Source organism: Megalobrama amblycephala, linkage group LG16, assembly GCF_018812025.1.
Source record: "Megalobrama amblycephala isolate DHTTF-2021 linkage group LG16, ASM1881202v1, whole genome shotgun sequence".
Taxonomy (NCBI): domain Eukaryota; kingdom Metazoa; phylum Chordata; class Actinopteri; order Cypriniformes; family Xenocyprididae; genus Megalobrama; species Megalobrama amblycephala.
Window position 1 is genome coordinate 30,724,114 of NC_063059.1, and position 271,329 is coordinate 30,995,442.

Genomic DNA, 271,329 nt, shown 5'->3' on the forward strand with positions numbered 1-271,329 from the left:
TAATAAACAGCCAATATCCTAGTAATATGCATGCTAATAAGCAACTAGTTAAAGGGTTAGTTCACCCAAAAATGAAAGTTCTGTCATTTATTACTCACCCTCATGTCATTCCACACCCGTAAGACCTTCGTTAATCTTCAGTTCATGTGAGTACAGTGGTTCAATATTAATATTATAAAGCGACGAGAATATTTTTGGTGTGCCAAAAAAAACAAAAAAACGACTTATAAAGTGATGGCCGATTTCAAAACACTGCTTCAGGAAGCATCGGAGCATAATGAATCAGTGTATCGAATCTGCTGTTCGGAGTGCCAAAGTCACGTGATTTCAGCCGTTGGCAGTTTGACACGCGATCTGAATCATGATTCGATACGCTGATTCATTATGCTCTGATGCTTCATGAAGCAGTGTTTTGAAATCGGCCATCGCTAAATAAGTCGTTATTTTGTTTTTTTTGGCACACCAAAAATATTCTTGTCGCTTTATAATATTAATATTGAACCACTGTACTCACATGAACCGATTTAAATATGTTTTAGTACATTAATGGATCTTGAGAGAGCAAATGTCATTGCTGGCTATGAAGGCCTCACAGAGCCGTCGGATTTCAACTAAAATATCTTAATTTGTGTTCCGAAGATTAACGAAGGACTTACGGGTGTGGAACGGCATGAGGGTAAGTAATAAATTACATTATTTTCATTTTTGGGTGAACTAACCCTTTAATAGTGAGAATCAGACCCTAAACTAAAGTGTTTTTAATCAATAGTTGAGTTTAATAAAACTACCCAGCAGGTTGGGCAAACATTTAACCCAACCGCTAGGTTTGTCCGTATTAAAGCCAACTTGGGTTGTTTTTAACCCAGCATTTTCTTAGTGTACTCATTCCCCAGCATTTCCATGTTTGTTCTAACAGTTGTTTTGTACACACTGGTAGAGCATGGCACTTGAAACAGGTTTGGTTCCTAGGGATTAAAAAAATGTATGTCTTGAATGCATTGTAGATTGCTTTGGATAAAAGAGCCTACCAAATGCATTAATGTAACTGCAAAAAAATGAGTATTTTGCTTTGTTTTCTAGTAAAAAAAATCTAAACATTCTTAAAACATTATTTACTTTGCAAAATTGCATAAATATGGAGATTTATAAACTTTAAAAATATATATTATATAAACAGTTATATATTTAATTAAATATTATAAACTTAATTCTTACACGATTATACATGAGGCTGTGCTGTATCGTGAATAAGTCACGGCTGAAGGGCGTTGTTAGGCACAACGTGAACCCTCGAATACCTTATTGCTTTTATAAAACGGTTACCACACAATACAAATATTAAAGCCAAAAATATGTATCCATGCAACTTTCATGAAGTAAACTTTCAATAAAAGCCTTTCTTCCACCGGAAAAAAATAGTCCCTGACCGTGAACAGCAACAGAAGTTACATTATTACGCCATTAGATGGCGGCAAAGACTGTCTTTATGAGTGTGTCAGTCAGTAGCGAAGACTTTTACATTGAAAAGACTGAATTGTTTTGAAAACGGAACAAGACGCAACTGAAAAAATCCTTTGACTAGCGCTGTCAGTCATGGGAAAACCCCTTAACTGTTAAAAGGACAAGATAATACATCGGACATTTAAACAGATTTTTTATTATGAACATAGGACTGACCTGAAGGAAAATGCTAAATCTGAATGCAGATCACTCGATCTCTTTCTCACAATACTCTTCTACATAATACAGTAAGCTTCAATGAGCAATATCAATTGAGAACATACAGTTTACGTTGCTAAGAGTGGCGGCTAAGGGTGTTGTGTAGTGTTACACATAACCGCTGGGTGAAACGGTCATAGCCATGTTTAATCAGAATCAAGGACAGGAACTAACTGTTATATAAGATTTTTTTTTTTAAAATATACACTTCTGAAGTTTATTTTTTATTTTTTAAAATATGTTTCAGTGGAAAGCTACAGGGACCCACGTTTTACTAATTCGTTCCATCGTTTTGAGTAAATTGTGTGCACAATACATTAATTCATTCCTTCATTTTACTAAATCGCGGACACAGAGTGTAATAATTTTGATCCCTTTAGTTCAGGGGTGTCCAAACTCAGTCCTGGAGGGCCACTGTCCTGCTGAGTTTAGCTCCAACACTGCAAAAAATGCTGTTCTTACTTAGAATTTTTGTCTTGTTTCAAGTCCAAATATCTAAAAATTCTTAGATCAAGAAGAATTTTCTTGACAAGTAAAAATTATTTTCTTGTTTTTAGGAAAAATAAGTCAAAATTAAGTGAGTTTTTCCTTAAAACAAGCAAAATAATCTGCCAATGGGGTAAGCAAAATAATCTTGATCCAAACTGAAAACAAGTTTATATATCTTATTTTTGGTTTGAAATAAGATTACTTTGCTTACCCCATTGGCAGATTATTTTGCTTGTTTTAAGGAAAAACTCACTTAATTTTGACTTATTTTTCCTGAAAACAAGAAAATAATTTTAATTTGTCAAGAAAATGCTTCTTGATTTAAGAACTTTAAGATATTTTGACTAGAAACAAGACAAAAACTCTAAGTAAGAACAGCATTTTTTTAAGTGAACTTGCCTCAACACACCTGCCTAGAAGCTTCTAGCCTATAGTAAGACCTTGACTAGCTGGTTCAAGTGTGTTTAATTAGGGTTGAAGCTAAACTCTGCAGGACAGTGGCTCTCCAGGAGCAGGATTGGACACCCCTGTTTTAGTTAAAGTAAAATAAGGGTACGAATTAGTTCAACGTGGCCACAGTTTACTAAAACGAGGGAACAAATTAAGTCGTGGGAATGAATTCTTAATTTGTGGCCACGATTATTAATAAAACGAGTGAACAAATTAGTCAATTGAGGCCACGAATTACTAAAACAATAATGATTTCTTAATTAGCGAATTAAAAGAAGATACATTTACTTGAGAAGCGAAATTTGAAATAATGATAGTTTTATATTATTGTGATTGTGTGTGTGTGTGCGTGTAATCTCATACAGTAAATTTATCTTGTTTTTAGATATTTCGATATTTTTAATGGAAAACAAAAGAAAGATACTGATGAAAGAACACGATTTTAGCTAATTGTATTATGCTTTCAACTACCAATAAGACTGTAGAATACTCTCAGGTCTTTTTAACACATTTTACCTAATTTAAATCCGTTCCAAATCTTTTCTGCCAAAATTAGACCATAAAATGTCTGCAGGTTCCGTCTCAAACTAGTAATGTGTGGAGAAGAAAATGTGTGCCTGCTTGGAGTTTGCAGTACTTCAAGGCGGTTAATGTGGCTTAATGGTTCTTTATGGCCAGTTATTGCTGTTTCAAGGGTTATACTTGTCGAGATGCACATTTTCAGCATTTCTGAAAGGTTTAAGATGGCTCTCGGATTGATCTAGTGGATGAGCTTGAGTTGTTTTACTAGGGGCAGTGTTTTACGCCCATCAACCATACGCCCAAACCCACCAGGAAAAGCTTTCAATTACTTTCTTTTTATTTTGCCAGTGTCCTTTTTTGAGCTGCATTGAAAACATCCTTCACTTTTCCATGAGCTACAGTTAAGTGTATGGTACATGTTCATATTGCATCTAAATCTCTGTATCTGCATTAAAGCCACGGTAGCATTGCATTGTTGATGTTTCAAAAGATGTGTACAGCCACAGAAATGTAACGAAGATGCTTCAAGTCTTTGAAAATGAGATTGTAAAAAGGAAAAGAATGATTCTGGAAGATGATTGTATCTTTCACACAGGTGTGAAGGCTAAAACTCTGTGCCTGATGCAGTTCTTGTGTTTCATGAATGTCAGTCTCCTCTGGACACCTGTAGAAAACACACTGGTATATGTTCTCCACCATGTTTCCTGAGGTCTGCTTCTACTTTATAATGCATGTGAATGAACAGAACTCTGTAAATAGAGCTTTACATGTGTGTTTTCTGTTTGTGCATGATAGTTTAAAACAGTACATTCTGCACAGATCTTGTCAGGCCTATTGAGGGGCTGGCTGAAAACAATACATGTCTGCCAGCTCTCCGTTCTGACTAAAGCCATATTTGTCTGCACAGGTGTACTGAAGAGAATAAAGCTGCATACACTGAAATTATAAAGGTATAATGTTAGTCCAACCCTTTTTTCCTCACTCAAATGTTGATCCATGTGCACATTTCATTTTGGTACAATGGCGACACCTGGTGGTTAATGTTTGAACTGATGAATTCATTGTGTTTGTCCTCATACTGTCCTTGTCTGATCCAGAATGTAACATTAGCTTGTAGCATTCAACTAAAGATCTGGATGGGTTGATAAAATAATATATACTATGTGTTTGCATATTTAGATTATTTTGATCTCCACAATTATGTGGTGAATGTAAAAAAACATACATTAATTATATTTTGGAGTTGGTGGATTGGGTTGGGGTTTTAGAAATGTAGGAATGTTGTACCAAAACAATATTAATAATAATAATTACACAGCCAATTATTTCAGTTTTGTCATTATCTTATTTAGGCTAAAGACAATATTATGAAATGGCCTTTTTAATAATTAGGACAATGATGTGCAAAGACAGTTTATAAATGAGTTCTGTATTTAAAGTGGGTTGTATTTCAAATGAAGATTTTAGGGTTCGGAAAAAGGGTGATTATATGTGGTACATTGAATTTAATTGTAAAAAAAAAAAAAATGTATATAACCATATTCACTTAATGATAGATCTGTACACTTTGCATGCAGAATATTTAGCTATGTAGTTTGAGAGCTTGTTGCAAGCTGCCCATAGATGATTTTAATATACATAATCAAATATGTACAGGACAAATGCATAGAGTTTATGCAATAAAAAGCATTTTTGTAATATCTGTGGCATCTTCACTGATTCCCTACTGTTTCCTAAAAAAAATCATATTGCACTTTTAACACGCTATTGATCGGGCTCTATTAATAATACTGGTTTTGTTGCACTGTGTATCATCATGACCAATGCAGTGATGTAAAAACAAATGGTACGCTTTATTATGAGTGCATTATTTGAATGGGCGTAAGTACAAGTATAACCAATATAAGCAAAATCGATATTGTTTCACTGTCATAAGGACACAGGTTAGTTAATACTGAGTAACTTACATTTCAGTTCTATTTTTGCTCCACCAATGAAAATATTTCCAAAGGAGGCCACAGCAGAATCAACTGCAACACACGGCAGCAGGGTTTTGGTCCTGAATGAATCAGTGTTTTTAAAGAATTGGGTGAGTGAATGATTCACCACCACCTTAGAGGCGCCCCTGCCTATAACTAAATGCTTGAACTAGCAGCAAAGGTGCGGTCAAACAGTGAAAAGACCAAATTCAGTAAAGGGGGTCGTCTAAAATTTGAACTAATTTTATTCTCTGAGTGTACGCACCCTAAAGGCACCAGTCAGACGCTGTTCAAAATTCTGCCACGCCACAGGGTGCCACTAACACAGTTTTCTGTTAAATTACATTATATGTGTCCCATATCATCATAAATGTAAATACTGACTTCACCCTGTGCTGCAAGATAGTTTTACATTCATAGATTTACAGCTTGAATAAAGTATAAACATAGGGAAAAAATGTATAGGCCTAATAAATGTAGCCCTTTCTAATCTTTAATTTTTCTTTTGTTTTGCCATTTTTTCCCATACACTACCTGAGAGCAAAAGTATATACAGGTGCATCTCAATAAATTAGTTTTTTATTTTAAGTAAAACTTAAATATATTCTAGATTTATTAGACATAAAGTAAAATATTTCCAGACTTTTTTGTTTTCATTTTGATGATTACAGCTTGCTGCTCATCAAAATCAAAAAATCAGTATCTCAAATTATTAGAATATTTAATTTTAAGTTCTATTAAATTACCATTCTCTGGGTGTAAATACTGGGTTTAGGTCAGTAATCCAAACAGCAGTCATGAGGAAGTCTGCTGAATTGACAGTTGTCCAGAAGACGATCATCAAGGCCCTCTACAATGAGGGTAAGCCACAGAGGGTCACTGCTGAAAGAGCTGGCTGTTCGCAGAGTGCTGTGCCAGAGCATATTCATGAAAAGTTGACTGGAAGGAAAAAGGTGTACAAGTGAAAGGAATGACCGCAGGCTTGAGAAGATTGCGAGGCGAAGCCGATTTAAGAACTTAGGAGAGCTTCAAAAGGAGTGGACTGAAGCTGGAGTCAGTGCATCAAGAGCCACCACACACAGACATCTTCAGGAAATGAGCTACAACTGTCACATTCCATGTACCAAGCCACTTCTGAACCAAAGACAATGTCAGAAGCGTCTTACCTGGGCTAAGGAGAAAAAGAACTGGACTGTTGCTCAGTGGTCCAAAGTCCTCTTTTCAGATGAAAGTAAATTTTGCATTTCATTTGGAAATCAAGGTCCCAGAGTCTGGAGGAAGAGTGGAGAGGCACAGAAACCATGTTGCTTGAAGTCCAGTGTGAAGTGATGATTTGGGCTGCCATGTCATCTGCTGGTGTTGGACCACTGTGTTTTCTGAAGTCCACAGTCAACGCAGACATCTATGCAGAAAATTTAGAGCACTTCATGCTTCCTGCCCACACTGCCAAAGGTATGGTTCAATGACCATGGTGTTAGTGTACTTGATTGGCCAGCAAACTCGCCTGACCTGAACCCTATAATCTTATAACCCTAGAATCTATGGGGTATTGTCAAGAATAAGATGAGAGACACCAGACCCAACAATGCGATGACTTGAAGGCCGCTATCAAAGCAACCTGGGCTTCATTACACCTGAGCAGTGCCACAGGCTGATCGCCTCCATGCCGCGCTGCATTGATGCAGTAATTCATGCAAAAGGAGACCCAACCAAGTATTGAGTGCATAGAAATGAACATACTTTCAGAAGCCTGACATTTCTGTTTAAAATATCTTTTTTTTTAATTGATCTTATGAAGTATTCTAATTTATTGAGACGAATTAGTGGGTTTTTGTTAAGTTTTGTTGAAACGCAAAAAGCACTTCTTCTCTGCTGTGACATAGTGGTGTATGTTACAATTTTTGCACATCACTTTGGGTGTTCCTGCACACCCAGGAACCCTGCATCTTCCCTTCTTATAATACATTGTGGCCAATGAGAGGTACTCTCTAAAACCTCCTCGAAAAGTACCCCTTATCGCACAACGTTGCCCTGAGGCAACAAAAAGAAAAACTGAATTTCTGAACATGCAAAATAAAAAAAACTTCATAAAACCTGACAAAAGGCTTCTCTACACCTTCATACACACACACATATTTTTTATGTACAGTTCATGTCGTTTTAAATAAGATTACTAAAGCAAATAATATTGCCTTCTTCTCACACCATGTGCTCCTGTGACCATGTGTCAGAACAGGACGTCCCACCTCTTAATGGTGCTTGATATTGACTCCAACACCTTACTGGACTGTTATTTGGTACTTTCTCGACCTTTCTAATTGGTTGTAATCATTTAAAGAAAAATTTACTAAACATAGGGCTTAAGAAAACTTTCCGTTGCCTGAGGGCACCGCTGTGCTATAGAGGGTTAATTACTGAAATAAATGAACTTTTCCATGACATTCTAATTTACTGAGATGCACATGTACTTGCCTGTCGTACTTACATTGTCATGTGCTTCCACCTGGAGGTACCAGGTCACAACACACTTTAGAGTTGCCGGTACTTCAATAGCATAGAGATAACGAAAATGTCGGCTAAACACGCAATGTTGTGGTTGTGACTTGTGAAATATCAGAATCTTTAAAGACAAAATATGTAGTGGAGATGTTGCTGATGTTATCGGATTTTCAGGTAAGATTCTCAATTAATTCAGTTAGCATACGCCCTGAGGTAAAATGTTCAGTGACTGAGGATAGCAAAGATTGTATTTAATTGTCATAATATAACGTACAATACAGACATTATTTTGATTTCATAATATCCTTAAACATAATTTTGACCACAAACTGACAATGAATGTGCGCGTCCACATGTGCAATGCCTCTGAGTTGACCGCCTTTGGAACACGCTCGTCCAATCAGATTTGAGCACTGGAACTAGCTTTCACTGAGAGCACAAACACAAATGGTAAGTGATGATTTTTTTTGCCAAAATATAAAGCCATACCGCACTTCACAAACATAAGCCATATCTCTCAGCTCTGAGGGTGAATCACTAAGTTAATGAGCCAGTAATGAATCATGATGATCAATATTAACCGTGAACTATGGAGGCGTGTAATCTTTTTTTAATTATTTACTCTTGTGCTATGAACTCCAAAGTCATTATGTGTATTTGAGAGCTATGAACAGCTACAATTACTCACTGCTTCACAGCTTACCATAAAATGAAACAAGCCTCTACAACAAAGAAAATCCATAAACCGATATACAGCAGAGCTGTCTATAAAGCTGCTAGTGTTGTTTAATGTAGAAAGATGAAAAAGAATATTTGCCCTAATTTGAGATGTAAATGCATAATAAACAGCGGTGGAATATTTAACAGCTCTCAAACATGTGGCACGGCTCACATGACTGGGAGTTGTCAGTCACAGAGAGCCTGAAGCATCGCAGCAGGAGAGGTTTGGCTCAGTGGTGGGAGGCGCTCAGAGGGTCGATTAGTATGCACAGTTGATGCTCTTTTAAGTTAGAACAGTCTTACCATTGCTGAAGGAAGGTTTGTTGCGTGAGGAAGCTCAGCTGGTGCTTTTCTGACAAGTCAGACCAGTCTCTTAGTAACACATCAACCTCCTGTCACTGGAACATTGTAATGTTTGCCACATATCTTCAAATGACACCCTAAAATGTTTTTGTGGAGGGCAACTTTGATCTTTAGATATACCGCTGTGTCACTGCCAACAGTTCCTCAGGTAAAGTAGCAAGTGTGGTACTTATATAGGGCATTAGACTTCCCTTTTAGACACTGAGCTCTACAACTCTGCAGTTCACCATTTTATTCAAATCAGTCCTATTCAAAATGGAAGACGTATGGGTGCAACAACATCTAATGAAAATGTACAGTTTATCACTTATTTAAAGTGTTCTTGTGTAACTTGGTCGACAATCCCTACCCATCATTTTCCCATATTCCCTTCGCCTACATACTGGCCTTGTTGCTTTAGAGTGTGGTTCAAAATAACAGTATGACTACTACAGGATCCATTCAGCAGAAGATAGAGCTCAGTTACCATAGTTACTATTAAACTGTGCACATATCATAATGCCATTCTCGTGAAGGGCTACTGTATAAAAAATATGCAATAAATAACATATTTCCAGAGCAGACAGCGTATTTAAAACAGAAAACAGACTAGGATCCATAGTCGCTGACAGTGGGAACTTAAAAACAAGAGAATGGAAGAAAAATACAACTCAATAATACTAAAAATGAAGTCTAAATAAAGCTGTTTTCCAGGATAGGAACTAAATTTTCATGTATTTAATTTAAGAGTAGGCTCAAATGATGCATACAATAATGTATAGAGTACTTGCAATACAGCAGTCAATCATTTACAACGTTTAATTGTCATTTTGGTTTCAGCACTCAAAACTTGAGTCACATGGTTGTTCATATGGTTGAACATCAAATATCCTATTGCAAATTTAAGGAACTTCAACATACACTGATCAGGCATAACATTATAACCACCTTCCTAATATTGTGTTGGTCCAACTTTGCTAGCAAAACAGCCCTGACCCGTCGAGGCGTGGACTCCACTAGACCTCTGAAGGTGTGCTGTGGTATCTGGCACCAAGATGTTAGCAGCAGATCCTTTAAGTCCTGTCAGTTGCGAGGTGGAGTCTCCATGGATGGGACTTGTTTGTTCAGCACATCCCACAGATGCTCGATTGGATTGAGATCTGGGGAATTTGTAGGCCAAGTCATCACTTTAAACTGTTGTGCTCCTCAAACCATTCTTGAACCATTTTTGCTTCATGGCAGGATGCATTATGCTGCTGAAAGAGGCCACAGCCACCAGGGAATACCGTTTCAATGATAGGGTGTACATGGTCTACAACAATGCTCAGCGGAACATTGCCCAAAGCATCACACTGTCTCCGCCGGCTTGCCTTCTTTCCATAGTGCATCCTGGTGCCATGTGTTCCCCAGGTAAGCGACGCACACGCACCTGGCCATCCACGTGATGTAAAAGAAAACGTGATTCATCAGACCAGGCCACCTTCTTCCATTGCTCTGTGGTCCAGTTCTGATGCTCACGTGCCCACTGTTGGCACTTTCGACGGTGGACGGGGGTCAGCATGGGCACCCTGACTGGTCTGCGGCTATGCAGCCCCATACGCAACAAACTGTGATGCACTGTGTATTCTGACACCTTTCTATCAGAGCCAGCATTAACTTCTTGAGCAATTTGAGCTACAGTAGCTCGTCTGTTGGATCAAGCCACACAGGCCAGCCTTCGCTCCCCACGTGCACCAATGAGCCTTGTCCACCCATGACCCTGTCGCCGGTTCACCACTGTTCCTTTCTTGGACCACTTTTCATAGATACCAACCACTGCAGACCAGGAACACCCCACAAGAGCTGTAGTTTTGGAGATGCTCTGACCCAGTCATCTAGCCATCACAATTTGGCCCTTGTCAAACTTGCTCAAATCCTTGCGCTTGCTCATTTTCCCTGCTTCTAACACATCAACTTTGAGGACAAAATGTTCACTTGCTGCCTAATATATCCCACCCACTAACAGGTGCTGTGATGAAGAGATAATCAGTGTTATTCACTTCACCTGACAGTGGTCATAATGTTATGCCTGATCGGTGTATAGTTCAAGTGCCTCAAAATATTTTCATTGTGCTGAGGTTACTTTAGGAACCATTGATGTTCTTTAGAGTTCTTGCTGGAACTTATGGAATTCAACGTTCATCAGAGAACTGTCCTTTTGGAAAGGATGTTTAGAGTTTCTCCAGAAGGAGGAAATCTGAGAAACCTAAATGGTGCTTCAAGTATCTTTTAAACTTTTTGTAACATGGAATGTAGTAAGACCCAAAACACAACAAATGCGAACAAGATCAGCTTAAGTTCCACAAAACTGAATAATTTTTCCCAAAAGTTCCCAAACACTAGATGAAGGCCATTGAGATTCCCAACTTTCTAAGGGCACTGACTCATTGCCCTTGGTCCTGTTTCATCAAATTCTTGATGTTCCACTTCTGGCCAGTGCACGAACGCAGGATCAGAGCGTAGCCAAAGTAGACATTAGCTGGTACTACCTCGAGACAGCGTCCTGTAGCTCGGTTGATGATTGATTCATTCTTCAGGGAACAAAAACGAAAAGAATCATTTTAGTGACCGAAGGCAAAAGAACAATTTTCACAAAGTGCTCTATATAAAATGCGACCCTTTCACCTGTGCAAAGTGCCACGTTTTCTGACGTACGCTAGAGACTTTCTCACAGTTCAGGAGCTGTGGATAGTTGCTGATTTTATCATCCACCACACACCGAGTATCCTCGCCAGTGCTTCCCAGAGGACCCAGGAAAAGATAACCCTCCTTAGTGTAGCGACCCAGCTACAAAATAGACCACAGAGGGGATAATGTGAATTTATTTAATTCAGTGATTTGATAACTGGGTCACTGAGTCATTCAGGGGCATTTTGGCACCCTAAGCTGATGATGTTTGCCAGACAGTTTTTGGCAGTTATGGCTATTTACATTATAACAATTAATTTATAATAATTATTAGCTGGGTCAGGCTCCAGAGCCTAGTCAAGACTAGATCTGGACATTCTGGTCTCCAGATTGAATTCAAAACAGAATATAGAGATGTTTTATTTCTTTCTTGTCATTGCATTGCTTAGATGCCACTGATGAACAGAATGCGGAGAACTGTGTCATGAAGAAATTCCCTCTAGATGTAACCTATTTCCTGTGTGCAGAGTGAATAGAGGTTTAGTGGAGGTCAAGTCTGTGGAGATGTATAGCTGTGAGGAGTGTAGCCCTACCTGAGGACCCCAGCCATGGCAGGGGTGCAGAGTTGCTGTGTGGTTTTCCTTTATGCCCTGGTCCACACACAGATGGGTCACATTGGTATTGCGAATCTAGAACACAATAAAAAGACTAAGCAGCTGATAGTTTGGCCTGCTTTTTGTATGTTAAAATGTTATTCTCTCACTATGAAACCTGTTTTAATTTACCTAAATAACAATGCCTCCCTTAAGAGATAGTTCACACATCTTTTACTCACCCTGATATCATATCACTTTCTTTGAAAAACAAGAGATATTCTGAAGAATGTTTTTTCTTCTGTACAATGGAAGTGAATGTTGAACGTCTGGTGCTGTCAAGCTCTAAAAAATGATTGAAAAAAAAGCACCATAAAAGTTTCACAAAAGTGGTTCATATGACTTAAAGCCTATATTCCAAGGCTTCTGATGCCATATAGCTTTGTGTTAAGAACAGACTGAAATTCAAGTCAGTTTTGGCGGTTTGGTGTCACGACCTTCACTACAATTAAATCATTGCATGTCTTGACAATACTTTTGAATAAACGCATATAAAACTTGAGAGCTGAAGTAAGATAATTGGTAAGAATTAGCTAAATAATGATTTCAAATTTGATATATGCCTCACACTATGCAATCATTTGGACTATACAAAGACTTTTGATTTGAAGTGATTTTGTTAGCTCAACAGCCCCAGTTCACATGAACTTTCATTGTATGGAAAAGTGTGCTGAAGACATTCTTCAAAATTTATTTTGGTTTCATTGAAGAAAGTCATACTGGTTTGAAGGACATGAGGGTGAGTAAATGATTTTTGGGTGAAATAACCATTTAACAACAATTAAGCGAAGAATGTTCTTCCAAAAAAGCCTCCTTTACAAGTGCCAACTGTGTTGGTCAGAGACCCAGTGTTAAGGTATTTGTGAAAATTTGCAGGCAAAACACAGGTCCATTGTCTATTGCCAATAGTGTATCGATGTATGAAGCACAGCTCACACAGATATCACTTTCAAACCAGCAGCTTTCCGTTGGTCAACACGGCGAATCCGCAAGACCATACTGAACCTGTTGCGAAATCTTGCAGAACAACTGCAAATTTTACCACACCAGTCATTTTACACGACACTCACTTCTCCATAAAAGAGAGTGTTGTTGTATCTCCTCATCTCTGGATAGATATTGTCAAGGTACCACTCAAAGCTTTTGCACTGGAGTTTTTTCCTGAGCTCTAGTCTCTGGGATATGTCTCCAAAGTCAATACCATGGTTCTGCAGGGACAAAAAAGTAAAAGTACAAAATGTTATACTATTTATTATTATAATACTGAAAATATGTTAAGTGTTTACCTTCATCGGGAGGTTCCATGCCAAATACACATTAGTTTTGTATTGGTCCATCCAGACTTCTGCCACACGAAGAGCATTGCGTCTAGTGTGAAAGGCGATGTTACTGTGGTAGGGCTTTTTTGTTCTAGCAATATGTGCCACTCTGGAACAGGGCAGAACTTCCATGCTGCCCCCACACAGCCAAACCTGGGATTTGAAAATATATACACACACCTATAAAACTTAAGTTCTGGCATACAGTAATTTTAAAAGGAAAAAAGCTAAAATACATTTCAAATGAAGGTTCTGTGGACTGAGCGTAGGGAGGCTAAGTTATGAATGCTCTACTTTAGCGGAGGGATGTGGGTGGCATACTAACCCTGATTCCCAGCTCTATATTTTCGCCTCCATACACGTCCATCCCTGAGTCCAGTAGGCCCAACTCCCCAAAGTATTCCCGGTTTACCACAAAAGAGCAGCCTATCATTGCTGGCGTCCTAAAAAACAGATTTTACACTGTATATTTTCAATGCTGTTTTTTCTCTGATATACCTAATAATTAATGAAGAAATAATGGTTAATATTGAAAAATAATTCTAAACATAATTTGAAACTGCAGTGGAAAAATAAAATGTGTTTTTTTAAATATGAGATCCTTTTGTGTTTAAGAGAATACAGTAAGCACTTTTACACTGTATTAAGACCACTTGCAACCTTGCATTAGATTTTTTGAAACTGTATTATCTCTCCTTCTAACTGTGGGTGAAATTCAATGCAGTGATGAATGGTACACAGTGTGAAACAATACTGTGCTAGAATATTATGCCGAGTTGTTTAGCAAAAGAAAACCAGTCACAAACTAAACAATGCTTACCTTCTTAAATATTAATATCCTTTGTACAGACCATTAAACTTTCAATGCACTGTTTTAGCTTCAGCCTTAGAGTGAAACATTTGAAAATGCTCCTGTGAATTTTCCTTCTATTTGTATTTTTTGAATGTTCCAGAAATTTTAAGATGACCAGAGCAGATACATGAGGTGACATTTTCACAGCTGGACAAGCAAGTCATGCTATTAAAACTGGAACTGTACTTGTCCAACCAATGTTATTAACCTTGTATGCAAATAAGAATGCTAATGTAGAAGTTCATGCATGTACATGGCGAACTCTTGCCACCTGGCCATCCAATATTAATTAGTAACCCATAGTGTGAACAATGTGAAACCCAGGATTGCATTCAGAATGTGAAAAGTCCTGTAGGATCATACCTGATAGGTGCAGAAGTGTCCCCTTCATCCCACCACTGTTTCGGTGGGCTAATGTACATACACCAGAGCTCCCAGTTATAGCCGTGACCTGAGTTCTCATAGCGTTCCAGCTCAAACGTCTCGTCTTTAATGTTATCTATGGACGGCAGGATGATCCTCTTGTGGTTCTCCTTGATTCTAGACAGAACTGGTTCAGCCCTGACAAGGGGATGTAGAGGTTAGATCATTATAAGCAAAGCTGTATTGCACAGTGCTAATAACACTTCTTCAGCTCTGCTGTGGAGCTAAATCTAATCCTGGCTTGAGAATGTGTTGGCTGATTTCTCACCTCACATCAGCCAATTAGATGGACCTACAGAGGGCACATGAACCCTGTTTACACATAGTATTAAAATATGTTCCATCTGAACAGAAGTGCACAGCACTAAATACAGGTGTGAATGGGGTACACGACGCTTAATGATCTGATTACAGAAAACTCATTTGTAGGTTGTCAAAAAAGCATGTGATGACATTCCATGCTGAAAAAAATACATTTACAGTGTAAAATTATTTTACAGTGTCCCTGTTACACATTTAACATGTAGTTACTATATTAATAACTGTCAATTATGCATCGTTACATGCAACTAACCCTAAACCAAACCTTGACCCTAACTGTAATTATAAAGTATGTGTAGTTAATTACTATTATTACTCATTACTTAAAGGGGTCATGAACTGCGTTGGTTTATTGTTTTATAATGTTTCCTGGGGTGCACTTATAATGTTAGTATGCTTTTTACATCCAAAATTGTCATAATTTATTTATAAAAGGCATTTTTCCTACCCTGATTTTAGCCCTTTGGTTTGAACACTCTGTTTTAAGGGGCGTGTCTGCTGTGAGACTTAAGTGTAAACACCCACTGCTGTGATTGGCTAATATCTTTGCATATGAAATAACCAAGAATTACTCTCTCTTTTAGCGCGTTTTTACTATTACAGCTCTCAGGGTTAACTAATTGTGAAAAGTGAGATCATTTAGATCTATGGCATTATATTTAGATCGTGGCATGAAAGGTTGCAGAGATGAACACTGTAGTCGATCACAGACATGTTGAGTGAATGAAAGCAGTGATCTCGTCATTGAATTTCTGTACACTAACAAATGCTTTCATCTTCACTATCATCTTCACTTTCATCTTCACAGTGCAAATGCGATATAATTAAGAGAATTGTTGAATAAAACTAGTTTTTATATGCGTCAGTCACTGATAAACTCGCGCTGTTTGATTGACAGCTTCAGCGCGCGCTGCTCCAACGATTGCAAAGGGAGCTTTCTTTGACCGCTTTCTTTATATAATTTAATCACCGTTAAATAACAGATTATTTTCATCCTACTAAGAGAAACAACGCAAGTTGATGTTTAGTCACGGGTTTGATTTACTGACACACAGACAAAGATCATCTGACTGTACATGAATCACAGATCAACTCACAGCGTCACAAAACAAGCTACTAAAGTCACAAAAAAGCTTTGTTGATTGACCATTTTTTATTTAAAGTGAAGGTATTTGATCGTAATAATTCAGGACATAACAGCATAACGCAATAACAGCGTTTTTCAGTTTATTTAAATTAGGATATTTTACTTTAATTCTACAGGGTTAATTGGCTGCCATTCATTTGACCGTTTTACCATTTAACTGTTTTGTTACTGTTTAATTACTGATTATTTTTGTAATTTTACATTTGTTTGTAATTTAAGAAAACAGAAAAAATACTGTATAAAAAATACAGTACATTTTCTGTAAAAAATATGTGAATTACTGTAATTTTTCATTAATGTCATAACACATAAAATAACAGCCGTGTTGTTTTGAGTATAATTTTAAATAAAATAAAATGACTGTAAAAAATCAGTTATTTTCCATAAAATTAGGATTTTTTTGTGTAGGAGCCATACAATTTACTGATCGCGAGCACGGATGAGGCCCTCTCTCTTCTGATTGCGCACTATTTTGATAAGACCCCGGTAGCTGATGAATTTAAAAAAACTGTTCTATTGCGCTTCTGATTTGGCAGTGAAATTGTGAAGATGTGAAGGATTCTATGGTCCAGTTAGTATTTTCACCCCATAATGGCGGCCGCGCTACCGAAGCGCCATCTAGTGGCTGTTACCCAAAAGTATCAAAGTGTCGCCTCTTGTGTTCTCTTTGCTTAGGCTACCTATTCTATTGCATATCATGCGCGAATCGGTGGGCGAGGCTAAACAGGCAGATGATGAAGTAGGCGTTGATCTTCTTCTGAAGAGGCGGTGCTTGCTGCCCTTTGACGTCATAGATCCCCACTTTGTAAATCCTGTCGTTTGCTGGGTCTGGTGTCAATTAAAGCTTTTATTGGACTAACAAGGAAGTTTTCAGCTCTGAAACTTACAGGATATTCTTATAGTATCATGACCTCTTATATGTCAAAAGCTCAAGGAAAATTTGATTTCTCAGTTCATCACCCCTTTAATTGTATAATTACACTGTAACAAGGACACCTTAAAATAAAGTGCAACCAAACATTTAAATCAGCCTGAGATGGTCTGGTCTTAAGATGCTGGTCTTAGCTGTTCTCAGGCTTGTTTTAGGGTAGGGTGTGTTCACACTTGTCATGTTTGGTTTGATTAAAACAAACTCTGGTACGATTTGCTCTGTTAGTGCGATTCATTTGAACATGTGTGAACGCTGCCATCCGAACCCTGGTGCGCACCAAACAAGCGGACCGAGACCGCTGAAAAGATGGTCAAACAAACTCTGGTGCGGTTCAAATGATATATGAACGCAACACGGACCAAAGACATGTAAACAAACCAAAAACAGGAAAATGAGACCCTAAAAAGGATCCTCATGCATATGGGTTTTTCTCGTCATAGTTGCGAGTTTGCCCATCACAGGCATCAGACGCGCCGTCTCCATGCAGCAAATCGTTTGTGTGTGATGGAGGGATTCCCACCACTCTTTTGACTCCTTTACACATTTTATAAGCTCTTCACGAGTTCCCAGCTGGACAAAAATACCATCATATGCACAACAAGTGCATTTATCTCAGCACACAGCACTGTTTTGGATGTTCGGTAAGTTCCGTCTCAAAATAGGCAATACGTCATAAAATCCGACCAATCAGGTTGTGAACGTATCCCTATGCCTTTAGGTTCGGTATCTTTTGGTTTGGTGATAAAATTGCCAATCTGAACACTAATCAGACCAGGACTAAATGTTTTATGTATTTTTTTTTTGGTTCAGACCAAACAAACCGAACTACAAGTTCCCTTAGAGGGTATTAAGGTCATCTCCTTTTTCCCCCTGATTTTTTAGGCTATGCTACTTCTTTTACAAGAAGTAACAAGAGACATAGCCAATTTGAGATGAATGTTACTACTGGTTGTAAACAGCTGTCTCAGATGAACACTTCTGTTTAGATTACCCAATATGGATGTAATACCAGGTGTAAACAAGGCCTGAGGAGTCGAGGTGAGAATGAGACCATCTATAAAACCAGCAGCATTGTGTACAAGTGCTAGATTCTCACCATGCAGGCGTGAACTCAACATGGGCATCAAAGAAGCCAGTCACCTCCCCAGTGGCCACTTTCCAGCCCTCGATGCGAGCACGGATGAGGCCTTCTCTCTTCTGATTGCGCACTATTTTGATAAGACCCGGGTAGCGCTTGTTGACATACTCCTCCAGTGGCTCTTTCAGTTGCACTGTCATGCATAAACACACACACACATAAACGGTAAAGAGGGAGAAATCTCGTTTCATGGTGCATGAGTGCTCGTCGCTGTGTTTAAACCACACCAGAGGGAATGTGTCTCCTACGCCAAAAGTCTAACGTGCCTTTGATCTGTGCTACAGGGATCCACACCATCCCCCTGGAAAACACGTTCTTGGAAAGTGTTCCCTTTCCCTACGTTAAACACTGTCATCTGCATTCCGAGTGACAAACCGTGAATCACTGACATTATGAGGACAGAAATGGGTGTGCTGCTCGCCTGCCCCCTCGTTTCAGCAAATGCAGGCTTTTCCCCCTGCGCTGATGGACAGTTGGCCCTACGCCACTGGCTCATGCCAACAATGTGATGGAAATTGAACTGTCTCTCTGGGAAGGCCTCAGCACACACTTTGATACAATAGACAGGAATATCCATGCGCAATGTGAGCAAAGGGTGCTTTGGCAAAATACTCCAGTTTATAATTGTTGACACTCATGCTCAAATACAGCACAATGGATTAAACCCTGTCAGAATGCTTTAAGAAACTAGATTACTGCATTTTCTATTTGCTATGTGGTTTCTAAGGTGTTATTGTGGCTTTTTAGTTCATTACTATACAGTTGCTAGTAGGGGGTTGGAGGTGAGTATTTGGTGGTTTCTTACTGGTCCAAAGCAAAAGAACCCAGCCATCTAATGGTGCATTCAAGTCCTGTCGGAAAGATTGTATTTATGAGTTCAATGTACTTAAACAGCACCACAAAGTCATAATTATGAGTGGATTTCCTTTGATCCCAGAGTTTCCGAGTTGGGGTCATGTGAATGAGAAAACTTGGCAGATACAATGGGTGCAGCATCTGTAGTTGACAGTAAGTATGTATGAAATTACTATTTGATAGTATTGTACAGTTAAGACAGAATTCAGTTTACATCTCCTTCAGAAATGGAATAACATCATTGTAGAAGTCGAGTTAAAAACCCTTGCTGTATTTTTTGTACAAAAGGTACATTGCCATCTTGCTCCAGTCAAAGTGATTTGTACGCAACTGACGTCATACTTAGGACTTCCCAACTGGTAAATACGAACTTTCCAGGAGGACTTGATTTTTTCAAACCATTTTGTGGTTCATCAGAGAAAACCATATGAATAACCGCTAAATGTGTTGATTAAAGCCAACATCATCTTATTTCTCACCGTCATCACTGTTGTCATCCACTAAGATGATCTCCTTTAGAAGGTGAGCCGGTGTGTGGTTGACAGCTGAATGGACCGAACGCAGGATGACGGACAATGCCTCATTTACAAAGATGAAGATGATGGAAATCTGAGGCAGGTCACGTGGATAAAAGGCCTTTTTGCATCTATAAAAACACACATATATGGACATACACAGAAGATCTCATTATCTTTGAAACAAATCACCTCCATGAAGCTTTGGTTGTGAAACCTTTCATTTCCTAACAGAAGGAAAGACTTATTTGCACATTTTCACTGTAACAATTACATTTAGCTGAACTTAGAAACAGTAAATGTCACTTTCCTCTCCAGTCTTGAAGTATGGAAAATCTCATATGCAAATAGTTCTAGACATTCTAGATTAATTATGACAATGGATTTTTGTTAATAAATGACACATATGAAAAATTATATGTCTCGTCTTTGCTGGTCAGTTAACTCATTCCATATTACATCAAGAGTAACTGTAAAAAGCACATCGATATAGATATTTTCAAGATAAAAAAAAAAGGTCACTGGCACTAACTTGCTGGGCCGATAATCTGGAATAGATCTATCCAGAGAGATTTTGTCACTCAGAAATGCATTGTAGCCATATTTCTCCCTCAGGAATTTGGCCTCCTTTTCTTCTGCCGGTGTAAGTGTGGCCGGTATACCTCCTCTACCTCTGCCTCCAAAACCTTCGATGAGTCCAAGAGAATTGGACAAACCTATTCAATACAAATTACTCAATTATTTAAGTGCCATTCTTGTTCTATGAAAAGGAATTTTTGTGAATAATACTATGGTCAGACTTTACAAATTATTACAGTATGTAGCAACTTTGTGGAGTTGTTTGTGATAATAAAGGAGATACCATTCAGTTGTCTGTACACCACATCTTCCAGTGATCCCAGTCTTTTCAAGAGCACGTCATGAGTGATGATAGTCTCCTGAGCAGATCCATTCAGATGCGTCTGTCCTCTCACATCAGCAGCCGCCTGTTGACCAACACCTTTGGTTGTGCGTAAATTGCACTTGCCCCAAAAAGTGATGAAGCCAGCCACCGTAAACACATTCAACACCAGTAAGATTTTCCATCTTCTCATCACAAATGCCATGAAAGATTTTGGTGTTCGGAATCCAGCGAATCGCATCTTGGAAGACATTTCATACACAAATTTAACTTGTGATGTTCACTGAACTGATAATCTATTTTATTGATAGACACAGTATAAGAGACAGGAAATCAAAAAGAAACAGATGGGACTAGAATAGGAAAATGACCTGGGCTTGACAAACCTAGGTCTACCAAGAGGCATGGCAAGCACTCACACTACCCATATCTAGACAAATATTTTCTCTAGGTATGTATATTTAATTGTTTCATTACATTCTCTGGAATACTTGATTCTGATTGGTCGCGCCATTCAGCGGTTAAATGCCGCTGCTACTCTTGTGTGAATCATATCCCTCCGCCGTCCATCTATAAGCGCCAGTTAGAAGAATACTTAATTGACTTAATCTTTCGACTCAAAACGGTTATGGTTATGTTAAAATGGCCTCAGAGGACTTCAGGAAACTTTTATGGGTAACATTAAACTTTTGATACATGACTATATATGGACGCAGAGTCTCCAGAACGACGAACTGGTAGGTATAAGACACGAGATCGACAAGAGGAAGGAAGACAAGTTTGGAATGACAAGCCTACTTTTTATATAGCCCTATTATTATTAATAATAATAACAATCATATTTAATAGTCCATTATTCCATCTTCTTGCTAAGCTGATTGTTGTCATCATATAGGACTATCAGTAATTTAACTCAAGTCAATATTCCCATTGTCCCTGTAGGCCTATTTAATTACTAAAGTAGCATGGTACAAAGGAGATAATGTACAAGTAGCTGATCATTGTCACTAAATAAATTATTTTTATGGAGATAACCCTGACAGCAACATAGTGTCCGGCCCACATCTGGTCTGCGTGTAAACCACAAGTTCGACCGACTGAACGTACATTAACGTCATTTTTTACATTTATAATTCTCTACTACTTCATTTGATGTTTCTGTATTCAAAATTTCATATTTTATAATTCTCTACTACTTCATTTGATGTTTCTGTATTCAAACTTTCATATTTTATTTCTTAACATTATAATTTCTTCAGTCTAAATGCATTTGCTGTCTGTAAATGCACCTTTTTGTAACATATGTTCTAGGTAGGCAGCTCACTATAGGTTTTGAGACACAACAGGCTTCTGAAAATCAGACTTCTACATTATATGAATCTCCATCATACCCAACTGCTTTATCTGACCAAGAGCAAATGTAACTGACAACTTGAGTCATACCTACTGTTTCTTGCGATACTTGTTATACGGCTGTTATAGGCTAGTTCATTTAAGAAATTTGCCATTACCACTTACCATTTCGGATAGGTAAAATGCATCCTGCACTTGAACATAGTGGAGTCCGTCTGTGCGCTTTCATCCGTATTCACATGTTATTAAAAATAAAATCCACATGGGAGATATTTACATAGCCTACTTAAAAGAGTCACAGCAAAGGTCCTCAACTGCAGTCATTCATCATAAGACGTCTGTCAGTCAATTTCAAGAAGTCTTCAATGACAAACACAGCTGTTCTTTGCTGGAAATAATGTCAAAAGATGTTTCGAGAGGTCAGGCTTAACCTGTGTGTTTGCCCTGGATAAAAAGATGTAAGATCCCTTCACTTCAGCTATGAGACTCCGCAGACGCAACATCATCTCCAGCCGGATTCATCCACATCAAGCGCAGTCTTCATTATAAGCACTATTTCATATCCCGCTGTTATGTGATGGTCCTTCCGTGAAACGATGATTCCGGAGCAGACCGCATCTCGTGCCATCCACACTGTTTTCTGCAGTTAATGTGCCCTGTTAAATCGTTTTGTCCACATAATGCTGGATAGCGCCTCGGATGAGACTGATGGAAAACACGGAGTGGATGAAGCATGTGGAGCTTTGTGGAAGTAAAGCGCTGCGCACACGTGCGCCACTTAACTCGGTTCACCTATGTTCAAAGAAGATACAGGCTTAATATGTTTCTAATCTAGTAGTTAATATGACGTGTTTTGAGACAGTTTACAGAATTGAATTGAATTGAATTGAATTGAAAGGAATGATATACTAGAAATTAAAGGATTAGTTCACCCAAAAATGAAAATAATGTAATTTATTACTCACCCTCGTGTCGTTCTACACCCGTAAGACCTTCGTTCATCTTCTGAACACAAATTAAGATATTGTCGATGAAATCTGATGGCTCAGTGAGGCCTTTATTGGGAGCAAAGCCATTCAAACTCTCAACATCCATAAAGCTACTAAAAACATATTTGAACAGTTCATGTGAGTTCAGTGGTTCTACCTTAATATTAGGTGATAAGAATACTTTTTTTTTTTTTTCACCAAAAAAACAAAAAACAAACAAAATAAAGACTTTTCAAGAACATAGTGATGGGGCGATTTCAAAGCACTGCTTCGGAGCTTGACAAATCGAAACGCCAAAGTCATGGGCTGTGTCCGAAAACCTAAGTTGCTGACTTGCTGCCTCGCTTCCTCATCAAGCAATGACTTGTAAGGCAGCGTTTGTGCATGAAGGATAGACTTCTGAGGCAGCATAAGAGTTTTAATGATCTACAGCAATCCCAGACAGCAACATAGTGTTGCCCAGATCTGGCCCACATCTGGTAGATGTGGATTACACCAGATGTGGGCCGGATCTGGCTCGACACTATGTTGCTGTCAGGGATATAGCGTGAGCTTTGGTGAGAACTAAACAAATATTTAATTACTACAGTAGTAATTTCTCGCTAGAAATGACATCAAAAGTGGAAAATGTTGGTCAAAAATGTACATTTACTCACAAACTGGCCAGCAAACGCAACTTTCGGACACCATCTTTATTTTTCTTGCTCAACTGTCACAGAATGGAAAGCACAGGATTGTGGGATATCAAAGGCAACAAAGGACACATCTATGCTGCCTTCAAAAATCGATCAGATGAAGGTATCTCAGGAAACAGGAAGTGAAGCTAAATTTGAATTCGGACGTGCCTTGATGCCTTCCTAACTTGAAATGTGTCCTCCAAAGGCAGCATTTTCCAGTTTTCAGACGCAGTCATGATTTCAGCAGTTTAGTCGTTTGATAGGAGATCCAAATCCCTGATTCGAACCAAAAGATTCATAAAGCTCAGAAGCTTCATGAAGCATGAAATCGGCCCATATAGATATTGTTGAAAAGTCATTATTTTGGGTTTTTTTGGTGCACAAAAAGTATTCTTGTTGCTCTATAATATTAAGAACCACTGAATTCACATGAACTGTTTCAAATATGTTTTAGTAGCTTTATGGATGTTGAGAGTTTCAATGGCTTTGCTCTCAATAGAGGCCTCACTGAGCCATCGGATTTCATCAACAACATCTTAACTTGTTATTAGAAGATGAACGAAGGTCTTATGGGTGTAGAACAACATGAGGGGGAGTAATAAATGACATTATTTTCATTTTTGGGTGAACTAACCCTTTAAGATACTTGAGGTACTATTTGAGGTAGATTGGCACACTGGTTGAACCCTCTGGAGAACTGACAGTCTTTAGAGTTCTTGCATGAATGTATGGGTTCTAAATTCCTAAGAGAACTCTTTTTGAAATGTTTCCTAGAGCTTCTTCAGAGTGCTCCGTCAGTTTTCCACCCAAATTGTGCCTCAAGTAGTATATCTTCATATTTACAGTAAAAAAATCATGTTGTTCCAAACCTGTGTGGCTTTATTGCTTCTAAAACAGGAGAGGAGAAATTCTGCAGGATGTCCAATCTGCTCTCTTCCATAAAGAGTTATAGAAACTCCAGAAATAATGTGAATGGGAGCTGCGGCCACTGACCTCCAAAATACGAAATAAAAGTAATTCATACAGTGAGTCATCGTAATCCATATGATAGGTTGGTGTGCTGAACAGCCTGAAATTTAAAACAGGGTTTCATTCACGCACAAATTTGTGTGTAAAATCTGCATACAAACGCTTTCACCAATGATTCACCAAAAACTTTCGTACTAAAATTTATTCTAAGTTTACAAAAAAGTTATACACACAGATGCAAAAATCACATAACATGGGTGGCCTTATAAGCATGTTAAGGTTAAATTTGATACAGAAATTATTTCATCATACAGTGAAAGAGTACGGTGTTATAGCCCAAGCAGGGCCATAGCTGGGGTATATCTGGGGCTCTGTTGTAGGTTGTTGCTGTGGGCCTCCTTGAAATCGTGTTCTGGGACTCGGTTGAAACCTTTTGGCCCTAAGCCTGTTCCTCTGCATAAAAATGCATATATGCGTATGTTAGGGCTGGGCGATCGCATGTGAATGTCACGTGCATTTCGTCAGTAAAGCCGGTTCCCTGATTACCGCTAAATCGCCATCACCTGCTTTCAAATGGAGCGGCATTTAATAGACAGAGCTGTAGATCACTGACAAGCCACGCAATATCGCATTCATAATCGAAGGCGATTCATCTGCGATATGAACGCGATATTGCGTAGCTTGTCAGTGAACTACGGCTCTGTCTATTAAATGCCGCTCCATTTGAAAGCAGGTGATGGCGATTTAGCGGTAATCAGGGAACCGGCTTTACTGACAAAATTCGCGTGACAATCACATGCGATATATCCCCCAGCCCTAGCGTATGTACAGCTAAAAGATTTGTAGCTATAAACTGTATTTTTTTCAGTATGAACTGGTTTTGAGCATGGCACACTAACCCTAACCCACACTTGGCATTGCTAGAGGATCTTGCTGTGCATGCTCTCAGGGGACAGCACATCTTTAGAGAGCTTCATATGTGATGGAAGGCAGTAAAAAAAGGTTGTGCGGAAAGCCCTTATATGGAGTTTGGGCGTATTTTATGCAAAATACTAACCTCGGGCATACAATCACTCATTTAGAATAGTCCAAATTCATTAACATTATAAAGAGGTTAAGAATAATTTTATGTGTACGCACGTCTTAGGCTATATTTTTTTGAGAGATGTTCTTCGGTGTGTATAAATACCAATTAATAATCCATGCAGTAATTAGTGAACAAGACCCATCGGATCTCATTTGTGCCCTGCATTATCCAAGTTTGATGACAATGGCATCAAATGTTTTTGTACCTTGTGAACAGTCGTTATTGATGTCAAACCTTGTGCAATGTGTATTTTGACGCAAGCACAAAGCACAGAGCAGGTGTTGTGCCTAATTTGGTCTCTCTGCCAAATTATTACCCCCCTCGCTGAAGCAGTTACCTGATTGCCTAATCCTAATCCTAACCCCACCACCACATCTAATCCTAAACTTACCTATACTAAAGATTTTAAAGGAGTGGGGGTGGGGTAATCTTGAGGGATCAGAATTGAGAAAAAATTAGAGCTATGAGGGTGATTAAATATTGCTTAATTTGATTAGCAAGTCACTCATTTTAGGCTTATTTTTCAATTTTTTTCAGACCTGGTCATTCGTTTTTCTTGCAAGAACATGCTATATTTACGGCACAGTATAGGGGATCGTTTCATTCACAGAGGAGGAGAGTATTGCATTTTGAAGTCTTCAAGGGAGTTCTAGAAGCATCCTACCTGATTGTCTCCAATATCCATTTTGCACCTCATTCACTCCAAGTATTGACCAAGATACTTTCACAGTAGCACTGTAATCTGACCCTAATTCTAAACCTATTAACCAGGAAGACATTTCTATAATCCATCCATCATGTATAAGTAACCACATAAACAAAATGCATTTTGAAGGTTTGTTTGAAGCTGTCACCTTCAATGTACATTATTTATAGCTGTATAGGCTTTCCTCTCTGTTGCACCTTTAAATTCCACGAGTTCAGGAGGAAATAGGTCACCCATATAGCCCAAGGAATTGATGTGCCTGGCCGCATAGCGGTAACTTGGTAGCTCTCGCCACAATCATGTTATTCCCTCCACACACAAGTGCGTCATGTGACCCCTGGTTCTTCTATAGGACTGACATTCTTGTTCTTGATTATTTGATAAACAGGAAGTGGCATAATGAGGTTGAATACTGAGAACAAAGATGAAAGCAAGGATGGGAGGAACCTATACACGAAAGAGTACTAAAAATAATGAGGGAGCCACACCTAACAACATCATCCTCTGACTCGGGCCAGTTTGATTGGGTCAGTGTGTGATCAGCGTGTTTTGATGAGAATATTGTGTTTTATGTTCCAATTAACCAGACAGCTTTAGTCAACAGGAAATCAAAACTGACTGTATTTACTTTCTTTGTACACATTTCTGGTCTTATTGTCAACAATTTTACATTATTCAAAAGAAAACAACGTTTGTCTTTCTTTCTATGGAGCCCGGCATGTGACATGCGGAAAAACAAAACATTTTGGCCACGGATTAAGAATTAATTCCCTCTTTTTTGGTAAATTGTGGCCACTTGTTCTAATTTGTTTCACCATTTTAGTTAAATTGTGGTTTAACTACATTAAATCGAGGCAATTAATAGGCACAACTGAAATGAGGAGGCAACATAGTTACATTTTCTCATGAGATCAGGTTGGTTGATTCATATGTCTGTTGAACAGACTTGTGGACTATTTGTGGGGTGTAACCGTCATGTGCTCAGCTGTGTGGATCTGAATGATGAAATAGCACCATCAAAATAGAGCTCTTGAAGGAGAGGGTTGGACTGAGAGGGCAGGTGTTCATTTGTAAATAGTGAATTTTTCCTCATCTGGGACTGTCTCAAATGAGGTCAGCAGCAAATTGGTGAAATTGGGCAATGGTTTGTGAGAATGAGTTGCTGATAGCTGCTACTTTCTTCTCAAAGTAGGTGATGAAGTTTACTGAGGTAAGTGATCACAGAAAGCACATGGATTGGTAGAGAAAAGATGAGAACAGAGTATTTTGTGTGTATATATATTTATACCACAGTTCTGTCTGGTTCTCGAATCTGATTGGCTGATAGCCATGCGATATTTCAGTGATAACAGCACTCTTCCTACCTTTTCACCGTTTGTATCACTCCGCTTGAAGTGACTGTCATGGCGGCCGATCAAATCAACCATAATTTTTACAAATACTACTTGTTGTACCACGAACTGTAGTTTTAATAGTTTTTTAGGCGAGAATGTAGTTGTTTAGACCTGAATTATGTGACTTGTATTTAATAACAGCGCCTATTATACAATTTGTTTTGACGTGCGGCCTCGTGCCTACGGACGAATCACAGCGTGCTGATATACAGCCATATCGCACGGCTACGAGTGTGATATTGCTCATATATATATCGTCTCCATATATAAACTATAACTCACAGAATTATGCCAAAATGCCCGTTTTGTAAGTATCCTCATAAGAGCAGTCTTAAATGAGTTAAATAACGTCTTAAATGAACTTATAAGAGTATAAGGAGAACATGCGCATCAGATTCGCGTCATGTTCAGCATCGGCAGCTCTTAAAGTGAAAGCAGCCTAATAAACCAGTTGCCGTGATGTTTGTCATTAATGTTAATGAAAGAAAAAAGGTACGGTAAGGTACTGTAACAGAGAAAATTGTAGCTTTAATAAGGAGTAATCTATATTTTATTTATTATTTGCAGTTAAGACTGTAAAATGTTTGACAACTTTATTCAATTTTTGTATGTTTCCTACCTGTTAGACAGGCCACAGGTAAATATGACATTTATTATAATGGGTTCATGTTAAGTTCACTTAATTTAAGTTATTTTTTAAAATGTTGAAAATTATAGCTTTTAGTTATACTGTAATGTCAAATGTCTATAATTAATGTTTTAAAAAATCAATTGCACAGAGACATCAGTAACAGTATTAGTATCAGTGAAACTGTCCTTCATTCATTAAAAGATGCCATTAAACAAATATTTAAAATATTCCGTCTTTAATTTTTTACTTTAATTTGGAGAGTACTGTGAAATTATTACAATATAAAAAATATTAAAAACTCCAATGTTTTTAATAGCGATTAATTACAGAAAAACAATGTGTGATTAATTACTTAACTATTTTATTTTTATTTTATTAATTTTTTCTAAATATATATAGTATATTGTAAGGATTTTAGTAAAATTATTTATAAAATGTTAATTAAATCCTTTAAAACAAGTTGTTGCAAAAGCAAATATTTCAGTGCATTTCCACAGCCTCACATGTACACTTATAATGTTTGTGTCTAAAGTTTGTTCCGGTCTGTATGACTTTGCCAGCTTGTCTGTCACAACAGCCTAAATATGTACAATAATATGCTGTCAGAGCCTGTCTGGGAACAGCTTCAAAATCTCTGAATCTAATTTAGTATGCCAAGCATGCATCTCCCTCAACCATTTGTTGAGTTTACTCCCTAAATTGCCAGCAAATTTAGTTTGCTTGCAGTAATAATGTATTAGTCTATTATGGTGCACTGTAAAATCTTAATGTGATCATTAAAAGTATAATCTTTTTTTATTATTCACAGGTGATGTGTTTTGACCCAGTTTCAGTGTCTGTGGCTAGTACGCTAGTCGTTTCAGAGACTGAATTCAGCCTCCAATGTTTGAAGAAAGATGCTGTGGGATAATTGCTTAGGTTGAGCAAGAGGTGTTTGACACTGGGTCTGGATCAGACTCCAATGTAGTTTTCAACAGGACTCCAGCGCACCTCCTCACCTTTTCTGCAGTGGTCACAGCACTAATTCTGTTTGAAGCTTTAATGCATTTGGTCTGCATCAGGCCTGTCACTATCTGTGAGATCGGCACAGTTCTCCATTCACCGCAGCTTGCTGTCAGGCTGATTGTTCTCATGCTGTCAGCAGCAGTCATGTTGAGCCAGCTCTGCATTCTAATCCCAGCACACTGTGTGACTCATGTAGTTCTCTGAAGTTTGTGATAGATCAATAATTTCATCATTTCTCTTTTCCTCTTAAAGCATGATGCAGCTAAGTGGTTAAAGCTCTTAAATTGCCTTTTTAGAAGGATCTGTTACCAAGTTAATGTTACACCCCAAGGCTTTACGTGAAGATGAGCAACAGCACTGCAATTCTCTTGTCTCAAGTCCTTTGTGGTTTAGGACACTGTAATAAGGAAAGTCATGGTTATCTACAAAGAAACGTTTATGGTTTTTTTTAATGGAAATGGGTGACACATAGAATTACATTAAAGCTGCCGTAGGTAACTTTTGTAAAAAAATATTTTTTACATATTTGTTAAACCTGACATTATGTCCTGACAGTAGAATATGAGACAGATAATCTGTGAAAAAATCAAGCTCCTCTAGCTCCTCCCAGTGGTCCTATTGCCATTTGCAGAAATACACCGCTCCCGGTAAGAAACAACCAATCAGAGCCAGGAGGAGTGTCTTAGCAATGTCAATCAATCAAGCTCGCGTGCGCGCTGATCACACCCCTCCCATGCACAGTGTACAGGCGTCAAATTCAAGATTACCGGTGTGCCGCAGCTTTGCTTATGGCGAAATAAAACGATGTTATATGCAAAGGACCACCCTGAAATCTACAAGAAACCATGCCATACATAATTTGTCAGTCCTGTTTTGAAATTATCTTAGTTGTGTAGTTCTTAAAAAATGAAACAAATCAAGCAGGGATACTTACTTGTCAAGCAGAAATGTGGCTGACTCTGCATCGGTTTTTAATCCTTTCAGGACACGTAGCTCCCTCCACCTCGGAAAAGCCGCTCCGATATTTACCCTCGTTTTATTTCGGGCTCTATCTAATTCTTTCTTTTTGGCTTTTTTATCATCGTCATCTGTCTTTTTCCGTTTACCCGTCTTTATTTTATGAGCAGGTGCCACTCGAGGAATTGGCAGTTTGGATTGTTTTTCCGCCATAAGCAAAGCTGCGGCACACCGGTAATCTTGAAGCCTGTATGCGCTGGCGCTGTGCATGGGAGGGGTGAGATCAGCGCGCACGCGAGCTTGATTGATTGACACTGCTAAGACACTCCTCCTGGCTCTGATTGGTTGTTTCTTACCGGGAGCGGTGTATTTCTGCAAATGGCAATAGGACCACTGGGAGGAGCCAGAGGAGCTTGATTTTTTTCACAGATTATCTGTCTCATATTCTACTGTCAGGACATAATGTCAGGTTTAACAAATATGTAAAAAAAATTTTTTTTACAAAAGTTACCTACAGCAGCTTTAAATAATTATTTGTGTTGTGAATGTTAAAAACGCATCAATTTATTATTACCATTTATTTATTATTATTATTATTATTATATATTATTATTATTACCAAATATTTTTGGACTAAAATAATGAGGTATTTCTGTCTGTTACCTTTTCCATTTTTTATTTTATGTATCTTTTTTGCATTTTAAATTTTGCTAAAACGTTTCAGTTCATTCCATTGTGACAACTTACCCCATATAGTGTGACAACATGCACCTGCGTTATCACAATGTGTTTTCCTTTAATAGATTTTTGTAGCCAAGACGTTAAGTAAACCTTCTCTGCTAAATAAAGTGTGAACAAAGTGTGACTATCCTCTGTCTCCACCAGTGAAACAATTACAAAAATAACAATATAATATATAATTAATAAAAACAACTAGTATATATATATATATATATATATATATATATATATATATATATATATATATATATATATATACAGGTGCTGGTCATATAATTAGAATATCATCAAAAAGTTGATTTATTTCACTAATTCCAATTAAAAAGTGAAACTTGTATATTATATTCATTCATTACACACAGACTGATATATTTGAAATGTTTATTTCTTTTAATTTTGATGATTATAACTGACAACTAAGGAAAATCCCAAATTCAGTATCTCAGAAAATTAGAATATTACTTAAGACCAATACAAAGAAAGGATTTTTAGAAATCTTGGCCAACTGAAAAGTATGAACATGAAAAGTATGAGCATGTACAGCACTCAATACTTAGTTGGGGCTCCTTTTACCTGAATTACTGCAGCAATGCTGCGTGGCATGGAGTCGATCAGTCTGTGGCACTGCTCAGGTGTTATGAGAGCCCAGGTTGCTCTGATAGTGGCCTTCAGCTCTTCTGAATTGTTGGGTCTGGCATATCGCATCTTCATCTTCACAATACCCCATAGATTTTCTATGGGGTTAAGGTCAGGCGAGTTTGCTGGCCAATTAAGAACAGGGATACCATGGTCCTTAAATCAGGTACTGGTAGCTTTGGCACTGTGTGCAGGTGCCAAGTCCTGTTGGAAAATGAAATCTGCATCTCCATATAGTTGGTCAGCAGCAGGAAGCATGAAGTGCTCTAAAACTTCCTGGTATTAGGCTGCGTTGACCTTGGACCTCAGAAAACACAGTGGACCAACACCAGCAGATGACATGGTACCCCAAACCATCACTGACTGTGGAAACTTTACACTGGACCTCAAGCAACGTGGATTGTGTGCCTCTCCTCTCTTCCTCCAGACTCTGGGACCCTGATTTCCAAAGGAAATGCAAAATTTACTTTCATCAGAGAACATAACTTTGGACCACTCAGCAGCAGTCCAGTCCTTTTTGTCTTTAGCCCAGGTGAGACGCTTCTGACGCTGTCTGTTGTTCAAGAGTGGCTTGACACAAGGAATGCGACAGCTGAAACCCATGTCTTGCATACGTCTGTGCGTAGTGGTTCTTGAAGCACTGACTCCAGCTGCAGTCCACTCTTTGTGAATCTCCCCCACATTTTTGAATGGGTTTTGTTTCACAATCCTCTCCAGGGTGCGGTTATCCCTATTGCTTGTACACTTTTTTTCTACCACATCTTTTCCTTCCCTTCCCCTCTCTATTAATGTGCTTGGACACAGAGCTCTGTGAACAGCCAGCCTCTTTTGCAATGACCTTTTGTGTCTTGCCCTCCTTGTGCAAGGTGTCAATGGTCGTCTTTTGGACAACTGTCAAGTCAGCAGTCTTTCCCATGATTGTGTAGCCTACAGAACTAGACTGAGAGACCATTTAAAGGCCTTTGCAGGTGTTTTGAGTTAATTAGCTGATTAGAGTGTGGCACCAGGTGTCTTCAATATTGAACCTTTTCACAATATTCTAATTTTCTGAGATACTGAATTTGGGATTTTCCTTAGTTGTCAGTTATAATCATCAAAATTAAAAGAAATAAACATTTGAAATATATCAGTCTGTGTGTAATGAATTAATATAATATACAAGTTTCACTTTTTGAATGGAATTAGTGAAATAAATCAACTTTTTGATGATATTCTAATTATATGACCAGCACCTGTATAACAATTAATCAACAAGGCCTATTGCGAATCTGCCTTTTCTGGCTAAGGTCCTCGAACGGGTTGTTGTTGGTCAATTACAGAAATATCTGTCCACAAATAATCTATTAAAACCATTTCAGTCTGGATTTAGATCAAGACACAGCACTGAGACAGCTCTTGTGCAGGTCATGAATGACCTTCTCACTTCTGCTGACATGGGGATTCATGCAGCATTTTAGTTTTCTTAGACATTAGTGCTGCTTTTGACACTGTATGTCATTCCATCCTCCTTGAAAGGTTGTGTGGGTGGTTAGGCATCTCTGGAGTTGTTTGATTGGTTTAAATCATATCTCACTGATTGTTTCCAGTATGGATGTTTGGGGCAAAATAAATCTGAGCCAACATTTGTACAGCAGGGTGTCCTGCAGGGGTAGGGCCCATTCTGTTGGTCTTGGGTTTCATTGTTATGCTGATGACCCACTTAGAAGGCGACATTCTCAGGACCTTGCGCAACGTTCCCTAAAAGTTCTCTAAATGTGACGAAAATTCTGAACCTTTACAGAACATTTGGGAGGTTCCTAAAACGTCCTCTTTTAGTAATGAAAGTGCTGCAGTTCAAGGTTCCTTATATGACTTTAGGGGGACGTTCCATTTTGGTTATTTTATAGTCAAAAAAGAACGTTACAAAGAGGACATTTGGGACATTAACAGAACGTTCCCACATGGTCCTCTATTGGTCATTTAATAACGTTCCCGATATGAGTTTAGGGGGACGTTCTATTTTGGTTATTTTATGGTCGCACGAGAACGTTACAAAGAGGACATTTGCGAAGTTAACAGAACGTCCTATAGTAATAGTCCCCTAAACATTCCCAGAACGCCCTGAATGTTCCCTGAAGGGCCACCAAATAACGTCCCCCAACCCTTAAAAGAACTCCACATCGTGACATCTCTGAACGTTCTGGGAACGTTATTAGGTGACAGGTTACCCCGCTAGAAATTTTACGTTCCCAGTACATTCTCAGAACATCCCCACTGGTGTTAAGGACATTGTCTAGTAACGTTCCCAGAACATTCAGAGACGGTCACGATGTGGAGTTCTTTTAAGGTTTGGGGGACGTTATTTGGTGGACCTTGTTTAGGGGACTGTTACTATAGGACGTTCTGTTAACTTCCCAAATGTCCTCTTTGTAACGTTCTCGCGCGACCATAAAATAACCAAAATAGAACGTCCCCCTAAACTCATATCGGGAACGTTATCAAATGACCAACAGAGGACCGTGTGGGAACATTCTGTTAATGTCCCAAATATCTTCTTTGTAATGTTCTTATGTGACCATAAAATTAATCAAATTGCATTTTAAAGAAATATCCAGGAAATACCCGTAACAAACTTTTTTTTTTGTGAGATGTTTAAGAAAAAGTTTTTGTTTGAACAGCCACTTTTGTTAGTCAATTTAGCTCTAATTTTCAGTTTAATTTTTTGATAAGGGCCATTCTGGGAACATCACAAATAAAATATGGTTCCCTAAACGTTCAGAGAATGTCTTGAATGTTCCCTGAAGGTCCACCAAATAGTGTCCCCCAAACCTTGAAAGAACTCCACATCGTGACCATCTCTGAACGTACTGGGAACGTAAAATTTCTAACAGGGGATACACAGATTTATGTCAGTATGCACCCTGACCTTAACTCTACAATTACAGTTCTTACAAATTGTTTGGATGAAATAAAATTGTGGATGCTAGAAAATTTTAAACTTAAGCCAAAAACCGAAATTCTACTTCTGCTGTATGCTGACGACTCTGCATAAACTTAATTTAAATTTAACTGATTCCAATTCATTATCTCCATCTTTCAAATGCTATATCTTGACATTATTTTTGATGCACAGTTGACATTCGATGCACATAAAAAATTGTTCATGCCTTTATCACATCTAAACTTGATTTTTGCAATGCATTTTATTCTGGTCTTCCTAATAAATTAAGAAACTGCAATATATTCAGAATTCAGCCACCCGGGTACTGACTCATTCAACTGTTCTCCAGCATATTTTCACTGTACTTTATTAATTACACTGGCTTCCCATAGAGAAACATATTTAAAACTCAGATTTTAACATATAAAGCTATTCATGGGACAGCCCCATCTCTGTAACCTAGTTTCTCCTTATACTCCAACTCGGTCTCTTCGCTCTTCTTGTACTCTTCAGCAGCCCTTATTTAAATTAAAGTCTATGGGGGGTCGAGCATTCTCTGTTTCAGCTCCACGGTTATGGAAGGCTCCTGCTTTGATGATTAAAAATTCACCAACACTGGATTGTTTTAAGAAATCCCTTAAGACTCATCTTTTTAAATCTACTTAGTGTCTTTTTCTTTTTGCTTTTTTGTATTCTTTGTAATCAAGTTTTTATTTGTATTACTGTTTTTATTATTATTACTCTGTGTTGTGTTGGTATCGCTTTGGGTTTGAGAAAAGCGAAATATGAATAAAATATTATTATTATTATTATTATGAATATCAGTTTAATTATTAAAAATAATGAATGTAATATGTTTGTATTTATTTTAATATTTCATATTTTAATATTATTTTTTTTACTAAGAACCTTAGTCACAATAAAAGTCTATAATTATTTTATAAATAACTAATAAATATTTTAAGTAATTAATTTAAAATAAAATGGCAATAAAATAAGGACTAATAAGATGTTTTTCTATACATGCCCTTAGGTGTTACACACACTTAGCTTCAGATGTTGGTTTAAAGTGCATGAGAGCATGCTGATTGCAGTTGCACTTGATAATTGTCACCATAGCGCACTAGCTGAGAGCTCTGAGCCGCCGGCGGCACTGAGACAGAGAGCACAGTAATTACTGCGAGTCTTTATCCTCGGGACTTCTCACTCACCCGTCTCCACGAGTCAAGACTCTGACACTTCACACAGCCAACAAAGAGACAGAGCAGTGGTTTTTACAGCACTGAACAAAGACGCATGAAGTTCTCCTCCTCTCTCAAGTGCTGTGAGGTTATTTTAATGTCATGCCTCGAGGATGTGTGTTCAAGGAGTTAAAAATTCGGGATTAATGTGGTGAAACAGGCTTCTGCTGGTGGGCTGTGGAGTCCTCACACTTGCTGGCAGATTAAATATTGAGAGGATTAGAAGAAAGAGCTGACATCTAAGCATTTAGGCTTAATTACGCAGAATTTTTCATGTCTTCACCAGGACATTAAACAGTAAAGACTATAGTCACAGCAGAAAATTTTAGATTGTTGAAATACTCCTGTTCTCATGTTTTACACTTAATTTGTCACATACTTATATTATGTGAAGCTTGATGTTATTATGGGCACCTGATGCTGAGCACCGAATGGACATCGGCCCCATGTGCCTCAAGAGGAGTTAAATATGATTTGTTTTTCAGGTTTCAGAGGCCCAAAATGAGCAAAAATGTGCAATTTAGGTGCAAAAGGCCTTTTACTTGATATAAAAAGTATGAACTATAAGGTACTACTGTACCTTAAACAGTTCCAACCGATTTTGTCCAAACTCGGTCCTGGAGGGCCACTTGTTTTTTGGACAAGACTCGAATCGGGCATGTAGATGTAATGGAGTTAATTTCAACTTAACAATAGTCTGTTACTAGAGGTGGGAAGTCCAGGGGTCAGAGAGTAAAAGTCCTGCCATATTTTTATTCCACCCACTGAAGAATTAATGAGATAAATAAGTGTTTAATTGAGTGATGATTGACCATTACTGAAGACACCTGATGATAACAAGCAGAATCACCAAAGGAGAAAATCACTATTTTTAAGTTAGATTAGGCTCTAAATGAGTTCAGATCAAATAATGATTATGTGAAAACATAACCAACACCACCTGATAATTTTTCAACTTGGCTTGTCTGATTGCAGTTAAAACTGCCCAAACAAAACCTAATATTAAAAAATCAAGGGTCAAGAGCTCAACTAAAACAAACCCTGACCTCGATGATGGTAACTTAAAAATAGTGATTTTTCTCCTTTGGTGATTCTGCTTGTTATCATCAGGTGTCTTCAGTAATGGTCAATCATCACTCAATTAAACACTTATTTATCTCATTAATGCTTCAGTGGGTGGAATAAAAATATGGCAGGACTTTTACTCTCTGACCCCTGGACTTCCCACCTCTGTTCTGTTATAGAATGCATTGCAGCATGAAGCATGTCACCATTGTTGAGATTTGTAGTTGTATGTAAGTGGGTCTATGGTTAGAAAGCTGTTTGAAAAGCCCAGCAGCAATCAGTCTGAAGCTTTCACTTGCACACCCACTGAAGCTAAGCAGGGTTGAGCCCAGTCTATAATTGGATAGGAAACCTCCTGGTAGACTGGGTAGTTGTGGGAAGAGGTATTAGAGAGACCTGTGGGTCTGATCAACCTGCTGCCACATACTGCCCAACGCCCCCGTACAGTCGCCATAAACTGTACTGAACAAAGGGTTAAAATAAACCCCAGAAAATAAGGGGTGTAACCCTGGGGCAAAAATAATCCCTACATTACATCATATACCCCCCTCACTCAAATCCAAACCTTGACAGTTAATGATATAATTAAGTGATTAATTAAGGGATGACTAAGCTGTAATGATGAACACCTGCTGTTAACAAGCAGAATCGCTGAAGAAAAGAGAAACACAAGAACAACAACTGACTTCAGCCACAGCCTTAGATGAAATCAACTGAAGATCTGATTAAACAACTCCACAATCAGCATTACCAGCTTCACTTATTACTAACCAGACTGACTTTATTTCTGTCACGTCTACAGAAGTTTGAAAATTTTTGGTTTGAGGTCACCATCGTGGAGATCAGCGTTTGTTTTAGTTGAGCTCTTGACCCTTGACTTTTGTCAAGTTGATTCTTTATCAGTAATTGCAGGTGTTTTCAGAAAACATTTCTGCATTGATAAAATAGATCAACATGGCTGTTTTAATGTTCAAATGACTGCATTAAAGTGGTTTAAGTATTTGCTTTACAGTTGACTTGCTTTTGGAAGTCATAGAAGTAATAGAAACGTCTTTTGAGAAGGTAATAATAAACTCAAATCATGTGATAAAAACTGTTTGTAACACTGAAGTGATTTGTGCAAAATTGTCCAAAACTAATTGAAAGTTATACATATGACACACTTAGACATCAGCACTAATTATAAAAACCTCAACAATGGTGACAAAAAAAAAAAAAAAAAAAAAAAATCAGCTGCATAATTTATTCATGTTGCAATGCATGCTGGGAGCCATGAATGTGTTGTGTACGCTGGCATGAAGCATGACACCATTGTTGTGTTTCATATGCCGAATGTTGATGTCTGTGAGTGTATAATTAACACAACACAAGTTATAAATGTAGTTAACAATGACAGTGTAATTTGAAGTAACATTCAGCATCAGAAACAATAGGGGTTACACATTACATTTTTGAGTTCTACACTCTTCAACACCTTAAGCCAACAATTACATAAAAGCAGTTGTTTGACTGTTATTAAAACAAACATGCTGACCTGCTTTATCAATGCAGAAGTATTTTCTAAAAACACCTGCAGTTGCTAATAAAAAAAGAAAAAGCAGCTTGTCAAGAGTCAAGAACTCAACTAAAGTTAATGCTGATCTCCACAATGGTGACCTCAAACCAAAAACATTTTCAATAAGGCATCAACAGCTAAACCTCTGTTAATGTTCTGTTATAGAATGCATTACAGCATGAAGCATGTCACCATTGTTGAGATTTATAGTTGTATGTAAGTGGGTCTATGGTTAGAAAGTGAGAAGCCCAGCAATGATCAACCTGAAGCTTTCACTTGCACACCCACTGAAGCTAAGCAGGGTTGAGCCCAGTCTATAATTGGATGGGAAACCTCCTGGTAGACTGGGTAGCTGTGGGAAGAGGCGTTAGAGAGGTTAGTTGGTCTGATCAACCTATGGCCAGAGTGGGTCCTAATGCCCCAGTATAGTCACAATAAACTGTACTGTATAAAGGGTGTCACCCTGGTGTAAAATAGTCCACACATCACATACTGCCCACTTCCCCCGTACAGTCGCCATAAACTGTACTGAATAAAGGGTTAAAATAAGCCCCAGAAAATAAGGGGTGTAACCCTGGGGCAAAAATAATCCCTACATTACATCATATACCCCCCTCACTCAAATCCAAACCTTGACAGTTAATTATATAATTAAGTGATTAATTAAGGGATGATTAAGCTGTAATGATGAACACCTGCTGTTAACAAGCAGAATCACTGAAGAAAAGAGAAACACAAGAACAACAACTGACTTCAGCCACAGCCTTAGATGAAATCAACTGAAGATCTGATTAAACAAATGTTTGGTTTGAGGTCACCATCGTGGAGATCATCGTTTGTTTTAGTTGAGGTCTTGACCCTTGACTTTTGTTAGGTTGATTCTTCTTCTTGCAGGTGTTTTCAGAAAACATTTCTGCATTGATAAAATAGATCAACATGTTTTGATGCTCAAAAGACTGAATTAAAGTGGTTTAAGCATTTGCTTTACAGTTGACTTGCTTTTGCAAGTCATAGAAGTAATGGAAATTTTATTTGAAAAGAAAATAATAAACTCAAATGAGATGATAAAAACTGTTTGTAACATTGAAGTGATTTGTGCAAGATTGTTCAAAACTAATTGAAAGTTATACATATGACACACTTAGACATCGGCACTAAGTATAAAAATCTCAACAATGGTGACACAAAAAAAATAAAAAATCAGCTGCATAATTTATTCATGTCACCAGAGGTGGGAAGTCCAGGGGTCAGAGAGTAAAAGTCCTGCCATATTTTTATTCCACCCACTGAAACATTAATGAGATAAATAAGTGTTTAATTGAGTGATGATTGACCATTATTGAAGACACCTGATGATAACAAGCAGAATCACCAAAGGAGAAAATCACTATTTTTAAGTTACCATCATTGAGGTCAGGGTTTGTTTTAGTTGAGCTCTTGACCCTTGACTTTTTAATATTAGATTTTTTTTGGGCAGTTTTAACTGCATTAAAACCAACTAGACAAGCAAAGTTAAAAGATGATCAGGTGGTGTTGGTTATGTTTTTACATAATCATTGTTTGATCTGAACTCATTTAGAGCCCAAACTTAGTTAGATTTACATTATTGATTTCAGCAACACTGTGATTCTACAGCAGAAGATCAACTTTATCAATACAATTTTTTTTTTTTTAAAGTTGTCCTTATCACAAAAAAAAAAAAGTCTTTCTTTTAGGCACACAGACATCAAGGATCAGCGTATGAATCTCAATGACGGTGACAAGCAACATATTCTGACAAACAGATCAACTCTGAACATTAGAAAACAATCTACTAAAAAGTCACAGAAAAACAGCAAAATTTAAATAGTGAGAATAAAGAAAATTACTAAGACAATTCAGCTCATAATTTATTCATGCAGCAATGCATGATGGGAGGCATGGATGAATTTTGATTGGTGGCACCCAGAATGCACTGTAACATGCTTTATTATTCTCACCATTGTTGAGATTCACAGACTGATTCTTGATGTCTGTGTGTTTAAATGAAACATTGTTTTTAAATCAGAATTTTAAAAAAATATATTTTTGTATTGATGAAGTTGATATTCTGCTGCTGAAATCAATAATGTAAATCTAACTAAGATTGGGCTCTAAATGAGTTCAGTGATTCAGATCAAATAATGATTATGTGAAAACATAACCAACAACACCTGATCATCTTTTAACTTTGCTTGTCTGGTTGGTTTTAATGCAGTCGAACCTGCCCAAACAAAATCTAATATTAAAAAGTCAAGGGTCAAGAGCTCAACTAAAACAAACACTGACCTCGATGATGGTAACTTAAAAATAGTGATTTTCTCCTTTGGTGATTCTGCTTGTTATCATCAGGTGTCTTCAATAATGGTCAATCATCACTCAATTAAACACTTATTTATCTCATTAATTCTTCAGTGGGTGGAATAAAAATATGGCAGGACTTTTACTCTCTGACCCCTGGACTTCCCACCTCTGGTTCTGGGAACGTAAAATGTCTAGCGGGGTAACCTGTCACCTAGTAACGTTCCCAGAACGTTCAGAGACGGTCACGATGTGGAGTTCTTTTAAGGTTTGGGGGACGTTATTTGGTGGACCTTCAGGGAACATTCAGGACGTTCTGGGAATGTTTAGGGGACTATTACTATAGGACATTCTGTTAATGTCCCAAATGTCCTCTTTGTAACATTTTTATGTGACCATAAAATAACCAAAATGGAACGTCCCCCTAAAGTCATATAAGGAACCTTAAACTGCAGCACTTTCATTACTAAAAGAGGACGTTTTAGGAACATCCCGAATGTTCTGTAAAGGTTCGGAATTTTGTCACCTTTAGAGAACTTTTAGGGAACGTTGCGCAAGGTCCTGAGAACGTCACCTTCTACGTGGGCAGGCCACTACATGTTAACTGAATCATCAATATCCATAATAACCATCACCACCTGATCAGTGCTTCTTCTCACAACTTTTGCTATAACAAATGTGCTTTAGAAACACACTGTTACAGCAGCCAGTGGGCCCGTATAGGGCCCGCGTAGGCTTGTTTGCACGAATGACAGCTGGTTTGAGCTGGTTTAAGCTGGTCCTAAGCAACTAACTCCAGTTTTGGACCATCTTAATTATAATTATAACCAGCTCAGGACCAGCATAAACCAGCTGCCATGCTTCGAAACATACCTAACCAGCATATGCTGTTTTTTTTTTTCAACAGAGTAAACATGAGCATATCGGCAAAACAGAAGAAAAAAAATATGAAATGCGTTATGTTAATGTCTTATCTGTGTCATTGGATTTGTCATTAGGAGCAGCGCTGTCAGATTCACACTCTTTTGATCCATGTTCTTGCTAGATAAAACATGCGGAGGTTACTCTTACAAGAAGTTTTTATAAGAGAAATCCTGCACTGCATATCTTAACCACACGGTGTCAGTGTTTTGCAACAAAAGATGGCGTGTCGCTGCACACCTCATGCAAGTGATTATTCTTATTTTAGCAACGCAAATGATTTTTATTTTATTACATAAAGTTCACACATTTTTACATGAGCACTTTAATGGAATGAAAGAACATGGACAGAGACCAGTTCACATGACATTTATTACATTTGGAAATACATGCACCATAAACATGCTGAGTTGAATCTGTGTAAAGAGTTTGTATAAAACTACCAAATTCTCCCCATATCGTCAATGGCATATTTGGAGTTAGTGTCATTTGACCAACTAAAGCAAAAGCACATCTGGGCTTCATCCTGGCATACAGTTCTAGGATTCCTATAATGTTTATCCAATACACAGCAGTACCATACATTTCATTACCAATGCCATACAAAGCACATAAACAGTCTATGATGCTGAATAGCTAAACCTGACATGGCTTTAATAGTTCTTAAAATAAAGTGTTTCAAATACACACACAAAAAAAGACTGATTGAATCCATTTCTATGAGAAAACAAAAGTGTTAGAGGCATATTTTTCATGCTGAAACAGAATAAATAAACAATAAATCAGTTTTTTATAAAGATTTAATTTAAAAAAAAGGACAGTAAGCAAATAATAACCAAGGTTATCTATAAATTAATTCTTCATATCAAAGAAGGGTGCGATCTCTTAGCTTTATCATTTGGTGTTTTCATTAGCATGACAAAGAAAAGTGACTTGCCCCTTCACAGCACAAACTAAACAGCAGAATAAACGTCAAAATCTACAGCAAACCGCCACTCGCTCTGAACTAAATGAGGAAAACGAGGTAATGCAACTTTCACAGTGACAAAGGAGAATACAAACTACTACAGAACAAAACATTACTGTCCATAAAGGGTTATTTCAATTCATTTCATGACAGATATTACAGTATGTAGTGTAAATAGGGTTAATATTAGAAAGATTTTGTTAGGCATGGCTGTCATACAACTATACAAAACTATTTTAAAAATGGCTTGACTCTTCTCATGAAACTATATCCACAGCATTGGATTGGATGGATATCCAGACACATGTATCAGAGTTTGCTAACAACAAATAATAAATCTCTTCATAACCAAAAGCTCTTGTAAAAACAAATGTTGTCCAATAAGAGTCCAAAATATAAATGAAACGAAACAAAGCACACATACAGTCAAATATCTTAAAGATTTACAGCCAAAAATAGTCCCAAAGAGTAATCTGAACTATTGATGAGCTCAGGTAACCTATTATAAAGGCCATGTCTATTTACGTATCTGCAACATTTAAAATTAAGAGGAGCACTTGGCTTGTTTCTACCTAAGATGACACAGATATTTACCCGTAAGGCAACGCTATTGCCCAAGAGCTCAGTACGCTAAATGCTACTTGCTACTCCACATCAATGGCAATCTTCCTGAATGTTATAAATCATGGCAGGATCTGTAAGGTAACAACGCCTCTTTTCAGCTAGAAATATGACCTAAAATGAACGAAAAAAGTAGTGCTAGACTTTGGATGGATAAAAAAGATTCAATTGTAATCTAAAGCTGACTCACCATCAAGTGTTAAAGTGTCGTTGTAGTGTAGAGATGAAAATGAAGTGTATAAAATTGTAAAGAAAAATGTGCGATAGGTTAAAATTTTGTATAATGTCACTAAAAAGTAAAAAAAAATATATAACAAAACAAAACGAAAAACAATCCCGAGTATCTGACATTACAATGAATCCAGCGGATGCACCACAAAGGCGGGTGATTTAAGAATCAAGTGAATTGTGGAATGTGGGAGCAGCAGTGCATGCAGATATTCTGGTCCTATGAAACATTAAGGCACCAGAGGTATCAAATATCTACTTGTTTGTTTTTTGTTTTGTTTTTTATTCAAAAAAAAAAAAAGAAAGAAAGAAAGAAAAAAGATTTTCCAAGTCTTCTAAAGGCAGTTTTTGTGAGTGCATACAACATATCATGGAGGAGACGGAACTGATTTGACTTCATGCTTGAGCACCTGTCATCTTCTGCAGAAGAGGCATCTGTAGAGGTAGAAATGTTTTTTAATATGGCATAAAAATATGCTCTATATGCTCTATAAAAAAGTAATAATTGAAGAATAGCATGATTTAAACTCGCAATTCTGACTTTTTTCCCTCGCAATTGCGAGCTTATATCACAATTATGTAAACTCGCAATTGTAAGAAAAATATTTAGACTTGTGAGATAAAATGTTTCAATTTAGGCTAACTTTTTTCATTTATTATTCAGTGGCGGAAACAAGATTCCATGGTTTATTGTCATTACTTAAAGGTGCTAAAGAGGATGTTTTGTTTTATACATTTTTGCAATATTACTTGAAACTGTCTTTACTAACTGATAAAAGACTATTTATTAGGTGCACTGAAAGGAATAATATTAATATACATCATCTGTGCACGAGGTAGGGCCTTAAAAACATCAGCCAATCGTTTACGCGATCAGCGCGTAAACGATTGGCCCTCTGGCTTGTCAATCACTGCCATGACGTTCCTTGTGAGAGACGTGCGCGGCTGCGCTCTCCAGTAACTTTCCACACTCCACAGGCGCCGCATGCAATGTTTTTGTCAGGAGACAGGAGTAACAACTGCAGATTATGAGTTACCTGCGGTGAGTTTCGACATAATGAATCCACTAACACGACACAGCGAATGCCGATGGTAAACACTCGTGTTCCGATACTCGTGCACAAGTTTTGGGAGGCGTTCCCTCGAAATGAGCTGTGAAGGAGGGGGTTGTTCTTACGCATGCGCTCATTTCAAAAACTCACTAACAGTCTTTGGTTTCTCAGTCGACGGAAAGATCCTCTTTAGCACCTTTAACTACTGATGCACATTTCTATTTTTTTTGGCAGTAAGTTTTGGAAGATCTTTATCTTTGCAAGGTGGACTTTTCAGGATAGGAGATGGACTAAAAATAAACTCCCACCCCTTACAGCTAGATTCCGGAAGATGAATTCTTCAAACAGTGGTACAAGAGGATGTGGTGCTGGTCCTTCAAGAGTCACTCTCAATCTGTCTGTCTTCTTGTATTTTACTACAATTCAGTATGTGATTCTTAAATGGGGGGCATTTTTTAGGATTCTTTACCTAATCTAAGTCTCTGAGATCCTGACACCTTGCACTCCTGGAGAATCCAGGTAGGTTGCAGTTCTGGAAAATGGTGGCACTGAAGACTAAAGGGTTTCTGATGGTTTCACACTAAATTCTTCACCTTAATTCTTAATTATTTTGCAGTTAACGTGTCTTTTCTTCTCCACCTGTTTTTGTATGACCCTGCTGACCCAATGAGCATTTTGCTGTCCAATGGTCATGCTTTAACTGCAATTTCTAGTATTGCATGCTTCTAGTGGGAATTTAATCATTTTTGACCTTTCAGTCTGAGATAAATCTCTTTTTGGCTCATTTTATCTGTAAAAGAAAACAAGCCTTCATAAACTAACTTCATGACTAGATACAAAATTAATAGTAGTTATTAAGATTGATTGGCTTGGAATTGGTAAAATGTGCTTGGGAAAAATATGATCAGAAAATCAACTTGCATAACAATTAAGCAAAAAATTATGCATTTAAGCAGTTAATAACATACTATAACAATATAATAATAACTGCTGCAAGTGGCAACACAATACTAAACATCATCATTGAAAAAATACTACTCTCACGTGTCAAAACTCAGCATCCTGAACATCGCACTTTCTGCAACTAATGGTGATTGTTTTTGGTCAGTGATAAACTCTTTGGTCTCAACTAAAGAAAAACCCAAGAACTTTTTAAAAAATAATTTTCCAGGACAACTACAAGATTTTCCAGGACATTTTACATTTTCTCTTATTTTCCATGTGTTTTCCAGGACTGAAAAATTTATCATCAATTTTCCAGGTTTTCAAAGTTTTCCAGGACGAGTGGGAACCCTACATATTGGTTATCGATCATTTCAGAGATTTTTTTTTACAGATTATTCAGGTTATTATGGAAGCTTGTTTCCACCTCTGAATAGGTAATTGCGACTTTTTATCTCACAATTCGGACTTTTTTCTCACAATTACAAGTTTACATCTCGCAATTCTGACTTTTTGATATAAACTCGTAAAAAAAGTCAAGTCTTTTTTCCCCTCAGAATTGGACTTTATAACTCTCAATTGTGAGTTTATATCTTACAATTCTGAGAAAAGTCTGAATTGTGAGAAAAAAGTTTGAATTGCGAGATAGAAACTTGCAATTGTGAGAAAAAAAAGTTAAAAGTTTTAAATTGCTTTATTTCATGGCAGAAACAAGCTTCTATAGTTTATTAAAAAAATATATTTTCAGAAATGTCATCAGTATTGATCAATTTTGAATATATTTCAGCTGATAACTGATATTCATTCATTCATTTATATTTAAAGCGACTTAAAGCTGCTGTCCGCGATTTTTGTCCCTCTAGCGGTTAATAAACAGAACTGCACGCGTCTTGCGGAGGAACATTGTAGCCGGAGCTACTTTTCTCCGTGTATGTCTATGGCGAGTCACGCAGTTACTGTGATACTCTGCGGCGGGTCCTGCCAGTCCGGTCTGAAATAGTCAGAATATAAACACTTATTATAAGTGTACCATGATGATTCAGGATAAGATAAAAACACGGTTTGGAAAATTGATTCATGTTTGTAATTTTTGTAAATTTTTTTAACACAAAAAAATTTGCGGACTGCAGCTTTAATGAGGAATACAACAAAACAATTCATCTTAAATATTTGAATTAAATTACATATTTAATAATTTAATAACTGTTAAAATGTAATCTTTATCAAATCTCAAAATGAATTTTTCATACGGTACATTATAATGTTGTAATGCCAAAATTCACTTTTAAAATTCACATTTAATTGACTGTAGTTTTTAGTGTTTTTATTTACTAATTTATGAAAAATACTTTATTTATACTTTACAATACTTTATAAATACTTTATTATAAAAATAATTGTAAAATCAGCTCTAGAGTAATCTCTACTGATCTGGGCTTGAGATGCAAAATGTATGATACAATCATTGTCTTACACACACACACACATATATATATATATATATATATATATATATATATATATATATATATATTATTTATATGACTGGCACTTTTGTGGGTTATTTTCCAATTCAGGACATTATTGATTGATTGATTAATTAATTATTTTTACTGTGCACTTTAATGTACATTTTGAATGAACTGCCCATCTAACAACATAAAACACTTGATTTACTCGGTTATGGTTATGTGTTTTAATCAAAAGCTAATTTGACTTAACCCTCACTCTCAGTCTCACCTTGGACAGGTCCACACCCGTGAGTGCATTTACAGACACGGGCAGCTCTGCAAGGAGACGGTTCACCTCCCCGGTCACACGATTGCCGTCCCCACTCAGAATAACAATCTCATTGGTCCTGCCCAGAGGAGCAGATACCTTTGCTGCAATCTGTGGAGGTTGGAAGTTAGAAGATCTAAATCTGAAATCAAGGCCTTCAACACCCATAGTGATCTTGTACAACTGCACTGGGGATCTCTATGAAGGTAATCCAAATGAGTTCACTCACCTTGGGCAGCGCTTCTAGGACGAGTGCGGTCTTGGCAGCTTCTCCGTACTGCTGGTAGGCCTCTGCCTTCAGCCTCATACTCTCCGCTTCGGCCTTCCCCACAGATGAGATAGAAAGGGCCTCCGCCTCTCCGATCTTCCGAATCTTCTCTGCCTCGGCCTGAGCGGTCAGCACTTTCTTCAACCTGTTCAGTACCACAGATATAGCACAATTCATTTCAGTGTGTGTCACAAATCAGTTAATCAAATGCATAATGGATACATGATTAATCATATTTTGAAGCAACATCTGTGCCACATCTGTGAAACATTATTCTAAAAGTAAGAGATGCACAGATGGTGTAGCCTAGTGGACACCAAAAGATTGCAGGTTCAAATTCATGAACCAGCAAGGCACTTAATCACGGTTGCACAACAACAAGGTCAAATTTCAACCCCAAAATCAAATGATAAAAAAGGAATTATATATTTTAAATATTTATTTAAGTACATCCCCACCAAAAATTTTCATGATCATATTACGTCCCAAGTTTTTTGTACTTTCCGCTACACCTCAGTGGTGTTTCCTCATTAGTTTGTTATTCTCTTTACTGTAAAGATGCACTCACATTAGCGGACAATTTAGAAGACAAAAAATAAGTCCCTTTTTCCCTTTTTTTATTATTTAATATTTTGTATTTTAGGGGATTTTATGGTACTAAATTATATTTATTATATTTAATCCTGAAAGAACAATGTATTCACTATTTGAGCATAAACCTGAAGATTAAATTTCCAACTAAAACTGTCACAAATCTTGAATTGTACAGAATTATGTTTGGTCTTTTTTTAAAGACACTTGCAGATTATTGCTGAAGTGAATTTTTACTTAAAAAACTTTTAAAAAAAAAGTTATAGAATTTTTAAGTTTATTGTTATGAAAAAATGTATGCACAAAAATACCATTTTCAATATTTATATGAAATATATATTTTCCAAAACATGTTTTACTCTAAAACTGAGAGAAAATCAAAGCCATAAATCTAAACAAGTTGTGTTCTAAATTTGAGCTTGATATCTCAAAAAATGTGCTTTTAGTAAGATTTTGTTTGGACGCAGTACCAAAAGTTTCCACAATATAAAATCTGTTTGCAATGGGGTCATTTTTGACTGTGAAAAGTGTTACAAGTGTTACTATTTTTTTCAGGACCAATTAATCTTTGTCCATGATTTTTTTGTGTTCACATAGCAAGTACCACAACTTTTACCAAGTTTCGTACCATTCCTATGAAGTAAAATATTTAAAAAAAAAAAAAAACAGTTTTTCTGTCAAAAATGACCAAAGAGCACCAGAGGGTTAAACCAAGCAGCTTTCCGGTGGTCAACGCTGCAAATTCATGTGACCAACAAAATCTGCATTGCAAATTTTTGTTTGCATAGATTGGTATTGAAATGACTGTATTTTCACTGAGTAAATGGTAAATGTGGCTGCACCTTAATACAACTTTTTTTTCTTCTTTTTTTTAATATTTTATTTAGGTATAAAATATTTTAATTATATATTTAAATATAGTTTATAGTTTAGATTTGTTAATATTATTATTACTTATATTTATACTATAATTTTTCAGATTTCTATTTCTATTATTATTTTTATTACCTTCGTTATTAAATTATTAAACATTTATTTATATTTGAAGAGTTTGTTTCCAAAACACAGTAACTCCATTTTGATTAATTTAAGTAAAAATGTGTTTTCTTTACCAAGAAAGTGGCAAGATGAAAACCACTATTTTCTGTTTCAAACTTTCACATAGCATCTTTTGGTTATAAAAACATTAAAAATTCAAATCTACATTTTGATTTTAAAAAGTTTATTATAAAAACATATTATTTTTTTTCCCCAAAATGCAATAAATCCATCAATATAAAAGTTATTTTTCAAATTGAAAATACACAAGAAAGTAAGTTGATTCACATATATGACAGAGTCTAAACTTTGCCAATATTTATCTTATATACAGACATTTAAATACATTACTAAAAATACTAAAAATACATTCAGCCGTCGCTCCCAAAATTAATTCAACGGGTCATCTTGTTAATGTTATAAATTATTTGTCATTACTGATTAAAGTAATGTATCTGGCGCCACCGCACGGTTAAATAAACACATTTGCAGAGCACATTGGTATTAAAAACGTTTCCAACGTTTACAGTGGGTGGAATGGTGCGCTGTGATTGGTTGAGCGGATATTGGTCGCATTTTGGAAAGAAAGGGAGAAAACATGACAGAATAACACGACGGATATCGCATTTTGCGCAAAATTAATAAATGACTTTTCAATACCGACCAGATACAATACTGATTTTGGCAGAAAATTATTTTTTTGAAAATGTTGCTTATCACATTTTGGAACCAAACTCTTCATTAATTCATATTTTATATCATTAACCTAAAGGCCTTTGCACACTGCGCATGTGTTTTTTCGTATTCGTAATCCTAATAATTCATCACGCACAGAGACCTTGCACACTGAGTCCGATGCGTATTAATGAATGCGTTGCGAAAAAAATCGCAAAACAATACAAAATGAAGTCTTCAAGCAGTGAGCACGATTTCGTTGTCCTCTCTCTCCTTAAAAAGAGGAAATATCGAAAATTTCGCATGCGAATTTCGGACTCAGTGTGCAAAGGCCTTTATTATGTATTTAGTAATTATTAAATGTATTTAGATCACACTCACTTCTGTCCTTCAGCCAGCTGCTGCATCTTGTAAGCCTCTGCTTCAGCAGGACGCTTGACTGTAGCGGTCAGCTCCATCTCTGTCCTCTCAATCTCTTTCTCCTCAATGGCGATCTGCTTTTTCCTCTGCACAACCTCGATTTCGATCTCTTCCAATGTGATCTTCTGCTGCTCTTTAGCTGCCTGCAGTTCATAGGCCAGCTGAGACTCGGCTTTCTGTGTGGAGGAGAGACACATATCACACCATTACTATTACTCAGTCTCATCTGAGATTCTAATAAATGAATATGTATGTATAAGCCTACATCCGAACGGCTAACTAGATAACTATGATTTAAGATGGCCCTGGATTGAAATGAAATTTAATCCAACCTTAGTGTTCACTTCTTGATTGAAAGCAGCTTTCTGCAGCTCCAGCTCTCTCTTGGAGTCGGCCATTTTAGTGTCCGCCAAGAACTTCACATCCATCATTTCTTTCTTGCACTCAGCTTCCTGATCAGGGAGGTGGGAAACAACAGAAGCTAATGAATGCCACACATCTAATGGATAATGCATTAGCAATAAAGAAAGTGAAGCCAGAAGTCACTTACTCTAATCCCAGCATCCCTCTCTGCCTCGGCCACTCCGATGTCGGCGTCCCTTTGTACAGCCGCTGTCTGCGTTTTTCCAAGAGAGCTCAAGTAGTCCAGTTTATCATAGACATCCTGTTAGAAAAGACAAGTGGTCATATTTTATTTTTTATTACTTGTTGTAATGTTTCTTTATTATTATTTTGATAATAATAATTGACTATGACTTAAAATAATATAAAGTATATTATAAAATATACTATATGCGTGTGAGAGTGTGTTGTTATTGTTAACTAAATCTATTAAAGGTGCAATATGTAATAATTTGTCCCCTAGAGGTCGCTAGAGGCCTATTCAAAACTAAGGCGTAGCTTGATGACGCCAAGTTTGAGTGTGGAATCTTGGGACTTGTGGTCTCCACCTCAACGGACGGTGCAAAAGAATAGGGATAGCCTTGGTGAAAAAGTTTAAATTGAAGTATTGTAATTACCAAAAATAAATCTTAAATCAAATTAAACTGAAGCTACAAAAAAAGCTACAAAAACAAAATTACTAAAACTCAGGGTACGTTTACACGACAACGATGTGTTTTTTTCTTTGCATTTTTCGCGTACAGACGACAACGTTGTCAAAACGATCCGTTCACATGGATCCACGAAAACGACTAAAAACGCTGTATTATTCATGCAAGGCCAGTAGATGGCGATGTCGCATGAAAACAAACACTACACGCATTTGGACTGAACATGTAATACGCATGCGCATAACGTTGCCGTTTTCACACATTCGTGTTTTTGTAATTTAAATGGAGACGATAACAGTATCGTTTTCAAACACCTGCATTTCAAAAAACATTTTCAAAAGCTTGCGTTTTCAGCCCCCAAAACGCAGTTGTCGTGTAAATTAATAGTTTTACATTTTTAGTTGAAAAACTGTTAATATTAAAGTTATAGTATTTATTATAAAATAAATATATAATAAATACCATATAAATAATACTAAAATAACACTTATTTTAGTATTATTATATATATATAAAAAATAGACTGGCAGTCTGATATTTATACTACATATGCACTGGTCCTTCAGGTCTATAATGAAGTATGACTTTGCATTAAGAAACACCCATAACTTACTTTTATGGTGAAGCTGAGGATCTCAATGCCCATCCGGCCCACATCAGGAGCTGCCACCTCCCTTACCAGCTGAGCAAACTGATCTCTGTCCTGGTAGATCTGCTCCACTGTTAAAGTGCCTATCGTTATAACAGAAACAGAACATTAGCTTCATAGAATCACATATGAAAGTGTTTTTTAATGAGGTTAATATAAATGTTGGTAATCTATTAACCTAAGATTGAACGCAAATGTCCCTCCAGGGTTTGCAGGACCACAGCCTTGATTTCCATGACAGACTTTCCCAGAAACTGCTCACATGCAACAGCCAGCAAGTCTTTGTCAGTCATAACCTTGATCTGACAAAAAAAAAAAAAAAAAACACAAGGCAAAGGAAAAATTCATTTTGTTTTCTTGCACTCTGAAAAATCTTTTGAAATAAAAGTTAATGCATTAAGTGTTAATAACTACAGGGGGTCTGTAACATTTTAAATGTTATTGAAAGAAGTCTCTTCTGCTCACCAAGGCTGCATTTACAGTATTTGATCAAAAATACAGTAAAATCAGCCATATTGTGAAATATTATTACAATTTAAAATAACTTTTCAATTTTAGTATATTTTTTACAATGTAATTTATTCATGTGATGAAAAGCTGAATTTCCAGCATCATTACTCCAGTCTTCAGTGTCACATGATCCTTCAGAAATCATTCTAATATGCTGATCTGCTGCTCAAGAAACATTTATTATTATCAGTATTGAAAAGGAATCCTTTGATGAAAAGTTCAAAAGAAAAGCAAAAGAAAAAGTAACATTATAAATGTCTTTACTGTCACTTATGATCAATTTAATGCATCCTTGCAAAATAAAAGTATACATTTCTTTAAAAAAAAAAAAATCTTACTGACCCCAAACTTTTGAACAGTAGTGTATACTGTAACTTTCAAGTACAAAAAAAAAAACAATTTACTGATACTAAGCTGTATCCCATTACCACACTACAATCTAATATATATATATATATATATATATATATATATATATATATATATATATATATGAAGAGTTCAGATGTTTGACATGTTTTCTTTTAAATTAGCATTTTTACCAGGCTCCCATGTTTAGGTTCAGTAATTTCAATTTAATGGCAATGGAAAGTTTATTAGTCAGAAATTTTGAAATGCCTTATTTTCAAAAATATCACTTTAGTCAATTCATTGGTATTTAACAAATTAAGTATTTTGCTGCAAAACCAGCTAAGTCCATGGGCCCTATCATACACCCGGCGCAATAGGCGCATATATATATATATATATGTGTGTATCTTATTAATTAATTATTTATTATATATTGACTTACACATAGCTAAAAGTCAAAGTAACAATTATACATGCAACCCCAGAGAATTGTAGACATTTCGTTCAAACGTATCTGCGTTACATATTTTTACCAATTTATGCCATCCTACCATGACTATTTTTGGCCAGGGACACGACGTTGCCATTGGACCAATGTTCGCTGGGTCATTAAGAGAATAGGCACAACCCCTTTGGACCATGCGCCTGGTGCGCCGACCGTGTTTTCAGTCATTAAACAAACAAAAGTGGATTCGGCCACACCCTAAGTGCACCTGTGCCATGCACTTCAGTCCATGCACTTACATCGTTAAAATAGGGCCCCATGTGTGCTTTTTTGCAAAAACAACAAGTCATTGTAAAACACCCGTTTCTGTCAGTTTTACAGCAGCAAAAGGAACACTGTTGTGTTTACTTGCTACTCTTGAAATCCTGTCATTGCCACTGTAACGACGGACAAGACATGATAAAAACTTGCATCTCGGCAATTGAAAGCCGGCTCATACACACACTAAGTGTTTAATCCTGTTCCTGAAGATCCCAGAGATCTTCCTCCAATCCTGCAAGGACGGATCACCCCAACATTTGTGTTCTCATCTAATGATAGAAATCTAATCATACATTTAATAAAACAACAGTAAATGAGCTGTGAGCGGTCTATGTGAGAGTGTTTACTTGAGCAACTCCTGTAACTGTAATGGCGACTCCCTCCGCTGTCTCCACGTCTTCACACTTAGGCTGTAGTGTCATAATCTCTAGTGTAATTCTGGGGGCAAAAAAGAATGCCAGAAGTTAAACACAACAAGTACAACTAAACTATGCCTAAGGCAAGAAAAACCTGTTTTTCCAAAGCTTGTTAGCATTGCAGAATTCAAAAAATGGGACAAAAGTGTCAAGGACAATAGCAGTGACTGACAGGAAGTACTGTATGCAATCAGAGAGATGTTCAAGGTGAAAGCATGAAACAAATGCTGCGGCTCAATAGAAAAGCATCAGATCAGCTCATAAATCAACTAATACAGCTGATCATGGAAATTTAAGATGTGAACCGAAATAGTACCATATCAATATCTGAATGACAGAATATCTCAAGTGATCTCTGAAAACCTCTGTACAGCATGCACAGCCAAACTGGTTTGACAAACACACCTGACCAGGTGTGGCTTTTAGTTTTCTAAGGTCAGGCATTATAATTATAACTAAACAACGATTGAGTGTTGTTAAGGTGAACTTTGATGGCATTTACTGCACCACACAGTGAAATGTGATCCTCATTTATTTAACTGTTGTTACCTCTGAGTGTCTGATATAAGCCACCATGCCCACGCCCAGCCTCCCACCACATACGTCTTGTCATCTGACCCACAACAGGCACCTAGATGAGAGCAAAAAACATGTGATTGCAGTGATAATCTCAACAGACATAGTCAAACATTACAAGGATATGATCTAATGAACTGAGTTCAATGGTGATTCAAACATGAAGCGAACTAGAAGATGCTAAGATGTCCACCCTTAGAAAAAAAGTCATACCATGAATATTACTATTATTTATTACACATTACATATTTATGTACAATGGCAGGGGTCTTCAAACTGGGGTTCAAGGAAACAATGTAAATAAATAAGTAAATAAATAAACTAAATAATAAAATAAATGAAAAATATATAAAAAAATGAATTAAAGGTGCAGTATGTAAGATTTCTGTCTGCTAGAGGCCTATTCAAAACAAAGGCGTGGCTTGATGACGCTAAATTTGAGCGCGGAATCTTGGGACATGTGGTCTTTACCTCACAGCCGGTGGAAATAATCGGGATAAGACTCGGGAAGAAATCATGTTCATGGATGCGATTATTAACGTTACTGTAGTATGAAGCAGAGCAGGACCGAGTGTTGTGGGAGCTGAACGAGGCCACTGGAGCGATTGCGCAACACACGCCTCACGAGCAGCGGAACTTTTATTATGACACAGTCGCCGGCGCTGCTTCAGCTTTTCCAGTCATGAATGTGAGGTAACGCAGCTCTGTTTATCATATTAGATACATTCGAGTGTGTTGAAAATGTTATAACGTTACTCTGTGCGTTCGCTCGGCGGCTGCTGTGAGACACTTGTTTGAGACACACTGCAGTAAGATAGATCGATTTTAGAATATCATATTAAATACTGGATGGCTTGTGTTGATAAATGGCATGCATTTAATTTTAAAACATATTGTATGATGGAGAAATTTCTGAATTACTGTTAATAAAAATAAAGCTGCATCTGATTATGCTATGTTAGCTGCTTGACAAAATAGTGTTTTTCTCTGAGGCATGGTACAGCATGGTACTCGCAAAAAAAAAATCAAGAAAATTAGATTTAAACAATAAGACTAAACGTGTTGAGCTATATAACAATAATTAGTTTTCTGTCTATAAATATATCAAAACAGTTGTTCCATTGTCTATTAAAACGTATAAATATTAAAGCGTCTGTGGTGTTTCCATGGTTTCTACAAAATAAAGCCAAGGATAACGCGGATATGATGGCACATGTCCCGGAACCTTGGTTAAAATTGCAATTTTCTCAAGATTTACAAATAGTTGGAAACATTTGAGATATTGTAAGTACTCAAGTGAACAAAATATATAACACTAGTGGTTTTTGGATATTTTACTGCAAAAATCTTACATATTGCACCTTTAAATAAAAAACACATTAAACAGTATAATACTATAGTGAGAAGGGAAAACAACTTGATAATGTAACAAAATAACAATAACTAAATATTTTCTAAATAATATTTTATGCATATTTATACTATTAATTTGTTGCAGTATAAATTTGGTCTTATAAGCGGCTCTAGCACCTGAAAGATCGTATTTTGGAGTTCTGAGATATATAAAAAATTGAAAACCCCTGTACTATGGTATTAACATGGTACTCCAAGGTACTTACACTAGACCATAGTACAAAAACATACTGAAGTACTACATGGGACATGTACAGTACCATGGTGGTCCTACAGTATCTTTAGAAGTACCATGTACATACCATACTATCATAGTATAATTAGTATAAATGAATGTTATTATAAAATATTAATAATTATTAATAAAAAATAAATCACTGTTAGAGTGTAACGGGATGCACCTAGCATAATGTAATTTGCATAATGGGAATTACTTGTAAATACTGAATTTCATAAATGAATATGTTTATGTTTCAATTTATCCTAAATATTAGAAGTTAAAAACGACTAAAATAGTTATGAATGGCTCTCACGTAACGTTAAATGCGGAAGAGCTGAGCTAACATAGCTGTAGCTAGCTAATACACGACTGGATGATATTATTAACCACACAATTCATAACACATGCAAAGGCAAACATTGAAATACACACTTCACTAAACAATTAATGCAATAATTGTTTAAAAATAATAAGGTCTTAATATTACAAGCTATCGTAAACACAGATTATCACGATACCTGACACAACGAGCGCTTCATTTGGTCCAACAGTCAGGCAGCAACCCATACTTGCATTTAATACCGATCTATAATCCTTTTCCTAAATGTTTAATAAAGCGTTTATTTAGCAGCTTTTTGACTCGTAAACTGAATAGATCCCCACCCTAGTGAGAGAATAAATGTTTGTCAACACAAGCGACCCTGCCCACCACTGGAAGGAAGGAAGGGAGAGGGACGTGATACTGTATGGGTGTGTGCTAAAGCTAGCGAGCTCCCTACCTAGACAGCACTTTTGAGCGTTCGAACGCGTTCGAAATGCTGTCTAGAGAGGGAGCTCAACTGGGTTTTGGAACACAGGCTCCGTGTTGTCATGATTACTGTAAATGCTGCTGACTATATCCATGTCTAATCTATACGTGAGCTAAATTGACATATTTTGTGAACTGCAGATGTTTTATTAGGTCCTAAATGTTTATTCCCAGATTGTCTCCATTCATTCCTGAAGGATATACTTTCTTTATTTTACAATTAAGACGAAGGGTCTTAATTGTAAGAGCTGAAATACTTTCTATAAAACTTACTATAAAACTATAAAACTTTCTATAATACTTACTATAAAAGAAAGACCTGAAATACTTTCGTTTACAGTGGTGGTCTCATGGTATACCGTATCATAATATAATATAAACATTTTAATTAGGATAAAATGTGATCTAGTATAGTTCCCATTCAGTAGGTGGCGCGTTGAGCCCGAGTTACCGTCGCGTGTTCTCGACCTCAGCGAGGAAGACACGTGGGAAAAGCTTACTGCGCATGCGCGGATATAGGCTGCAGTGGGCACTGGGCAGCAGCAGTGACTAGACAAGCGCTTTATCGACACAAGTAGAGCACAGGTGCCGAATAACCCAGCGAAATGCTCTTTTAAACAATCGCACGTCTCATCCCGAAGCCAGAGAGTAAGTTTTGCTTTCAACACATTCCATCTGGTCATTTTAATGCGGTTTTAAGAAGCTGTGAGATGAAAGCCGGGCAGTGGCTCGCACAAAGAAGACACAGGCTATATGCTAGTGGCAGTAGCAAGTGTAGATAGAGGCAGAGGAGTCCAAGATCTCACTCTGATCACCCTTCAGATTGGTTGCTAGTGAGCTGGGATTTAGATGACTACGACAAACCTTCAATCAACCAGATACATCTGATCTACAGGGCAGATGTGTGCTGTAATGACCCTAAATTGTGTAAATGTGTCTGTGTTGATCTGAAGTAATTGTAATGCATGTAGCTTGTAGCTAAGCAAAGTTTGGTGGCTAGCAGATTTATTATAGGGTGGGTGATTATATAGCAACCACAAATTGTACTTTAAACTTTGGGTTTTATGCTTGGCTAACTGTGTTTGATATTTCACAGCTTATCCAGAGCTTTTTAATTGAGACTGTAAATGTGTGTCAGCTTAAATGTCCGCCTAAAATCCTGCTTGGATACATGGTATTTGCTTGTAAGAGCTCTGAACTGTGAGTTTGTCTAGATATTGAACTCCGTTCAAAGGTTTTTTGTTGAAGAGCACCACCTAAATAAACAACTGCCCCCATCCATTGGCCCATTTTGGGGATGATATAACAGGACGTACATGGGTCATCTCTGATTGTTCACAGATCCAGGCTCTGTGAGCTTCAGCTGATAACACCTCCTTTACTGTAAAATTAAAAGCAGCTCCCTGATGAAATAGTTGGGGGTTGGGTGCTCAGAACATGTCAGGCTCTGTCTCGACTGCACTTTTTGACACCTGCACATCTCAGATTGGATGAATCAGCTGGGAGCATGTGGCCTGTGGTCGTGTTGCCGCATCCCCTGCCGTGCCCCTGGGCACCTGCCAGGCAGACGGGAGAATGCGTTTGCATCGCACTCCTGACACTCAAACTGCAGGGTGTGCACCGTAGGCCCTGACACCAGCTGTTTCAGAGAGCTATTTAAAAAGGTCATGCTTGAATGCATGATATTTAAATAAATGGCTACAATGAGGCAATTACAGAGATCTATAGCTACAACGTTTGATGGATGTTCAGGTGAATTAGCAAGGGTAGGGCCTTTGTACACTTCTGTGATTGCCGTTCTTTTTGCAGCTGGCTCTAAATCATGTCATTTGTTGACGCTCTACTCAATATTACTTACTTAGCTTGTTGGGATATTCACGGTGTGCTGATTTTCATTCTGTGAGACTTTTAATCTTAGACTTTGTGATTATTGCTTCCACTGCTGTGTTGCACCAAACCACCACTAATTAAAATAGAAATTTCCGCCGTTATAATTTATTACTCTCATTAAGTCCCACTGCACAGTGTGTTCCATTAAACCTACATCTACACGTAAAATTGGATCTCTTTAATGACACCCTCAGAGGAGAAAATAGCCAATGTTTCTTTTTTTACACCATGTATTTTAAGAGGCAATTGATGTGAATCCGTTTTTGTTCCTGACGTGAATGTTTCCTTTGCAGTGTGATGAGGAGTAAGAGTCCAATGTTGCATTAGTCTCATTGTGACATGCTGGCCTGTCTGCCGGTATCAAACCCCTCCCTCCAGCTTCTCTCGCACACGCAGATGAACACTGGACTTCAGAAATGTAAGCTGCCATTAACTGAAATGAGCTTTGTTCTGATTAGACTGCATGTATGTTTGACCTAGTTTGTCCCTTTGTTAGTGAAACAGTTGCTCTGCCTCTTGACTTTGCTCCGTCAAAGCCCCGTTAAGCAGTCATATGCTATCATACGAGCGCCAAATTCCTTGCATTAACCTTCACGTTTGGCCTTCTCTTGCTCACAGGGGACACTACACAGAGGATGAGATCAGCACACTATCCTACCCCAGCGGAATTGGATGCCTATGCTAAGAAAGTTGCCAATAACCCACTGACTATAAAAATCTTCCCCAATAGTGTGAAAGTACCTCAGAGGAAGCATATTCGCCGCACCGTTAACGGTCTCGACACCTCCAGCCAGCGCTACAGCCCCTACCCACCTCAGGTCAACACCCGGACGGGCCTCTTGGCCATTGTCAAAGTCCCCGTCAAAGGGATCCTCAAGGACATTGAAGGCGGCCGAGCCCGTTTTCTCCCCAAGCTCATCATGAACCCGCACAGTGGGCTTTACGCCAGTCCCAGCACTTTAAATGTTCCTCACACTGTTCCACACGTTCAGACTCCTTTAGGCCAGAAGAGTCTCGCTCACTCTCAGGCCTTGCAGGCCCATTCACAATCTCTGCAGCAGAAGAGTAGTTTACAACCACAGCAGAGCCTGGCTCATCAGGAGGCTTTACATCAGAGCCAGGCTCACCAACCGCCAGTACCGCACCACGCCCTAAACCACCAACAGACTCTCATGCAGCAGCAGACACAGTTGCCCGGTCCGCAAGGACTACGGCATTTGCCTGATATGGCGCAGTCGGTGAACCTGCAGCACTCCCAGGGCTTCTCTCAATCCCAACCCATGCCACAGGCCTCTTGCGCTGGGCCACCGGCCCCGGGGGTCTTGCAGCCACCCCTGGCAGGCTTACAGATGGCACGCAAGCTTCCTGACGCCGACGCCCCTCCCAATGTGACTGTGTCTACCTCAACCATCCCGCTGTCCATGGCTGCCAGCCTGCACCAGAACCGGCCCAGTGACTTGAGCAGCATCGTCAATCAGATCAACCAGTTCTGCCAGGCTCGGGCTGGCATGGGCTCTACCTCCGTGTGTGAAGGACAGATCGCCAACCCCAGTCCCATCAGCCGCAACCAGCTCATCAACGCAAGCTCTCGGGTGTGCACCCATCCCGTTGTGGGTCCTCCGCCTTCTTGCGTCCTTGTTAACTCTGACAAATGTGGTCCTGCCCCTACTCTGCCACTGCCCGACATCGCTGCCATGAACAGGATGCCCCTTTATCACAATGACATGAAGCACCAGTCCCAGCCACAGTTACCCCAGCAACAACGTCAGCAGGGCCCTTGGGGCCAGCACCAGTTGGCACACCTTCAGCACCTTCCGGAGGGAGCGGCTCACCAGGGCAAGAATCTCCCTAGAGAGGGCCTAGTGGGACCGGGGTTCCTCACCAAGAGCATGGGCTACCCGCAGGAGGTGTGCATGGCTCAGCCCTTCAACTTGAAGCCCCCCACTGATAAACCAACTCCATCTCCTCCAGTCAACGGGATGCCAATGAGTTACAGCAACGGCCACTACATGCAGCCTCCCTGGAACAGCATCCTGCCCACACCAAACAGTGACAGCTCAGGGTCTCAAGACCTGGTGGGGCCGTTCCACGGAGGCCTCTCAGGGGCCTCCATAGACTGCACCCCTGGAGCACAGTACAGGACCGGGCCTTCCATTTCAAGCCAGACGAACCTGATGCAGACCATGGAGTACATGGGTGGCGACTTCCAGGCACCTTGCTTCCGAGCGCAGAATCCTGGCACAATGTCAAAGATGCACAGAGCCTCAGTCAGCAGGGCCACAGATTCAGGTGATAATAGAAATGTGCACATCCACCACCCAGGGTACAGATGAGCTGCAGCCAGTTCACTAGTCAGTGTTAGTCGGAGTGCAAGGAAAAAATTCCACCCCCTTCCCATTTTGTTTTCAGTCTTGCAAGTGATCTACTGAATGTTTCCTGTATGATTATTTACGTGGCTACCACAAATCTGAACCCCCATGTGCCACTTTGGTTTCTTTTATTATTATTATTATTTTTTTTTTTTTCATTTTAGTAGTTTTAGATTTCTTAAATAATTAGCCTTTGGGGGAAAAATGTAGGCATTTATTTATTTAAATTTTTTTCCTTTCCAGAAAACAGCCATAACAGCTTCAGTTTATGACATCAGCACTGTTTTCCCCCATTCCTATCTGGTCTGTGTAATGTAAATGGAAAAATGTACCACACAACATGCATATATTAATTCGCTCATTCTTTTTGATTAGCAAATGTCCGTTATTTAAAAAGCTGAGAAGAAATTCTCAGCAAATGCCATTTGTATGTAGTTTAGGCCTACTTGAGATTTGAAGTACTAACTCAACTGAAAACATTTAAGGGGTGCCATGATACTGAAATATGTGGCTGTTCCATCTAAGCTAACAGCTTGTACAATGTATAGAGGTTGATTTTATTTTTGTTCCTCTCAATGTTTACATATTGTGCTTTTGTAACTAATCCTAAATCGATATGAAAGTGCAAACTGATACTGGGATATGCACATATGACAAGACTGTTTCTTTTTCAGACTGTTGAACATGAATCAGGTTAAAGTCTTAGATGGAAATGTTACACTAGGGCTGAGTCAAGCCACATTGTGTACAATGTTAATCCTTCCCTTGAAGTGTCAGCTAATGCGCGATCCTTTTTATCCTCTATTTTTTTTCTGAGTATCTTATTAGATTTCAGTTTAAATGGAGACTGCTGTAGACTGAAATTGCTTCGGGACTTGTGCTGTGCCCTAATTGCATAGCTTAGGGTTTTATTTTGTCTCTCAACTTAATTGTTACTACTTGAATTTCATTGGAAGGAGATGGTGACAGAAGGCTTCGACTCACTACAGGTCTTACAGCAGACCGACGTTTAAGCTTCCTTTGGGAAGAGTTTCATCACCCGCTTGTGTGTTAGTTCATCATTAAAGGAAAGACGTCCTTGACCGTAATTGGATGACGGAAGTGTGTTGATGTAAGCGCAATATAAATGAGCACCGCAGGCTAGCCTGAGGCTTCACTGCTGTGCTACTGTAACTGAGAGGTGTGATTAGCCGGTGTGAATGCTGTGTGTCGGGGCGGATTGGCTCCCTGCTTTTGCTCCATCATTAACACCATACCGCTCTTCCCTGGCGGGATCACTTCCATCTCCGTCACACGCTGTTGTGTCAGCTGAAGCCTGCCACTGCATTTTCCACCCACCTTAGGCAGTTGATGTGTCATGTCGGTCTTATCTGAAATAGCTGAAATGCACCGCCGGTGACAGTCTAGGACTATTTGATGGGAAACAACCCAAGTAAAAGACGCATTTTAAGTTTAGTTGTTCTGTGAATTTGATAATTGATCCATCCGATGCTCCGCGGTTTAACTCCCATGGAGAGTTTCTCTCTTTCTCAGGTCTACCTGTGCCTCTTCTCATATTCTCCCTTGACTTTTACGTCGAACAAGTCTCTCCAGCTTTATCAGGGCAGGCCATCTGGCAGTGGAGCATGGGTATTGTCAGACTTTGGTGTAAGGAGTGGAGCAACTGCAGATGAGTGGATGAGTGGATGGGTGGAGCCGTGACACCCAGTATCATAACCTCCCTGTTTGCCCCTCAAAAGCCTTAAATATTTGATCCTTGAACTGTCCTTGACAATAGGCATGGTGTAGAATATAAATTAATGATATTTAGCTAAATTTCTTTTTGTGAAACCATAAATCGGGGGAGCTAACTCCCGAAAGGAAGAGGTTTTTTTTTTGTTTGTTTTTGTTTTTTTGTATTTAGCAATGTATGTGTAGTATTGGGCTGTAACAGTTGTTGCATTCACACCATGTCATGTTATGTTTCCTAAACTAGCATCTTTATTTGCTCTGTTTAACATTGCAGCAAAACCTGTTTAAGTCCTAAATCTGTTTCCTGTCATGGGCGAACGCATACGTTGGAAACGCAAGCGCTACTAAATGCTTTGCGTCCAGGCTGATGTTTTTCAATAACGGCAGGCCTAGTTTAAGCTTTCACGTCGGAATACGTTGCCCATGAAGCTGCTATTTTATTCTGACCACAAAAAATGATTTCTTATAAATGTTGTGAGGATAGAGTTAAGATCTAATTTATATTATGCCTTTTTTTGCAATGCAATATTGTTAATAGGTTGAGTATCGGCAGACGTAATAAGTTATTCCATTTGCCTGTCGATCATGTCATATGTAAAGCTTGAACTTTTAGACTTCCTGTATTTCTTTCGATCCTCATTCCATGCCTTGTTACAGCTCAAGAGTACAATGTCAGGTTACTCTTTTAATAGTTACTATCTCTATGTGAAGTGCCTCCTCTGGGCTGATGTGGACTGTGTGTATGTGACCGTTGGGATGGAAAATGGACAGGCGCTAGTGCACATTCCATAGACGTAGTGCACTGCTCACGAACGGGGGACCGAGCTACTTTAAAAACTACTGAAATCGTTCAGAAAAAATGAACATTGTGTGCTGCTGCAGGTGCAAGATCTGTTCGGATGTGAATAGTTGCTGCTGAATCACTAGTTTAGGTGGCGAGAGCTACGCTGCTGAACTCCCTAGTGTCCTTGAAACATTCAAAGGAATGCTCTGGAAAGTTCTTTGTCTTTTGGAGCACATGCACTCCTGCCCCCATCACCACCCCTTCCCACCCCCCTTCCCAAAACAACACAATGGCAGTTTTGGACTACAGGAGTGTGTGTTAGGAGGAGTTGAGTGTGTCTCATCTTGTTCCACCAAAGAACAAAATGTCACTTGAATGGTAGCAGTGCGCACCTGTTTTGTGTAACCGAAAACTGTCATTCCAGATACACATTTTTTCAGGAACGTGTTGCACAAACATTCCCCTCTAACCAAAATAAAGTTTGACTTGCATTTGCAAAGTGTGTTGTGTGTCTTTTTTTTGTCTCCTATATTTCACTGATTCTTGCGTACTGGAATAAAACTGGTTACAAAACTTTTATTTGCCAAGTATTTATTTTGGAGTAATGTGACAATTATTTTCAGAAGTATTCATTTTGAGTGTAATCTGCTTTTTCACATTTCATAAAATGTGTTTTCCCCTCTTTTAATCAGTACACGTACAAAATGTAAAATATTGTATCTTCAGTGGGACTATTTAAACTGATTTATCTATTATTTTCTATGCATATTCTCAGAATATTTAGCAGGGTAGACAAAAGCATTTTTTGTCACAGTATTGAAAGCAGTACTCAATTTGTTTTGCTAGTGGACAATGTATTCAAGCAATTTCTTAAAAATATCCTAAATTATAAAACTTACCAGAGCCTATGGTAACTAGCATGTGGAAATATGGAAAGAGACTCTTCAGAATGAAGAGTTGCTTAAATCTTGCAAGATTTGCTTAATGTTTTAATAATTATTTAACAACGTTGACAAGAATTATACAAAAGTAAGTTCCGGTCCTCGGATTTGATTGGTCAAGCGGCGTAAGTTCAACAGCACTGGGACTTTCACTGTATCACTCCACTTGTCTTTTCAGGTTCTGCGAATTTTGTATTTTTAGTGAATTTTTCTGCAGGTCGCATCGACACAAAGTGGCAAGAACTGACTGTGTTTCTGAGTAAATCAAACAACTATTTAGTTCTACTACAAACGTGATTTGCTGAATCCTAAATGATTCATTCAAGACATCCTCTGTGTTGCTCAGGGATGTGCAATGGTTAATTTGGTTAGGATTTGTTTGGAACTATTTTCATTGGCGGAGGCAATAATAGACAAAGTAGCTGGCAATACTTACTATTTAGTCTGATTATAAAAGTTATTCAGTAAAAGCAATATCACACGCAATTGTGCTTTTGGTCTGAATGACAACAATGCTCTGATTACAGTACCTTCAACACAGAAAAATAAAAGATGCACTTTCCTGTGTATTGTGTAATATTAATAAGGGGTATTGAGGAATGATCTGAGTATGTTTTCAATTTTAGGGGTAGTGAGGAATCATGCTGTAATTTTGGTATAACAAGGAAAGAAAATTAAATTATATATTTGTATTAAGAACAGTGTTGGGGGTAATGCATTACAAGTAACTTGAATTGCGTAATCGGATTACTTTTTTCAAGTAGCTTAACTAGTAAAGTAATGCATTACTTTTTCAATTTACAACAAAATATCTGTTACTTTTTCAAATAAGTAATGCAAGTTACTGCAGGGACTGCAGATGAAAATTAGCCAGAATGGCTAAATCTGGCACATTTACATAAGAGACTTGTTTCTTGTGTTAATTAATGTGCATTGTCCTCTTTTAAAAATAAATAAATAAAAAAATAAAAATAAATAAATAAGTTACTTTGTTTTCACATTTATTGACTGACAGCTCACCTGTCCCCATGTTGAGAGGAATCGTAAGTGCAGAGGCATCATGTGCGCTGTGTAAACATGATTATTGTAGACTAAATGTGAACATGCATTTACTCATCTCACTTGCACGAAAACATTCAGTATTCCTCAAAAAGAATAAAAACTGTGAAATGCAATCTCAGAATTTTACGCAAACCTGTAATAATTAAATATATTAATTACACAAATATACTTTATGTATTTAATCTCACTTTATTACCAATGTCTTTGCTGCTGACCTTCAAGGATCTAATTGAACCATACTAATAAGCAAAAATTACTTTATATTAGATTTAAAAATAAATATATTCTTCTTTAATCCAGAATGTCAACACAGCTGAAAGGTTTGTTTGAGCTGCGCCCTTTACTGTACAGGCGTAAATATGCATTTCCTTCAGCCTGAAGCTTATTCTTTTCACTTTTGGCATGAAAGAGCCTTAACACTTGCCAAAAAAATAACTTTCTTTGTTGTTATTAAAAAACAAGCAAGCCCAGCCCAGGTGAGAATAAGTAGCGCAAAAGTCATGTAACGCATTACTTTTCATAAAAAGTAACTAACACAATTAGTTACTTTTTTTAGGGAGTAACACAATATTGTAGGCTAATGCATTACTTTTAGTAAGTAACTTTCCCCAACACTGGTTAAGAATATCATCTTGATCACATCTGATCAGTGTGATCTCAAATTTATTACACATTTCCTTCTTATTCTTTATATAGAATGTAAAACGGTATATTGTTATATCATCAGAACCTATCAGGCCTTTAGTGGCCCCAAATCAACCAAATGCCCATTCATGCTGCCGAGAGTTTGGCAAAAGACTCTGAGTATCCTCAGTTAACTTCTGTATCCTTTGAAGATGGCATCATGGCACAGTTTTGTACAAAGCCAATTAGAGCTGTGTCACACAAATGCCCTGAGGTTAACTGAGCTCCGACGCAAGTGCCAAATCTGTCAAGATTCTGTGGGTGGTAATCCATGTAAAAATAAAGTGTTTTTCTGCACACGGTAGACACTTCTAAACCCTTTTGACAAGATTATTATTGAGCCTACAAAAACACTAATAACACGCTGATGTAGCTGTACTTACACAGGTTTAAAAACACTACTGGGAATGAACAGATGAGGCAGTGTTTAGATAAGCAGATGCAATTTATTACCATCTAGTTGGGGGAAAAGTGAAATCACTGATTCCTGAAGTATGGGACAAACATTTAATCTGCTATTAGTTTTTAAAGGCAACATTTCTATTATTCTGAAATTAATCAGAGGCAGTATTAGTTGTAATTTAATTACTTTTTGCTTTGTGGAAGTGGAATTAGTCTTATTTTTTCTGTCATTTAATTACAGTTACTGATGTAACTGCATTAAATGTAGTATATAACAATTCTATATAAAACAACAGTGGATTTAGTCTAATGATAAAATGTATATTTTTATGCTGCTTTCACATGCTGTCGGAAATGTCCTACTTCCCACTTCTGAAGTCGTGAAAGCTCGTTGCATTCAAGGGCTTTGTTGTCGGAGGTTTATTCTTAATTAAGCCAAAATGATATTTAGCATCCTATTCATTGACAACCAATAATAAATAAACATTCACCGTGCTATCTAGAATGATCAGCTTGCTGAAATGTTGGTCAATTACAGGTTCATTTTCACTGTATATAAAACAATACACTTCAAATGATTATTCATATATGTAGGCTACATATGCAATAGTAAGTATAAATATATAAGTATACTTTAACAACATGACAAGGCAATGTAGCTGTTGTGGAAAAAACTAATAGGCCTAAAGAATAGGTTGCTAGTCACAGCAGCATTGTTCTCCCCTCCGCCATGTTTAAAGTTTAGGCCTATGGCACGCCCAATTCCGGAATTTGGATAGGCCTATCAAAATTATTCCCGAGCTTCCCATTGGCAAATAGGACTTGAGAGGGCGTTCATGTCAGATTTTTTAATAGGAAACTCATAATTACGCTAATCCCGATGAATTACACGTGAAGGCAGCGTAAATGTAACCTTCTCCCTTTAAATACTTTAGTCTGTTCAAGAATAATTAATGCTCTTTTATATTATTTACTTACTTGAATGAGACGAGGTTGGACGAGGGAATATCCCATTTGAAATGTCCCACTCAGTCACGTCACGTTCACATGTTGACCACATGATGTCGCCATGACACCGAGAGCATTTTGTGTTTTTGTGTCAATTATGGCAAAAGCAGAATAAAAATAACATAAAATGCTGCCATTCGCTTCGAAAACAGCTGAGGAAAAGCAGAAATTAAGGTATATAAACGTAATGTCTAATGTTAAAGTTTATTTTTTACATTTGACTTTGGGTAGCTCTGTGCTAACTGAAATCAGGACTTGCCGCCATCTTGGAAGGAATGTCAAACGACACGTCTAGCTGAGGACGGGGTTGATCGATCTGCCCCGGTGCACAGGTGTCCGACTTTATTTCCAAGTAGAAGGTGGTGTGGGTCTGTGTTTGTGTGTGTGTCTAATGAAATATAAATAATTTAAATATTCACAAAGAGGCATGCAAAGTCAGAATTTTGAGGAGAAAATATACAATTGCCACTTCTGTGGGGTGGAAAATTAGGCGTAATATAACGAGCTGTGAAACGAATTACTGTTGCCTGGAAGTAAAGTAATAATATTAATATTAGCCTATATAGAGTAATGAGTAATGTTAATAAATTATTTTTTTATCGACCCCAACATTGGAGATAAGTGAAGAGTGGATGGACAGATATGGATTGAAGGCACAAATGCTTCTCTTACATGTTTTATCTGGATATCACATTTTGTTTCTTTATAAAAGTATTCTGTTTTATCATGTACAGTAGTGCAATGCTACAGATGCAAACACTCGGGGTAAATATTTTAAATTAATAATTTCAAGCCAATTTTAATGACACGTTTTAAGCGGTTTTGAGTGTTGTGTGACCTCTTCTGGTAACTTTGTGTAGCTACAACTCCTCAAGTGTTTTACAGTAGGCTATGTATACTTAAAAAATAAGTAATAGTTAGTACAACACTACTAATTAGATTAATTAATCATATAGTAAATCATACAGCAACAGATTCATTGTAGTAGAAAATTTCTTAAAAAGTATAATGGCCACAATGATAAAAAAAAAGTTAGTCAAATATGATTAATCCACTGAATGAGTTTAATGACTAAAATCATGTTAAAATGCCATTATAAATATAATTTACTATATAATTGACCTTCTGAAGTTTATACAATAAATGTATTGAGTCACGTCAGTCTTATATGCTACTTATTTATACTCAATGCTGCTAGACTTAGTATTAGTGTAAATTAAGTGGTGAAGGACCAGGATTTACAATACAAGACAGACTTAATATCTCATGGAGCAAATTTAACATTGAGAATTAAGGAAGTGAATGAAAAACAAAACATGACAGCTGATTGATAAACATGCATCAAGTTTGTACTTAGACACAACATAAGGAAGTCCAATACAAATATAAATCTGAATATGCCATTGTATTTATACATCATACAATATATTATATAAATAACATTTCTAGACTTCAGCTAATAATGTCTGCCTCAGAATGAGATGAATCCAATGCACTTTGCTCATATTTCACACTACAAGCATTGCTATTATTGCAAATTTCATAAACTGAACGTTCTCTTCAGAGCCGCTGGCATCTTTTCCACTGGATTTTCTTTGTCATTCCTGAGGAGATATAAAATAAAGATGATCAATGCTTGCAGTTACATGTATTTAATGACATTTGACATATGATATGCATTACTCAAATTATATTTTTCCTAAATCAAAGTACACAGCAGGGCTGTGCATTTCTAGCAAACATGCTTCTGTTACATACTTTTGTATTCTCTCAAACTTTGAGTCTCTGTAAGCAGTGTTCTTCTTCATCATGCAGAGTAGTATGATGTCGCATAAGTAAGAACCCTGGAGAAAAACAATCTTGTTTGCAGCCATTTATATATAAATTGGTGATGTATGACAACAACATTATAACTCATTTATTAATGCTCATTAGTTTAAGATAATGTCTCAGTTTCAGTGTTATGTATGTTACAATGGTCTTGTGTAGCCAAAGACAACTACTGTACAAAGTAATAATGATTACAAAAATAAATAAATAATAGTGATCTGAATATTTACTTACAGCAGTCATTAAAGTAAGAACTGATGCTATGTTGATGATGGTCTTAATAATACTAAACTTTCTTGCCTGGAAAAGACTCATAAAAAATAATTATACATATACAATCATATATACAGCACTTGTATATGCATTGCTGTTATTGAGTCACATACCGTTCCAAACACCATGATGTTTAAATGAATTCCAAACACTTTGTAAAGTGTTCTTTGCTTCTGTCCTGCATCATCTTTGAAATATTTTGCAAATCTAAAAAGACATTTATTGGAGATCTTGAGCATAACTTTTAAACACTGCCTGGACGAAAAAAAAAAAAAAAAAAAAAGTCGCTGTTTGGATTTTAATTGGCAAATACTTAAGAATCTATGGATGGATCATTATCACAGTTATTGTTATGTTTCTAGCATGTTATATGTTTGACAACGGTTATTTTAACCCTAAAAGATGGAGTGTGTAGCTTTCTATTTCTTAAACAACAATGTCAAAGACGTATCATGGCCATATCCAGGATGACAATGTCAAGATTCATCAGGTTCAAATTGTGAAAGAATGGCTGGGAGGGAGCATGAAGAATCATTGAATTGGCACCTCTGAATCCAGACCTTAACTTCATTGAAAGTTTTTGGGATGTGCTGGAGTAGACTTTACAGAGTGCTTGACTCTTGCATTGTCAATACAAGATCTTGACCAAAAGTTGATGAAAATAAATGTTGTGAAGTTATTTCTATTAAGAGGTGCATCAATTTTTGGTCAAGAGCTTGTATTGACAATGCAAGAGTCAAGCTCTCTGTAAAGTCTTCTCCAGCACATCCCAAAAACTTACACTGAGTTTAAGGTCTGGACTAGTGCCAATTCATGAAATGTTTCTTCATGCTCTCTCCAAACCATTCTTTCACATTTTTAACCCTGATGAATTTTGACATTGTCAAAATATGGCCATGATACGCCTTCTGACACGGTTGTTCAAGAAATGAAAAGCTGCACCCTCCATCTGTTAGGGTTAAAAGAACCTTTGCCGAACATTTAATATGCTAGAAACATACACTCTAAAAAATGCTCGGTTAAAAACCCTATTTGGTTTAAATATGGACAAACCCAGCGATTGGGTTGTTTTGGCAAGTTAGTTTTATTTAACTCAACTATTGATTAAAAATTACTATATAGCTGGCTTAAAATTAACCCAAAATAGTTTGGAAATAAAAAAATCAGACACATAAATCAACACTGATAATCAAAAGGTGAACATATATTAATAAGCAATTTAACAAATGTTTATTATTTAATTGTTATTTATTAAACATATTAATAAATGTTAATTGCCAACCTATTTTGGGTTCATTTTAGGTGAGCAATATAGTCATTTTTAAACAATAGTTGAGTTAAAGGTGCCCTAGAACTTTTTTAAAAAAGATGTAATATAAGTCTAAGGTGTCCCCTGAATGTGTCTGTGAAGTTTCAGCTCAAAATACCCCATAGATTTTTTAAAATAAATTTTTTAACTGCCTATTTTGGGGCATAATTAGAAATGAGCCGATTCAGGGTGTGTGGCCCTTTAAATCCCGTGCTCCACGCCCCAAGAGCTCGCGCTTGCCTTAAACAACAAAAGTTCACACAGCTAATATAACCCTCAAAATGGATCTTTACAAAGTGTTCGTCATGCAGCATGTCTAATCACGTAAGTACAGTGTTTATTTTGATGTTTACATTGATTCTGAATGAGTTTGAGGCTGTGCTCTGTGGCTAACGGCTAATGCTACACTGTTGGAGAGATTTATAAAGAATGAAGTTGTGTTTATGAATTATACAGACTGCAAGTGTTTAAAAATGAAAATAGCGACGGCTCTTGTCTCCGTGAATACAGTAAGAAATGATGGTAACTGTAACCACATTTAACAGTACATTAGCAACATGCTAATGAAACATTTAGAAAGACAATTTACAAATATCACTAAAAATATCATGTTATCATGGATCATGTCAGTTATTATTGCTCCATCTGCCATTTTTTGCTATTGTCCTTGCTTGCTTACCTAGCTGTGCACATCCAGACGTTCTGCCCTTGTCTAATGCCTTTCATCCAGACGTTAATACTGGCTGCCCTTGTGTAATGCCTCAATCATGGGCTGGCATATGCAAATATTGGGGCGTACATATTAATGATCCCGACTGTTACGTAACAGTCGGTGTTATGTTGAGATTCGCCTGTTCTTCGGAGGTCTTTTAAACAAATGAGATTTATATAAGAAGGAGGAAACAATGGAGTTTGAGACTCAGTGTATGTCTTTTCCATGTACTGAACTCTTGTTATTTAACTATGCCGAGGTAAATTAAATTTTTGAATCTAGGGCACCTTTAAATAAAACTACCCAGCAGGTTAAGTCAAATATTTAACCCAACCACTGGGTTTGTCCATATTTAACCCAACTAGGGTTGTTTTTAACCCATCATTTTTTAAGAGTGTAATAATACTTTAATAATGATCCAACCATAGACTCTTAAGTATCTGCCTATTAAAATCCAAACAGCAACGTTTTTTTTTAGGCCGGGGAGTCTACATACATTTTTTCATCAATCATTTACTTTCAAAACAAATATAAGACAATGCTCTCAGTAAAAAAGGGCACTCAGAATGATTTTGACTTGATAAGTGTAGTGTGAACGTACCTGAAGTTATATCCGTCTGTCTTGTTGCTGCCCAGAAACAGAAAACTGTAGTGAGGATTGCAATTTGAGGCATCTTTATCAAGGTCACAAGACCACTCAATCAGAACACCAAATGAACCACCCTGGAATTATATGAAAATATTAGATTTTGCATAATAAGCACATAATGTATATTAAATCAAATTTTGAAAATCAGCCACACATTAAACCCACTTTCAGTATTCTCACCTTTACAGCTATTTCTTGAAAGCTATGTCCAGCTTTGCTTACAATATCTCCCAGCCGAAAAATAGGACAGTACGGGTCGGCAATTTCATCATACACGCAGGTTTTAAAATGTGATTCATTTTTGTTTAATATATTTGATCTGAGAAGAAAAAAACAACAACATTTGAAATAATTGAGTGGTAATATTATTCAGTAAATAGTTTTGTGTTTTTTATTGACATAAAAACAGATAGGGTTTGGACTCATTATTAATGAATGCATCTGAATGTCTTACTTTGAGAAGTTGAACTGGGAAAATCTGATGAAGTTCCTTATGTATATGGTAAAGTTTTCAGCTTGTCTCACTACAGTGTCTGGGCTAAAAAATAATTTGCATGAGCATGTCATTGTGACTTCATTTTTTTATTTTAAATCTAATTACGTTAATTAACCTTATTTTGCAATGTGGAAGTAAGCTATTTTCTGTGAATGTGCATTAGTCACTTTATAACTTACAGAATAATAACAAAGTGCAGTAAACGGTAAAACTATTTGCACTACAAATCAGTCTGTTAATAATCACGACAATACATTAAAATCATATGGTTGGAAATACCACTTTGCGATGTCAAGAAGCATAAAAAGCTGTTTTGTATAGCTAGAAAAAACTGGAAGAGGATGACACTGGAAGCTACGCCATTCTTACGTTAAAAATAAGGTGGATACTTTGAGGTAGAAAAAGCTTCCATAGCACTGTCTGTGTTCAACATGTTATGAACTTTAAAATAGTGAAAGAAAATATTCTTACCCTGGATGCTCTCTCTTTTCAGTGGGACACCAGCCATTTATTTCACAAGTGCCATTAATACAAAGGCCAGTCTTAATTCCTAGAGAGAATGAAACTATTTAGGCTAGTAGGGGTTGACATATTTTTATAAACAGATGGCAAATATATATTATGCAGCATGGCTTTATTATGCTAGCATGTTAAATCAACGTTTAGCTTCAGACTTTGTGTTAAAGTATCAAGCAGTTTAAAGTTATACCGTTTCCAGCCCTAACAGCCTCTCCTTCTCTGCAGTCTTCGTCCTTAGTGCACTTTGCATTTGGTATTGCGGGGTTCTAAAAGAAGAAATATAGCCTATTGTTAGCAATAAATATATAAACCTACTGAACATAGCTATGAGCTTATTTTAACAACGGTCTAAGGTTCTAAATGGTTGGGATTTTCCGTGCCTCTTTCTGCAGATTCAACGGTATCTCACGACCAGTTTGTACGCATTTTAGGAGGTGGCTAATTCGAGTGAGGTTGTACGAATTCGTACAATTTGTCTAAACCCCGCTGATGGGTAGGTTTAGGGGTAGGTCATTCATCCGAATTTGGCAACTCGTAAAATACATATGATTTAGCAAAAAATGCACTAATTCGTACGAGTGAGGTCTTTCGAATCCGTACGAATTAGCCGCCTCATAAAATACGTACGAACTGCCGTGAGATCAGGTTGGCGGATTACATATTTACGCCAGTAGGTGGCGACAAGTGACTGACTTTATGAGTGAGTCTTCGGATCATGTGCTTAAATTAAACTCCCCGTCAAAAACCAAATGACCATCTCATCACAGCAATGCACTGAATTAAAGGATTAGTTCACTTTCAAATTAAAATTTCCTGATAATTTACTCACCCCCATGTCATCCAAGATGTCCATGTCTTTCTTTCTTCAGTTGAAAAGAAATTAAGGTTTTTGATGAAAACATTCCAGGATTATTCTCCATATAGTGGACTTCAATGGCCTCCTAATGGTTGAAGTTGAAAATTACAGTTTCATTGCAGCTTCAAAGCGTTCTACATGATCCCAGATGAGGAATAAGGGTCTTATCTAGAGAAACCATCTCTCATTTTCTAAAAAATGAGTGCTAGCTCTCTTCTTCTTTTCTATTAGAATTCCAGCAGTGTAGACACTGCATTACCGCCCTCCACAGGTCAAAGTTTGAACTAATTGTTATATACTTGCACTTGCATATTGTATATGACAATTTAGTTCAAACTTTGACCTGAGGAGAGCTAGTTCAAGATGAGCATTTATGGTTAAAAAGTATAAAATTTTTATTTTTTTTTAGAAAATGAGCGATGGTTTCTCTAGATAAGACCCTTATTCCTCATCTGGGATCGTGTAGAATGCTTTGAAGCTGCACTGAAACTGTAATTTTGACCTTCAACCGTTTGGAGGCCATTGAAGTCCACTATATGGAGAAAAATCCTGGAATGTTTTTATCAAAAACCTTAATTTCTTTTCGACTGAAGAAAGAAAGTCAGGAACATTTTGAGTAAATTATCAGGAAATTTTAATTTGAAAGTGAACTAATCCTTTAAATAATAAAGTAAATTTCTTACTTTTGCATCAAAAAGCTTGTAATGGCATAAAGATGCTGAATACAATTACTTAGGATGTCAAAATAGGGTTCAGTCAAACGCATGCAGCTCTGGCATGAATAACAGCACCATTGAAGCGCTACTTGTCTGTCACACACTAAAAAGCGATAAACGGTCATACGTTTTTGTCCTATGGGTGCCAACTACTAAGCCCAAATATGCAACTGTATTCTGGAAATAAAATTCCATTTAAATGCTAAAACGCGTTATGTATGAATGTCCCCTGAGACTGATAAGACAAGAAATGGTGGCATGGAAATTATCACTGCCAAACCAGCAAGCCTATTAAATCAATCCAGTGTGGCTTATAATGGGGAAGTAGCAAAAAAGCCCTGCAGTATTTTGCTAACCATAATCGGCGTACATCCGTTCATACATAATAACCAAAGTGCTTTTACAATGTTAATGGCCTGAATGGAACATAATTTGAGATAGGGTGCAAGCCAATGAGGGTTTGCTTATCGTAATCAGCTGACAATATCCTCTGAATAGCAAACAGCTATATGTCACCCCCAAAAAAAGCAAAAAACACTGAAAATAACAGCTGATGTGTTAAAAGTGTTGATGAAAGTGCAGATGTGGGATGATGGTGTTGTGTTGAAGTCTTTTCTCTCTATGTTTCCTGTGGACTTTCTAATCATAACCCTAACTGAAGGGAAACAGGGGGAACAGGCTTTGACCTAAGAGAGGGAAAACTGACAGTTAAAATAAGAGTTTTACCTCTGAACAGTTGCCCATTTTTTGGTTTGGCGTCTCAATGAAATTGGTTGTTATAAAAAGAAAACCCTCACCCTGGAAACGAAATAAAGCAAAATATTAATAAAGCAAATTAATGAAGCAAATCATGAATCATATGATGGACACAGAACTTAACAGATCTTTTTCAGACTACAGTGTGTTTTGACTGACCTGTTCTGGGAAAACGTAGTCCTCTGGTCCCCAGAGTTTTGAATCTGTTGTGTTGACACGTGCAACTCCTTTAACTTTAGTTCGCACAGAACTCTCGATTGTGTCATCTTTTGCCTGGTACTCTTTCTTTGTCACAAATACCCATCTGTTGAGGTAAAACATGTTTAATATTTGCCCATCAAAACAGTAAAAGCTCAAGAGAGAGAGAGATTGCTGGCATCATCACATCAAATTTTTACCCCAAGCAAAACTAAGGTTTGAATTAAGGAATTATAACTCTTACCCGATGAGATATCCCATGACAGTGAGTTGAAGGATTCTGTATAAGAGTCCCAATTTCTTATTCTGCGTGACCACATATTTGATTGTTGTGTATTCAAAGAGAAAGAATGGATGTCGACTGCACCAATGAGCCATTCCTGCTCCTGCTACTGGACAATTATGTGCTGCTCACACGCCCTGCATCTTTAGACCCACACTGACATGTGCATCACGTCACTTTACAATTTACATGTCATGTTCTCCATAATACTCCTACATATTGTGAATGTGAAAGTGAAAGTGACGTGTGGCCAAGTATGGTCTTTATGCTCTGCATTTCACCCATGCAAGTGCACACACACACCGTGAACACACACCAAGAGTAGTGGGCAGCCTTTTTTTTGCTGCATGTGGGGAGTGATTGGGGGTTAGGGCATCTCAGTTGTAGGTAATTAAAACTTCACTCATCCCCCCCTCCAACATTTCCAGCACTGAGCTCAAACCCACAATTCTTCAAAAAGCTTACGCTGTATGTCCTACGCCTTCCCTATTCTGCTTACGGAACGAACACAGTTGAATAGGGAAGGCGTAGGACATACAGTGTAAGCTTTTTGAAGAATACGGAAAACGGAAGCACGTGCAAGATGATAATTTGTGTTTATAAAGCATATACAGTTGTATTTTTTTTTAAATTGACCGATCGTTTCGCTAGATAAGACCTTTATTCCTCGTCTGGTATCGTTTAAAGCCCTTTGAAGCTGCTCTGAAACTGTAATTTTGACCTTCAACTGTTTGGAGGCCATTGAAGCCCACTATAAGGAGAATAATCCTGGAATGTTTTCATCAAAAACCAAAGACATGGACATCTTTGAGGTAGAAAAAGCTTCCATAGCACTGTCTGTGTTCAACATGTTATGAACTTTAAAATAGTGAAAGAAAATATTCTTACCCTGGATGCTCTCTCTTTTCAGTGGGACACCAGCCATTTATTTCACAAGTGCCATTAATACAAAGGCCAGTCTTAATTCCTAGAGAGAATGAAACTATTTAGGCTAGTAGGGGTTGACATATTTTTATAAACAGATGGCAAATATATATTATGCAGCATGGCTTTATTATGCTAGCATGTTAAATCAACGTTTAGCTTCAGACTTTGTGTTAAAGTATCAAGCAGTTTAAAGTTATACCGTTTCCAGCCCTAACAGCCTCTCCTTCTCTGCAGTCTTCGTCCTTAGTGCACTTTGCATTTGGTATTGCGGGGTTCTAAAAGAAGAAATATAGCCTATTGTTAGCAATAAATATATAAACCTACTGAACATAGCTATGAGCTTATTTTAACAACGGTCTAAGGTTCTAAATGGTTGGGATTTTCCGTGCCTCTTTCTGCAGATTCAACGGTATCTCACGACCAGTTTGTACGCATTTTAGGAGGTGGCTAATTCGAGTGAGGTTGTACGAATTCGTACAATTTGTCTAAACCCCGCTGATGGGTAGGTTTAGGGGTAGGTCATTCATCCGAATTTGGCAACTCGTAAAATACATATGATTTAGCAAAAAATGCACTAATTCGTACGAGTGAGGTCTTTCGAATCCGTACGAATTAGCCGCCTCATAAAATACGTACGAACTGCCGTGAGATCAGGTTGGCGGATTACATATTTACGCCAGTAGGTGGCGACAAGTGACTGACTTTATGAGTGAGTCTTGGATGACATGGGGGGTGAGTATGTTATCAGGAAAATGTTATTTGAAAGTGAACTAATCCTTTAAAGAAGCAAGCTGGCCCGTAATCTTCAAAATAAACATTTTCTTGTTTATTATGTAAATTCATAAACCCATGTTCATTACACCTATTAAACTTAGCTTGAAAAATTGCGCAGCTTTACCAGATTTAATGAACTAGAGGGTATGCATGTGACGTCACCGTTGGCCGTGTTGCGACTGCAGTTACACCCACTGAGTGGCAAAAAGACTGATTGGCAACATTGGTTTTCAGCGTAAATGCCATGAAAAACACAACAAATTCAAAATGGTAAAGAGCTTTGCGACTGTACAAATATATTTGGCCATTTTTTGTATACTGCCGAAAGCTAAAGAAAGGAGAAGCAAATGGATTGCTGCAATTCACAGAAACAACTGCACTCAGGCAGCGAAACGTGGATTTTGCGGTTATCATTTTGTCAATATGTTGAATTTTTTAGGACTGGATGATATATATATAACATTGATGTAAGTGATCATCACCCGTATTTAGACCTACCTATAGCCTATTGTATTTATATATATAAAGCGTTCACAGGCAAATTTGCTTTATGTATTTCCCTGGCGTCGAAATCAGGCGCATATAAATGTCTACTTTGGTAATTTGTAACTGGAACACTATCGAGTCCAACCTTTAGTTTTATTGTTTGTTTTACTCGCATTTTCACAGTTTCCCCTATTAAATCCAGTCATGCAGCAGGTTCTTTTGCCACTCAGTCCGGCTGAGGGGGTGTGTTCCGGCGGGAAAGTGACGTCAATGCATACCTTCTTATCATTTAATATTGTGCAGTTCATTTAATCATTTAACACTGTGCAGTTACCAAATTTATAGGCCTGTATATTATGGGTTAGCCTGCATATATATATATATATATATATATATATATATATATATATATATATATATATATATATATATATATATATATATATGGCACATTTATAACTGAAATGCTATTTATAAATTATTATACAGGTGCTGGTCATATAATTAGAATATCGTGAAAAAGTTCATTTTTTTATTGTAAATTATTTTTAAAAAAATGAAACTTTCATTTATTCTAGATTCCCTACATGTAAAGTAAAACATTTCAAAAGTTTTTTTTTTTTAATTTGTTGATTAGAGCGTACAGCTAATGAAAGTCCAAAATCCAGTATCTCAAAATATTAGAATATTTACATTTGAGTTTCATTAAATGACCATCCCTACAGTATAAATTCCGGGTATCTCTTGTTCTTTGAAACCACACTAATGGGGAAGACTGCTGACTTGGCAATGGTCCAGGAGACAATCATTGACACCCTCCACAAAGAGAGTAAGTCACAGATGGTCATTACTGAATGGGGTGGCTGTTTACAGAGTGAAATATCAAAGCATATTAAATGCAAAGTTGACTGGAAGGAAGAAATTGGGTAGGCAAAGGTGCACAAGCAACAGGGATGACCACAAGCTTGAGAATACTGTCAAGTAAAGCCGATTCAAACACTTGGGAGAGCTTCACAATGAGTTGAATGAAGCCGGAGTCAGCGCATCAAGAGCCACCACACAGACATCTTCAGGAAAAGGGCTACCAAGCCACTTCTGAAACAGAAACAACGAAAAGAACTGGACAGTGAACAGTGGTCGAAAGTCCTCTTTTCAGATAAAAGTAAATTTTGCATTTCATGTTGAAATCATGGTCCCAGAGTCTGAAGGAAGACTGGAGAGGCACAGAATCCAAGCTGCTTGAAGTCTAGTGGGAAGTTTCTAAAGTTAGTAATGATTTGGGGGGCCTTGACATCTGCTGGTGTTGGTCCATTGTGTTTTATCAAGTGCAAAGTCAATGCAGCCATCTTCCAGGAGATTTTGGAGCACTTTATGCTTCCATCTGCTGACAAGCTTTATGGAGATGCTAATTTCCTTTTCCAGCAGGACTTTAGCACCTGCCCACAGTGCAAAAACCACTTCCAAGTGGTTTGCTGACCATGATATTACTGTGCTTTATTGGCCAGCCAACATGCCTGACCCCTGAATCTATGGGATATTTTCAAGAGAAAGATGAGAAACAGTCGATCCAACAATATACAGATGATCTGAAGGCTCAATAGTGCCTCATCAGTGCCACAGGCTGATCACTTCCATGCCACACTTCACTGATGCTGTAATTTGTGCTAGGAGCAAGTCATTTGCTGTAATATGTGCTGCCGACCAAGTATTGAGTGTACAAATGAACATACTTTAAAGAACTTGAACTTTTCTGTTTTGAAAATCCATTTTTTGATTGATCTTAGGAAATATTCTAATATTTTGAGATACTGGATTTTGGACTTTCATGAGCTGTACGCTCTAATCATCAAAATTTAAAAAAAAAAAAATAAACTTTTGAAATGTTTTACTTTACATGTAAGGAATCTAGAATATATGAAAGTTTCATTTTTTTAAATAATTTACAATAAAAAAATGAACTTTTTCACGATATTCTAATTATATGACCAGCACCTGTACATTGTTTATGTCAGAGTCTAGTTTGTACTTTATACTCCAAATCCATTCACACTCTTTAGTTTCAGTAAGCCTATTAAAATAGCCTATTAAAGTTTTTATCCATTTAAGGTTAAATGACTTAAATCTAATTGTTATATGCATTTAAATATAACAATTAGATTTTAAGTTTTACATGTAACCTTAAATGGATGAAAACTCAGTTTTAATAGGCTTACTAAAGAGACTAAAAGAGTGTGAATGGATTTGGAGTATAAAGACATACACAATGTATAATAATTTATAAATAACATTTCAGTTAACATTCATGTGCTGAAAATGCTCAGCTGTGGTGGAAAAAATGATAGGCTCCTGAATTTAAATAATCGAGCTTGGAAGACTTTTATTTTAAAATACCGCACTCTTATTTTTAGCAAATGTGCGTTTCATCGTACTTCACACACTAGAGTCGCTTTTGTAAGTTTTACACACTCAGCTCAATTTGTGCACAGATCAGTCAGCTTTCTGCAACCAGAGTTGGACTTTGTCACTGAACAGCGGATTCCCACTAAACACTAAATAAGAGTAAATAAATCATGACTAAATACGAGGAAGTTGCTGTTCATGGCTACGAGGAATTTTCTAAAGCTGTGTCTGAAAGAAAAGGAAAAGAGATATTCGCTTACTTCTCTGGAGATAAAGATGGCCAGGGCAAGAGCTGGTGTCCGGACTGTGTGAAAGGTACATTATGCAGTAGTTGTGCTGTTTTTAAAATTCAGATCTAAAACGGTCTTTTATCCCTATCTGCAGCAGAGCCAGTGGTCAGAGGAGAGCTGTCTCATCTTCCTGAGGGCTCTGTCTTCATTTACTGCCAAGTAGGAGACAGACCTTAGTAAGTTTACATTTTGCCAATTAGATTGGTTATATAAATAGGAATATTTCATCTATGTAGCTGCATATGGTTACATTCAATCAGAAATTGCATTATTTTAAGACAATAATATAGTATAATTGCTTAGATCTGTGTTTATTGGACTATGCACTTTGACAGTGCTTCACAATGCACAGACAGAATCCAATAAAAGATAATGCTTTGATTTTGTTTTGGCCTACATCTGCTACATTCACTGTTGTTCTTGCCAGCTGGAAGGACCCAAATAATGACTTTAAGAAAACCTTAAAGCTGACTGCAGTACCCACACTACTGCGCTATGGGACGGTAAAGATAGGTTAATGTTTTTTGGCCAGTTTTAATATGTATGCTTCTTGCCAATGTACTATACATATTAATCCATAGTGAAAGATAAATGTATGCATATATAATTTGTTTTGTCTTTTTTAAGCCCCAGAAGCTGGTTGAAGATGAGTGTTTTAAAACCGACCTCGTTCGAATGATGTTCACGGAGGATTAATGTCCTGTGACAGACTGCTGGATGACAACTACTTTTAAAATATGATTAACATTATTATTCCACTGTTCGCTTTGTCATTTCTGAAATCTATGCTCTTATGTTAAGCAAAACAAACTGTTGCCCTGGTATTATGTTGTGAGTTTGTGCTGTGGTGATTGTACATGTTTTGAAAGCATTGTGCACATTTGTATACAAGTAAGCTTTGCATAATCAGACATTTCAAATGTACTTTCCAGTGATTTTCAAAAAAGGGACTTTGACAGTACCTTCAAGTTAAAGGGATAGTTCACCAAAAAAATGAAAATTCTGTCATCATTTACACGTTTTTTCAAACCTGTATGAGTTTATTTCTTCTGCTGAACACAAAAGAAGATATTTTGAAGAATGTCAGTAACCAAACAGTTGATGGACCCCATTGGCTACCCATACTCTTCAAAATATCTTTTGTGTTCAGCAGAAGAAATAAATTTATACATGTTTGGAACAACTTGAGGGCGAGTAAATGATGATAAAATTGGTGAACTATCCCTTTAAGACAGAAGAACTGAAGCAGTTACAATGTCAGTAATCATGCATAATGAAAATTGTTTACAATCCTAACCTAGAAGGTGTTTGTTTGTAATCAGAACAAAATAAAATGTTTTGAAAAATGCATTTTAATTTGTTATTTTTATTTTCAAAGGGTTTTGTGAGAGTAATTGTGGGGTTTTAATGCGGTCCAAGTAAATAATATGATAGGAAATTATAGTGCACCAGGCAGTGGAGGGGTTTTTGTTTTTATTCCTGACTTGAGGTAGCCTAATATAAAGCTGTATAGTTTTCAGCTCAGAAGGTTGGTGTTTATTACACAGAATCTGTTTTAAATTTTAGTATGCACCATTTTAGACTAGAGTATTCTGTTTAACCCTTCTGCGGTCTTCGTTTGGGGTGTACACTCGGGCAACAAAACATAATTTTGTAACAAAATAATTTTACTCTTTATTAATGTTTGTACTCCACATTTGTACAGTTTTTTGGAAGATTTATCATATTTTTTAAATTTATATAAATAAATTATATAAATAAACAGCTTTTTATATAAAATTCTCTTTATAAAAGACCCACATTTCTAAATTTCATTTGTGGGGATAACATGGATAATTTGACATGGTTTAGTGTAAGATTTTTGCCCATCTTTTGGAAAATTTAGTTTTAAAAGTAAAAAAATTATCACTTTATCCAGTAGATGGCTGCAGAGCTCCACTGTTTGCTATTTGACTAACTGAAAGACATCTTTTCACAAGTATTTTTCAATTGGATTCATATCTACATATTATGAAATCACAATTATGACAATAAAAGTTACTTTTTGTCAATGTTTAGTATTTTTTGTACTGAAAAAAATATGTTTTTCAATATTGTTATGAATAGACCCCGCTTAGAAAATGGACAAAATTCATCCTCAAAATCAACATTATTGAAAAACGTATTTTTTTTTCAGTACAAAAAAAGCTAAACTTTGACAAAAAGTAACTTTTGTCATAATTGTGATTTTATAATATGTAGATATAAATCCAACTGGAAAAACTTGTGAAAAGATGTCTTTCAGTTAGTCAAATAACACATAGGAAATAGTGGAGCTCTGCAGCCATCTACTGGATAAAAGTGATAATTTTTTACTTCTAAAACTGCATTTTCCAAAAGATAGGCAAAAATCTTACACTAAACCATGTCAAATTATCCATGTTATCCCCATGAATGAAAGTTACAAATGTGGGTCTTTTATAAAGTGAATTTTACATAAAAAACTGTTTTTGTATAAAAACCTATTCAACAAAATATTTATTTATTTATTTATATAAATTTAAAACAAATGATTAATCCTCCGAAAAATGCACAAATATGAAGTAAAAACATTAATAAACAGTAAAATTAAATTTTTTTTTTTTTTGAAAACAATTATTTTGTTACAAAATTACATTTTGTTGCCTTGGGCCCAAAGACCCTGAGTGTGGTTTTTTTTTTACACTAACATAAAAACAAGATATCACTCCATTTTTTATTTTTATTTGTAGATCTAGAGAGTATTAACCACTATACAAAGTTTCATGTGATTTGGACAAAGAGAACTTTTAAAAAAAAATTATTTTCGCAAACCCTTATAAGGGTTAAAGTGATGTTATTTAGCAGTACTCTTCTGTTCTGTTTTTTGTTAAATGAACATGGGATGCATGAGGTAATTTATGTGACATCACTTTTCTGTTATGGTTGAAAGGTGTGCATAAAAACACACTTGAGTGTCTTTACATCTTTACGTACAGAGAAAAAGTGAGGTATCCTTCATAGACATCTTTATTGATTTCTGTGTACGCTCTGTCCCTCTGGACACATTATGCCGGGGTGCAATTGCACCATCTCGCCGCTAGATGTCGTGAAAGTCTCGCAGCGGGAGTCGGCGCTGTTGCTGAGGGCCGGTCTATAACTGGAGCGCATTCCTTAACAGTGCTCACAGTGGAGACACACGACGGCCGCTGTCTCTCGAACCCGTGCGGCGACTCCAGGACAGCCAAACTGGGCACCAGGGCCTGTGGATATTCATCGAGCACTTTGGGTTTCATTCCAAATCACCTGAGTAAGCAAACTAAAGCAAAACCAGCCCGCTTCGAGAGCTCAGCAGCGATGTCGGAGTTTCTGGTGAATCTGCTCGGAGAGCGGCTCGTCAACGGGGAGAAAGCCGAGGTGGATGTTCATGCGCTGGGCAGCAAGCTGTCTCTGCTCGGGCTCTACTTCGGCTGCAGTTTAAACGGTCCTTGCAAGCAGTTCAACGCGAGTCTGTGCGAGTTTTATAGCAAGTTTAAAAAATCCTCAGAGCACAAGGACAAATTGGAAATCGTCTTCATCTCATCGGATCAGGACCAGAAACAGTGGCAGGACTTCTTACAGGAGATGCAATGGCCGGCGTTGCCTTTTAAAGACAGACACAAAAAGGTAAGATGATTTAATAAGATTGGAAATGTATTAAATGATAAGAAATGTCTTTATTTATTTATTTTTTTTTTAAAAGATGAAGAGATGAAAAGTGTGTGTGCAGGTGAAAAGGATAAAAGAAGTCTGGTCTGATGTTTTACACCCTTTGACCTCTCTTATAATGATAAATATTAGGATGATAAATGATCAGGTTCATCACTAAATTCTTCTCAGTGGCAGGGCATTAATTAAAACAGCTTTATTAATTGTATAAAACTATAACCTCCCATTCCAAACTGAGATTTTTTTCTTTTTCTTGAAAGGTAACAAGATATTTCCAGCGTCCACCTAATGTAGCTATTTTTATTCTTCAGCCCTATGAATCTAGATTTAAATCTAAATGTTTTATTCTTGTAGCAAACTGGCTTTTGTGGATAGAAAGGGGATAAAGCCTGGAATATTTTTGTTACACAAAGAAAACCAGCCAGACATGAATTTTATTATTTGACTCCCATCTAACAGTATATGAATTAACTGTAACCTGAGAAAATAATAAGCTTTTGTTGTAGGCAGGTGTCTTTTTTATTTTAGCTGGAGGCTTTATGCTGCTGGGTGTTGTAAAGGTGAAACACATCCTTTACAAACCACAAAAGCACATATTTACCCTGGCCTAAACCATTACACTCTCTTATGAGCTGCCAATTTTGCTAAACAGTCAAAAATGCTGTCTAGTTAGGTCGCTCGGTAGTTTTTGAGACACATCCAGAGTGCTTTTCAGGGAAAAAAAAGCCATTAATTACAAAAATGAGTCATCATAAATTACAGAATTAGACTACAAGCTGTTACATAATTATTATAGAAATAATTAGTTGCTAAATGCATCTTTACAAGGTGAATAAAATCTTTTTTTTTTGGAATTTGGTGTCAACTGTAAGTGCTCAAGTGCTGCAATAACACATAAATCATTGTAATATAGGCTATCTAGATGATTTATGTCCGTCTTAATATTATCCCTTTTAAATTAAGGGTGTAGAAATGAGTTTACCTGTTTTTTTTTCTAAGAGCTTAACTAACCTGTTTTTAAAGCATTTCATTTTATTGAAAGCACATTTGCTGTTCAGATTTTTACCAGGCCTGTTTTATGTAATTTATGAAAACAAGCCTGGAAATTATTACTGCGTCTCAGAACATTTTTAATTGAGTTATCCTCTTGCTTCTATGAATGAGATCTTGTGGTTGTAAATATTTCAAGTTGGGAGCTCTGGTGTACCAGTGATGAGAAATGACCTTTATTAAATCTGGATTACCATCTTAAACATTAATTAATTTATCACGATTACCATTCTAAACACAGACTTTGCATAAATTGCATTGTAAATTAATTCTGTTGTGTGTTATTGTGGGTTTTTTTTTCTCTATATGTTTAGCACTGTATCATTTGGTTGATATTTTAGTGCAGTATTGTGTGTTATGTTTGAGTGTTTGTTTTTATGGATAATACCATTTGGATCATGCTCAGATTTGCCCCTGTGTGCTGGTATCCATTTTGGTCCACTGCACCAGCTCCTCCTCCTGCAGCATGCCTTGGCACGTCTCACTGACGAGCAAATGATGTACATTTAATAGCTCATACCGGTTTACAGTGGCATCGGTGGCAGCCGTATAAATATTTAAGATAAAATCTGCCACCATGCAAATACTGATTGTATCGCATGCAGTGTTTTGGTAATGCAGACTGACAAATGCTGTGTCTGTTCATGTGTGGTGGTATTGTAGTTGTGTGTGTGTGTGTGTGTGTGTATTTTTTAAAATAAATTCAGAGGGTAATTCAGCTTTGATTTTTGTTTTGGGGTTTTTTTGTGTGTTGTGTAAGAGTTTTTTTTTTTTAACACAATCCAGAGGAAGGGGATGGGGGTTTTCACAGGGTTTGAATCTTGGCTTTTTGGCTTGTTTTGGTGTTTAATAGTGTTGTAGTCAAGACCACTTAAAACGAGACCAAGACCAAGGCAAGTCGAGACTGAGTCAAGACCAAGACCTGACTAGCACTCCTCAAATTAATCCAGAAAATCCACATTTACTGCTTGAGAAATGTCTTATTTTTAATCAATATTTACAATTAGAGTAATAAGACACTATATAGAGCAAATTAATTTAAATCACTAACAATAAAGTTCATCTTTACACTGCAGAGGTGGAACAGAAGCTGCATCTGAATCGGTACAATTACAAATGCATAAAAATAATGTTGAGATTAATGTTTTAAAAACAAAAATTTGTAAAAAAAAAAAAAAAAAAATCAATATTACATATGCAATTGTGCTCCTATTTGTGAAAAAAGCCTTAATTATATCATATGTTCTAATATAAAATCAAGATCTTATACAAGTATTTTTTTCCAATCGTATCTTGAATTTTGTGGGCATTTGTATTCATTTTGGTGACATTTTTGACGCAATCCCTTGTTGATTTCTGACCCGGCACAACAGTAACAAAAGAAATGAAATTAGAAATAAGTTATTGATTGCATTTGAAGCAGGAAGTTTTACATCCAATCAAAAATGATGTTAACAAAGACAATGCAACGGCAATTTAGCGATATCCCCATGGTTGTGTTCTTGACCGGTCTTGGAAATAAAATCCTCATAGTCCGAGACCTTCAAAAAATGGTCTTAAGTGTTTAATTTTATGTTTTCCCATGTGTTTTAGATTACAAATATGCCTTCAAATGTTTATATCCAATAATTTCCACATCTCTGCTACAACACAATTATGACTTCATGCCAGTGTTGTTTTCTGTGACACTGCAACATAATTTTTTTTTTCCCTTTTAATTTATGCAACAGTGCATTGAGCTCTCTTTTTAAAGTTGTGTAATATTCTCCAAAATGTAGGTTTCTGCTTGATTTTTGGGATCCTTCATGGTTCATTGCTTGTGTTTTTCCACATTTGTATGTCTCTATAAAAGAATATGATAAAAGAATGAATGTAATGTACATTTTTATATTTATTTTTATGTGTGTATATATGTATAAAACATGTTTGTATATGTGTATATATATGTATATGTGTGTGAGCATATTCATACTCATACAATTTTGTCCTGTGACTTAAATATTACAGCATGTTCTTCATCTTATTTCTGCTTACTAGCTACACTTTTACATTACATGCCAAAATGCTTTCGCAGTTAGCCATGCAGACTAAGCCGTAACATATATGAAGCCATAAATAATCCTAAACCATTGTAGCTTGCTGTTACCTGGACCCCACATCTTAGATTTTACTCGAGGCTTATTTAGTTTGCTCTTAACAGGAGATGTAAATGGCCCGGGCTGGTCCAGATAAGAGTGTTTGTTTTGAAGTAATAACACCTTGCATCCTGCAGAGAGTCTGAGCTGTAAAGACTTTGACCGTCCAATGTCACGTTCCTATTTGCAGCCCCAGCATGAGGATGAATCGTCTTTCCTCTCTTCATGGGAGAGTGAATATAGTGGGTCTTTTGTGTTTGTGTTCTTTGAAGGCTTTAATTGCTGTGTGATGTTGGCCTGCTGCAAAGCAGAGTTGAGGTTGTGGTACTGCGGGGTATTAAGTGGCTCATTTCCCCCTCTCTCCTGGGACAGAAGAGAGGCGACCCTGTGTATTGCTGCAGGACTCATCTCAGACTAGACCTTGGCTGTGTATGGAATGAAATACAAGCATACTACATAGTATAGACTATATATTGCCTACTATTTTTAAGTTGTAAAAATAGACAGTACTCCAGAATAAGTTTGTCAATTAGTAGCATGTTACATGATCACAAGACCTCATTATGTTTGTCACAACCTTATCACGTTACTTGTTTAATTCAGAAATGGAAGGTCAAGTCGAGAGCATTGCATTGGAGACACAGTATTCCTCATATCGTTGCTCTTGTATTCTGCTGGTAATCCAGGTATTTTATGTAAAATAATGTGCACTGTATACATACTAAATCCAGCAGAAATAGTAAGTAGTTTGCTATTCCAAACATCCTTGTTCTATTCAGTTGCCTTTTTAAATCTGCCCCATCACCTGGTCCGTCTCCTCCTCTTTCATGCAGAGATAAGCCTTCCACACCAAAACAAACTCCCTAACCCATGTTATGACTCTCTTTTAATATGCTGTGGATTCACAACTGGCTCAATATTGAGGCAGGTGAGAGATATGATACCCGCAGCTCATTCATAGACCACATGAACTCAAAATGCCTTTTAATTTACCAGTCATTTTGAAGCTGAAGTGCTGATAATGGGATTTCTATAAGCATTGAACTTTCCTCTCTGACCCGGGCTGCGTCTGAAATCACATACTCTCTGAGTAGGTACTTCTTTTGAATAAGTATGTACTTTTTGACAGTTAAAGTACATAGTATGAAAGTAATCTGGGTGTACTAAAGTCATCATGACAGTGATAACCTATCAGTGACAGTTGTGTTGCTAAATGGTCATTCACAACTCCTCTTCTGTGGCCTCATGGGATAGTAAAGTGTCCATTAGATGTGCACTTCAGAATCGCACCGGAAGTAGTAGGTCATCTAGGTACTTTTTGCTACCGTTTCATGAATACTGTGAATTTGGACATACTACTCTTTCCACATACTATATTGTAGAGAAGTATGCATATTGGAATGCTGTTTAAAATGTAAACTCTAGCGTGTAGGTGTCCTGGTTCATGAGTGCGTGTTATTTTTAAACTTTTTTTTTTCCATTTCATTTTCATTAGAATGTTATGTAACATTCCCCCTCTGAAACAATTATTTGCTGTAACTAGGGCTACAGGGACGGAGGAAAATCTTAGCCAATTAAATCATGGCACACTGTTTTACAATCCAATCAAATTTTAGTGGTTCACACAAAAATAAAATTCTTACATAATGCCTCTTGAGATTTTTTTTTTTTTTTTTTTTTTTTGAGAATATTTATTCAGATTTTGTTCTGGTTCTCATGTCTAATGAATGGCTACAATAGGCTTTGAATATAGTGCACAAGCTGTACAGATTTTTTTTAATTTTTTTTTTTTGTAATTCCCCCCTTTACTTGCGCTGTATGAAAAGAGCAGCTTGGACATTCTTCTAAACATCTCCTTTTTGTGTTCTGTGGAAGAAAGAAAAGTAGCATCAAGGAATGATATGAGGGTGAATAAATGACCATTTGAATGAAAATTCTGTCATAATTTACTCAGCCTATACATTTCTTTGTACTGCTAAATGCAAAAGAAGATATTTTGAAGAAAGTTTGTAACCAGGCCGCTTTGGGCCACCATTGACTTCCATAGTAGGAAAAAATATACTATGATAGTCAATGGTGGCCCAAAGTGGCCGGGTTACAAACTTTCTTCAAAATATCTTCCTTTGTTTTTCAACAGAACAAAGAAATTTATACCGGTTTGGAGCAATCTACTGAATTAGTACAGCAAGCTACTAATTTCATTTTTGGGTGAACTATCCCTTTAATTGTGAAATGGAAAAATAAACAGAAACATGTTTAAAAATGGATATGGATACACTAAATGTCTTCGGTTTTCATCTCTGACTGGACCCAGTGTTTGCAACAATCGCTTAATGTCTGCAACCTTTGAGCCATATGATTTTTATTTAGTGTTTTTCCAGTCACGTTTAAAGGAGAAGTTGTGTTTGGTGGAGGGTGTCTGTGCTGGCACTGCCTTACAAGGACACTAGCATCAGGCGGAGTGGAGAAAGCTGCTCGTAAATCAATTACAGGTTTGGCCCAGTTACCGCCAAAGCCCAGATCTGCCAGCGTCGTAAAGTAAACGGCGAGGCGGCGGTCTCGCATCCGAGAGAAAGAGGAGGAGGCCTTCTGGATCTCGGCTGTGCCACCGCCTCTGCAGATTCAGAGACAGCTGCTTGGAGCTTTTGAGATTGCTAAGGGCTGCTGTCATCAGGGTGTCAGTGATCTGATGAAAAACCCTGCGCTCCCTGTTCATCACATATCCTAGAGCCGTGCCTCTCCGTGCGGCTTTGATTTCAGGGCTGGCGGATGGGAAAAGACCGCCTTATCTGCAGGTGATAATACCGGCTTCGCTATCAGTGAACGGTACATTTGGCTCGGTGTGTCGAACACAGATTTTCTCTGCTGAGTGACGCTGTGTGCTGATAATGCTGCTCGGTGGGAAATGCTGAGCTCAGGTTAATTGAGATGGACCTATGAATGAGACGCCAAATTCATTTCAGATTAGAAAAATTATACTCGGAAAACGGTTTCCAGGTTGTTGTTTTTTAACTACATGGTCAGCGTCATAACCACATGGTGAGACACTATATGTCATTTGGTTTATGCACTTTTTGTATAATCTTAGTCAAGGTTTTTTGAGAGAGTTTTTATTATACTTGACCAGGGAACCCCTGACATTAACATTCTGGCCAATATTAAAATTTTGTCTAAATATTCATTTTAAATTCTAAAAGTGAATTTATTCACAACATCATGACATCACAGTATTCATTTTTGTTATCTAGTTTGAAAAATGTGTATTTATTTTGAGATTTGCTAAATATCACATTTAATAATGTTTTTTAAATAATACTTTTATAGATTACATTTGTCATCTAAAGATAATTTAAAGTTAATCTAAATTTAAAAATAGCAGGAATTGGCATGCACAATTAAATATCGGCCATAAACAATATCTTTAAATTAAAAAAAAAAAAAAAAAACTCCAATATCAGCTGTTTACCAATATGGTACCGATATATCACGGATCTCTGAACTTGAAAGGAATAATTCATGCTTATTAACATACCACCTGCAATTACATTTGAACGCTTGATCAAGAGTCATCCTGGCATGAGGTTAATTTAACCTCATGCCAGGATGGGGGAGATCTGCTTGGTTACAAACATTCTTCCAAATATCTTCCTTTTGTGTTCGACAGAACATTATTTTATACAGGTTTTGAACAACTTGAGGGTGAGTAAATGATGACAGAATTTTTGTTTTTGGGTGAACTATCCCTTTAAGACATACACGTCTGTTACACTCTTAAAAATAAAGGTTCCAAAAGTGTTTCTTTTTTTTTCTTTTTTTTCCTCAGTGATGCCATAGAACCATTTTTGGTCCCCCAAAGAACAATTTTTTTTTGTCTTTGTATAACTCTTTTAATAACTCTTTTGGCCAACATCTTCGTATGTGAAGTTTACACGATGTAATTCACATCGTCATTCATTAAGACAAGAGAAGCTGCTGAATACTGATCAAGTGTTGATAAATGTGGATAGTTTTATGTTAATGAGCTTATGGTGTAGATGTCATAATCATAATTTTTTTTTTTTTTTTAAATGTTTTTGCAGCTTAATTTTCTAAAATATGGGATGGACTAGGATGGAGGCTTTTCCTTTTGAGCATATGTCAACATTGTTTAATTGCAAAAGATGAAGGAAAGTCCTGTTTTTCCTGATATATCCCTTCAAGCTGCAGTGCTAATATTACACACAGAGAAGTGTCTGTCGGTGACCCTGTTGAACCTACAATTTCTTGTGATTGTATACAATATATTACGAGATTATGTAAGGTGTGTGTGTGTGTGTGTGTGTGTGTGTGTGTGTGTGTGTGTGTGTGTGTGTAGTTGCTAGTGAGAGGCTTTATAAACACAGCAGTTGCCAAATTTAACTTCTTGTTCCAGACTAGATTTACACCTTCTTTCAGTCCCCATTGTGTCTTTCTCACTGGAAACACTGTAATGTTAAGAATGGTTACAATAGGAGTGTGGACATGATGAATCCTAGTGGAGAACTGGTTTCCTAGGTTTTTAGTTACCTATTGAGAGGTGCGGGGGGAAAAAAAGCCAGGGGAAAGGGCTTAATCTCAGGCAACGTGAGAGCGTTCTGTTCCCAGCAGTCTGTAGAGGGAAAATAAAAGAATAACTGTTGGGCTGTGACCCTGGACAAGTTTGTTGTCCAAGTACAAGTTTCAGATTATAGTCTAGATTGACTTAAAGAGGCCTTTCTGCCCATTTATCGCCTTGATTGGAAATGGAGACAAACCTCACAGAAATGTGCAGGTGGGCACAGGGATTTCATCTTCAACACAACACCAGATTAAAATCTGTAATGATTCAATGTGCCAGATTTATTACGGGTTAAGTCCACCATTGCTGAATAAGTTAGAGTAAACAGTGCAGTTACCAGAAAAGCTAGAAAAATGCTGAATGTCAGTGGTTTTCAAGCTGTAAGGGGTCCTCAGAAATTTGTGAAAAAAGTTAAATGTAATATACTGGATTTTTTTTAAAACTGGTTGGAAATTATGAGATTAATTGTGATTTATTTTATTCTATTGTTATTGAAAGTCTCTTATGCTCAGCAATGCTGCATTTATTTGATCAAAAATGCTGTGAAAACAATGCGAAATATTATATACAATGTAAAAGTTTTCTATATTAATCTATTTTAAAATGTAATTTATTCCTGTGATGGTAAAGCTGAATTTTCAGCATCATTACTCCAGTCTTCAGTGTCACATGATCCTCCAGAAATCATTCTAATATGCTGATTTGCTGCTCAAGTAACATTTCTTCTTCTTATTATTATTATTCATGTTGTAATCAGTGCTGCTTAATATTTTTGTGGAAACTGATTTTTTTTTTTAGGATTCTTTGGCTATTAGAAAGTTCACAAGATCAGCATTTATTTAAAATAGAAATCTTTTATAACATTATAAAAATCTTTACTGTCACCTTTTGATCAATTTAATTAATCATAAAGAGAAATTGATCATAAGGGGCTTTCGTTTTCATAGTTCCTATAACTATAGGTGGAAGTACCCGCTTTTTGGCATGTTCGTACCGCGGGAACTGTGAACGATTTTAGCTGTAACAATGCCTTTTAAATGAGCTCCTACTTCAGAGTAGAGTCTAAGCCAACACAATAGGAAATACCAGTGACGTAAGTTTATATTGATTGGCCGAACACATGCCATACGAAACACCGGCACTATTTTTTTAAAAAGCTGTGTAACATACTTACTCCCTGAACATGGAAAACATAAACATACTGAAAGCTAATGTTAATGGCTTTTGTCTGCGGCGTTGTTCTTTTCTCAGCATTGATGATGGCACTGGAAGTTATCGCAGGAGATTTGATCTCTTAGCCCTCCATTTTGCTCTTTCAATAACTTATACATCTACATTCCATCTCTGTTTTCATGAAACCCATGCTCCAATCACATGGTGTCCTCAATCCTCCTGACGGCCTGTCAGCCAGCTTACATCACTTCAGAGTTCCTACTTGCGGTGCGAATGCAATGACCCTAGGGGAAATTTAGTTCTTGGGGGACCGCCCTGGTGGCTAGTTCCTATAACTGAGTTTCTTCAACTACCTGGTGCGAAAGGCCATATAGAGAAGACCTTTTATGCTAATAATGCCTGATTTGGCACCCCCTGTGGTAGTTTTGAGAATGCAGCTTCATTCTTTGTGTAGTTGCTAATGTTTCTGGCTTGAGCAGCTTGTGAGAAAAATTTGAGGAAAATACATTTATAATTTATGAGTTAACTATACTGAGCTTTAGTACAGTAGAGCCGTGGAATCACGCTGTGCTCATATAGCCAAAAATCACCAAGGGGAAGTTTATTTGGTATACATTGCGTGTACTTTAAAGGTGCCATCGAATGTTTTTTTTACAAGATGTAATATAAGTCTAAGGTGTCCCCTGAATGTGTCTGTGAAGTTTCAGCTCAAAATACCCCATAGATTTTTTTTTTAATTAATTTTTTTAACTGCCTATTTTGGGGCATGATTACAAATGCGCCGATTCAGGTTGCGGTCCCTTTAAATCGCACGCTCTCCGCCCCTGGAGCTTGTGCTTGCCTTAAACAGTGCATAAACAAAGTTCACACAGCTAATATAACCCTCAAATGGATCTTTACAAAGTGTTCGTCATGCATACTGCATGTATGCGTCGGATTGGATGTTTGCATTTGATTCTGAATGAGTTTGAGGCTATGCTGCGTGGCTAATGGCTAATGCTACACTGTTGGAGAGATTTATAAAGAATGAAGTTGTGTTTATGCATTATACAGACTGCAAGTGTTTAAAAATGAAAATAGTGACGGCTCTTGTCTCCGTGAATACAGTAAGAAACGATGTAACTTTAACCACATTTAACAGTACATTAGCAACATGCTAACGAAACATTTAGAAAGACAGTTTACAAATATCACTAAACTATCATGTTATCATGGATCATGTCAGTTATTATTGCTCCATCTGCCATTTTTCGCTGTTTTCCTTGCTTGCTTACCTAGTCTGATGATTCAGCTGTGCACATCCAGACGTTCTGCCCTTGTCTAATGCCTTGAACATGGGCTGGCATATGTAAATATTGGGGGCGTACACTTATGTTGAGATTCGCCTGTTCTTCTGAGGTCTTTTAAACAAATGAGATTTATATAAGAAAGAGGAAACAATGGAGTTTGAGACTCACTGTATGTCATTTCCATGTACTGAACTCTTGTTATTTGACTATGCCAAGATAAATTAAATTTTTAATTCTAGGACACCTTTAATGCCCTCTTTAACACTTATCTTTCATTTTGTCATGTTATAACTGGAAACTTTTGTAATGATTGATTCCCACTTCCTTCTTTTTTTCTTTTTTTTTTTGTGTGTGCTGCTTGTGTTGACTTTCTTTTCTCTGTTCCTTAGAAGCGAGCATGCTGTCATTAGAGAAGATAGTTGAAAGGATGCGATGCACAAATCAGTCTGATGCAAACGAACCAGAGATGTTGACCTTCATCCGTCCCAGCATGTTTGAGAAGTTTTAAATCATTTTGGATTTATTAATGTTGTACAAAGCAGTTTTGATCTCTCTTTCTCCCCTAGTGGAATCGTCCCACAGTGCTTTGTCATCTGTACCTATGGCTATGCTATCAGTGATGTTACTGTAGTTGAGTCAATGTCAGTGATTTAGTGATGGTGTGTGGTGGATGGTTGCCCGATGGTTTAGTGCTGAAGCGCAGTACAAACATGTCGACTGTGTCTCTTGGCAGTCTGGCACCCTCACAAACTGGCGCCGACCCTACTGTGAATCTGCTGTTGACTTGAGTGTGTGTTGAGTCAAAATGAAGGGTATTTTTTTTGTCTTGTCTTCCCACAAAGCAAAACCCTGCCACAGTGTTGCTGTGGTATCCGTCTCAACTTGTTGCTAACATTCACTAGAATGACTTTCTCCTTGGTTTCCTTTTGTTATGTATATCATCTTTGGTGAAAATAATTAGTTCATACCATGGATTTTCAAATGTTTTGGACTCCAAAATATGCTGTTCCCACCATCCTGAAGTACAAAGACAGCTAAATATTTTCTTGAACAAAGAAATATTTTCTTGTTGTTTAAAAAAAGTTTTTTTTTTATTAAAAAGATTTATAGATATTCATTCTTTCATTCATTCAGTTATTTAATTATTTTTGTTAAATTTAAGTTACTACATTAAATTTTTATTTAAGTAAATAAAGGAAAAAAGTTCATGTTAACTTAAATAAACTAAATAAATATAAGTTAATATATAACTTTTTATTTATCGTTAAACATATTTAAGTTAACCTATTAACTTTGATAGCCCTAAAAATACATTATGCAAAATTTTATTTTCTCTTAAATTTTCTACCGACCCTGTAGCTCTTTGAACCAGTAGTTTATATGACTTGCTGCAACTAAATCAATTTTGAGATGTGAAGAGCTTTCTTATATTGTTTTTATTTACAAAAAAAAAGTGGAGATTTCAGTTTTGCCTGTTCCCATCCATCGCTCTGATGGAGGAAATGGAAGTTGAGGCAAAAGAGGGTGAATATCTTAGAACTCCAAACCCACTGACGTCTTAATTGAGGGTCTTGACGCCTTGGATGCAAATCATCACTTTTTGGCCTTGAGATCAAACGACCCTGCAGTGGAAATATGTAATTAATGGTTTTATTATAGTTTATCCTCTGCTAAATTCCCTCAAAGTATTAATCCAGTTGGCCTTTTTCTTGTCAGAATTGCTTAAAGCAATAAAAAGCGGAGTTCATTTATGATTAACATGAACCAAAGTGAATGAGTCATGGGGTTGATGAAACGTTATATAACCCTGGTGCACAAACACTGCCACATAGCCTGGGGAATGAACCGGGAGCGCGTTTCTCCTGCGGTAAGTGGGAAGATCTGGGGCCTCGCCAAATCCTTCTAATCACTTCATCTCAAGTGGATTATAGCCGATTAGCGCCTCTGAAGTCATCACAATGACCCCGGATGGCTCTGCTTGTCCCTTCACCTCTGAGGGACAAGACCTGCTCTGACCTGAAATGACTCCTCTGTGTCAGTCGGTCTCCACCAGCTTTGCTCTTGGTGACTTAGAAGACATAATGTTTGTAGAGAAATTTGTAGAGAAGCTGCTAAGCTCCAGTCGTGTGCAGGGTAGAAAGTTAACACCAGCAGTTTTGTTTTATTTCACCGTGGCAGTAATTTTGTAGGCGACGTTTCATTTGACGAGAATAGCTGCTGTTTAAAAATAACGTCATACTCTTTTTGAAGTAACCTGATTATATTTAGAGGCTTGTTTGACTGTTCGTCCCAATCTTCCATGTCAGCGTTGTTCTCAGAGCTGAAATGTGTCTTCTGTTTAAACTCAGACCATCTCCGGTCCATGCTGTGTGGTGGTGTGGTTCGAAATAATGCCAAAGCATTCCTGGTTCACTTCATCCTGACATTTGTGCTATTATACATTAAAACAAATATACACTTCCATTTAAACGTTTGGGGTTGGTAAGATTTTTTTTTTATTGTTTGTTGAAAGAGGTCTTTAATGCTAATGCTTTCCACCCAGATATAAAAGCTGATGTTGGTTAAGGAAGATTTGACAGATGAACTTACAGTTCAATTGGACTCTTGAATCAAAAGTGAAAAGACTTTTCAGTTTTATGGACGTCGCCGTTTTTGATATTACATTGGTCACTGGAAAACGGGCTTGACTCCTTCTGCACATTCATACCATAGACTATAAAAAAAGATGGAACACGGCACCTTCACTTTCTTCCATTGTAGAGAATTGAAGTCGGTGTCATGAGAAATTGATTCCCCCCATCAATTGGGTCTCTTTAGGATCCAGGCAGTAATGCCTGATCAAAAGTTGTCATCGCGATGTCTTAACTAATAATAACCTATTTATCTATTGTATGATGTTTATTACATTAATGACGCTTTTCCACTGCGTGGAGCGACTCGACTCAGTTCGGTTCAGCACGGCTTGCTTACTTTTGTTTTGCTTTTCCACTGCAGTTTAGTACCGCTTCAAAGTGGGTGGGATTATAGACCAAAGTCCCTTTAAGACAAGTCATTTCACTCGGCGGCCATCTTTGAAACGCCTCTCGGGCATCCTGGGCATCATGCAATCTCTTTGAATGGGGAAACATCAAATTCTCCAAAACTGTTCGCCAACCTTACGATTAAATTTCATATTTGAAATCACCAATGAAATCTAACAACAACCGGCTCATAAATTTAGTTTCTAAACGCTCGAATCATGACAAAAAAAACTATTTTTCAGGCTGGATCAAGCTCTCTTCGGAGGTACGCGTCTGACTGTTTCTATAGAAACCGGTGATTCTAACGGCTGCAGAAGTGACGCGATGACTTTACCAGTCGGCGATTGGCCCTTATTTAGAAGGCGGGACTTATTCCGCCATATTGCACGTTACACTTTCTCCCATTCAAAACAATACGAGTGTCTTGTGTTATTCTATAGTCTTTGTTATAGACTGATCTTTATAGTTGCGCCGCCTTTACTGCCATGGATCTGCTCCATGGCTACCAATGAGTCACCTTGTCTACTGACCATGATACAGCCATTTCTTTTTTCAAGTTGCGGTCGTTAAAAAAAGGAGCTGCGCCGTACCGAACCATACCATGCAGTGGAAAAGCGCCATTAGTGCACAAACAACATATTTGAAATATAAAATGAATCCCTATGTATTGCATAATAAAACGAACTGGAAACCGTGAAGTGGAGCTGTGGTATCAAGGTCCCGTTTACTGCAGAACAAATTATTGTCAGTGTGAAATAAACAGTTATGGAAATGTAAAAATTAAAGTTAAAGCTTCAGTCTCCTACTGAAGATCCTGAAAAAAGTCAGTTGGTGCCTCAGTGATTACCTCGCTCACAGAAGCTGTCAATCACAGCTGTCAAACCTGTCACACCCCCGTTTTTAAAGCATCAAATAACTAAAGCCAAACTTATTTAAAAAATGAACACATGAACTGCTAAAGGCTACTTAAAATGACATAAACCATCTTTGTAAAAAACATTTTTTATGTGTAATTTGATTGTTTAGTTTGTCTCATGACCCATTGGATTACATGGCAGGGTTTATGACCTGTACTGCATCCAGCGACCTGGGGGCGATTGAAACGTTTTGACTTAACTTTTCAGGACTTGGGTGGCACACTTGGTTCATACAGATATTATTCAAGATGCTACTGTAAGCTGTTGTTTGAATGGAACATTTCGAGACTCGCACCTGTAAGTAAATGCTGTTGTCAGTCTCAAAAACTGACAGTGTTGAACGTAGCCTGAGTCTCGGCTCTCTCTGTGCTTGCTAAAAGAAAACAGCATGTGAGTACTGAATTGAGTTCTCTTTTGCATCTTCTTGCGCTTGAATCTGAATCATGTAAAATCACTTGAATGCTTAAATTAACGACATAAAAACACACGATAAACCTTCGTGATGACGCAGCACTGGCCTGATCGGACAAGTGACGGTTCCGTCAACTGTCTCAAGCGCCTTTCACGCTGGCCTCAGTCCTTATTGTCGAGCCCTGGATTTGAAAAATTCAAAATGGCTGAAAAATTCTGCATTTACCAATGAGGCTAATGGGCTCAAATTTAATTTCCCAGCCTGGTCGTGTAATAGTGTGACTATCTAAAGGAACCAGACTAAGTTGTCTGTAATACCTCTTTAGCATAACATCCAAACGTTCCTTGCAGGCATGTGCTGTTGAACCTTGGCCAATAAACCAAAGATATTGAGTGCTAGCTTCTGGAGGCTATACTTCTGTTTGTGTGGCTTTTATTTGCCAGGGATTATTGCTAGTCCTGCACGCTTCTCCTGTTTCAGCTTTAACGGTTGGAGGGGCTTTATGTGCGAACCGAAAGCTGTTGATTGACTAAAGGTGCAGGTGTGGCTAATAACAGGACAGAGGTGCTGCCTTACAGCATGTACATTAGTATTAACAGATGTAAAGCGTGGAGGAAATGGGACATCGGGCCGCTGACCCTAAAATTAGCTTCTTTTTATAACGTCTCAAAGTGTCCGAGTACAAAACTTTCCAGTAAATGAAAACATTAAAGGATGTTTCCACCGTCTGTCATTGCTTTTCTTTTCTTTTTATTAGTATATCAGCTGCTGATGTGTTTTTAACATTTGTGCAGAAAGTGCCTGTGGCCACTGGAACCTGGAAGTATTTCCCGCTGGCAGCTTTGGATGTATAGTGTCACATAAAATTCCATCTGCTTTTTATTGACCTTGTTATATGTCTGGTGTTTCGTAAAAGGATGTCATACAATCCTTGCTGCTAGTGCGGCCAGTACGCACTCAAAAATCCACCGTCCTGAGCTTTCTCTGGGAAAATCCTCTTTATTTCTAAAGTGAACGAAAACAATGCAAATCCTCTTGTGTAATGCATCTCTTTTCTTTGGGATTGATGTTATCATATTCCACATAAATGCAGAGCTGTCTTTAGTGTGTTTTGGCACAGCGGAGCAAGTAGGACAAGCCTCATAATCGAGTTTTCTTCCAGTGTGGTTTGGACTCACAGTAGACTGAAAGGGTCCAGCTCCTCTCTGCTCTGACAACTGTGAGCCTTCAGTATTTCACAATTGGTGTCTTGTGATTGAATTGTGGGAAACGATGGAGAATTTCCAGAATGCAGGGCTGTAAGTGTGTGCTGAAATGAAAATTTAAGAACAGAGAGAGTTTTAGTAGAAAGTTATTTAGGGGTATTCCGGGTAGCCCAATGGGACGTTCACAGTGAATGACAGGAAGTCATTCATTTTCAATTACAGTTTTTCACAGATATGAATGGCAAGAAGTTGGCCTTTATTGAAATGAGCAATGATCAATGGGATTGAAGCACTTTTTCATGATGCATTACACACTGAGGAATGATAAAGTCGGCATAAAATGGAAATTCATTTTCTAAATGCACAATATTGATCTTATTTTAAACTATTAATCTGTGACTTCTGTCTGTTTATGTATTTTGGACTTAATAATAATAAGAATTATAGGCCTGGTTTTACAGACAGGCCAGACAGGATTAAGCCAGGATTAGGCCTAAGTCCAACTGGGACATTTTAAGTAGCTTTTATAAACATTCCTTAGAAAAAACATTACTGTGTGCATCTTGAGATGAAACAATGGCACTGGTATATTTTAAGAAATTGGATTTTAGTCTGGAACTAGGCTTAAAGGGTTAGTTCACCCTAAAATTAAAATTCTTTCATTAATTAATCACCCTAATGTTGTTGCAAACCTGTAAGACCTTTGTTCATCTTTGGAACAGAAATTAAGATATTTTTGATGAAATCCGAGAGCTTTCTGTCCCTCCATAGACAGCTAAATTAGACACAATTGCCACTTTCAAGGCCCAGAAAGGTAGTAAAGACATTGTTAAAATAGTCTATGTGACTACAGTGGTTCAACCTTAAATTTATGAAGCGACAAGAATACTTAACAAAAATAACGACTTTATTCAACAATTTCTTCTCTTTGTGTCAGTCTCTGACACTGTTCACGTAAGCACCACGATGCATGCGTGTGGTGCCTACGCCAGAGCCGGCCAATACTGAGCCGGCGTTCTGACATAGAACCCGGAAGTGCTGCACTGTGTTTATAACATGAACAATGTCGTGGACAGACACAGAATAGAAGAAATTGTTAAATAAAGTCATTATTTTTGGGGGGGGTTTTCCGCACAAAAAGTACAATTAATGTTGAACCACTGTAGTCACATGGACTATTTTAACGATGTCTTTACTACCGTTCTGTGTCTTGAAAGTGGTAGTTTTGTTGCTGTCTGTTGAGGGACAGAAAGCTCTCCGATTCCATAAAAAAATATATATTAATTTGTGTTCTGAAGATGGGTTTGGAACGACATGTGAGTTATCAATGACAGATATTTCATTTTTGGGTGAACTAACCCTTAAAGCCTTGTCTGTGAAACCGAGGGATCGGATAATAATTTCATCCTTATAAACTCTGCCCCTTCCATAAAATTGACTGCAGTCTCACATTCAGATCTGCCTCAATCCAATCAACAACCGATGGATTGACCAAAGTCCTCACCCTAGATTCCCCCCATACAACCCATTATAATCTGTTTAATTTCATTGTACTTCGCAAAAATTTTGGGAGAATTTTTTTTTTTTTTCACTTCGATTTTAAATTTTAGTAGAACCAAATGCTTTTCTTGTCAAAATGGAATTATATCATATTTTTAGAACCTTAATCTCATTTGTCATTTGAATTTTCAAAAACTACAAATATATTGCTGTTGGCATAAATGGGGCTTGAGAACTTTCACTATAAAATGTGTTTTTCACAAACTTGAAGGTTGCATTGAGACCTGAAATAATAGGCTGCAGGAGATGAATCGTCTCCCTCCAGCTGTTGTTCTGCTTGGGAGTCACTCGACTGAGGATCATGAAGTGACGCTGAGAAATGATTGTTCATAAACACAGCTGGTATAAACATTTAAAATATATTCAAAGTGTTTTTGTAAAAATTCTTTGCACAATAAATAATTTCAGTAGTCTTCCAAAAGCTGATTCTTAAAATGTTACAATGAATATGTTATGTTGTTATGCATCATATATGCCCAGTTTACAGCAAGTAATCAGTGGTCATGTGATGATATAATGTTCATTTCCCCAAAGGTGTGGAGATCTTGCTTGTTTCTGAAATGAATTCTGAACCCATTGTAATGCATTTTCTAGAATTATAATGAAATCATTTATTCATCATTTTAGCTCTGGTGTGTAGTATACTGTATAGTGGAAAATAGATTCATCTGGTATTCCAACGGCAGCATTAATTTTGCATGAATTGCGTGTAATAGTTTTTGTTGTAAATGAAGTGAAAGAATCGCATGCTTTTTCCATGAGCGCCGCGACAACGGTCGGCGGTCGCCTCCTGCTGAGAGGAAACAGTGGGGAGTCTGTGTGACTTTGCGGATGGCCGTAATCGCTGTTTTGATTAATCATTTTCTCTGCAGCTTTTGAAACTGAGGGGGAATTGATCCCGAGGCTGGATGAAATGAAAGGGTTTATCAGCTTAAAGCGCTTGTACGAGCACGAGAGGTCGCATCTTTTGAAAGAGTTCTGGATAGATGTGTCCAGGCAATTAGAAACGCTTCATACTGCCCGTGAGATTACTGCTGTGGAGAAGCGTATCGTGTCCCATTTCTCCATTTAGCATTGTTGGTGCAGGTTAAACATCAAGCCAGATGTCGATTCTTGTGCTCACTATGTGTAGTTCACAAGCAGATATTCGGAAAGTGGAATTTATACAGTTTATCATGGTTAAACTTTTGTTGACTTCTTCTATTGACCTTTTAAAGAATGCGCCTTTAGTGTTGGATTCTTTATTTACCTAGTTTATGTGACCCTGGGCCACAAAACCAGTCATAAGTCACATGGGTATATTTGTAGAAATAGCCAACAATACATTGTATGGGTCCGAATTATTGATTTTTCTTTTATGCCAAAAATCATTAGGATTTTAAAGGATTAGTTCACTTTCAAATTAAAATTTCCTGATAATTTACTCACCCCCATGTCATCCAAGATGTCCACGTCCTTCTTTCTTCAGTTGAAAAGAAATTAAGGTTTTTGATGAAAACATTCCAGGATTTTTCTCCATATAGTGGACTTCAGTGGAGCCCAAACGGTTAATAGTCAAAATTACAGTTTACAGCGATCCCAGACGAGAAATAAGGGTCTTATCTAGAGAAACCATCGCTCATTTTCTAAAAAAAAAATTAAACATTTTAACCATAAATGCTCATCTTGAACTAGCCCTTTTCTTCTCTATTTGAATTCCAGCAGTGTAGACACTGCTACGTGTATTACTGCCCTCCACAGGTCAAAGTTTGAACTAAATTGTCATATACAATATGCTAGTGCAAGTATATAACAATTAGTTCAAACTTTAACCTGTGGAGGGCAGTAATACACGTAGCAGTGTCTACACTGCTGGAATTCAAATGGAGAAGAAAAGGGCTAGTTCAAGATGAGCATTTATGGTTAAAACTTACATAATTTTTATTTATTTTTTTTAGAAAGTGAGCAATGGTTTCTCTAGATAAGAACCTTATTCCTCGTCTGGGATCGCGTAGAGCGTTTTGAAGCTGCAATGAAACTGTAATTTTGACCTTCAACCATTTGGAGACCATTGAAGTCCACTATATGGAGAAAAATCCTGGAATGTTTTCATCAAAAACCTTAATTTTTTTTCGACTGAAGAAAGAAAGACACAAACATCTTTGATGATATGGGGGTGAATAAATTATCAGGAAATTTTAATTTGAAAGTGAACTAATCCTTTACGTAAATGAAGATTTTTCCTACCATAAATATAACAAATGTATTTTTGTGAGTGGATATGCATTGCTAAGGACTTCATTTGGACAACTTTAAAGGTGATTTTCTCAATATTTTTTGAGAATTTTTTTTTTTTTTTTTTTTTTTTTTTTGCACCCTCTGATTCCAGATTTTCAAATAGTTGAAATAGTTGTCAAATAGGCTGAACACAGTTACTGACAATTTCTGACATTTTGGCTGCGTGATATTCTCCAGTTTTGTTGTTGCTGGGTATGAGCTGTTAAAGCTCCACCCTCTTCTGGAAAGGAGGCCGGGAGCAGCAGCTCATTTGCATTTAAAGGGACACAAACAAAAATGGCGTGTTTTTGCTCATACCCAAATAGGGGCAAATTTGACAAGCCATAATACATGATCTGTGGGGTATTTTGAGCTGAAACTTCACAGATACATTCTGGGGACACCATTATATTACATCTTGTGAAAAGGGACATAATAGGTCCCCTTTAATGTATATCAAGTGATACAATTATGTTGTGAAACTGCCATTGTTCAGTCAGCAGAATTATAAGTAAAGCGGAGCAGCAGCAGGCCTCTCTTTAACCCTGCGGCTCCTCCACCCAGCACAGGTGAGTGTGTCCTTCACCACCTGTTCATTCCTCCAGCAGCTTTAAAAAGCCCCGCAGACCAGGCGGTTTGGCTCTGGATGCTGCTTTTGCCTCCCTGGCTTTGGTGCCTCTCATTCCCTGTGCCATTCCGTTTCTATATGCATCACTAGCTGCTGATGGAGCGGAGGTTCGACTCTGGATGGGGTGAATGTGCAGCTTGTTTGTTTATAGAAGGGGAGGCCATGTGTAAGGACCGCCTGTGTGACTGCCAAGTGCTGCTTTGCCTCTTCTGCCTCTAATAGGACATGGGAGGGTTTGCTTGAGGCTGTAACAGTATAATATGAGCAACAGCTGTTGGCGGGATTGAAAAGCAGCTAGAAAAAGACGTTCATAAAGAAGTGATGACTGATGTTTAAAAGGAAAGTTTTGTTTCTGAAGGGGTGGTAAAGAGATAATTGTTAAAGGATAGTTCAGCCAAAAATGAAAGTTCTGCCTTTTACTGTTTGATTATTTATTTTTTTTCATCTGTGAAACACAAAAAGAGTATTTCAAAGAATGTCTGGCTGCTTTTTCTCAAACAGCGATAGCACACAGTGACTGTCAAGCTCCAAAAAGAAAAAAGTAGTAGTCCAGAGTTGTGTGCTATAGGTTTTATGAACACAATAGTACTCTCTCACACAAAAAACATTGTGTATCTTCAGAAAACTTGAAATTAGTTATTTTTGGAGCTTGGCAGCCTTCTGGTTACTTTTTTGCTTTGTGTGTATTAGGGCTGTAACGATATGCGATATGAAACCGAAATCGCGATACGCAGGTCCACGAACCTGTATCGCGATGTGAGAAGGCAGAATCGCGACACACCCCTTCCAACTCCCAGAGTTATCCTTCCTGTCCAGATCCAATGCTACCACATTTTTAAATTACTATAAGTATTAGGGGTGTAACGATTTATCGTAGATGGTGTGTCTCAATCAGCTCAGTAAGTGTTTCGGGCACACATTGAATCTTGCAAGCAGGTTTAAACGTTTCTCATGTCAGTCTCTTGCATGGTCGCGTGAGAAAAGTCGTGGCTTTCTTTCACCGCAGTGCACAGGAACAGCTGTGCTCATAGAAAAGCAAAAGACGCTTGCGGTGCTTTGCTTTAAGAAGTTCTGTGGGGCCGTTCACATATTGCGTCTTTTCCGCGTGCAAGTCAGTTATTATTTTCAAATGTAGCCGCGCGGCAGGCGCGCTCATAATGGGATCAACGCGGTCGCGACGCGCAGCAATTCTGAACTTCTCAGAATGCCGCAAGCGCACCGCAGGTCGTGTGACAAGAATCAACCGATCAGCTATGGCCTTTCCATAACAAAACATCAAAAGCTCAGCCGAACAGCTGATCATAGCTGTACATGGTGGTTTTTATATCTTATCTCCATCAATATATCTCCTAGTAAAACTAATGCAAGGGCTAGAAATCATTTATCCTTTGCAGAAACATCCTGATCCTCTTGGAGAGCTCAGTTCATGGTTGCATAGCAACGACCGACGCCAGGGGAGCGCAAGCGCTTTGGAAAGAAGAAGAAGCGGTGCGGCCGCGCCTTCCACGCGTTTTTAGACGCGATATGTGAACGGCCCCTATTCATAATTCTAAGTTCATGTTAAATTTAACATTTTTTTTCAGTGACAGACAGCCCTATTCAACTGTTAATTTGAATACAGAAGGTTTTTATTAAAATTTTATATTTATTTATTTTATTGAAATGTGATCTTGTATGTACAACAAGGAAAATTATTGAAATTTGTTCATGTTTTTTTAATAAATCTTATTTGAATTTCAGTTTCATTTTGTTCAAAATATCGTGATACGTATCGTATCGTGAACTCCGTATCGAGATACGTACCGTATCGTGACCTGAGCGTATCGTTACACCCCTAGTGTGTATGTGTCCTAAAATTACAGAAATTTGTGTAAATGATGATGGTTTAATTTTTTTTGTATGAACTAAACCTTTAAGATGAAAACTATAACTGTACTTCACAACTTAAGAAAAAGGATAAAAATTTGATTAGTTTGATGCCTGAGCAATTTGAAGATCCACAACCTCTATGTTGTAGGATGTTGTAATATGGTTTAAAAGGATAGTTCACCCAAAAATGAAATACCTGTCATTAATTACTTACCCTCATGTCGTTCCAAACTCATAAGACTTTCGCTCATCTTCTGAACAAAAATGATAATATGAAGATTAGGGCTGGGCGATATATCGCATGCGATTGTCACGCCCATTTCGTCAGTAAAGCCGGTTCCCTGATTACCGCTAAATCGCAATCACCTGCTTTCAAATGGAGCGCCATTTAATAGACAGAGCCATAGTTCACTGACAAGCTACGCAATATCACGTTCATTATCGAAGGCGATTCATCTGCGATAATGAACGTGATATTGCGTAGCTTGTCAGTGATCTACGGTTCTGTCTATTAAATGCCCCTCCATTTGAAAGCAGGTGATGGCGATTTAGCGGTAATCAGGGAACCGGCTTTACTGACGAAATGCGCGTCGCCCAGCCCTAATGAAGATGAATAATGATGAAGATATTTTTGATGAAATCTGACAGATTTCTGTCCCTCCATTGACAGCTATGCAACTACCACTTTGACGCTTCAAAAAGTTCATAAAGAGATCGTAAAACGAATCCATATGAATTTAGCTGTTTAGTCCAAATTTTGTGAAGAGACACGATCACTTTACATGACGAACAGAGTGAATTTAGGCATTTATTCACACATTGATTAGCAAACATAAACAGAAGCTCAACTGAACCTGTTTGACATGTGAGAGCAAACAATGGAGGGACAGAAATTGCTCAAATTTCATAAAAAATAACTTTGTGTTCTGAAGATGAAAGAAAGTCTTACGGGTTTGGAATGACATGAGAGTAAATGATGACAGAATTTTAATTTTTAGGTGAACTAACCCTTTAAGATTTGCTCTCATCAGAGTTGCTAAATAAAGCTGAAATAAAATAGAAATAATTCATGAAAAATGGTGACTTGGCAAATAACAGAAATAAAAAGGTTCTGGGTCAAAAACAACGAAAGTAATAACTTGGCCTATTTTATTTATTTAGCTTTTTCGTGGTGGGCTCAGTGAAAATTTTGGCAGGGCAAATAAAAATTGGAACCACTGGCCCAATCAGGCCAGTCGTAAAAATCCTTAGGGTTGTGCCCTGTTTTATATAAGATATTATTATATAAAATACTGTTAAATACTTTTAAGGGCTTTTCACACTGTGCCTAACCCCGGGTTATCGTCATTCTAAACACCGCTTTTAACCCTGGGTAAAGGAACATTTCACACTTGCAATCCAGAAGCGAGGTTAGCACTGCTTTTTACCCAGGGTTATGAAACCCTGCTCCGGAGTGGGGTTAGCACCGCTTTTGCGGCGTTAACCCCGCATTGCGGTGCCAAACTTGTACAGCGTGAAACGATATGGTGTTAGAATGTTACAGCTAGACGCTTGGCAACAGACAACCAATCACGTACATATTTGAATGTTTTGGACAGTCACGAAAACACTGCGCATTGTATATAAACAGTAAATTCAGCATTTGAGAGGAAAAATGTCAAATGCTGACAGAAAACATGCGGTTTAGCCGCTTTTCCACTGTCGGGCCAGTGCGAGCCAGGGCTAACAGCGTGCCGGGCTGGGCCTATGGCCACAGACCTTAGGCACCGAGGCCAAAATCAAATTGTGTTTCCACTGTCGGTCCGCTAGCTCCGCAGCGCTGATCTAAAAACCGCCCTTAAACACACCTCCCTTGATCAAATGTCACACAACCCAACCCATTTCAGCGTGTAGACCATCACCTGACTACGATTAGCTCCGCCTTTCACCTCGACTGCGCCTCAAGCTCCAGCTGGCCCGCTTTGGACCAAGGTTTTCGGCGGGCCGAAAAACCCGTGCCTTTGGCACTGAGGAAGCACGATCAAGCCCCGGAAGTGACCGTGGAAACGCGACCGGCCCTGGCACGCACTAGCACGCCCGCCTTTGGCCCGGCAGTGGAAACGCGGCTATTGACACCGCAAATATGCTAATAAGAACGTTAATCCAGGGTTTATTAATGTACAATGTGAAACGTCAGCTTATGAATACCTAGGATTAATTGTTAACCCCGGGTAAATTATGAGCAATGTGAAACGTGAAGCCAGATAAACCAGGATCCCCTTAACCTGGGTTTTAGAATGACCTAGGGTTAACTATTTCAAGTGTCGGTAAACGGAATCCTGGAATCCGCTTCTAAATTACAAGCATGAAACGTTCATTTATCCGGGGTTAAAAGTGGCGTTTAGAACGCCGATAACCCGGGGTTAAGCGCAGTGTGAAAAGCCCTTTATAGTATCTAAGTAATACTAAAATAACACTGACTCCTATGTCACTTTGTTGTGTTGAACGTGGTTGTCTGCTTTAAAGAGAGAAAGTTTCCCAGAGTATAACTTTGAATTACTGTCCTTTCATTAAGGCCAAACCTCCAAAGGCTCTGCAGACCAAACCATTTCACCATTTTCTGTCACGGAAACTTAGTCAGGGATGTCCCATGGAGAACTCTGGCTGCCTGGAGAGTACGGGTTACAGAAACGTGGCATCGTCTACAAACCACATCCTTAATACTGAGCGAGGCCTATTAACCTTGAATGACCTGCAGTGACTCAAGCTCCTCTAGAAGATCTGTGTGTAATCGCTGCACTCAGAAGGTTGCATCAAATAGAGACTTTGATGAGTGCTGCTTGACTGCGTGGGTGGCTCCTCTTTGTGGGGGAGGGTGGACGTGTATTAGTAACATGCCTCAAATCCTCACTTTAATAACCCATAAGCCCCTTAACACTAATTACCGCTTGATACACTAATCGGTGTCTGTTTATGTTCCTCTGCTGCTGAGTAGTTTAAATACTGCAGAAATCCTCTCAAACGGGAACAAGGCGCCAAATGGTTGTACATATAGCTGCAGTCTTATTTAGCTATGATGCACAGCTAAGTCCTGTTTTTCATTCCTGCAAAGGAAGCTCTGTTAGATGAAATATTGCAGAGGTCGGGATTGTACACTTGAAGACTGACCTGAATTGCTCAAGTCTGCTGAGGAGGGATGTGTAACTATTGTTTTGAGTCCTCCTGGAAGTACAGAGCTCCGGAAAAAAGCCCACCATACATCATCTGATTTCGCAAGCTAACCGATCATTTAAGATGTTAAAAAAAAAAAAAAAAATCTGTTCCTTAAAGTAAGGTCTTGTTTTTCTGAGCATTAAAGTTTGTTCTAGGAATGGATCAGGAGGTAAACTAGTCCATCAGTCGGTTACTATGGGTCGATATAGTATCTAGATTTTTTTACATTTTTATTTTTATGTTTTACTTTTTGTGGTGGTGCTTCTAAAGATAATGAATTAAAAGACGATTTAATGAGAGGGTTTCAGTTGTACTTTATCATGATTCAAAAGTCTATTTTGGGATTGACTTTTTATAGTTTTATGCATATTTAACCAAATAATTTATTTGTTTAATATCTGTCAGTTTCAGAGTTAGTCAGTAAAAACTTTTTTTGTTTTTTTTAAAGAATTTAATACATTCAGCAAGGACGCATTAAATGTGCCGATAAAGATTTATAATGATACAAAAGATTTCTATTTCAAAGAAATGCTGTTCTTTTGAACTTTCTATTCATCAAAGAATCCTGAAAAAGTATTAGTTTTAAATAAAACCAATTAAGCAGCACAACTGTTTTCAACATTGATAATAAGAAATATTTCTTGAGCAGCAGATCAGCATATTAGAATGATTTCTGAAGGATCATGTGACACTGAAGACTGGAGTAATGATGCTGAAAATTCAGGAATAAATCACAAAAATAAATTGCATTTTAAAATATATTAAAATAGAAAACAGTTATTTAAAATTGTAATAATATTTCACAATATTACTATTTTCATTTGTTTTAAATCAAATAAATACAGCCTTGCTGAGCATAAGAGACTTCTTTTTAAAACATTGAAAAAATATTACCAACCCCAAACATTTTGAACAGTAGTTTATGACTACTGTATCACTGTGACAAATTAGGGATTTTGGCTATATGAAGAGTTCAGATGCAAAAGCCTCTAAGTGCCATCTGAAATTTCCTTGTAAAATTAGCATTTTTATCAAGCTTCAGTAATTTCACTTTAATGGCAATTAATAGGTCCTTTTCATTGCCATTAAAGTGAAATAACTGAACATAAACATACAAGCTTGATAAAAATACTCATTTTAGAAGAAAATTTCAGACGTCACTTAGAGGCTTTTGCATCTGAACTCTTCATATGTTTTTTTTATTATTTTTGTATGAGAGGGAGAGTCTACAGTCCACAGAGGGGGTGTGTAGAAGGTAGTGTGTAGATGAAAACAAAGGCACCATGTCGAGTGAATGATCGGCCATTCTTCATCCTGCCTTGATTCGTTTTATTCTGTCTGATGTCCCTCAGCTATGAGCGCAGCCAAACTAAATATCTGGCTTGGCCTCAACACATGGAATTTTTCTAAAGTGAAAAAGCAAAGCATTTTATGGAAGTGCAGGGATGGATATATATGCAATAAACTGCCTTTTGTGGCCCATTTTGTGGATATTAAACAGTAAAATGTTTGGTCAATTTGTTTTTTGAGAAGAGCTTAAGTGCTTTTCCTGTGTTTTTAATTTTACTAGGAATAGGTGGCATGGCCAAAGTCTTATATCACCAGTATCATGAGCTATTTTATAACACACTGACTGTATATCCATGTAGACATATCTATGAAAGTAATACATTTTATATATATATATATAATTTTTTTTTTTTTTTCTTTTTTTTTTTTTTTTTTTAAACAACAACCGAAAGTTAAAATATTCATAACAAATTATTCTGGAATCTGTACAAAACAGATTAAAGGGTTAGTTCACCCAGAAATTTAAATTATGCCATTAATTACTCACCATCATGTCGTTCTCCACCCCTAAGACCTTCGTTCATCTTCAGAACACAAATTAAGATATTTTTGATTAAATCTGATGGCTCAGTGAGGCCTGCATAAACAGCAATGGTAAAGTACTTCCTCTCTCAAGATCCATAAAGGTTCTAAAAACATATTGAAAACAGTTCATTTGTGTACAGTGGTTCTACCTTAATATTATAAAGCAATGAAAATATTTTTGTGCGGCAAAAAAAAACAAAATAACAACTTTTTAACAATATCTAGTGATGGCCGATTCATAACACTGCTTCATGAAGCTTCGGAGCTTTACGAATCGAATCAGTGAATCGGAGCGCCAAAGTCACATGATTTCAGCAGTTTGGCGGTTTGATACGGTTTGATCACTGATTCGAAACAAGAGATTCATAACGCTCTGAAGCAGTGTTTTGAAATCGGCCATCACTAGATATTGTTAAAAAGTTGTTTTTTTTGTTTAATATTAAGATAGAACCACTGTACTCACAAGAACCGATTTAAATATGTTTTAGCACCTTTATGTATCTTGAGAGAGGAAGTACCATTGCTGTCTATGCAGGCCTCACGGAGCCATTGGATTTAATCAAAAATATCTTAATTTGTGTTTCGAAGATGAACGAAGGTCTTACGGGTGTGGAACGACATGAGGGTGAGTAATAAATTACAGAATTTTCATTTTTGGGTGAACTAACCCTTTAACCATAATATTATGTGTTTAAATACCATAATTTAATATGTATATGAAAAATATCACAATTCTGTAAGTATGTCACACACAGAACAACACACTTTTGCGTCAGTTTGATCTTTCACACCACAAACTGCAGGTGTTGCCCGTTCTGTTTCCTCCGGCGGTGAACTCAACAATAAAAGTTTCAGTGGTATTGTTTTGGTTTCCAGGCTCTTGCTGTGCTATTTCTTTCTCTCTTCCCTGTTCCCATTCGTTTTTATTCCTCCTTTTTTTTTTTGAAGAGATATTCGTGAGTGTATTTGGCCTTGAAAGGCGAGCCGGCTATCCTAGAATATCATTTTAATTGGGCTGCCATTGCCTCATAACTCCAGTTTGTGCAGGCATCTATAGGAAAATTAAAATCAGAGGCGACTGACTGAGGCAGTCTCAAGTCATCGCAGCTTGAAAGCCTGGCTGAGGGGGGAGCAAGATTAAAAGGCCTTTCCAAAGAACTGTCTCAAACTTTGATCTTTAAATTGCAGTCACTGCATGTCATAATATACCATGTTAATTCCACCAATTAACATTCTGTTGTTAGCCATGATTGTAATTACTACATGAAATATGTCTTCATAATGGTTTGCTCTGGTGGCTCATCTTTTGATTTGCTCAGGAATAAGCAGCTGTGTTATTTCGAAAGTTATTTTGAGTTAGACCACACCAGCCACTCCTCTGGTGGGATGGAGAGGGCTTTCTCAAATGAGTAGATTGGCTTTTGGGTTGAGGTTTACACTAAGTGGTGGAATTTGGGTTGTGGGTTCAGGTTCTTGTGGTCTGGGTTTGCATTGTGTTAACTACAGGAAGAACGTCAAGAAAATCAAAAGTGAACGTTTACTGAAATCCCATGACTTTGGCAGTTTGATACGCGTTCCGAACCACTGATTCGATACAAAAGATTTGTAAAGCTTCGAAACTTCATGAAGCGTCGTTTTGAAATCGGCCATCACTAGATATTATTGAATAAAGTCATTGTTTTGTTTTTTGGCACACAAAAAGGTATTCTCGTCGCTTCATAACATTAAGGTTGAATCACTATAGTCATATGAACTGTTTTAAATACATCTTTAGTAGCTTTCTGGGCATTGAAAGTGTTAATTGTCTTGCTAGCAATGCAGGCCTCATTGAGCTATCGGATTTTATCAAAAATATCTTAATTTGTGTTCCGAAGATAAACGAAGGAAGGTCTTACGGACGTGGTGAACTAACCCTTTAAATCTTTTTTTTTTTTTTTTTTTTTCAGTCTGCATTTTGTTTTGTAAAGAAACAGGTCTGAGGCTTTCATTCTCGGTAGTGGTTCCTGAGGGTCTGTGGCATTTGAAACATAAATACTGTTAAAGTTTAATGGTCTGCAGGGGTGAGTATCCAGGGGTGAGAACAGACACTTAAGTGTGGAGAGAGCTGCTTAAAAATTTACTATGCAAGAGTGAGGTGAAAAGGCCAAAGAGGGAGACCTGAACACATGCTTTGTGTCTCCTCCCTTGCCCACTGTTCAGCCTTACAAGAGCATCTCATTTAACATGGAAACAAAAGAGTTGATGGTGGCCTCTCTGTCCCATTTTTTTGCTTCGTTCCTTCTGTAATTGTTTCTTTGAACTCCCCTTTTTATTATTTTTTTATTTTATTTTATTTTATTTTCACTAGGGATGCAACTATGAATTTGATTTAACCAGTCTAGTTCCCACCTTCTTGCTGGTCCAGACACATTCCAGAATGACAAGATGGATTAGCTGTGTTTCCTTGTAAAAATACTGGTATGATTATGATGACAACATATATTTGCTGTTGGTGGAAGGAGCTCAAGGCCTGTGAGATAATTGCATTCACAGGCTGGAAGGATTTGCTTCTTAGTAGCTCCTTGCAGCAGTTTCCTCTGTGAGAAGCAGTTTACCATTGCTGCTCTCTGGTCCAGGGCCCTGTCCTAAATGTTGCCCCTAAGCCCCTCCGTACTGTCTGGTGTAAGTTTGCATTAATTTAGGCTCTGCAAAAGGGCCATAGTTGGCTGCACCTTGAACACCCTTCAGAATCGTAAAATGAAACGCGGGACATGCTTTGGTGCTTGTAGTGGCCACCGCAAATCTGTGAGACAATATACATCAAGTTTGCCTTTTAGGACTAGTAGCCCGAAACCCAAAACCGAAACCAACGTTTCCAACACGGTCATTGTTTCACCACAATGGTCTAATTCTTGTGAAAGGGAAGTGTCTTGGACTTTTAATAGACTGTTGAGAGAGCTCAGCAAGACTCTAGTAACCCACTCTTCATTGCTAGAAGGTTCCCCGTCGCTATGAGGAGTCGCTGCTCCCTTATGCTTTGAATGCAACCATGCAACCATTACACACTTTCTCAGGCCCGAACAATAGTCCCTCACGACCGGCCCCCATAATCCCCTTTTCTGTCTCATTCATCTCCCACTAAACCCCTTCTAAAGTCCAGGCCCCCTGCAGTCCTGTCAACCCCAGTGGATACCTGCATTTGTGACCCGCCAAAATGACCTTGATTTCACATTTTGGCTGCTTCATTCTGTGCATTTGGCTGCATGTCAAGTCAAGTTCAAAGCCGGGGGGAGGTGCACGATTGAAAAATCTGGTGTGTGGAAATCTGGTGTGTGGAAACAATTAAATCTCCTTGCCAGTTTATTGATCCAAGCAGCAAGCCAGTTGGTCTGTTGCTTTGCATTTTTGGGGGAAAGACACTAGGAATGTTCGAGGGGAATGTTGGGCAGAATGTGAGCTGTATTCCACAACAACTCTCGGTGGGGGACTATGGCATCTTTGAGCAAGTCTCGATGCATCCCGCTGGCATATTTGTGCGTTTATGCATGTTAACGTCTGTTTTACCTTCCGTTCTTAACACCTTCCTTTCTGTTTTCTCCAATGCTCAATTCACCCTCTAGTGTGCATAAATGAACTCTAAATATAATTCTCAAATGCTTCAGTACAGCTGACGTGTCCTGCATTAAAATGCTTTGCTTAACCTCCTGGTTACTGTTTGACTGAGCACCCTGCAGAGTTTGCAAAAGAAAGTGGTAAGCGTGAGGTTTGATCTGAGTGCAGTTCAGACAGATGTGTTATTGTACGTAAGGAGTGTATCTTCAGTTGTGTGTGGATTACCTCCCCCTGGGCTGAGAGGTCTGTCTCAAAGCAGAGGCCCTTGGGTTAAGCCTTTCTGTGCAACTGCAGCCTTTAATGAACCATGGGGGTCTGCTCCGTCTGAGCACTTTGACAGGTGTCAAGGATTAAACTCGCCTTCTGGACACGGGCAGATTGCTCTCTCACTTTTTCCATTCTCTCTGTATTTTTCTCCTAGTCAGGCTGTTTTCAGACTTCATTAAAAATGTAATTATTCACTCATTAACCTATCTAAGCATTAAACTGCCTTTTTTTGTGAAAATGGAGAGTTAGCGCAGATAATTGTAGATCAAGGCCAGGGGCAGGAGATATGGGAATTGGAAAGTTTGAAGAAAGGAGTGGGATGCCCTATCCTTATTGGCTGCTGGAATGGTTGGTTGAAAGATGAAGATGGTCAGTTGAACTGGTTAAAAGACTGGCAGAGTGTCTGAGCCCACAGAGGAAGTGCCAATGTCATGACAGCATTCTCTCTGGTAAAACATTGCATGCTGGAATCTGGCATAACTCAGTAGAAGAATGTTTTATGCCCTTTTTCTGTAGCTCGGAACGGGCATGGGCTGTCCGTCAACCGAATGCCCATCACGGCTAGCCGCGGTTTACTTGATTTGGAAGCGATCTAGCTTTTTGCCATCTAGTTTTGTTTTTTGTGGCAGTCTAGCCAAATTGCGTCACTGTTTTAAAAATGTTGTGGTGAGTACATTATTGGCTTGACTTTACTGGTTCCTGGTTCAAGACCAGCAGGTTTGAAGCCCTGATCACACTGCCAGGAATTTTTTCAATGCACATTGCACAGTCGCGGATTGGTCTTTCAAGTTTTTAGCATTTCTAGTTCTGGTTTCTCTAGTAATGGTTATAAATGTCACTTTCACTATGATGTTGTTCCATATTGACACTAAACCAATTTTTATCCTGCAAAGTTTTAGCGCTCTAGAGGGATAAAAGGTTGTTCACACTGTGAAAAATGGCTTTTTAATGAGTTTTTAACTGCGTGACTTGTCATACAGTTACACTCTCAGAATAAAATGTGCAAAAATTGTACCTTTTGGGGTACAGCAGCTTGCCACTGGGGCAGTAGCCCTAAAGAGACACACCTTACCTACCCCTAAAGGGTTCCTACTACCAATAGATATCTGCGCTTGAACACACTGCAAAGGCTACCGCTGACTGCCAGCTAGCATGTGCACCTGCATGCGAGGAAATATCTATATCAGCAGGTATCAATAGTCAATATTCATCACTCAAAAAGGGAATCTGCAAAGCAGCGCTTGCTTACCATTTTGAATCTGATCACTTTCTTCATTCCAGGCGGCTCAAGTTGTTAGGAAAATATTGGAATGCTCAGGTAAGATGACGTAAAATTACAATAGCCTTCTGTCTGTGCCATCTTGACTACTTTGCTTGCTTTCCTCACTTTCGCATTTATTTTCATACGTTGACCCAGTCGCTAAACCGAACAGCCATTTAGAGTGATTTTTCTTACCAACGCCAATTCAACATACTGAATCGGGCGAACTCCCACTACGTGAGCCCGACTAGAGCTGACTTGTTTAACACACTGCAAAAACTAACTCAACAGACACTTTCCAATGGCCGACATTGGCTGACGGCTAATCGTCATCTTGGTGCGTCACAGCCCTATGGCCCCAGTGACAAGCTGTTGTGCAAAAATCGTGACATCTACCTACCTGCAGAGTCCAAATCCAACCCTGATCCAACACACCTGTCTGTAATTATCAAGAGCTGAAGATCCTGAAGATCTTAATTAGCTGATTCAGTTGTGTTAGACCAGGGTTGGACCTGAACTTTGCAGGTAGGTGTCCAGGAACAGGAGGCACCCCTGATATAAACTATAAAATGCAAGGTAAACGGAGACTTGTTTTTATGCATCTTTCTAGAATTGTATTTTGTCATTTCAGTTGTTTTAAGACAAAATGCACTCAAAGAGACATACTCCAAAAACAAGTCGTATTATCTTGTGTATTTACTAAGTAAATTGGCTGTGTGCATTGTTTTTGTTTTTTTTTCTTCATTGCGACTGGTGGTATGAACCAGTGGCAATTTTTCTGGCCCAGAACCAGATTTTTTTGTGTAAAAGCCAGATTGTTTATGCTTACATGCTGGTGAGGTTGTTTTGGTGTTTCTGAATTAATCTGCAGCAAACAAAGTCATTTACAACAGGCTGATCTGTTTACAGCATAGGAGAGTGAGAGCCTGTCATCGTAATTACATGCTATTGATTGCCTGCCGAGCTGACATTGGAGTGCTGCAAGGAATGTGGCCGTCAAGCCTGAAAAAGAAAGCACTTGGGTACTCGTGGTGTAGATTTTCTTCTGGCTGGGAAGGGATGTGATGTTAGCCTGTGGGTATGTGTTGAAATTGTGACCTGGCAGGATGATTCAGGCCATTTGAAATGTAGAATTTGAGACAAAGTACTACCATTTTATAAGGTTTCCCTAGCCTAACCAGCATTGTATCGTTTCTTGTCCTTCTGCTGTTATAACGTAAAATAGCCCACAGCGTCCTTCTAACAGAAACCACAATCCCTCAGACTTCAGTGCAGGAATGCTGGTTATTAAAGACCAACATAATTGCATTAGAACTCCTGTCTTTCCTTTTGGCTCATCTCTCCAATATAAAGCCACAGGGATACTAAAAGGCCCAGGAATGGAGAAGATCTCTCTTGTATGGTAAGCAAAAGCTCCAAGTAAGCTACGGTTTTAATTTGGAGAAGATTGTGTCTTGGCTTGGTGTCTGTTTGTGAAGGGTGGGGAAAAGAAGTCTTCGGTTATCTGAGTACAGAGCTAATCTCCCTTATGATAATCACAAACTCCCTTAAAATATGAATTGGATCTCATATGGTTGTAATTTAGACAGACAGAAAATGAATTTATTGTGCTGCACATTTGCTAGTGAAAAACTGGTGAAGGAAAACTCTGAATGCAGGACATCCTGCCTTTTATTTTTAACAAGTAACTTTGTAATGTTAGCTAACTTAGCATAGCTGCATAAAAATGCCTGGTTAAATGAATCAGAATGGCTCATCTGAACTTTTTTTAAACAACGTTTTATGGGCTGACCAATGCCTCTTGCTATCTCTTTTCACAATAGCACAAAGGATTTACAGGAGATGACGGCAGTTAGCAAACATCCTGTCGACTTATCCCTTGAGACCAAAAAAATTACCTCCATCAGTTTGCGTCAGTCTGCCCCATTTTCTTTGTTAGGAAACATTAGGCTAACATAGAAGGCATGCTTTTGAAGGGTTAATTTTGAATGATAGATACAAAACTAGTTGTTTTGGGTATTTAAATAAAAAATAAGGCTCAGCTGTTCTCTGATGCCTGATGGATGGAGTTTGTGGTCTCTGAGGAAATCAGTGGTTTATTGGATGGGTTGGATTCAACAATGGGGTAAAATGTTTGATAGGAACCATAAGGAGTCATTTATGTTGAGAGATTGGTGCTCAGGTGAAGAAGAAAATTGTAGAAGAACTGTTGACCTACAGGCAAACAAAGAACAACATAAATGAGCATTGATGGACCAGAGCCAGTGAGCCGTTCATGTGTGGGAAAGCTCAATCAGAGATCATGACAATAGAGCCAGCATGTCTTCTGTACATGCGCTGCAATGGTCCCGGGTTTGTCTTTGTTGTTGGGCATGTGCAATCGGCTGACTTTCTCAATTAAACTGCCAGGCCATTTGCATTATCTGTGAGCTCATTACAGAGATAATGGTGACATTGAGTGTTTTGTTTTGCAGAGAGGGCTTTCTATTTTCTAGGAAACTTGGCAGATGGAAGCAAAACCCCTAAAGAGTCTCTTGTGAAGCCCGGTTTGAGCTGAACCAGTCCAGATCAACCTATTAGCTGCTGCCCCTGCATAGAATGAATAAGACCACCCAGATTCATTTGAGAGAACAATGTAACACAAGTGAACATTGTACTGCTTGGAAGTAAAAAAAAAAAAAAAAAGCCACATGCTTTTCAGCTGTCTTGTTGGCTTGGATAAAACGACATACAAACAAGAGAGCAGAGGATGACAATTGGATGCCTAATGGCTGCATTTGCTGAGCTGGCTAACTGGATGAACAAAATAAAACAATAACGGTTTAGAAAGTATACAGTTTAATAATAAAATTTACAAACAAATATACATAGAAGTCATACTTTTAAAAAATAATGTGTTGCCTCAACAAAAAAATTAAGTTTGCATCAATTTTTTTTTTGAGTAATGACAACTTTGAGTGAATTTATGTTCAACCAACAAGCTACATTGATTTAGAGGAACTTAATAATTTGTAGCATAAACACAAATTTTTAAGTTGATTACTCAAAAAAAAATTAAGTCGCTCCAACTACTGAGTTGTAGCCCTGGAACCAATTAATCTTATCTATTTCAGTTCAAATCAACAGCTATCATAGCACAATGCTAACACAACTTATTTAACATGTACCTGTATATTTAATGGACAAGATATTACTTGTCACTGGCATTAGCACATAACTTGCTTAACATGTATATTTAATGAAAAAGTAATATTACTTGTCGCATGGCATTAGCACAGTCATTGCTTATAGAGTCAATGTAGTGTTTACCTTCATGTATCTACTCTTCAGCACAATGGTAACCACAAAAACTTCAACATTATAGAAATGCTTTTAAATGTCAAACATAACAGCATTAAACTCTAACAGGTCTTTCCCTTCACTAAAAACAAATAAATTAACATTTAATTTCAACATCTATTCTCTTATCCATTCCTATGCAACACAATTTCCGAAGTTATCAAGACAATTTCATTGTTACTACAACCATTTTTTTTTTTTTTTTTTTTAAAAAAGGCCAATTAACACAGAAATTTGAGTTTAAATTTCAGATGATTTCAAGTTGATGTAATTGATCAACATTATTATGTCAACAGAACTCTACAAAATAATGTTTGCAGCTTAAAAGGTTTATTTAAAACAATAAATTTGAATTTTTTACTTGCAACCATATATTTAAGTTGTGGTAACAGGTCCCCTGAATTAAGGATAATGTATTGTTCCCTGACCTGTTTTTGTCATGCAACAAAAAAGTGGACTAGTGAAATACTCCTATTAAGTAGTAAAAAAAAAAATAGTTAAATACTCTATATTTAGACAATTTTTAGATTAATTGTCAATTAACTTCAAAAATATAATGAAATGAATTGCTAATTCAGTCTATTGACAAGGTTTTGAACAATTTGTCCTTGATGGCATGAAAGGCCTCATTATTATGCAGCACCATTAGAGGTTCTTAATGCGATTCTTTTGTCTTCTCATGAGTAAATCACCCATTATTCATGATGATTCACGCCTCCACGCATACTGTGGTTCTTGACAAAAAGTGTCTTACAAAAACTAAATCAATATATTGTTTTATATGAACAAGTAGGCATTATAATTTTTACATAATTTTGAAGCAAAAACTCTAGCCTACAACCTCCAATACCCAGAAGTCTTGTAAACACAGATTTAATATATATTTTTGGCCTCATTTCAGTGACTTAATTTTTTTGTTTTTTTCAATAACCACGCATAAACGTTATTCCTTCAAAAACACAAACATGTACATACATGTTCCTCACATATTATGGTAGCCTAGTTTGTGCTGAATACAGTGTAATGACACTTGTGTCATTAATGTGTTTATGAACAACTGAAAAAAGCACAAATGTCAGGGCATGTCAAAACTTCTCCAGGCCCCAAATCAGCCTCAGACTCCAGAGGGTTAATATAGTTTATCAGAGATATTCCTACTCACCCTTTGAGTCTAAGGCCAAATTTCTCATGGTAGTCTTGGTTAGTTGAACTATAGCATAAACACAAGTAAGCTGTGAGGTACTTGTTATAGTCTTTGTGTTGAAGGTTAAAACAGGATGTTCCTTAAACTGAACAAATAAAAGCATCTGAAGCAGGTTCACACTCACCTCAATGCTCAAGACTACTTGAAACATAATCGTTCTTGCTTTTGTGTTAGTGTAACACCAGTCCCTTCCCCCTCTTGCTCCAGCATGTCTCACAAATCCCTGGGAACAATGTAAAGCCAGCCTCCGTGTATGTAGAAATGTCAGTTTCACTTCTGTCTGGTGGCACATATGTATAGAAGGAAACGTTTCATCCCATGGCTGCTTGTGTGCATTATGGTAAACGCCATTCAAAAGCTTGTTGGGGCAGCGCACAGGAAATGGCAAGTTCACTCAATCCTGTTAATGTGGAAAAGCATTTAATTAGATCTGCTTGAAGCAGGTGAGGCTGACACATTTATCTGATTCTACACTCATGACTGTCCTGATTGGCTGTTTGTAAAAGCTTACATTTAATGAAAGATTTGAATCATTGAGAATGGTTGAACTTTAGCAGATTTGGTTGCATTTAGCAGAATCTAAGTGTGAAGAAAATCTGAGTAAATAATGAATCCAATGCCTAAACAAAAAAAGGTCTTTGTAATTATCGTGATTCAGTCTATGACTATTCGCTCTGAAAGATTCAGTCCAAAAAAAAAAAAAGAAATCTGCTTAATGCAGATTTTAACTACTTTTAACTGATTTATTACAAAGAATTAACTCAGAGTAATTTGTTTGAGAATCAGAGTACACTTATGGTGTGTTCACACTTGGCAAGTTTGTTTCGATTAAAACGAACTCTGGTGATCAAGATTATCTGTTTTATTTGAATAAGTGTGAACGCTGCCATCCAGACCCTGGTGTGCACCAAACAAGCAGACTGAGACCCCTGAAAAGGTGGGTCTCAGTCCGCTTCTAAACGAACTCTGGTACGATTCAACAGAAATATGATCTTGACAAGGACCAAAGACATCTAAATGAACCAAAAACAGGATGTGATGTCACACAATGTGACCCTCAAAAGGACAGAATGCTCAACTATACCTGTATTTTACAAGGAGTAAGTTTAGCCCAGCACACAGCATTATTTTGAATGTTTGGTAAATTGCTTTGCAAAATATATACATCATAAAAGCCGGGGTATCTTTAAGTTTGGTCTTAAAAATGAGAGCGTGAATGCTAAGCGAACCAGGACTAAATGTATAATTTTCTTCTTTGGTCCAGACCAAAAGAACCAAGAGAACCAAACTACAAGTGTGTGTGACTGTGAACACACCCTTAGTTACTGGTTCTTCTTTCATCTCTGTCTGGTTTATGAAGTCAGTGATTCTGGCAAATTGTATCGTGTTTGTTGCTGATCCAACTTCGCAGTCTGGTTTTCTGCACTGTAACAAATTAAACTTAACTACCTACACTCTACTCATTCCCCCAATCCAAAAGTGTTTCATTGTCTTGGTATGATTTAGCAGATTAAAGTGTGTGTGGTGTTAGTGGAGAGGCAAGCAGCAGTGATTTGTGTCTGAGGTGTGCTGAGGCTAATGGGAATCAGAGATCTTAAAGGGATAGTTCACCCAAAAATTAAAATTTTTCCATGATTTACTCACCCTCAAGCCATCCTAGGTGTATATGACTAAAAGGGGGCCCAAATTCTTTAGAAAAAAAAAAAAAAAAAAAAAAAAAAAAAAATCCATCCATAAAAAAATGTATCCATATGACTCCAGGGGGTTAATAAAGCCCTTCTGAAGTGAATCGATGTGTTTGTGTAAGACAAGTATCCTTATTTAAAACTTTATAAAGTAAAATAACAAGCTTTCGGCGCAACAGCCATACGCATTCGATGTACATCCAAAAAGCATTAACTTCCACGATGTAGTCCACAATGCCATGACGTTCTCCACAATGACATAACGCACGTTTATGGATGGATGCATTTTTTTTTTTTTTTTTTTTTTTTTTTGGTCTTCAGAATTTGGGCCCCCATTCACAACCATTATAAACCTTGGAGGATTAAATATATCTCTGATTGTGTTTGTCTGAAAGAAGATAGACATATACACCTAGGATGGCTTGAAGGTGAGTAAATCATGGAGTAATTTTCAGTTTTGGGTGAACTATGCCTTTAAAGGTGCCCTAGAATTAAAAATTGAATTTATATTGGCATAGTTAAATAACAAGAGTTCAGTACATGGAAAAGACATACAGTGAGTCTCAAACACCATTGTTTCTTCCTCCTTCTCATTTGTTTAAAAGACCTCTGAAAAACAGGCGAATCTCAACATAACACCGACTGTTACGTAACAGTCGGGATCATTAATATGTACGCCCCCAATATTTGCATATGCCAGCCCATGTTCCCAACATTATGAAAGGCATTAGACAAGGGCAGCCAGTATTAACGTCTGGATCTGTGCACAGCTGAATCATCAGACTAGGTAAGCAAGCAAGAACAATAGCGAAAAATGGCAGATGGAGCGATAATAACTGACATAATCCATGATGATATGATATTTTTAGTGATATTTGATATTTGTTTGTCTTTCTAAATGTTTCGTTAGCATGTTGCTAATGTACTGTTAAATGTGGTTAAAGTTACCATCGTTTCTTACTGTATTCACGGAGACAAGACTGTCGTTATTTTCATTTTTTAAACACTTGCAGTCTGTATAATTCATTCTTTATAAATCTCTCCAACAGTGTGTAATGTTAGCTTTTAGCCACAGAGCACCATCAAACTCATTCAGAATCAAATGTAAACATCCAAATAAATACCATACCTACGCGATTAGACATGCTGCATGACGAACACTTTGTAAAGATCCATTTTGAGGGTTATATTAGCTGTGTGAACTTTGTTTATGCTGTTAAAGGCAAGCGCGAGCTCCGGGGGCGGGAGCGTGAGCATTTAAAGGGGCCGCAGCCTAAATCGGCTCATATTTAGTGATGCCCCAAAATAGGCAGTTAAAAAAATTAATTAAAAAAATCTATGGGGTATTTTGAGCTGAAACTTCACAGACACATTCAGGGGACACCTTAGACTTATATTACATCTTTTAAAAAGACGTTCTACGGCACCTTTAATGTACAGACATTTGATTCTGGCAAATCAAACACATTTTTTAGATGTGCTGTTATGGAGGGGCTGGTGTATTGTATGGGTATAATATTTTATACTGGATATTTGTATAATATAATATAATAGAGAGAAAAATATACATACAGTATATTCAGTGTCATAAATGCAGCTCAGTTTTTCTTTTACCCCCCACTTTGATGGTGTTCAATCACAATGAGGGATAACTGTATCATTTGAAGCTGGTGATTTCATGGATTTGCGTTTTATTTTATGCTTTATTTCATAACATGTTCTGTTGCTGCAGGCAATGCCCTCTGCCTCTCTTACTCGCTCTGGATCTCTATTGCTCTTCTCAGCAAACATACACACACAGGCTTTTGTTGGCAGCCTTGCTGCCTTGACATTCTCTGATTTGTTGGCAACGCCAGCTGCTGGCATTAGCCAAGTTAAAGGCTGTATGGCAAGACCGACACCGCTTTGCTCGGTGGAGGGGCTGAACAGCACTGGCTTTTGTGTCTAACTCTTTCTGCTGGTTATTTATAAATTGTCAACCTGCCATGCATTCCAGGTCTTCTCTGACAGAGCTTTATGCACCACACTGATGTGAGCTGCTTTTGTGCCTGACATGGTTCCTCTGGAGACTCCAGCTATGAAACACATTTTTAGTCCTGAAACTGGATTATTAAAGGTCTGTCACGGTAGCACATAAGTAAATTGTTGTTCGATTACATCCATTGCTTGATTGTATATTGTTTTCTGGGGGAACGCATTTCTTATCTGGGGAGAAATGTGGGGTGTTGAAGTGTTTATTGGGGGCATGTCCACCCCAAAATTCATAGCTATGATTGACTATCAAACAAATTAGATGCAGGACCTACAATAAAAACAGATATAATACAGAACATGTTGTTCCTTTCAGAAAGAGCTAGCATCTTGAGACATTTTCGAGATATTTTTAACTCGACATGCCATCTTACAATTGTAGCACGAGGCATGAGATGCTGAAAAAACAATGATTCTGGAATGATTTTATAACATCATATATCAGCATAGTGCAAAATGGTATTAAAATTATGTGTAGAAGTTGTTGCTTTGTTTTGAGAAAGAATGAATTTCATTGATGTCATTCGGTGTAACTAATATAAAGGGACCATTTTGGATCAAGTCATGCAGTCAATATCATGTGACAGGATGTGACATCTTTCAGACACCTGCAAAGGACCACATGATCATGAAGCAAAGTAACTAACTCTCTCTTAACTATTTGAAAAATTCATGTTTTCACTTGATCATACGCATGTCCCGAAACATCGGGTCATTCGGTACAACCGCGATAAAACATGGAAAATGTTGTAATATTTGAAAAACTTGTAATAAATAATAAATGTTTGATTGTCCGTTTGCTAGCTAGCTAGATATAAGCCTGTTAGCATTGTTTGAAAATATTGTCATTCGGTATAACCAAAAGTGTCATTCGGTAAAACCGAAATTTAGTTTAAACCGAATGACTTTTTTGGTGACAAATTTTGTCCATCTTGTAAAACATGACAAAAGCAGTGTTAATTGATTATAAAAAACACATAATCTCATTGTTAACACTTAAAAAAAAATTGCAATCAATTACATCTCCGTTATGTTGTTTTTTTTTTTTTTTTTTTTTTTTACACTTTTAAAAACCTTATTCGTCAATGACCCATATATTTAAGTTGGTTATATAATTTATGTATTTATATTAATTTATTTTACATTATAAATGAAGTTAATATATAGATACTGTACATATTTGTTTAATTTTGTTATATTTAAAAGAATTAATAAATTTAAATTAAATTAACTATACATTTTATTAAAATTCTAATTAATTATGAATTAATTTATAATTAATTTAAAGGATAAATACTTTTTAAAATGTATTTTATAGACACATTTATATTATAATAGATATTTATTATTGTTTTAATTTAATATAATTAAAAAAAAAAAAATCTAGTATGGTAATGCTTCATGCCACCCTTGAAATGAATCCCTGCTGAACATGGGCCACCCCAGTCAAAAGAAACGCCACTGGTGTTCATAATTGCGACTTTGTCTATACAGCTAAAGAAGTCTTCTTGAAATGTTTATGTCTTATTGCAGTGTTACAACTACCACTTGTGGTCATCTTGAATTGAGACCTTCGGACATTTCTACAGCAGAGGTTTTGGCACCACAGCCAGAATTTCAGATATACTTTTTATGTCTAACACACATTTTGTGGGCCAAAAGCCGCAATATTCTTCTCTACCTATTTTTTTCACTTCCTTCTTTTGCTTTTCCTTTCCATTTCTCTCTCCAGGGAGTCTTTTTTATCCATCAGTGGAAAACATTAATCACACCTTTCTGATGAGGGTTTAGGCCCGATGGTGCGGTCGTACTCTGCACTGCTTAACTACTATACACACATCTTCCAGCTATGCAGATTATGCACAGGAAAAAAGAACCTTATGTAAACAGTTGGCGGTTGAAATCATAGTTTATGGTTTAATGACTTTTTACACAGTGCATAAGACATCATAAAACACTATATTAACATTTCTTAAAAGGGATAGCATTGTAAAAGGGTTATGTTAGTGCATTCAGGTCATAGCTGGCTTGTAGTTTTTAGTTTCAGCTCTTATGGAAGGAATTCTGGACTAAGTTTGGACCGCAGCAAGCGGCGCTCCCCTTCCTTCCTGTCTTAATAGTGTACCGCTCTACAAGGTTCACAAAGAAAATACACAAAGCCTGAAGGAACAAGGAGGCAAAACAATTGAGTGTTTATCTGTGCCTATTTGCTCACATTAAAGGGACCGGTACTTGGCCACACTACTTCAAGGAAACTACTTCCAATCCACTTCAGAAGGATAATAAACACACCGATTGCTGACCTCTCTCGCTCAACCGCACTGCATGGTTCGTTCTTCTCATAATTCCCTTTACTTTGTCAGGTCACTAGGTCAGCGGTTGACTTCTCCCAGCCGTTGCTCCGTGTGAATTCCCGGATTAGAAATCTACATCCAGGTTATAAGCAGTCATTATATAACTATTGCTCTTATAACTCGCACTAGGCATAATGTTTGTTTGTTTGTTTGTTTGTTTATTTATTGGGTATAATTTAATGAATAGAAAAAATAAAACCTAGTAAAGTACTTAAATGGTTAGTTCACCAAAAAATGATATTTTTGTCATTAAGTACTCACTCTCATGTCATTCCAAACCCTTAAAACTTTTATCTTTGGAACAAATTAAGATATTTTTGATGAAATCCGAGAGTTTTTTTCTATCCCCCATAGAAAGCAACGTAATTACTGCCATTCAAGGTCCAGACAAAGTAGACAAAATATTGTTAAAACGGTCGACGTGACTGCAGTGGTTCAACCTCAATTTTATGAAGCGATGAGAATTTTTGTGCACAAAAACAAAACAAAAATAACGACTTTATTCAACAATCTCTTCTCTTCCCTGTTATTTTCTTTACGCCGGTGACGCAGTAAGCACAGGGAAGGCTTCCATGTTTACATCCGAATTCCAGCTCAGTATTGGCAAAGATGTAAATATTGTATGAGAATGACACAGAAGAGAAGATATTGTTGAATAAAGTCGTTATTTTTGTTTTGTTTCTGTGCACAAAAAAGTATTCTTGTCTCTTCATAAAATTAAGGTTGATCCACTGCAGTCTGGACCTTGAAAGTGGTGGTTATATTGCTGTCTATAGACGAGTCATATACCGCTCAGGTTTCATCAAAAAGATCTTAATTTGTGTTCCAAAGATCTTACTGATGTGGGATGAGTAATTAATGACAGAATTTTCATTTTTGGGTGAACTAGCCCTTTAATAAAATAGTGAACATAAAGCACATGAACTGACATTTTTATCATAAACAATTTATGTATTCCTCACATGTCAATTACTGCATGTTTGGCCATTTGACAGCTAGCAGGCAGAGGTTATGTTAACTATTCAGATATATGGAGCACTGTTTTTGTCCACTGAACTATTCGGTCTTGTTGAGAGCAAAGGTGATTTACAGGGGAAAAGGCCAGTAAGTCAACTAAGGACTCAAGAGGAAACTTAAAGGTAACATTGACTCTCTCAGCCATGAACTCAGAGAAAAAAAAAACTCTCGTTGTGAGTATCCTGTTTCACATGGGCATTGGCTATAAAAACTACACAGCAGGCTTGTTTAACAGAACCATCTCATCACTAAAACTGATTTTAAATTCAGTAACAGAATAGAAAATGTTTTCTGATTTCCAAGTCTGTATTGATTTTCTTTTTTTAATGTCTGTTAATATAGGTCTATTACAGTTTATTCATTATCAGCATAATTATTTGTTTTAAGTATGAACATTGTGCACTTTATTGTTTAAAAACAAGTTATTTAGCTGGGTGTGTGTGTGTATATATATATATATATATATATATATATTTTTTATTTTTTATATATATTATTTTTTTTATTTATTTCTTTCTTTCTTTTTTTTTCTTTTTTTTTTTCTTTCTTTTTTTTCTTTTCCTTCCTTCTTTTCCTTCCTTCCTTCCTTCCTTCCTTCCTTCCTTCCTTCCTTCCTTCCTTCCTTCCTTCCTTCCTTCCTTCCTTCCTTGGGTGGGGGGTGTTTAAAACAATTTTGGTAAATATTTGAATATTTAAAGAGATTTTTAAAATATATCAACTTTGTAATTATTAAAGCTGCAGTCTGTAAGTTTTGCCTCTTTGTCGCCATCTCTGTTCGAAACCTGCAATTGCAGTTATTTGCAGAATTATCATCTTTACGTGGGTTGTACATCGGCACTGCTCCATCAGCGCGGATGAATCTAGTGTTTTGAGGAGAATGTGTGGCTCTCATTCACCGCACCTGTGGATACTGTACTTCGGAATCACAGATTGTAGTCTATTGTAGTATGACCAAAATAAGATGTTTCACCAAAAAATGTCATCTGAGCAAGTAAATAACAAATCTGCCACTTTTGTTCTTCAAACTGAGGGGAAAAAAGCATTACAATAAATCGTGCTACCAATGGTGATTAAATCTAACGATCTCTTAGCTCATATTACATCAAACCATGCAAATTATTATTATTCTTGTTATACCTTGTTCTCAAATTGTTAATGTTGACAACATCAGCATTGCATGACTGTGTATTTAGTGTGTATTAGCGTTACCCGTAGATTTCAAATTCTGTACAGTCCAATCTCTAACATTAATTTGTCATACCATACAGTCCACCATCAAAATGATAAATGTAATTATTCCAGCTGCTATAAATGATCCGCCACCTGCAGCATCCTCACATGCTATATAGCCTACTAGTTGTCATTTAAATAACCTGAAAATATTGTGGATTATTAAGGCTAATTTTACTAACCACTCTTGCTAAATGGGGTAAGCACACTTATGTTCTCATTTCAGAGTTGTTCGAGTAAATGATTCGTTATAGACCGTGTGGACAGATCAGTTGTTGTCATGATTCATTAAAATGAATCTGTTCAAACGAGTCATTAGGTCGTGAATTGGACATTAGCGGACGTTGCAAATCGCGACTGTTATTAGGACATCGCAAAAGATTTGTCAACACAGAAAACACTTCACCACTGGATAGGATTTTCTTTTTGTTTACTGAAAGTGTGGTTTATGTCAGCTGCACGTGCAGGGCGCCTGTCAGAGAAGATGAGGTGACGTTCTTTTGAGCACTATTCACACCCAGCGGTTATTCAGGAAAAACATTCTCCAAATGCTCATTGTGAAACATGGATTCGGTCTTACGAACTTTTAGCATTGTGTCAGTTGATTTAGATTATTATGTGTGAGGTATAGAGAGTGCAAAGACGGTGCTTACTTTGAAGACAAAGAGAGCTCACGCGCACGAGGGAGGAACTCTGCTCTTTCTGTCCGTCAGCGCAGCAGTCGTCTCCCTCCATTTTACAGTCGAATGGTGGCTAGAACGGCTCCAGGTTCAAAGGTCAATACGGAATGGATTAATCTGCATTGTTTTTTTTAACGCGTTATTTTTTTCTCTGATTAATTAATCGAAATTAACGCATTATTTTGACAGCCCTAATTAAATTATTATTATTATTATTATTATTATTATTATTACCATTAATCGCAAATAGCCAAATAAACCAAACTGTCATGATTGTAATGGCCCTGAAGCACTCAGTCTGTCCCTGGAGAACTACAGACATTAGAGACCCTGAGCGCCTCTTGACTGCTGATCTCTGACTTCTGCTGTAGGTGACGAGAGGTCCGACGTGCTGAGAGCGCGTCTTCACCATGCCACACGTCATTTGATGTACTCCCTTGAAGCAGTGCTGCTCATGTTACCTTAACGAAGACTATATGCTTTACCTTTAGATCTTCTTACTGCTGTGTGTGGCATCAGAACGCCAAGCTGTACAGGATAGCAGATTTAAAGATGCCTTCATTTGATGATGACCACTTGCTTTGAACTCGTTGGTCATCAGAGTGCAGGGGTTGTGCGGAGGTGACTGGTGTGTATGTTTCAAGGCCACAAAGTCCCTGTGTGACCTTTGATCCCTCCCCCACCGCTGCCCACCATGCCGCCCAGCCCACAGCTGCCCCATGTGCTGAAGTGACCCTGAAAGTCTGACGCTCAGCTGTCCGCATCCTTCTCCTTATAACACACACTGAACGCTCCCCTCTTTTACACACCAACTGACACTCGTAAATCTCTCTGAGGGACGTTTAGCATTGCTTTGGTGCTTTTTTAGCATTGCTTACCCAACGCAGACGTCCGTTTGCATGCGGCAGCTCAAGTCAAAACTAGGTCAAGAGGTTGGAGGTTTTAATGATTTGGAAATTCGGTGGGCCGTAAGCCAATAACCCTATGAAAGTTGTCGGTATAATCGGCTCTCTGAGAGTGGCCAATCCCCGCTTATCTGATTTAACAGCATTTTATGCTGTTAGTACTGTTCTGGGATCAGTGAGCGAAAGGGCATCGGCGTGTTTGTGCGCGTTAAGTAAGACGAGGTCTGGCCAGATGCGCATCGCTTCCAGAATCAGCAGTGTTACCCTGCAGCTGCACAAAACAGATGTGCTCTTTAATGAGTGAAAGAAGAGAAGAGGAAATGGGTTAATAGACAGATATAAAATGTCACAGTGAAATCCAATGTTCCTACATGCCACGCAGTCACACGGTTACACATAAAAAGCATAAACGAATCATCATTCTACATTATTAAGGTGTAGTTTAATGACGCTGTCTGAAATATGAAGTGTGAAACACATTTGAGTCATCCGCCAAAAGCATTTATCGATGTATAATGTGCCTGTAGTTTCCTCTGAAGTAGCATTTGAAGCCAAAGGTTTGGAGTTGTCCTGCTGTCAGGCCTCTATAGTAGCTTTATGAAGCTGTGCAGCCCACCGAACTACTCTTGAGATTTACAATGCCTTGGGGAGTCTGAGACGGCCCATGTGCTGAAGATGTTCAGCTTTGGTGAACTAAGGGAGGAACCTAAAAATAAAACTGTCTCTTTAAGATTGATGGGTATTTTGGTTTTCTCATGAACAATGAGCTACTTTGGGGCGATGGGTCAGTGACATGACACTTTTCATTTATCTTTTAATATCTATTTACTTAGTTTTTGGATATATACACTGCCATTCAGAAGTTTTTATTTTTTTTATTTATTTATTTATTTTTTTAAATTCATCAAAAAAGCATTAAATAGATTGAAAGCGATAGTAAAGTCTTTTACGTTTTTACAAAGGATTTCTATAGAAATTTTCCTTGAGCAGCAAATCAGCATGTTAGAATGATTTCTGAAGGATCATGTGACACTGAAGACTAGAGTAACGATGCAGAAAATTCTTTGTCATAATAGGAATTAATTACATTTTAAAATACATTCAAATAGGAAACGGTTATTTTAAATTGTTACAATATTTCATAATATTTCATAAATATTTCATTTTTTAATCAAATAAATCCAGCCTTGGTGAGAGACTTCTTTCAAAAGCATTAAAAATATCTTACTATCTACACTCTAAAAAATGTTTGGTTAAAAACAACCCAAGCTGGGTTGAAAATGGACAAACCCAGCAATTGGGTTGTTTTAACCCAGTGGTTGGGTTAAATGTTTGCCCAACCTGCTGGGTAGTTTTATTTAACCCAACTACTGATTAAAAATAACTATATGGCTGGCTTAAAATGAACCCAAAATAGGTTGGAAATTAAAAATCAAACACATAATTACTAGAGGCAACAATAATAATCAAAAGGTGCACATTTATTAATAAGCAATTTAATAAATGTTTATTGTTTATTATTCATTATCTTATTAATAAATGCTCATTTATTAACCATATTAATAAATGTTAATTTCCAACATATTTTGGGTTCATTTTAAGCAAGCAATACAGTAATTTTTATACAACAGTTGAGTTAAATAAAACTACCCAGCACGTTGGGCAAACATTTAACCCAACCGCTGGGTTAAAACAACCCAATTGCTGGGTTTGTCCATTTTCAACCCAACTTGGGTTGTTTTTAACCCAGCATTTTTTAGAGTGCAGTGTGTTTACTTAGAAAATTAAATATTGACATTATATATGACATTTTTATAGTCTTTTAAATTTGAACTTTTCTTTAAAATTATATAAAAGTTCTTCATAACATTTTTAAGAACTTTGCACATGTCTTACAATGCATTTTCTGTTCAACTATCATGTATATGTCATTTGACATGTCATTTAAAGGTTTCCTGATGTGGGAAACCATATGTTTTTGTTTCTTGTTTAAGAAGTAAAACCGACATGCCATCTATGCCACAATGGCTTGCTCTCGGGTCGGCCCCAATACCCTGAATCGGTGTCAATAGCTCTTGCGGTCATCGTTTCCTCATGCCCATCAGGCGGTCCGAGTGGGATGCACTTTAGTGGCTCTGCAGCAGGATATTAGCAATGATGTTTTCACATTGCGGGCCGCTGATGAGAATTTTTTGTGGTGCAGCAATGCTTAAGTGCATAATCTCTGCCTCTCTCATTCTTTTCCTTTCTCTGTTCTTCTGCCCAGAGTGAATGAGTGGGTGTTCAATGAAAGGTCAGAATGAGGTGACGAAAGAAGGGAAGGGAATGAATGATCGCCCCCTCATAATTCCAAACCTGTCTGCAGCGTCTACATGAAATGCATGTATCGTGCTTAGCATCTTCTGCGAAGCTTCCAGATGCCTTCGGGTTTTTTTGAAGGGGATGAACGTGTAGCTTAAGCTCTTTTTTCTGTGGGTCTTTGCCACCCACCTCAGCACACAGAGTTACGTTTCCTCTTCTGCAGGGTGTGATGTGAATTACTGTTGGCAGGAACCAGGAGCTATGAAAAACGTGCTCTAAGTGAACCTCTCCTTGCCGTGAGTGGGACCATTGTGATGCAGACTGCTGTGCCCTGTACCTCAGCCTGGTCCGGTTGGTGCTGGGCCAGTTTATGCTGCTAGAAATTGTTCAGGTTTCAAGTTTATGAGTGGAGAAAGGAAGGGCCAGTGCTGACACTGCATCATGCCACCTCACAGTCCATTCGATGACTTTCAGAACTTGAATGCGCACCAAGGAATCACACCCAAGATGAGGAATGGTTTATATTTTACAATTTTACAGGCAATCTGCCCTGATTTACAAAAGTGAACAGCTATTGATGACATATTGATGACTGTGCTTGCATTTTTGTATTTTTTGCAGTTCATCCATGGCAGATTGACAAAAGTGCTCAATTGAAAATGGTTTGATTTGCGATCCAATATAATGATATAGAGGTGAGCAGATAGATAGATAGAGATGGATGGATGGATGGATGGATAGATAGATATTTTCATGTAAAAAAAACCTCATTAGTTCTTGCGGAAGCTCAACGTGCTGCGTAACACGCGAGAATGAACCTCATTGGTTCTCACACGTCAAGCAAACACGCTTGAGCTTCAGTTTACCACAACTGATGTGTGAGTTAATGAATGTTTATATGTGAATAAAAGCCTAAATTAAATCTGTTCATCATATGAAGTGATTGTGTCTCTTCAGAAAATTTGGACTAAATCACTCAATTTATATGGATTAGTTTTACAATTACTTTATGAACTTTTTGTAGCGTCAAAATGGTAGTTGTCTGGACTGTCAATGGAGGGACAGATACTATCTCTCAGATTTCATTGAAATATGATAATTTGTGTTTTCAAATATGAATAAAGTCTTCTGGGTTTGGAACAACATGAAGGTGAGTAAATAATGACAGAATTTTAATTTTTGGGTGAACTATCACTTTAAGTTCAATGTTAGAGCATCTAGTGCTAGATTTACTAAACCGGGCAAATTAGCATTAGAGCGCAATTCCAAAAGAGAGGCGTTGGGAGTGAAAATTTCTGCTTGTGCAAATTAAAAAAACAGACGCAGCCGGATTATTTCCATAATGACCAACGCTGTTTACCAAGAGCAGCGCAAATTAGCGTCTGGTTTAAGACATGCTTTTTTTGGGCGGTAAATAATGGCGCAAATACCAGTAAATTTTAGTTCAAACCTTAGTAAATCACCTTGTATGATTCATTTAAAGGTGCCGTAGAACGTCTTTTTAAAAGATGTAATATAAGTCTAAGGTGTCCCCTGAATGTGTCTGTGAACTCAAAATACCCCATAGATTTTTTTTTTTATTAATTTTTTTAACTGCCTATTTTGGGGCATCATTAAATATGAGCCGATTTAGGCTGCGGCCCCTTTAAATGCTCACGCTCCACGCCCACGGAGCTCGCGCTTGCCTTTAACAGCATAAACAGAGTTCACACAGCTAATATAACCCTCAAAATGGATCTTTACAAAGTGTTCGTCTTGCAACATGTCTAATCGCGTAAGTACAGTGTTTATTTGGATGTTTACATTTGATTCTGAATGAGTTTGATAGTGCTCCGTGGCTAAAGCTAACATTACACACTGTTGGAGAGATTTATAAAGAATGAAGTCGTTTATGCATTATACAGCCTGCAAGTGATTCATAATGAAAATAACGACGGCTCTTGTCTCTGTGAATACAGTAAGAAACGATGGTAACTTTAACCACACTTAACAGTACATTAGCAACATGCTAACGAAAAATTTAGAAAGACAATTCGCAAATATCACTAAAAATATCATGTTATCATGTCAGTTATTATTGCTCCATCTGCCATTTTTCACTGTTGTCCTTGCTTGCTTACCTAGTCTGATGATTCAGCTGTGCACATCCAGACGTCCTGCCCTTGTCTAATGCTTTGAACATGAGATGGCATATGCAAATATTGGGGGGCGTACATATTAATGATCCCGACTGTTACGTAACAGTCGGTGTTATGTTGAGATTCGCCTGTTCTTCGGAGGTCTTTTAAACAAATGAGATTTATATAAGAAGGAGGAAACAATGGAATTTGAGACTCACTGTATGTCATTTCCATGTACTGAACTCTTGTTATTCAACTATGCCAAGATAAATTCAATTTTTAATTCTAGGGCACCTTTAAATACTCTCCTCCCATAAATTTAGCATCTGAAAGGGAAACCCCTACAAATGCATATGTAGTAAGGTCAGCCGCAAAAATAACTGTGTACACGCCTATTCAGCGCTGAATTTTTACTGTCTTTTGTAAATCCTGACAGTAGTTTTTTAATGCCAAAAGAGGGTTTGTGCTGGTGCAAGCTATTAGTAAATCTGGCCTTTAGTCTTTTGTGGGCCAGGGGACAGAAAGCACCCCACACCACCGTGACTTCTAACCCTGTTCCTCAGAGGCCCAGTAGCAAACGGGATTTGTCGTAGACAATGCTGCGTATCGCTTAAAGCCTTGCTTTTTACGCTTGCTTTTAGCCAGCATTCTTTACCAAGTAAAATCTTGCATTAAAGACCCCTGCCATTGAGAGCGCAAGTCAGGATTAATCCTGCTCTCAGAAAATGGCTTTTGTATGGCTGGGGCTAAAGCTGGAAGAACACCCCGCTCTTTTTTTTTTTTTTTTTTTTTTCTTTTCTCTGTCTCCATCTGTGTCATTCCGTCTCACATTTTCCTCTACGTCTGAATGAGCGTGTCTATTTTTTTGTTCCCCTCTTCTAAACTCCCCCGTGACACTCCGGCACCTGTTTTCCTCACTAAAGCATTAATTTATCACTGAATTATTACCCGAGATCCCACAATATGCCTGCCACTCTATGACATGTCCTGACTGGGCAGTTTCCATGGCAACCGAACCCCTCTATCCAAAAGCAATTTAGCCCTGCGTATTGGCGTGTACAATGCCTCTACCCGCTAACGGATGGGCCAATGAATATTTTAGCCTGTAAATATGATGCAGCAATATCACGCTGCGTTTTAAAAGCGGGGGTGGGATAAATGACCGTGTGTGAGGAATCTGTTTCCTAGAATTGTGATTTGTCCCTCACGATGAAGGTCATAAAGGCGTCGCAGCTTTTGTGATGAAGTGAATGCTGGCGAGAGAGGCCTGCTATGCTCATCAGAGAGGAAGTAAGGGCGAGACGTGAAATGCACACACCGTTCCAAAGCGTCTCTCTCTCTCTCTCTTTGCTCGAAGTACGAAACGGATCCTGTCCAGACTCGTATTTTACTCATCTTCTGCCATTAGACTGACAATGCTTTGCTAAATGAAATGCAATATGTTATTTCACATAGGTTTGAGGCCATATCAGAAATATCAGATAGGAAGAGGTTACATTTATAGTAGAATTTCTGGCATTTATGGTGCCCCACAAAATTCAGAACTGATTTAATGTAATATACTCACCTACTTGAACTACTAATCTGCTTTGCACTGATAACCGTAATAATGCATGTGGTCATTTTTATTTTATTTTATTTTATTTGTTTATTTTAAAGCAGTTCAGAGATTCAGTTGCCCACAGGCATGCTCTATACCAAAAATAAATAAATAAATAAATAAATTGATACATGATTCCTTTGTTAGGTAAGATGGTGAGATCCTCAGGTCCAGAGAACAATAAAAGAGTATATCTAATCTAATCTAACTTCTAATCTCTAATCTAATCTCTCCAATTTAGTTACTAGGTGATAATAATATTTGCAATAGAAGTAGTAGGACCTTTTAGAATCTTTGAGCCCAAGTCGCATGTTTCCACTTAAAAAGGTAAAATCAAAGCAGAGACAGTTGCTCTGCTTCTATATGGTACACTTTATCAGCTTTTGCAGTCCTCTAATATAGTGGCCTTTTTGAGGTCACAGTGGCAATAAATCATAGTTGACACCAAATGGCGCAGTTATTGATGCCCCTTTTTCGCTGGTTAGCGACTGCTGTGCCTCCAGGGACTCAAGTTAAGTGATCTCTTCATTTTGATGCAGATTATTATTAAGAGGATTAAAGGATGAGAGTCCGCATGTCCGAAGGCATCCTGCCAGAATCTTGACAACTCTTTGGCCTCGATGTATGAATTCCATGAAACCAATATGGTGTCGGCTCAGTCACGGTATCCGCACTGTTCTGTAGAAGCACTCGGGGGATGAATTGCGACACTAGCTTTATTGTCTGACGCTGCAGAGCTCCAGTGCTTCCTTTTTAAGTGTTTGCCAAAAACGCCTATGCTAATGTTTTCATTTTCCTTTGAAGAGCAAGAGCGTTGTCTTTTTCTCTTGACGACAAGCGAGAGCACTGTACATGTGTTCCTTTTCTTTCCTGCATTGTATAGCGGGTGTTTTCTGAAACTTGTCCGTGGTGCTGCCACTTGGCACATGCCCCTCGTTCTCCCCCTCTGATGAAAGCAGATCCGCTCGGAGTCAGAGATCTAACGGCGGGAGGTGAATGGGACGATGACTGCGGGAATATCTTCTGCTTGAGTGGGCTCAGCAGGACTGTGCAGGCTGGTGTAGGAGTCACGTGCTATTAAAACCCAGTGACCGGCAGGCGTTTCTTAGTGGAAGACTACAGGAGGCCGAGGGCGGAGAGGGATTTTGGTAGCTACAGGAAGTGAAAAACACTTGACAAAGGATTGACACTCCACAGAGAAAAGCTGCACCTCTCCACAGCTTTTACCATCCTGAGAGTCTGCCTCGCAATCACTTTGTAACAAGAATCACTGTGCCAGTTGATGGAGCAAAGGTGCATTTTCATGACATCTTGTGAATGCTTATAAAATACTTGTGCTTTTCACACGTCTTTTGTATAGCCTTGGCCAAAAGTATTGGTAGTGACATAAATAAGTTTGCTGCTTCAGTATTTGTGGATTATTTTTTCATGTTCCTGTGGAATACTGGAAAACAGTGATAAGCATTTCATAAGTTTTAAAGACTTTTGTTGGCAAAAACATTCAATATATGCAAAGAGTCAATAGCCGCTTTTCCACTGTCAGGCCAGTGCTAAAAAAATGCCGGGCGGGGCAAATAGCCTCGGCCCTCAACCACCGAGGCCAAAATCAAGATGCAAGTATAAAATCAGAAAACTAGCTAGATTGTGGAGTTGTCAAAAGTACAGACTTACCAAGTCAGTACTGAAATTTTAAAAATGTGACGCTTTGAGTGCTGTTGAGCAGATTCATAAACACCTCTGATTGGCCATTGTGTTCATGTATTCACATTGTGTTATATACCAGTTATCACTGTAAAGCTGCTTTGACACCATCTGCATTGTAAAAAGCGCTATATAAGTAAAGGTGACTTGACTTAACTTCACGCGCTCACATGTCTTCATGCGCGATATGTCTGTGATTGGCTACAATGATCAACGCACATGGAAGTGTTTGAATTTGAAAGCGTTTTGAAAGCGGGAGCATTAGACAGATGCCTAGACGATAGACGCCTACTTTCAAACACTCCTGTGTGTATCTGTGTAAGCGCTCGGTGAAGAGCGTCATTGATGACTATTTACAAAGTTTTTGAAGCGTTGATCATTGTAGCCAATCACAGACATATCCAATGTATGTGTCAACACAATGGCCAATCAGAGGTGTTTACGAATCCGCTTAACAGCGCTCAAAGCGTCACATTTTTAAAATTTCATTACCGACTAGTTACCGAAGTCGGTACTTTTGACAACTCTACTAGATTGTAAAATGATCTTTGCTTAAAGACTAAAAGGTGCCATCGAACATTTTTTTACAAGATGTAATATAAGTCTAAGGTGTCCCCTGAATGTGTCTGTGAAGTTTCAGCTTAATTAATTTTTTTAACTGCCTATTTTGAGGCATAATTAGAAATGCGCCGATTCAGGCTGCGGCCCCTTTAATTGCTCGAGCTCTTGACTCTATCATTGCATAAACAAAGTTCACACAGCCAATATAACCCTCAAAATGGATCTTTACAAAGTGTTCGTCATTCATGCTGCATGCATACATCGGATTATGTGAATATTGTATTTATTTGGATGTTTACATTTGATTCTGAATGAGTTTGAGGCTGTGCTCCGTGGCTAACGGCTAATGCTACACTGTTGGAGAGATTTATAAAGAATGAAGTTGTGTTTATGAATTATACAGACTGCAAGTGTTTAATAATGAAAATAACGACGGATCTTGTCTCCGTGAATACAGTAAGAAACGATGGTAACTTTAACCACATTTAACAGTACATTAGCAACATGCTAACAAAACATTTAGAAAGACAGTTTACAAATATCACTAAAAATATCATGTAATCATGGATCATGTCAGTTATTATCGCTCCATCTGCCATTTTTCGCTATTGTTCTTGCTTGCTTACCTAATCTGATGATTCAGCTGTGCTCAGATCCAGACGTTTTGCCCTTGTCTAATGCCTTGAACATGGGCTGGCATATGCAAATATTGGGGTCATACATATTAATGATCCCGACTGTTACGTAACAGTCGGTGTTATGTTGAGATTTGCCTGTTCTTCTGAGGTCTTCTAAACAAATGAGATTTACATAAGAAGGAGGAAACAATGGAGTTTGAGACTCACTGTATGTCATTTCCATGTACTGAACTCTTGTTATTTAACTATGCCAAGGTAAATTCAATTTTTAATTCTAGGGCACCTTTAAGGCCTAGGTATACTTCATTTTGCTTGTTCCACTCTGTCTCGCGCATAGTTGAGCATGCGATCCTTTCAAAGTATACTCCTTTGGCCGTGAGTGCAGAAAGATGAGTTCGGCTCGTGTGCACTATCTAGTGGATTTTGTTTTCAAGCACTCAAGTCACTCGCACATGCGCTGTTGTACGCGGACCGTCTGCGCGGTCTCAAAAATTTTGCTGCACGCGGACAGGGTGTGCGGACGTTTGATGACGAAAATTACATAATGCGGACGGTGTGCAGATGGCCGAAGTATACTTTGGGCTTTAAGACTTCAGCATCTATATTTGACCAATGATTTACGATAAAAAAAAGTGTTAAAGTGACAGTTATTTATTAATTTGTGTCGGGACAACCATATTATCGAACCATATTTATCATTATTTCACAAAAAGAGAACACATACTTATTCAGTCGTCATTTATTTGTGACCACAGGAATGCACAAAACATCTTCATTAAGACTTTTAAGTCCAAAGGATTACACATTTAGAAAAATATTGATAAAATATAACATTGTCAACTTTCTTTAGAAAGAATGAGCATTTCTATTAATTTTCCACAAAATTATGTGATCTGTGGAGGTTTGAGCGATCTCTCCCATCTCACTATACTGTTATCCCTTCAGCCAGAGCAACAGAGGGAGCTCATGAGCAGAAAACAGGAGTTATGAGTCATATGAGTTAACCAAAGTATGTGTAATTTTTGACATTATCAACAAAGGCACAGGGAAGACACAAATGAAACATTAAACCAAATAAATACACAATAATAATCACATATAATTTATCTTCTTGAAGTTCCTCAAGCAATATGTATATGTATTTTTTTCATAATCATGTATTTTTACTATGGCAATGGTTAGCATAAGATAAGTAGCCTTTAGCATCGCATGCAATTTCTGCCTCATACGGTGATCAGTATCTTCATCTGATCGCAATCGATGCGATGAAGATTCTGATATAAATATATATATTTCATTCTAATATAAAAAAATTTTTGTACACTTTTATATCTGGGTCATATTTCACCAACAAATAAAATATGCTTTAAAAAAGGACAATTAAAATTGTATGCCTCATTACATTATTCTCATGACAGTTCAGCACCCCAATTTAATGCAGTAAATGTTATTTTTATTACTGTAATACAGTGATAAAAACAGTGTACAGACAGGAAGATTTTATTTAAAATAAGCACAAGTTAAATTCAGTACTTTACAAATGTACTTTTTATGTAAAATTATATATATATATATATATCATTAAAAAAAATTTTTTTCATTAGCATAATGATCATTTTTTTAATGAATAGGCTAATGGGGATGAGCTTTGTTGTCATAATTATTTCACCATGCAATATAATAAGCTAAATCTTCTTTAATATACCATTTTTTTTTCTGTCTTTCCAACCATTTTCACTCACTTTCTCCATGAAGAGAGACTTCTTTCATTACTACTCAAGCATGTTTGATCCATTTGTGGTTGAACAAATGGCCTGAGCTCGGCCCGTGTGTTTGAGTGAATGTAATGTATAGTTAATGTCCACTGTGGTTGTTAAATGGTCACAGCAGGGAATATTGGCACATTGAGGCCTTGCTCTGAGTAAATCAGAGAAACAACATGAGCGGCTATAGACTAAGGTTATTAATGGCGGCTGTCACTGATGTTTGTTGATTTTGCCAATGGCACGTCTCTGAGGCCATTATTGTTACTGGTGTGAAATGAAATCTCCTGTATTTCATCATGCGTGTTCAGCAGAGTTTTCAGAATCAGAGCTTGGAGCTTTCTAAATGAGTGTGCAGCCCTCCAGAGAGTCTGTGTAAATGTTGCCATTACATAGAAATGAAAAAATTAATAATAAGGGCCTTTAAAAGAAAGCCCACACTTTGAAAATATGCAGACTAGCTCAGGGTTTTAAATGAGGGAATTGTGTTCCTCTACAGCCTGTCATCACAATGTCATAAGAACAGTCACATAGTTTTTTCTGCATCACAATGGAAGGTTGAATTGCACCGTTGCAAAATAAAAGGAAATTGAAAGCAATTTGTCATAAATCATAATTATTTCGAGAAGCCTTCACTGGTGTGGGTAATGGAGACTGATGAATGCAGGTGATGCAGACGCCATGATTACCGACCATCATCCCCTGCAGGATTATGCTAATCGGGTGAATTGTGATACTCTCTAGCATGATGATCTCAATTGTGGTGTGATTTGCCAGTCTACGCAGCTCTGAAACACTGAAACGGAACCAAATGCTGTCTATAGACGTGGAAATGCTTTAAGTCGTCATTTGTATGCGAGAGCTGAATGCTATTGGTTTCTTTGCTCTTTTTCAGTCTTTTTTTTTGTGCTATCATGCTGCTGTGTGTAGGTGGTTCTGTGATATTTTCTGCATATGAATGTGAGAAGTGAGCTGCAGTAGGGCAATATGGAAATGTTACTGTAGCCTATAGATTTTTACATTGCTTCAATGTAATACCTACAGTAATACAGTAACAAGCATATTTAGTGTACGTATCTGTTACAAATAACTGTTCCTGGTCTGGTATTATTAAAGGGGTCATGAACTGCGTTGGTTTATTGTTTTATAATGTTTCCTGGGGTGCACTTATCATGTTAGTAGTATGCTTTTTACATCCAAAAATTGTCATAATTCATGAATAAAAGGCATTTTTCCTACCCTGATTTTAGGCTCTGATTTGAACACTCTGTTTTAAGGGGCGTGTCTCCTGTGAGACTTCAGTGTAAACACCCACTGCTGTGATTGGTTGACATATTTCCATTTGAAATAGCCAAGTATTACTCTCTCTTTTAGTGCATTTTTACTATTACAGCTCTAAGGTTAACTAATCGTGAAAAGTGTTGCATTATTTCTAGATTGTGGCATGAAAGGTTGCAGTGATGAACATTGTAGCCGATCACAGACAATGTTGAGCGCATGAAAGCGGTGATCTCGTCATTGCAGCTCAATTTCTGTACACTAACAAATGCTTTCATCTTCGCTAACAGTGCAAACGCGATATAGCTAAAAGATTTGTTGAATAAAACGGGAGTTTTGCGCGTCAGTCACTGATAAACTCGTGCTGTTTGATTGACAGCTTTAGCGCGCGCTGCTCCAATGACTGCAAAGGGAGCCTTCTTTGTTCGCTTTCTTTATATAATTTAATCACCGTTAAATAACAGATTATTTTCATCCTACTAAGAGAAACAACACAAGTTGACGTTTAGTCATGGGTTTGATTTACTGACACACAGATAAAGATCATCTGACTGTACATGAATCATTAATATTAGATCAGACATTAGAATTAACACAGTTACTTACATGTTGTTGCATTACTGTTGAGTCCAGGTCCTGCACAATATTTTGTAATCCTCAATGGCATGTTAATTGCTTTACCACCACATATGTTACTTATGCGCGAATCGGTGGGCGGAGCTAAACAGGCAGATGATGAAGTAGGCGTTGATCTTCTTCTGCAGAGGAGGTGCTTGCTGCCCTTTGACGTCATAGATCCTCACTTTGTAAATCCTGTCGTTTTCTGGGTCTGGTGTCAATTAAAGCTTTTATTGGACTAACAAGGAAGTTTTCAGCTCTAAAACTTACAGGATATTCTTATAGTATGATGACCTCTTATGTGTCAAAAGCTCAAGGAAAATTTGATTTCTCAGTTCATCACCCCTTTAAAGGGTAAAATGAAAATTCAGTCATCATTTACTCTCCCTCATGTCGTTCCAAAGCCGTAAGACTTTCGTTCGAACATAAACAGAAACTCAATCGAATCTGTGTGATGTGCAAGAACAAATCTCATTGGTTCTTGTGGAAGCTCAAACATGCTGCGTAACACAAGAATGAACCTCATTGATTCTCACACATCAAGCAAACATGCTTGAGCTTCCGTTTACCACAACTGATGTGATGAATGTTTATATGTGAATAAAAGCCTAAAATCAATCTGTTCATCACATAAAGCGTAGCTGTCAATGAAAGAACAGAAATCTGTCAGATTTCATCAAAACGATCTTCATTTGTGTTAGGAAGATGAACGAAAGTCTTACGGGTTTGGAACGGCATGAGGGTGAGTAATTAATGACAGAATTTTCATTTTTGGTTGAACTATCCCTTTAATAATTGTCATCTTTTCTGACAAAAAATCTTCGCTAAACAGCAGGCGTCATGATTTATTCAGCTTTAATTTAAATAAACTCTTACTCACGGATCTTTTTCAGTTAATTTTGATTCGGACATGGGCATCAGCCAAAAGTGATGTAGGACTAAATGAATTTTCCATCAGTTTGATCCGCGCATCATTTTATCTCATACTTGGTTATACAGTACAGTCCAAAAGTTTGGAACCACTAAGATTTTTAATGTTTTTAAAAGAAGTTTCGTCTGCTCACCAAGGCTACATTTATTTAATTAAAAATACAGTAAAAAACAGTAATATTGTGAAATATTATTACAATTTAAAATAACTGTGTACTATTTAAATATATTTGACAAAGTAATTTATTCCTGTGATGCAAAGCTGAATTTTCAGCATCGTTACTCCAGTCTTCAGTGTCACATGATCCTTCAGAAATCATTCTAATATGCTGATTTGCTGCTCAATAAACATTTATGATTATTTTCAATGTTGAAAACAGTTGTGTACTTTTTTTTTCAGGATTCCTTGATGAATAGAAAGTTCAAAAGAACAGCATTTATCTGAAATACAAAGCTTCTGTAGCATTATACACTACCGTTCAAAAGTTTGGGGTCAGTAAGAATTTTTATTTTTATTTTTTTGAAAAGAAATTAAAGAAATGAATACTTTTATTCAGCAAGGATGCATTAAATCAATCAAAAGTGGCAGTAAAGACATTTATAATGTTACAAAAGATTAGATTTCAGATAAACACTGTTCTTTTGAACTTTCTATTCATCAAATAATCCTGAAAAAAAATATTGTACACAAATATTTTGTACAATTGTACACATTAAATGTTTCTTGAGCAGCAGATCAGCATATTAGAATGATTTCTGAAGGATCATGTGACACTGAAGACTGGAGTAATGATGCTGAAAATTCAGCTTTGCATCACAGGAATAAATTACTTTGTGAAATATATTCAAATAGAAAACAGTTATTTTAAATTGTAATAATATTTCACAATATTACTGTTTTTTACTGTATTTTTAATTACTGTATATATTTCCCCCCCCCCCCCCCAATACTAAAAGAACATGCTTATCTGCTTGTTTCTTAAAGAAACTCTTTGACCTCTAAAACATGTCAGCATTCATCACTGTCCATGTCCTTCCTTAATTGGCCGTTTTCATCAGGTTCAGGCCGTGAGTGTTTTTAGCCTCACTGAACTGATGGGCAGCCGTTGACGTGTCTAATCATGGAGCCGTCTTTCATTTCATATTACCTGTCTCCTTCATCCTGTCACTCATACAGCTGTCTCACAGCCTGCGGGCGAGCTTTGTTCTCTCACGGCTTCTCTCTCTCGACTCACTGTAGATCTGAGTCCAAACACACAGCTGTGTCAGATTCACAGGTGTGTGTAAGGTAAGCAGCAGTGTTGATACTTGAGACCGTCACAGTTTGTGCCCTTTAACCTCACTTATTTGCAGCTTAGGCCGCTTGCGCTTCAGGCCGGAGTGAGAAGTTTGGGTGCAGACAGGCCAATGATTGAGTGAGCAACTTGACTGTTGACAATGGCAGCGCTGCAGGTTTTTGTTGGAGCTGTTCTCTGGATACAATCCTTCAGGCTTAGGGACACAGAGTAACACTCTTTTACTGCCTCTTCACATCTAAACTCTCCTCCGGTGAAAACATTTCATCGGCTATGCATCAAAGAGTTTGATCACACAGAGAATTTGAACCTCCACTCTTTTATTCAGCCACATTTAACATCTGACTTCATACTTTTAAATTTTTAACTGAAACTACAATATAACTTGAAGTGTCTGTCTGAAGCAATGCCCTGTATTATTTACAATATTAGCAGAATATGTTAGCGAATGGACATTAAAATGAAATATACCCAAATTAAGCTGGATAAATGATATAGAATCAAACTGACATGTAACCTGTGAATCAAAATTGCATCAAATCAAATCTGTATCTATATTGATTTTTAGCCGTAACTAAAAGCCCTAGTGCTGCAACTTTTATCAATTCAATGTGATTATTATTTAAAGGGATCCTATTATGCCCCTTTTACAAGATGTAATATAAGTCTCTGGTGAAATTTCAGCTCAAAATACACCACAGATCATTTATTACAGCTTGTCAAATTTGCTCCTGTTTGGGTGCGAGCAAAAACACTTAGTTTTTTGTGTGTGTACCATTAAATGCAAATGAGCTGCTGCTCTCGACCCTCTTTCCAGAAGAGGGCAGAGCTTTAACAGCTCACGCTTTGGTTGCTCAACAAAAACAAAGCTGGAGGATCTCACGCAGCCAAAATGAGGATTGTCAGTAACAGTGTTCAGCTTTACATTGTTCAAACCGGAGTCGGACACTGATGGAGAGACTCAGGAAGAAGTTACAACTCATTGTCTAGCATGTGCTGTCTTGTTAATATTTTGTGCAAATCCAGCGTAGAATTGACCCTTGTTTATGAAGCAGTCCAGCGTAAAATGACTACTACAACAACTCTTCCTCTGAAGCAGACCAGCATGGCCTCACCCCCTTTGTTGTGTGTTCCCGGAGGCAGGGTTTATGTAAATTTTAGGGTTTGTGATGTCACAACCCGGGAAGAAGCTTTTTGTAGTCCCTACCAGCCGTTTGTTGTAGTCCTTAAAGGTCCCGTTTTTCGTGGTTTTTTTGAAGCTTTGATTGTGTTTATAGTGTGCAATATAACATGTGTTCATGTTTCGCGTGTAAAAAAACACAGTATTTTTCACATAATTTACTTATCTGTATACCGCTGTTTCCACTGTCATAAAAACGGGCTGATGACTTCCTTGTTCTATGAAGTCCCTCCTTCAGAAATACGTAACGAGTTCTGATTGTGCCAGCGGTTCCTGTTGTGATTCGACAGCAGTTTAGCGCTCCTTGCCCGGAAAGGTCACGCCTCTTACCATAACGTGGAGATGCACGCGCTCAGTGTTATTGTAAACATGTCTTTAATTTTACCCTATCAATTGAGCCGGAATCAGACCCGGTGATTGGACTGCGGGATGAAAATAACAGCGTTTCGACGACATGGTGACAAACACACTCTACAAACGCAACTCTTGTGTATTCCTGTGGGCGGAGGTTAGTCAAAAAACTGTTTTAGTGACGTCATTAAAGAAGGAAGTAGAGGGATGTAGTCCAAACTGTCCGTTCGATGTAGGCGACTTCTGTTAAATAAAATATCTCGCTTGGCATTGAACTTTGAGCTTTAAAATTTTACAGATTTTATTTATACTCTAACAACAACATTACACACTAACTAAAGTTTGAAACATGGGATCACGAAGAACGGGACCTTTAAAAAGTGATTTCTGTAAAAGAAAACATCTCCTTTTGCACTGAACATTAAGCGTCGTAACTTTGCAGATGTTGTTTATGCTCAAACAACAACATTACACACTAACTAAAGTTAAAAAAGTGAAACCATAATCAACCACCCCTTTAAAATGTCAATTACTGTACAGTTAGTCATGGCCACTTTGGAATTTAATAGAATTTAGAATTTGTAGGACTTTAGAATTTGTAGGACACTAATAGAATTTAGAATTTGTAGGACTTATTTGGGGGCTTTTCTCAGCAAAAATGATTTTAATTCAATAAATTTTTTTAGCATATCATGTAGTTAATTTAAAAATGTTATCAACTGACGGCTCTAGTCTGCATGTGTGTGTGTGTAGTGTTTTGATAAATCATTTATGTTCGTAGCTCCCGTTTCATGCGCTACATGTTTCGCATCAGTCCACTGCAGTTACTGTAGTTTCCTTTCATAGCCGTCTTTCATCCATTAGACCTTCGCACGTCCATGTCCTGAATAATTTACCAGGTTTCTTCTCACCGGCAAAAGGATGAAGACGGCGGCGGCGCCCACAGCCATGAAACTACACAGGCTAACGTCTCTGTCGAGCAAGGTTTAATCGCTGGGTTTTTAGTCTGTGTGCCACGGTTTGAGTGAGACTACAGAAAGATAAAGCGCTCCCCTCGAATTTCCTCAGATGCCAGTCTCTTTAAAGTTGAATCAGCCTGTAGATGTTTGATTCTGGCCCTCAGCTAATTCTTTGCCGGCTAGCCTCAGCTGCGGATAACACTTAATTCAACTCGCCACATTTCTGAGTCTCTTTATACTTCAGAGCGAGAGGAAGACGTTTTATAGCCTTTTTTTTAAACCTCACGTGGAAAGATGGGGAAGCAATGATTGTATCTCTAATGGTTAAAAAGGCAAAAAAGAGGAATGAGCCAAGATGAATCATGCTCTCGCTTTCTAACGTACACATTCCCACTCCTCATTCTTTCAGTCAAATTCCTTTTGAAAATCTTTTGATTCCCAGTCCCTCATCTCAGTCGATGCCTGTCTTTTCTTTTTATAGATGAAGCTATGGAACAAGTACAAGGTGACCAGTATTCCCTCTCTGGTGTTCATCGATGCTGCCACGGGGAAGGTGGTGTGTCGGAACGGCTTGCTCGTAGTGAGAGATGATCCAAAAGGTGAGTACCAGGGTTCAATTTTTCACCCGCTCGCTCTCTAAAGTGTTTAAAGGGAAAAAAAGAAACTTATTTTGTTATTATTAATGTAATGGAGTCCAGTAAAGAGGTAAACCTCACTCCCCTGGCCTCAAGAGTCACCCTAGTGACTAGATGCTAATGCTAGAGGCATGCGGTCTTTTAGCGTCCTTGTTAGGCCTCCCAAGTGTGTGACGCTGGTTCGAATCCCACTCAGAGTGGGACCAGTCACATTAAAGGTCCCGTTTTTCGTGGTTTTTTGAAGCTTTGATTGTGTTTATAGTGTGCAATATACCATGTGTTCATGTTTTGCGTGTAAAAAAACACAGTATTTTTCACATAATTTACTTATCTGTATACCGCTGTTTCCACTGTCATAAAACGGGCTGATGACTTCCTTGTTCTATGAAGTCCCTCCTTCAGAAATACGTAACGAGTTCTGATTGTGCCAGCGGTTCCTGTGTTGTGATTCGACAGCAGCTTAGCGAACCTTGCCCGGAAAGGTCACGCCTCTTACCATAACGTGGAGATGCACGCGCTCAGTGTTATTGTAAACATGTCTTTAATTTTACCCTATCAATTTGAGCCGGAATCAGACCCGGTGATTGGACTGTGGGATGAAAATAACAGCGTTTCGACGACATGGCGACAAACACACTCTACAAACGCAACTCTTGTGTATTCCTGTGGGCGGAGGTTAGTCAAAAAACCGTTTTAGTGACGCCATTAAAGAAGGAAGTAGAGGGATGTAGTCCAAACTGGCCGTTCGATGTAGGCGACTTCTGTTAAATAAAATATCTCGCTTGGCATTGAACTTTGAGCTTTAACATTTTACAGATTTTATTTATACTCTAACAACAACATTACACACTAACTAAAGTTTGAAACATGGGATCACGAAGAACGGGACCTTTAACTTATCCTCTTGTTGTTCCAAACACTCATACTGTTTTTTTCTGTTAAACACTAAAGGAGAACTATTTGAAGAATCTCCACAAAAACACTAAAAATGCAGCATAAAAGTTGTCCATACAACTTATGCCCCATATTCTAAAACACAAAGTGCACAGTTTTGACACAAAGTATACTTCATTTGATAGCATGTGTGTACACAGGCGCTCAACACATTCGCACTAGAACGTTTCATCCTTTTCCAGTGTCTGCTCTATTTCTCTCTAGAAGTTATGATCAATAAAAACAAGAGTTGTGAGTATCTCTTAAAGCCCACGCATAAGCACTTGTCGACACAGGCATCTGTTGTTGTTTTGTCTTTTCTATTTATATTTTTATTCCATTTATTATTTTTTGGGGAAGTCCTGGCCTAATGGTTAGAGAGTCAGACCGGTAACCCAAAGGTTGTGGGTTCAATTCTCAATACCGGCAGGAAATGACTACCCTTGAGCAAGGCGCCTAACCCCCAATCACTCCCCGGGCGCCACAGCAAAAATGGCTGCTCACTGTTTCGGGTGTGCGTCCACATTGTTGCTGTGTATGTGTGTTTACTACTCACTGAGTGCACTAACGTGGATGGGTTAAATGCAGAGGACATCACTTTCACTTTCACTTATTTTTTTGACATTTTTTATTCACTTATTCTTTGAGCTGAGTTAAGTTAAGCCCAAAATACACAAGTTTTGACTCAAACACTTGTATGTGCACAGCCAAACGTGTAGCCTTTAAAACACAGGCATCGACACATGCACACTAGAAAGATTAATTCTGTCCAGTGTCTGCGTTATGCTTCTCCACAAGTTATGCATAATAAAAATGTATTTGTACTCATTTAAACTCATTAAAGAGTTGCACAAATCTAAATCCCACTCATGTAAGCATTCGTCAATATGGGCATCTTTTGTTGTTGCTTCTCCAGTAGTTTGTTGTTGTTTTGTTGTTGTTGTTCTGTCTCTTCCATTTCTTTTTCGACTGAAACAACGGGCCGTTGTGTGCGTACTATGAGGATGATTAAATGTTCGCCATGCGCACTGTACATACACTAGATCAGTAAATGAATGATTAAAAGGAGAGTTCAGTTCATTTCAGTAAACACGAATTTGAGTGATTTATTTATGAATCAGAGTTCACTACATGGACAACATCACTACATGGTGCAAACAACCTGTGTGTGGATTCTACAAAATTACTACTTTTGTGTTCCACAAAAAAAGGAAAGATACAGGTTTGAAACAAAGAAATTAGGGTTTATAAATGATTTATTTGCTGTCCCTTTTACTTGACTTTCACATGCTCAGGAACTCACACTTGCATACCTGACTTGGCTCCACGGTACATGGTTGTCCTTCGTCGCTCTTTACCCGTCTGTATGGTAACGGTGTTTGAAGAGCTCCATGCATTTGATAGCCCTCGGCTCACTTGAGTGGTGTCATCTGCAACTCCCCTCTGCATGTGAAAAAAAGGGCATTTATTTGTCTGAAAAAGCAGAGAGCCACTGTATTTGCATAAAAACATTCATGCAGTGGAATTTGTCAGGTGATCAACATGACAGATTCACCTCCTCAGCTTAATGAGCCTCAGCTCCAACAGTTACCAGCAGTAAGAGTGAAAAATGAACTCAGTGATTCATGAAGCACAGTGCCATTCTGAAACACTGGCGTGCAGGATTGATGACTCTGCTTTCAATGTGATGACATAGCCAAGAGCTTTTGTGTGAAAGCATGTACGATATCCGGTGTGTTTGTATAGTGTGTGTGTGTGTGTGTGTGTGTGTGAACGTGCACAGTAGTCAGTACAGGAGCAGGTTCAAGACCCCAGCGACAGCCCTGCGCTTTTGTTCTTTCTGGCTAATGAAGCCTGTAACAAAGAATAAAGACACTTCGTTATTGATATTTCAGTGATTGGTCCAAAACGTAGGGTGTGGCCATGTTTGTTAAAGGGATAGTTCTTTCTTCTGTTAAACACACAAAAGAAGATATTTTGCAGAATGTCGGTAACCAAACAGTATTTTTTTCTATACTGTGGAAGTCAATGGGGTCCATCAACTGTATGGTTACCGACATTCTTCAAAATATCTTCTTTTGTGTGTGTGTGTGTGTGTGTGTGTGTGTGTGTGTGTGTGTGTGTGTGTGTGTGTGTGTGTGTGTGTGTGTGTGGTTGTGTGTTCAGCAGACAGAATTTAATTTTTGGGTGAATTATCTCTACAAGATGTAAAATAAGTCTCTGATGTCCCCAGAGTGTGTATGTGAAGTTTTAGCTTAAAATACCCCACAGATAATTTTTATAGCATGTTAAAATTGCCAAAAATATAATTCTTTTAATTCAGCCAAGAGGTCATGCCGTAACGAATCGATCTTCTACTGGTCGCACGTCTTCACGTGATGCGAATTCGCAGGTCAGGGTTCACCAAACTTGAACTTTGGAACGCAGCGAAATGCGAAATTTTTCGCACGAGCTTGCGTTTCCGGTCTGACGCATTTGCATGCATTTGAATGGAAGTCAATGAAACAAAAAGTGCAATGTGACCGCACCTTAAGAGGGCGGAGCTTCAAGAGCTCATTCTCCGGTATCAGGAGTCAGTCAGGACGCACTATAATGTCAGAAACTGAGAATACATGCTGCATGGAGATAGAACAGGTATAGTTTAGTTCAATTACGGTTGTAACTTATATTGTCGTCTTGTTTTTATCCACTATATTAGCACAAGCCTGTTTACCGGTTTTATAACGTTTATTGTACTTCACACAAAATACGAAGCGTCTGTTTTCACTCTAGAAAATCACTGTAAGAGCTTAATAAAACACAAACACAGTGCAAGTGTGCATTAAAATATTATCCATAAATTTCTCTCTACCTTGCATTATCATCAACATACACAGTGAAGTACACAGAAACACTAACAGTAAACAAATATATAAAGACCTTATGCCTTTTCTGGTGGTGCTTAATAAACTGGTAAACTTTATATCCGTAAATCAACTCCGATGAACTGTAATAAAGTGCTCTCACCTTCATTACTGCCATATACTGCAGACATAAACGAATTTCAGTAGAGTTGAGGGAGCATTTTCTTCGAAAACAAAATTAATCCACCATGTCTTCAGCGGCTCAGATTTAGGGAATAAATGGAGAGAGCTATGTGGATTAATCCATCCAGCTACAGAACACCTAAAACGCTTGAGAGACATTCTCGGCAGTGCAGCAGTGGCGGACTGTGAACTTGCTGTGAACTCGTACAGAGCAGTTCTATGTTAAAACGGTAGTGTCTGTCAACATTTGTGGATGGGGCCTGTGGCTAATGCGACGTCACACTGCCAAGGATCTGGAAACAGCTTGTTCTGAGACACTGCTTTTGATTTATGGGGATTAAAAAAAAAGAATTGGTTGGATTTTTATCATTATAGGGTGGTTGTGTACACACACTGCCAACACACATTTATGTCTAAACACTATGCAAAAGCGAATTTTGCATAATAGGTCCCCTTTAAGCTCCAAAAATGGCACAAAAACATAAAAAAGCAAAATAAAAATGCGTCATAAATAGTGCTATATACCAAGCTATATTCCATAGGATAGATTTGTATAACTGATAGACCAACATTTTAGTCATAATTCACTGACAAACATCCCTACTGGTGATCTGTCAACTTGAGAACCACTGAAAGTGAGTGGAACTTGAGAACCAGATCAGTAATGGAATAATTCACTGATTTTGATCATTCTGATCTGAATTCAGATCATTCTGGTTCTTTTCAGATCGGTTTTGTTTGCAAATAAGACATTCATATGTCTGAGGACATTTGTTTGCTTTTGACAGTTCCAGGGCTTTTGTGAAAGTTAAAGATTATACTTATTTATAACTACAGATTTAAAACTATAGATTATACTGCATTTTTGTATCCCCATCCACAGACAGTTGGAACAACAGAGGACAGTTATTGTAAGAGTAGGTTTATCACTGAAAATTGTATGGTACTGTGTCTAATCCTTAAACAGAGTTATGGTAAAAATGGAACACTATGGCAACAGCTTTCTTACCTATATGCAACAGCGTAACTGACAGAACGACAGTTTTTCCCCTCCGTTTGGCTAAAATACTGTTCGTGGTCATCGAGTTTGAAATATTGACTACAAACACAGGTTTTTCAAATTTTCCGTCGTGGTATTCTCTCCGTATTTATGATTCTTTGTGGCCTTTAGCCACTGCCTACAACACACTGGATCCTTCACTGGAAAATGAAAGTAACTCACTCCTGCTAAACGTTTACTCTTTGAATTCTTGCATCGAGAAACAATACAAGTCGATACCATTATGACTATAAGTTTGCTAAGAAGTATTTCCTACTAAAGCAAGGTGGTGTTTGACTCTGGTAAGTGTATCTATAGCAGACTGATGGGAGTGGCCTTGGATGGCAACATGCCCATTGCATTATGGGTGCTGAAGTTTTCCTACCTGTTTGGAAAAAGCAAAGGCAACAGCCTTTTTTCCTCTGTTTTCTGTAGTCAGGTAGCAGTGATTTCAAAATGTTCACCTTTCTACTGTATAGGCAGCCAAGTTTTATTGAAAGCCCATTTTGCCATCGGTGAAGTATCCCTTTCAATTTCTTCATTTTTAGTTGAGGTAAACTAAATAAATGGCATTTTTAAATAGCTATGTAATATTTAAAAAAAAAAACTGGTGGACTTTCACATTGAATCCTGATATTTCCTTCTGCTCCCATTCGGATCTGTAGCAGCGTTTGATTTCCATGTGCTATCAGGATCCAGAGGAGAGGCTCGTGTGTATTATAAATATATGAATGACATATGCATGTGCTGTGCTGGCAGTGAAAGGAGGATTGTGTGACAGTAATCAGAGTCCTGCTCTTCTCCGCTCCCGTCCTGCAGGCCTGGAGTTCCCCTGGGGGCCGAAGCCCTTTGCGGAGGTGGTGGCTGGGCCCTTACTAAGGAACAACCGGCAGACTGCAGATAGCGGTGCCCTGGAGGGGTCCTTCGTGGGGGTTTACTTCTCTGCACACTGGGTGAGCGCTTTTGTGTTAGTTTTTCTAACATACCTGTACTTTGGAGACAAAGTTAAGGTTTAATTTTATTTCAGCTAGTTGCCAAGGCAACATTTCTCATTGTAATTTAGTTTAACTTGATTTTAGTTAAATAATTAAAACTAAAACTCATATAAAAAGGTATAAAAACCATAAAGACACGTTAAAAATATTAAAAATGACAGCTTTACTAAATGACAAAATTAATAAAACTATAACTAAAATGAAAATGGAATATATAAAAATAAAAACTAATGAAAAATATTAATAAAAACTATAATAATATCTCAATACTAAAATGACACCGGTTAGTAAATTAGCAACAGAATTGAACATAAACAAAAAATGACTTGCGGCTCAGTGAGGGAGTCAATAATGGCTCTGAACGATTTGGTGATTGAGTCTAATTCAAGTCTTTATTAAAGGGATAGCTCACCCAAAAATGAAAATGTTGTCATCATTTACTCAACCTCAAGTTGTTCCAAACCTGTATGAGTTTTGTTCTTCTGTTGAACACAAAAGATGATATTTTGAAGAATGTTGGTAACCAAACAGTTGACGGTAGCCATTGACTTCCATAGTAGGGGAAAAAAATACTATGAAAGTCAATGGCTACCATCAACTGTTTGGTTACCAACATTCTTCAAAATATATTCTTTTGTGTTCAACTGAAGAAAGAAATACATACAGGTTTGGAACAACTTGAGGGTGAGTAAATGATGACAACATTTTCATTTTTGGGTGAACTATCCCTTTAACTCGTGTGTAAATTTGAGGTAGTTTAATGAATCTTTTTGAATGAGTCTTTTAAAAGAACCAGTTCATAAGAGTCATTTTTCTCATGAATCCATGAATTGGATATCAAAGCTCAGTGGTGTTACTGTTCCTCTTGGGTTTCCCATCATATGAAACGTTTTCCACAGACACCCTGTTATTTCCCACTGTAAAAATCACTCTGTACACTCAGGCCAGTATGTGACGCACTCATTCGCGTTCATGGTGGAGCGGTTTCTTAACTGACAGCGTTTCTCGACTCTTCTGCAAACACGAGCACTGCTAGTGCCAGTCCACTGGGCAGCCGCCACAGTAGTGGTAGCTTGTTTTTCCAGTCCCCCCTTTTCCAAACCCAGACAAATTGTGAAGATGAGCCACAAAACCAGGCTGTATATTTCAGTTTATTATTCCAACACCACATTCCTCGCTCCTAACCAGCGTAAAGTGAACCTCTGTTAAAGTGACTTTTATAAGACTAAGTGCCTGGACATATTGTTGCCGTCGATTATACTAATGCCACTTTTTTCCTCCGTTTGAAAACGACCTCATTTGACCTCAAGGAAACTCAAGGAAGCTTTGTGACTCTGTATCTGTAAAGAAACACAGAGACCGATATATATACTTACTTACTTATTTATTATATATATATATATATATATATATATATATATATAATATATTATATAATATAATGTGTGAGTGCTGTACATGCTTATACTTTTCATGTTCATACTTTTCAGTTGGCCAAGATTTCTAAAAATCCTTTCTTTGTATTGGTCTTAAGTAATATTCTAATTTTCTGAGATACTGAATTTGGGATTTTCCTTAGTTGTCAGTTATAATCATCAAAATTAAAAGAAATAAACATTTGAAATATATCAGTCTGTGTGTAATGAATGAATATAATATACAAGTTTCACTTTTTGAATGGAATTAGTGAAATAAATCAACTTTTTGATGATATTCTAATTATATGACACACACCTATGTGTATGTGTGTGTGTGTGTGTGTGTGTGTGTGTGTGTGTATATATATATATATATATATATATATAGCTGAATATCAGTCAGGGTCCTCTTATTTTTCAATAATAATAATCTAATAAATATTAATAATTTCAAGGAATAAAATTCAAAGCAGTCAATTCACACACATTACATTTTTTTTTTTTATATTTTATTTTAGATGGCCAGGGAAAATAAAAGAGTTGCAACGTAATATACTGTACAATTTACCATAATGTTTGTCGAATGTGCATCAAATCATCCATTTCCAGTTAGACATACAGTACAGTCCAAAAGTTTGGAACCACTAAGATTTTTAATGTTTTTAAAAGAAGTTTCATCTGCTCACCAAGGCTACATTTATTTAATTAAAAATACAGTAAAAAACAGTAATATTGTGAAATATTATTACAATTTAAAATAACTGTGTACTATTTAAATATATTTGACAAAGTAATTTATTCCTGTGATGCAAAGCTGAATTTTCCGCATCATTACTCCAGTCTTGCTGTTTTATATGATAGGTTTACTTGAAACTATTTAGTGGAATTCTGTTAAATGTACACTACCATTTAAAAGTTTAGCTCTGAAAGATATTTTTTAATACTTTTATTCAGCAAGGATGCATTAAAGTGGCATTTATGATGTTACAAAAAGGTCTCTTCCTGTCTAATTCATTCTGATAATTAGACCTAGACAAAATCTGCAGACTTATTGCATTTTCTGCGCTGATGTTATCAGGGAAATCTGTGGAATTGATTCAGATATGGTAAATGAGTACTACTCGCATACTAGTGGCTGGAAGCGTTAATCAGATCTGCTTAAATATTTGATAAAGAAAGGCAGAAGGGCCGGAGGATATTTAAAACTTTGTGAATGACAGGCGTTTGAGTTCTGCGTGAATCTGCTGAGCTTTCGTTCAGCGTGGGCCTGCCGGTGGTCAAAGGCCTGGAGAGCTCTTGAAGAGAGCTGAGTGAAGCATGTCAGGCTGTATGTAACACTCTTGTGACAAGAGAAAATCATGCAGCTCAAAATACCTCCAAGCCATAAAAGTGTGGATGAGTTTAAAAGCTCTTTCAGGCCCTATTCACTTTTTGTTTTGTCTTTTTCTTAAAAGAGTGCTGAACTGCAGGGAGAGTAATATTAAGTGCTCTGGGCGCACACTAGGCCACTAAGTGCTGTTTATTATCAGAAACCCTTTAGGAGATCTTGTCATAACTTATGTATGTGTTTGTGTGGGTTTTCTCCCGCAGTGTCCTCCTTGTCGCAGTCTAACCCGAGTGTTGGTGGAATCATACCGGAAAGTGAAAGAAGCAGGACACAAATTTGAGATCGTGTTTGTCAGTGCTGATAGGTAAGAAACACACATTTTAAAAAATTATTATTATTTAACATTTTTTACATAATTTCAGTGGATTCTTTTTATGCCATATGTTTTTTTTATCCCCTAAATTTAGAAATTTCGAGGTTTAAATTTGTTTTGAATCCCTGATTTTCAGTGTGACCTGACTTTTGGACTTTAGGATGCACCAATAATTCAGACTCTGGCCGATAATTATTTTCATCACCAATAAATGGCTGATCTTAAAGGTCCCGTTCTTCGTGATCCCATGTTTCAAACTTTAGTTAGTGTGTAATGTTGTTGTTAGAGTATGAATAAAATCTGTAAAATTTTAAAGCTCAAAGTTCAATGCCAAGCGAGATATTTTATTTAACAGAAGTCGCCTACATCGAACGGCCAGTTTGGACTACATCCCTCTACTTCCTTCTTTAATGACGTCACTAAAACAGTTTTTTGACTAACCTCCGCCCACAGGAATACACAAGAGTTGCGTTTGTAGAGTGTGTTTGTCGCCATGTCGTCGAAACGCTGTTATTTTCATCCCGCAGTCCAGTCACCGGGTCTGATTCCGGCTCAAATTGATAGGGTAAAATTAAAGACATGTTTACAATAATACGAGCGCGTGCATCTCCACGTTATGGTAAGAGGCGTGACCTTTCCGGGCAAGGTTCGATAAGCTGCTGTCGAATCACAACACAGGAACCACTGGCACAATCAGAACTCGTTACGTATTTCTGAAGGAGGGACTTCATAGAACAAGGAAGTCATCAGCCCGTTTTTATGACAGTGGAAACAGCGGTATACAGATAAGTAAATTATGTGAAAAATACTGTGTTTTTTTACACGCGAAACATGAACACATGTTATATTGCACACTATAAACACAATCAAAGCTTCAAAAAACCACGAAAAACGGGACCTTTAATATTTTACACTGTTTCGTCTTAATAAATAAAAAGTGAAACACTAAAAACAATAATTTTCAATGCTTCAGGTGAATATAGGAATCATGACATTATGTACATTATGAAAAATGGATATTAGTTTTGAGATTTGCTAAAGATTACATTTAACAGTGTTATTAAATTATTAATTAAGTGCTAAAGATTAACTTTTAAGTGAGCATTAGATGTTGGCAAAGGTAATCTAAATGTGAAAATTAGGAAAATGAGTGCAATTAAATATCCAATATTGGCCTATATACAGTTATATAAAATATCAACTGATAGCAAAATCGATAGTGATTGCACATAATATCAGCCATATATGAGAGTCGGACTTGTAACCCGAAGGTTGTGGGTTCGATTCTCATTACCAGCAGGAAATGTAGGTGGGGGAGTGAATGAACAGCGCCAAAGTCCTTTTCAAGGAAAGTCTGTATATTTGCAATGCCTCCGGGCAGCTTTTTCAGGCATCCAAGACCAAGTCCTATCTGTTTGAATAGGGGAATCCTGAAATCTCAAAAACTGCTTGCCAAACTCACAATTAAATAACATATTTCAAATCAGCAACAAAAAAAGGAGTGAAGCACCCAAACCCCCAATCACTCCCCGGGCGCCGCAGCAAAAATGGCTGCCCACTGCTCTGGGTGTGTGTTCACAGTGTGTGTTCAATACTCACTGTTGTGTGTGTGTGCACTTGGATGGGTGAAATGCAGAGTATGGGACACCATACTTGGCCACACGTCACTTTCACTTTCATTATTTTAAATGTGGACGGCAATTTAAACATGCAGATGTGCCTTGTGATGTAGGTCGGAGGAGTCGTTTACGCAGTACTTCAGCGAGATGCCGTGGTTGGCAGTGCCGTACACAGACGAGGCCAGACGGTCACGACTCAACAGACTCTATGGAATCCAAGGTACGTCTGTGGACTTTAACTCTGGCTCAGGTGGACGTGAATTTGTTTGATATAACAGCGTGTGGTTGGATGTCACGTTGGCCGTCGCTGGATACAGCTGACCCTGCCAGGAACTGCAAACTGAGCTGTAGGACCTCAGGAATGTGGGCGGCTAATCAAGTTTACTTTACTATTACTGTTCCCCACCGCTCCCTCTCTCTTTAACTCGCTCTCTCTGGATCTCGCTCTCACTCTGTGTGACAATTCTGAAAACATGGTTTTTAAGGGGGTAGTTCAACCAAAAATGATCATTCTGACATCATTTATTCACCCTCATGTCATTCCAAACCAGCATGGTTTTATTTCTTCTGAAGAACACAAAAGAAGATATTTTAAAGAATGTTTTTGTCCATGTAATGAAAGTCACTAGGGTCCAAAACAACACTTGGAACCCCATTGACTTTTATTACATGGACCAAAAAAAAAAAAAAAAAACCCAGATACATTTTTCAAAATATCATAGAGGTTTGGAATGACATGAGGATGATGAATTGATTGTTTTCAGCCCCAAAAAAACTCTTAATGTATCATACAACCCCTTTAACAGTCAAAAAAGCCTCTCTCTGCTTTCTGCTCTTCTCCACTGGGAGTGGATGCATTGAGAGAGAAAGAACTGGCTTCTGGCCTATCCGGTCTGGAATGTGTGGAATTCATCTTGGATGAGTTGATACTGACTCCCCCATCCCTCCACCTCCAGCCTGAAGTCGGTGTGTGGCTGATAAGGCCACTAATACTGCAGGCAGATTTCTATCTCAAAGAGGGCTTGAGAGGGTCCGGCCGTACAGAGAGATCAGTGTGACCACAGGCCGTCTGACTGTGTCTTTGTGGAAGAATGTGTGCTGGTGTTGTGCTTAGGGTGTGGAGGGCCTTTATGTGGTCTAAAGCCACTGTTCAGCTCCACTTACCATCTCACACACTAACCGTTAAACATGGTAAGGCATGTCAAAGACAATAATACAAAGTAATAAAATTAAAGATGAATAATTTTGTTGACATTTTGTCACATTCATTCATTTTTGTCCATTTTACTCTGATAAACGGCATCTAGTCTAACCGAGCTCTGATACACATTTACTAACATCTGACATTTTAATCCCCCAAAGTGCCTTGCCCTGTGTACTTCCTTTCTATACTATTTGTGACCCTGGACCACAAAACCAGTCATGATTAGCACGGGTATATTTGTAGCAATAGCTAACAATATGGGGCCAAATTATCGATTTTTCTTTAATGCCAAATATCATTAGGATATTAAGTAAAGATAATGTTCCATGAAGATATTCTGTAAATTTCCTACCATAAATATATATATAAAAAACAAAAAATTGTGAGTGGATATACATTGCTAAGGACTTCATGTGGACAACTCTAAAGGAGATTTTCTCAATTTAGATTTTTTTTTTTTTTTTTTTTTTTTTTTTGCACCCTCAGATTCCAGATTTTCAAATAGTTGTATCTCGGCCAGATATTGTCCTATCCTGACAAACCATACATTAATGGAAATACATCCCTATTTATAGCTTTCAGGTGATGTATAAATCTCAATTTCAAAAAATTGACCCTTATGACTGGTTTTGTGGTCCGGGGTTACATTTTTGTTTTGTTTGTTTTTTGTTTGGCTTTGCTTTGTTTTTGTTTTACTGTTTTTTGTTTGTTTGTTTCTGCTGTTGTTTTGTTTTTGTTATTTGTTTTTGTTTTTTGCTTTTTGTTTTTTTGATTGTTTTTGTTTGTTTTTTCTGCTGTTGTTTTGTTTTTATTTGTTTTTGTTTTTTGATTGTTTTTGTTTTTTGTTTTACTGTTTTTTGTTTTTGTTTGTTTGTTTGTTTCTGCTGTTGTTTTGTTTTTGTTATTTGTATTTGTTTTTTGCTTTTTGTTTTTTTATTGTTTTTGTTCTTTGTTTGTTTCTGCTGTTGTTTTGTTTTTATTTGTTTTTATTTTTGCTTTTTGTTTTTTTTTGATTGTTTTTGTTTTTTGTTTTACTGTTTTTTGTTTGTTTGTTTGTTTCTGCTGTTGTTTTGTTTTTGTTATTTGTTTTTTGCTTTTTTATTTTTTATTGTTTTTGTTTTTTGTTTTACTGTTTTTTGTTTGTTTGTTTCTGCTGTGTTGTTTTGTTTTTATTTGTTTTGTTTCGTTTTTTGATTTTTTTTTTTTTTTTTTTTTTTGCTGTGTTGTTTTGTTTGTTTCATCTCACACACTAAGAATTAAACATAAGGCATGTAAAAGACAATAATACAAAGTAATAAAATGTAAAGATGAATTATTCTTTCATTTTGTTCACATTTTGTCACCATTAATTTTTGTCCATTTTATTCTTATAAACGCATATTGTTTGTCAGCAAAAGCACAAAAATGATGAATTAAAAAATGTAAAAACATGAAGCATTAACACAAACACAGTAACATGTAGCTAATACTTAACAATAAGTTTAATACAAAATTAAACAATATTTTTACAGAATCTATTTATTTTAATCTTAATTGTAGTATGTTAACATTATATATTATGAACTTACATGAACAATAGTACTCTACTGTTCAATGGTATGGGGTTGAGTTTCTTTTCTTTCTTTTTTTTTAATGTTTTTGAAAGTAGTCTCTTATTCTCACCAAGGTTGCATTTATTTGATTAAAATAACAGTAAAACAGTAATATTGTGAAATATTAAAATTTAAAATCGCTGTATATTTTAATATATTTAAAATTAATTTATGGCTAAGCTAAATTGTCAGCATCATTACTCCAGTCTTCAGTGTCACATGATCCTTCAGAAAACATTGTTATGTCTAGTAGAGTGCTATATGTTTAGTATATAGCAGTGTAAAAAAGAAGGTGATTTTACACCAGTGAGATTTCACGGTTATCTCGCTTGCCGTGGTTGGTAGGGACAAAAACAGATTTATATGAATAAACGTTATTTATATAAATTTATATACAGTTTTTTAATTTTAACTTTCTCCAGGTATCCCCACACTGATTTTGCTGGACACAGAGGGTCACATGATCACGCGACAGGGGCGAGTGGAGATTCTCAATGACCCCGACTGTCGGCTCTTCCCGTGGCACCCACGACCCGTCCTGGAGCTCAGCGAATCCAACGCCGTGCAGCTGCATGAAGGGCCCTGTCTCGTGCTGTTCGTAGGTGAGATGATTCTTCTCTTCTTTCTTTTGAGATCACTGCAGAGGAGCACTCAAAGCCTATTGACTCTTCACCTCCCTTTTTTAAGTACTATGCTCATTCATCTTTCTAACACATCATGCCTTTTTTCTCTCTCATCTCGCTGTTTTAATCTCTCTTTTAGACGCTGAGGAAGAGGGAGAGCTGGAGCCAGCCAAGGAGCTCATCCAACCAATTGCAGAGAAGATCATGGCCAAGTACAAAGCCAAGGAGGAGGAGACGCCCCTGCTCTTTTTTGTAGCTGGAGAGGTACGTTTGTCAATATGTGTGTGTGAAAGGGTTCACTTTTATTTTTATATTTGTTTTTTATTTTAGTTTAAGTTTTAAAAATTTTACGTTTTGCTTAAAAACGTTTCATATAATTTATATTTTATTTCAGTTTTATTTCAATTATAATTAATTATTTAATTAACAGTAACAACGCTGATATAATATACATGAATGGTTCTTTTGGATCTATTAATGAATGAGTTCACATAATTGGTCTAAATGATTTGTTCATGAATCAAACTGATTCAGTTCTCTAGTTCAGCTCAATGACTTGATCCGCAGCGGGTAACAGCTTACTGGAGGGCAAGATTATTATTGAATAATGATTTATATCTTGGTCTGTTTATCACACAAAGCGTCATGTGACTTCAGAAGACTTGTATTATGAACTGAATAACTCATATGGACTACTTTTATGAGCCTTTTGAGTCATTTTTGAAGCTTGAAAGCTCCAGTAACCATTCATTATAATGCATGGAAAATGAGTTAACGGTACATTATTCCAGTGCAAATTCCTTTACATAAAAAGTATTTAATGTTTGAAAAGACATGGAGGTGAATAAATAATGACAGATTTATTACTGCCTTCCCGTTATTGCCATTACACACACATGTGACTATTTTGTTATGTCTAATAATATTCCTAGACAAATAACATCTAACTAACGGGACGTAACAAGTTCCTTTAAGGGTTTATTAAGATTTTTTTAAAATCTTTTTTTTTTTTCTTCTCTTCCACAACAATGAATGTTTGAATGTTTGCTTGCTTTCACACATAAGTGTGATGTGCCATCTGTTTCTGTATATTTGTGTAAAACAATCCTTCGGGAGGGCGGCCTGCAATCACCAACATGTACATGCAGTAAATAAAAGGAGCTGCAGTTGAATGGCAAGCACATGTAGCAAAAGCCTCAAACCCGGAGGGTGCCAAAACAGCTGTGCCCTTCTCTCTCCCCCTCCCTCCCTCGCTTTTTTCATCTCCCTGATCACCTCTTCGTCTTTCAAGCCTGCATGCCAAGAGGGAGAAAAGCCAACATTTTCATAACTCTTAAATCTCCTGTTTTCTCTTTGTGACCTTTGCGGAAGTCATGTAGAGAGCGACGGCAGCCGTAATTAATAGACGATTAGCCATCCCTTTCTTTCCTTTTCCCCTTCTCAATTTAACTTTTTTTGCCACCGTTCAGTCTTTCTTTGTGTGAGGCACGCCCAGAAATGGCAGATCTTCAGGATGGCATTTCGCTATGCCATGGTTTGAGTTTCAGGCATTCCCCGCACATGTTTTTTAGCTGTGCACGTCTAACCGAGCTCTACGTTACACATTTACCAACATCTTAATTTTACATTTTAATCCCTCAAAGTGCCTTGCCCTGTGTACTTCCTTACTATACTACTTTTGTTTTTTGTTTTGTTACTGTATTTGTTTTGTTTGGCTTTGCTTCTTTCTTTTTTTTTGCTTTGTTTTGTTTTTTACTTTACCCTGTTATTTTGTTTTGCTGTAGTTTTGTTTAGTTTGGCTTTGCTTTGTTTTGTTTTTTTGTGTTTTGTTTTGTTTTGCCATGTTGTTTTATTTTTTTTTGTTATTCGTTTTGTTTTTCATTTTGTTTGGCTTTGCTTTTTTGCTTTATTGTGTTGTTTTGTTTCTTTGCTGTGTGCTGTGTTTTTGTTTTGCTTTGTTGTTGTTTTTTGCTTTTACTGTTATGCTTTTTGTTTTGCTGTGTTTTGTTTTTTTTATTGCATTTTTGTTTTATTTTTTGTTATTTGTTTTGTTTTTCATTTTGTTTGGCTTTGCTTTACTTTTTTTTTTTTCTTTGTTTCGTGTTGTTTTTTTGCTTTGTGATGTTTTTTTTTTTTTTTTGTATTTTTAAGTGATAATACATATTATTATACAAGTTATGTTAATTTCTCACGTTAACACCTTAAAGTCTTGTGGCAATACTTTTGTGTATTTTAATGTTTATCCTGGCAAAATGACTTGCCCCTTAGGCTTTGTCCCATTGTAATAAATTACTGTAAATGACTGAGGGCCAAAATGATTTCCTGTGGTAACTGACAGCAAGTCACTTATTTTGATAATTTAACCTGTATTGAAGACAGAGTATTTCTTTAATGTAAGGTCATTATATGGAGCAAATTTTCAACAGGCCTTTATTTATTCATTTATTCATTCATTGCGTAACTCAACACATTATTTCACTTTTAACATAGTCCAGAAATGTACTGCAAATCAGTATCAAGGATTAACTTCATGTGTACAGGCCAGCACTGTCAAATCAGAGCAGATTGTGAGTGAAGAAATAAAGGAAAATGAGATGCAGTGTAAGAAACTCTGTAGCCTGTTAAGGGCCAGAGCAGCTGTAGGATCTCAGAGTCTAGAAGACAGTAAGTGTGTGTTCAGAGGCTGAAAATGGCCTGTTATCCTGAACCCTTAACACTTCATGTTTCAATGAGCAGCTATTTTGAAGAAAGTATGTGGAATTCTTTCACAAGTAAACTAAATCAATTATGTTGAAGTGTTGAAGATGGGATTTAATACATGTTAACACTATTATTGTGTGTGTGTGTGTACTTTCATTCAAGGGTTTTAGGTTCGTAAAAAGTATTATTATTCAGTAAGGACGAATTAAATTGATCAAAACTGACAGTAAAGACATTTATAATGTCACAAAAGATTTCAATATCAAATAAATGCTGTATTTTGGAACTTTCTATTAATCAAAAAATCCTGAAAAAAACAATTTATTACAGTTTCTTTCCACATAGATATTAAGTAGCACAACTGTTGTCAATGCTAATAATAATAAGAAATGTTTCTTGATCAGCAAATCAGCATATTAGAATAATTTCTGAAGGATCATGTGACACTGAAGACTGGAGTAATGACTGCTGACAATTCATCTTTGCCATCACAGGAAAAAAAAGACATTTTAAAATATCACAATATTACTGTTTTTACTGTATTTTTGAACAAATAAATGCAGCTTTGGTGAGCATAAGAGACTTCTTTAAAAAACGTTCAAGTCACCCTGTGGTGAAAATCAAGTTTTAAATGTGGTTTATATGTCTATGTGGTGTTTTTAATATGCTTTAAGACAAACCATGTGCAAATTCATAAGTCAACACCATTGCTGCAGTTTACCAAAGACAGTCTCAAAAAAGCAGTTTGAAATCGCTGGTGTTTGTGACGTCACAAACTACCTGGTAACCAAACACGTCAACATGCCGGCGGACTTTAGCATATAATTAACTATGACGCACTGAAGCAAGGGAGTCTCAAAAGAAGCTAGGTATATTTTACTGTTGATATGAAATATCGGGTAGTCAAGCAAAAGGCTAATCATATTAATTACCGTTATGTGGCCGCTGTTGTAAAAAGCGATGCCATTGCGCAGCGTTTACCTCAGTAAGTTGACCGAGTGAGTGGAGGCGGGGCTAATTAGCATATTCATATATCCACGTATAATAAATGAAGCAAGGGTGTAGAGTTACATTCAAGATATTTTAAAGCATGAAGGCATGAAGAAAACGTTTTATGTCATTTTGGTGATCAAAGATGAGTATTAAGGGATAAAATTATTGACTACAGGGGGACTTGTCCACCAATGTTTGTTGTTGTTGTTGGTTTTATAATCCAGTTGACAATTTTTTTTTTTTCTTTGCTAATCAATAGCATACCTCAAATGCTGTCGATAGAGCTTAATACATATATTTAACTGACTATATTCCTTTAATCAGTGACTAAATAGTCAAACAAAGCTTGGCAGCGGGAGACGCATTCTTGCACTGATGGCTTTTATTTTATTTCCAGTGTGTGATTATTTGAACTCTGGTGCAGTGCACAGCTAGAACACTCTTGGGTTCAGATCAGAGCTCTCTCAGATAACCAATCAGCACAGGCCCTTCGTAGTGAGCTGGCCAATCAGACGGCCTTATCTCTGCTTGCATGAGCAGATGGCTAATGCTTATGGAATGCTACAGGCCCACAATAGGCAGAATAAACTTCACGTTGTAGGGCCGGTGCAATTTGGTAAACACACTGGCCCTTATCACGCTAGCAGCTGGAGGCAGCCACAGGCTGACCCTTTGTCTCCGCACGGAGAGCTCAGCGCTGGAGGCGGCGAGGGACTGTGTCTGTGTGTGTGTGTGTAAAAGGGCCGCCAGGGTTGAAGAACAGTTTACACAAGGTTAGCTGCTCCACAAAAGAAGATGCATGGCTTTCCATTGAGAGGCAGACAGCCTGAGAGATGTAATCTTTTCATATCTAAAAGCCTGGAAGGGTTACACTGACAGACTCTGTTTCTCACTGTATTTGCTTCTGCTGATGGACGGCTTTCGCTGAGCTTTATCTGTTCACAATTTTACAAGGGCGCATTTAGCGCAAATCCCAGAAACAAGCTTTACACGTTGTAATATGTCAAATTTTGACAGTCATTGTCTCTCCTGGTGCAGCTATTTAATCATTTGCAGTGTGTTGTGAGCTCAGATCAGACAGTGGAATGCATCTGGAACATGGAAAAGGAAGTGATTATGGGTAAAATCACCAGTGACCACATGTGATCCACATTTCCTGTTTCATAAAATGGGAAACGGCCAATCTGCAATTATATTAGTGATTCACCACCCTTTATATTGCATATGTGTCGCTGATTTTGTATTTTTTAGGTAGTAACTATAATGTTAGACTATTCAAATATCAAGTTTTCCTCAATGTAACAAAACTGCTATTCCATCTCTCAGTAGTTTCGTTTGAAGTCGAGGTCACAAACTTTTTCTGTTTGCCATACGTGTCCTTTTTAGGCAGCAAAAACAGCACAGCAAGTCTTTTACAGGCCCAAGATCTGATTGTGTGGTTTAATCCATGTACTGCTGTGGAATAGCTCATAGTTTCACTGCGAGCCAGTTTGAGATGAAATAAATGAGCCGAGATCTCATCGAAACTGTTGTACTGCCCTCTTGTGGTGAAAAAAAATACATATTGCATTATAATGTCTTCCATGTGAAGTTAAAGGGTTAGTTCACCCAAAAATGAAAATAATGTCATTTATTACTCACCCTCATGTCGCCCTGTAAGACCTTCGTTCATCTTCAAAGCACAAATTAAGATATTTTGATGAAATCCGATGGCCTTCATTGCCAGCAAGATAATCACTTTCAGATGTCCAAAAAAAACATATTTACATCAGTTCATGTGACTACAGTGGTTCAACCTTAATATTATAAAGTGACAAGAATACTTTTTGTGCGCCAAAAAAAACCAAAATAACGACTTTTCAACAATATCTAGTAAGGGACGATTTCAAAACACTGCTTCGAAGCTTTACGAATCTTTTGTTACGAATCAGTGGTTCGGAGCGCCAAAGTCACATGATTTCAGGCTTTGTTACTTCATAAGTGTTTTGCAATTTCAACAGTTCACGTGACTTTGGCAGTTTGATACACGCTCCGAACCACTGATTTGAAACAAAAGATTTGTAAAGCTTCGAAGCTTCATAAAGCAGTGTTTTGAAATCGCCCATTACTGGATATTGTTGAAAAGTCATTATTTTGGGGGTTTTTTGGTGCACAAAAAGTATTCTCATCACTTTATAATTTTAAGGTTGAACCACTGTAGTCACATGAACTGTTTTAAATATGTTTGTTTTGGACATCTGAAAGTGATAATTATCTTGCTGGCAATGAAGACCTCACTGAGCCATCGGATTTCATCAAAAATAAATTTGTGTTCCAAAGATGAACGAAGGTCTTACTGGTGTGGAACGACATGAGGGTGAGTAATTAATGACAGAAATTTTCATTTTTGGGTGAACTAACCCTTTAATATGTAGTTTTTCACTGTGTTTTACTTTTAAAAGGATAAGTATAATCAATTTGTGTTAGACAAAATGGCCTATTGTGTTATTGTGGTGGAGAAAGTAGGCACTTTTAACCTGAAATCAACCTCTAAAGCCTGACATCAGAAAATTCAGTCAGAAAAATGGAACTCTTTAAAATGTAACTGTTTATTGAACCCTTAGACAAAATATGAAAACTAAAAATCAGTTTTTATATTATATTTGATATATGAACAAGGAGGGAAAAAACACCTCAGTTTTATTCAAATACTCAGAAAAATGGAACTCAAAAGGTAAGATGAAATTTAAAATGTAACTGTTTATTGAACCCTTAGACAAAATATAAGTTTTTAAAAGAGTTTCGTCTGCTCAAATCATTTATTTAATTAAAATACAGTAAAAATGTAAATTGCTATTTAAATATATTTGACAAAGTTTTTATATTATATTTGATATATGAACAAGAAAACAGTTGTGTACTTTTTTTTTTTTCAGGATTCCCTACAAAGCATTATACACTACCGTTCAAAGTTTGGGGTCAGTAAAAAAACACCTCAGTTTTATTCAAATACTCAAACCAAGCAAAAAATTAAATTTGATGCAGTTATTGATATTTCTGAATTTCTCATCAAATAATCCTGGCCAAAAGGTAAGATGAAATTCTGATAGCTTGTAATGTAAATCAGTGAGATTTTATAACAGTATTGCAGACTGTATTTTTAATTAAATAAATGTACTTGAAACTTCTTTTAAAAACATAAAATGTTCCAAACTTTTATATACATATCAGTTTGTCACTCTTTTTTTACTTTATATAAATGATCAAAGCTCTGTAGATTTTATTGTGGCAACAAATCACTACAAAATAAAATTGAGATTGAGATGCATAAATAAACATTCCTCAAAGGCCTGATCCTCCTATTTTATACTCACATTTTAACATGATTTTTCTATTAAAAAATGATGTATAGATCATTAAGTAAACCTTTGTTGCTTCAGTGCAGTAAATGTTCATCTTGAAATAGTAGAAACGATATACAAGTTATTCTTAAATTTAGTTTATAGAAATCAGTATATAAAAGAAAAACGTGTCCAACGACATGAATGATCCATCCATATAGATGTTATGTTTGCAGCTTGAGGTTAAGACTGTTAAAGACGTTCAGAAAATAAAATCACTCTGCCTTTGCCTTTGTTACCCCACAAATACACATTTAGGATCCCCCCCAACTGGAATAATGGGAATGTTTTCCACACTCACACAGTGTGATTCATCTCTCTGAAGTTTCCTGGGGTTGTAGTGCCTCAGAAACAACAAGGTGGGAGATGCGATGTTTTTGTACCCCCTCCTGGTCCTCCCCTGCTGTAGCAGAGACCTCCTCTCAATGGGGAGTGAGAAGAGCTCTCAACTCCGCTCAGGAGAGAGTAAAAAGAAACTTCCCCCGTCTGTGCCATCATGCTGGTTTTGAGAGAAAAAGAGATTTTTTTTTTTTAGACTGGCCTCAATGCAGTTTTTATGTTTCTCATATACTCACAATTCATCTCTAGTCACAGGCTCAATTTAGTCATTTTGCTTTTCACAGACAATGATATTCATATCATTTTCATTTCCCGACAGGATGATATGAGCGATTCCCTGCGGGACTACACCAACCTGCCTGAGGCCGCGCCTCTTCTCACCATCCTGGACATGTCGGCTCGCGCCAAATACGTTAAAGACGTGGAGGAGATCACACCGGCTGTGGTAGAACAGTTTGTTAATGACTTTCTAGCTGAGAAGCTCAAACCGGAGCCCATTTGAAGTCCTGGACTGCACTAAACTCCCCTGCACCGTTACCCGAACCTCCATCTGGTCCTCGACCTCCAGGCGTGCTCTCCCTTCTCTCCCTGTCAGACTGTTCGAACAGAATCGTACTTTGTATTGACATTTTTCTTCTTTTAATACGTGCCCCTCCATCATGAAGCGGCCGCCTCTTCCTGTGGTGCCTTGCATTTACTACAGCGCTGATGGTAAAATGCAGATTTTTACGTTGACTGTCTTTTGCTGTCACATTTAGAGATTAGATTGAACCCTGCAGCTGCAAGTGAACACGGCTTTGTTGTTCTGATTTGCTCTTATCAAGATTTTTAGCAAGTATTTCCTTCTATCCTTGGATATTGTTTCAAGAATCAAGAGCTTAGAATAAATGTAGCTTGGTAGATGTATTATTATTATCATTTTTCCACAGACACTGCACATTATCCGTGGCCATATGTTCTGTACGGCTGTGATTCTCTTCTTATGGGTGCTGATAAATATGCATACATGAACAAGCTGATGTTAATATCCTTGTATAGAAGGCACTATCTATTCTTTGTGTAGCTGCCGCTGTTTATTTTTAATGCAGTTGTCTATGGTTGATTCTTATAAGGACTTGGCCCACCTCGTTGATATTTGATGTTGTTGAATGACTGATCTGTTCCCATCTCAAATATGACATTTAAGTGGATTTTCTGTGAAGGTCCCCTGTATTAAAGTGGTCTCTGTCATTTGAAGGCACAATAAACAGCATCTAATTGCAAGCTTCCTTATGAAATGTAGCCAATTAAAGCACACGGTCTGTCTGTACTTGGTTGTGTCATAGCATTAAAACTCACTGTCTAAAACACCTGTGTTCTTTTTATACATAGAGATATGTTCATAATATGTATTACTCTACTACTCAGTTTCATGTCAAATTAATTTACTTGAATCACTATACATCTGTCTATGTGAACTATCAGTTGATATACAAATTTAAAATACGCATATAGCTTAATATATAATGTGTAAGAAAACAAATTAGTGCATAATATAACCAATCGAGTGTAATTTCTTACCCTTGATTAACTGTTAATAGGCTATTATTATTATTAATTAAGTGAATAACTAAATGTCATTCGTTTTATCTACTGAAATATCTGGACATTTAACACAAAGATGATTGTGAATACATGAAGGGTAAGTGCAAATGCATGTAAACTAAACTATCAGGCTAATCGGGTACCTGTATGCTATGCTAGTACATAAGCTAACTAATACAGAGATAAATGGTCATTATAACGTAGTTGAAACAGCATTTATCATATGATTTTGTAGGAATTGTAAATCAATGGGATTTCGTGGGTGGGACCCAATAGAGTACCTCAGGGATGACGTGTTTTTGTAGGCCAACCTGGAAGTTAGCGGCGCACGGGATCCCTCGATCGAAAGCCTATGCATTTTTCCCATAGACTTTTGGAAAATCGCAAAAAATAAGCTCTGTGTTTAAAAAACGGATTATGACACTTACACGTTTAGTCTATCAAGATAATCTTTACAAGTTAACACAACATTTATACATTTTGAAGTCTAAATAAAGTCGTCAGGTATAAAAGGCTAACAGTAGGCTATAAACGGACTACAGCACACCATGGTCGCGGATCAACGTCATCACCGCCAAGCTTCCTCAAACTTTATTTAAAAACATGCTCGCTGATTATGATCTGCGCTGTGTATGAATACCTATCCACTTTTTCGTGAGAAATGCTGTCCAAATGTCCTATTTGTCATGATGACGTCTAAAGTCCCCGCCAAAGGAAGCAGTCCCTTTTAGCAACTTGTTAGCAAGTGCCGTTTTTATAACACAATAAAGGTTTAAAAAAATCACAAGCGGGTTATAACTGGTGTGTTTTATGTCATAGATCAAAACGTGAAAATATTTAGAGGCTTTGTTAACCACAGACCTTATTTCAGGCGATTTAGCAAAAATCCATTCAAAAAACCCATAGACTTTAGGGTGATGGAACCGCAAGTCCTAAAATGCTGCTAACTCGCTTCCGGGTTTTGCCTACAAAAACACGTCATCTCTGGGTATGCATCGACGTCACTTTCCCGCCGGAACGCGCTCCCTCAGCTGGACTGAGTGGCAAAAGAACCTGCTGCATGACTGGATTTAATAGAGGAAACTGCGAAAACACGAGTAAAACAAACGAATTACACTAAAGGTTGGAATTGAATTTGTTCCTTACATCTTGTCAAATAAACCTAATCCATGGATATTGACATGCAGCCAGGAGTCGTGTTTCCTGATATTTATATGTGCCTGATTTGACGCCGGGGAAATACATCAAGCAAATCTGCCTATGAATATTTTATATAACTACAATATAGGTAGGTTTAAATCCGAGTAATCACTTATATCAATGTTATATCATCATTTTGTCCAGCCCTAAAACATATATAGTTTTATAGTATAGATTTTGTCAGTGTTGTTTATTTAAAAACACCCAATTATGCAGAATATAAGATGGAAAGTATTTAATTGTTTAGTTGTCAACATAATATATATTAATACAATATATACGGTATGATTTTACCTCAAAATCCATTGTTTCGACACAAAATGATAACTGCAAATCCAAGTTTCTCTGCTGGAGTCCAGCTGTTTCTGTGGATTGCAGTGATCGATTTGCTTTTTTCTGTAGCTTTCTGGCAGTTTTTAAATATATAACGTTACCTCAGGTTTTGTGTCAAAGATACAGTCAATCACAAAGCTCTTTCCCGTTTTCGATGTGTTTTGTGTGTTTTTCGCGGCATTCATGCTGAAAACCAATTCTGCCGCTCAATCTTTTGCCACTCAGTGGGCGTGACCGCAGTCCTAACGGTCGACGGTGACGTCACGTGCATACCCTCTATTTGTCACTACACGGGTCTGTTTTGTTTATGCAGTTTTTTTTAGACTACCTTGTGAATCAACGCCCCCAGGGCACGGTTGCCACCTTGTGGATAAAGTAATTACTGCAAAAAAAATTACATGCTCATAAGTACGCCGGTACACGCCTACTATTCAGATGATGAAATTCGCGTCACGCGCACTGTAAGCTGACCCTCGCGTACACGTAAAAAGTGATACTTTAGCCTTAAGGGTTTCAAAGCATGAGACCATTTAGAAATGTTTCCGTCTAAAAACAGAAAACTTTATGTGTTTTGGCTGTTTCATTTTTGGGGGCCTGAAATCGCAAACTTTTGAAAACGGGTTTCAAAGTGCAAGTTTTTGAAAACGATACCGTTATCGTCTCAAAAACGCAAATTTGTGATTACGGTGACGTCGTGTATTACGTGTTTAGTCTATAGCCAACTACTGGCGTGGCAGCATAATACAATGTTTTTAGTTGTTTTCGCAGATACGTGTGAACAGGGATCATTTTGACAACATTTTGGTCTTTACTCGAAAAACGCAAAGGAAAAAGTTTCCATTTTTAGCACATTGTTGTGTAAACATACCCTCAAATATTATATTCGCCATCATCTAACACTAATAATTTGAATTTAATTTAAATAATTTTGTAAACTGAACATCTTGTACATTTTAATGCTAAATTTACTAGTATTTAAAATGAATTTTAGTGCTTTGTTTATAATTAATTTAGACAAAACAGTAATAATCATAATTATCAATATTGGCCAATATCTTCACACAAAATTGGAATTCACTTCAAAATAACCTTGCTTAATTAAACATGGAACGCAATGATTCCATGTGACAATGTAGCATAGCCTGCTACTATTTGAAATGTTTATTGTTGCATATTGTTTGACATACTTAAAGTGTAATGTGCATATACTGTCCAGTATATAGTCATCAGTATGCTCTGAAAACAGAGATGTTCTAAATCCAATTCAGCATGTTCAACTGGCAAAAACAAGCTCCGACAGACGGCAACAGAGGTAACACTGATCCAACAAAGTGTTCGTCGCCATCTGTCAGTGCGGTGAAAATTGGCATTAAAAGAACTGGACATTATTGCTGAAATATCTTTGTTTTATACATTACAAGAAAAACAGTCATTAGAACATTTTAGATCTTGCTCTTCTGCGTGTTTTTTCAGACAACATCAGAAGTTGCCGTCTGCCTTCAAACAGCAGTATACTAGCAGCCATTGCAGAGTTCAGGCTCTCCACTCCTGGAGCCATGGGCACAAAGAGCCTTCTACCCTCTGTTTCCTCAGCCAATCGAAGAGCCTCCAAACTCAGTCCACGTGCCTCTCCGCCAATCACCAGGGCCGTGCTCCTCTGAGCCCAACTCTCATGGTACACCTGAGGCTTCACACACGGCAGTGAAAGTTCATCATCGGACTCTTCATCAGAGTCACTTTCACTGTATTCATCAGAAGTAACATTTTCTATTTGTCCTGAAACTGGAGCTGATGCAGGGTCTTTTGTAAAACTGCTACAGTTATCCGCTACATGAACAATCACATCCTTTGGTAAGTGCTTAGAAATGTCATCCCAGTCCAAATTAGGAAAGACCGGAAGGCGGAAATGAGCTCCCATTGCTGCCCGTAGAACCTTGGGCTCCCAGGCATCCACACAACCTGAAAACAAAAAACAAAAAAAAAAACAGCCAGTGCTTATTACATATATATATATATATATATATATATATATATATATATATATATATATAATGTGTGTGTGTGTGTGTGTGTTTGTGTGTGTGTGTTTGTGTGTGTGTGTGTTTATCATGCATTCAGTTCAGTTCATTTCATTCATTCAAAAAAAAATTTAAAAAAAAAGTTTAAATTGGTAAGTATTTAGTATGGGAACCAAACTTTGAAAATGTGTGATGTGTGAAGACTACCAAAATACACATTTAATTTTTATGGATTTTTTTAAAAAAAGATATAAACTATTTGAAATGGAAATTTTGACATGGATAGAGTGTGACTTCACACATATAATACAGTTTCTTGGGCCTTTTTGTACATCTAGATTTGTCTCCAAAATACATTTAACCCCGTTCCCATATCTCACACACATTTTTAGGACTGAATTTGGCTGGCAAACATAATTTTGCATGCAAAAACACACTATAAACAGACAACAAAGGTAAGTCACAAATCTATATTAAATTAAATACGGCCCATAAGCGTGTAGAGCAAAAGTTTAAAAGCCAAATTTGGAAAAAGTAAATCATCATTAATAAGAATGTTTATTCAACTTAAAAGAATAAAGTTTGTTTGAAAAAATTCTATGGTATATTTAAAGGGATAGTTCACGCAAAAATGAAAATTATACCATGATTTACTCACCCTCGAGCCATCCTAGGTGTCTTCTTTCAGATAAACACAATCGGAGATATATTTAAAAATATCCTGGCTCTTCCAAGCTTTATAATAGTAGTGAAGGGGGGGGCCAGATTTTGAAGCCCAAAAAATTCATCAATCCATTATAAAAAATAATCCATACGACTCCATTGGGTTAATAAAGGCCTTCTGAAGCGAAGTGATGCGTTTTTGTAAGAAAAATATCCATTGTGTTTATCTGAAAGAAGATAGTCATATACACCTAGGATGGCTTGAGGGTGAGTAAATCATGGAGTAATTTTCATTTTTGGGTGAACTATCCCTTTAAGTTGTTAGAAAATATGTAGTTTTCATGCATTTGGATTGTTTTTGAGCAGTCATGAGTTATAAACTCAAATTAATCTAATTAAATCCATTGATTTAAATGGATAATCCATATTATATGTTCTCATAAATTTCATAAAATTATATATTCAAATAAAAATCATCATAAATATTGCTAAAAACAATTCTTGAGTCACGCTAGTTTTGCTAGAGTTCAAGCATTATATGAAATTTAAAAGAACTTCAAATTTTTTAATAAAAAAATGGTAAGTGTAGTAATAGCATGGTAAAAAGTTATGACTATTTCATAAGCTTATGTTCGACCAAGTCAAAACTGACCTGGATTGCAAAAATAGGCTGCATTTTGTATGCGTCATAAGCGTTACATGTCCCTATTCAACAAAAATCTGTTCTCATTTAAACATAGTCCATACCTTTGGTTAGAAGAACACGGTCACAACCAGCAGCTGCTGCACAGCGTAAAATAGTCCCTAGGTTCCCAGCGTCACGTACATTGTCACATAACAGGAACAAAGGCACAGACTGGCGACGCGAGTCTTTTGGAAATGCCAGGCGAGAGGCATCAGGTTTTGAAAATATAGCTGTGATTTGACAGAAACAGTGTGATTTGAGTTGTGTTATAAACATTTAGAAGTAAACTGGGTTTATAAGAGATTCGGCAACTGACCTATAACACCCTGAGGAGTGACCAGGTCAGACCAGGTCTTCATGTCTTCATATTTGACCTTGATGAGCTTGGCCTGCTGTAGTTTATCTAGAGGAAGCTCCTGCAGTCGCTCCACCGCACTGAAGAAAAGCGTCTGGGGAGACGCTCCAGCAGACAGAGCGTCACAGATCAGACGCCTGCCCTCCAGCAGCACCTTACCTTCCTTTTCCCGAAACGCTCTGGAGCGGGCCACACTGGACACCTTCCTGAGGGGACAACGACATGATTGTTGACGTTTTCTTTGATAAAAAAATAACCAAATGTTAATGAAGTAGCGCAAACTCCATCTTCCAGTTCATGTGTTTACCTAATATCTCTACTAATGATTTATAATTTAACCCTTGTGCGGTCTTCATTTGGGGTGTACACTCAGGGTCTTTGCAGTTTTAAAAGTAAAAAAATTATCACTTTAACCAGTAGATGGCTGCAGAGCTCCACTATTTGCTATGTGCTATTTGACTAACTGAAAGTCATCTTTTCTCGAGTATTTTTCAGTTGGATTTATATCTAAATATTATGAAATCACAATTATAACAATAAAAGTTACTTTTTGTCAAAGTTTAGCATTTTTTGTAATAAAAAAAAATAATCTGTTTTTCAATATTGTTACAATATGATGAGACCCTGCTTAGAAAATGGACAAAATTCATCCTCAAAATCAACATTATTGAAAAACTTATTTTTTTCAGTAAAAAAAAAAAAAATGCTAAACTGACAAAAAGTAATTTTTATTGTCATCATTGTGATTTCATAATATGTTTATATAAATCCGACTGGAAAAACTTGTGAAAAGATGTCTTTCAGTTAGTCAAATAACACATAGCCAATAGTGGAGCTCTGCAGCCATCTACTGGATAAAAATGATAATTTTTTACTTTTAAAACTGCATTTTCCAAAAGCTGGGCAAAAATCTTACACTAAACCATGTCAAATTATCCATGTTATCCCCATGAATGAAAGTTAGAAATGTGGGTCTTTTATAAAATGTGGGTCTTTTTGTATAAAAACCTATCCAACAAAATATTTATTTATTTATTTATATAAATTTAAAACATATGATAAATCCTCCAAAAACTGCACAGATATGAAGTAAAAACATTAATAAACAGAGTAAAATTACATTTGTTTTTTTTTTAAAAAACAATTATTTTGTTGCCTGGGGTCTCTGGAGATTTTTTTTTTTTTTTTTTTTTTTACACTAACGTAAAAACAAGATATCACTCCAAAATACATTTAACCCCTTTCCCATATCTAACACACATTTTTAGGGGGTTAATAAAGGCCTTCTGAAGCGAAGTGAAGCAATGCGTTTTTGTAAGAAAAATATCCATTGTGTTTATCTGAAAGAAGATAGTCATATACACCTAGGACGGCTTGAGGGTGAGTAAATCATGGAATAATTTTCATTTTGGGGTGAACTATCCCTTTAAGTTGTTAGAAAATATGTAGTTTTCATGCATTTGGGTTGTTTTTGAGCAGTCATGAGTTATGAGCTCAAATTAATTTAATTAAATCCATTGATTTAAATGGATAATCCATATTATATGTTCTCATAAATTTCATAAAATTATCATAAATATTGCTAAAAACAATTCTTGAGTCATGCTAGTTTTGCTAGAGTTCAAGCATTATATGAAATTTAAAAGACCTTCAGATTTTTTAATAAAAAGTGGTAAGTGTAGTAATAACATGGTAAAAAGTTTATTTCATAAGCTTATGTTCGACCAAGTCAAAACTGACCTGGAAAATTACTTCTCCTTTTTTTTTTTTTTTTACACTAACATAAAAACAAGATATTTATTTTTATTTGTAGATCTAGAAAGTGTTAACAACTATACAAAGTTTCATGTCATTTGGACAAAGAGAACAATTTTTTTAATTATTTTAGCAAACGTTGTTTGAAAGACCCCAAAAAGACCCTATAAGGGTTAAAGCTGACTGGACAGATTTAGCAGGGAACTTTATACACAAGACTTCACCTGTGCTAGGAAAGCATCCACTCTGAAAAGAAAAGATGTATCCTGTATTTGTATGTAAAACAATGTTCTTCCTCAGTGCAGATTTAAAGGGATAGTTCACCCAAAAATTAAATTTCTGTCACCATTTCCTCCCCCTCAAGTTGTTCCAAACCTACATATTCTTTCTTATGCTGAATACAAAAGAATATATTTTGAAGAATATTTGTAACCAAACAGTTGAAGGGCCCCAGTGACTTCCATAGATTTTATTTTCTCCTTTTCTGTATTTTCATTTTTGGGTGAACTACCCCTTTAACAGAGATCTACATATATCTGGTGCTCCTCTATTAAATGTAGATAACAACTGACCTAAGCAGATATCGTGCCATTCAAAACTCAAGTGATGTATTTTGCAAGAATGCAGATGAATTGGTGGCATTTCCTAATAATATGTGTACTCACGCGAGTCTGTTATCTCCAGCAGGGGCCTTTTCATAGCGCAGTCCACCGAGTCTGTCCATCATGTGAGACTCTTCTGCACATTCAGAGACATGACCGCTCCGCTTCCTGTTGCCAGCTCTCTCAGAGACTTTCTCTGTGCAGTATTTCTTATCACTCTCAGAGAGGTTTTTGCCTTTTAGTTTGAACAGCTTTTGATTCATTTTATCAGCTGCGTCATTTGATTTAATAAATGTCTCTCGTTTACCATCAGGATACAAGACCGCCACGGGTCTCCGCCGGAGTCCTCGGACATATCGCCTCGAATTCACCAAGATCTGGTTATGTCCTCTAAATAATGAACTATGTTCCCCGAAAATGACAAATCCACGACCCACGTTATACATGAGCGCTGCCATGTTTGTTGATCACCACCACCTGCGTCACTAGGAATGAACTCTCTGATTCGCGATTCTAATGAGTCGGATCTTTCTCAAGAGTTGGATGAACTAAATATATTTGGACATTAATGCGTCTCCTTTCGGAGGCTGCGTCTTCCGGAGGTTTCATTTGAAGGCTGCATCGAAGGATTGTCCTCAGTGTGAAAAGACGGATCTCAAAATCATTTACTCACAGCTGGAAAGAGTTCAAATATGCAAAAAAAAAAAAAAAAAAAAAAAAAAAATGCTAGAAAACTGAAAAATCTGCAGGACCTGGAGGATTTTTCTGAAGAACAGAGCTCAGTTTAACTGCTCAGGACAAACAAGGGACTCATGGACAACCATCACAAAAAACAAAACAAAACAAAAAACAGTTGTGGATCATCAGGTAACCACACACAGTATTGAGAACCAATGATTTACATACTTTTGAATGGAGATATTTTAATAAATTAAGCTATTGTTTTGTCTTGTGAACTAAATGTAACCATCTTTTATGTAAAATATCTTACTCAGGACAGTACTAAATAAAAAATAACATGCATTTTGTATGATCCCTCTTATTTTATTAAAATTATTCACATTTTCACAGATTCTGCAAGTGGTTCACATTCTTTTTCTTGCAACTGTATATATGTCAAAGTCAGACATGCTCCTTTGCCAGCTGTGATGCCTGGTTACTGGTTTAAACTTGGCCCAGGTTTGTAAAAGATTTTTGGCTCAGCACACCTTAATAGCTTCAATAATTGATTGCCAATTAAGTTTAGAATACAATGAACCAATTGGAACCCAATTTAGGTCAGACAGTTTCCGAATAGCTCTTGCCAATCAAATGACTTGTTTGTCCCATTTTATAGAGAGTTTCCATGTGTTTCTTGACAACATGGTCAGAATATCAGCTAAGAAACCACTGCTAAGATCAAACATGAAAAATAGACTGCAGTGGGCAAAGAAGCACAGAAACTGGACAGCAGATGATCGGATGAAGGTGCTCTGGATGGATGAATCCAAATTTGAAGTTTTTGGCTCAAAGAGATGATTTTACGTGAGACATAGAATTGGTGAAAAGATGTTAGATGCCTGTATCACATCCACTGTGGTGGTGGTAGTTTGATGGTCTGGGGCTGTTTTGGAGCAGGAAAAGTTGGTGACCTGTATCATGTCCAAGGAATAATGAACCAGCATGGATACCACAGCATTTTGCAACGACATACTGTTCCTTCTGGTCAGTGACTTATTGGTCACAGCTTCACCTTCCAACAAGACATTGACCCCAAGGACACTACCAAGCAAATCCTATTTGGAGAGGAAACAGTCAGCTGGCATCATGTCTGTCATGGAATGGCCTCCCCAATCACCCAACCTCAACCCAATTGAGCTACTATGGGAGGAACTGGACCGTGATGTCCATAAGAAGTGTCCAACCAGTGTGAATCGTCTTTGGGCAATCCTTCAGGAGGCTTGGAGTAATATATCAAGTCAATGTTCAAATAAACTGACTGCTCGGATGCTCAGATTATGCAGAGCTGTAATAGCTGCTAATGGTGGGTATTTTGATGAAACGAAATTTTAAGTTTTTTTCTATGTATTAACTGTTTATGTAATAAAATATGTTTTTGTAGTTTGTGTTGTCCTTTATCAGTGCAAAATTATCGCAAATTAAAAAGAATTCATGCCAATATTGTCCAAACCCCCACTTTTTAAGGCGTTTCCAATCTTTTGGAGGGCAGTGTATTCACAGATTTTCCAGGTTGTTAAAACACAAACACTTCTTTTCAATCATAGTAACATAGACATCGAGCTACAGCCTAATTTTACTTAAAACGAGACAAAATATGATATGCAGGCGGCTGAAGGGAAATAGTCAATAACTTCAATGAATGAACACCAAGAGTCAGAATTAAAAAAAAAATGAAAGACCAGTTTACTGAATAGGCTATATTTGTAGTTTCATCAGCAGAAGTCAGCTTCAGCACTCACAGCGAGTTCGTTATTTAAGTTAGGCTATTTAAAAGTCTTATCTCATCTGTTTGGTGACACAGATGATGTGGAGTCAGTGATGGAGGGAGATTCAGTCACTTTACACACTGAAATGATGGATGATGATGTGATTCAATGGAGGTTTACAGCTGAAAACACTGAAATCAACGTAACATCGCTGTATACGACGATGGGAGATTCAGAGAGACTGAAAGTGGATCATCAAACTGGATCTTTGACCATCACAGCTGAACATGCGGGAGTTTAGGCCTAACAAGTAATATGCCTAATACACCCTGCTTCTTGCTTCGCTACTGTTCGGACGCTCTTGCTTACAGCTCCGCGCTTTGCTCTATTGCTTTTATATTTTATCTCCTAATTTTAACTACAGCAAATCAGCACAGTGCTCAAACGACAAACGACAAATCTTGGCACCAACAATCATTTTACCTGGAAGAATTGCTACAAAAAAGGGGATTTTTTTATCCAACCAGCCTCCCACTGACGGCAGCCATCAGCTTACATTCCGGAGAAGGGAAAACACAGCTGCCTACATCCAAAAGGATTAGAAATAATATGCCTCCTCTGGTTGAAGAATCTACCTGCTGCACAAACTGCCACAGACTTCTACAAAGGATTGCAGTTCTTGAAACAAAGTTACTTGCGGGACTACCAAACCAGACGGAACACACAACAGAGCTTCGTCATGGACATCCTCAGCACACAGTCGGTGAGTCCCATGAATCTAATGCCCCTAAACAGACCGTACTGAGTGCCGAAACTGATCGACATATTAATCGATGGCACACACAGGGAGCGAGACCCAAAGGGACTCGAGACATCAGATTGTCACGAGTATCACATATTAATGCAGTAGCATCCTCTACCCCAAACACTAGCTCCCTACCACTGCCAATACATCTGGAGAACAGATTTGAAGTGTTAATGAATGTGGGTGAGGAATCTCCAGACATGATGAATGTGGGTATGGAATCCCCAAACATGATCGGACACAGATCAAATCAGCCAGCAGCTAACACCGATGCTAACTGTCGCTCAAGGTCGAGCAGACAGCGGCACTCGGCTCTTAGAGAAGCCAAGCCCAGGACTCTGATAGTGGGTGACTATTATCAGAAACATTAGCAGCAGGGATACAACTACATGCTGCCTTCCACAAGCAACAGTTTCCAATGTAAACAGGGAACTTAAGAGCATTCTGATGAAATATAAGACTGCAAATCGACTAATCATCCATGTGGGGAAGAATGATATTTGGAAGGAGCAGTCAGAACTCCTTAAAAGGGATTTCAATGAACTTTTTGAAATGCTTAGAGGACTAAAAGTTCAGTCGTTCATCAGTGGACCACTCCCAGCAAGAGGAACAAATAGATTTACACGGTTGCTTGGGCTTAACACATGGCTGCAAAAAACCTGCAACTTAAAAGGACTGAATTTCATCGACAACTTCAATCTGTTCTGGAGTCAGAGACAACTGTTCACTCATGATGGCCTGCACCCAAACAAACTGGGCTCAAGAGTGCTAAAGGACAATATCTACTTCTCCCTCCATCATCCTTCAGCAGTGTGTGCAAATCCACTCAATCTGAATGGCACAAACACACCTGGACAGAGTACAACTGACCACAGGACTTCATTTCAGCACCTGAATGGACATGCGGTTGACACATCCCACAAGGTCAATGATAACACAGCGCAGCCACAACAACCACTGTTCACGGCACAATCCTGACTGAGCCCTGCCCACAGAGCTCACCGAGAGACAGTGACGTGTTAGAACTGCTCCAAGATTCAGCACCCAAGGACGACTTTCGGGAAAACAGCCAGGGAAGCCAGGACAACATATTACAGCCTCCGGTAACACCAGAGCAACAGCCCCTCTCACCGGACACATTATCCCTCTCTCCAGCATCACCTCTTCTGTGCTTCTCAGAGAAAATGGAGGAAATGGTGTATGCTGGAACCAAACTCTCCCACTCTTTTGCTGCAAGCCCCCAGATATCAACAAAAAAGCGTCAAGCCCCGAAACCACCAAAGCCTATGGGCCCAACTCGGCCACCCCCTCCTCCTGCGAGAGCTCTTCGGCCCCTGCCACAACACCAGGGCCCTCACCCTCCTCCATCTGTTCTAGGTGAACCAAAAACAACCGATAACAGCTCTCAGTGATGTGTGTCGGGTCCCCGCTATGATAACAGTGACTTTATCAAATGTTTACAGAACATGCAGGAACCCAGTGTGCCTGTTGCTTTCTCTATTTCTGTTTTATTACATGATAGAAAGCCTAAGGCCTTCTCAAACCGTTTGGCAAACCCATTTAATCTGCTGCCTATTACACGTAAAACTAAGATTACTGTAGAGACAGAAAGTAAGACTGTTAAGTTAGCACTTTTAAACATCTGTTCACTTAAAAATAAATCACTTCTAGTCAATGACTTTATAACCACAAACAACCTAGATTTTATGCTTCTAAATGAAACATGGCTTGAGGACAGTTGCAGTTCAACAATCCTGAATGAAACAGCCCCTCCTAACTTTACTTTTATGAGTGTCTGCAGAGCTGTTAGGAGAGGTGGAGGTGTTGCTGCTCTATTTAAAGATGTCTATCAATGCAAGCAAGTGTCATTTGGTGATTACTTGTCTTTCGAATACTTGGGTATTGTGTTAAAAGGTGCTCCTCGCATTCTACTTATAGTTATTTACAGGCCTCCAAAATACTCTCCAGCCTTTGTGGAGGACTTTACAGAACTGTTATCAGCAATTTCCTCTGAGTTTGACTGTTTTGCTATTACTGGGGACTTTAACATCCACATAGAAAATGCAGAATCCAATATGGCAAAAGAAATCATAACTGTTTTGAATACTTTTGATCTGACTCAACATGGTCTAAACATTTCATCCATTGTCATTAAGGATGTAGCGCTATCTGATCATTTCTATATTTTCTTTGATATATTGATCTCTCCAACTGTTGAAGCTAGATCTGTCTCGGTCAAAAAGCGATGCTTAAATGAGAATACTAGTGCACTGTTTATGAAGGCTATATCTTTAACACCAAGCATATCTGCAGACTCTGTTGATTTTCTCCTTGATTCTTTTAACTCAAAAGTACCGAACGTTATTGATAACATCGCTCCTGTGAAAGTCAGGAAGAAAAGTGGCAGACAAAAAGCACCGTGGAGAAACTCAACAGCAGTGCAAAATATGAAAAGACAATGCAGAAAAGCTGAGCGCATGTGGCGAAAGACAAAACTCGAAATCCATTATAACATCTATAAAGATATCCTTCATGCTTTCAATGTGGAACTAGGCAAAGCTAGACAGACCTTCTTCTCAAATATTATAAACAGAAACTTAAACAACACCCGTACTCTTTTTGCTACTGTAGAGAGACTAACAAACCCCCCAAGTCAGATTCCCAGTGAAATGCTCTCAGACAGCAAATGCTGTGAGTTTGCTTCCTTCTTCTCTGAGAAAATTAATAATATCAGAAAGGCGATCAGCACATCCTTGAGCTGCACTGGGGTAAAACAGATCAGATCACAACCTCAGAAAGCAGCTATTATGTCTGTTTTCGAAGCTATTGATGGTAAAATTTTGGATGAAACAGTACAGCACCTTAAAACATCAACCTGCGCCCTTGACACACTTCCCACATCTTTTTTCAAAAGCGTGTTTAACTGTTTAGAAGCAGATCTCCTAGAAGTGGTAAATGCCTCACTTCTCTCTGGGACTTTTCCAAAATGCCTGAAAACTGCAGTTGTTAAGCCCCTCCTGAAAAAGAGCAATCTGAATAACACCATATTGAGCAACTACAGACCAGTCTCAAATCTTCCTTTCATAGGCAAGATCATTGAAAAAGTTGTTTTCAATCAGCTGAACAAATTCTTAAGCTTGAATGGATATTTTGACAACTTTCAATCTGGTTTCCGACCGCATCACAGCACTGAGACAGCACTCATAAAGATAATAAATGATATTCGCCTAAACACAGATACAGGTAAATTATCAGTGCTGGTTCTTCTCGATCTCAGTGCTGCATTTGACACTTTTGATCACAACATACTTCTTGACAGGCTGGAAAACTGGGTTGGGCTTTCTGGGATGGTCCTTAAATAGTTCAGGTCATACTTAGAAGGGAGAGGTTATTATGTGAGTATCGGTGACCATAAGTCTGAGTGGACATCCATGACATGCGGAGTCCCTCAAGGTTCAATACTCGCACCCCTCCTGTTCAACCTATATATGCTGCCACTGAGCCAAATAATGAGAAAGAACCAAATTGCATATCACAGCTATGCAGATGATACCCAGATTTACCCAGCCCTATCACCTAACGACTACAGCCCCATTGACTCCCTGTGCCAGTGCATTGATGAAATTAAAAATTGGATGTGCCTAAACTTCCTTCAGTTAAACAAAGACAAAACTGAAGTCATTGCGTTTGGAAACAAAGATGAAGTTCTCAAAGTGAACACGTACTTCACTCTAGGGGTCAAACAATTAAAAATCAAGTCAGGAATCTTGAGTTTCAGTAGCCATGTAAAGACAGTAACTAAATCAGCATATTAACATCTCAAAAATATTGCAAGAATTAGATGCTTTGTCTCCAATCAAGACTTAGAGAAACTTGTTCATGCTTTCATCACCAGCAGGGTGGATTATTGTAATGGGCTCCTCATTGGCCTTAAGACCATAAGACAGCTGCAGCTCGTACAGAATGCTGCTGCCAGGATTCTGAGCAGAACCAGAAAACATGAACACATCACACCAGTCCTCAGGTCCTTGCACTGGCTTCCAGTTGCATTTAGAATTGATTTTAAAGTACTGTTACTTGTTTATAAATCACTCAATGGCCTAGGACCTCAATACATTGCAGATATGCTCATAGAATATAAACCTAACAGATCACTCAGATCATCAGGATCAAGTCATTTAGAAATACCAAGGGTTCACTCAAAGCAAGGAGAGTCTGCTTTTAGCTGTTACACCAGCCGCAGCTGGAACCAGCTTCCATAAGAGATCAGGTGTGCTCCAACAGTAGCCACATTCAAATCCAGACTCAAAACACATCTTTTTATCTATGCATTTGTTGATTGAGCACTGTGCTATGTCCGAACTGTTTGCATTTTATTTTATACGTATTATCTTTTTATTCTTTTAATTCCTTTTCCTGTTTTTATTTCATTTTTATATCTTTTATGTATCATCTTGTTATTCTGACTTTTAATGCATTTTAAATATTGCTATTGGTTGAAAGAGCTGGGAGAATTAGGAAGAAAGCATTTGTGATCAGGTTAAAATTTGGTAAATTTGGATAAGGGGACAAACCATGGGGAAATTTGAGCTGTAGTGCATGGTTAAGATATCTCTGGATTACAGTCAGGACACTTTCCAAAGGGGAAATTTGAACTGCGTTGCATAGATAAGATATCTCCGGAAGGGGGATTAGGGCTGTGTGGTGCAGTTTGGGGTGTCTTGGCAAAAAGGGAGATTGAAACTTTATCAGTTTGAAGTGCATTAACAGGTAGCAGTCCTGTCGTGTGAGGAAGATCCATTCAGACCTGCTCTGATGGATAGATCCGTTTAAATCCACTCTGACGGACGACAACAACAACAACAAAAAACTGCCTAAGACTTCCTAGCTCATTCATCCAGATAGCAAAATTTCTCTGTTTTTACTGTTATTTCTATTCCTTATGTTCTATTTTTATTATTCTTCTTCTTTATGTAAAGCACTTTGAATTACCATTGTGTATGAAATGTGCTATACAAATAAAATTGCCTTGCCTTGCCTAGTAAATCTGTCCCTTGTTTTATATTAAGCATTTATTTCCTATTTCATAAGTTTGTAACTTAGGCTATCATCCTGTTTTGCGTAGGCTACAGTCCATCTGCAAGGATTGCACAAGCAATCTTTCCTATCAGGAGAAATAGCATTGAAATCGTTGATGCTCGTACGACTATAGAACTTGCTTTGTGCGAGAAGAATTAGCCAAGCCGAGTCCTTAGGCTACGAGCACTTCCCAATGATCAGGGTATCGGTTCTCCCCTATTGACAAATCGTAAACAACCACGTCACATAGGCTAGATTCACAGATTCCAGCTGGTATGAGTGAATCAGATCTGTTTTTATTTGCATTTGTTGTCACATGAATGAACAAACATCTTACAAGTTCCTTTTTTTATTTTAAGAAAATAGTGTTTATTTGTGCTTAACTGTAAGGCACTTTAACTTTGCATCAGCCAAAGAATGAAACATACATGCATACACAAAACAAAAAAAGCCTTTTTTAAAGATTTAAGCATTTCAATTAATAGTAAAATACTAAAATTCCATCAAACTGAATTGAATAATCCTTGCATATTTTAATTGGATAATTGATTAAAGGTACAATTTGTAAGATATTCACAGTAAAATATCCAAAAACCACTAGGCTAGTGTTATATATTTTGTCCAGCTGATTACTAACAATATCTCTAATGTTTTCAACTACTTGAAAATTCCCATTCGAAACAGTGACAGGGGGCAGTGCAGTCACCTGTCAATGACGTCAGTTACCGCCTTTACTGACGTAGAAACCACATGACAAGAGTGTCGTGGACAAATGCAGAAGTAGTGTCTAGCGTCCAGCAAACCACTAGCTTGCTTCAAGCAGTTCCTTCTTTACTTCTTGCACGTTTTATGGTGGATTGTGTTACTTATTTATGGAACATAATTACTGTTTACCATCTGCCGCTGGTTCTGTCGACAAGGACAGCTCCTGTAAACGTAAGCGTACGGGCCAACCAAATGACCCAAGAAGAGTTTGGGACAAGAGGAGAGAAAGAGCAAGGATCAATATCGGTGTTGCATTTTCTAGATGGAGAGAGCTTCGCGACAAACTTCACCTAGAAAGAGATGCCGATCTCGCTTGTGTTTTACTCGACAGGTGAGTTGTTTTGATTCGTATCTTTACAGAAAACGTATGCCATTATAACGATCAACACGATTAGTATTATGGGGCATACACGCCAAACGCGGGGCATCGCGTCTCTAGACCCTCGCAAGGACGCGTCTGATCCATAGTCTGATCGCGTCTTTGCATTGACTTTGTATGTAATCTACTCGCGCAAATCGTTGAACTCGCGTTTGCTATGTATGCCCAATTATTGTGTTTGAATGTACACGAGTGTATATATTTGTTGAACAAGTGGTAATCGTTTTCATATCATCTGACTAAACAGTAATCAATTAATTTGATAATTTACTGTCAAACTATATTTGCTGTATTGTATTGCAATATAGCATGACGCAACATGTAATGGTGGCATGTGAAAATTGTCTTTTTCAGACACTTACGAAATCCAGTATTGGATAGATTTTGTTAGTTACTGTAGCAGCTACAGTGTAGTTATCATAATTTTACATCATAACCTCACAATAAAAATTGTGCTGTCAATACATATGATACATATGGTAAAGCGGAAACGGCGCCGGCGACTGTGGCATAATAAAGGTTCCGCTGCTCGTGAGGCGTGTGTTGCGCAAATCGGCTCATCACCACAAGTACACACAAATCTGGCAACCAGCTTGATCTCATTTACACATGCAACTGCATCACCAACAACATTCTGGTAAAACCTCTGCACTTTTCTGATCATTTTTTCATTACTTTTAATCTTCAACTCCCCATTTGTTCACCACCAACCCCACTACCAGTTACCTTCAGACGAAACCTGCGCTCTCTTTCTTCTTCTCATCTTTCCTCTGTCGTGTCATCCTCCCTTCCCTCATCCTCACAATTCTCATCTCTGGATGTGAATACAGCAACAGACACTTTATGTTCCACATTAACTTCTTCTCTAGATAGTATCTGTCCTCTGTCATCCAGGCCTACACGTGCCACTCCCTCTAATCCCTGGTTATCTGATGTTCTTCGTGAACATCGGACCAAACTCAGGGCTGCAGAGAGGAAGTGGCACAAATCAAAAGACCAATTTGACCTATGTAGCTATCAGTCTCTGCTCTCATCCTTTTCTTCTGAAATTCATGCTGCTAAATCCTCCTATTTCCACAACAAAATCAACAGCGCTTCAAACACACGTACACTTTTCAAAACATTCAACTCTCTCCTCTGTCCCCTCCACCACCACCCACCTCATCCCTTACTGCTGATAATTTTGCTACATTTTTCACTGACAAAACATCTACCATCAGCAGTCAGTTCTCCGCTCCACACACACAGGAACACAGACCAACCACACACACAGCCACACACCTCCTCTCTTCATTCTCCCCCTCACTGAGACAGAAGTATCCAAACTTCTCCTCTCCAATCATCCCACCACCTGCCCTCTAGATCCCATCCCTTCACACCTTCTACAAGCCATTGCTCCCACACTTTTACCAGCACTTACACACATTATCAACACATCTCTCCACACTGGCACTTTCCCTAACACATTCAAGCAGGCTCGGGTAACCCCACTGCTTAAGAAACCCACATTAAACACGTCTCTTGTAGACAGCTACAGACCTGTTTCTCTCCTACCATTCATAGGAAAAACACTTGAACGAGTTGTTTTCAACCAGGTGTCATCTTTCCTCTCACAGAGCAACCAATTGGATGTCAATCAATCTGGTTTCAAGAGTGGCCACTCGACTGAGACTGCACTGCTGTCGGTCACTGAATCCCTGCGGATTGCAAAAGCTAATTCCAAATCATCAGTTCCCATTCTGCTCGATCTATCTGCTGCCTTTGACACGGTGAATCATCAGATCCTCCTGTCCACCCTCTCGTCACTGGGCATCACAGGTACTCCATTTCTCTGGTTTGAATCCTATCTCACAGGAAGGTCTTTCAGGGTTGCCTGGAGAGGGGAGGTATCCAAAGCTCATCAACTGACCACGGGTGTTCCTCAGGGTTCAGTTCTTGGACCCCTCCTCTTCTCCATTTACACTACATCACTTGGTCCCATCATTCAGGCACATGGTTTCTCCTACCATTGCTATGCTGATGACACACAACTCTTCCTTTCATTCCAACCAGATGATCCCACAGTAGCTGCACGAATCTCAAGCTGTCTGGCGGACATCTCGGCATGGATGAAAGAACATCATCTACAGCTCAACCTGGCTAAGACTGAGCTTCTCGTCTTCCCTGCCAATCCGACTCTAAATCACGATTTCAGCATCCAGCTAGGCACATCCTCAATTACCCCATCAAATTCGGCCAGAAATCTTGGAGTAATCCTTGATGACCAACTGACCTTCAAAGACCACATTGCAAAGACAGCTCGGTCATGCAGATTTGCACTTTACAACATCAGGAAAATCAGGCCCTTTCTAACAGAACATGCAACACAACTTCTGGTCCAGGCTCTGGTCATTTCTAGGCTTGATTACTGCAATGCTCTTCTGGCTGGACTGCCATCATGCACAATCAAGCCTCTACAAATGATTCAGAACGCAGCAGCACGTCTCGTCTTCAACGAGCCCAAAAGAGCCCACGTCACGCCTCTCTTCATCTCTCTTCACTGGCTGCCACTTGCTGCTCGCATCAAATTCAAGGCGTTGACGCTTGCTTACAGATCCACCACAGGCTCAGTACCCTCCTACTTCCACTCACTCTTACGAGTCTACACTCCTACCAGAAACCTGCGCTCATTAAAGGAGCGAAGGCTTGTGGTACCATCACAGAGAGGCACGAAATCACTTTCCAGAACATTCTCATTCACTGTCCCTTGCTGGTGGAATGATCTTCCTGCCTTCATCCGGAATGCGGAATCCCTGCCAATATTCAAAAGACAGCTGAAAACCCATCTCTTTCGTGAGCACTTAACCTCATCTTAAAAAAAAAAAAAAAAAAAAAAAATTCTTATACCTATCCTTTCACTTCCTGTCTATTGTAACTTAGGATAATCTGAGCACTGCCTATAACTTGTATTATGAGCACTTCTTGTCTATTTGCCTCGTCATGACGACTCGCTTGTTGTATTCCTCACTTGTAAGTCGCTTTGGATAAAAGCGTCTGCCAAATGAATAAATGTAAATGTAAATGTAATAAATGCAATCGCTCCAGCTCCTCGTTCAGATCCACAACACTCGCTCCTGCTCTGCTTCATACTACAGTAACGTTAATAATCGCCACATGTCCCAAGATTCCACACTCAAACTTGCCGTCATCAAGCTACGCCTTTGTTTTGAATAGGCCTCTAGCGACCTCAAGCGGACAAAATTATTACATACTGCACCTTTAACAATTATTCATGTAAAATATAATTACTCATGTATAAAAATAGGCACCATGATGACACTTCTAAATCCTGCTGTTGATTTGGGAATCTCAGAGAGATCTGGTGATGTTCTGTAGCAGATAATGAGCTCTTTGAACAAGTCAATCAACAGGACAAACCTGGGAGAATCAGACACAGCAGAGTTGACCATGCTTCAAGAACTGAGACAGATGGAGAAAACACCCAAAACAGAAATAATGTGAAGTAGTGAACATTCACCTTGAACACTATTAATCTTCATCCTCACATTAAATGCAAGATTTTTTTTTAAAAAAGGCAGAATGTTACACTTTACAACACTCTCAAAGAATAACAATGTATAAATAAGGTACAGCAAACAACAATGAAAACATTCATAAGTAGCAAACATCTGAATATTATAATAGAAATGCATATTTGTTATGTCAGTAAATATATTTTAAATGAGCTTAAACCATCATTCAGATTAATACCAGTAAAAGGCAAAAAAGAAAATATTATTTGACATTTTGCTTCAAGATAAATAAAATGATTCCAACTGAAAACTCTAGCTTAGAGTAACGTGAATGCTAAAGACAACAGCACAGTGGTGTTTTCATCATGTTCGTCTCCAGTGATGACAAGATGCCAATACTAAAACTAAAAAGGCTTGGTAAGTAATGTTACCATACAGACTTAATTCAGCACCTGTGTTGTCTGACTGGCAGCTGCTCAGTGAAGAACTCTTGTCTTGCAGTATGAAGTATTCATGTTAACAGTCAGTTATAAATGAATGCAAACAGAAATGGACAAAACATCTTGCAAGTCTTGGAGTTTAAATGCTGTTCTTGTTGCGCATCCACCCAGGTGAAAAAAAAGTACATATCTATAAGTGCTCTATTTTCACACACTAATTTTGTAAAAATTCTTCTTTAGTACTTCTTAAGATAATCTTACTAAAGCCTATTCTGTCAAGAAAAGACTTAGAAGGTTATTAATGCCTTCGTTTTGTCTCGTCTGGACTATTGCAATGTATTGTATGTGGAGTCCTGCCAGATCACTATTTCACATTTGAAATTAGTTCAGAATGCAGCAGCTAGGCTGCATGTGTGTGTTAAGAAAAGTCATCATATCTCCTATTTTAGCTTCTCTCAAGTGCCTACCAGTGAACTACAGGATCAAATATAAAACTCTTTTGTATGTTTTTAAAGCAGTGCATGGGATGGCCCCTGCTTACGTGTCTGAGCTCATTGCTGTTCATCAAGCACTTGTTTTATGGCGTGTCTCTAAACACCTTTACCTTATTCTTTATTATTCTCAGGTTAGGTCAAATCTGATTTACATAATCTAATTTATAAGCATTTTAAGATACTTGCAATCAGACAGAAGACTTCTCCGTGGTCTGTTCAGGCTCAACGACTTAAATTAATGCCACATGAGGCCGAGTTTAGTTATAAAGATACAAGTTCATTTATTTATTACATTAGAATTTCTAGCATTTTTTCTATTCTACATATATTCTACAAACATTCTATACAAGTAATTAAATAAAGTATAATTATCATAGAGTTCTTCAGATGTTCTTCAGTCCTCAAGACATCCTTCAACGGTAATGATTATCTTTCTTAGTAATACATGTTATGTCTGTACTATTCTACTAGCATGCTTTATTAAAATCTTAAAACAACAGTTGTAGTGTCTTTCTTTATAAACATATTCTTAATAAAGCTTTATAACAATAGTGTTTTGTCTCTTTTCTTTATAAACTATGTTCTTATTAAAGTACTTTTACAATTACAGCTGTCTTGTCTTTTTTAATGAGCTTTTTGTTACAGATCCCTTGTTCCCCTGGACTCCATTTCCCAGTATCCTCCTGTTTCTTCACCTGCACTCACTTCCCTCGTCAGCTCCTCATCATCACGGATCACCTGCACCTGGACTTGATTATCTGCACTCCCTTTATATTGCACTCACTCCCCTCACTCCTTGTCGGTTCTATGTTGTGTAAAGTGTATGTGTGGTACTCCTTGCCTGTTGTTCATTAAATATATTGTATGATTGTGGAAATCCGGATCTGCCTCATCTCTATACCAGCAGCACGTAACACTTTTATATTAAACACTTTTTAAAACCCATCTTATTAAAACCCATTTGTCTCATTTTCCTCAATATATTTTTTCACTGTTTACACAAGTTATCAAACATGTCTTTTCCTCCAAGATGTTTTTTTTACAGTTGTTTTTAATAAACAGTTATCTTTCATAACTATTTTTCACTGTTTACACACTGCTTTTTCTTCTTAAATCTCAGTTGTGTTGTCATTATTATTCTTTATAAGCAGAAGAGGTACAAGTAGCATAGAAAAGTTGCATTCTCTAATGAAGCAGGGTGTGGCTGATATCAACAGTTTTTAAGATCTAATAATAAATTACTGCTTTCCCTCATACTCATTTAAAGCTAAAAGGCTGTTGCGGGGCCAAGGCTCTGGAATAGTCTTCCTCGGGAACTTAGAGAGATCTCATCTTTAAATGCTTTTAAAGTTGAGGTCAAAAATTATTTTTTTGTCTTTGGACTTTGAGAGGGTGGGCTAGTCTTTGTTGTTAATTGGATGTGTGTTGTTTTAAGTTGTGTGAGATGTGTGTCTTTTAATGAAGTGTTTCTTGCTTGTAAAGCACTTTGCTTTGTGTTTCTTCACTTTGGTCTGCTGATGCAGTTGTAAAGTGCTATAAATAAAGTTAAATGAAATAAAAAAAATGAAATCTTAAGAACATCTAAGTTTACTCAACTGTGCTATTTTGAGATGGTATAAAATATGAACTAAAATGTGCTTTGAATATACTAACTACATTTGAACCCATAGTGTACTAAAAGTGGTAACTAAATATATTTTTTAAATACAGAGATACTATATTAAAAACACATTTTAGTTCATATTTCATGGTGTCTCAAAATAGCACAGTTGAGTACACTTAGATGTTCTCAAGATTATCTTAAGAAGATAAGATAGAGCACTTTACGTAGATTATTGAAATGTACTTTTTTTTTCACCTGGGCAATCACAATGGGGAGGAGAGAGAGTGAGATTTGAAGACTGTAGAAAGAGAGATGGCTGAGAGACATTAAAGAGAAAAAGTCAGAGGAGTATCACTGGGAAAAGAAGGTTTATGATCAGACAAGAGCTTTAAGAGCTGCATTAGTTTTAGAAAAGTTTTTCAGCACTGAAGAGACTGAAGCAGGGAGGCCTGAAAATGAATGCTGAGGTTGCATCGTTTCTGCTCCATATAGGAGTAACACTGGTTTTTACAGAACAAGATATGCTTAATGCATGTTTAAAGAAACAAAAATACTGAAAAGAAACTAAAGATAATCAGTCACTGTTCCTGTCTGGATCACTTTAGCAGGTATAATGAACCTCTACTGAAAAACAAACATAACATGTTTCTTTTCTTACAGTATTGCTGATTTACTTTCTCTTTTGTGTAAAGCAATTTAAAAATATTTAGGCTATATTTTTACATTTATAATTTAAGTTACTAAAATTTCATTTTAGCAAATTAGTTTTTGCTATGATGTTCAAATTGTTGTCGAGGTGAAACACGTTCTCTGTGAGTTTTGTAGGTTTCATGCTCTTCTCTCATTTCCCATCTTCCATTCACTTTCCCTTTCAATGAAAGCATCAGAATAATGAATTATGTTACTGTGGTTTCTGATTGGAAGTCTCAATCTGGGACATCTGACTGGCTGGAGTCTACAATACAGCATAATTCTGATTAGGGGACGAGTCTACAACATTCACCTGTAAGAAAACATACATTCACAGAGGATTAAAGAAATGAATGGGACTGATGTGAGTTAAACACAAATACAAGAGCCTCGGATGACATTTTAGCTAAATTAACAAAATGACTTAAATGTGGGATTTTTCTTTTGATGAATCTTTATTGTTCTCTTGATGAGATTATCGCATACATTGACATCTTCTGTACTACAGTAATAAAACATGTTTGTATACCATAGTGCCTGATGCTCTATTCAGGAAAAAAATGGACGTTTCTATAAAATGGCAGACAAATAAAAATGTTACTTACTGTGACTCAATTTTTCAGTTGAAAATCCACACTCATATTTCCATTTCAACCTGCACATTTAAAGGGGACCTATTATGCAAAATTCACTTTTACATGGTGAACATAAATGTATCAGCAGTGTGTACACAACCAACTAAAGCTACTAAAGTTATTCAATCAAGCAGTTAGTCATTTTCCCTTTTTTTTTTTTGTTGTTGTTTTTTTTGTTTGTTTGTTTGTTTTTAACATAACCTTATGTGTATTTAACAGATTAAGCACAATAAAACAGATGTTTTAATTTTTGGCAGAGTATCAGAGGCAAGAGCTGCACAAGCTCCACCCTCTTCTGGAAAGCAGGGTGGGGAGCATTTAAAGACACATGCATAAAAACAGCATGTTTTTCCTTCCACTCAAAAATGGGCATTTACAACATGGTATAATATATTATCTGTGGGGTATTTTGAGCTTAAACTTCACAGACACATTCTGGGGACACCAGAGACTTATATTACAGCTTATAAAAAGGTGCATATAGGATCCTTTAAAATGCTTGAATTACTGTATTGGCAAGTATTAAAGTGGAAAGGAGAGGGTACGCAGAAGGATGTTAAATCCCTCAGGGGTTACAACACTGAAAAGTTTGAGAACCACTGAAAGAGGATATGTAGAACTGCACAAGTGCTACTGATAAGAGTGCAATGTCAATACAGCCTGTTACCTTGATTCAAATTTTTCATAACCTTAAATGAATTGGTCTAAAGAGAAAAATTATAATGACTAATTTGTCTAAAGACTACATATAAAATAGCTATGAAAATTAATGCTGGTAACTGGTTTGACAAAGTAATAACTAAAACTTGACAAAAATGCAAATATTTTTCATTGACTAAAACTAGACTAAAATATGAAAGACAAAAAGACTAAAATGTGACTAAGACTAAAGAGCATTTTCATCTGATAAAGGACTAAATCAAAAATGGCTGCCAAAATGAACACTGGGTGGCACCCGCCGCCGGGGAGGGGGGGGGGGGGGGTGTACACTTCAGGTTTATAGGGTTAATAAGATTTTACTTGCTTTCCAAATAAAGTTGTACTTTTTGTTTTCATCTGATTTGTCATGTAGTTTATTTGGGAGTAATAATAAACAGCCAACAGTAAATAAATATAATTCTGATAATATATAAAATATTTTAAATATACAGTAAAATAAAATAAACTATATTGCCAAAAGTATTGGGAAAATAAAGTATTGAATCCAGGTGTTCCAATCACTTCCATGGCCACAGGTGTATAAAATCAAGCACCTAGGCATACAGACTGCTTCTACAAACATTTGTGAAAGAATGGGTCGCTCTCAGGAGCTCAGTGAATTCAAGCATGCCATCTGTGCAATTATGCCACATTCCAGGCAACCCGTAACCTGTGTTTTTCCAACCTTCTACCCGTGAAAGTGTACTGGAACGGCAGTCAAACTCGTGACTTCCCACCCGTGAACTCGTACTATATTGATGCATTCCCAGTTCCGCGCTCTGACGTCACATACCCCGAGAAACATCAATGGCAGCCCCTACGAATGCGGTGTTTATGCAAGTGGTACATGGTGAGAAATAGAAAAATAACATAAAATAAAAGGTATAACAGCTTCTCTTGCCTTATGCGTAGTTTTTCCTCCTCCATTTCCGTTAAATAAGCAAGGAGTAAGCACCTTTGGTGATAGAAATGATTGTAAATGAGTATAAGCCCCATACGTTCCGCCATGCTTGACAACAATTGTTTACACAATTCCTTGCACTAAGGCAGTTTGGCGTGACTTGCCTGGAATGCTACAAAATTGTGAGTCGTTGTTTGAAGTAGTGATTTACAGGCTCAAAAACCTGCCTGGAACGCAGCATAAGTCCATTCATGAAATTTCCTCACTACTAAATATTCCACGGTCAACTGTTAGTGGTATCATAACAAAGTGGAAGCAATTGGGAACAACAGCAACTCAGCCACGAAGTGGTAGGCCATGGCCGAGCAGCTCATCCAAGCCTTACATCACCAAGTGCAATGCAAAGTGTCAGATTCAGTGGTGTAAAGCACGCCGCCACTGGACTCTAGTAGTGGAGATGTCCATCGGATTGCCAGACAGAGAAGTGTGATTCGTCACTCCAGAGAACACAAGTCTGGGTTTGGCAGTTGCCAGGTGAACGATACTTGCCTGACTGCATTGTGCCAAGTGTAAAGTTTGGTGGAGGGGGGATTATGGTGTGGGGTTGTTTTTCAGGGCTTGGCCCCTTAGTTCCAGTGAAAGGAACTCTTAATTCTTCAGCATACCGAGACATTTTGGACAATTTCATGCTCCCAATTTTGTGGGAACAGTTAGGGGATGGCCCCTTCCCGTTCCAACATGACTGCGCACCAGTGCACAAAGCAAGGTCCATAAAGACATGGATGAGCAAGTTTGATGTGGAGGAACTTGACTGTCCTGTACCTCAACTCGACAGAACACCTTTGGGATGAATTAGAGTGGAGACTGCGAGCCAGGCCTTCTCACCAACATCACTGCCTGATCTCACAAATGCGCTTCTAGAAGAATGGTCAAAAATTCCCATAAACACACTCCTAAACCTTGTGGAAAGCCTTCCCAGAAAAGTTGAAATTCGAATTATTTCGAATGCGCTTTTCTTAGACTCAAAGCGCTACATCACAGATTATAAAATTACAACATTAACAATACAATAAAACAAGTCATAATCAATTACAATAAGCAGCTCTAAAAAGGTGAGTCTTTAAAGAGCTCTTAAAACAGTCCAGTGTTGGAGAGTCTCTAATCACAGGTGGTAATGTGTTTCACAAACGTGGAGCTGAAACAGAAAAAGCTCGACCACCCATAGACTTTAAATTATATACTGGCTGCTGAAGAATACAAGACCCAGAGAAGCGGAGAGAACGGCCTGGAGTGTAGGAGGCAACTAGACTGCAGAGATAAGCAGGGGCAGTCCCATGAATCGAGCAGTTGTATATGTCAATAGCTGGGCGGCTGAGTTCTGAATGTATTGCAATTTCTTGATAGACTTGTTTGGGAGACCGACATAAAGTGCATTGCAATAATCAAGCCGCGACATAATAAAAGCATGAATAAGTCTTTCTGCATCTGGCAGCGATAAAGAACGTCGAAGTCTGGTGATATTCTTAGATGGAAGAATGCAGTTTTCGATACCATTTTGATATGGGTCTCAAACAATAGTTGTGGGTCAAAAATAACGGCAAGATTGCGCACCTGAGCAGACGAAGTAACAAAGTTATTGCCAGTAATCAAATTGGAACTGTTAAATTTACGCAAGGCCGTTGGAGTACCGACAACCAGAACTTCTGTTTTTGTCTCATTGAGCTTAAGAAAATTATCATGCATCCAAGCTTTTTTCTCGTCCAAGCAGGAGGTAAGAGTTGTAACTGCAAGGTTTGGATTAGGGTGCATGCTGACATAGATCTGTGTATCGTCAGCATAACAGTGAAACCCTAACCCAAACTTGTGAATGATCGAACCCAGAGGCAACATATAAACACTAAACAGGATGGGCCCAAGTACAGACAAGTGGGACACCCTGTTGAACTAATGTTGGTTCAGATTGATTTTTCCCCAAACTCACAAACTGAAATGGATTTGTAAGATAAGATGTAAACCATTCATGTGCAGTACCTGAGATTCCGACCCATATACGCAACCTTTCAAGAAGAACATCATGAGAAACCCCCATATCAGCAGCAATGAGGAGATCGTTTGTGACCCGGACAAGAGCAGTCTCAGTGCTATGCCCTGTTCTAAATCCGGACTGAAACGGTTCTAGGAGATTGTTAATAGACAGGTGTTGCTGCAACTGGCCAAGAACAACAACTCGCTCAAGAACCTTAGCCAAAAAAGGTAGATGTGCAATAGGCCTGTAGTTAGACAGGTCTTCAACATCACAACCAGATTTTTTAGGAACTGGTGTGATGGCAACCACTTTAAGGGCTGAAGGAACCTGACCAGTAGATAGAGAGTTATTAATGATTGCAGTAATAGAGGGACACAAGAATGTTACGCACTTTTTTAATGTCTCAGTAGGCATGGGGTCAAGGGAGCATGTAGATGAATTCATAGACATGATTAATTTTAAAATATCAGCTGTGCTAACAATAGCGAAATTAGAAAAGATAGAAAATGAATTTGTAGGATGGGGCTCATTAGACAGCAGAGAGGAACCAATAACCATGGAACTATAAATATTTTGAACTTTCTCTGTACAATATTTATGGAATTTGTTACACATCCCAACAGAAGAGCAAATATTTTGATTATGAGGTTTAAGAAGTTTGTTAATTGTTTTAAACATTAATCTTGGATTTTCTGCACCATCATTAATCAAATTTGAATAATAAGCCTCTTTGGTGGATTTAAGAGCAAGATGATACTTCATTTGCTGCTATTCGAACATCAATTTATGGACAGTAAGACCAGATTTTTTGTACAAGCGTTCAATCTTCCTTCCCTCGGCTTTGAGAGCCCGCAATTCATTAGTATAAAAAAGGGGATGACCTGGTGAAAGAAACAACTCGTTCTTTCAAAGGTGCCACAACATCAAGAAAACAGGATAGTGCAGAGTTATAACAGTCCACAGAATCAGTCACAGGAAGCTCAGCAATAGAGCTAGAGAGCAACTGAGGATCGATGTTTTCGAAATTCCTAAAAGTTATGATACGATCCTTGGAAGATTTAAAAGAGGCAGAGATGGTAAATTCACAGGTCAATAATTTATGATCACTGAAATATACTTCATCATTTGATCTACATCTATGTTCACAGTGCAGACTAAGTCCAGTATATGACCAGATTTGTGAGTGGGAAAATCAACATGCTGAGTAAAGTTAAAACAATCCAATACATGCATAAAATTAGTTGCTTGAGAACAGTCTGGGTTATCAACATGGATGTTAATGTCACCTATTGTCAACATATCTGAGCAATTAGAGCTCAACAAAGTCAATAATTCAGCAAGTTCTGAGAAAAACCCAGAATTAACCTTCGGAGGACGATAGATAAGTATGACTAACACAGGAGACTTGCCATTAATTTTCACGACCAAACACTCAAAGGAAGACATTTCAGGTGTAGTGATTAGAGCAACAGACAGTTCAGATTTATATAAAATTGCAAGACCACCACCTTTAGCGGTAATTCTAGGTCTATCAATGAATGTATATCCAGGTGGTGAGGCCTGGTTAAGGTTGTAACAGTCATTTTGATGATGCAATGTCTCGCAAAGACAAAGAAAGTCAAGTTTCCCATCGAGGATAATATCATGAAGCAGTGCAGCTTTCTTATTCATGGACCGCACATTCAATTGAGCAAGTCTAATTTTAGAAGTTTCATTCTTATCATGCTTATAGCTGCAAAGGGTGGGCCAACTCCATATTAAACCCTACGGATTAAAAATGGGATGTCATTAAAGTTCATGTGCACATAAAGGCAGGCGTCCCAAAACTTTAGGCAATATAGTGTATATGTCTTGAAGAGTTATTATTGGTGTTTCTATGCAATGATTCTGAATTAAACCACACACAGTTTTGTAAAATCTTGCCATCTTACAGATCTGAACCTGATTTTTGATAGTATCTCACCTGATCATTGCTCTGCCTCCTGGTCCCTGTTTGAACAACAACTTAAACACATTACTTTGGTTAGAGTAAAAAACATAAAGATGTCTTTAAATCTCATATTTCCATCTTGTTAAATCATCTGTGTATAGTACTCACCTTTCCTTCTTGCTTGACGCTGGCAACAGTAAATTAAACCAGCAGCTGCAGCAATGATCAGCAGAACACCAACAACAACAGCACTAGCACTTATTCCTGCTACAGCAGCTGAAACATATTATCAAAGTCACTTGATGTGCATGTGAAGATGATCTGTTATATTTTAATGCAGAGTCAAAGCTTACTTTTTCAAACAGGCTAAAATGAAAATAAATTTAAAACTATTCTAAAACTTAAAGGGAAAAGGCACTGAGTGACTAAATGATACTCACCAGTTACAGTAACACTGAAGCTCCTAATAATGCTGATTCTGCGGCTGCTGATCTTTAGTTTATAAACTCCAGAGTCTGTGAATATGATGTCTGTGATGGTCAGAGAGCTATTCTGATGATCCAGCTTCAGTCTGTCTCTGAATCTCGCATCACACTGAACATCTGTACAGATCTTGCTCTGATCTCCAGTGATTTCAGCAATGAGAATGTCATTAAAATGCCATGTCATCACATTATTTGGGTTTTTTATTACACCGGGATCTAAAGTGACAGATTCTCCCTCCTTCACTGACTTTCTCTTCATTTTCTGTCGTTCAGCAGCAGGAACACCTGAAACACAAGCCAACAGCTGCTGGAGGATCTTTTTTGCTGGAAACAACAGGAGGGAACTGTGGATATGAGTGATTTTCACTCTCTTTCTTGACTTTCAATCTGTAAAGAAGTATTTGTCCACATTTTGTTCTTATGAACAAATTTTGCATTCTTTTTTTTTTTTTTTTGCATCAAATTCTCTAAGATGATCAGAGACGGTTTGATGAAAAACTATCAGCTTCTCCTGACCAAATCTTTTGAAAATTAAAACTTAAAAAAAAAGACACTTGTTGCACACTGTAGTGAGCTGTATCAATATTAGTCATGATAAAACATGGTACTCGCAGTAAATCAAGAAAAACGAGATTTAAACAATAAGACTTACTGTGTTGAACTATATAATAATGATTCATTTTTGTCTATAATTGTATCCACGCAGTTGTTCACCGGTCTAATAAAACACATAATATATTAAACCTCACACGGTCCGTGTCCTGGTTAAGATTGCTTATTTCTCTCGATTTAAACATTTTTGGAAACATTGGGGATATTTTTTATCCAAGAAATCTTACAAGACTTGGTTTTAAACAAAATGACTCACCATCAACAGAAACACCTAAGATGTTGTCACTCTGATTACTGTTGATCTGTAGTTCATAATCTCCACTGTCTGTGGTTCTGATGTCTGTGATGGTTAGAGATCCAGTCTGATGATCCAGCTTCAGTCTCTCTCTGAATCTTTCAGTACCATCATTATGACACAGAACACCTGTACAGGTGAAACTGCGATTTTCCTTGATTTCAGCGATGCGAATGTTGTTAAAATACCATCTAATTCTGTCTTGTTGGTTTGTTTCAACATCAGTGTGTAGACTGACTGAATCTCCCTCCATCACAAACACTGACACTCCATCTGAACTAAAACCGAGAAAACCTGAAGAACAAAAATATACAGCATATGTAGTTAAATCTCAATTTAAGTCTCAATTTGACAGTAAATGTGTTTTTGAAGAAATTATTTATATACACTGTATGTGAATTAATATACAGCTAAAAAGAAAAAAACACCTCTGTATGTTACTCCAAAAAATATCAGTAACACATTAATGATATGATTTAAATGAACAAGACTTACTTTGCCTAGGTGCTTGATTTTATACACCTGTGGCCATGGTAGTGATTGGAAACCCTGAATTCAGTGATTTGGGGTGTCCCAATACTTTTGGGAATATAGTGCAAGTGCAAACAGACAGTTCTCACCAGTAAAACGCTCATGTTCACACTACCGTTGCACTTCTAAGCCACTTACAAGATGAATATCGCGTGATTCATGCTTATGTGCTTTGATGCTAATCAAATGGTTTTAATTTAAATGCTGTTGCTGTTGAAAATAAGTATGATGACAGCAAAAAAGTTCTCAGAAACAAAAGGGGAAACAGCAGTTGTTGCCATGGGAAATAGTAATCAAAGGGGCTATCAAAAATCCTTTTTGCTTTTGGCTATGAAAAAAGTGAAAAATGTAAAAAAAGACCAGAGATCAGAATTCCATGGCGTTCTTCAGTGCAATAAGTATAATGAATAAGACAAGTGAGTCTTTTTTTTCCAGTCCAAGATGAAAACATTTACGTGGCCAATTTAAAAATATTGAAATTGAAAGGAAAAGGCACTGAGTGACTAAATGATACTCACCAGTTAAAGTAACACTGAAACTCCTAATGATGCTGAATCTGGGGCTGCTGATCTTTAGTTTATAAACTCCAGAGTCTGTGAATATGATGTCTGTGATGGTCAGAGAGCTATTCTGATGATCCAGCTTCAGTCTGTCTCTGAATCTCTCATCACACTGAACATCTGTACAGATCTTGCTCTGATCTCCAGTGATTTCAGCAATGAGAATGTCATTAAAATGCCATGTCATCACATTATTTGGGTTTTTTATTACACCGGGATCTAAAGTGACAGATTCTCCCTCCTTCACTGACTTCCTCTTCATTTTCTGTTGTTCAGCAGCAGGAACACCTGAAACACAAGCCAACAGCTGCTGGAGGATCTTTTTGAGGAAAATAATCAACTACACAACTGAAATAACTGATGAAAGCAATTTTCAAGTTGTTTTGACAGAAAGTCAAGAGAGCATAAAATCAGTATGCTTAGGTCAGGGGCCACTGTCCTGCAAAGTTTAGTTCCAACTTGCTTCAAAACACCCGAATCGAAGTTACCAGTATGCCTAGTAGACCTTGTTCAGGTGTAATTAATTTGGGGTTGTTGCTGAACTCTGCAGGATGGCAGCCCTCCAGGAGCAGGACTGAACACCCCTAGCTTAAGTCTTGGAAGAGAAAGACAAAAAAGAGGGATGTAAAATGAGCATTTGCAATTATACTTTTAAATGACTTATTATCAGTGTTGGGGAAAGTTACTTTTAAAAGTAATGCATTACAATATTGCGTTACTTCCTAAAAAAGTAACTAATTGCGTTACTTCGTTACTTTTTATGAAAAGTAATGTGTTACTTTACTTTTGCGTTACTTTTTCTCACCGGGGCTGGGCTTGCTTGTTTGTTTTTAATAACAACAAAAAAGTTATATTTTTGGCAAAAAAGGCCCTTTTACACCAAAAGTGAAATCAATAAGCCTCAGGCTGAAGGAAATGCATATTTACACCTGTACAGTAGAGGGCGCAGCTCAAACAAACCTTTCAGCTGTGCTGCCATTCTGGATTAAAGAAAAATATAATAGAGAAGAAAGAAGTTCTAGTTCTTATTTCTAAATCTAATCTAAAGTATTTTTTGATTATTAGTATGGCTGAATTAGGTATATTGAAGGTCAGCAGCAAAGACATTGGTTAATAATTGAGATTAAATACAAAGTATATTTGTGTAATTTAATATAGTTTATTATTACAGGTTTGCTGAGATTGCATTTCACTGTTTTTATTCATTTTGAGGAATACTGAATGTTTTCGTGCAAGTGAAATGAGTAAATGCATGTTCACATTTAGTCTAAAACTATAATAATCATCATGTTCACACAGCGCACACAACACCCTCTGCACTTTATTTCTCTCAATATGGGGACAGGAGATCTGTCAGTCAATAAATGTGAAAAGTAACTTGCGTTACTTATTTGAAAAAGTAACTCAGATATTTTGTTGTAAATTGAAAAAGTAATGCATTTCTTTACTAGTTACTTGAAAAAGTAATCTGATTACGTAACTCAAGTTACTTGTAATGCGTTACCCCCAACACTGCTTATTATAATATGTGTGTTATTTTGTGTGTTGTGGTGCTGTATGTGTATGTATACTGCTGTCTGTCTACATAAAGAATTGCCTTCAAGGACAAAAAAGTAAATTAAGCTTTAAGTATGGAAAATAACTATGGACCCTATCAATGGTTTTCTCAGTGTCAAGACAGATCTTAAATAAAGACTTAAGCTTCACTACAGCAGTTTCTAACCATCTCTGATCAGCTTTTCTAGTCAACTGTTTAATATTTTTTAGTTCAAACAAAGTGCAGAGAATTTGGAGTTAAACAAAATGTAGGCTATGTTAAATGTGTTCATAATGTGGTCAAACGCTCTCTTTAGAGCTTAAGCTTACCAAATAATTAATTTAGCACATTAAGAGGATATATTATTCAACCACCTAGTTTATTTTTTTTTTTTTTATAAAAGAATACTGAGTTCCTGACTTTTTGGCTGACCTGAAATGTACCCCTAAATATTGAATGACTCTAAGACCATCATGTTTGTAGCTTGACCCAGGGGATTAAAACATACAATAGCCTATATATTTCAGACCAAGTGGAGTAATAGTAATAGTAAATTCCACAAGGTCTGAAATATATAGGTTTTAATCCCCTGGATCACTCTACAAACATAATGATCTTATGCTGTGTCCGTTATCCCATAATTCCCACTTTTGGACTCGGTGGCTGTTTTTTTGTTTACATAGTCTTGCTTTAACAGACATAAATGTAAGACAACATGCAAAAACAGTTACTGTCAAGATGTTATACTCTGTTATATAGGCCTATTTATTGTCCAACATTCCCAATTTTTCTGATGCATATCCTTAATTTAATTTCATATGTTGGTATTAATTCAGTGTTTGTAATGCTAATACTTGAACTTCAAAGAATTTTAACCCAACCTGGGTTTCTAAAGGTTTTGTGGAAAAAGTGGAAGACTTAAACACAAAGTCCGTAAAATGAACTGTAAAATATCATTAACGATAGCATTTTATTCTGTGTTGTCATCATTCAGGATGGATTTTAGCTTTAGTGTACGTTTTGTTTCAACAAAGCAGCTGATATTACCATAGAAACTAGTGGACTGCCGAGTCACTTTCACCCCAAAATGGAGGAAACGCAGGGCTGCTGCTGGGCGCCGGTGTCGCAATGGAACGTTCTATTGAGTTTCACTTCTTGTCAGTATAAGTTCTTTGCTTTCCTGCCACCAAACACACACCTGTTGCCTCATTAACCAGGTGATTTTAATATACAGCAGTATCAGATCGCCACCCAATGGACAAAACACACAGTGCTTTAAAATGGATTCAACAAATAATAATAATAATCTGACAATCAGGAACCAGATCCCCTCATTAAAATTATGACAGATTAGTTTTAATTCATACTGAACAACATTTAGTTAAATCTACAAGTTCCACTTCAACAATAAATGTGTTTTTTGAAGAAATTATCTATATACAGTTTGTGAATTAATATACAGGTAAAGAGAAAAACACCACTGAATGACTCACCATCAACAGCAACAATTAAGATCTTGGTACTGGTACTGCTGCTGCTGCTGCTGTGTAAGCCGGTGATCAGTAGATCATAAAGTCCAGAGTCTGATGTCCTGATGTCTGTGATGGTCAGAGATGCAGTCTGATGCTCCAGCTTCGGTCTGTATTTGAATCTCTCATTACCAGAATCACTACACTGATCATATTTGAATATAGCGGAGTTATAACTGAGATCTCCAGCGATTCGAGCTATATTATCAGTATTATTATTAAAATACCATCTAATCCATTCTTCTTGTTTTATTTGAACCCCACTGTACAAAGTGGCTGAATCTCCCTCCATCACTGGCACTCCGTCTGTATCAACACTAAAAACACCTGAAGAAATAAACAATTAAATATAAGTCGAACAAAATTGGAAAGTGCTGTGAAAATGTTTTTCTACAGATCATAAAGATTGTGAGTAGATATATCTCTGGATTCATTATGTAACACATGCAAACAAAAAGCAGAAGAACATCATTGATTTACATTCACTTATCAGACAAACATAGCCTACAACGAGTCTCAAGAATGACAATGAACTACTTAACATCATACAAGACCGTTGTGATGAGACTGTACAATATTACAGATGAAAATTACCCATAATAATAAATTGTAATAAACCATGTGGAAGCAGGAAGGAAGACAACAGGGATATTGTCTAGTCTCACTATAAAACCACTGGCCCAATTTATGAGACCGCATTCGTTGTTGCCAACTTGGATAAAGTTGGTTTTATATTCGCACATTCGGACATCCGTATTCAATATTAATCACACTACATTGGACATTCAGTGGACATTCACAAGTAAATATGCCAATAAAACAATACTTGCCTATTTTGATCGACTGTGAAAAATGTTGTAAGTTGACAATCGTTGGTTGTCAATATCATGTCGCTGCTTAAAATTCGCAAACATTAATTTATTCCACATTTATTGGAAAGTCTGAATTTATCAGAAGTCCGAATGTGCGAATATAAAACCAACTTTACCCAAGTTTGTTGCCAGGGATGGAAATTAACAGGAGCAAGCCTCTTTGCAGATGATATTGATCAACTTAGCTGAATCAATAAAACATTTTACAAACAATTTAATGAATTTTTTGGCAATAAATTGAAACCAGTCAGGGAACTCTGACAAAATTTTGAGGTAAATTGGGAAGAAAAAAAAAAGAAAGAAAAAAAGAATCTAAATTAGGAGTTAAGAGTAAAAATAACTAAAGACCTTTTTGAATTGGGGCCAATTATGATGAAATTAGCCAGAACATGAAGAGAGAATTTCTTTTAACACATTAATGATGTGATTTAAATGTACATGACTTGCTTTTAAACATAATAACTCACCACGAACAACAACAGTGTAGAATCCTTCACCGCTGCCAGTTCTTCCGAATGAGACTGATATACTATAATCTCCAGAGTCTGTGATTGTGGTGTTTGTGATGGTCAGAGATCCATTTCGATTAAATTTCAGTCTGTCTCTGATCCTCTCATTACGATCTTTACATTGAGCATCTGTACAGATATCTCTGAAATATCCACCTCTTTTAGCGATGAGATAGTCATGAATCGTCCAAGTAACCTCATCTTCTTGTGGGTCTACGTAAATACCATATTCTAGAGTGACTGAATCACCCTTCATCACAAAAACTGTGTATGTATCAACAGACGCACCTGGATAAGAATTTAACAGTTAATCAGAAGCCAAACAAAATTATAGGCTACAACAGGAAAGTGCTGTGAAAATGTTAGATTATGGGTGGAGAAATATGTCTGGATTTTAACACATGCAAACAAACAGCAGAAGAACATCAATGATTTACACATTCAATTTAGGCTATCAGACAAACATAGTCTCGTGGAGGACCTTGAACAACTTAACGAACATCATACAACACAAGAATACACTCACTCAGCTGTAACATATTTATCTGTCTTACCATACACGAGTAAATACGTGAGCAATGAGAGCAATTTTGAGACATGCTTCATTTTCACAATTTGTTGCTTAAAATGAATGTGAATAAAAGTGATCTATTGTTCCTCTGCTTCACTAGTTAAAGTGAAAGTAATCATTTGGGAAACTCTGTACTGTAGCGCGATGACGTCGTGACGTATGAGGCACCGGACTGGACAAAAGCGAAGCGAACATTCGGGCTTTATTTCAAAGGGATACTGTCAGAGATTTATAATGGGGAGATAAGAGGGTCTGTATCTCTTACCATTGGAGAAAGCGTAACGGCTAACTTAATCACATGAGGTACCTCTCAGCCTATCGTGTAATGGCAGTGACGCCAGTCGCAACATTCCCTAGTCTGCCTTCTCTTAAAAAAATATATTTTTATCAAGCTAAAATCTATAGTTCCCAACGAAAGTATTGTTTAGTGTAAAACATGCTGAAGATTAGCAAACAGGCTGTGGATTAATTAAATGATTAGCTATTTCTCCACAAAAGCTGTTTAATCAGCAAGCCTCTAATCCATTGTAGTGATGTGTCGTTCTTGAACGATTCGTTCATTTTGAACGAATCTTTAATGTGACTCGGGAAGAACGAGTCGTCTCGGGGGGTGATTCGTTCAGTCGCGCATGTGCAATATTCTACAGGTTCTGTCCTGCTAGAAGTAGTTCACCTGATGATTCAATTGATTAGTTCATTTCATGAGTCTTTCGGGTTTTGAGTCGTTCCTTAATCACGTGACAGACCCATACGCTACCAATGCATTCTGAGCCGGAAAGAGAATTGATTAGTTCTTTTTATGAGTCTTTCGGGTTTTTGAGTCGTTCCTTAATCACGTGACAGACCCATACACTAAACCAGGGATTCCCAAAGTGTGGTGCGCGCACCCCCAGGGGTACGCGAGCTGCCACCAGGGGGTGCGCGAGAGGAAAAATGTAATGGCGGTCTGTTTTTTTAAGTGGGATTTTTCCATACAATAAAAAACACGAACAGTAAACATTTCCTTTGTAATCGCTTTTATTTTAAATAAAAAACTATAATTTATTAGTTTTTGATAGAAACGTAGAAGACAGATGCTGTCTTCTACGCACTGCTCTTCTTTTATGCACTGCAGGCTAGGCACTATATGCGTGTCAACTCATTTGAGACTCGGGAGAGCGCACGGGCATTCATAACGGCACCGCGCCAGTGGACACGGGCGTTCATGGTTATGAACGCCCGTGAATGCATTTTAATGATGGGTTCATTAATAATGAGTTCATTATCATTCTTAATAAAAAGCACAACAACAAAACAGTACAAATGACAAACTCGCTTAAATAGGCGCTTTTACATTTCTCTTTGAAACTAAATTTTCCTCCATCATCTTGTCAGTCAAAGGTGAGGCGAAATGGGCAAAGTGAGGTGCGACTCCCGTTCAGCCCACTTTGAATTGAGCAGACGCGTTCAGTTCTGTAACTGAATGGTCACATGCAGAATAAAGAAATAAAATATTAAGTTTTGTTGCCAAATTTTTTTTATTTGAATATTATTTAGTCTATTTGTTTGATTTTTAATGATTTAATTATAATTTAATTAATTGCTTGTCATCAACTTGCAATTCCCTCGCGTCAATCTCTGGCGCAGCGCCAGCAGCGGGAAAGCAGGTTTGAATTTAGCAGTGGCGTATTGAACGTTCTTATCACACCGGCGTTAAAAAAAGTTAAAATCGATTGGGTGAATGGGGACAAATTGAAACTGAGGGGGCAGTGCCCCCTTTTGCCCCCTCGTGGCGCCGGGCCTGGATACATCTTGCCCGAAGCCTCAGTGCATGTTGTGCAGTGAAGTTCAAGCTGCTGCAATGTTTCTTTTACGCGGCTGAAAATAACCGTGCTTTCTGTTACTGAGCCTGTGTCTGTCACTCGTCCTCTTAAAAGTGGAAGCTTGTGCGTAGCTTTGTTACATAATATTGAAACTTTGTTGATGTTGTTATTGTCATGCGTGTTCTGGTTATTTGCGCATGATTAAACATGAGTCTTTATATGGCGATAAAACAAAGCTTTGTTGCGTTTTTTTTTTTTTTTTTTTTTGAAGTGGGGATTGGGGGTGCGCCAACCCGGTTGGGACATAGAAGGGGGTGCGCAGGAAAAAAAGTTTGGGAACCGCTGCACTAAACCAATGCATTCTGAGCCGGGAAGAGAATTGATTAGTTCTTTTCATGAGTCTTTCGGGTTTTTGAGTCCTTCCTCACGTGACAGACCCATACACTAAACCAATGCATTCTGAGCCGGAAAGAGAATTGATTAGTTCCCTTTCGATACTTCACTCGTACTGCGTATGGGGGAAAAGCCTCCCTTTTTCCCCGCTACTGAAGCCTTTTTCAATAACGCAGTGTAACTGCACCGTCATTGGTTCACTCATAGACAAGTTGTTGAACCAATGGCGGCGCGGCATAGCTGCGCGGCCTATGGCGACAAAGCGCGCGAATATTCCCGCCGAAATGGGCGGGGTATAGGGCTATATAAGCAGGCGTTTCGCCATAGGATTTCAGTGTTTTCTCCTTCAGCGACGACATCTACTTCTCTTCGCTGATCTCCGCCTGAAGCCGAAGAAGCTCGCCGCCTTCTGCTCTCGCCGCCGTCTGAAGAGGCTCCCGCAGCGGACTCGCCTGGACTCGCCGGTGGAAGAAAGCGCCGGCGCCCTCGCGGACTGCAGCTTCTAGCGCCGTCGCCGAGCCGCCGCCTCCCGCTTCCCGCTTCCGGCCGCTTCCTGTGCGTCCCCTGCCGCCATCCGGCGCGCCGCCTGAGAGCTTCATCCGCGGCTTAAACGCCGCTCTAAAAGAGCGATTTTCAGCGGTTTTCACCGCTCTAAGAGCTTCCGCGGCCCTCGCCGCTCTAAAAGAGCCACCCAATTGCCGTTTTCACGGCAGCGGCGTCTCACGATGCCCCGCCACTCATGTGGTACTTGCAGGGCCCCCCTGCACGACGACGATGGACACAGCGAGTGTGTCGCTTGCCTGGGCAAGCCCCACGCAGACGGCGCGCTCGCTGGAGACTCATGCCCGCACTGCGAGTGTATGAGTCTCGCTTCCCTGCGCTCGCGGGTCGCCTTCTTCACTGAGGGCGATCTCGCCGCTCGCGCCCTCCCGTCTCCTTCCTCCCGCGAGCCGGCGAGGAAAAGACAGCGGGGTAGAGCGACTCAGCGCCAGGAGTTGAGCGAGCTCACGCCGGCCCAGCCCCCGCGTGCCTCGCCCTCTCCTCCCAGGGAACTCTCTCCCGTTCTGTTCTCTCGCCCTGAGCAGCGTCCCTCCGCAGAAGCGAGTGACCTCGTCTCATTCGGGGGAACAGACGACGAACAAGACGACTCCATGTCTCTTGCGGCTTCCGAAGCGGAAGGATGGGCTGGCGAGCCGGAAGACCCCGCTCCACCGCCTCCCTTGGAACCCATCGAGCATGGCCAGGGCATGGATGCCGAGCTCTTCCGCATCCTGTCTAGGGCCGTTGAAGAGCTGGACCTCGAGTGGGCCCCTCCAGAGGAGCCGTCTCGCAGCCGCCTGGACGAATGGTTTCTGCCAGGCCGCCGCCAAGCACCTCGCCAGCGTTCAGCGCCCTTCTTTCCTGAGGTCCACGAAGAGCTGACGAAGTCGTGGCGCGCTCCTTACTCTGCCCGCCTCCACACTACGCACCGCTCCGCCCTCACCGCCGTCGACGGCGCCGAGGAGAAGGGATACGAGCACTTGCCACCCCTAGATGAAGCGGTGGCTGCTCACCTCTGTCCTCCCGCGGCTGTGGGTTGGAAGACGAAGAGGGCCCTTCCTTCCAAGCCCTGTCGGACCACCTCTACTCTGGCTGGACGGGCTTACACCTCGGCGGGCCAAGCTGCCTCTGCGCTCCACACCATGGCCATATTTCAAGTATTCCAGGCCAAACTCCTCCGCTCTCTGGATGAGTCTGGAATCGACGCGCCAGCCTTCAAAGATCTCCGCAGCGCCACGGATCTTGCCCTGCGAGCTACGAAGGCTACGGCCCAGGCCATCGGTCGTTCCATGGCCAGCCTGGTCGTGTTGGAGCGCCACCTGTGGCTCAACCTAACGGAGATCAAAGACCTAGACAAGACGGCCTTCTTAGACGCCCCGGTCTCGCCTTCTGGTCTCTTCGGGCCTGCAGTGGATGGCTTCACTGAGCGCTTTACTGCCGCGCAGAAATCGTCTCAGGCTATGAGGCATTTCTTGCCTAAGCGCTCCAGCTCCGCTTCTGCGTCTAGCCGCCCCAGGACTGCGCCGGCTCAGCAGAACAAACCAGCCCCACCTGCAAAACAGGCAGCGCCGCCCCAGGAGCATCGCCAGCGCTCGCGCCCTGCGAAGCGCCCTCCCTTCCCGAGGCGCCAGGGACCCCGGCCCAGGATTGTGCTGGACCCGGTGCCTCCGAAGTCGTCCTGATTCGTCGGACAGGAAGAGGATGGGGGACCGTCCCGTTATGACCGGACCACCCCAAAAGCTCCCACGAGTAATTTCCCCTCCGCCTCGTTTATTTCCGGGCGTGGGAAACAAACTCCAAGTGACAGCTGGGCCCACACCTGTTGCGCCCACTCCAAACGCCGTTTTCACGGCGAACAAATTTTTACCTCATCACAAAAAGAGCAAATTTCCTCTTCCACCCCTCGCGGTGTACGACCCTCTCAACGACGGTCTGTCACCCAACATTATTCAACCCCTAGCCACTCGGGCCGAGGCCTGGCAGGCCATCCCCGGTGTGTCAGAATGGGTCATGGGGATCGTAAACCAGGGCTACTCGCTCCAGTTTGCACGACGGCCCCCCCGCTTCGCTGGGGTGCTTCAAACATCGGTCAATCCGGACGACGCTCATGTCCTCCGGGCCGAAGTCATGTCGTTGCTGGAAAAAGGAGCTGTGGAAATGGTTCCTCCGTCAGAGAGCGAGACAGGCTTTTACAGCCGCTACTTTCTGGTCCCCAAAAAGGATGGCGGTCTCAGACCCATCCTAGACCTCAGGCTTTTGAATCACTCCCTCATGAGACGGAAGTTCAAAATGCTGACGCTGAAGCAGATCCTCGCGCACATTTGCCCCGAGGACTGGTTCTGCTCGCTGGACCTGAAGGATGCGTATTTTCACATCCAGATAGCCCCCCGTCACAGACGATTCTTGAGATTCGCATACGAAGGGGTGGCATACCAATATACGGTCCTGCCCTTCGGGCTGTCTCTGGCTCCCCGCACTTTCACCAAGTGCATGGACGCGGCGCTTTCCCCTCTGAGACAGATGGGAATCCGGGTTCTGAATTATCTCGACGACTGGCTCATCTTAGCCCGTTCGCGAGACGAGCTGGAACGCCACAGATCCGTGCTCCTCAGCCATCTACAATGCCTGGGTCTCAGGGTCAACTTAGCCAAGAGCTCGCTATGCCCCACTCAACGAATCTCGTTTCTGGGAGCAGTTTTCGACTCGGTCCGTATGACGGCAGTAGTCTCGCCAGAGCGCGCCCTGGCAATTCAGCAGCTCACGGCATCTGTCACGAACAAAGCCTATCTCCCTCTGAAGTTTTTCCAGAGGCTGCTAGGGCTGATGGCTTCCGCCTCCCCGGTGCTGCAGCTAGGCCTTCTTCGGATGCGGCCTCTTCAGTACTGGTTGAAGTTCCGGGTTCCTCCCAGCGCATGGCGGCACGGCCGCCTATGTCTCAAGGTCAATCGGGCCTGTCTTCTAGCCCTGAAACCTTGGATGGATCCAGTATGGTTCCAGCGCGGAGTCCCTTTACAGGCGGTCTCACGGAGGACGGTGCTCTCAACAGACGCCTCCAACTTGGGCTGGGGCGCTGTGTGCGAGGGCAGACCGGCCTTCGGCTCGTGGAGCCACGAGGAAAGCCATCTACACATCAACTGTCTAGAGATGCTAGCAGTGATGAAAGCCCTTCAGTTCTTTCAGGCTTACTTGACGGGACGTCATGTTCTAGTTCGGTCAGACAGTATGACGGTGGTGTCATACCTGAACCACCAAGGCGGTCTTTCGTCCAGCCGCTTATGCGCTCTGGCGAAACGTCTGCTGGAATGGGCTCTTCCGAGGCTTCAGTCGCTCAGAGCGACTCATGTTCCTGGCAGGAACAATCTGGGTGCGGACATGTTGTCACGGAGCAACATCCCCTCCGACGAGTGGATGCTCCACCCCCAAGTGGTCCTCACGATCTGGGAGTTCTTCGGGAAGGCAGAGGTAGACCTCTTCGCCTCAGAAGACAACTCTCATTGCCCAACATTTTTCTCGAAGGAAGTAGATGCTCTGGCCCACACATGGCCCAGCACGCTCCTTTATGCTTTCCCTCCGATCGCACTGATCCCCCAGGTCATCAGGCGTATCAGAGAAGACCAGCACAGAGTCCTTCTGGTGGCCCCGCTCTGGAGGAACCAGGTTTGGTCCTCAGAGCTATTCAGGCTCTCTCTAAGAGCCCCGTGGCCGATTCCCCTGAGACGGGACCTCCTCTCTCAGGCAAACAGAACAATTTGGCACCCACAGCCGCAGCTCTGGGCTCTGCACCTCTGGTCCCTCGATGGGAGCCGACTAGCCTCCCCGAGGACGTCCTAAATACCATTTCTCAGGCTAGAGCCCCGTCTACGAGGCGCCTCTACGACCAGAAGTGGTCAGTCTTTGTTGATTGGTGTTCAACACGCAACATAGACCCTGTGGAGAGTGACGTATCTTCCATACTGTCTTTCCTCCAAGAACGCTTGGAAATGGGGCGCTCCCCTTCCACGCTTAAGGTTTACGTAGCAGCCATTGCAGCGTTCCACGCTCCTATTGCTGGCCAATCAGTGGGACGAAACGGGCTTGTGATCCGTTTTTTGAGAGGTGCTAGGCGTTTGAATCCTCCTCGCCCTCTCACTATTCCCTCCTGGGACCTCTCGTTGGTCCTCAGGGCCTTGAAAGGAGCCCCATTTGAACCAATGGGTTCAGCCGACCTCAGGCCCCTAACGCTAAAAACCGCTCTGCTACTAGCACTAGCATCGGTAAAGCGTGTTGGCGATTTGCAGGCCCTCTCCGTGAACCCTGCATGCCTCGAATTCGGGCCTGGTGACTCTAAGGTCGTTCTGAAACCTAGGCATGGCTACGTCCCTAAAGTGCTCTCAACTCCGTTTAGAGCTCAGGTCATCTCGCTCTCTGCTCTTCCTCCCTCGGCGGACGAACCAGAGCTGCAGCTACTCTGCCCAGTCAGGGCATTGAGGACCTACATAGACCGATCACAGTCTTTCAGACAGTCGGATCAGCTCTTTGTTTGTTTTGGCGGCCGCACCAAAGGGTCTCCGGTCTCGAAACAACGCATTTCCCGTTGGATAGTGGATGCTATTAACCTGTGCTACTCCTCACTGGGCACTAATTGCCCCATAGGAGTCAGGGCCCACTCCACTAGAGGAATGGCTTCCTCGTGGGCTTGGTCCAACGGAGTTTCCATCCAAGACATCTGTGAGGCGGCCGGCTGGTCTTCGCCGTCCACCTTTGTCAGGTTCTATCACCTCGATGTCCCGACCTTACAAGCTCGGGTCCTGTCGGTGTGATTAGCGGCCTCCAACAAGTCCCGCTTCACGCCACCATAGGAAGTATCTTCCTTCAGTGTAACCATGGGTTCGGTTAGGCTTTGCCTCCGCTTGTCCTTTTGGCCCCCCTCTGGGTTGGCCAAATGCAAGCTATATCGTTCCCAGCCGTGGCACGGCGTGGTTGAATTCGTTCCCCATACGCAGTACGAGTGAAGTATCGAAAGGGAACGTACTCGGTTACTAACGTAACCTCGGTTCCCTGAGATACGGAACGAGTACTGCGTCACTTGCCGTGCCACGAGGCTGCGGCTCAGGGTCGTCGCTTCAGTCGATTGACACTGAAATCCTATGGCGAAACGCCTGCTTATATAGCCCTATACCCCGCCCATTTCGGCGGGAATATTCGCGCGCTTTGTCGCCATAGGCCGCGCAGCTATGCCGCGCCGCCATTGGTTCAACAACTTGTCTATGAGTGAACCAATGACGGTGCAGTTACACTGCGTTATTGAAAAAGGCTTCAGCAGCGGGGAAAAAGGGAGACTTTTCCCCCATACGCAGTACTCGTTCCATATCTCAGGGAACCGAGGTTACGTTAGTAACCGAGTAAGTTCTTTTTATGAGTCTTTCGGGTTTTTGAGTCCTTCCTTAATCACGTGACAGACCCATACGCTATGCTGTGTGACCCAAGCACATTATATTTATTAGTAAATAACGTTAACTCTCCAGTTTTGTTTGAGTTTGTGTTACAACTGTTAATGCTGAAGTTATCAAAACCTTGATGTTTTAAACTAACATTAATAATTCAAATTCAAAATGTTATTTGCTTTTAATTTATGTCATTATGTCCTTTTTGAGCAATCTTCTTATATATTAGACCAATATGTCAAGTCTGCCTAGGAAAAGCAATTATTATAACAGCAAACTCAAAATTGGAGTAAAAATGAACAAACTAGGCTATAAATACTTTGTATTGTAGGCTTGGATTATTATATTATATTTATCCAAAATCTGGATGTTGCTGATATTTATAACAGGGCTTTATTTATTTATAATAACACACCACAGATCCTCAAGAAACAGTAACAAAAACAGTGACAGAAATGTCAGAAATAGCGTATGGGTCTGTCACGTGATTAAGGAACGACTCAAAAACCCGAAAGACTCATGAAATGAACTAATCAATTCTCTTTCCGGCTCAGAATGCATTGGTTTAGTGTATGGGTCTGTCACGTGTTTAAGGAACGACTCAAAAACCCGAAAGACTCATGAAATGAACTAATCAATTCTCTTACCGGCTCAGACTGCATTGGTTTAGCATGGGACTGCCAGTCACGTCATTAAGGAATGACTTAAACCCGAAGACTTGTCAGACAAGAGGTGAGGTGAGCTTAATCAGCTTGTCATAAACTGAAGACCCAGGTAATGAATTAATCATTTCTGAATCTTATAGCATTGTAGTTTTGTATTGTTTGTAGTGGGATCAACGTTTGCATAAGTAGTAGATGTGTTGGGGAAGTAACACGTAACATTTTAATTACATTTTGCTAAAATGAACGAAATGAACGAAATGACTCGAAAAAAGATTCGTTCATTTTGTTGAACGAGACTCAAAAGTCTGAGTCGGTAAAATGATCCGAACTTCCCATCACTAATCCATTGACATCCATTCAAAAAACAGCCTCTAGTCTCCTTCACTACGTACCGCTAGAGGCGGAGTGTTAGCTTTAGCCGTTACGTTTTTTTGGCTAAAGGTTGCAGGCTTGCCTTCCAGTGGCTTTGATACTGTCTCCAGTCCTGCTATTTTATCATTTTGGAATAGTTGTGTAGATGGTCTGTTGTGGAGTAAAATCTGGATGTTGCTGATGTGTTGATTCAAACCGTCTATAGAATCAGTCAAAAAAGATCAATATCACCAACTGTTTTCCCCCTCGAGTCATTCGATTCATCACTGGCAGTAATGACCTATTCCCTTGTTACCCCACCAGATAAAATTGTGATCACACAGTGAACGCTCAAGGACGGCAACTGCTGCAGCTCTGCCAAGGACTGGCTCTGTACATCGTCAACGGAAGACTGCGAGGGGACTCGCTCGGCCGATACACCAACAGCTCAGCTCAGATCTCGACCTTTCTTCTTTGAGAGCATTCACAGTCAAACCCTTAAAACCTTTCTCAGACCACAGCCAAATCACCCTTTATATAAAGCAATCTGAAACATCACCTAAACCAATTAAAAAACCATATCAAATTAACAAAATAACATCATTTAAATGGCCAGAAAACAGCACCACTAATTACATCAATGCTGTTGAATCTTCAGAAATTCAATCTCTCTTACATTCATTCCAAACACAGGTATACCCTAAAAATCAATTCGGCATCAATCAGGAAGTACAAGATCTAACATTCTACAAAACAACACAAAAAAGTAATTTAACAATTGTTAAATCAAAGAAAAATATTTGATTTGGACTGTAAGGCTCTGAGAAAAAACCTCCGAAATTTATCAAATCAAAAACACAGACAACCAGATAATCCGGACCTCCGCCTTCATTACTGTGAGGCACTAAAACAATATAAAGCCACATTCCGTAAGAAAAAAGCACAGTTTTTGCAAAACCAGTTTGAAGAAAAGATTGAAGAAATCGAAAAGTCTATAAATTCACACAAATTTTATGATAAATGGAGATTACTATACAAACCAAATCAAGAAGTTCTGGCAATCCAAGATGGGGAGAAATGGAAAAACCACTTCCAAGAATTAAATAGCCCATCTGAAATTCTAAATTCTAATCAAAATGAAATAATTAATAAACTAGACAATTTGGAACGATCAGTTGAAGCAAATCAAAACCCCTTAGATTTTCCCATAACAATAACAGAATTGGAAGACAAATTACGGGTCCTTGAGTCCAAGAAAGCCTGTGGTGTTGACAGCATCCTGAATGAGATGCTGAAACACACAGACCAAAGCTTCAAACTGGCAATGCTAAAACTATTAAATGATGTTCTGAGTGTCGGGTTTTTCCCTGAGATCTGAACAAGGGCCTCATTAGCCCCATCCACAAGAATGGTGACAAATTAGACCCCAGCAACTACCGAGGCATTTGTGTGAACAGTAACCTGGGGAAGGTTTTCTGCAGCATCTTAAACACGAGACTCCTAGACTTCCTTATGAAGCACAATGCCTAAATGTCAAATTGGCTTTCTTCCAAAATGTCGCACATCCGATCACATTTTCACATTACAAACACTGATAAATATATACATCAAAACAAAAGACAATTTTTTGCTTGTTTCGTTGATTTCAAAAAAGCATTTGATTCAATCTGGCATGAAGGATTATATTTACTTAATTAGGATTATATTATTATACTGTAACGGATTTCTGTAATTTGAACAGTATTTTACTGTAAACGGCAAAGGATTATGGGAAAATATATGGTCAGTACTGTAATTTTTCTGTACTGTAAATCAATTTACAGTAGTGAACTTGCAAAAACAAACACAAATGTTTTAATTTGTAATGTTAACAGCAAAATAATCGTGTCATTTTTCATGTCGGAAGGTTGGTGCCTTTTTTCTGACTGTCGGCCGGATCGCCGTTATAACGGTGATATGATCACTTGATTCAGATCTGGTAAGTTAAGTTCACCTATTAGCCGAAATAAGCTTTATTTAAACTGAAAAACATAACTTTTGTGCATGTGTTTCGCTGTCTCTTTAACATTAGCTCATCAGGCAGAGCCATGGAAACTTAACGTTAACAGCAGAGAACTAACATGACATACTGATGGGGTAGGCCTATGTTAAATGAGTTAGACAACAACATTGTTTAAGTTTTAAATAGTATTTTCATGTAACTTACATGTTTTGATCATGTCATGTCGTCTGCAACGTCGGAGGTTTTGGACCCTTTTCATTGCCGTCATAACGGTAACATCTGGTAAGTTAACGTCGCCAAAATTAGCTGACGTAAAGTTAAACTTATTAAACACAGCAGCATAATTACGTTACTTGTCCCGCTGCCTCTTCATCACAGGTTAGTTATCTAGGCAGGCGTAACACAATGTAAATAGCAACCTAACTGAAATACTGAGGTAAACTGAGTTAAGCAACACCATTGCTAAGTACCTATTTTGTATTTTGTTTTCAAGTTTTTGCGGGATCATGTCATCTGTATCGTCGGAGGATCATTCTGGAGTCTTTTCTTGTGATTGCCGTCGTAACGGCGGTAACATCAACAGGTGAGCAAGTTAACAAAGTAAATTAGCTGAAGTAAGCGCTATTTAAGCAGGCAAACATATTATAATGTAACTGGTGATTAAACCAACGGAAGGAGAGAGAACAGAGGTTTACCCAGCCGCAGAGTTAAGAGTGCTTTAAACAATCATCCCTCAGTGCATGTTCTTTATTTTGAATTTGCAGCTGCCATTTCCTCTGGACTGTACCACTGCTGCTGCTCTCACTAACACAGAAAGAGTGATGCTTTGAGGAGGAGGAAAAAGGTTAGCAATATGCCATTGTCATTATTATTATAGCAAAGTTATGAAATATTATAAGGTATTATAAAATGCCATAGCCATTAAATATTATAAAATGTTTATAAATGTTGGTTAATTTATTAAAAACTATAAGCACCATAGCCAGTTACAACATAACATCTCACCTCGTTGTTTGTCATATGTTTTGTTTTCTATGGTATTTCCTATAAACTATCATAACACTAAAGGGCTGCTGTGACTTTGTCTCTTACAGGAGAGTCTTTAAGCAAAAAAACATGGATGCTGACTATGAAGGGCAGAATAATCATCTAGCCAACAGACTCTTTTTCATCATTTGCTGTCCACTTTGTTGGAATGCAGAATTGGGTAAGCCAAAACATTTCTTACATTACATTTATGATCATGCTTTTGGCAGATACTTTTATCATACATTACATACATACATTATCTTACATTGTATTTAGGTTTTAAGTTATTTTATTCATGGTTCTCTGTAAAAAATCAAACCGCACCATTCTCCACCCATGGTTCAGCACATACTTTCACCACGGTTCATATCATGTCTGACGACTCATTCGTAATGGTTATATTATAATGGTTTGTTGAAATTAACATGTAAAACAGACAGACAGAGGTCAATACATTACAACAATGATGATTTAAAAAAAAAATTGTGAACTTTGTTCAATTCAAGTGCCATCATTTATGCCGTTATCGCCCAGGTGTTGATAGAGTGCGACCTCAGGTGAAACCTGAACAGCACATATTTCCATCTGTGTTTAAACTAAACTCATTTAAGCCTTGCCAGTCTAAACATTCGAGCACAAGATTTGAAAGAGACCTTGCGCATGGAAAGCTGCATCTCAGACAGCGCTCAAATACTGAGTTCGCTTTCAAGTTTTGCACTTGAACAGACAAACTCACACAAAAATTATTATCTCGGCGAGTATCCTATCAAACATAATAGGTTATGTCTTAAGTGAACATAAACAGTCGAAAAAGACCACACAATGTGTATCAGTGAATTGAATCACACATTATGTTGTGACAGAAGCCTAACATTCCTGCTGTCTGGGTTTTTAATGTTTATCAAACAACAAATGATAAAGAAATCACTCACTGGTCTTGACTGAATAGCTTTTGTAACTTTAATAATGATAAATTTTTGTTTAATTTATACAGTGAAGATTATTTGTATCTTTGCTCAGTTGTACCCAGGTGAAAAAAAAGTGCACTTCTATAATGTACTTAAAGTGCTCTATTTTCACGCACTAATTTTGTACTTAATATACTAAAAATTATTCTTTAGTACTTCTTAAGATAATCTTAAGAACATCTAAGTGTGCTCAACTGTACTATTTTGAGACACCATGAAATATGAACTAAAATGTGCTTTTAATATACTATGTATTTAAAAATATATTTAGTTATCACTTATAGTACACTATAGGTTCAAATGTACTATAAGTGATATCTAAATACATTTTAAATACAGAGATAGTATATTAAAAGCACATTTAAGTTCATATTTCATGGTGTCTCAAAATAGCACAGTTGAGTACACTTAGATGATCTTAAGATGATCTTAAGAAGTACTCAAGAATAATTTTTAGTATATTAAGTACAAAATTAGTGCATGAAAATAGAGCACTTTAAGTGTATTATAGAAATGTACTTTTTTTCACCTGGGTATATATTTGTTTATTTGTTGTTATTTTCTTTTTTTTTTTCACAGTTTTCCTATTTTCCCTGAGCATAGCACATACCAAACCATACCAAAACCGTGACCCTAAAACCGTGATAAATTGAGCCATGAGTAATTTGATAGTAGTTATACCCCTACTAATTATGTACCATCCCTGTAGGTTCATTCAGAATCAGATGTAGTGTGTAGTGCTTTTATTAACATCAAAATGCATACAGAACTCAAATTCTGCAAACACTGGTCTGAAAAGTAATGTTTCTTTGTTTTGTTTCTTGTGTTTGCAGGTTCATTCCGAGAATCAACCCTGATGGCACCAAATACCCAAGTCAAAGATCAGATGGAATCTCAAAAGGTCCAAAGAAAAGCTTCAGCCTGAACCCATCAAGGTGTTTCTCATCTGAAAGCTTGTCAACTTTGACTGCCGTAATTATTGAAATGTAACACAACACAAACTGACTTTTACTGCATTTTTAAGGCCTGTTTTGCTTTTCAGCATGTGTACTTTTTTGCCATGTTACAGAAGAAAGAAAAGGTTTAAAATGATTAAAAAGAATATTATATGGACAAATGTTCAGTTATTGTGATTTTTTTGGGGGGGAGTGGTAAAAAAATATGGTTTACAGTGCTGTACCACAATTGGATCATTTTATACAGGTTAAAAATTGTTTTGTTTAAATTAAATGACAACACAATAGTAAATGCTGTAAATTAAAAACAAAACTGTACTGGAAAATACTGTAAATTAAATTACAGTACTATACTGTATTACAGTACTATACTGTAAATGAAATACAGTACTGCACTAAAATACTTTAAATTAAATTACGGTACTATATTGTATTACAGTACTATACTGTAACTGAAATACAGTACTGTACAAAATACTGTAATTGAAAAATACAGTAACAATACTGTAAAATATTTTACAGTAAATTACTGGCATCCAGCTGCCAGTAAGTTACTGTAAAATTTACAGCAATCTCTTTACAGTATACCTAAAACTTAATGATAGTGGAATAGGGGGGAAATTGTATGATTTGATTAAATCAATGTACACAGCCAGCCAATGTGCTGTTAAAATTGGAAACACAAGAACCGAATTCTTCCTCCAGGGCTGTGGAGTGAGACAGGGCTGCAGTTTAAGCCCCACCCTCTTTAACATTTATATTAACCAATTGGCCAATATAATAGAAAACGCTCCCATTCAAGGTCTCACTCTACATGACACAGAAATAAAGTGTCTTCTCTATGCAGATGACCTGGCCTGAAAATAACTCCAACATGTAACTTTACTTTGGCTGTGAATGAACTCAAAGAGAAAGCTTAAAGGGCTTTCTATGCCATCAAAAGATCAATTAAAATTGACATCCCAATCCAAATTTGGCTCAAACTTTTCAAATCTATAATTGAACCTATTGTTTTATATGGCAGTGAAGTGGGGTCCTTCTATAAAATTTGATTTCTTAAATTGGGAAAAACATCCGATTGAAATTCTACATTTAAAATTCTGTAAAAGAATACTCAAAGTCTGAAGAAAGACACCAAACAACGGATGCAGGGCAGAATTAGGCCAATACCCTCTACTTCTAAACATCCAAAAAATAGCCATCAGATTCTGGAAACACCTAAAAACAAGCGACCCCAACACATACCATTACAAAGCCCTAAAACACCAAGAGCTGAGTGTAAGTAAGAGTCCCCTGTGCCACCTGGTGCTGAGACTGACTGACCTCACACCCGCAGAGATCGGCCAGCCTCAGGACTCACACACACTCACACACATTCGGCTTACACAAATTATAAACACAGAAAAAGACAAGTACATCACCCATTGGACAAACACCATTAAAAACCAACACAAACTGGAATGTTATTCGAAAATTAATAAAATATTTCCCCAATTTAACACATGTAGCCCAATCCAAAAACTGTGTTACATTCTAGGCAAAGAAGCCAAATGTTCCAACATAGCTGCAAGATTTGTAGCATCCTGCCATCTCCTGAGGGACAACCAGAAATAAACAAACAGCCAGTAAACACACCCCCATGAGACCTACACACATGTATATAATGTACAGTACAGTCCAAAAGTTTGGAACCACGAAGATTTTTAATGTTTTTAAAAGAAGTTTCATCTGCTCACCAAGGCTACATTTATTTAATTAAAAATACAGTAAAAAACAGTAATATTGTGAAATATTATTACAATTTAAAATAACTGTTTTCTATTTGAATATATTTCACAAAGTAATTTATTCCTGTGATGGCAAAGCTGAATTTTCAGCATCATTACTCCAGTCTTCAGTGTCACATGATCCTTCAGAAATCATTCTAATATGCTGATCTGCTGCTCAAGAAACATTTAATGTGTACAATTGTACAAAATATTTGTGTACAATATTTTTTTCAGGATTATTTGATGAATAGAAAGTTCAAAAGAACAGTGTTTATCTGATTTGTAATCTTTTGTAACATTATAAATGTCTTTACTGCCACTTTTGATTGATTTAATGCATCCTTGCTGAATAAAAGTATTCATTTCTTTAATTTCTTTTCAAAAAAATCAAAAATAAAAATTCTTACTGACCCCAAACTTTTGAACGGTAGTGTATAATGCCACAGAAGCTTTGTATTTCAGATAAATGCTGTTCTTTTGAACTTTCTATTCATCAAGGAATCCTGAAAAAAAAAAGTACACAACTGTTTTCAACATTGAAAATAATCATAAATGTTTAAAATCATAAAAAATCATAAACATTAAAAATCTTAGTGGTTCCAAACTTTTGGACTGTACTGTATATAATGTTCAAATTCTAAGTTCAGTTGTTACATGATTTCTGTATTATAATATTTTTTTATTTATTATTATTTTTATTTTTTATCATTTGTTATAATTATATATTTTATTATTTTGTTACTACTGTTATTATTTAGTTTATTATTTTCTGTACATAGACTTCACCCAGATGTTCTGTTGTTCTAAATATTTTTCTATGTTGGTTAAATGCTAGTGAAAGCCTTATTTTTTTTTAACCGATTCTTTGGACCGAACTGTTCAAATGAGCCGATTCGTACGATTGATTCAGTTTTCCAATCACTAGAATGGACTGTACCAAAGAACGATATAAGAATTGACCAAGAAATATGTTATAAATATTCAATTTAAAATGTCGTAGATCTTTTTGCATTAAAAAATATAAAAAGAATATGCAATATGCTCTCATATATAATGGCATTACAAATGCTCGTAGAAATTAAACACTAATGTTGGTTTAGTCTGTGGGATGTCGATAGCAGAGCAGTCGATCGTAAGGTGCGTGTATCGGTACAGAGTGTGTGATCGTGGCGTTTACAGTGGGAGACTTTCAAGAGTGATGGCACTTAGAAGAGCACTACATTTTGTTTTTAAAGTAGGGGACAGGACCAGAACAGCCACCTTTTACAGGGATGTCTTAGGAATGAAGGTAGAAGAGCTGTCTACTGACCTTATTGTAATATTCCAGTTCTGTCTTCTAAATGCACTGAGAACTTTGCCTCCTAATAATGCTGATAAGACTGTTAATGATGTTATTGAGAAATGCAGTTTTGACACGTCGCATATTTTCCATCTATCCATGTTCATTATCAAATTCCAGATTTATAAACAGTAATAAATGACTCTAATCTACAGATTCTGCGTCATGAAGAATTTGAGGAGGGCTGCAAAGCAACCTGCAATGGGTTAGTCATATTTTCATAGTTTTTTTGTTGTTTGATGTTATTGTATTTGACTATCTTAATTAACAACCTGTATAACCTGTATCAAGGGAACTTTCTAAACGGATCTGCTCTTGTGTTTTCAGTCCATATGATGGGAAATGGAGTAAAACCATGGTGGGATTTGGACCAGAAGATGACCACTTTGTGGCAGAGTTGACCTATAATTATGGAGTTGGTGAATATCGCCTTGGCAATGACTTCCTGGTAAATTCCTCATACATTTAATCATTGAAACCACACATACAGTAGGATATAACCATCTGAGACCTTTGAAAATATATAAATAATCTGAAATTATTTATTTATTTATTATGATGTGGTCTAATAAATTTGTTAAGCACCTATATATATATATATATATATATATATATATATATATATATATATATATATACACACACACATATATATATATATATATATATATATATATATATATATATATACACACACACATATATATATATATATATATATATATATATATATATATATATATATATATATATATATATACACACACACACATATATATATATATATATATATATATATATATATACATAAAATATACACACTACCGTTCAAAAGTTTGGGTTTTTAAAAGAAGTTTCGTCTGCTCACCAAGGCTGCATTTATTTAATTAAAAATACAGGAAAAACAGTAATATTGTGAAATATCATTACAATTTAAAATAACTGTTTTCTTTTTGAATCTATTTTATAAAGTAATTTATTCCTGTGATCAAAGCTGAATTTTCAGCATCATTACTCCGGTCTTCAGTGTCACATGATCCTTCTGAAATCATTCTAATATGATGATTTGCTGCTCAAGAAACATTTCTTATTTTTATCAGTGTTGAAAACAGTTGTGTTCTTTTTTTTTTTTCAGGATTTCTTAATGAATAGAAAGTTCAAAAGAACAGCATTTATCTGAAATTCAAAGCTTTTGTAACATTATACACTACCGTTCAAAAGTTTGGGGTCAGTAAGAATTTTTATAATTTTTATTTTTTTTAAAGAAATTAATACTTTTATTCAGCAAGGATGCATTAAATCGATCAAAAGTGACAGTAAAGACATTTATAATGTTACAAAAGATTATATTTCAAATAAACACTGTTCTTTTGAACTTTCTATTTAGCAAAGAATGTTTCTTGAGCAGCAGATCAGCATATTAGAATGATTTCTGAAGGATCATGTGACACTGAAGACTGGAGTAATGATGCTGAAAATTCAGCTTTGCCAACACAGGAATAAATTTCATTTTAAAATATTTTCAAATAGAAAACAGTTATTTTAAATTGTAATAATATTTCACAATATTATTGTTTTTACTGTAATTTTATTTAAATAAATGCAGCTTTGGTGAGCAGACGAAAACATTAAAAATCTTACCGATCCCAAACTTTTGAACGGAAGTGTTAACACTTTTCCAAGGTTAAAGTAATGTGATAAACATAATAACATAAAAAACAAGGACTTTGAAACAAATACGACATAATGAAGTTATGTTGTAAAATCTAAGAATCTTTACTATTTGTAGACCACTAATAAAATGTACATACATTTGTGAAACTGATCATGTGCACAATTCTGTTCTCTTTGGATCATTTTCATCATAATTTTTCAATTTTTTACAATCATTTATATTTAGGTATTAAATCAGAATGAAATAGAGGCATTTTCACTAGAAGTGTCTGACTTTTGGCCAACACTGTATATTTTCTGTTAAGTGGGATCCTGATCTTTCCTCTATCTGTGCTCTTCAATATTAGGGTCTCACTCTCCAGTCTAGTCAGGCAGTGAGTAATGCCAAGAGGTTAAACTGGCCTCTCTCACAAGTTGGAGATTCTCTCTACATGACCGAAGCCCCAGGGGGATACCGCTTCTTCCTTATAGACAAGGAACAGCCAAAATGTGGTGGGTATTTGAATGAATTATAGCTATTATAGCTTGTGTTATAATAGGGATGTGGAAACTTCTGTTATGAAATGTGGAAGCAAATATATGAGGTAACTGTAGTAGTTAAGTGTGCCATTATATACTGACCCCTAACTAATTGTTTCTTTTCTTGGTAATAGATCCTGTCCAGAAAGTCTCCCTGGCAGTGTCTGATCTGCAGCGTTCTATTAATTATTGGTCTGCCCTGCTGGGAATGAAAGTTATTGAGAAAAATGAGGACAAAAAGATTGCCTTAATGGGATTCTCAGATAATCAGGTTTGGCTGAAAATAATCCATTTATTATATTTTTGGCAATAATTAAATTATGAGGACATGCCACTCACCAAGACCTTATGAATTCATGCCTTAAGTTTGGTTATCCTCTTTTTATAAAACTTCTCTCAGGCCCTTATGGCAGGAAATTAGTTTATACGAATACATATACACACTATTGTTCAAAAGCAAATTAATTATAGAATTAGTATTTTCATTTAGCAAGGATCAAAAGTGACAGTAAAGACATTATGTGTCATTGATGAATAAGGTTTTAATAAAAGTTAAAAAAAAAACATAATGGAGATATAATTAAGTTTTATTAAGTGTTAACAATGAGATTATATGGTTTTTATAATCAATTATCACTGCTTTTGTCATGTTTTACAAGATAAAATTTGTCACCAAAAAAGTCAGTATTGGTTATACCAAATGACGATATTTTCAAACAATGCTAATTGATATCTAGCTAGCAAAAGGACAATCAAACATTTTATATTTATTACAAGTTTTTAAAATATTACAACATTCTCCATGTTTTATAGCAGTTGTACTGAATGACCTGAAGTTTCGGGACATGCGTATGAACAAGTGAAAACATAAATTTTTCAAATAGTTAAAGAGAGTTAGTTACTTTGCTTCATGATCATGTGGTCCTTTGCAGGTGTCTGAATGATGTCACATGATATTGACCACATGACTTGATCCAAAATGGTCGCTATATAAATAACCAATATAAATTGGTTACTTCGAATGACATCAATGAAATTCATTTTCTCTATACCAAAGCAACAACTTCTACACATAATTTTAATACCATTTTGCCCTATGTTGATGTTTATAAAATCATGCCAGAATAAAAAATATATACATTTATTACATTTTAAGATATTTTAATCACAAATTAAATGGCTGTATTGGCCTTTGGACGGTTAAACCGAATGACCTTTTCTCACACTTTAAAATCTTTAAAATAAAATACTTTAAATAATTAAAACCTTTTGGTTTCAATAAAAGAGATCTAGTTGTACTGCCTTACAAACTTTGGATGTCATATCTTTGTTTTTTATTATTATTAAGGCCTTTGGACAAAAAAAACATTTTTTTTTTTTTTCAAATAAATGTTCTTTTTTTAACTTTTATATTCATCAAAAAAATCATTTATAATAATAAGAAATGTTTTTTGAGACGCAAATCAGCATATTGGAATGATTTCTGAAGGATCGTGTGACACTGAAGACTGGAGTAATGATGCTGAAAATTCAGCTTTGCATCACAGGAATAAATTACATTTTAAAATATATTAAAATAGAAAACAGTTCTTTTAAATTATAATAATATTTCACAGTATTTCTACTTTTACTGTATTTTTGACCAAACAAATGCAGCCCTGGTGAGCAGAAGAGACTTAAAAAACTTTTAAAAAATCTTACTGACCCCAAACTTTGCTTTTGTAGTGTAAGCTGGAGTTACAGGACGTTGGAGGTGCTGTGGAACATGGAACTGCTTTTGGAAGGATCGCGTTCGCTTGCCCTCGGGATCAGGTCAGATAATTGACTCAGAACCAACATCAGATTTTACTTGGTGTAATTTGACTGAAAAGTCTTTGTTTTGCAGTTACCAGACATTGAGGCCCTAATGAAAAAAGAAAAGCACAAAATCCTCACCCCTCTTGTGAGTCTGGACACACCTGGAAAAGCCACAGTGGAAGTCGTCATTCTTGCAGATCCTGTGAGAATTTATTGTGTAATGTTATTGAGACTGAATGTTGAGTATTTGCCAAATGAACACTTGGCTGACTCTGATCTCCACATAATGTAGGATGGTCATGAGATCTGCTTTGTGGGTGATGAGGCATTCAGGCAGCTTTCTGCCATGGACCCTAAGGGAAATGAGTTACTGGATGAGGTAATGAGTCTCTCCATATTAGAGTATAAAATAAATCCTGTGATCCACTTACAAGCCGCATTCATGTGTTTCTGTTTGGTTTCTTTCACAGGCCATGGCTGCAGATAAGAGTGATGAGTGGTTTGCCAAACACAACAAGCAGAAGGCTTCAGCATAAAGACATCTGCGTGAAAAGATCCAGGGTGTGCAGTCAACCAGATTATTGTTATTATACATTTCAAGGGTTTAGTAATGACTATTCAGGTTTCTTTTATGAAAATAATGACTTATTCTAAAATGAAAATCTTACAATCCCCAAAACTGCATTTGGACACACACTTACGGATATGATGAAAAGTATGTATATTTGATTTTGGTTTAAAGAAATTCTCATGATGATGTTATTCTCTTAAAAGTGTAAATATGTTTGATAAATAAAGAGGATAATCAGGAAGTGAAATGTTACAAATATTCAGTGGCTATTCAAATAAACATCTCCTTTGGTGCCACATAAATTAATTGTAATTATTAGATTACGATTACAAATGCATAGAAGCATCAATGGTACATTCCATAGTGCAGAGAAAGAAAGACAAAGCTTTCTGTGTTTCATTCCAGTGACCAGCAGAGATCAGTGTTGTAATGCTTCTACATGATAAAGAGTCTTTAATAAAAGACACAAGACGCGTCACTCGTATTGTTTTGAGTGGGAGAAAGTGCAGCACACAATATGGCGGAATAAGTCCCGCCTTCTAAATAAGAGCCAATCGCCGATTAGTAAAGTCATCGCGTCACTGCAGCTGCCGTTAGAAGCTCCGGTTTCTATAGAAACAGTCAGACGCGCGCCTCTGAAATGAGACACGAGACGCGCATTTAGGACTGCGCACGCGCACTAGCTTGATCCAGCCTGAAAAATATTTTTTTTTTGTCATGATTCGAGCGTTTGGAAACAAAATCTATGATACAGTTGTTGTCAGATTTCATTGGTGATTTCAAATATGAAATTTAATCGAAAGCTTGACGAACTGCTTTGGAGAATTTGATATTTTCCCATTCAAAGAGATAGGCGCTGCACTTGAATGCCTGAGAGGAGTTTCAAAGATGGCCACCGAGTGAAATGACTTGTCTGAAAGGGACTTTGGTTTAATTAATTGAAAATATCAACACTTCCTAGTTACGTTAATTAAAAAATAAATAAATAAACAAGCAGTGTTGTCATAATTATAGCAGAGATACCAGAGAAAACATTGTAGCCAAACTGAGGGGCCTTCTAGTCAAAAATGTTAGGTGTGTTCGACTTGAAGCGGCGCTGCGCAGATCTATCGGTGTATGGCCTCAAAGTACCGTGAGAGCGATTGGAAAGCATACGGAGGTGTCTGCTCTCTAATTGCTCTCGTGGTATTTTAATTTTTTAATGTCATACACCACTTTAAGTCGAACACACCTGTAGGGTAGGTGACAAAGCCACTGGAAGGCAAGTCTGCAACCTTTAGCCAAAAAAGCGTAACAGCTAATGCTAACACTCCGCCTCTAGCGGTACGCAGTGAAGGAGACCAGAGGCTGTTTTCTGAATGGATGTCAATGGATGAGGGGCTTCACTATGCTGATTAAACAGCTTTTGTGGGGAAATAGCTAATCATTTAATTAATTGACAGCCTGTTTGCTAATCTTCAGCATGTTTTACACTAAACAATACTTTCGTTGGGAACTATATGTAGATTTTAGCTTGATAAAAATTTATTTTTTTAAGAGAAGGCAGTCTAGGGAATGTTACGACTGATGTCACTGCCATTACATGATAGGCTGAGAGGTGCCGCACGTGATTAAGTTAGCCGTTACGCTTTCTCCAATGGTAATACATCTCCCTATAATATGCAATCTCTGGTAGGTGAACTGTGGTCAGGTCAGGTGACAACTTCAGAGATAAAGTTGACAGTCAGCTGACTGTCCAAATCATAAAATTGAAGATTTGCATACAATCATTTATAATAGTAAAAGTAAGACAGGCATTGCAGGATTGCGTCCTATAAAAATGGTAAGACTTACTAAACGTTTGTGGTTCTTTAGTTAAAATAAAACATTTTTTTTTTTTTTTTAATTCTGTGCGCTCCCCATGGGCTTTTATTATGAAAAACTCACCTAACATGTAAAATGTTAACATTTCTGCCTTCACACTTTAAACAAGTATTACAAGTGGAATTACTTGAATCCTAAATTAAAATGAAATCTGTTTTATCAGCGGTAAAACGTGTGTATTTGTAGTTATGTGTTTTAAGAGGCATGTAAACATGATTAGGGTGTCAGAGTGTTGTCAGAGGGCTGTCATGTTCCTGTTGCTAGCTGAGTTAGCCTAGCATGAGACGGAGGGGCGGTGTACACGTAAAGATCCATAGGTCTGCTTTACAAACCATTTCAGGTGGGTAACCCGACTTAAAAATGCAAATTACAGTGAATACCTTTAATTAGCTAGTTAAACCATTCTTGGTTTGGGTGTGTGCAATATTGTTTTGTGCGGTATTGCAAGATCCGCCCAAAAGCTGTTTGCAGTGCCAGAGTGGCACAACCCTGAGACTGACAATCAAATTATTAGATTGTGTTGAGAATACAACTCGATATAATATTAATGTTATATTGTTTATTGCATAAAGCTCTCAGTTTGGCTCTGTGAAATGGTGATTAATGCAACACATTCTGGTTCTGTGTCAGTATTCACTTGTAGGTTTGTAACTTGTGGTATTTTGAATACATAATATTTCAGAAGACACTGAATATATATATATATATAATATGAGTCATTCCACGAAACCAGTACGATTTGGACTTGCACATTTTTAGATTTTTTACCAAAATGTATTACTTTTCTGAACACCCCACAACATTAATGACATATTTAACTTCCAGAAAAACATATTTTCCCATCTCAGGCATCAAATCCCTATTATTATTAGTCATTATTTTAAGTTATGGACACTATGGGAGCTCTCTGAATATTATTATAAAATGTATTTGTGATAAAATCAACATTTTCCTATTAATCAGATGTCCCTCACACTAATTCAGTAATTGCAAATATAAAAGTTACATAAAATCTCACACTTTTGCTATACTAAAGCCTGAAATGGGCACTTTTTGTGACAGCAACCTCATAATTTATCAAACTTCAGAACTTCAGAATTTGAACTAAAATTAGTATTCTTATGATCTAAATCTAGTAAATAAATGGAGCGAACATGGCATGCATGATATTAAGAAATCATGAATAATGTTGAAATAACAAAGATAATTTTCACAAGTATAGTTTTCTATCTTTAATTGATGTAATGGGGTTGAGTTGTTAAGCTTGACAAACTCAATTTCACAACATAGTTTAGTTATAATTATTAAAGAAGGTGGTAACTTGCCTGTGTCTGCTCAAAATGTTGTTCAGAAGACATCTATGATGTCACTTCCTATTAATGATGTCACATAAGTAGTTCATTATTTTTATAGGGGGAGATGGTTTGTGTAACGGGACTGAGGGTTTACTGAGGTATGGAACTAAATGATGTGATTTTAATGAATAATCATGAATTTACTTACAAAAAAAAACATTACCAGCAACAAAAAAAAAACACAGATGAAATGGACTTTTTTTCTCATTTTATTATTCATATCCCAAGTACACTTTCATAGAAGGCTTTGAGGGACACGACAAAATAGGTGGTGTCATCTGAAAAAAATAAATAATTTCTAATATGAAGATAAAATGTATGTCATGTTTTTAAACATTGTTAAAGGAGACATTTCAATTAATACAAAAAGCTTTTAAAAATATATTTTGGTGACCCAATGGATAAAATACACTGAAAAAGGTCAGAGGGACTCAAATCGTACCGGTTTCATGGAATGACTCATGTACTTATTTGGTTTCTTAAAATGTTAATCCTTAAACTTTCATCCTTTCCCCCCTGTTCAGGTTAATGTATTAACTAATAACTACCATGTTTTGTTGATAATTCTAGAGGAATTAACATCAGTGACTGTTTGACAGGTGGTCTGGAGTCAACGTGCCATGATTGTCGGCTAAATGTGAAGAAACATCTGCAGCACAATGTCTGCTCTGCTGATTGCCATATCAGTATTTCTCATCCTGGCAGTTGTATTAATTTCACTCTTTAGGTAAGAATCCAGCATGCAAGAATGAATACGTCAACTTACAGAGGTAAAATGAGATGCAATGTCTACATTAAAATCCAATGAAATGCTCTCCTCTTCATGTTTTATTAGATGGTTTGCCTGCAGTTTGGCTGTCCGTTTTTTCTACAATGTCCTGAACGCTGAGCTCAAGATCAAATCTGTGGGTCTGTTCTCGGTGCGAGGAATCAGTGTTCAGTTTCAGCCTCAACACACTCTGGTGGGTTTGGTTTCTGCATCAATAAAACATTGCATTACTCCTAATAACAGCCCTATTGCAGCCCTATCCTATTAAACCTTTAAAGCTTGACATGAAATATATGTCAGATTTTTTTTTTTTCTTCAATAGAAGAGTTTATTGAACAAAAAAAAAAAAAAAAAAATGTTGAGTATCATGGTTGAGTTTGATACATCAGGCTTTTATGGCTCTTATTTATAAGCAAAAACATGCAAATTGGTGCAGTTGCTGATATTTATATGGCTAAAAAGTTGAAATTCTGATAACTGTAATGTAAATGAATAAGATTTTTAACCCTTAAATGCATGACTGTTTCGCCAATCATTCTTACATATTTGGGTCTTTATCGACCCGGATCTATATCAGAAGGATCTCTACCTGTCGCGATAATATAAAACTCCTCTGATATTAGAGTAACAATTACAGAAGAATAAAATAAAGCATATTTTGTTACCTTTTGGAGCTTGAAAGGGCTCCGTTTGAGCAGATGTTTTATGCCATCATCACTGTCCTCGTCAGAGCTCATTTGCCAGTAAATTCAGCAAATAATGGGCTAGTTTTATGTTTGAGTTCACAAATATGAGCCCATTCGTGATCTCAAACGTATTCTCAAAACTATATAATCTTCAAAATCAATATTCGATCGCTAACAGCTTCACCAGATCCATCCAGTAACAGTTACAGTCATATTTGATTGCGTTCAGTACTTGCTCTGCAGTAAATCGCTGAGCCATTTCATGTTTCTCTTATTATTTCGGTTTCTGTCTGAATGAGTCGTCACTTCAGCATTGTGTATCAGACATTGCCACCTTGTGGAATAAAGGTGAACTGCACTTATTCCTTCATCTAAGATTTAATTATTGTTGTGCAGAAAAAATATACGTACACTCATACACACCTCGGGTCGTTAGCGACCCTATACAATTTTTACAAAAAATGAATACAAAAATAGGCATTCTTTTATAATTTTATGATTTTTTTTTTCTTGTTATATTCTTTATAATGAATTGATTGAGGAATACCAAGAAGGTTGATGTCTAACTTTAAAAAATGAACGAGGAGGGTAGTGAATGACGTCCCGGGTCACTAAAGACCCGAGGTATGCATTTAAAGGATAAAACAGCATAACAGACTACTTGCATAAAATGCATATAATTATCAGTTTGTCACTCTGTATCTCCCAATATGTTTTCATAAGATTAAATAAATAAAATAAAAATGTTTTATGATCTAAGCTGTTTTAAAATATATAATGCAATACAATGTCTGAGAGATGTACAAATAAACATTCCTCAAGTCTCACATTTTAACATATTTTTAAAAATCGAAGGTGTGCCAATCCACTAAATTTTCATCTTGAAATATTAATAACAATATATTATTATTACGTTATTCGATATAGATGTTATTCTTACGTTTACTGCATAAAAAACAGTAAATATTTCACAGCAAAAAGACCACAACCTGAAGGGGACGTATTTACAATTATACTTGCTGAAAAAAGTATAAACTATCAATCATGTGATAGAAAGCATGGAGTAGATTGATCATTCATTTTGATCATGCCTTAAAAATTTTCATATCAAATAAGATACATTAGGACTTATAGGGTTAAGAGCTGCAACTACTTTTGATGTTTTATATGTTTTCTAGAGCTATAAAGCATTTTTCTCTTTTGTGTTTTGCAGGAAATTGACAGGATATGGATTTCTTGTAAAATAGTAAACCCGGACTTGCCGTAAGTATAGTAAAGGAATGCAGTTAGAATTCATATGGTCTGTTGATGATCGTATTTCATTGTGTTGTATTTACTAGGAGGTTCTTGGCGTTGTGTGTGGGTGAGGCCCGGGTCCGCTTTGACCTGCAGGAGCCCTTTAGGCCCCGCGCTCCCAAAAGCAATGAAGAGAATACTAAAAAACCTGCTCTCAGTCCCTCTACTCTGCATTTTTTCTCTCAGGTGATCAACATTTAGAACTTGAGTTCCATTTAGAGTTTTGGAGTGTTCCAGGTTCAATAAGAGTTAAGCTTAATGCATACCAAACGTGCTGATGATTACCACAGAAGATAATTTCATATTGTTCTGCGGGAAAAAAAAATTATAGTATGTCAACACAAGATTTAAACATTACTAAGTCTACTGGTCTGTGCACAGTTATTTCCAAACATTTATCTCCTCTCATTTGAAAGAGTTCATGTAATTTCTTTTACAAAGAATGCCTTTCTCTATGGACTTCCATTGAAAGTGTGTTATTGTAAATGTATACAATTCATTTAAAGTTTTCAGTTGTCTCTGTTTTGTAGCTGCTGTCATTCCACATCGACTCCATAAATGTGATGGTGTTGAATCTGGCCCTGCCTGAGTCACTCTGGCACATGACATCCTCTGCCATCGCTTTGCTGCTGGATCATCAAAGTAAAAGGTGATTAACTTCCGGAAAAGGAGAACTTCTGCTCTTTATAAAGACCTTTGCATGGTGTTGTGTGACTAATAGCTGTGTGCATTGTGGGTAGAGCTCAGAGCTGGCAGCTAGATGGGATGCACTGATATAAGCTGGTATTTTCATACTGTGGGCGTGGTTGATATAAATGAATAAAAAATTGCCATGAATAAAGAAAAAATGGCCTACATTAAAACTATTTTGTCTAAATAAATTAAAAGTAAAACTCTAAAAGTAAAAGAAACTAAAATCAGCTGCAAGTTAATTTTGGCATCACAAATATTATAATGTACAGTATGAAAAATTTTATATTTAAGTGTTATTAAATCATTAGTGGTTTAAGTGAACTTTAAGTGAGCATTAGATGAGGGAAACAGAACACTACTATTCAAAGTTTGCGGTTGGTAAGATTTTAATGTTTTGGAAAGAAGTCTCTCTCTAGAAATATTTTGTAACAATGTCTTAAGTGTCACTTTTGATCAATTTAATGTGTCCTTGCTGAATAAAACTATTAATTTCTTTAAAAAAAAAAAAAAAATAAATTTACTAACCCCAAACCTTTGAATGGTAGTGTAATCTAAATTTAAAAAATAGGGGAAGTTAACATGTACAATTAAATATCCAATATCTATCGATATTGATATTTTTCTTTTTATTCAATATTGTCCAATAACCGACCAGTATACTGTGCATCCCTATTCAATTTCCCACAAGGATCAAGCCACAAACTTGCACCATTTTGCCCCTGAGCAAGCATTTAAAGAAACATTTTTACCCAATGCCCACTAAAATGACAACTTTTTGATATGTTGTTAGGTTGGCCTGGGATTTCTCAGTGGGACAACTTAGCAGTAAAGTTCTGAAGAGCAGCAGACTGGTACGTACACCATACATACTGTACATGTGTTAAGGTTTTACTTCACTATGTTGTGTACAAAACATAAATAATTGGGTTACAAGGTGATAACGGAGTGCTTGCCCTCTCATTAGCAGGACACTTGTCTGGCTGAGGTGTCCCTGAGTCTGGCCCTGAATGGTGACGTGAGTCTGCCTGATCTCAGGCCAGGCCATCTGGGACTGTGTGTCAGAACTCTGCTGGCTGAACTTCACGAGGGTCTGTTTCTCAGCCAGTTACCCAAACTTCCAGGATCTGCACCACTTCATGGCACCAGTCAAACTGCAGGTTTGACCAAATCAGGTTTTAAATTTTAGATATATTAAATTAGGGTCGCACAATTAATCATTATACAACCAAAATTGTGATATTGCTTAGTGTTTCACAGTACTTTGTTTATTTACACGCAAGCATTTTATATTCCAGTATTTTCAGTGTGTCAGAGCAGCTCGATTCACAGTAAATTCTACTCCATATAAACTCCATCTCTGCAGCTGCTCTGAGTTTGGGACACTTATAACATGCTTTTGGGAAAGCAACATGCTCCAAACTTGTAATGAGAAAAATGGCTTATGAACCGGCTGTTGTCTACAAAAGAGAAGTTTTATGGGCTCCCTGCAGTTTTCCAAAATAAATCCTTGGTTATAACATTTGAAAATGAAGAAATGAAGACAGCTATATATAGTAGTATTGTAATTTTATAGATGTTCTACAAAATAAAATTGTTTATTTTTACTGGTGAAAATCTTGGACGGCCGAAACGTCATGTTTTTTAAGTAATAAAGTTTGAGCTCTTAAAGGGATAGTTCTCCCAAAAATGAAAATTCTGTCATCATTTTCTCACCCTCAAATTGTTCAAAATCTTTATAATTTTCTTTGTTCTGTTGAACACAAAGGAAGATATTTTGAAGAATGTGTTAAACTGAACAGTTTTGGGGCACCATTGACTTCCATAGTAGTTTTTTTCCTACTATGGAAGTCAATGGCGCCCCAAAGTGGTCTGGTTACAAACATTCTTCAAAATATCTTCCTTTGTGTTCAAAAGAACAAAGAAAATTTTACAGATTTTGAACAATTTGAGGGTGAGAAAATGATGATAGAATTTTCATTTTTGGGAGAACTATCCCTTTCAATTGTGCAGCCCTACTGTAAATCAGTGTTATTTTAGTATCATTGATATACTATGATAGTTTTTATTAATATTTTTACTATTATCCTTTTATAAAGTTTTTATTTTTATATTTTCCATTTTCAGTTTTAGTTAAAGTTTTGGTTATTTTGTTCAAAATTTGCTGTGTTTTGGTCATTATTACTATTATTATTATTAAATATGTTGATATAAAGCTATAATATATATGTTAATATTATGTAGTATAATTTTTATTTCAATTTGTTATTTTAGTGCTTCATGTTAAACTAAAGAAAAATAAGAAATGTAGCTGAATATCTTTTATTTCAGTTCAAGGTTGTTGTTTTTTAATGGTTTTAATTTTAGGGTGCTTTCACACTGGCAGTTTAGTTTGAAACGGGGTGCGGTTTGTATGAAAAACTGGTAATGTGAAAGCTGTCATGCTGACCTGGGAGTGCAACTGGGTACCAAACCCGAGACTACCTATAGAAGGTGGTCTGAGTTTGGTTGCACTGGAACTGCGGTATGATATGCATGAATGTGAAAGCAACTCGGACTCGGGTGCGCACTTGTTCAGGAAGTAAAGTAACCTGCGCATGTGTTTTAGCCAATGACAACGTCATTAGTTATTAGTTAAACAAAACAAAACACCTCTGTAATGTGATTATTTTACCTTGGATACGAGCAAGAGTGAGTGTACAGTGTCATCGTGCAGAGTGAGTGCAAATGAATGGCTCGCAATCCACTGTCTCCTCAAAAGAGTCCATTTGCACAGTAGTACATATAGTAAATGCATATCTTGTTCACTTTGCTGCACGTAATAGTACCAAATTAATAAAAAAACACTATATTCACCCACGTTCTGTTCTCTATCATGCGCTGTGCATGTATTTGATGATGCAAGATGAACGTAAATGCACCAAGGTTGAGTGTGAAACCAGACCAAAGCTGCGGAGGCACCGAGAACAATCACACTCGGACTCGGACCGCAGCAAACGTACCCAGTGTGAAAACCTACTTAGTTAACTAATGACCCTGCTGTAAATTCAACTCTGTTGAAGATTTTTAATGTTTGTGTCTCTTGAAGGTGATACAGAGGACTCTTACATTCAAACAGAAGCAATTGAGGGGCTTCACAAACTGGTTCCACAGAAGGTCAATGTGGATTTTGAAAACACTAATATCACACTCTCCATGCACAGTCAGAAGAGGTGAGCTGTGCTGTTAGTCATTGTGATTAACCTTAAATGTTGTTTTTGTGCTCTAACAAACTATGTTTGATTCTCAGACACTTGAACTGGACTTTGAAGTCTTTGAAGGTGGGTTATGATCGTGATGATGAACAGCTTCCTCTGAAGAGTTTCACCCCTGAGCTCAGTTTCCCACAGAGCCGCCTGGAGCTTCTGCTGGAGGGTGGGTGAAGTACACAAGAACACACTCTTTAGCACTATTACTATTAATTATACTTAAGGTTAGGGATCTGAACACAACCTTAACCATAAACATTGTGGGGACTGGGTATTTTTCAGATGGCCTTCTGCTGTCACAAAGTAGACAGAGGATTATATGTCTAAACAATCTCAGAACCATACTGCAGGTGAGTTCTGTTGTCACTTTCAATATGAATTCTTTATCAAAATCAAAGCACTCGTCTTTTTTTTTGATACATGCATCTTTCATTATTGTTTCTGTCTCCTTGCTTAAGGTGACATCTGTTGACATCTCTAGCACGATCACCATCAACACTTGTATCATCCACTACCGTCATCAAGAGTTCTCCCATTGGCTGGACATGTTGTCATGGGACCAGCTTTCGCACAAAAAAACGACTCGTAAAAAAAGGTATTAATCGTCCGCTTGCTTTCTGAGCGTCACAGATTTGGCTGTGATGGAGGTCTTGTTTATTGTTCTCACATAAGTGTCCTTTTGTCTCCCAGGCGTTTCCCTCAGCTGGATGCTCCCGTGTTGATAAGCTCCTCCGTGTCCAATGTCAATGTGTCCGTGCAGTTAGGAGATACACCACCCTTTGCCTTGGGCTTCATCTCAGCCAATTCTGGTAAATAGCAAAGTGTGGCTATTGAATGCTGTTAAGCACAATGGACAGTTGACTGGCTCACCTTTCTTCTTCGAACTGAAAAAGTCAACAACAGCAGGTTTTTGTTCTGTCAGACATTAGACATAAATTCACTCTGAAAAAAATTATATAGCTTAGCTGCATCCAAGATGTTATGTTCTGAAAATCTATACATAAAAAATATTCTTTTGTGACACTGATCTGCCCAGTAGTATCACATTGTGGCATTGTAAAATCCTATTAATTTCATCAATTAGTTACTTTTTAAGCCAATAATATAATTAGTACCTTATATTATTACAAATACATAATTTATAATGTAATATTAATATTATTAAGAACAAATAATTAAGATGTTCTTGCTTAAAATGTTATTAATATGAATGTAATATTTTATAATTACACAATTCAATTATTATATAATTAATAGAATATGATAAATGATAATGAAGACACTATATTAATGATAGTTAAAAGGTTAAGAGCATCCGATCAGTGTCAAATATGGAACACAAAAGGTCATGTGAACAACCTCACAAAAAAATCAGATTTGAGCAGAAAATCTGAATTTGCCACTTTGGCTTATGATGTGAATGTTCTGTAGACAGTGTTATTTTAGTATTATTATATACTATTAATTAATATTTTTTTATATTTTCAGTTTTAATTTTAGTTTAAATTTTCAGTATTTTTGTTACATGCTTTTGTCATTTGTATTAATTTTTTAAATATTTTTTATTAAGTTTTCATTTGTTTATTTCCGTATTTTAGTACTTCGTTTGAAACTTGTTTTATTTCAGTTAGATGCCAAGGCAACATTTTACGGAAGAGGATTAGGGCCAAGCAATAATAAAAAAGTAAAACCATCTCGAGATTAAAGTTGTTAAATTTCGAGAAAAAACTCGTTAAATTTCGAGAAAAAAGTTGAAATAAAATGTTGAGAATAAACTCGTTAAATTACGAGAAAAAACTCGTTAAATTTCGAGAAAAAGGTCGAGATAAAATGTTGAGAATAAACTCGTGAAATTACGAGAAAAAAACTCGTTAAATTTCAAGGAAAAAGTCGAGATAAAATGTTGAGAATAAATTTGTTAAATTACGAGAAAAAAACTCATTAAATTTCGAGAAAAAGGTCGAGATAAAATGTTGAGAATAAACTCGTGAAATTACGAGAAAAAAACTCGTTAAATTTCAAGGAAAAAGTCGAGATAAAATGTTGAGAATAAATTTGTTAAATTACGAGAAAAAAACTCATTAAATTTCGAGAAAAAAGTCGAGATAAAATGTTGAGAATAAAGTCATTAAATTACGAGAAAAAAAGTCGTTAAATTTCGAGAAAAAATTTTGAGAATAAAGTCAAGTTACGAGAACAAATTTGTTAAATTATGAGAAAAAAAGTCATTAAATTTCGAGAAAAAAGTCGAGAAAAAATGTTGAGAATAAACTCATTAAATTACGAGAAAAAAAGTCGTTAAATTTCGAGAAAAAAGTCGAGAAAAAATGTTGAGAATAAAGTCAAGTTACGAGAACAAATTTGTTAAATTATGAGAAAAATGTCGTTAAAGTTCGAGAAAAAAGTCAAGATAAAATGTTGAGAATAAACTTGTTAAATTACGAGAAAAAAAGTTGTTAAATTTCGAGAAAAAAGTCGAGATAAAATGTTGAGAATAAACTTGTTAAATTACGAGAAAAAAAGTTGTTAAATTTCGAGAAAAAAGTCGAGATAAAATGTTGAGAATAAAGTCATTAAATTACGAGAAAAAAAGTCGTTAAATTTCGAGAAAAAAGTCGTGATAAAATGTAGAGAATAAACTTGTTAAATTACGAGAAAAAAAGTCGTAAAATTTCGAGAAAGTCGAGATAAAATGTTGAGAATAAAGTCATTAAATTACGAGAAAAAAGTTGTTAAATTACGAGAAGTAAAAATTGCGTAGCAGCAGTTTCCTTTTTTGTTTAAACTCTGGTTATATAAAAAATTGTCTGAACACTTAAACACTCGTTACTTTCTTTTAAGTGTTCAATTGATTGGACCCTCAAAAGTGTCTGTTGTGAGGTGTGACTGACTATGGTGTGCCTCACAGAACTGCAGCACTTGCTGGACTCAGAAGAGGATGGCGTGAAGAGTGTGACTGTGACTGAGAAAGCCTCTCTTTCCCTGGATCATTTCTGGTGGCGTGTGGGCCAGGGCTCCCATATCCAGCAGGCTCCTCACCCACCTGGAAAACATGTCTGGGGGGAAGCCCTTATCCTAGATTGCCTCACACTGCAGGTAAAATCGTCATGTATTTATCTAGTTGTCTTTCATTATGCAGGATGGACTATATTCTGAAATAATGTCCATTTGACTGCACATGATCCCTTTCTTAATTTGTTCACAGGGCAGCTATAGTAAGCCAAGGACAGTGAACTCCAGCCCTCCTGGGAGTGTTTGTATGGAGTCCAGTCTGAAAGGCCTGCAGCTGGAAGTGTCCGAGACTTGCACTCTGTGTCTGTCTCGTCTGTTCTCCGTTCTTAAACTGGACAAAGCAGAAATTGTCTCCCTACATTCCCCTCTAGAAAAGCCTCAAACATGCCCACCACTCTTTACGTTTAAACTCAGTCTTGAGGATGTAAACACATTCACACTCTCCAATGTTGCAGGTAGGAAGTAAAAGAAGCGCATAAAATACCAGTTGCACTCTTTCTCTTCAAAACTATTTTAATGCATGTTAGCTTGTTCCAGTATGTGAGTTTGTTTTTCTGTATTGCATTAAAGGGGCTGTTGCAGTGAGGGTGGACACAGTGGTGGCTGAAGGATCAGGGGAGAACTCAAGTGTGTCTGTCCAGGGTGTTTCTCTGGCTGTGGTGAAGGCCCTCACTGAGAGTATGGAGCCCTGCAGCCCAGCCGCCCAAACTCCCAACCCCATTCTGACCCTAACCACGTTCACGGTCTCATACCACATCAGCAAACGCAGCCTGAAGGTATTTTGGCATTTAAAATTTAAACCCAGAAAGAAGCAATGTTTTAGACTGCGCGTTATTCTACAACCATGTCATTTTTAATTTTGTGTTTTGTTATGGTGGCATTTTGGGTGATAACTTGTGGGGGGACAGCTATTTGTGTCAACACTGTAATTGTGACTTTAAGTCCAGGACTGCAGGTTCTGTGTGCGCTTTGCACATTTTGCGTGCTTGATATTAAAGGGGTAGTTCATCCAAAAATGACAGAATTTTCATTTTTGGGTGAACTGTCCCTTTAATTGCATTATATAAGTCATTTGGACTAAGCTGCAGCATATAATAAATGAAAAATAAAGTTACTTTTATTCTATAAAATACAGTATTTGTTTAAAACATCCAGCAACCTGTCCCTCATATGAGATCACAGCAATTAGCAATCAACCATGATCCAGTCAAATTTTTTTTCTCATTCACTTAGCCGTTTCACTCAGATATACGTCACAATAAGGAAGGAAACATTGTAATTTCTGTTTCATGCTGACGTTAACCACAGCTTGATGCTTGATTTCATTTCCTCCCATTTTTATATGATCAGGTGCAGAGTGAAAATGCTTTAACAGTGCAGTGGACTCCATCGGATCACATGTTTCTGTATCAGCACATCACAGAGAGCCAAAGCTATTGGAAGGCTCTTTCTGCATCACTAAGGCTACGACAAAAGGATGAAACCGAGTCTGCAGCCTCTTCCTCTGGCATATTAGTGTGTGTAGAGCTGGCAAGCACTCGGCTTACCGCCCATGTGGCCGAGAAGAACTTCATCATCCTCAGTGCAGAAGCACTTTCGCTTTCCAAACGGTCTGGAGAAATGCTTATGAAGACTCCTCACCTGGTGTTCAACTTTGATGGCAATGATATCTTCTCCTTTTCTGGTGCAGAAGTGCAGATGCTAGATGATCTCGAGGAGATGCAAGAGCACAGATCTCAATTCCCTTTCCTCCAAACATCTCGCAATCGCACCTGGCTTTTCACTGCGCCCAACCTTACCATTGAGTTCCCTTATCAGTACAACTTCTCAGACACTTTCGACAAGGCCATCAGTGTGCAGAAGTGGCTGAAGACACTACACAGAAGTGCCGCCCTGCCGGCAGAGCCTTGTTGCCTGCCACCGGACCTGGTGATCCGCATAAATCAGTTCTCCTTCGTGTTCCTGGACGACGTCTTTGAGATCAAACTGCGTGACAATTACGAGCTAATGAAGGACGAAAGCAAGGAAAGCGCCAAACGCCTGCAGCTGCTAGACAAGAAAGTGGCTGACCTACGCAAACAGCACGGCGAGCTCCTGCCGGCCCGTAAGATTGAGGAGCTCTACACCTCCCTTGAGCGCAAGCACATTGAGATCTATATTCAGCGATCCAAGAGGTTGTACTCCAACACACCCATGCGCAAGTCCATGCTCACCTGGACGGTGTCGGAGTTCGAGCTGGTGGCACTTGCGGATCAGTCATTGCACGGACCTGAGCAGATCCGAGAGCAGCTGAGGGACATTGATGGCATCAGCCCCTTCCCTAGAGATGGCCTTCAGCTGGTGGTCCAGTGGTGCCGTGCTTTCAAATTCAAGCTTAATGCATTTCTGGGTAAGTGAAGTGTGCTTCAATACAGGAGTGTCCAATCCTGCTCCTGGATGTCCTGCAGAGTTTAGCTCCACATTGCCATGGCACAACTTTACCGTAGCTCAAACAGTAGAGCATGGCGCCAGCAAAGATTAAGTAATGAGTTCAATATCCAGGGAATGCGTGAATTAATAAAATGTTTACATTAAATGCAATGTAAGTCACTTTGGATAAAAGTGTCTACCAAATGCATAAATTGAAATGTACCTCAAAGTTTCTAGCAATCCGGAAGTCCTGGATTAGCTGACTTAGGTGTGTTTAATTGGGGTTGGAGCTAAACTTTACTGGACAGTGGCACTTCAGAAGCAGAATTAAACACCCCGATGTTCATACATAATCCAATTAATGATGCTTGCTTTGCTAGTTTGCATATCTACTGTCAGTAATCTGACACATCTGTTCCAAACACAGTGAAATCCTGACCTAGACATTATTTTAAGTTGACAGATTTTGCTAATGTGAAGAATAGCTAATGCTACACTGGAAAATCTTAAAGAAATGCCAATTAATAAGTTATTTAAGTCAGTTCTGAAAACATGCTAACAATAAACTCTTGAAATCAATTGTGAGTTCTAATACAGAATTTACTTATCATGGTCCATGATGGCTAACATGCTCATTTTCTTCTGTGGTTCAGTGCGGATCCGGGACTACCCTCGATACCTGTTTGAGATCAGAGAGTGGGCCCTGTCGGGACGCCTTATGGGCACTGAGCAGGATGGGCAGCTGAGAGCAAAGCGCAAACAGGTTGTCCAGCTCGGCCAGCCATGGGGTGATGTGACCGTTTATAGAAATATGCCACCACTGAAGTTCTACTACGATGTCCATTGTGAGTCACAACACCCTCTTGATCATGTAAAGCCGAGTTCAGACTGCACGATTTTAGCCCCGATTTTGGCTTGCCGACAGGTTTTGAGAAATCGCTGACAAATGCCCGAAATCACAGGCAAATCGGTGCTCGTTCACGCGAGTGACAATCACGCAGTGTGAATGAGCAAAGACGTGATCTGAGAGAATCGAGTCGCCGACGCCCGTGAGATATTTGGCATGCTAAATATCTGGACCTGTCGGCGATTCAAAATCCTGCTGTGTGAAAAGTGTTCTGACTAAAAACTACATTGACGATGACCGACAGCCAATGAGAGAGCAAGATACAGAGCAGCGGGGAGTTCGGGGAGGAGTTATAGACCACAATATCAGCAAGCATGGCTTCGTACACATAAACATTACAATTCTATCAAACAGAACCAAAGCACAAACATTTGCTTGACCATCAACAGCAGCACATTGAAAAGTTATGTATTTACCTCCAACTCTCGTTGCAGAACACACAATCCTTGTTCTTCGCGTCTCCCCAAACATTTCCTCCTCCATATTCTTTTCTTTTTGTTGTTTTCGCTGCAAATCAGCGCACAGGCCATTTGTATTTCAAGCTTCTTGCGGGCTACTATTTTAAATAATAATCCCACCGTGTGTCTCAATCAGCTCCCTAGTCAGTAATCAGGGCACTGATCAGGGTATCAGCCACGTTCACTTTCATTATATACTGATTCACGACCTAGGGAACTAGGGAGTTAGGTAGCTGATTGAGACGCAGGGCCAGTCTCACGTGAGAACTCTGGTCTTGAACACGTGATATCACGTTGTTTCCTTGTCATGTCTCGCGTGTGTTTGGTTGTGAAATGTAGTTTGCGTGCCAGACAGAGTTGTCTGCAATTCTTCCTATTGTAAACCTTCTGTCGCTGATCCATCGTGCAGTGTGAACACAGCAGCGACTGAATGCTGGCCAAGATAGTCATGCAGTGTGAAAAGAACAGTGACCCGACTACTTTGAAAATTGTGCAGTCTGAACTCGGCTTAAGTCTGTAACGTGATGGCACAACAATATGAATCAACTGGTCTATTTCTTCGTACAGCAAATATTTCCCTCTACACCATTGTGTGGGGGCCATGCTGGGATCCAGCTTGGACGCTGATTGGCCAGGCTGTTGATTTACTGACCAAACCTTCAGCTGACCCGTCCCCTCTACTGACCTGGTGGGATAAAAGTAGACTTCTTCTTCATGGCCGCTGGGTAATGGACATCGAACAGGCCAACCTGCATCAGCTCGCTACTGAGGTACTAACACACATTCCCAGGCTCCTTGCTAAAAACCCCTCACACATGTAAGCATCTAGTGTTGACTAGAATGTTTAATTTGTGTAGGACCCTTACAACACTACAGAGAACCTGCACTGGGAGTGGAGCAAGCTGAACTTTGACTGGAATCCTGGGCAGTTTGTCTTCAAGGGTGACCTGGACGTCAACGTTAGAACAGCCTCCAAGTACACGACTATTAGTTGCATTGCATTAAAATGTGACTTACGTTTTACTTTGTGATGATTTAACTGTGTCTGGTCTGTTTCTATACAGGTATGATGATGTCTGCTTCCTGCATCTCCCGAGCCTATGTATGACCCTTGACCTCCAATGGCTATGCCACGGTAATCCACATGACCACCATGCCGTAATGCTCTGTGCTGCAGAGAACGTTGCGGATGTCACTTCAGTCCAGCCACATGACTCCTACAGGGCCTTCCGTTCTGAAAACCTCAACCTCTCCATCACCATGGACCTCGACCAGCACTGTGGCAAAAGTTAGAACTATAGACTTTTTTTCCAAATGCTGATAAAAGCTGGAATACACCACACAACCTTTAAAATCGGAACAGATTTTAGACACTAGACATTGTAAGACTTTGTAAATGGTTACAGAGAAAACTGCCATCATGCACTAAACACGCAAACAGACTTGTTCCAAACACAAACTTGCACAGAAACTATGTGTTCTAAAATCTACTCAAAATATCAAACATGTTTGATATCTATCGACTCGGAAGGAATCAAAGTTGAAATCTAAAAAATCTGAGTCTGAGCCCATCATAGACGATTTTCTGTGAAATCTATCAAATCCGACTGAGATCTGCAGACTGGCTCAGACTTCAGGCAACCAGCATTGACTTTTCCAGACTGAAGATTGGAGCAATAGTCGTGTAGTGTATTCCAGCCTTAAAGGTAATTTCAGCTTTGATTTAAAAGGCTCATATGTGTATTTTCTCCCAGAACCCTGTCAGCCCAGAATCCTCCTCTACAGCAGCACCCTGCGCTGGATGCAGAACTTCTGGGCCACCTGGACCAGCGTGTCCCGACCCATCTGCAGAGGCAAGCTCTTCCACAGCCTCAGACCCAGCCGCAGGAAGCTCGGACAGCACTACAAACAGATGTCCTACACGGCATCTTTCCCACAGCTACAGGTGAAACACCGGCTTCAGTCACACAATATTTTGTCTATCTGTATCTGTCTTATTATTCAAAGGATTTTCATCTTTTGTCATTTTGGAAAGATAGTTAAATGTGATTAAAAAATATATGAGTTAAACCTGTATTAATGTGCCTCCGCAGGTCCATTACTGGGCATCATTTGCTCAGCAGAGAGGCATTCAGGTGGAGTGCAGTAAAGGTCATGTCTTCACCAGAGGAGCACAGAGGCTCATCCCACAGGGTGAGAGAGCAAACAGCCTTCAGTCACTCTCTCTGTTTAACACGCTGTTGAAATGTTCTGCTGAAATGATTGATGCATGTTTTACAGCTGGCACTGTGATGAGGCGACTGATCTCAGAGTGGAACGTTACTCAGATGGTGAGCGAGCTCTCTCTGGTCACCGTGCACCTCATGGCCTCCACTTGGGATGAGACTGCCGACCACCAGATCAACGCCCAGGTGAAGAAGACCCACCTGCTCAGCCTGTCCTCGCTCAGCTACCAGAGACAGAGCAACCGCATAGAGGAGGTGATTCGCTTCTCATACATGATCATTTATCTACAGGAAATAATATTTCACCATGCATTATATTATAGTGTTGTCAAAAGAACTTAAAAAAATGTGACTATTTCCCCCTATCATTTTGAGTGCTGTTGCGCAGATTCTTAAACACCTGTAATGTTGTTTTTGGCGGCCTGTTTTAATTTTAGTTTTAGTCTAGTCTTTGTGTCAAGCGGTCATTTTAGTTTTTATTAGTTTTAGTCACGTTCATACTCTTTTTAGTCTAGTCAAGTTTCAGTCGACTAAAAGTCTGAGCATTTTAGTCTTATTTTAGTCAGAATTACCCATGACTATTTTCGTCTAGTTTTAGTCGACGAAAACTGATTACATTTAGTCTAATTTTAGTCAATGAAAATTGTATTTTAAGTCTCTTTTTAGTAATGCAATTCTATTTAACCCAGTCAATATAGTATAAGTACCTAGTAGTATAGATGAAACAAACATTTTATTTTAGCCAAACCCATTTTAAACAAGGTTATCTTATTATATTATTTTCATGCTGAAAAACTGCTGATTTTTTTGGTGATGCTCTCCTACATGTGAGCATCTGGTTCAAATTTTGTGGCATAAAGTATAGTTAAATAAAGTGTTATTCATTTTTTCACAGCTAGATGGCGCCCACAGACGGTAAACTCAGGTTTAAAAGGCACTTCTCAGCACTCGTTAGGAGTTTTTCAAAATGGTTAGATGCATTAAAAAGCCGAGTTTCTAAGCTTTAAGGTGATACCTATTTTGTGTTATACTATAACGTCGCCTGCGTCTGCGCAGTGTGACCTGATGCAGCTCCTGAAGTGACACAGGGAACAGAAATACTGCAAAATAATAATAATAATAACGCAACTAAACGAGACGTAATAACGTTATAACATTTCGTCTCATCTCGTTTTGGTCAACGAAAATTAAGAGACATTTTAGCTTAGTTTTTATTTTGTAAACCACATTTAGTCTCGTTTTTATTCGTCAACAATATTGCATTATACGTTTAATTATAGTCATCGTCACATGACTGGCATTTACGCTGCGTCTCGTCTCGTTTTCGTCACGTGATAAAGGTTCGTTGACGACGATATTTAGTCATAATTTTCATTGACAAAAGCAACACTAAACACCTGTGATTGGCCATTGTGTTCACGGGCTCAACAGATATGTCTGTGATTGGCTACAAAATGCTTCAAAAACATGTTGTAATTGGACATCTGTACACAGGGACATTTGTGTAATTAGACATCTTGTCAAAAGCACCGACTTGGTACCGAAGTTGGTACTTTTGACAACACTATTATATTACATTACATATCACTCAAAGGTTTTCCCAGATGATATTTGTTGTAAAATATGTCCCTAATGTGTTTAAGCCTTTATTCACTGATATCAATCCATATCACTGCTTAAATTGTCTCAGGAGGTGAACTCAAAAGACGAGAGCAATGCTTCCTACACGCACAAGTTATGTTTAGTGGACCTCCGGGCCTCTTGGACCACCACCAACAGGAACATTGCCTTTGGGTTGTATGACGGTTATAAGAAAGCAGCCGTGCTGAAGAGGAACCTCTCCACAGAGGCTCTGAAGGGTCTGCGAATCGACACCCAGGTGCAGATGAAAAAGCTGAAGCGCTCCATGTCCAGCTACTCCTCAAACACGGCTCCCGCTACACCAGTCATCACCGCAACCACCCGCCCAGAGAAAAGTCAGAATGAAGGTAGTCTCTTCTTTTGACCGTTGGCCCAAAAATCTGGTGCATATTGTAGTTCATTTGTGAGGTTTTATTATTTAAATATGTTTTGAATTTGAAACTGGCAAGTCTTCAGTCTACCTAGGCTTCCTTTAACCCAGTTGATCTGTTTCTGTGATCCTTTTTTAGGAACATCCATGCTGCAGAAGCTTATCGAGGAGACTGATAAGTTTGTGGTCTTCTCCGAAGAGGACGCAGGAGTGAGCGACCAGCTCTGTGGTATTGCCGCGTGCCAAACTGATGATGTTTACAACCGCAACTGGTTCATAGAGCTCGTCAACTGTCAGGTACGAATTCTAAGAGCAGTAACCCATTGTTCAAGATACTGTTTTAGCAAATCTAAATGTCTTCCCATGTGCACGGTGTTTAGATGATGCTGCGAGGCACGGAGACTGCCGGCTGTGTGCTGGTATCTGCCGCCAAGGCACAACTACTGCAGTGTGAACACCATCCCGCTTGGTACAGCGACACACTCAAGCAGAAGACCACCTGGACGTGCCTGCTAGATGGTATGCAGTATTTTGCCACCATGGAGCAAAACCCCTCTGAACAAGAAGACTGGCAGCTGTGGCTGGAGGTGAGTTTAGAAGTCCAGATATCACTTTAATACAATTAATGACTGAAAAAGCATTGCATTACAGCAGCCAAATCCTATTTTGTGGACCTACAGGTGAAGAACATTGAGGAGCACAGGCAGAGGAACCTGGACTCAGTGCTGGAGTTGATGGAGAGTGGCCAGGCTGTTGGAGGCATGGTCAGCACCACCACAGGTACGCCATTTTAAAGTGCTCATATTATGCGTATATTAAGTTCAAAATATTATTTTTGGGGTCTGCACACATCAAAACACTATTCTTTCTCATACTGTAAATTGCTGCGCCACCTCTTTTCACTCTCTGCCTGAAATGCTCTGTTTTAGTTCTGTTCTCTTTAATGCCTGCCTTTCTGATAAATCCAGTCTGCTCTGATTGGTCAGCTGTCCCCAGTCTGTCAAAGGGGCAGGGGGGATCCGCATGATTCGTGGGTTCACAGAGATCATCGCCCCCCAGCGGCGAACCATTGAAATTTCGAAACGTTTCAAAACAGTTATGAAGTAACAAAGCCTCGTTTACTGAAATCACGTGATTTTGGCAGTTTGATGCACGCTCCGAACCACTCAGGGCCGGATTGGGACTCATTTTCAGCCCTGGAGTTTCATGCCTTAGACCGGCCCACTTTAATTCACGACTGACTATATTACAATAATGTAATTAAAACCTCAGTATATAAGTCTGCAATAGTGCACTGTTCTCTACAGCCTTGTAAATAATTATGTGTTTTTCAAAAATATCTTCAAATACCCATGATAGTACAAATGATAGTACAAAAAATGCTAAAATTTGATATAAAGTTATTTTTATAGTTATAATAATGATTTTATAATGTGCGCCATTGATTAATTCTCTAGCCATCTAGTGGCTGTAGTTAAAAATTCATGTTATTTTAATTTTAATTTAATTAAGTGTTTGCTTTCCAGTAGATGGCAGTAATCGTCCACTAAACCCAGGCACATTTTTCATGTCTATCACTATGAATGAAATTTAGAAATGTAGATCTTTATTAAAGTGGATTTAACATACAATTTTGCTATTTTATATAAATGTATATACTTAAATTATTACAAATTGAGGCAAATAAATAACACAAAATACCATAAATCCTACAAAATTGCACAACTTTACAGTAAAATATTAAAGTAGGCTATTACGTTTGTTTAAAAAAAAAGTTACCTTACAAAATCACATTTTACTGTCTGGTTATGTAAGCTAGTTGGACAGAAAAATGAATATTGTTGGCCAATGTGTAATAGCATAGCAAGCAACATAACATAAGTGATAGGCCCTATATTTTATTATTTGCCTACTATTATTACGATATGAGTAAGCTGCATACATGCCTTTATCTTTTGCATGTTTTCCCCTCTTTTTTTTATTTATTTACGTTACTTAAATCGGCCTCCGGTGGCTTAGACCTTTTGCCTTACCATAATTTAGAGCTGATTTAGAACTTGTCCCGCTGTCCCTACAGACGTCACCTCATCCCTTCTTCTCGTATACTTTTGAGTGAGTTGTCTTCTCCGGGCGCACACTCCGAGTCCCTCCCGACCAGGTTAACTTACCCACCGAGTGACATGATATCATTGACGTTGCGTGCAAATGAGCGGTAAAAACCCGATCGCGCATTCGTTTGTTTGTTTTTTCTTGCGAGGGTGTCCTGTGCCGCCCTGGGCCGTCCATGCCTAAATCCGTCACTGAATGGTTTTAAGGAAGAAGTTAGGCTACTCAGCTTAGTACATTTGGCCGCGTCCACAGTTTCTAGAGCATCCATATTTCAACCAAAGTCCCTTTAAGACAAGTCATTTCACTCGGTGCCCATCTTTGAAACGCCTCTCGGGCATCCTGGGCATCATGCAACCTCTTTGAATGGGGAAACATGAAATTCTCCAAAACTGTTCGCCAACCTTACGATTAAATTTCATATTTGAAATCACCAATAAAATCTAACAACAACCGGCTCATAAATTTAGTTTCTAAACGCTCGAATCATGACAAAAAAAATGTATTTTTCAGGCTGGATCAAGCTAATGCGCATGCGCAGACCTAAATGCGCGTCTCTTCGGGGGCTCGCGTCTGACTGTTTATATAGAAACCGGTGATTCTAACGGCCGCTGAAGTGACTGATTCTAACGGCCGCTGAAGTGACGCGATGACTTTACCAGTCAGCGATTGGCTCTTATTTAGAAGGTGGGACTTATTCCGCCATATTGCGCGTTACACTTTCTCCCATTCAAAACAATACGAGTGACACGTCTTGTCTTTGTTTCAACCCAGTGCCATGACAACACCGGCCCTCGCGGCCAAATAAACTGACCGGCCCACCGAGAATTCTCCCGGTGCTCCCGATTAGCGAATCCGGGCCTGTAACCACTGATTCGAAACAAAAGATTCGTAAAGGTTTCAAAGCTTTATAAAGCAGTGTTTCGAAATCGCCCATTTCTAGCGATCACTATGTGCCCTCGATGTGTACTTCTGCCGAGCCTGTATTGAGACGAGCTCCACAGCAGACTTCTACCTGACTGTCATAGTGGCATTACGTAACAAAAGTGTGGACTTGGAGGAAGACAGTGAGAGCTTCGGATTCCATTTGGGTCAGGACCATTGAGAGTTATGCTTTCTCCCTTTTTTTTTTTTTTACCTACAAGTGGGCCGTCTCTCATCCTTGTGGTGGCATATTTTGCATGTCCAATCAGCAGCCACAGTCTAGTGTTTTTTAACTATTTCCTTAGACTGGAACCAGCCGTCTCAGGTGCAGGAGACCCAGCAGGTACAGCGTATCATCTCTCGCTGTAGTTGTCGCATGTACTACATCGGGTACAGCCACGACATTGACCCTGAACTGGCCACCACCATCAAACCACCAGAGATCCGTGACCACCATGAGAAGGAAGACCTTTTAAAGAAACAGGCTGGTATGTGACCTCTAACCAAACAAGAACTGACTCAAGATTCTGTAAGTTGTTCAGTCAGAGCTATATTATTGTTTTCTTCCGGTCATATCAGGTGCAGTTGACACCTTCACCCTCATCCACAATGACTTGGAGATTTCCACCAATCCAGTGCAGTACTCCATGATCCTGGACATTGTCAATAACCTGCTGCTCCATGTGGAACCCAGACGCAAGGTTTGAACTGGCTGTAATTGTCTGGAAACCAATTTTGGAATGAAATTGTCTTTTTCGCTGATTTGCCACATCTTTTGCTTTATATAGGAGCACAGTGAGAGGAAGCAGCGTGTGCGTTTCCAGCTGGAGATCTCCAGCAATCCTGAGGAACAGCGTAGCAGTATCTTGCACCTTCAGGAAGCAGTACGTCAGCATTTGGCTCAGATCCGGTGCCTGGAGAAACAGATCTACTCCAACATGAGGGTTAGTGCACATCTGCATTCTAGTGTGTTCAGTTCACAACAACTATGAGCCATCTGAGATCATGTTCTCCAAACTACTCGTGCGTAATGACCTTTGATCTGACTCCATACAGTCCCAATCAGAGGAGTTCAGAGGAGACGAGCTGTCAGACATCAACCTGCGGCTGCAGAATCAGCTTAACCAAGAAAAGACGGACATGCAGATGAAGAGTGAGGAGCTCAACATCCTCATCCGGTTGGTCACCATCACAATTCTTGCAGTTGATCATTCATTAGCAATATAAGATTAAAATGTTTAGATATATCAAAGTTCTTTGCTCCCTCTCAGGTGTTTTAAGGACTTCCAACTGCAAAGGGCAAACAAACTGGAGCTGCGGAAACCCCCAGAAGACGTTAGCGTTGTACGTCGTACTGAGATCTACTTCGCTCAGGCCCGATGGTGTCTCACGGAAGAAGATGGACAGTTGGGGATAGCTGAGCTTGAACTGCAGAGGTTCATGTACAGCAAGGTAAGTCTGCAAGGACAATTTAGAGGTTTTGGTTGAAGTTGCTGAATGTTCTTTGCTAATCATTGGTAAAATGTTAGTTATTATGTATGTGACTGTGCATAATTGGCTACAGATCTCTTAAAGGGATGTTCTCTTCCACAGTTGAACAAGTCTGATGACACAGCAGAGCATCTCCTGGAATTGGGCTGGTTCACAATGAACAACCTGCTTCCCAATGCTGTGTACAAGGTACAGCTGCTTAATGATTCCCACTGGATGTCCAAGAGGACGTAGATGAAATATGAGAATAATGATCTCTAACTTCTGCAAATGTTTCTGTGTTTTTGACACGTTTAAATACTGTCTGAACTGAAGCCTGCATATGGGACTGGTTTAGTGCACATTTTTATTTGGTGCCATTTTTTAGAGAGGAAGCAGGACGGCCTACTAATTGTCCAACAGCTAATTAGTTGATTAGTTACAGGTCAACTAGACAATTAGTTATCATTTTAGCTGTAATATATTTAAGGTAACATGGTATCAGTATTCTAGTTTAACAGCTATTAGACTTGACCGTCCTGTTCCCTGACTGTCACCTAATTTATTACAACAACCAACTAGTCAATTAATTAGATGTCAACTAGTCAATTAGTTAAAGACTATTGAACATTTTAACTGTAATATTTAAGGTAATATGATAGCAATATTCTATTTTGACAACTAGTAGACTTGTCAACTGTCCTGTCCCCTGACTGTCACCTAGTTTAATTGTCCAACTAGTCAGTTAGATGTCAACTAGACGATTAGTTAAAGATTATTTAACATTTAAGGTGATATATTAATGATGTTCTAGTTTGACAACTAGTAGACCTGTTGACTATCATGTCCCCTGACTGTCACCTAGTTTATTAGTTGTCCAACAACTAACTAGTCAATTAGTTAAAGATTAGTTAACATTTTAACTTAAACGGTTAGTTCACCCAGAAATTAAAATTATGTAATTTATTATTCACCCTCATGTCATTCTACACCCGTAAGACCTTCGTTCATCTTCAGAACACAAATTAAGATCTTTTTGATGAAATCCGATGGCTCAGTGAGGCCTCTATTGCCAGCAATATCACCGAACTTCTCAAGATCCAGAAAGGTACTCAAAACATATTTAAAACAGTTCATGTGACTACAGTGTTTCTGCCTTGATATTATAAAGCGACGAGAATACTTTTATATAAAACAAAATAACGACTTTTCACCAATATCTAGTGATGGATGATTTCAAAACACTGCTTCAAAGCTTTACGAATCTTTTGTTTCGAATCAGTTGTTCGGACCCCCGAAGTCACGTGATTTCAGCAGTTTGATACGCGATCCGAATCACTGATTCAAAACAAAAGATTCGTAAAGCTTCGAAGCAGTGTTTTGAAATCGGCCATCACTATATATTGTTAAAAAGTTATTTTGTTTTTGTGATGTACAAAAAGTGTTATAAGCTTTATAATATTAAGATAGAACCACTGAACTCACATGAACTGTTTTAAATATGTTTTGAGTTCCTTTATGGACCTTGAGAGTTTCAATGGCTTTGCTCTCAATAGAGGCCTCACTGAGCCATCGGATTTCATCAAAAATATCTTAATTTGTGTTCTGAAGATGAATGAAGGCCTTACGGGTGTGGAACGACATGAGGGTGAGTAATAAATGATATTATTTTCATTTTTGGGTGAACTAACCCTTTAATTTCATGACAATTATTGTTGATGAGATCAGTGTTCCTGGTATTATAATCCACTATAATAGCACCTGTACTGTACATCCCTAAGAAACATTTTGGATCAGCGTTTTGTAAACATGACTCTAAACCAGCCTAATTATACAGGGCTTCCAACTAGTCATTCAGTCAATCCACAACAAGTTCATTTTAGCATTGTACACATCTCTTCTATGTGTTAATCTTATAACTCTGCTTGGTTTCTCTTGTGCAGCATGTAAGGGTATGTATGGAGTGGGTAAAATCCTATGTTTGTTAGTCCGACACCTTCATCCTCATCCAGACATGCCTGCTCAGAGAGTTTTTATGTTCCTGCTTGGACAAAATTCACCTGCACTTTGTCTTTTGTCTCATTATTTTATATTTTTACATTCGTCCAGTCATTTTCGGTTGGGTTTGACCGGCAGGATATGTAACCATGTCCATTTTTCCTTTGTTTTATGGCATCTAAACAAATACAACTAATTCAGTCAAGTGGGTGTAATTGTGCTAATGTTCTGTGTTGTAGGTGGTTCTGCGTCCTCAGAGCCCCTGCCAATCAGGACGCCAGCTTGCCCTCCGCATCTTCAGTAAGGTCCGCCCCCCGGTTGGAGGGATTTCCGTGAAAGAGCACTTTGAGGTCACTACCATGAAATCCAGTGCTGTTTGCTTCACGATACTGGAGGATCTTAATCACACATATACCTGTTTCTTCTTTCTGAAAAATATTTTTTTATTTGTAGGTAAATGTGGTACCACTCACCATTCAGCTAATGTACCAGTTCTTCAAGAGGATGATGGGGTTTTTCTTCCCTGGAAGAAATGTGGAAGAAGAGGAGGTTGGGGATGAGGAAGACAAGTTCAGACTTGTTACTACAGGTTTGTGAACTTTTCTTTCTTGTCATGAGCATATGAGGTGACCATCCCACAACAACAGGGATATACAACTATTTTCAACTATATCACAAAAAAAAAAAAAAAATTATAATTCATTTGTAAATTACAAGAACTGGGAAAAAAGGGATCCTTTGGGAAAGCCGTATTTGGTCCATTTGAGTATCACTGGTTTCTGGTGAACTCATTTTATTTCCATTCCCGTTTTAACCGCTCTCTGCACTCGCTGTACTGACATCAATAGTTTGCCCCATGCTGATCAATATCAGTTTACATCGATTCTTTTTCTCCATTTCTCTTTTTTTCCACCCTGTATTCCTGTGAGGGTATTAGATTGCTGTCTGCTGATGTAATGCCCATCCTTGGCTATTAAAAGCTCATCGTTCCTTTGACATTGAAGTGTTTTGTGTCTGGTATTGCTTCAGGGTGACTTTCGTGCACGTTGTGGAGTGTCTCAAGCGGCCGTTTACACAGAACGTGTTTTTCCATTACTCTGTGCTACTTTTCCATTGTTTTTCAATGTAAACGCAAGCTAGACAGACCCATTTGACCGTTGCACTCGCGCATGACATGGATTTCTAAAAGTGCAGAGCTCAACTTAAAAGAAGATTTAAGTCTCTAGACCTTGCGTTTTTTCGTTCCACTGACCTGCGTCCTGTGTTTTTGATTTCTTGATTCACAGGTGTCGTGAAACCCAGGCAGCTCTCTGAAGACTCCATAGGAGGGCTTGGACCTGGGAAAGGGGTCACGCAAGGGTTAAATCGAACCGCTGGAGTCAGGAGGTCTTTTCGCAAACCACCTGAGGTATTTTTATTTTAATGAGATGACAGTTAAAACATCTACTTATGATAGATATTTAAGTTATCTAATCTCTCCCCCATTCAGCATCCTGTTGATGACATTGATAAGATGAAAGAGAGAGCAGCCATGAATAATTCTTTCATCTACATCAAGATTCCTCAGGTTCCCCTTTGCGTCAGTTACAAGGTTGGTCCTGGCAGTTATGTTTTTAAAATACTTCTCTTAAAGGGTTAGTTCACCCAAAAATGAAAATAATGTAATTTATTATTCACCCTCATGCCGTTCCACACCCAAAAGACCTTTGTTAATCTTCAGAACACAAATTAATAGGGGTGTGACGAGACCAGTATCTCACGAGACGAGACGAGACTCGAGATTGAGTTCACGAGACGAGACAAGATGGCGAAATACATGACTAGAAAAAATATTCTGCAGGTGTATTTGAAATGTTTTAACTAATCATTTTGTAATGAATGTCATTTCAGTTCTACTTTCTGAGACTGAATTATCATATGCAGTAAAAGACAACAATACTCAAGTAATGTAAAAGGTTTTGCCACTAACTCAACTGACTGACTTCCCTCCTGTGTGATTTCAGTCTCTTCAGACCTTACTGTACATGAATTATGAGCTTCTACAGCTTTTGACCTCCTAACTGAACTCCTTTCCTCAAACTGATCACAGAAATAAAAACAGTATAAATAAAAATGGTAACACTTTACAATAAGGTCTCATTTATTAACATTAAATGTATTAACCAACATCAACTAACAACAAGCAATATATTTGCTACAGTATTTATTAATCTTTGTTAGTTGATAAAAATAGTCATTCATTGTTAGTTCATGATAGTTCACAGTGCATTAACTAATGTTAACAAATGAAACCTTATTGTTTGTACTAGTAAATAAGAAGAAGAGAAAACTGTTATTCATTTTTATGGTAACACTTTACAATAAGTGCAACCATAATCGCACTCTCTCAATATTCAAAGATCAAATAAGACCAAATTTTTCTTTGATACAGAGCTGAGAGATGGTTACAACTACACTGCCCAGCCTAAAATAGCTTTCATATTGAGAGATATCTGTATTCATCAGTGAGCCGCTTTCAAAATGCGGGGTATTGAAATCACGTTTGAATGCGCGCGCGCGTTTACTTTCACTTTTAAACGGTCGCGCGTACTCTGTAAATATGGAGCGGCGGCGACCGTTATCCAACTGAATTAAATGTTTTTTTTTTATTTAAATACAAAGCAAAACGACAGTGGAGGCATAATGTAAACGTAGCGGTGGCATATTCTTTCCTAATCATCCTAACACTCTGTCATGGCAACATCACGAGACTACTTTTCGCCTCGACGAGAAATCTCGTCACAGTTTAGTCTCGCGAGATCTCGTGCCACGAGATCTCGTCACACCCCTACAAATTAAGATATTTTAGTTGTAATCCGAAGGCTCAGTGAGGCCTGCATAGACAGCAATGACATTTCCTCTCTCAAGATCCATTAATGTACTAAAAACATATTTAAATCAGTTCATGTGAGTACAGTGGTTCAATATTAATATTTTAAAGCAACGAGAATATTTTTGGTGTGCCAAAAAAAAACAAAATAACGACTTATTTAGTGATGATTTCAAAATACTGCTTCAGGAAGCTTCGGAGCGTTATGAATCAGTGTATCGAATCATGATTCAGATCGCGTGTCAAACTGAAATCACGTGACTTTGGCGCTTCGAACAGCAGATTCGACACACTGATTCATTATGCTCCGATGCTTCCTGAAGCAGTGTTTTAAAATCGGCCATCACTATATAAGTCATTATTTTGTTTTTTTTTTGGCGCTCCAAATATATTCTCGTCGCTTTATAATATTAATATTGAACCACTGTACTCACATGAACTGATTTAAATATGTTTTTAGTACATTAATGGATCTTGAGAGAGGAAATGTCATTGCTCCCTATGGAGACCTCATTGAGCCATCGGATTTCAACTAAAATATCTTAATTTGTGTTCTGAAGATTAACGAAGGTCTTACGGGTGTGGAACGGCATGAGGGTGAGTAATAAATGACAGAATTTTCATTTTTGGGTGAACTAACCCTTTAAAGGTTAAGTTCACCCTAAAATGGACCTTATGTCATCATTAACTTCATGTTGTTCCAAACCCGCAAGACTTTCATTCGTCTTCGGAACACAAATAAAGATATTTTTAATGAAATCTGAGAGATTTCTGTCCCTCCATTGACAGTCAACGCAACTACTAATTTGACGCTTCAAAAATGTTCTTAAAGTGTTCGTAAAACTAATCCATATGAATTGAGCAAAGTACAAATTTTCTAAAGAGACATGATTGCTTTAATACCCGAAGCACTGGCTGAGATGAAGCTGTTCTTGGCGGTTATACGACCCCAGAACAGCCACTGACGGCCTGAAGCTCGCATCTCTGAAAACGTCTAAACAAATTGTAAAATAGGCACTATGATTAAAGATGAGTCCCATATTTCAGGTCTAAACAACTGCATTCTTGTCTAAAAAGCTCTTAAAACTACAGTGTAGTTTTTGTAAAAAATACGGCAGGTTTGTTGTCTGGCTATCACCAGACCAAGCTCAATTTAAAATTGAACATTGGTCTGGGGAGTCTTTATGTATTTTCTACTGCACAAGAGGCGTGATCAACGAGCATTATTCACGCAATTGGATAGTCCTTCAACCAATCAGATCAATGATCCGGGTGACGTACTTTGCAGAGCGACGCGAAAACTCCAGACAGGTTTAGTTTGTATTGGTTTGTAGCATTGATCAGCGGTTTGCAGAAGCAGAAATGGCATCGAGCGATTTTTGCAGGTTGTGCAAAAAAACATGAAAGTGAGTAATAAAAACCGTTTTGTGGCTCTTTAATGTGTCGTGACTTGTTGTAGCGCTCTTGAACCAATCATCTCTTCCTACTAGTCCATTTATAGCATCAAATAAACATGAATGAACATGAGAAGGAATGTTGTTTCAAACGCGGAAAGACGTCAATATACACAATTTTTCAAGCTTAACTCCACTGAGGTTAATCTTCTAACTCCTGACTGCTTTGTCGGACAAAATGGCGGATTCTGTGTTCTGATTGGTTAGATCGCTTGTCAATCAAAGGTTGTGCGAGAGACGGGTAGACATCATCGTGTTATACCCGCCAATAGCGAGCAAGGTGGATAAGCCAGTCTGTGATTGGTTCCGGCAAAAGTGTAACAGAAGCAGTAGAAATGAATGTATGGGTTTCCAGACTGTGTTGCCGGGCGAAATCAAATCGCCGGCAGATCAGACTGGGTTTACCCAGTCTAGCAGATTTGCTCGTCCGCCATGACAGTCGCTTCAAGTGGAGTGATACGAACGTTGAAAAGGTGCTAGAATAGAGAGAATAATATCACTAGAATAGCTCTCAGCTAATAAGATTCGAGAACCAGAAAGAACTGTTGTATATATATATATATATATATATATATATATATATATATATATATATATATATATATATATATATATATATATATATATATATATATATATATATAGTGTGTGTATAAAATCATTGTAATATTTATTGTTTTACTTCTCCAGCAGAACCATTGCAAATATCTATTGTTAAACAGATAGTTCACCCAAAAATGAAAATGTGATGTTTATCTGCTTACCCCCAGGGCATCCAAGATGTAGGTGACTTTGTTTCTGTTTTAACTCCAACTTTAACTATAATACATGTCAATGGGAACTCCATCTATAAGAGTAAAAAAAAACATGCACAGACAAATCCAAATTAAACCCTGCGGCTCGTGACGACACATTGATGTCGACACGAAACTATCAGTTTGTGCGAGAAACCGAACAGTATTTATATCATTTTTTACCTCTAATACACCACTATGTCCAACTGCCTTGCGTATCCGGTTGGTGAGGTCAGAATGCACTCATAGACATATACACGCGAGAGATCACTTCCGTCATCAGAGCACGTTCAGACCTCACCAACCGGATTTTGGGTGAACTATCCCTTTAATATTCAATTTATCACATTCCCTAGCATGTCTATGTGTTTCTCTTGTGGTGTATCTGTAGGGAGAGAAGAGCAGTGTAGACTGGAAGGATCTGAACCTGGTTCTGCCCTGTTTGGAGTATCATAACAACACCTGGACCTGGCTGGACTTCGCAATGGCTGTGAAGAGAGACAGTCGTAAGGCTCTGGTCGCACAGGTAATCGCTCTCAGTCCCAAACTCAACTTTAACATTCATATGAGAGTGTAGTTGTAGTGTTCAAATTCCATCATACTTCTGTCCCAAAATAAATAGATGATAAAGGAGAAGCTACGGTTGAAACCAGCCTCAGGCTCCGAGTCTCGGGGGAAAGCGACAGATGGGAAAACAGACAGCAGCCTCCAGCAGCAGGTGGAGGACGAGAAGGCAAGACTTTTGATCGGCTTCAGCACCGCCGACAAGAGCTCCAGCAAAAAGAGCATCTTCAGTCGCCGCAAGTGAAACTCCCGGTCTCGAAGAATCACTGCTGTATCTCACCGAGTCCCCGTCAGTGGGAACTATGATAAACAAACCTAGTCATCTTCACCACTGGTGCCTTTAAACGTCCGCGCTGGGTGCGGACACGAAAACCAGCACCATGGTCAAGCCGTGACTGCAGGCAATGAGAAGATGAGATTGTCGTTCTACTGTCTAATACGAGTGCTGTACACCTAACATTGTTTTTATGTGCTCCTGTTGTGCCATGAATCATTTCAACATATTTAAATGAACTTCATACAGGATTAAACTTTCTTTTTCAAGTAAGATAAAATCCTCGCAGTGTCCCACAATTCAACGGTTTATCTTTCCGTTATCTCTATTTTGTGTTTCGAGCATTGTGACGCCTCTCCTGCTGGATCAGGAGATACTTGTGTATGTTGACGGAGCCACACGGAAGAGCAAGAAGAATCTGAAATTCACATATATTGGAAACTCGTATTATCCCACGATTAGTGAAGAAAACAAAAAATTTGAGCTCAACATTAAATTGTACTTGACATTAGTTTGTTGACCACTGTACTTACTACATAGTGCAATACAAAAGCAAATGGACTGAGGATCTTCTGCTCGCGGAGCAGTTGTTTTCGGATGTCATGGGAAGCATCTTGTTTTATGCCATTTTTGCAGCCTGTCTGATTAATGCTTTGTAATTTTAACACTATGGCACTTTTTACACAAAATATTTTCTGATATTTTTGTATCTGTGGTTGTCTTCTGTATCATTTCGATAATGTCTTCAGATGCTGCTGGTTTTTGCTTGTCAGCTTCAAAGGTGAAAGATGTTGTTTCAGCTTGAATGTTTAAAAATGAGCACTATATTTAGATTTTCTTTCCCTCACTGTGTCAGGCAATATTGTCTGGCAGTTGTCTTAGTATTGTTCTTTGTACAAATAATGGGAGGTATTAAATGTCACCAAGCATGTAAATTAAAAATTGTCAATAAAATAAAAGCAGGCCCCAATATGCTTTTCAAACGTGTTTTTTTTTTTAAAAACATTTGTTTCTGGATTGGTAGTAATTAGTTATTTAAAGCTTTGATATAAGTAATAATAAGGATGCATTAATTATAATGATTCTTTAAAACAATTAACAGTGTTTTAAAGAAATATATTTATCAATTTTAATTCCTTATACAGAAAAGCATAATATACTATAGTATAAGATTATATATAATTATTTTATCGTTCAAAAATACATTGATTCTCCACTGGACATCAGAAGCCACTTACTAGGGGGAAAAAGGTTACGTCCCTAAGCATGTGAGTTACGCAATCAATCGATTATGACGTTTCTGATGCATGAAGTCCATCGCTGTAACGAGATCAGTGTTTATATGTTAATATTAATGAGTGGGCGGCGCTTCATGTGTGTATCAAAGGTTTGGACGCCGACTAATGTGCTTGTTTAAACAGCGTTATTTTTGTGTGGAAAAGAAAAGAAGTTGATATTAATAACTGACATGGAGTTCACGTTTTATTGACGGACTTGTGTGGGAGAATATGTTTGTTTTTAAAGAAGACCTCAAGTGGTTTATTTATTGTTTATGAAATGTGATGGGCGGCGACGGGAGTAAAAATAAGGTAAGAGTGTTTACTACTCTAATTATCACACCTTCTATATAGTTTGTACAAAACCGCAGTGTGCACACAGTTACATCGGTCTGATTTAAATATTGATTGTGCTTTGCAGTTTCGTGCGACTAAAATAGAGGCTAAAACAGCAATTTCATGAGGCAAAATTCAGATTACATTGACACATGAGAGGTTCCAATTATTCTCATGTGTTATTCAATTAAATGTGTTTACTCAATCTTATTAGAGTGGTTTACAAGAGTAAATGATATATTAGTAATAAAGATACTCTTAAAATTAAAGGTTCTTTATTGGAATCGATAGTTCCATAAAGAACCTTTAGCATCCATGGAACCTTTCCTTGCACAGAAGGTTCTTTAGATTATTAAAACGTTCTTCACATTAAGGCAAAAATGGAACTGTTCACTGTTCTTTGGGAAAACCCAAAATGGTTCTTCTATGGCATAGCTGCTTTTTTTTTTTTTTTTATAATAAATCTATGTAGTATAATGTAGAAAATAATGAAAACATATAGCCTACTATAAACACTAATTTGAATATTGTCATACAGTTTGGCCCGGAAATGTATTTCACTTACAAAAGTATGAATTTCTTTGCATTCCATAATAAAATAGTGTTACTGACACTGTCTACAGAGAATAAGAGTTTATCACACCCACTGCGATTTTGAAATACCACTTGATTTTATATTTTGCTATGTAATGACAGTTTTTGGGGCCATTGCATTGGTTTGAATGCACACCAGTTTCTGATCTGTTATGCATTATCATAAGTGTATCATATTTTATACAGTAGTTTATCGTCCTTTTCGCTGCAGGCATCATCATCATCACTGGTGAAGAGGAGATCCTTGTCATGTCATCAGGGCTTCCTGTCTCTCTCGGCTCCGCTTGTTCATCACAGTCCATTTAGACGCAGGGCCCAGCACAGAGAATACCCCATCTCTGAGCAATCTCGGCCCTCAGACGCAAACCCTGAGGGGCCTCATCTAGAGTGGGCACTGCCGGGATTTATTTCCATTTTCCTGCCGGAATTCCCACACAGGTGTACTGGACACATGCATTTACAGGTAGTTCTTGGACACAAGTCATAAAATCCTTTAAAAATGTGACATAACTCAAAAATAGAAATTCATTATTTACACTCCTCTTGTTGTTCCAAACCCATATGACTATGTTTGTTCTGTGGAACACATAAAGAGGAATTTTGAAGAATGGAAGTCCACAGATGAAACAGTCATGCAGGTTTGGAATGACATAAGTGTGAGTAAATTATGATTATTTTAATTTTTGTGTGAACTTTTGCTTGTTTAGCATACTTTTAAAAATAGTTATTATTTGTTATTTGTACTGCCAAACATTTATGGTAAAATATTAATTGCATCTAACAAAATTTTGTGTGTGTGTATATGTATATACTTTTATGTTAGATGTGATTAATCGATTCGACAGCACTATAAAATATACTTTACTGTCATTTCTATTGAAACTTGTATGTCATGTATTTACATATGTTTGTAATGAACACATCTGTAACAATGAAGTTGTAATTTAGTACATATAAAATATATATTAACTTTACATCTAAGTAGGGGATAATGCCAAAATAAACTCTGACAAGGTGATCCGGACCCCGATGTCAGAATGTTGTGACTGACCAATCAGAATCAAGCATTTCAGAGCGTCATGTTATAATATCGAATAACACACTACAGTTAAAATTATAATCAAGTACTTTACATGTGCTTTTGTATGGTAGTGAACACATCAAAATAATTGTACTTCCTTAAAGCATAACAAAAAATGATCAAAACAAGATTTAAATTGTACTTTAAAGTAAAACTTTTAACTAAGTGTGTTTAGAAACAGTCATGAAAGTGTACCTTAAGTATACATAAGTGGCATTTTTTCATTAATATTATATTATAAGTACAGGTTTTTAAAAATATACTATTAAGATTTGAAGTACAGCACAAGTGCACTTCTTTTTCACACGGGTTTTTTGTCTTTTGTAACTAATCTGATTCTCTTCTCAGATTCTTGGTTTTATAGCGAAAGGTTCATTTGGTCCAATTCTGAAGGTGAAGGACCTGTCTAAAGATGAGACCTATGCTATTAAGGTGCTTTTTTATGCCTTGTTCTAAATTCTCTATCATTTTATTTTTTAAAATGTGATGTGTTTGGTAATTGGTACACTGCACCGCCTTCTCTTCAAAATATCTTCTGTCACTGTTGGTGAGGTTTTACCCAAAGCTGATGTTTTGAGACATGGAGTCCTCCAGCAGTCCAAAGAGGAGGTGATAATTCAAGTGAGTCACACTGCGCCGCCGCGCTCTGTTTCGGCTATGGCTCGTCTGATCTGGTTCTAACCGGGCCAGTGATACACGGACAACGCTGACTCCCGCTCAGTCAATGCCCTATAAGCATGCGCACATTTCATACTTCAATTGTTTTGTTCATTCCATTAGAGTTTACTCTCACTTCCTCTCAGCGCCTGCACTCATGTCCATCTCATTTTGTGTTGTCAACTGTTACATTGTAGCGACAAGTCAGGCATCCTTTCCTCCTCAGTCTCCGGGACTGTTGGCAGAGCCAGAGAAATCTCTTCATCAGTGAGTCACACCACAATCAAACTCACTCTCCTTCTCCTTTCCTATGTTTTAAAGCAGGCTTCAAACTGGGGTCCGGGAATCCTCAGGGAGCTGCAATGGAAAATTTAAGATAATAAAGATTACAAAAATTACTAAATGTATTTTAAAGCCTGCAGTTTTTACATTTTAATTCAAAATATCAACACTTACTAACACTTACTGAATCTGATTACTATTCCATTTTTCATTCTGCTTTCTAAAGACCATTCAGAAATCATGGCATTAATAGCATTCATGGCATTAAAGGTTCCAAAGAGGATGTTTTGTTTTATACATTTTTGCAATATTACTTGAAACTGTCTTTACTAACTGATAAAAGACTATTTATTAGGTGCACTGAAAGTAATAATATTAATATACATCATCTGTGCACGAGGTAGGGCCTTAAAAACATCAGCCAATCGTTTACGCGATCATCACGTAAACGATTGGCCCTCTGGCTTGTCAATCACTGCCATGACGTTCCTTTTGAGAGATGAGCGCGGCTGCGCTCTCCAGTAACTTTCCACACTCCACAGGCGCCGCATGCAATGTTTTTGTCAGGAGACAGGAGTAACAACTGCAGATTATGAGTTACCTGCGGTGAGTCCGACATAATGAATCCACTAACACAACACAGCGAATGCCGGTGGTAAACACTTGTGTTCCAATACTTGTGCACGAGTTTTGGGAGGCGTTCCCTTGAAATGAGCTGTGAAGGAGGGGGGTTGTTCTTACGCATGCGCTCATTTCAAAAACTCACTAACAGTCTTTGGTTTCTCAGTCGACGAAAAGATCCTCTTTAGCACCTTTAATAGCAATAATAATGCATCAATAGCATTAATCATTTTATTCTACTGAAAAAAATTAAAGGGGTTATATGTAAAATTCAGAAACCCTTGGTATTAGCGACACCAGTGGCTGTTAAGTGAACTGCAGCCAGCAACGTGCTCGCATGCATAGTGCACGTTACGTACAAGAGACTGAACGTGATTCAAGGCACCGATATACTCGTGACGAATTTCATTTTTGTTCTTCACTTAGAAGTAAAAAGAAGTTGGAATACATTTGCAGTGATATCCGTTTAGATGAATTTGTAAGCGCTGCACACTTTTATTTCAATAACAAAAAAAGCACAAAAAAAACATGACAGTGGTGAGAAAAGTTAAGAAATCATCTGATCTTGCACCAACTCTGCAGTTCACCGGCATCATGTCGACAGATGAGGTAACTGCAGTTATGACAGTCTGATTATAAAGTATATATATATATATATATGAGATAGACTATACAGATATGGCTGAGAATATAGTTTGAATTAATCCATTTATTTGCATGACACATTGACATTACAGTACAGAATATCTCTTTTGGCATTATCCTGAACACAAGCATTCGTTTCAGGTGTCATAGAGCGGAAGAGAGGCTCTCGGGAGCATGTATAAACATCACATCCTTTTGATTTCCCCAGCAAAAACATCCCGAGTTCAATCAGTTCACAGGTTTTCATCAGCTACCTAGAGGGAAGGACTCGTTTTTTAAGTTTTGTTACAAGCTGTTCACACGTTCGTCGACTGAGAAACCAAAGACTGTTAGTGAGTTTTTGAAATGAGCGCATGCGTAAGA

The 271,329-nt window shown here is 37.9% G+C and overlaps 11 protein-coding genes and 1 long non-coding RNA gene across 27 annotated transcripts in view; 7 read left to right on the forward strand and 5 right to left on the reverse strand.

Moving 5' to 3' along the window:
• Positions 1-10,380: 10,380 nt before the first annotated feature.
• galnt17 (polypeptide N-acetylgalactosaminyltransferase 17) lies at positions 10,381-22,565 on the reverse strand. Its single transcript, XM_048161912.1, has 12 exons — positions 21,962-22,565; positions 20,405-20,684; positions 20,075-20,258; positions 19,507-19,673; positions 18,131-18,305; positions 14,576-14,773; positions 13,685-13,802; positions 13,327-13,512; positions 13,111-13,248; positions 11,981-12,076; positions 11,385-11,546; positions 10,381-11,290 (listed from the first exon to the last, which is right to left on the reverse strand). The coding sequence occupies exons 1-12, from the start codon at positions 21,962-21,964 to the stop codon at positions 11,144-11,146; spliced, it is 1,854 nt and encodes a 617-aa protein (XP_048017869.1). The 5' UTR covers positions 21,965-22,565; the 3' UTR covers positions 10,381-11,143.
• Positions 22,566-41,963: 19,398 nt separating this feature from the next.
• flot2b (flotillin 2b) lies at positions 41,964-56,899 on the reverse strand. The gene is made up of 11 exons (XM_048160263.1): positions 56,662-56,899; positions 54,484-54,565; positions 53,866-53,956; positions 52,070-52,193; positions 51,856-51,974; positions 50,741-50,854; positions 50,523-50,642; positions 50,152-50,366; positions 47,428-47,611; positions 47,160-47,309; positions 41,964-43,860 (listed from the first exon to the last, which is right to left on the reverse strand). The coding sequence occupies exons 1-11, from the start codon at positions 56,708-56,710 to the stop codon at positions 43,822-43,824; spliced, it is 1,287 nt and encodes a 428-aa protein (XP_048016220.1). The 5' UTR covers positions 56,711-56,899; the 3' UTR covers positions 41,964-43,821.
• A 468-nt stretch (positions 56,900-57,367) lies between these two features.
• fam222bb (family with sequence similarity 222 member Bb) lies at positions 57,368-64,224 on the forward strand. Its single transcript, XM_048160250.1, has 3 exons — positions 57,368-57,599; positions 59,135-59,259; positions 59,460-64,224. The coding sequence occupies exons 2-3, from the start codon at positions 59,181-59,183 to the stop codon at positions 61,172-61,174; spliced, it is 1,794 nt and encodes a 597-aa protein (XP_048016207.1). The 5' UTR covers positions 57,368-57,599; positions 59,135-59,180; the 3' UTR covers positions 61,175-64,224.
• A 4,639-nt stretch (positions 64,225-68,863) lies between these two features.
• p2rx8 (purinergic receptor P2X, ligand-gated ion channel, 8) lies at positions 68,864-76,892 on the reverse strand. The gene is made up of 12 exons (XM_048160265.1): positions 76,381-76,892; positions 76,098-76,242; positions 75,909-75,980; positions 73,801-73,876; positions 73,563-73,641; positions 73,050-73,133; positions 72,776-72,914; positions 72,548-72,669; positions 70,039-70,132; positions 69,887-69,952; positions 69,581-69,666; positions 68,864-69,426 (listed from the first exon to the last, which is right to left on the reverse strand). Exons 1-12 carry the CDS (start codon positions 76,512-76,514, stop codon positions 69,363-69,365), a joined length of 1,161 nt encoding a protein of 386 aa, XP_048016222.1. The 5' UTR covers positions 76,515-76,892; the 3' UTR covers positions 68,864-69,362.
• A 4,125-nt stretch (positions 76,893-81,017) lies between these two features.
• On the forward strand, positions 81,018-82,646 carry txndc17 (thioredoxin domain containing 17). The gene is made up of 4 exons (XM_048160277.1): positions 81,018-81,321; positions 81,391-81,472; positions 81,724-81,799; positions 81,924-82,646. The coding sequence occupies exons 1-4, from the start codon at positions 81,177-81,179 to the stop codon at positions 81,990-81,992; spliced, it is 372 nt and encodes a 123-aa protein (XP_048016234.1). The 5' UTR covers positions 81,018-81,176; the 3' UTR covers positions 81,993-82,646.
• Positions 82,647-84,428: 1,782 nt separating this feature from the next.
• On the forward strand, positions 84,429-172,560 carry nxn (nucleoredoxin). Its single transcript, XM_048160264.1, has 8 exons — positions 84,429-84,959; positions 149,499-149,616; positions 155,470-155,603; positions 158,654-158,754; positions 160,496-160,602; positions 163,601-163,780; positions 163,941-164,065; positions 171,533-172,560. The coding sequence occupies exons 1-8, from the start codon at positions 84,651-84,653 to the stop codon at positions 171,713-171,715; spliced, it is 1,257 nt and encodes a 418-aa protein (XP_048016221.1). The 5' UTR covers positions 84,429-84,650; the 3' UTR covers positions 171,716-172,560.
• A 2,916-nt stretch (positions 172,561-175,476) lies between these two features.
• mrm3a (mitochondrial rRNA methyltransferase 3a) lies at positions 175,477-180,887 on the reverse strand. The gene is made up of 4 exons (XM_048160258.1): positions 180,472-180,887; positions 178,013-178,257; positions 177,759-177,926; positions 175,477-176,289 (listed from the first exon to the last, which is right to left on the reverse strand). The coding sequence occupies exons 1-4, from the start codon at positions 180,864-180,866 to the stop codon at positions 175,763-175,765; spliced, it is 1,335 nt and encodes a 444-aa protein (XP_048016215.1). The 5' UTR covers positions 180,867-180,887; the 3' UTR covers positions 175,477-175,762.
• A 15,129-nt stretch (positions 180,888-196,016) lies between these two features.
• On the reverse strand, positions 196,017-221,824 carry LOC125248394 (titin-like). 9 transcript variants are annotated; one of them, XM_048160247.1, is made up of 10 exons: positions 221,674-221,822; positions 209,681-210,010; positions 208,306-208,668; positions 205,234-205,563; positions 204,146-204,478; positions 203,233-203,562; positions 202,961-203,068; positions 202,826-202,851; positions 197,207-197,256; positions 196,017-196,914 (listed from the first exon to the last, which is right to left on the reverse strand). In XM_048160247.1, exons 1-9 carry the CDS (start codon positions 221,735-221,737, stop codon positions 197,239-197,241), a joined length of 1,902 nt encoding a protein of 633 aa, XP_048016204.1. In that variant the 5' UTR covers positions 221,738-221,822; the 3' UTR covers positions 196,017-196,914; positions 197,207-197,238. The 9 variants fall into 9 exon arrangements, with proteins under 9 accessions (XP_048016204.1, XP_048016203.1, XP_048016201.1 ...); XM_048160246.1 differs by having other exon boundaries at positions 202,826-202,866; XM_048160244.1 differs by lacking the exon at positions 197,207-197,256 and having other exon boundaries at positions 196,017-196,866.
• LOC125248421 lies at positions 219,612-224,583 on the forward strand. Its single transcript, XR_007180296.1, has 8 exons — positions 219,612-221,249; positions 221,374-221,445; positions 221,539-221,603; positions 221,711-221,751; positions 221,963-222,052; positions 222,234-222,313; positions 222,564-222,676; positions 224,300-224,583. It is a non-coding gene; the product is annotated as an uncharacterized LOC125248421 (long non-coding RNA).
• Positions 224,584-227,311: 2,728 nt separating this feature from the next.
• Positions 227,312-232,569, forward strand: glod4 (glyoxalase domain containing 4). The gene is made up of 9 exons (XM_048160268.1): positions 227,312-227,479; positions 227,686-227,735; positions 227,858-227,978; positions 229,552-229,696; positions 229,858-229,994; positions 231,449-231,535; positions 231,609-231,722; positions 231,813-231,899; positions 231,991-232,569. The coding sequence occupies exons 1-9, from the start codon at positions 227,390-227,392 to the stop codon at positions 232,054-232,056; spliced, it is 897 nt and encodes a 298-aa protein (XP_048016225.1). The 5' UTR covers positions 227,312-227,389; the 3' UTR covers positions 232,057-232,569.
• Positions 232,570-234,010: 1,441 nt separating this feature from the next.
• LOC125248385 (protein KIAA0100-like) lies at positions 234,011-266,443 on the forward strand. Of its 5 annotated transcripts, none has more exons than XM_048160220.1 (41): positions 234,011-234,294; positions 235,909-236,036; positions 236,145-236,271; positions 237,978-238,027; positions 238,105-238,246; positions 238,591-238,709; positions 239,544-239,604; positions 239,721-239,925; positions 241,839-241,962; positions 242,040-242,164; positions 242,281-242,348; positions 242,457-242,593; positions 242,689-242,807; positions 244,907-245,094; positions 245,204-245,465; positions 245,581-245,786; positions 246,361-247,399; positions 248,073-248,264; positions 249,352-249,554; positions 249,642-249,760; positions 249,849-250,072; positions 250,539-250,729; positions 250,878-250,977; positions 251,065-251,264; positions 252,700-252,997; positions 253,160-253,317; positions 253,401-253,607; positions 253,701-253,800; positions 256,356-256,538; positions 256,630-256,751; positions 256,839-256,994; positions 257,107-257,228; positions 257,322-257,502; positions 257,644-257,730; positions 259,464-259,472; positions 259,758-259,868; positions 259,972-260,107; positions 260,805-260,926; positions 261,008-261,109; positions 265,027-265,161; positions 265,258-266,443. In XM_048160220.1, the coding sequence occupies exons 2-41, from the start codon at positions 235,969-235,971 to the stop codon at positions 265,441-265,443; spliced, it is 6,684 nt and encodes a 2,227-aa protein (XP_048016177.1). In that variant the 5' UTR covers positions 234,011-234,294; positions 235,909-235,968; the 3' UTR covers positions 265,444-266,443. The 5 variants fall into 5 exon arrangements, with proteins under 5 accessions (XP_048016177.1, XP_048016176.1, XP_048016179.1 ...); XM_048160219.1 differs by having other exon boundaries at positions 234,012-234,294; positions 239,718-239,925; XM_048160222.1 differs by having other exon boundaries at positions 234,012-234,294; positions 239,718-239,910.
• A 260-nt stretch (positions 266,444-266,703) lies between these two features.
• Positions 266,704-271,329, forward strand: part of rskra (ribosomal protein S6 kinase related a) — a 12,460-nt gene continuing 7,834 nt past the window's right edge. Inside the window, exons 1-6 of one of the 4 annotated variants that reach the window (XM_048160253.1) lie at positions 266,704-267,062; positions 267,892-268,143; positions 268,274-268,336; positions 269,110-269,193; positions 269,314-269,382; positions 269,616-269,685. In XM_048160253.1, the coding sequence (XP_048016210.1) occupies positions 267,036-267,062; positions 267,892-268,143; positions 268,274-268,336; positions 269,110-269,193; positions 269,314-269,382; positions 269,616-269,685 (565 nt within the window). In that variant the 5' untranslated portion in view covers positions 266,704-267,035. The remainder of the gene's footprint in view (positions 267,063-267,891; positions 268,144-268,273; positions 268,337-269,109; positions 269,194-269,313; positions 269,383-269,615; positions 269,686-271,329) is intronic. The other 3 variants (XM_048160254.1, XM_048160255.1, XM_048160256.1) reach the window with 3 other exon arrangements.

What these genes read in the sequence shown, in the direction of transcription:
- galnt17 (XM_048161912.1), bottom strand. An exon ending in ATATAGAGCTGGGAATCAGG is followed by an intron (nt 13,513 to 13,684) that starts GTTAGTATGCCA and finishes TTCAAATCCCAG; the next exon opens with GTTTGGCTGTGTGGGGGCAG. An exon ending in ACACTCTCTTTTATGGAGAA is followed by an intron (nt 12,077 to 13,110) that starts GTGAGTGTCGTG and finishes ATTGTGTTCTAG; the next exon opens with ATTCGCAATACCAATGTGAC.
- flot2b (XM_048160263.1), bottom strand. Translation starts at nt 56,710, where the DNA reads ATGGGTTGCTGCCTGACTGTTGGACCAAATGAAGCGCTCGTTGTGTCA. An exon ending in ATCAAGAAGTGAACACTAAG is followed by an intron (nt 50,367 to 50,522) that starts GTTGGATTAAAT and finishes TCCTCCACACAG; the next exon opens with AAAGCCGAGTCTCAGCTGGC. An exon ending in TCCTAGAAGCGCTGCCCAAG is followed by an intron (nt 47,310 to 47,427) that starts GTGAGTGAACTC and finishes CAACCTCCACAG; the next exon opens with ATTGCAGCAAAGGTATCTGC.
- fam222bb (XM_048160250.1), top strand. Translation starts at nt 59,181, where the DNA reads ATGCTGGCCTGTCTGCCGGTATCAAACCCCTCCCTCCAGCTTCTCTCG. An exon ending in GAACACTGGACTTCAGAAAT is followed by an intron (nt 59,260 to 59,459) that starts GTAAGCTGCCAT and finishes TCTTGCTCACAG; the next exon opens with GGGACACTACACAGAGGATG.
- p2rx8 (XM_048160265.1), bottom strand. Translation starts at nt 76,514, where the DNA reads ATGGCTCATTGGTGCAGTCGACATCCATTCTTTCTCTTTGAATACACA. An exon ending in AAATGGGCAACTGTTCAGAG is followed by an intron (nt 73,877 to 75,908) that starts GTAAAACTCTTA and finishes TTCTTCTTTTAG; the next exon opens with AACCCCGCAATACCAAATGC. An exon ending in AAGTTTGAGAGAATACAAAA is followed by an intron (nt 69,427 to 69,580) that starts GTATGTAACAGA and finishes ATATCTCCTCAG; the next exon opens with GAATGACAAAGAAAATCCAG.
- txndc17 (XM_048160277.1), top strand. Translation starts at nt 81,177, where the DNA reads ATGACTAAATACGAGGAAGTTGCTGTTCATGGCTACGAGGAATTTTCT. An exon ending in CAAGTAGGAGACAGACCTTA is followed by an intron (nt 81,473 to 81,723) that starts GTAAGTTTACAT and finishes TGTTCTTGCCAG; the next exon opens with CTGGAAGGACCCAAATAATG. An exon ending in CACTACTGCGCTATGGGACG is followed by an intron (nt 81,800 to 81,923) that starts GTAAAGATAGGT and finishes GTCTTTTTTAAG; the next exon opens with CCCCAGAAGCTGGTTGAAGA.
- nxn (XM_048160264.1), top strand. Translation starts at nt 84,651, where the DNA reads ATGTCGGAGTTTCTGGTGAATCTGCTCGGAGAGCGGCTCGTCAACGGG. An exon ending in AGTGAGAGATGATCCAAAAG is followed by an intron (nt 149,617 to 155,469) that starts GTGAGTACCAGG and finishes CCCGTCCTGCAG; the next exon opens with GCCTGGAGTTCCCCTGGGGG. An exon ending in GTGTTTGTCAGTGCTGATAG is followed by an intron (nt 158,755 to 160,495) that starts GTAAGAAACACA and finishes CTTGTGATGTAG; the next exon opens with GTCGGAGGAGTCGTTTACGC.
- mrm3a (XM_048160258.1), bottom strand. Translation starts at nt 180,866, where the DNA reads ATGGCAGCGCTCATGTATAACGTGGGTCGTGGATTTGTCATTTTCGGG. An exon ending in GCTGGAGATAACAGACTCGC is followed by an intron (nt 178,258 to 180,471) that starts GTGAGTACACAT and finishes TTGTCCCCTCAG; the next exon opens with GAAGGTGTCCAGTGTGGCCC. An exon ending in CACTCCTCAGGGTGTTATAG is followed by an intron (nt 177,927 to 178,012) that starts GTCAGTTGCCGA and finishes GTCAAATCACAG; the next exon opens with CTATATTTTCAAAACCTGAT.
- LOC125248394 (XM_048160238.1), bottom strand. Translation starts at nt 221,737, where the DNA reads ATGACGGCAATGAAAAGGGTCCAAAACCTCCGACGTTGCAGACGACAT. An exon ending in CTACACTGTTGTTGTTCGTG is followed by an intron (nt 208,669 to 209,680) that starts GTGAGTTATTAT and finishes TTATTTCTTCAG; the next exon opens with GTGTTTTTAGTGTTGATACA. An exon ending in TTTCAGTGTTACTTTAACTG is followed by an intron (nt 204,479 to 205,233) that starts GTGAGTATCATT and finishes TTTGTTCTTCAG; the next exon opens with GTTTTCTCGGTTTTAGTTCA.
- glod4 (XM_048160268.1), top strand. Translation starts at nt 227,390, where the DNA reads ATGGCACTTAGAAGAGCACTACATTTTGTTTTTAAAGTAGGGGACAGG. An exon ending in GCCTTGGCAATGACTTCCTG is followed by an intron (nt 227,979 to 229,551) that starts GTAAATTCCTCA and finishes CTTCAATATTAG; the next exon opens with GGTCTCACTCTCCAGTCTAG. An exon ending in TCGCTTGCCCTCGGGATCAG is followed by an intron (nt 231,536 to 231,608) that starts GTCAGATAATTG and finishes TTTGTTTTGCAG; the next exon opens with TTACCAGACATTGAGGCCCT.
- LOC125248385 (XM_048160219.1), top strand. Translation starts at nt 235,969, where the DNA reads ATGTCTGCTCTGCTGATTGCCATATCAGTATTTCTCATCCTGGCAGTT. An exon ending in CAAGCTTAATGCATTTCTGG is followed by an intron (nt 247,400 to 248,072) that starts GTAAGTGAAGTG and finishes TCTGTGGTTCAG; the next exon opens with TGCGGATCCGGGACTACCCT. An exon ending in AACGTTAGAACAGCCTCCAA is followed by an intron (nt 249,761 to 249,848) that starts GTACACGACTAT and finishes GTTTCTATACAG; the next exon opens with GTATGATGATGTCTGCTTCC.